A 264,537-nucleotide genomic window follows, 5' to 3' on the forward strand; every position below is an offset into this window, starting at 1 on the left:
TTATTAATGTTCGAAGTATCATCTTCTTTCGAATATCTTCATGTCAAAAAACAACTTGATGCAACAAAAACATTTCACTTTCAAGAACGACATTTCTTTATCCTGCTGTTTCACCATAGAGATCGAGCATGGCAAACTTTAGCATGTACCATGGACACACGTACAGTGAAACCTGGTTAATCTGGACGGTATATATCATGATGTTGTACTGTAGGGTGGACAACATATGTCATGTACAATGAACACATACACAGCGGTATCCGGACTTTATCATTCCCGGTTGACACAATTCGGGATTTAATGCTGTTGTCGTTGGTTCAATTGGAGCCCCTGGTTTAAACTCTCTGTCAAGAGGCCCGAGTGTCGGTACCAGATTACACTTGGGGGTTTAGCTACTTCACACTAATGTCAAATCTCAGGTTGAAGATTTGAGTGGTTTATGGCTTAAGGTTGGAATACACAGATCATTTTTGCTTAATCTTCTTTGACAATATGGAATGCACGGATATCATGGAAGGTGCACCAACCATCTTGTAAAAACAGTGAAATCTTGGAAAAACTAAATCCCAAGATCCCGTTATATATGCCATGTGACAGGTACTCATTTAACTTCAACTGTTACCTGACCCCCTCCGTGACATAGTGGATGGAGCGTCTGCTCGTAGAGTGGAAGGTGGTTCGATCCCCGGCCGCGTCATACCAAAAGACGCTAATATATGCGACTTTTCCCTGTCTGGCGGTCGGCATGAAGGGGCTAAAACAATGACAGGTTGGCTCGGAGTATACTGTGTCTGAGTGGGATATCCATGTTAAACATGTATGCATGGTGGTCTAGAACTATAAAACCGACATAAGTCCGGACAAGTAAAAGTACGCACGCACGCACGCACGAACGCACGCACGCACAAACACAGATGCAAACTCGTCGCTTTATTAGCGCAATATTCTTGAACGCGACGTTAAACCCCCTTTGACTCTTATCTCAATTGTAAGCAACTTGTAAAAGCGAACACACATTAAACTCGTTTGCATCTTCTTCAAACTTCGACAGAACTGACTCACATGTCCTGACGTTTAATACGACGTGACGTCTTTGATGCATGCCGTATACTTATGACAGTCCATTGCTATGTGGCTTTCCGTTACGTGCAGACTATGTAAGTGTTTCACATGGACAAACGGGATTCACTGGTCGTACGCCTTGAACTGCCCCAACACCGATATTGACGTTCACGACGGTGACGATATACCTTGCCTTAATTTGGACTGTCTGCATTTGGTATGCAGGTGGGCATTCATATGTTAACACAATACAGCCCAGGTATGCCGAAGACGCTCCGTCTTATCACAATAAAGCAAACATTCGCATACCAGTTGTTAACTGAAAGAAAATCTAGGTGGAGCCGCCAAAAAATCCCACACTCATCTACGTCATAGGTCACGTGACCTCGCGCTGCTCGTGAATTGTTATTAATATGTAACATGTTTTGCTAGACATTTACACACGGACTGCCAAGCGTATCATTTGCAGACCGTTAGATGAAAACAATCTCGCCAAATTTAGCAAATACTTGTAAACGACACACCAAATCTAAATACACATTGAAGGATATAATGTATAGCCCATATTATGTACTAAAGGTTTATCTTTATGTCACGTGATCGTCGTATTTGAGGTAAGGGCAGTTCTTTTCTTTCTGACATTTCTAATGCCCATGTATTATGGTAGGATAGATTGGAGGCGTTGTTTCTTGGGTGGAGTTTATATTCAATGACTGCGTTCTACCCCGTGCGCGACGACTAGGGTACAGGGTATTCACCGTGCCAGCATATGTATTGTAATACTGGTTAAATAAGAGACTGTATATAGTAAACGAGTTCTAGTTTCACGTGTGATGATCTCGGCTTGCACCTCAGAAACAGACACGCCCTTTTCTATTTCCAAAGAGCTGATAATTATATCAGAGCTGAGAAAACTACGTGGTTGTATATTACCTGACATCAAGTCTCATCTTTAAGTGAGTGAGTTGGGTTTAACTCCGCTTTTAACAATATTCCGGTCATATCACGAGTCAGCTTGATGTGGGAGGAAAGCTCGAATTTAAGAGGTGAGGTGAGGTGTAATGGGGTTTAACGTCGCGTCCAAGATTATTGCACTTATATAGCGACGTGCATGTACGTGTGTGTGTTTGTGTGGCTGCTTGTACTAGTCCGGACTGATGCCGATATATAGTGCTAGCCCACTGAGATACCATGTCGCAGTTTAACATGAATACCCCACTCAGACACAGTATACTGACTCCGAGCCGACCAGTCCTTGTTTTATCCCCTTAATGCCGAGCGACAGACAGGGTAACAACAAGTACCATCTTTTAACTTTTTTGGGGATGACGCGGACGGGGATCGAACCCCGGACCTTCCGCTCTCCGGGCGAACGCTCTACCACTAGACCACGGAGGCGGTCTCGAATCTAAGTGCTGCAGGTCTCACACGTTTACCGACTTTGGTGAAACCCACTTGCACGGATTTCAACCTCGAAACATTATTGGGTCGGAGCGGGATCTCATTTTAAGAAGCAAGGTGCCACATTTCCTTTAAGGCGGAATTCAGGCTTATGTTGGTGTATGAGTGAGTGAATGTTGTTTTACGCAATATTCCAGCTATATCTCGTCGGTGTGAAAACAATCGTGATTGTGGGTTCGAATCTCGGTTCGCCCCGATTATGTTTCCAGGTTTGTCAGCACCATACCCGTGTTCGTGGGTTTCACCGAAGAGGTAAACGTCCGAGACCTGCATCACTTCGGGCTTTCCTCCCACATTAAGCTGACACGCCGTGATATACTGGAATACTGTTAAAAGCGGCGTTAAACCGAACTCACTCACTCACTCACTCGTGAAGGCAACATAAACTTTGGAACTTTTCTCTGGCCAGCCCAAATCACATACAGACTGTCAGGAAGTAATATGTGTCACCGACACTGTATGAAAATGGTACCTGGCCATGACACCTTAACAGTAGTTACATGAAACAATTGGGTGTTCCCAAACTACTTTTGAGTAGTATATACTGGTAGTTGCTGCATCTATATCAAACTGTTGGATGCAAAGTTTCCGACAAATATACATGTATATTGGATTTGCTCGAATCTCTTCATTTTGCCAAGAATACATAGCCCTAGCATATCCCATCTTCCCGAGGCAAGAGAGTTAACTGACTTTAAAAGTCCAGTTTCCACCCTTGCCGAACTAGGCTGGAATTACTGGGCTCGATCGTAGCGCCACCAGTGGCTATTACCAGTTATGTCCCCTCTAAGCCTCTCCTATGGACCAATCAGATTCCACCTCTCGTATCACTTGCGTTTGCTTCACACAAAATGGTGGCGCCCAGTCAGGACGATCTGATCGATAATCAAGATCTATATTGTGATAAAACGGGTCTTACATCGCGAAATGCATCAAATCACGTGAGCACCTTGATTAAAAACATGAAAAGATTTGGAAAATATCTGCTGACAACGAGTTGGCGGTGCACATGTTTTGCAAATCCTGCAATCGACCGAAATCTGCACGACAGTTTACGAACCGGATTTCGATTTCGGTTCGCGATTTTGATTGGACTATGCATAGACTCGTTGGTCCAGCCAAAATGAAACTCCATAATACCAGCCTAGATCGGCAAGGGTGGAAACTGGACTTTTATAGTCAGTTAACTCTCTTGCCTCGGGAAGATGTGCATATCCCGGCCCAACATGTTGCCCTCCCTCCCGTCCCAGGTTTGTTTGTTTGTTGTTCAACGCCGCACTCAGCAATATTCGAGCTATATGACGTTAGGGTAAATAATTGAGTCTGGACCAGACAATCCAGTGATTGACATCATGCGCATCGATGTACGCATTTGGGACACGATGACACGGTTCACGGACCACCCAATCCCGTTAATCGCCTACCACAACAAGCATAGTCGCCTTTTACAAACATGGGTTGCTGAAGACCTATTCTACCCCGGATCTGCACGGTTTCCGTCCAAAGGTAGCGGTACGAAACCAGCACAGGGCAGACACCTGACCGACATCACAACTTCCCTCCGGACCTGCCTATTGTCTATATCCATTCATTATATCAAATATGTTTTAGCATTTGCAATTCACTGACTAAAACACTAAATAAATAGAACTGTGTACATATTTCCTTTCCCGAAACGTAATTAGCGCATATTAAATCATACACATGGGAACCGTTTTCTATAACTCATCATTCGCAGCCGCTCGCTCCATCAACACTGTCATCCCAATATATCTCCCTTTTCCCATCATCAATGGCTCCCAACCAGTTTTTCTGTGTCCGTCGTTAGTTGTGACCCTTCACCCTAAACTGACCCTAATTCAGCCTCCGTAATTCCCACATTGCTGACCCGTGGGACCCTAATGTCACATAATGTCACTAAAAACACGTGCGACACGGTAATTAACATTTTTCGCGTTGTTCGGCCAATTTTCGTTCTTGCCACTTAACATTCCGCTATTGGCGATAACATCTCTCCAACCGAGGCTTGCCCACGCTCCTCTTTAGTTACATCCCGCCTGATACGTTTACAATGACGACACGGGGCACTAGTGTTGTCCCTTGTTACATCTACACCGACGATATGGGCCCCTTGCGATGTCCCTTGATACATCTACGCCGACGACACGGGCCCTTAGGGGCGTCCTTTCATACGTCTACACCGACGACGGCGGCCCCTAGGGGCGTCCCTTGATACGTCTACACCGACGACACCCGCCCCTAGGGGCGTCCCTTGATACGTCTACAGCGACGACACCGGCCCCTAGGGGACGTCCCGTCCCCGGCATAGTACAGCCCTAACGCCCCCAGGGCAGACACCTGACCCCTCTCACGTCCCAAGTGGTATCAGTACTGGACCAGCACAGAACAGACACGACACGGATCCTTTCGGATATCCCTTGGTACATCTACAACCTACGACATGGGCCCCTTGCGATGCCCCCGGATACGTTTACACCTACGACACGGGCTCCTAAGGGCGTCCCTTGTTGCACCTCCACCGATGACACGGTCCACTGCGAGATCCCTTTATACGGATACACAAAACCTGCATTTAATTTAATCAAAACCAATGAAGACCATAAAAATGGGAAAGTCTATCGGTATTCCAGGAAGACAGATATCATCATGTAGTGTGTAATTATGCAATATTTCAGAGACGATTTGTCTACAAATCTACGTTTACAAGGACAACACGACCACATGGCGTCATCCATTAAAACCGTCAACACAAGCTCATAGTGTGTAAGTGAGTGAGTGAGTATGGATTTACGCCGCTTTTAGCAATATTCCAGCAATATCACGGCAGGTGACTACAGTAGAGGGCTTCACATCCATGTGGGGAACTGAACCCGGTTCATCGGCGTGAGCCAACGCTTTAACCACTGGGCTACCCCACCACCCCAGGATCATAGGAATGCCTGCTCGGTCGTTATAAGTAAAAATGAGTTAATGCCTCTGATATGCTGGGGAGCAACACTATGGTATTTTAACTACATATATCCAGCTCCGTTTATCAGCCCACTGACTCTCCCGTGTACACAATATGGTTGTCTGTTTATTATAACGGAATGGGGTCATTGCGAGGGCAAATGTCATCATATAGCTGTGCGTTTATAGATGTTGTAAACAGATAAACCCTTGTTCCACTGAAAACATGTTTATGTGGGACTCATAAACATGTTTTCATTGGAACATTACTTCCTTATTAGGCTGCACTGTCGCTGGGTCGCGGGGAGAGGGGTGGGTTTATGGTAACAGAATAGCTTGGGGTTTGCGTGGCTATTGCGTTCCTTTAGAGGAGAATAGGTCTTCAGCAACCCATACTTGCAGTAAAAGGCTACTATGCTTGTCGTAAAAGGGGACTAACGGGATCGGGCGGTCAGGATCGCTGACTTGGTTGATGCATGTCATCGATCCCAATTGCGTGGATCGATGCTCATGCTGTCAATCACTGGGTTGTCTGGTCCATACTCGATTATTTACAGCCCGCCGTCATATAGCTGGAATATTGCTGAGTGCGGCGTTAAACAACAAACAAACAAACAAACAAATATTTAAAGGAGGTGAGATATGGGGTTGAACGTAGCGATTAAGATTATTGCACTTACATAGTGACATTCATGCCCATGCGTGTGCGTGCGTGCGTGTGTGTGCGTGAGCGTGCGTGAGCGTGCGTGTGTGTGGATGGGTGGGGGATGGGTGTGCTTGTGTGGCTGCTTGTACTGGTCCGGTTTTACAATGCTAACCTATTGAGATACCACGCCGCAGTTTAACATGGATACCCTACTCAGACACAGTATACTGACTCCGACCTGGCCTGGCCTTGTTTTAGCCCCTTAATGCCGAACGCCAGGCAGGGTAGCAACAAGTAACAAAATTTAACGTCCTTTGTATGGCGCGGCCGGGAATCGAAATAATGACTTCCCATCAGAAGATAACATGCAGAAAATATCGACTGTTTGTCTATTTTGGCGACGTTGTGACATATGACGTTGGTTGTGATTTATCACTGTCCTACAATACTGGTGACGCAACATTAGTTGAGCTCATTTTGAGATCAGGGCCCTGTTCCACAAAACGACTTTAAGCGTGCAGAGTTGTATCCCTTAGGTGTACCAGGAACCAATGACCGTGGGTTTGAATCCCTGTTCGCCCCGAATATGTTTCTAGGTTTGTCAGCACCATACACGTGCTCCCGAACAATTTGAAGTAACGATGCTGTGGCAACATTGTGTTGACGTTTTGACAGCGTTATGGTATTATGTTCATGCAACGTTATTCTGTGGGCTCCCATTAATGTTGTCACGACGTTGTGTGCTAACGTTGTTTTACGTCATTTTCACGTCTTCACAATGTTGTATTTTACATTGTGGCTACGTTGTACTTTAAGTTGTGAAAACGTTGTAATTTACGTTGTGGTTACCACGCTTAAGTGGTAAACGCCCGAGACCTGCTACGCTTGAGGCGTTCCTCCCACGTCAAGATGACACGCCGTGATATAACTGTAAAACTGTCAAAGCAGCGTTAAACCCTTCTGTGTCATAATCGAATCGGGATACGAGGCCACACAATCAGCGATACTCTGACCACCAATTTTAGTCGTTTCTTCCATCAAGTAAGGTACTTCGGACCTATTTGGACAGGAAATCCTTACAGTGGTTTCACTGGGGTCCTTTTCATAATTCTTGCTCCTAGGTGCATATTCTTGGTGCTTTCCCGTTGTCGTGTGTGAAGGCAGAGTCTTGTCGCGCTTTATTCTCTTTAACCCGGCTGCGCGGGTGGCCGAGACTTTTGTATCGGCGCCGCAATTCGCTATGCAGAGTAGTGTCTCTTAGGCGTGACAGGATCCTATGGCCTTGTCAGCCTTTTACCCATCCTCGTGAGTTTCACCAAAGCTTGGCTCGCCATAATATAACTGAATATGTTCAATCCTCACACACTCAATGTGCTTATTAATACACTCGGTATCTTTGCGTCCCGTTCCAGAAAACCATCTTTGCGCAACGGCAGTCATATTAAAGCATGCAAAATATACTGGCACACAATGGAACCACATAATCAACTTTAACGCGAAGGACAAGAAAGAGATTTAGCAGTAAATATTTACTCGACCCACAAAGAATGATGACTGTGTCACAAAATGTGTGTTTAATTATCTTATGCCTAGAAAAGGTCTTCAGCAACCCGTGCATGCCGTAAAAGGCGACTATGCTTGTCGTAAGAGGTGACTAAAGGGATCGGGTGGTCAGGCTCGCTGACTTGGTTGATGCATGTCATTGTATCCCACTTGCGTGGATCTATGCTCATGACGTCAATCACTGGATTGTGTGGTCCAGACTCGATAATAACAGACCGCCGTCATATAGATGGAATATTGCTCATTGCGGCGTTAAACAAAAAACTAATTAATTTGATTTGCGTGGTCATTTTTTTAAATATAACAAAAATCCGAATATGGGTTTCAGTTCGCTATCGTCTTTGCGCTGAGACCGCTTCGTGGAACGGGGCCCTGGTTCTCACTGTCATATTTTGGAAGTTGATTTCATACATCAAACAGAACTCAGATAAACCCATTTCAATACCAACCCTTCAGGACGAGTTATTTACAGCTCGTATACCTCGTTTGTACCATCGCCTTAGCTCGCTTGACACAATGTCAGATTGTGTTGATGCATCAGATCTATGGAGATAGAACACTGTGTCTGTGCCCCATATTCTTGTTTGCCTCACCTCACCTCACCTCACCTCACCTCACCTCACCTCACCTCACCTCCTGGAAGATCTATCACCCTTATCACACACGCTGCAGCTACACCATAATCGCATCTCTCCGTAACCTTAATGATGGATTCGGCTTGCCCCGGCATGACATGGGTTTGTCACGAATGAAAGCCGCTTTGGTAGTTTTTTTTGTCGAATAGACAACTCCAGTCTCCCATACAGACCCTGAAACAAATATGTCAACCTACCACAGCAAGTCTAGTTTTCCGGAAAACAAAGAGATTCCCCAGATTCCTTTCTATTATTAAGTAAAATACAATTTAACATAAAACTTCTCAAAATGTTCTCGTTTCAGTGAACTGTTAGTCAAAGACAACACAAATGTTTCTCTTTATCTTGTTCACGAGGTGGTAAGATTTTATGAACACTTCCGACTCCAAAAGCGAGCTTATCTTCTTGTCATTAGTTCTCTTGCTAATGATATCCATCATTAATAAGTATACCATTACGATGACGTCACTCTATTGTTCTTGCAGTTGATTCTGGGCCAGGAATTCTCTGGCCATCCTGAACATGCATTGTAAACAGACCAGCTGCCGCAACTGTACATCATTAGGCAACATTATACATCATCCATAACATGGTTTAAGTCCGAGGAATCACTCGAATCTGTTGATTTCAAAAGTAGAATCAACTCGCCCCTTCGAGAAACGATAAGCACATAAATAGATTGCAAATTATTCCGTGTCATTTGATTCGCTATTCAAGAATGTTTGCGTTTATGTTTCCTTAACTCGACGACCGCCTCCGTGGTCTAATGGTAGAGCGTCCGATCGGAGAGCGGAAGGTCCGGGGTTCGATCCCCGACCGCGTCATACCAAAAAACGTTAAAAGATGGTACCCTGTTTGGCGCTCGGCATTAAGGGGCTTAAACAAGGACTGGTCGGCTCGGAGTCAGTATACTGTGTATGAGTGGGGTATTCATGTTAAACTGCGGCATGTATCTCAGTGAGCTAGCACTATAAATCGGCATCAGTCCGGACTAGTACAAGCAGCCACACAAACATGCACGTCGCTATATAAGTGCAATAATCTTGGACGCGACGTTAAACCCCATTTCACCTCACCTTAACTCGACGAAAGAAAGTCAGGCTGTACAGTGCGCACACCGGTGTTTACGCATACCTCCATTAATGTGACACACACTGAAGTCAGCTCTTAATGAAACACATACGAATATCAAAATAAAGATATATATTTCTTATCTGTTTATAGTTATGAAAAACTACATTTATCGGAAATTACCAAATCGATTTCCATTCGCACCAAAACTACCTCAGTCTGACTGAGGTTCTCGGACTAAGATAGGTAAGAAAATACTTCAAAAGAAAATATGTCTATACATGAAAATAAAAGAATCGATAAACACGTTTCATGACAAGAAAAGCCACATCTTTTCAGTGACATTTCCTTATTAATTATATAATTCAGCGAAAATGGTGCGTATTGACGTCGGTATCCACATTTGAAAAACCGAGTTCTGGTTGTAGTGGTGCGGAAGACGAGCAGCAGTAGGACCCCACAGTTGCTTAAGAAGAAGGCTAAACGTCCTGGCCCCGTTCCACAAAGCAAATGTAGTGCTACGACTGTCGTAAGTCTATGTTAAATTATGGGAGTTACGATCGTCTTAGCGCTACGATCGCTTTGTGGAACTGGGCCCTGATCACTGATACTCTTTTCTCTTTTCCAACAATGAATCACAACTGTCATTTTATAATGAAGCCCCAAAATAGTGGGTGAGTGAGGTGAGTTTAACGTTGTTGTATCACTGTATCAAATCAGAAAAGTAAGGTTAGGTGAAATGGGGTTTAATGTCGCGTTCTTGATTATTGCACTCTTAAAGCGACATGCAAGAACGTGTGTGTGTGAGGCTGATTGTACTAGTTAGGTCTTATGCCACTGATTTTTGCTAGCCCACTGAGATACCATGCGCAGTTTAACACGAATACCCCACTCAGACACACTATACAGACTCCATGCCAACCAATCCAAGCGCTGTGCAAGTAAAAAACAAGTACCATCTTTTAACGTCTTTTGGTATGACGCGGCCATGAACCACCGCCCTTCCGCTCTCGAGGCAGACGTTATACCCACTACACAGCGGAGTGGTATAAATCAGACGGAAACATACTTTCATTCTAACCCCCAGGCTAAGATTAGTAACAACCAGTAACTAGTTCACTTATGATATTTCAAGGTTCAAGCCACGTCCGCACGCCATTTTTTATTAAGTTGTGATTTATAAGTTCTCACTGCACGAGAGGCACATCAATCGTGACACTTTACCCCTATGTTGATAAGGAAATCAGTATATCATTGCGCCCATTGATATAGTCCGTCCGCGTACCCCCTCCGACCACGTCCCCAGCTACGGCTTTCATCCCCTCCTTCGTCTACTCTCAGATTACGCACAGCCCGAGCACCGGAAGCAGTGCGGGGGTGAGCATGCGCACCTGTGTTAATCTTATCTTTCATCCTCATCAAGTATGCTTAACTCATCAGAGAAGGAAGATGTAGTTGAATCATATTTGGCAAACAACTTGTTAGATCTGACAGGATTCCAACGACTTCTGTCATCCTAAGGGCTTCATTAAATCTTGTGATGGCAGTTAGATTGGAAGTAGTTATCAGGAGGTTATCTTGCCAATGTAAGGTAAAGTGGAGTCACTGAGGTCGAGGAATTTCGCCTAAAAAGAGCTATTTTTAACATAATCTGATGATCTCGTCATTCATTTTTTTTCTCTTTGACATGCGGAGATAACTGTTCATTAAAATCAGACCTTAGTTCTGGCTACCGCTAAACAAAGATCTGAGAACACCCCATTGCGCGAACTTTGACCGACCAATGGAATGACATAAAAAGTCGACATTAGCCAATCAGAAGACAGTGCTTTACGGCACTAATTTCAAACTGGCGACTACGCTTCGAAACATATTTTGAGCAATTCTCGATTACACATTTGAAACCTGAACGTGTAGACAATCAGGTGGAGTGCTGTGGGATAGCAAGGTGTACACAGTCGGGTGGAGTACCGTGGGGTGGCATCGTGTAGACAGTCGGGTGGAGTACCTCGGGATGGCAAGGTGTAGACAGTCGGGTGGAGTACCGTGGGATGGCAACATGTAGACAGCCGGGTGGGGTACCGTGGGATGGCAAGGTGTAGACAGTCGGGTGGAGTACCGTGGGATGGCAAGGTGTAGACAGTCGGGTGGAGTACCTCGGGATGGCAAGGTGTAGACAGTCGGGTGGAGTACCTCGGGATGGCAAGGTGTAGACAGTCGGGTGGAGTACCGTGGGATGGCAACGTGTAGACAGTCGGGTGGAGTACCGTGGGATGGCAAGGTGTAGACAGTCGGGTGGAGTACCGTGGGATGGCAAGCCGTAGACAGTCGGGTGGAGTACCGTGGGATGGCAAGGTGTAGACAGTCGGGTGGAGTACCGTGGGATGGCAACGTGTAGACAGTCGGGTGGAGTACCGTGGGATGGCATCGTGTAGACAGTTGGGTGGTGTACCGTGGGATGGCAATGTGTAGACAGTCGGGTGGAGTACCTTGGGATGGCAACGTGTAGACAGTCGGGTGGAGTACCGTGGGATGGCAATGTGTAGACAGTCGGGTGGAGCGTCGCGAAAAGGAGTGTAGACAGTCGTTTGGAGAGTCGTGAAATGGCACTCAGGTGGACTGTCATGAAGAAAAGACGGAGTGTAGACAATCGGGTGGAATACCAACTGCACGATGTATCTAGTTTGCCTTCAGCTGAAAGTTAGCAAAGCATGTGTTATGGTCACATACCATTTTGACCATATATAATCACCGCCCCAAAAAACGCGAATACCATACGTTTTGGTTAATATATGACGAATTACTCATATTCAAGAGCTATTAGATTGGATCCATGCACAAACGAACATACTGGTATGCTGTGTGAATCGGCGCTCATGAACGCATCTCATGTGACGTCAAAGATCCATGACTCGAGATGCACCATTTGTCCCGTGCAGAACTAGCGTGTAAAGTTTTCGTGATAGCAGTATATCGTGATAAGAACAAAGACACGCTCTGGCAACACTTGACTGATTGTTAGTTTTGTAGTTTTAGTAGTGGTACACATTGAAAACATCTCTTCTTAACGTACGAACCTCTATATATGTTTCTATGGTAAGCGTTTCTTTCGGCAGTTAGTATGCTTGACAAGTCAGGTAACAGCGTGTATAGTAAGCTGTCATGATCAGAAAGTCCCCACAAAAATGGTCATTAGATTTCCAAAAACACTATTGGATATGATGAGATTGAATGGCTATGGGACGCGTTTTGACCATGGGACATATGGGATGGTCAGAAAAGTCCCCACCAATATGGTCATGAGATTTCCAAGAATACTATTGGGTATTATGAGATTGAATGACCATGGGACGCGTTTTGACCATGGGACATTTGGGATGGCGGGTTTACGCCATGCAAAGTCAAAGACGTCATACAAAGTTCTTGTGGTAATCATCTTGGAGTAGGCAAGTTGAGACTACACAGTTGGTATTACCTGTCGGTCACTCTCCACAGTACCATCAGTCCCCTCCTGGTATTCCGGGTTAGCACTGTTTCCCCTGCAAGTTGTGTTGGTCGTAGGAGGCGACCAATGGATTAGGTGGTCGGGCTCGGTGACTTGGCAGATGGCGTGTCATCGTACACTGATGATGCGGATAATTGCTCACAATATCAATCACTGGATTGTCTGGTCCAGACTAATATCATATTGCTGAGTGCGGTGTAAAGAAACACTAATAATCATTCACTGTGACCTCCTGACCCCCATGAGGTCGTCACTTGTTGATCTTTTCCATCCCGACCTCACTCGACCGTAAGGGATTTGCGTGAACAGTATGAATGTACGTCTATTACACGAGATATCATATCCTAAAAAGACATGTCAATAAACTCGACGCTACAGCACGGATATTCAATTATAAATTAATTATAACATGTAAATATTTTTATTTTCATATTTATATATATGTCAACATCAATAAAAACATATGTTAACGTGGAATTTGTTGTAGTTTCACCCGTTTGCACTTATCTAATATCAATACGTACACCAGTCCTTATGGGAGTTGATTCTGAGTGCATTTTTCTAAGTTCATCGCACCTACGCACACCAGCTATGGTTACCATTTCAACATAACAGTCACCGTGAAGGTAGTTCTTCATTTCGCAAGACATATTAACGGCCTGTAAGTAGCAGATTTCGAGTGGGAGTGGGCACGCTGTCCGTGTTTGCTCAGCTGGTTGTGGTAAACCGATCCATGTTTTAGGATTCCAGGGTCAAGGTTAGATTTGCTGTCTTCCTCTTCCTCGACTAGGTTCTTACTCAGAGCAGAAAGCACCAACTGTAGTAGCCAGGCAGTGAATCACCGTGCGTGGGAGGAGGCTGATACGGCACTTACTTCGCATTTACGAAAAATATAATGGTATTAATGACACCCAACGTCCTCGTTTCAAAATACGCATTTTTGTGCCCTTTAGTTCAAATAGGTGGTACTTAAATGTACCCAGTGGAAACATACTGGGAGAGAAGTTAGTTGTTTTTTTAATTTAGGTTGTTTAGCAACTTTCTGTTTTGCTTATCTGACATGAGTTAAGTAAATATAATCGACCAATATTTCACATTAACAAACATCAATCACCTTTTCCTGACACCATGATTAAGTGCTGCATATTTTGGTACACGGACGTTTACCCTTCCTATGGATAAAAAGTATTCCAAAATATAACACTGCATTTTTTTTTGGAATAGATCTTGACAAAAACATCTAAGGCCAATCCTTAAAATACTCATCTACCCTAGTATTATGGTAATTATTCGAAGTAAATTGCTTGTCAAAATATACACGGTAGAGGCAATGGCATGATTTTGTTTGTTTGTTTGTTTGTTGTTTAACGCCGCACTCAGCAATATTCCAGCTATATGACGGCGGTCTGTAAAATAATCGAGTCTGGAACAGACAATCCAGGGATTGACATCATGAGCATCGATCCACGCAATTGGGATCGATGACATGTATCAACCAAGTCAGCGAGCCTGACCACCCGATCCCGTTAGTCGCCTCTTACGACAAGCATAGTCGCCTTTTACGGCAAGCATGGGTTGCTGAAGACCTATTCTACCCCGGAATCTTCACGGGTCTTCAATGTCATGAAGTACAAGAGAAAAGAGCGACAAAACCGTGTCCATATCCAATAGAAATCTCTGCATAAAGCAGAGCCGAGAGTACGATTCCGACTACATCATGAGCATGTGTTTATGCAGCCATGTTGCAAAATTGTTTGTTGCCATTACTCATTACTAAAAATAGATTTCCAGGACTCTTGAACAAATCAGAATGTCGTCATTGATGAGAACAAGCATGTGTAGTTTCAGCTGCAACGGGATAGTGGTTCCGGAGAACGCACCTCGCACAACGGACTCACAGGCGGGGGTAGACTAACATCTAGTCTCTGAAATGAACACATCTTACATAAAAAAAAACAGTTGTTCAGTTATCTTAATAAAAATATAATAAAAAGGAGCCCAGTGACTCTCTTCATTTTCAGATACTGCAGTGATCTAGACTTGCCAAACATTATAGACTTGTATGGGCTGTATTTGATATATATTTGTATCAGGGTCTGTAAGACAGACTAAGGCGGAGGGCACGGGTTCCCTGGCGTCCAGGGCACCGCAATTCGCTGTACAGAGGTGAGTCCCTTGCACACCAGAAACCTATGAATCCCGGTTCGCCCCGATTATGTTTCTAGGTTTGTCAGCACCAAATCCGTGCTCGTGGGTTTCACCAAAGTGGCAAGCGTCTGAGACCTGCATCACTTCGGGCTTTACCCCCACATTAACCTGACATGACGTGACATTAATGGAATACTGTTAAAAAAATTAGTTATATCCAACTCACTCACCCATCATTTTAGTCAGATTAGCCTTACAAATACGAAAAGAGAATACATGTACTTGTATTAAAGTCAAAACATAATATTTATTAAATTAGATATGATGCCATATAATAATTAGATAGTGGTACCAAAGCATAGATTAGATCTCGTGAATATCATTTCTAACCTCTACAAAAACAAGTGCTGACCGTTAAATGATCTCATATTTTTCATGACCTTCTAAAAGCCTTTTACCTCTCTTCCTGTAACCTGTCAGGACCTCCTTCGTACAGGCCCAGGGCGGTCGGGTAGCCTAGTGGTTAAAGCGTTCGCTCGTCACGACGAAGACCCGGGTTCGATTACCGACATGGGTACAATGTGTGAAGCCCATTTCTGGTGTCCCGCGCCGTGATATTGCTGGAATATTGCTAAAAGCGGCGTAAAACCATACTCACTCACTCACTCGTACAGGCCCAGAAACCATCTTAGTACTGAATGATTTCAAAGTTTTTGATTTTATTATGTTTGTTGTTGTTTAACGCCGCACTCAGCAATTTGGGTTTTGTTAAATATTCTATGGCTGAAATTCCATTTTAAACAAACGGCGTAAGCAAATCTGAAACCACATAATGTTTGTCGACATTGTAAGTAGAAATGTTATACAGGTACTTCTTCACAGCGCTGTCTACTTGTATTTAACACCTGTGACAAGCATGACGTCACTCTGAAATGGTATGTCAATCATAATACAATATATGACGTCATAAGCTCTCATGACGACTGATTCCATTAGGTTGCAGAATGCTGCCAAAAAAACAAATAAATCCGTTTTTCTACTACACATTCATCAAACGTGACGTATAATGGATGAGATATTCATGTCGCCATGCTGAGAGTAATATGTTTCAAATCTGGTTGAAGCCCAGAAAATATCCGGGCTTCGAATCCCATTCAGCAAGTGTTTCAACCAATCAGACTGGAGCACGCAATCCCATGATACAATTTACAATGATCCCTCAACACGGACACAGACGGTGTATAACTTGTTGAGTGAAGTACCCGATTGCAGGGGGTGGGGGATGATACGGTAAAGTCATCATCTCGTGGCCACACATACAGTCCCATGTCGTCCCTGTACCGTAATCTTTTCAACAGGCGACCACGCTTCTATATGCCGACTGTGTTATCGGCAGTTCCTGTAAATATTTATTTTATGGCATAATAATATTGCGACCAGATGCATTGAAACGAATGCTCAATTCTTTTGACAATTTAATCTCTCGGAACCGTGACCTATCAATGAGAAATACGAATTTATTAATCACATTTAAAAGGGCGGTCGGGTTACCTTGTGGTTAAAGCGTTCGCTCGTCACGCTGAAGACCCGGGTTCGATTCCCGACATGGGTACATTGTGTGAAGCCCATTTCTGGTGTCCGCCGTGATATTGCTGGAATATTGCTAAAAGCGGCGTAAAACCATACTCACTCACTCACTACTCACATTAAAGGGACACTGTTCAACGGAGTGGTGCTGTTGTCCAGTTGAAGCTAATCGTAACTCGTGCCGTGTGTGAAACTGAGAAATTGTTTCTTGTTTTATCATTATCTTGGAATTTACATTCGAATTAGCAGACAGACACATTGCTTGAACTGTCAAATAGCCCGGGCCTAGCTCCCCAGAAGGAATCAAAAGACTCCAAAATAGCGTTATCCTTGTAATATATGTATATGTAGTATTTCCTAGGGACCGCCTCCTTGGTCTAGTCAATAGACTGTCTGCCCGGAGAGCGGATAGTCTCGGGTTCGATCCCCGGCCGCGCCATACCAAAATATGTCAAATCCTCGGCAAACAAAGACTGGTCGTCTCGGAGTCAGTATACTGTGTCTGTAAAACTGCGGCATGGTGACTAGTACAAGCAGCCACACAACCTTTTTGATAGAGGTTGAATATGGTTATAGGAGAAGGTGCCAATCCCCCACTCCCTTGAATCCAGGATACCATCTATTCTTTTCACCCTCAGTCTCATTTGCTCACCCCTGAATCCTACATACGACTTAACACAAATCTCAAAAGCTCATGTCAGAAGTCACATTGCTTGAACCGTCAAACAGCTCGGACCTAGCCCCCCAGCTACAATAAGCTGCCCGTGGTGATTCCGTAGCAGAATTGGTCCCCAGAACATCGTGTTTGTTGTAAGATCGGCTGGTCAGGCTCAAGTTCGTGCACGTTAATCATCCATTCAGTCATAGGTTTACTTGTTTCAGATTCGACTGTTTACAGACTAAATATGACTAAAATATTGCTGACTCCCGTTTCTATCAAATTCAATGTACAGTAAACTACGGTTATAACGAACTCAAAGGGACCACTAATTTTAGTTCGTAATAACCGTAGTTTGTTATAAGCATATATACAGCATATATACAGAATATAAACAGCATATATACATCAAATGGCCGGGACTAAAAATAAGTTCGCTATATCCGTCAGTTCGTTATAAGCGTGTTCGTTATAAACGTAGGCTACTGTATTGCCCGGTGAAGATTAAATTCCCACGCCAAACTGGTAAACTTGCTTTGTGTAATTATAGAGGTGTATATTTGAAGTTGTGTATCTGATATATAAATGTTATGGCAAGTGAATGGGTGAGTCCGCAATTTTCAAGCGGACTTAGATAATCGGATGCACCAATCCAGTGACTGAAATCATGAGCGACGATCCACTCCATCGGAAACGATGACAGGCCTGACCAGCCGCTCCTCCTTATTCGCCCAAATCTATAAGCATGGGCTAATGTGGATCTATTCCGACCAGAAGTCCTCCAGCGGTTATATATATATATACGAGAACACTTAATCAAGAAATAACACAGATAATCTTAAACTTAATTGAATGATTTGCACCAAGCAAGAAGGACCGACCCAGTTAAGACCCAGGGTGCATCGGGCGGCTACTTCCGGTGGGCGGTCACTGGGCAGGATCAAAAGCTAAAATCGAAAGTGAAACGGACTTGCGAAATTTGCGAATTATTTCCGCCTTAATGACTATTAATGAGGTGATTCCTGTGTTGAGTGGGGAGAGACGCACAATGGGGATATTTATATACAACAAACACGCAGCACGCGCGACAACAATGTTCTCAAGCATCCCCCGTGTCGCGCGAGCAGTGTCAGAATAGAAGTGCAACTTCCGGGATATAAATACATTTGTAAAAACAAGACATAATTTCATATTTCACTCGCCCATTATTTACAGCTTTCTTGACATGGAAAACGATTTTGTGTGTGGTAAAACTGTCAGTCATCATGTAAAGCTGCCAACCCCCTTTTTGTACGCGGGATTCGGGGGTCTATTTAGGGGTTATTCTATAGAGCAGTGTCGTACGCGGTGCCAAATGGTTCCCTCCCATAACGTAGACCTCCAAAATGCAGACCTCCCAAAAAGCAGTTAAAATTAGCTCACTAATTACTTGGGCCATGCTGGTCACACCTAATTAATGAATGGACTGGTCCACTCCCCTGCTTATCAATATGTTGAGACAATGAGCAGTAGTGGACAACAACAACATTGTCTTAAAAAAACTATAATATAATCGTATTCGGTTCGCAGATTCAACATTTTAGGAACATAATGCTGTATGTAGAAAACTGCTAGGAAGACGCTTCCAGGATGACGAGGACATAAAGGCTGCCACAGATGCATGGTTAGAGGGCCAATCTGCGGATTTTTATAAAAGTGGTATTTAAAGCTTAAAGGACAAATGGAATAAGTGTATTGAGGTGAATGGAGATTATATTGAAAAATAAAAGTGAAAAAGATATTCTGCGACTTGGTCTAATATTGAAGTTGCAAAACGTATTGAACGCACCTCGTATTTCTGTACAAAAGCGTGGTTGCAGCAACGTAGATCATAACCCAAGAGTTTCAAGGTTGTGACTCTTGCACATTTATCTAATCTCATTAAAATTAGATCTTTTACTCCCATACGACATCTGTCTGAGAGGACACCTCCATAGATATAGGAATTGTGTTATCTGAACATTCTGAAAAGCAAATCAACGTCGAGCAATCGGTACGATTGTGCGACGCATTTAAACAATCTTATATATGTTTTCTGTATATCGAAAACGAGGTCAATCGAAGAGTTTGAATGAAAATATCATGAAGCCGCGGTATTATTTAGTTAACCTATAGCTATATATTATACATCCTGTCGTTTCTCATCGCTATGGCATCTGCAGCTAAGATGGGCTAATATGTAAGGTATATGTGTGTTCTGTGGCGGTTTTCGTTTGCTAAAATCGTATTTCTGAATCGAGGCTGTAACGACATGAAGCCATACAAGTGTTCCGCTGGCCGCTGACCGCTGATTGGCTCAAGAACCCACGCAGCCTTTGGCGGACATCTCGCTCACTGTTCACGTGACACCACGTCTGGGGAGGGCGTCGTAAGATCTTGACGCAGGATGAAGCCGTATACTACAGTGTAACGGAGTAAGATATATTATGTTAGTGAGATCGCACAACGGTTCATCTCAGAAAATCATCATGTTTTCTTTTACAAGGAAATACACTGAATCCGTTGTCAGTCTCGACACATTTCCAAGCGAGGCGCTATGTAAACAATTGAATAATCACCCTGCTACGCCCTACTCTCAGAGCAAGCGGGACGGTCGGGTAGCCTAGTGGTTAAAGCGTTCGCTCGTCACGCCGACGACCCGGGTTCGATTCCCGACATGGGTACAATGTGTGAAGCCCATTTCCGTTGTCCCCCGCCGTGATATTGCTGGAATATTGCTAAAAGCGGCGTAAAACCATACTCACTCACTCAGAGCAAGCACCGAGTGTCATGCTTTCTGCACTCAGTTTTGATGACGTTGTGTGTATGCCATTTACTGCTGAGGCTAACTACTTTTAGAGGCCGTACACTTTATCAGTGAGTAAATGAACAATACCACCATTAAACTAGTTTGATATCAGTTCTCAAAGTCATGTGTATTCCGATAATGACATGAAAGGAGGACCGGTAACAGCTATGCGTGATAATGTTACTTTAATGCAAGAGGCATTCAGTGGACATTGCAAACTAACATATTTGATGGCAACCATTATCGCATGCTTTGGTTTTCTTTCTTCAAACAGGCCATGTGTTGATTTGCATCAGTAGTTAAAATAGTTTCTTGCCAGAAACGTCCGATACATGACCAAAATAGACAGACATTACCGGAATTCGTGTGTCGACTAGTGACTGGAGGCCTGGCTTGAGTTTGATATTAATCTACGACTGTTTCATAATGCGTCCACTTTGACTGAAGCACCTTACGTCAGAACTATAATGTTTTTGAAGATGACCTCCCTCAAGTTGAGGTGAATAAATAACATATCCACTTTTAGATTCCCACTTTTGCTAAATCTGTTTCAAACAGATGGAATTACAGCGGTAGACGTTTTGTTGATGCAGTTGTCGCTGACACGTTTAGTTTCTGAAAGGATATTTTTATTCCATGGACACCAGAAATACACTCTCCTCGGCACAAGCTGAATTTGAGTCCACCCACGCAATCTTGTGCGATTGCCGTTACCCCGGATGAAAACATTTTGATTAGGGCATGGTTCGTTGCAATCGGCTAAAGAATGCAAAGGGTATATTACTTTAGGTGCTCTTGCTCCAAGGCTGTACTGAAAGATAATTAGATTAGTGGATGTGCAGTAACCAATCTTGTATGTGGACGGGGCGATCGGGTAGCCTAGTGGTTAAAGCGTTCGCTCGTCACGCCGAAGACCCGGGTTCGATTCCCGACATGGGTACAATGTGTGAAGCCAATTTCTGGTGTCCCCCGCCGTGATATAGCTGGAATATTGCTAAAAGCGGCGTAAAATCATACTCACTCACTCACTCGTTGTATGTGGACAACCTGTCCTTATTTTTATATAATCTTGACATTGTGATTTAAACTAATCATTATTGCCATAGAGACTCGTGGAAGTCTACTCTTGTAACTGTTGGAATAACAGAGAAATAGCTGCATTTGAGTGAGTGAATGAGTGAGTGTGGGTTTCCTCCGCTTTTAGCAATATTCCAGCAATATCGCGGCGGAGGACACCTGAAATGGGCGTCACACATCGTACCCATGTGGGGAATCGACTCTGGTTCTTTGGCTTGACGAGCGAACGCTTTAACCACTAGGCTACCCCAACCCCCTCTGTATTTGAGAAACTATAGAATGGATTATATGACATAATCTTATACCTAATTATGTATGTGGCACGAGTTACCTACCAGTCTACGGCGCTGTAATCGTTGTATCGTTGTACAAAGTTGCGCCTCTTCGTCGTGCATAGATCATGGGTTTCGGTGGTTTCATTACATTACGTTGGTTTTGTGTGTGTGATCAGTGAAGACCCGGGGTAGATTAGGTCTAGCAACCCATGCTTGCCGCAAAAGGCGACTATGTTTGTCGTAAGAGGCGACTGTGCATGTCGTAAGAGGCGATTAACGGGATCGGGTGGTCAGGCACATAAGGGTTGATGTGTGTCATCGTATCCTAATTGCGCGGATCGATGCGTTAAACAACAAACAAACAAACAAACATTGTAAACACACACACACACACACACACACACACACACACACACACACACACACTTCGTTTTGGACTAACCTCTCATACAAAGCTGGCGCGTTCTGACAGAACTGTAGCACCGTAGATCAATTCGGCGTTAATCCCAACTCACTCGCGCAAAGGCTGTAATCTCAGGATGTTTTGAATAATATACAAACACATGAAGTGACCTACATTTCGTAATCTGAAAGTGTGAGTGTAGGGGGTTGGAGTATGTTGATGGATGGGGTGGTCGGGTGTATTTGTCTCAACGCTCTGGTTTACGGTTTTTCGTCAATGAATTTGTCAGTTGGTTAAAGAAATACAAAATTATACCCAAAAAATAATTATTTGAACTTAAAACGTAATCCCGATATCAATCTCCATTAGGCTTATTTTGACGTTCTGGCTATTTTACATCCTGTAAATTTTATCTTGAAAAGAAACATATGTATGTATATTTATGAATTACATAAAACGCTCTTCGTATACCTCCGATAACGGTTTAAGGAGATATAAAGAGTTTGGTCCATATTCGTGATGATAACATGGTCCGTAATTTCCGATTAGAGTCAGGTAATTAATCCTCGTCATGGCTTAAATGGCTTATGAATGAGGCTGTGGTTGGAGTTAGCATCTGGCAATGATTGAACCAGATTATATATTGCATTTATAGAGACTCATTTCAATACCAGTTGAGATAGGACTTCCGCCATACGGGTAAAGGTATCCGAGGAGTTAATGTGATATTTTATGACGTTCGCAGGGGAGCCCAACCTACCTGGCGTTACGGGTCACAGTTGGGAGTTGGTGCTTGAATTGGAAACTTTCTATTACATTTCTGTGTAACTAATTACTCAGGGATCTATTTTTATTTCCAATGCCGTGTCCGTATTGTCCTGTCAATCTATCTTAATAAATTTTCTACATCAGTTTATTGATTGTCATGGGGGATTACAAAAGTGGCGAAAATCGGAAGCGGAGTTGATACCATCTCATTGACTCCCATCTCAAGGCACGTGACCCTATTGCCACTTGAAACGTGTGTGTTTTGACATTGAGTAAATGAACAACACTTATGTAGCCTATTCTGTTTTTAATACCGTTCTAGGTGCGGTGTGGTAGCCTAGTGGTTAAAGTGTTCGCTCATCACGCCGAAAACCCGGGTTCGATTCCCCACATGGGTACAGTGTGTGAAGCCTTTTCATGTCCCCCGCCGGTGTTCAGTCTTACTTCAGGGCGGTTCTGTTGGCAAGGAGGTGTGCCAGCAGGCTCAGTTTTCAACACACAGTAGGCTTGTCTCCTGGTTAGGCAGAGGTTACTGACCTTTGGTATTTGTAATAATCACGTGCTGATTCCGATTTAGAATAGGTCCCTCATACACGTATTCTCCCTTGAATGGTATATGGGGACGATCAGGTGTCAAAGCTCGGCGATTTCGTTGATTACGTATCATCGTACCCTGACGATACCAATCACATGCTTGTCTGGTCCATACTCGATTAGGGGACACGGGTGGCCCAGACGTCTAAGGCGCCGCGATACGTTGTGCAGAGTTGCGTCCCTTGGACATGCCAGAAACTTATGATTGTGGGTTCGAATCCCGGTTCGCCCCATTATGTTTCAAGGTTTGTCAGCACCATTCCCGTGCTCCTGGGTTTCACCGAAGTGATAAACGTCTGAGACCTGCATCACTTCGGGCTTTCCTCCCACATTAAGCTGACACGCCGTGATATAACTGTAATACTGTTAAAAGCGGCGTTAAACCCAACTCACTCACTCACTCCATACTCGATTATGTTCAGGCCAGCGTCAAAAAGCTGGAATATCGTGCGATTTTAAACAATAAACTTCTTATGTAATAGTTATAACTCCCCCAGAGGTGACGTCTTGACATCCGATTCTCATGACTTATTTATCTAAACATTTCCAACACAGATTTTATTCATCCTTAAACAATCTTATATACACTGATCAGGGCAACCTTTCGTGCCAAGAAGCAATCTTTAAATGTGTGAATAAATAAGAATATCTCGATACATGCATATATGTATGCCGGTTTTGCTGATCAGTGTAAAACGCCGGCGGATATCCGTTCCATACTATACTATACGATGTATCCTCAGTGTTTCTAGCCAGCGTTGTGTTGATGAAGAAAAACAGAAGTATATGGCATGTATACGCTTTCGACACGGATGCCATGACCGTTTATGGCAAGATTATGGCAAGACACAGAAGAGGATTCAAACCCAGACAAATTGTCTCCCAATAGCCCTATAACAGTAAACGTAAGCTCCATACAAGTACCGTTAGTGCATGCTGTGAAACGTATGTCGTGGCAGACACCTGACTCATATACTTTAGGGACGAGTAAAAGTATACCGCACAGCTCATCAAAATTCTATCTTTTTCACAGATCAAGATACCAACAGGTAACCTTGGGGCGTCTCATATTTCTAGTTTAGGCGCCAAGTAGGTTACTTGTAGCTGCAATTTGAAAAGAAATTGTTAACCAGATTTCAATACATAAACAAAACTCGTTTTATTGATCGCGTTTTGAATAGTTACAGCCGGATCATCGCGGAAATATTTCTTACACTTCCTTACGCGTTCTTATCGTGGACGAAATACCAATAGATATTTTCTTTAGTTTGGAAATATGTAGAAAAATACAAACAAGCGCATTTTGCCTCCTGCAAAATTTGTATGCAACAGTTGTATAAATACGTACGACCGCCCCCTAACTGCTGTTGCTGCAGATCAACGACCGTATCTTCATCGCAACGACTTCAACATGCACACGACAGCTGCCTGCATTCTCATCGGGATCTCAGCTGGAGAGGGTGCAGCTTCATATCTCTGTTGTGTTCATCGCTTCCGAGCTGCTCCATTCATAACTGACTGGGGTACCATGAGAACATGTTGGGAACATTGTCATTATGACATAGGGGGCACGGACGGCCCAGTCGTCTAAGGCGCCGCGATTCGCTGTGCAGAGTTGCGTCCCTTGGGCACGCCGGAAACCTAGGATTGTGGGTTCGAAACCCGGTTCGCCCCGATTATGTTTCTAGGTTTGTCAGCGAAGCGGTAAACGTCTGGGACCTGCATCACTTGGGGCTTTCCTCCCATTTAAAGCTGACACGCCGTGATATAACTGGAATACTGTTAAAAGCGGCGTTAAACCAAACTCACTCACTCACATAATGACATATGGCATAAAGGTGGGGTTAGGTGAAACGGGGTTGGTTCAACATCGCGTTATAAATTGTTGCACTAATAAGGCGACATGCATGCACGTTTGTGTGGCTGCTTGGGTTAGTCCAGACTAATGTCGGTTTTATAGGGCTGGTGAAATACCATGCCGCAGTTTGACATGGATACCCCACTAGGACACGGTGTACTCCGATCCGAGCCGACCAGTCCTTGTTCTATCCCCTTTGTGCCGAACGCCAGGCAGGGTAATAACAAGTACCATATTTTAACGTCTTTTGGCATGACGCGGCCGGGGATTTAACCAGCGACCTTCCGCTATCAGGTCACATAGGGAATACCTCAATACAACAAGTACAATACGGCTGTAGAAAATTGGATGTGACCAAACCATTACAAACGTTTTGAAAACGTTACTAGGCTGAAACCAGTCGCCGTATGTAAATTAGGGTCCGAAACACAACTATGATACCTGTATTAAATACATCACCATCGAATGAATATTGTTACCATATCTTGTTTCTTTCATTTTTAGCCACCATCAAACACAGGTGGTGGAACCTGGTTAGTTTAAGCTGGTGGTTAAAAATACGATTGATCAATATTACATGGTTGGTTATTAGTACATGTTTAAGGCATGGCAAATACAGCCCATGGAAGTCTATAATGTTTGGCAAGTCTAGATTTCTGCAGCGAAGAGAGTCTCTGGGATCCTTTTTATTCCTTTTTTAATAAGATAATTTAACAACTATTTTTTCTGTACGATATGCTCATTTCAGAGACTAGATGTCAGTCTAATGTGCCATGTAAGGTTTATTTTAAAAAGATTGGGCACTATAAAATAAGGGCTTTCAATAACAGTTGCACTTGGTTTTGTCCGGTAACACATCCGGGGTTTTCTTTTTATATCAATTATATGAATACGAATGTCCGGATATTAACGGAAGAGTTATCTTCCCTTGCCTAAACTATGCCGCCATTGTTGCTGACTAGTTTGAAAACCAACCTGCCGTCATTTTGAAAATAACTATTTGATGAGAAACATTATTTTCCTTTACGAGGCCTGATGATCCTTCAACAGACTTCATGCTGTTGCTTTTTTTTTACAAAAGAATGGTGTTGAAGTGTACGGGCGTTGTGTGGCGTTCTTCTGATGCCAGTGACATGGACCAGATGGAGGCTGCAGATGCTATCTAACAACTTCCGCCCGTGTCACCCTGACACAGAAAAGGAAACATTTATCATAAATCGTAAATCCTTGATTTCACCTCCATTATAGCTTAATTACGCCCTATACTATTTTTGTTCGTAGTTCTGCGTAATGCCGACTGACATTTCAAGGACACCGCGTTAAAACGTTTACAAGGAAATAGATGAACCTGCCAGTTCCTCTCTCACTGGTGGTGGTCTGGCATGCGGCTGTGGGTGACCCTTGTGCGCGCACACACACACACACACACACACACACACACACAGAGGGAGAAAGATGTTAAACTACATACATTGAACATAAAGGTCATTCAACTTCTCCGCAGTAAAACATTGGTTCTTGGTCGTCAAACAAGATTTCGATTATGTATTCAAAACACCTTTAAAATCAATAATTCACACCGAGATATATCGATGTATCGAAATATGGAGGTGTGATTTATTGATTTTAAAGGTGTTTGACATCATATGCACTTTTGTTTGTACTATAATGTGACATTTTTAAAACCAACCAACGAAGTCGTGTCTGCCACGGGTGGGTCAGCATACGCTCACATTTTTGCGAACACCTGGTATTTGATAGTGATTCATAATGTTACTCAAGATATAATCGGAATCGTACAATCGACGATGCTTGTAGCAGACATTTCTTGTGAACATGGTTGGTTGGTTGGTTGGTTGTTTAACGCCGCATTCGGCAATATTCCAGCAATATGACGGCGGTCTGTAAATAATCGAGTCTGGACCAGACAATACAGTGATTAATATCATGAGCATCGATCCACGCAATTGGGATCGATGACATGCATCAACCAAGTCAGCGAGCCTGACCACCCGATCCCGCGTTAGTCGCCTTTTTACAAGCAAAGTCGCCTTTTACGGCAAGCATGGGTTGCTGAAGACCTGTTCTACCCCGGATCTTCACGGGCCTTGAGAACATGGAAAGGGTTTAATCGGTTATATTTCTTTGAATAAATATTCAGTTTCACTAACTGTATACCACTTTACGTAAACAGTAAAACAGTGTACACGTGAAGGTGTGCGCCAGTTCATTTATCGCGAGTATCTACAGATTCACTGATACAGCGTATAGTCATACTCACTCAGTCATCAAAGTGATTCAGGTATACGTACGTGATTCGACATTACGCAATCGATAGATCGCCAAATACCACGCGTATTAGTCCTGCACCATGACTGTGGGATATTCTTCTTTTATGGAAACAAAACCAATCTAGATATATTTAAAAGCAACCTTAGCTAGCTCTAGTCAGTTCTATTCAACATCAGCATCAGGGAAAGTATTTGTTTTAATCTAAGAGGATTGTGTTATAAAATATTATAAACTTTATGTTAGTCTACACGCATTTCTGTTGGGCGCTCTACCGCCACACGGCACCAGCCTCTTCACTGGGCCATTATATAGGAAGTGTGGTAGCTTCTTCCTCAACATCAAAAGGAAAGACTATATACTGGTAGGTAACAGAGCCGCATCTTCTCTCTCCCTCCCACCCACGCATGTAAACACATCGGCTTCTGACTGCAAAGCAGAAGATGACATTGATTACATGATATTTACATCCTCCGATGGCATCAGGGCTGTGATCCGCAGAGAATTATGGGAGTGGATATACCGGAAACCATTCCGGATCCCCTCCCCCCACAACACAACTTTTATTTCCCAATGTTTGGGGTGTAACCCTGACAACGCGCGTGGCGACCATTTTACAACATTTTCTTAAGATTTCGCATGTAATACAACCAAGCAACATCTGTATGGGCACTCAGACTGTTATTATACGCCTAAATTGAAAAAGCGTTTGGAAGACTACCTAGCCTATAGATACTACGTGTGGGAGGACGGCAGGGGAGGGTTTGGACAGCGGATGACGAGGAATCTATCACAGGCAAGTCACATGATTCAACAGGAAACCATGTCATGCTTTTCAACTAAACCCCTGACAAGTCTGAGATAACACTAAAACAAAATCAGAAGGAATACTCCAAATCTGGCGTCTTTGTGATTGAGTGCATAAACACAGTGATTGCGCCACTGTTAACCGGGACCATGCCAGGTGTCTTAGACCTTTCACAATCCATAGGCCTATTTTTACCCCACTAATTATGTTCCGTATTTAAGGAACAAGACACATCCTCCTTTCTCAGACCTGTGGTATCAAATCAGAAAACCCATCATTGAAGGATGAACAACATTTCAATTTGCTTGTGAAAATGTGTGAAAGTAATCTGTCAAAATCCCTCTAATTTTCAAAAAGAAATCCTTTATTTTCGGTCCCGAACGATAAAATTTGCTTGAAGGCGAATGCAGTGAAACGAGGTCTAGATTTCACACAGTCAAACCGGGTTAAGGAGACTTGAAATTAAACTTCGATATATATACTACTCAAAAGGGTGAGTGAGTGAGTCGGGTTTAACGACGTTTTGAACAGTATTCCAGTTATTTCACGGTGTTGGCGTGAGAGGACGTAGGTGGCGTCAGTGATGGAGGCCTAAGACGTTTATTACTTTGGTGAAACCCACGAACACGGGTATGGTGCTGACAAGCATAGAAACCTAACTACTCGAAAGAAGCCTTGACAGATTATCTATAGTAATAAGAAAGAATCTAGAGTTCTCTACTTCTTGTCAGTACTATATTTCAAGTATGAAATAAACATCATCTCAAGTGTTTATTTTCCCATACATAGCAATCACAACAAACACACGATAACAGAACGTATTGGGTTCACCACGGCTTATCACTATTAAGGCCAACCGAACCATATTTGCTTATAGATTCAATCGGTGAACTCTCCTCACCCTATTCACAGAGTACAATTCGACAATGTACCTATCTGGAAGGATCTTGTTTTTGAAATGAAACTCAGCAGACCGGTGACGCGTGGTCAACTGACGTTCCGGAGTTCTTCGACCGCTGCTGAGCTTGACACAGGGCAGTATCATATAGTAACTAAAAACAAACAAATTTGGTGCCTAACCAGTATAAGAGGAACTAAGTTTGTACCAATATTTTGTATTCCCTTGAACAGTTTTTTCGTGGTCAAAATGGACGCACTGTCTAATGGACTGTGACAGACACCAGCTGTGAACAGGACAGAGTTATGTGGTGGAATAGCTAACCAAGGCAAATACTTTCTGCGGTTTGAAGAGAAGTAAGAATAGCTGTGGGCTACAATATAAGTTCCAGCAGGATCACTCGGGGTACATTGGGTTGTATGCGTCCCTCGTTAGGTTTTATCCCACTCACCTCGGATCACGAGGGGTACATGGGGTTTTATACCACTCACCTCGGATCACGAGGGGTACATGGGGTTTTATACCACTCACCTCGGATCACGAGGGGTACATGGGGTTGTATGCGTCCCTCGTTAGGTTTTATCCCACTCACCTCGGATCACGAGGGGTACATGGGGTTATATGCGTCCCTCGTTAGGTTTTATTCCACTCACCTCGGATCACGAGGAGGACATGGGGTTGTATGCGTCCCTCGTTAGGTTTTATTCCACTCACCTCGGATCACGAGGGGAACATGGGGTTATATACCACTCACCTCGGATCATGAGGGGTACATGGGGTTATATGCGTCCCTCGTTAGGTTTCATACCACTCACCTCGGATCACTCGGGGTACATGAGGTTATATGCGTCCCTCGTTAGGTTTTATACCACTCACCTCGGATCACTCGGGGTACATGAGGTTATATGCGTCCCTCGTTAGGTTTTATACCACTCACCTCGGATCACGAGGGGTACATGGGGTTTTATGCGTCCCTCGTTAGGTTTTGTACCCCAAATCCTGCTACAATGAATTTATCTTACTGGCATGTTTTAATGTGACATTGTAAATGAATTCAAACAAGTTCAAAATTGAACAGTTGTTGAGCCGAGATTTGCATGCGATATGTTTCGTGACTTCTATTGACTCGGAAAAAGCGTGCTGCTTTTTGCTTGGCAGCGGGGTAGAAGGGATTTATTCTGCCTCTCAGAAATCAAAGTGCAGGGTTACTTGCTCCTGGCGGTGTATAAGAGATTTATTCCCCTCTGAGAAATTTATTCTCCTCCAACGCGGGATACACAGTATTTTATCAAGATCACTTGGACCAATCAGATCTCATCATTCTGACATGGTATGACAAGCATCTTTGTTTATTAAAACGTTGGCTCGTCAAACTGAAGACCCGGGTTCGATCCCCGCATGGACTACTAGAAGTAGTAGTCGCTTAATTTATTATCAGGGTTCATCCGCCCGTGAGCTGACACAACCACATGCTGGTGTTTTGTATCATCGAGGTACTCATCGAGTCACAGTAAAAGGTTGCAAGACCTGAAGAAACACGTGGTCTCACAGTTTCGGCGCAAGTTGGCAGCTTGATTAAACTTCTCTCCAAAAGCAGACGGTTTATTCGAATAAACATTGTCGTGCCCTTTATGTTATGTTTAAATAACTCCAAGCTGTTTATGAAATGACGGGGCGGTCGGGTAGCCTAGTGGTTAAAGTGTTCGCTCGTCACGCCGAACACCCGGGTTCGATTCCCGACATGGATACAATGTGTGAAGCCCATTTCTGGTGTCCCCCGCCGTGATATTCCTAGAATATTGCTAAAAGCGGCGTAAAACCATACTCACTCACTCACTCACTCACTTATGAAATGACAGACCGATGGCTACCGTACAAACAGTCGTGAAAACTAACGATGTGTCCTCATTCTAATTTCAAACAGATCATGAGGCTGTATAACCATGGACTTTCAAAATGTGTTCCCCTAATATGTAACCAAAGTGATTATTTACATCACATAACCCTTCTGCGGAGACGTTACCGTATAACCAGGGGCATTGGGAAAACTAGTCATGCGCTATGACTCAGGAATATTTCTTAATAAAAGCTTAGGCAAGTCTAGATCAAACAACTCCAAGTCTAGTTTCCTTGATCCAACGGCAGAATAGGAAAGGTTCTTTTGAAGAAGAAAAAAATGCAAATATTTTAAAGAAATGTTTTCATAGACTAAGTGTGTGTGTATGTCTGTTTGTTTGTTTGTTCTTTAACGCCGCACTCAGCAATATTTCAGCAATGAGACGGCGATCTGTAAATAATCGCGTCTTGATCAGACAATCGGGATACGATGATATGCATCAACCAAGTCAGCATGCCGGACCACCCCTTCCCGTTAGTCAGGCTCGCTGACTTAGTTGATGCAGGGGGCACGGTGGCCCAGTCATCTAAGGCGCCGCGATTCGCTGTGCAGAGTTGCGTCCCTTGGGCACGCCAGAAACCTATGACTGTGGGTTCGAATCCCGGTTCGCCCCAATTATGTTTCTAGGTTTGTCAGCACCATACCCGTGCTCGTGGGTTTCACCGAAGTGGTAAACGTCTGAGACCTGCATCACTTCGGGCTTTCCTCCCACATTAAGCTGACACGCCGTGATATAACTGGAATAATGTTAAAAGCGGCGTTAAACCCAACTCACTCACTCACTAGTTGATGCATGTCATCGTATCCCAACTGAGTGGATCGATGCTCATGATGTTGGTGCATTTCAAAACGTTTGAATGCATATACTGTCTTGTATCATTGATCTATACATGGTATATAATTATACTATTACTAGTGACTGAATGTATATTTCTCCTTGTCGTTTTTTTGTCATGGCATAAAGAAAGATCTTTATCAAAGTTATCAGTGCGTGCTAACAGGGAAAACGAACAGACGCTCGACGAGAGAAAACGAGAATTGAACAGTTTTTATTTTCGAACTTAAACAGACCTCAAATAGAATTCTTTTGTTGTTTTTTACTCGAGTTAATAGCTCAGTTCCAAACGTCAAACTCAGAAAGTGTTTTCTCATGAGGAACGAGTCTGTTGATGTTCTCATTAAACCCACGTACAGTCTATCATACGAGCCTCTTCACAAAGCGTCAAGGCTGGCGTAACTCCCATTCTAATACCCAATGCCGTAAAACTCAGATCGCTTTGCGGCATGTCATCAACCACAAATGAATCCGTCGTAAGCTGGGATTGAGTAAGAGGGCCAAGGGTATGATGAAAGAATTCTGTATAAAGAAATTATCGCTGACACGTGGGAGTAGGTGTTGGGCCCTTATATGAAACAGTGACCTATGCTGATTCTTCACTTCATGTGGGGAACATGTGTGGTCACGTGACAGGCTGGCATCTTTTCTTCTTAAAAGAGATGACTATTTTCCTCTTTGTTTCAACCCGGGGATAAGGTCGCTGTTAGGTATCTGCGCCTCCGAAATACACCCCTTGGTCTCTCCACTGCTGGTCGTATTTCATGAAACGCCAACTTGCTGAACGCGGGTGTGTTAGAGAACGCATATTTTGTGAGAAACCAAACATAATACTTTCAATATGATAGGAATCCTGACTATATTAGTTAAATATTAATACTCATGTAGTATTTTGTTTGTTTGTTTTTTAACGCAGTACTTAGCAATAGTCCAGCATTTTGACGGCGGTCTTAAATAATCGAATCCTGACCAAACAATCCAGTGATTGATATCATGAGCATCGATCCTGGCAACTGGGATTCGATGACATGCATCAACCTAGTCAGCGAGCCTGACCACCCGATCCCTTTATAGTCGCCTCTGACGACAAGCGTGGGTTGCTGAAGCCAGAGCTTGCACATATCGGGATTTAAAAAATAAAACATCAAATCAAGAGAACAGAAGTCACTGTGGCACATTGCGAGTTTTCATGGTCCGACGTCATCGTGACGTCATAAGGATGACATCGCGGTCCATTGACGTTTATCTACGCGTTTACCCCTATGCTATGTTTGTTGTTGGCAAATATTAATGATTCGGTTATAGTTTTATATCAAGGTCATACTTGTTAACGACTCTCTGGCAAATGCATGTACTGACGTTTCTCTGCTAAAATGTCACAAATGAGGCATGGGATCGGGGCTCATATGATAGCTTTCCACGACAAGAGTGTTACATGTACTGACTGAACTGACAGAGGGTATTAGTACCCGTTCAAGTGTGGTATGAACGATTAAAATGTAGAATCAGACTGTGTGTCACCCTACCCGATGGCGTGGATAGTTGCTCACGATGTCGACAATCTCGATCATTTACATATTTCTGTTATAATGCTGACTAGGATAAACAAGAGCCTTCAACCACACACATATAATTTGGTACATCATACATTTTTGTGCCAGTTAAAGCCTCGATTCCGGGTTAGAATTTTCAACAGCAACCGATGCTTATCGTACGAGGCGACTTAACAGCTCGGGTGGTGTGGTTTGGTGGTTTGGTTGACTGGTTTTCTTTGCTCCCGGCGGTGTGGATTGTTGCTCATGATATCAATCACTGGTTTGTCTGGTCCGGAATTGATTATATACAAGCATACGTCAAATAGCTGTATAAGATAGGCTTTTCGAATAAAAATATACGACATACACTGTATATGATGGAATGCTATCGGGGAGGGGAGAATTAAGTTGCTATGAAACATTAAGTTTAACACCTTATATGAAACATTACGTTTAACACCTTGTATGAAACATTATATTTAAAACCTTGCTATGAAACATTATGTTTAACACCTTGTATGAAACATTATGTTTAAAACCTTGCTATGAAACATTATGTTTAACGCCTTGTATGAAACATTAAGTTTAAAACCTTGCTATGAAACATTATGTTTAACACCTTGTATGAAACATTAAGTATAAAACCTTGCTATGAAACATTATGTTTAACACCTTGTATGAAACATTAAGTATAAACCTTGCTATTAAAGATTAAGTTTAAAACCTAACTATGAAACATTAAGTTTGAAACATTAAGTTTCACACCTTGCTATGAAAAATTAAGTTTAAAACCTTGTATGAAACATTAAGTTTAACACCTTGTATGAAACATTCAGTTTAAAACCTTGCTTTGAAACAATAAGTTTCACACCTTGCTATGAAACTTTAAGTTTAAAACCTTGCTATGAAACATTAGGCTTCAAACCTTGCTATGAGACATTGAATTTCACACCTTGCTATGAAACACTTCGATGCTATAATGATGAAATGAACCCCCTCCAACAAATCAGATAAAGCCGTTGTGAGATTCTGGGCTGACATGCATTCCGTCACAGATTTCTGCACTGTGTTCTCTGAGGAGCCAATTACTTTGTGATACTATTCAATTATGGCATTTGACATTGATGGATACAGAACGGATGCAACTCAATTAATCCGCGTTTTATTGGACTCTTTTCTCCATGCGTACTGACCTCAGATAACACTAGTCATTCTTATCACTCTCGGACACATAATATAGTTCCTTTTCAGTCATCATCCTTTAGATTGGAATGTGGCCACGTGTATTTAAACAATTTTATCTGTCCTAGCGATCACACCTTACATCGCATAAAGAGAAGAGTGCTGAGTTTTTGGGTAATATGGTTATAATGTGTAGTTATAATTGGGTACAGGTTTTAACAGAGGTCAACATCTTCTGTTTGTCTTTATCTTCTGGTATTCTCTGATTAATGTAGCTAGTTATCGAAACATTTTACACTATAGTTATTTGGTAAACCAGTGAAGCACCAATATCGTCAATGTTAACATAGAGGGAGAGATTTCCGTAGTTTGCAATATTACATGTTTCTCTGAGTATAAGGTAAAGCATCAATGTCTAGAGAAACCCGGCGCATGGTTGCCATGAGTCTCATTAAAATCAGATCTTATTTCTCGCTACCGCTAAACAAAGATCTGAGGACATCCCATTACGGGTCACGTCAGGACGACCTTTCCGAAATTTAACCGACCAAGGAAATGATTAAGTGAGTGAGCATGGTTTTACGCCGCTTTAAGCAATATCCCAGCAATATCACGGCGGGGGACACCAGAAATGGGCTTCACACATTGTACCCATGTCGGGAATCGAACCCGGGTCTTCGGCGTTACGAGCGAACGCTTTAACCACTAGGCTACCCGACCGCCCCATGAAATGACTAAGTCCCTCTTGATCCCCCAATGTATTTGACTTGATTTTATTCTATTTCGCCTGGCTGGTTAGTTCTTACGATAAGCATTATTAGGGACATGTCTATGAGTTCAAATTGAGACGATATATTTACCAACTATATAGGTTGATTCTAGATTCAATGAAAATGGAGGTTCGGATAAGGAAGCTTGTGAGGATATTAAATTGCATTTCAGTTCTTTCGAATTCCCTTTCGCGTCTACCTTTCCAGTGCATGATAATGAGGAGGATGCAAAACTCCGTTGGGCCATTTTTTATTAAATAGTGTGTTCCTTTGGGCACGCCAGAAACCTAAGATCGTGGGTTCGACTCTCGGTTCGCCCCGATTATGTTTCTAGGTTTGCCAGCACCATGCCCGTGCTCGTGGGTTTCACCAAAGTGTTAAATGTCTGACACTTGCATCACTTCGTGTTTTCCTTAGACCCGTGAAGATTCCGGGGTAGAATAGGTCTTCAACAAACCATGCTTGCCGTAAAAGGTGACTATGCTTGTCGTAAGAGGCGACTAACGGGATCGGGTGGTCAGGCTCGCTGACTTGGTTGATGCATGTCATCTATCCCAATTGCGTGGCTCGATGCTCATGATATTATTCACTGGAATGTCTGGTCCAGACTCGATTATTTACAGACTGCCGTCATATAGCTGGAATATTGCTGAGTGCGGCGTAAAACAACCAACCAACCAACCAACTACCATTAAGCTGACCCGCCATGATATAACTGGAATACTGTTCAAAGCGGCGTACTCACTCACTGACTCCTACCCTGAAGGTAGGTTTGCCTGGCCAGGACTGGAGCTGACAGTGACACAGCAACAATAAACAAACAAACAAACAAACAAACACAAATAACCTGACCCCGAATATCCGACGTGTGATTGTTATTATATATGCAGGTAGCGTCTGAGCTGTGCCCATAACGTTTTTGTCAATCTCGCCACTCTATCTCCTGAATCTCCCGTTATGCCTTGGATCAAAAGATACATTGAGACGAAGTGTATATTTAAGTTTTCTTGACATCAGATCCTTCATCTCTGCGGAATATGTTCATTGTTGTGTTCACGACCCGGGGAGACTGGTACGTAGCAGTGGTGGAGTAGACGTTGTTGATGAGGACGGACACACAAACTGTCACGAGTGCGTATAGAGATTTGTTCCAAAATACATAAACGTTGTGATGGAGTATGATCTGTTAGAAAACGGAAAGAAAGTCGAAATAACTCACGTTCTCTCCTCCCCCCTTACAATACAGGCTAAATCTTGAATGGTCGACGAAAACTCGTTTTTCAGGCATTAATGATAGAATAACGTCAAATCACGTACAATGTAGAATCAGGTACAACGTAGAGTCAGGTACAACGTAGAATCAGGAACAACGTAGAGTCAGGTACAACGTAGCATCAAGTACAACGTAGAATCAGGAACAACGTAGAGTCAGGTACAACGTAGAATGAGGTACAACGTTGAGTCAGGTACAACGTAGAATCAGGAACAACGTAGAGTCAGTTTCAACGTAGAATCAGACAACGTATTGTCAGGTACAACGTAGAGTCAGGTACAACGTAGAGTCAGGTACAACGTAAAATCAGGAACAACATGGAGTCAGGTACAACGTTGAGTCAGATACAACGTAGAATCAGACAACGTATTGTCAGGTACAACGTAGAGTCAGGTACAACGTAGAGTCAGGTACAACGTAGAGTCAGGTACAACGTAGAGTCAGGTACAACGTAGAGTCAGGCACAACATAGAGTCAGATACAACGTTGAGTCAGATACAACGTAGAATCAGACAACGTATTGTCAGGTACAACGTAGAGTCAGGTACAACGTAGAGTCAGGTACAACGTAGAGTCAGGTACAACGTAAAATCAGGTACAACGTAGAATCAGATACAACGTAGAATCAGGTACAACGTAGAATCAGACACAACGTATAGTCAGGTAAAACGTAGAATGAGGTACAACGTTGAGTCAGATACAACGTAGAATGAGGTACAACGTAGAGTCAGATACAACGTAGAATCAGATACAACGTAGAATCAGATACAACATAGAGTCAGGTACAACGTAGAGTCAGGTACAACGTAAAATCAGATACAACGTAGAATCAGGTATAACGTAGAATCAGGAAGAACGTAGAATGAGGTACAACGTAGAATCAGACACAGCGTAGAATCAGATACAACGTAGAGTTAGGTACAACATAGAATCAGGGACAACGTAGAATCAGGAAGAACGTAGAGTCAGGTACAACGTAGAATCAGACACAACATAGAATCAGGTATAACGTAGAATCAGGAAGAACGTAGAGTCAGGTACAACGTAGAATCAGACACAGCGTAGAATCAGATACAACGTAGAGTTAGGTACAACATAGAATCGGGAACAACGTAGAATCAAGAACAACGGTGAATCAGGTACAACGTAGAATCAGGAACAACGTAGAGTCAGGTACAACGTAGAGTCAGGAACAACGTAGAGTCAGGTACAACGTACAATCAGGTACAACGTAGAGTCAGGTACAACGTAGAATCAGGTACAACGTAGAATCAGATACAACGTAGAATCAGGTACAACGTAGAATCAGATACAACGTAGAGTCAGGTACAACGTAGAATCAGGTACAACGTAGAATCAGATACAACGTAGAATCAGATACAACGTAGAGTCAGGTATAACGTAGAATCAGGTACAACGTAGAATCAGGTACAACGTAGAATCAGGTACAACGTAGAATCAGATACAACGTAGAGTCAGGTATAACGTAGAATCAGATACAACGTAGAATCATGTACAACGTAGAATCAGGTACAACGTAGAATCAGACACAACGTAGAATCAGGAACAACGTAGAATCAGGTACAACGTAGAATCAGGTACAACGTAGAGTCAGGAACAACGTAGAATCAGATTCATCATCGAGTTAAGTACAACGTAGAATTAGGTACAACGTAGAATCAGATACAACGTAGAGTCAGGAACAACGTAGAATCAGGTACAACGTAGAATCAGATACAACGTAGAGTCAGGTATAACGTAGAATCGGGTACAACATAGAATCAGGAACAAAGTACAGTTAAGTACAACACAACGTAGAAACAAAGATACAACGTACATAACACGACACGTGTATAGCCAGACATAATAAACGTAATATATAAGCATTTATTTATTTCACAGATTTCACCCCCAATCCCCGGCTGAAACAGGGAACGCACAATACGCCCCCCTCCCCGAAAACCCACACGCCCAAGCCAATACCACCCCAGGCCCCAATCACCCCCGCCCCAACCCACCCACTCACGACAGTGTAATACTGTGACGTCAGAGCTTTGTAATCTCCTGAGTGAATTCCTTTCGCTCATCTAAACATTTCCCGAAATTTATTAATATTCTACCGCCATTATTCTCTCATGTCATGTCGCCTGTCGGGAGATTACGTGACAACAGCACGAGATTGCAGCCAAATTATGACCTCTGAATCGTAGCGCCACATATGGCGTCAATAAAAAGACTCCTTATTTATACGATAAGCCTCCCAACTATTGTCAATGGCTAAGCGATTTTACCCTGATAGCGCAGACAGAAATACGAATACATATCTCAATTTGTTGGCCACTCCGCCAGAATGATCTAATTTTCAAAGAACTTGCTCCTCGTGGAGCCACGTGCGAATTCATTCTGGACATTTTCTGAATATCTCTGTTTCATCTTCCCAGAATTCTTGTGGTCCACGACAAACTTGGGCATTCCAGCATTGTTGTAGCGTTAATGGCCTTCATTAGAACCAGTGACTTCAATGTCGCTGTCACAAATTGTGAGAGTGAGTGAGTGAGTGACTTTCACATCGGTTTGAAAGAATTTCGGTTATATTATGGCGCGTCGACTTAATGTGGGAAGAGATCCCGAAGTGATGCAAGCCTAAGATGTTACAATTTTGGTGAAACCCACGTGCGCCGGTATGGGGCTGAGGAAGGCTCACGTGTTTGCTTCGTTTGTTTGTTTGTTTGTTTGTTTGTTGTTTAACGCCGCAATGTTTCAGCTATATGACGGCGGTCTGTAAATAATCGAGTCTGGACAAGACAATCCAGTGATTGAGATCCTGAACATCGATCTTCGCAGCTGCGATACAATGACATGTCATCAACCAAATCAGCGAGCCTGACCACCAGGTCCACTCATTCGTCTCTTACGACAAGCATGGGTTGCAGAAGAGGAATTCCAACCCTGATCTTCATCAGTTTAAAATTTGTCCCCAGTAACCTAATGTTTGTCGTACGAGGTGGCCTAATAGATCGGATGATCAGGCTGGGTGACTGCGGGTCACCGTACCCCGGCGTCGTGTATCTGTGCTCATAATATCAATCACTGGATTGTCCGATCCAGACACGATTAGCTGCAGGCCGCGCGGACATATAGATGCAATATTTCGGCATGAAACAATAAACAGTCATACACAACCGCAATGAGGATTTTTGATTGAACCCTCTTCTCGGTTCCAGAACTGGTTACACTCATTAGTTTAATGTCCCATGTTTAAGTGTTTGCAATGGATCATTTACATCAAAATGGGGAATGCGTTTTCAGTGCATCTAGTATGTGAATCATCTAGACGCTGGTAATTAATTATCGATGTCCATTTCTTCAGAACCTGGCGAGATTTCCTGCTCGAAATACATGGCGCAAATTAATCAAGGTCACGCTGTCCATTTCTTTGGCGTGACTTACAACCGGATGTCGTCTGTTGTCGTGAGGGGTCTACTTTCAGCGAAGTGGTTCATTCGATACTATCGCACGTTGTATCAGTAAGTTACAGCATGCATGCTTTCTGTCCAGTCCTCCAGTTGATCAACTTGATAACATGCAAGTGAAAGCAATCCCAGATAGGCCCATTAAACCCAATTGAGGAAATGAGACTTTTAAACACTGATTATATCTGATTTTAAGTTCAGGCCAAGTCAAAGTGTCAGTTTCACACGTTGAAAGGAAGGTTAACCTCGACTCACTAACGCATGATTGCAATTATGATAAATGTTGTATGTGTTTGTTATTTAAGCCTCGTTAAGTATTCCAGCTATAAGATTTTTTTATGTAATAGCACATCACTTCAACATTCGCAATGCACACCACGCCAGTCTATCGTTTATGAATATTACGAAACGCCCCAGGGGATTGTGGGTTGGAATAGTTGACAAGCAACCTTTGCTTACACGACGCGACTTATGGATCTGGTGGCCAGGTGCGGTGACTTGGTTGATCGCGTGTTATCGTACCCCGACGGCGTGAGACGTTGTTCATAATATCAATCACTGGTTTGTCTAGCCCAGACTCGATTAATAACAGACTGTCTTCATATAGCTGGGGAAAAGCGGCGTTAAAAACACTTCCCAAAAGCCGTTTCCGCTCTTGTGAACATTGTGAAATAATCGTTTCGGAGTCTTTACCATGAACAGATTCCATTCCTTGTTGAGCTCATAGAATCTGGCGTGTTTTTTTCAGTTTTCACTCCATGGCTTCAATTAAACACGGGGGTAATATTAATGTGGGTAAACATTAAGCCTATTACCGTCATAGCTCATTATCCTATTCATGTTTACCAGATCGACTTATGTCACTCCAAAACATATGAATTTAACCCGCCATGAAAACCTAATCTGACATGTCCTGATGGCCCCCACAACGACTTATCCAAACAGGAAAAGTTTACTTTCATCGAATTACATAGCGAAAACGTACATTATCTTTGATGTGGCAATGTAGATATATTCTGAGAGCCTAGAACACAGCGCGCGGCAACCAGAGAGTTCATCAAAGACATTCCAGAAAGGAAGTAAACTCCACGACACCACCTTATCACGATTATCAGCGACATGGAGCTTGAAACACCTCAACATCAATGGAACATGTTCGTTTTCAACGTGGTTTGGAGCAATTAGAATTATTTTGGGTCTCATCATGTCGCCAAAGGGCGATTTGTGGCGTGCTGCAATACGAATAAACATTAATTAATAGGGAATAGATTCACTGAATCGGAAGAAGGTTGAGGTGAACCAGTGAGAGTGAACTGGGGATTGTATGTCCGCTTTATTTGACTGCGGAGGACTTGACCTGCCGGAGTTATTTCCCTTGGGTTATGTGAACGCGGTAGCTTAGCTTCATGGTGGATAATTTATTTAAATGTAAATATGGCGAAACTTGACTTTACTGGTGTTCTTGAAAAGCCACGTATTATTTTGTGTGAGTGTGTGTGTGTGTTTGAGTGTGTGTGTGAGAGAGAGAGAGAGAGACAGAGAGTATAGATCACCAGTGGATTAGTGGATTATAGTGTCAACCATGCAGTAGTTACTCTTTCTCAACTGGGGCCATTTGTAGAGTCTGACATCCCTGAAGAGTATAAAGCTTCAAAACCAACATATCGTCACCTTGATCCTGTTGCAACAAAAATGGTTTTGGATCACTTAGACATTCCCTTACCAATCATGACCAAAATTGTCAGTCATGGTTCGGAAACTCCTTCGACTCTTTGTGAAGTAACTGACAGTTACAAGGTCGTCATCATCACTCCTATGCTGGTGATGCGCAGCCGCTAAACAGTTTCCTTGCCTCCAATGCATTCAAGGAGACAAAATGCTTGGAAGAGTGCACTGCAGCAATAATGTCCTTGAATGAACTCAGGCTCAGTGACAGTAAAGGCGGAGCCTGCTTGTTGGCACTGATGATAGCCATAGCAAATATGTAGAAACAATATCTATTCTGGTTGGAAACTCCTCTATTCAGTTTTTTTCTGAACGTACCTATGAAGGACCTTGGTGTGTCTTTGGATTCCAACATGACCATGGAACATCATATAGACCATCTGTCTGTTATTTTCATATCAGAAGTATGGGCAGATGAGGCACTTATTAACAACTGACACAAAAAAATATCTTGTGAGATCACTGGTTCTATCATGTATTGACCATGGTACTAGACCACTTATTGACATCCGAAATGATCTCTGCAACAAGCTACAGCAAGTGAAAAATGCTGCTGTCCGACTTATCTGTCGATGGAAAATGAGAGAACATATCACTCCAATTCTGAGGTCACTACATTGAATCCCTGTTGCAGCAAGGAATGAATTTAAGATACTGACATTTTTCTACAGTTGATATGGATTGGCCCCGGTCTATTTAACAGACGTGGTTAAGAAGTACCACAACCCTGTCAGGAGTCTGTGATCTGTTGACAAGATGCTTCTCTCTCTTCCAAATGTTAGCCTCAAGTCCTTTGCACAAAGATCCTATTCACACAGTGCTCGTGGAACCCTCAGCCGATTGAACTAAAAATTCTCCATCCTTTCGGTTTTCAAAGTCAAACTCAAGATAAACCTTTTTAATAAGTACTTCAAACTGTCACAACTGCTCGTGTAAGCTTTGAACAACCACATAGGAAAAGCAGCACCTACGAAATACTTATCTGAAATCCTTTTTGGAAAGATGTTTATGAATCGTGGGCAACATTACAGTTACTTAAATAGAATTGGAGAAATAAGCCCCCATTATGTACTACTCAAAGTTTGATAAGGTTGAAGTCTCAATGATATAAAAAATCATCCAACAAATAAAGATTGAAATATCCCGGTACACAATGGTCGGGTTACCCCTTTAGGACCTCAATTTCATATTGAACAGACAGAGGCATGCAGCCATGGGCACCTCGTGTTTTCTTTTTATGTATCGCGACAGAATCATTGCACATCATTATGAGCACAACATTTTGCTGCTGAGGATTTCAACAACTGAATGCACTTATGCCCCCTCAGCGTCAAAGACGTCATTTGGCGACCGAAGATGCATAGGCAGATGCATAGGCATGCTTGAAACTGGGTCAACACAACGTCACGTTGCAAACGTCTTTGGTGTCAGCCAAATGTGAGGTGAGGTGGTGTGAAATGGGGTTAACCCTCGCATTCAAGACTAATATAGCTAGGTGCATCCACGTGTGTGTGTGTGTCTGCTTGTACTAGTCCAGACTGATGCCAATTTTATAGTGCTAGCCCACTGAGATACCATGCCACAGTTTAACATCAATACTTTACTCAGACACAGTATACCCCAAACCGACCAGTCCTTGTTTTAGCCCATTAATGCTGAGAGCCAGACAGGGTACAAACTTTTAATGACTTTTGGACCTTCCGCTCTTCAGATGACGCTCTACCACTAGACCACCGAGGCCGTCCAAATCTGTGATAAAGCATTAGGAATAGTACATAACAATCCTCACCATGTGTGAAATAGATTTATTAAAAATGTTTTAGATGCCAGATACTGTCATCCAGGCTACAAAAAATAATGCATTTGACCTTACAGCCTGCATCAGCTGTCATAGTATAAACCCAATACAAAACCAATACCATGTGTTAAGAAGTTTCATTAAAAATCAATAACAACGTTAGGGATTTACAAGTACATGTACTCAGTACATTTAGAATCAAGACGGCATTGTATTATTTTGCCAAATTTTTACTTGAAGTCTTCCAGCAAAGAGGAGAACCGTTGCGCATGAACTGTATTATGATTGTATCGAACCATGGGTCATATGGCCTTTAGATTCAATAACCATCTCTCTCTCACCATGCATTGTAGACAGCCATAACATAACAACATAATCCTGTAAAACTGCACATTGGTGATTCTCAGAGTTGTTGTAGGTAAAGAATGAAAACACTATGAACTACCATGTTCATTCATACTGTAAATCTTGAAATTAATGTGCCTCCAAATTAATACGACTGCTGACCCCTAGCCAAAAATTTGACTCAATATCAATGCGACTCCCCCCACCCCATCCCCTGGGTGGAATGATACATATCCTACCCTTACTCCAACCTTACCTTAATCCAATCACACAGCAAATAGCAGCGCTTATTAGCGCTGAGCAGAGCACTTCCGTAAAAACAATGAAAGAGTTTTCCTAAAAACAAAAGCCTATCGGAGCTTGTGGAGGCGTGTCGGCCTTTGACGAAGTGTTGCGTGAGTGGCGTCTGGACTGCTGGAGTGGTCAATGATGCCTAGATGGACACGAGTGGGTTGAACTGTTGACCCCAGCAGTGATAACTCACATGAAGTCAATTTTGTAATTCCTATTCTTTGATTAACATTGTTATATACCTGTTACAACTGCTGCTCAATAAACTGTGTGTTTTTATACAAGTTGGTATTTCCACTATCCAAAGTGTGCCGTGAGGCCTTATTGTTGATAGTCATTTTGGAGACATAAATACAAAGTTTCATTAATGCAAACAAAGACCTCTCTCTTAATTTCGTATTTAATTCACGCTCGCGTTAATTTCAAGATTTACAGTATATGATGACTTATAGCTACACTTCTACCCAAATAGGGACTAAAAACAAAGGTACCTTCATTTTACTGAAATATTCATACAAGTGTACCACTCCCCCTCCCCTACCCCTCATCTTTGAAGTCGTAGTCTAAATATTGACACAATAAGTTCAATCTACATGTCTGTGCTGCTACTCAATGCAGGAATACATTGGTTTCTAAATTATAATAGAGGAACACATTCCTTCAAAACTATTTGTATTAACACGTTTTTTTTCTAAGGAAAACTGTAAGATTCATAAGGATCAGAATAATTGTGTCCAACCATCAGAGCACTGCCACTTCCTTGTGCATCCGAGAGAGGAGATGATATTTGGTGATGGAATTAGTCTTGAAAAGGGAATTAATTTTAGGGAACTTGTTTTTTCCTTCTCAGATTCATGGTCATGCTACCATTGGTCAAAATGGTGTGGAGAGTAAAGAGGTAAGTTTACGTTACATTTATACAAAACAGCCATGTAACTGGAATGCTGAATGGATTTCATTGAATGAGACCCTGTCCTTTGAGAACACTGTAAACACGCTTACATGAATCACACGGAGCACAGATTCTTTTGTTATATTTCAAAAGATTTGAAAAAGTAAACTGTCATTAGTAAATTCAAACTTGAAACGACAAAATGCTAAATAATTCAGTCAGATCCTCAAAAGCAGTTAAACAATTACACATTGTAATGCATACGGTGGACTTCATCGTGGTATTGGGCCTCCATCCAGTCCTCATTGTTGGATATGAATCTGCTATAACGGTATGAAACGATCCATGCATAGATCATGGCGCCAGAGGACGGCTTGTTTCCACAACCTGGCAGTAGCGTGTCGGATGCAGCATCGTCTAGAAGTGAGGCCTGTCCTTGTCGCGCAGGGCCAAGATCTCGCTGTCAAGTTCCGGAGAAGAGAAGCGGTCCACAAAGGACTGGATGAGTCCGGCAGAGTTGGCTTCATAATTCTTTAAGGTCACTTTTCCATCTGATAATAGACATTTACAATGTGAGAGCAGTGTTCAAAAATAAACCATGAAAGTGAAGGGCCCTTATATTAGCCCTAATGAGTGAGTATGGTTTTACACCACTTTTAGCAATATTCAAGCAATTTCATGACAGGGCCCCAAATGGGCTTCACACATTGTGCCCATCGAACCCAGGTCACGAGTGAACGCTTTTACCACCAGGCTACCCCACTCCCCTTAGCCAGTGATTGATACCATGAGCATCGATCAATGCAATGGAGACAGGATGACATGCATCAAACATCGTTAGTGGCATCCTGCAACAAGCATGGGTTGCTGAAGGCCAGTTCTCGCCCGGATCTTTACGTGGTGGGGAAATATGGAAGATCAAGGGAAGTGGGAAATGACAAGGATTCGATATTGCCCAATCTGGAAAACAGCAAATTGTACCTCTTACTTGTAACTAGGGCTGGGACGAGTAACTCGGGTACCCGGGGCGGGTGGGTACTGAGTAGGACCTGTGTACCCACAGGACTACCCGGACCCGTGGTTAGTCACATGATATATTGTTTAATGACAAAAAGTATCTAGAACTCTATGGTTACACTACAAGTCACAAATGTTCGCATTCCTTTCTGACTATGCACCCTTTCCTTCTGACTTTTCATATCTTCAAATAAAGATATAACTTGGGTCAACTTCAGTCTATGCATGACCAATGTTAAATACATGTATCTAAATACGTTTTGCCAGTGCCCTACTTGTAACTATATTTCATAGATAGACAGTTTCTGTTACCTTGAATGGTTGTGTGGTGTTGAACAAACATCTTGCGTGGTTGTTTACGAGCAAGGACAGTCTCGCGAAGACTCAGGAAGTGTGGTTTAGCATTGTCGTTGACATCGGAGTAGAAGTCGTACATCTTTTTCCCTTCTTCAACATCTGCCGTGGACTTGTACACCTGAACCCCAAAAGCATGAAAATATAAATGTGAGATACTCTCATTATGTGGCAAATAATGGGACAGAGCCAAAAGTATCCTCTTTAAATATCTGGTCTGCCACTTCCCCAACAAGCGTGTTTCCAACTTTTATTTTTACCTTCAGTAACACCATTTACAAAGTGACTGTTTTACTAAAGAGCTGATTTCATCGTAAATAAAAATGATTTGTTTGTTTGTTTGTTTGTTGTTTAACGCCGCACTCAGCAATATTCCAGCTATGATGGCGGTCTGTAAAATAATCGAGTCTGGACCAGACAATCCAGTGATTGATATCATGAGCATCGATCCACGCAATTGGGATCAATGACATGTATCAACCAAGTCAGCGAGACTGACAACCCGATCCCATTAGTCGCCTTTTACGACAAGCATAGTCGCCTTTTACGGCAAGTATGGGTTGCTGAAGACCTATTCTACCCCCGGAATCTTCACGGGTCGTAAATAAAAATGAGTAAAAACACCAAATAGCAATCGGCGTCTCTGAATAAAATGATTTTAGTAAGCTCATCAGTTCGCTTAAGCTGAATATCACCAGCAGAATGTCTGCACAAAACAATCCTTCAAGCTTGTCTACGGGACTCCAATACAAACCGACTCTGGGGACAAAAAAACCCATTTTACTTACCCACCTACACAGGACTTTTTCCAACTGATATGTTTCTAGTTAGCAGGGCTTTCAAATATTATGATGATAAATAAACAAAGATGCAGTTTGAACAAAACAAAAAATCTACTTATACAGATTTTCAAGTTATCCAGTTTCTACTAAACAACTTTGAACTTAACGACACACAGCTGTAGCATGTAGCGAGTGTCTGTTTTTAAATAGGTACACATTTTTCAAACTAGAAGTTTCAAAATTTCCCACCTGAAGTTTCCGAAGATACTTCCCAATGGCAGGTTTGCCCACTTTGGTGATCTTGGTGCGATCCAGTTTTATCCTGATATCTGGTTTACCGTCCTCCCCCGTGGTCTTGGTGATGGAGATGAAGTCCTCGTCGGCCTCTAACATGACACGTAGGATACAGAACCGCGCCTGCATGTGGGCCTGTGACATACAGAGTCTGCTGTCTTATTCTTGTTTCATATAAATTCTTTGGCATAGAGGTTAACTATTTAGAGAAAAACCAACGAGGGACAAGGAACTGCAGAATATCTTTCCCGAGTGAATGAATGGTTAATCCCGAGCCTCTGGCATTGATGTATTGCTATCGTGCCGTGTACAAATACAATGAATCAAACATTTGATAAATTGTTACCAGCCTAGGAAGCACAAATGTCATGAGGAAAGGGAGGAGGAGGAGGAGGAGGAGGAGGAGGAGGAGGAGGAAGAGAAGGAAGGGCGAGGAGGAAAGGGGGGAGGGGGAAAGGGAGGAGGGGGAAAGGGAGGAGGAGGGGGAAAGGGAGGAGGAGGGGGAAAGGAGGAAGGGGAAAGGGAGGAGGGTGAAAGGGGGAGGGGGAGGAAAGGGAGGAGGAGGGGGAAGGGAGGAAGAGGGAGGAAGGGGAAAGGGAGAGGAGGGGGAAAGGGTGGAGGAGGAGGAAGAGAAGGAAGAAAGAGGGGGAAAGGGGGGAGGAGGGGAAAGGGGGGAGGAGGAGGAGGGGGAAAGGGAGGAGGAGGAAGGGGGGAGGAGGGGGAAAGGGAGGAGGAGGGGGGAAGGGGGGAGGAGGGGGAAAAGGTGGAGGAGAAGGAGGAGGAAGAGAAGGAAGGACGAGGAGGAAAGGGAGGAGGAGGAGGATGTGTGAATTATTTTTCGGTGACCCTCCCCAGACTCCCTGACTTCAGAAGCGACATTGTCAATTTAAAGTTTTGTATTTGCACTAAATTCCAAATATTTGCTCAAGCACGAACATGTATATTCATAGTGTGTGCAGGACAACCTAGCTGTGGTCTGTATGGCCACAGATCTTCCTTCATATTGAGAGTCGCAGGGTTATGTGTGTGTGTGTGTGTGTGTGTGTGTGTGTGTGTGTGTGTGTGTGTGTGTGTGTGTGCGCGCGCGCACACGAGTGTGGTGTTGTGTGTGTGTGTGTGCGCGCACGAGTGTGGTGTTGTGTGTGTGTTGGTGGGTGGAGGGGTATGTGGGTGTGTATAGCCTTCTGAATACTTTCTGCAGTTTAACATGAATACCACACTCAGACACAGTATACTAACTCTGTGCCAACCAGTCTGTGTTTCACCCCCTAAATGCTAAGCGATAGGCAAGGTAACAACAAGTGCCATTATTCAATATCTTTTGGTATGACACTGCCGGGGATCGAACCACCAACCTTCCTCTCTTCAGAAGATGCACTATCCACTACATCATGGAGGCAGACTCAAGTAATGACATAGTTAAGATAACAAGAGTCATCTAACTGTAGTCATGGCAACTCACCTGTCTCCAGGCACCTGTCTCTGGGGAATAGAACTCCAGCGCCAGCAGACCGGCGCGCGCCATGTTCAACCAGTTGATGTAGATGATGTCATCAGCAGAGTCTCCAACATGGCCAAATATCCTGCCCAATCATATGTTTCTTAGTTATACAAGGGACCAATCAGATGTCAGGAATTTATAAAGGGACCAATCAGATAGCATGTAGATGTGCAAGGGACCTGTTATACATGACAATACAGGGTTTCTAATCAGTCTGTTTTACTAGAATCTCTCTGAATCTGTACTTAATATCATGAAAAATGTCCACAATTTTTTTCTATACTTATCATAAAAATGTCCCAAAACTATTTGACCGCAGCAAAGTTAGCGTAATATACATTAGAACAGATTTAAAACAAGGTTTATATGGATACAAGACACTAAAATTCAAGGCCTTTTCAAAGCTTTTCAAAGCTTTCCTAGGCTTTCAATCATCATTTTTAAGGCTTTTTTATTTGGGTTATTAGCCTTTCTGTCACTATTTTTTTTAAATCCAGCATACAATATCTTAGTCGTAAGACCTAAGAAGCCGTATGAACATCACAAATTTTCAAACATGATTTATTTTCACAACCAACAAATAAAATAAATTAAGCTAAAAATGTTGATACTTTTCAAGCTATTTTGGTGATATTCAAGGCCTTTCAAGGTTGACACAAAAACATCAAGGCTTTTCAAGAAGGACCTTAATATTCAAGGCCTGTATGAACCAACCGCCCCCATTGGTCGCCTCTTACAAATACAACAAGCATAGTCGCCTCTTACGAAAAACATGGGTTGCTGAATACTAATTCAAACCTGGATCTTCATGGGGCTATGAATGAAAGTCGATTGCCGTCTGAATCCTGAATACATAGGCCTTAGGGGCAAAGGGGCAGTGGGGTAGCCTTGTGGATAAAGCGTTCGCTTGTCACGCCAAAGACCCGGGTTCGATTCCCAACATGGGTCCAATGTGTGAGGCCCATTTCTGGTGTCCCCTGCTATGGTTTTTCTGGAATATTGCTAAAAGTGGTTTAAAACCAGAGTCTCTCACAAACATAAGTTGTTTTTTTTAGTGTATTGCTATCAATTGCTTTGGCCTCATAGGAAACAGGGTCATAAATAGTACGGCTGGGACGGGTACCTCGAGGAGGGTTGGTCCTGATTAGGACTCGGGTACCCACAGGATAACCCGGACCCGTGGTTAGTCATGTGATGCATTGTTTAATGACAAAAATGATCTAAAACTCTATGGATACACCATAAGTCACTAATGTTCCCATTTATTTCTGACAATGCACCCATTCCTTCTGACTTTTATATGTTTGAATAGAGATAAAACTCCATGCAGTAAACTTCAGTGTATGCATCACCAGATGGTTTTACACATGCATCTTAATACATTTTGCCAGGGCTACGGTCAAACCTTTCCAAATCGGACAGTTTCTACCCATCTCTAAATATCCAAAACGGGTACCCAGGAAGTAAATTTGGACCCAGCCCTAGTACATCGTTGTACATGTACAGGTAAGAATTCCCGTGTCAAATCTTACTTTAGAACATCGGAGGAGAGGCAGAGATAGAGTCCGACACACTCAGCCCGACACTCCTCATAGCTTGACCCCACAGAGGAGAACTTGCTGTCCCAGGTCTCACCAGGCAGGTACCAGGAGGAGATCTGAATACCACAGGTCAATCTACTTATTTGTGTTCATGGCCATGTACAATTATACTAAAATATACTGCTCCAAAGAAGTTCAAGACAACCCGATTCTTTCACATTCCTATAGTCAATCTGTCATGCTATGACAGATTACCTATAGTAATATGAGTGAGTGAGTGAGTGAGTTGGGTTTAACGCCGCTTTTAACAATATTCCAGTTATATCACCGCGTGTCAGCTTAATGTGGGAGGAAAGCCCCAAGTGATGCAGGTCTCAGACGTTTACCACTTCGGTGAAACCCACGAGCACGGGTATGGTGCTGACAAACCTAGAAACATAATCGGGGCGAACTGGGATTCGAACCCACAATCATAGGTTTCGGGCGTGCCCAAGGGACGCAACTCTGCACAGTGAATCGCGGCGCCTTAGACGACTGGGCCACCCGTGCCCCCATATACCCTACTCAGACACAGTAGACTGACTCCGAGCCGACCAGTCTTTGTTTTAGCCCCTTAATGCCGAGAGCCAGGCAGGGTAACAACAACTACTATCTTTTAACATCTTTTGGTATGAGGCCGGGAATAGAACCCTAGACCTTCTTCTCTTCAGGCAGACGCTCTACTGCTAAACCACGGAGGCAGTCCTTCAGCAAACAGAGGTGCATGCTAATGACTACACACAACATCAAGACTTAACATTTTGTAAGGAAAACACACATACAATTTGATCATTATGTACAGAATGTATGCACATTTGTTAGAACAATACAACAAACACAACACTACAGTGACCAAGTCATTTCCATCACATGGGTGTTTTTGGCAGCTTGCTAAATATTCTGTTAAGATACAGACATTGTACCAAGATGTTCATGCAAAAACCAGCAGTGGAGTCAGTCACCTGGCTTCAATGTTTGTTTGTTGAGTAACACCATACTCAGCAATATTCCAGCTATATGATGGCGGTCTGTAAATATTTGAGTCTGGATCAGACAATCCAGTGGTTAATATCATGAGCATTGATCCACGCATGCATCAACCAAGTCAGTGAGTCTGTCCACCCCTTCCCGTGAGTGGCGTAGCCACGAGTGAAAATATCTCCTTTCCCCCCGTCACGAGATGAGAGAAACATGATATTTCACTCGACACATGAAATATCCTATTTATTATATACTTTTGGTGTAGTTGTCTGCAGGAAGATTAAATTATTTCATTACAAATGTAAAACCTTCAAGCGTAAATTCTCCCTACATAACACACATGGACGGTTTTCCACCCCCTGTAAGTACGACTAAAAATGTAGTTCCATCTTTGCTAAATCTTAAAAAATATAAACAAAAGTAACCAAAAATATTTGATGTCACTAAAATTCTTTAGTATAAATTTGGATATGATTATATACAAAATCAACTTCATCAAAAAATAAATTTCAAATCAATGAGACGGTTGTTCGAAGCAAAAAAATACACCCAATTCAAGTAACAAAATGGCGCTTTGCGAAACGTAAAGTATCGACTGACAAATCAGAATAGAAATTCACAGTTTAATACAGATCATTTTTAACAAAATAACAAACGGTAAGAATCGGTATTAACTACATAAATGACCATCTGTCATTATATGACTTGTCAACGTTGAACTGACGTAAATCAACAGTTTGTGTACGAGCTGTCTCGTGTAGGCCAACGTAGTTCCGTCAACATGTTATGTTCACTGCAGTGAAATATCAGGTGTTATGTTCACTGCAGTGAAATATCAAGTGTTATGTTCACTGCAATGAAAATATCACTTTTCTCAACTTCAGAAAACTCAGTCTTTCACACTGAAGTATGTAATAAATGGAGTTGTCCGACTAGACCTACCTTTTCTTCAGTTTCAGTGTGTTTCACATTATCCTGGTCAAAGTTGAACTTCCCATCTTCATCCTGTGAACACACGTTGACATTACCCATACAACAGTTAACGAGATGTTCATCTACCAAGTTTACATATCATACTCTACTTCAAAATTTTACACTTTCATGAAAATATGTGGTAAATGAAAACATATGTAAACTTGTGTGTCTAGATGTGAAGCATATTCTGTCATACAGTCCATGGGATCTTAATGAACATGATTTGTAAACTCCATCTTTGATGGCCTTGCTTATCGTTACCACTCGAGATTATTAGCCGAGTGTGTCTATTGTAAATATAAATAAAAAATATTGATCAGGATTGATAGGAACCAAAACTGTATTATGCAAACCATAATAAGATGTATGTTTCATTCACAAAAGTAAGAAGTGTGTACGCATAGTATGACATATTATCGCGGGCTCCATATATGAACGCGGTATCGGTAAATCTCATAATCCACTTCCCTTATCGACTGTTTACTTATACAAATCTAAGCACGATATTTCATCGCTTGATCGAACACAGGACTCATTGCGATATGTCCTGGCTACTTGTAAGTATACACGTTAACTTTTTTATGATAGTTTCTGGAATGTTTTTGAAGTGGAATTACCCCTACCTCCATTTGAAATTGGATAGAAAAGAACCCATTTGTTTAAGTCGAAGTCCTTTGATCCAACCTAGGTCGTATGCATACTGAGTATGCATAATCCGAAACAGGAAGTGATGTAAGCCACACGTATCACCCCACAAAGTAGCTACACCATGATAATATAGAGTTGCCTGCCCTTGAGTCACTATTGACAGGTACGTTGTTTACCGAACTCGGTAAAAAAAAATCAGAATCGATCAATCTTAACTGATATGTCATAAAAGCTTAACAAAGAACTAGAAACATTTTGCTTATTTCATATTTAATATGTTAGTAAGTGTTTGCTATTACAATCCATTATAAATTAACTACCGAGATAATATAGAGTACCACCTTATACAATGTATATGATTTGCTACCATGGAGGGAAGCCTCCTTTAAAACTTCCTGGTAACATAAGGCCATAGTTATCAAGCAATCAGACATCGATGTTGTATTCAAAGTACTTCCTACAAGGTGTTCCATCTCATTGGACAATGTCATTGGATCGGGATACCAAGTGTATCAGTTTGGTCATTGCATCAATCAGAGGCACAAGATTTTGAAAAATGGGGTGCATATTATCATGAAAATACCCAGTGAGATGGCCGAGGGTGCAGTTCACATGTGAGGGGCCTGTAAAAATAGGATGCACACCCTCAACCCACCCCCACCCCCACCCCCACTCCCCTGGATCCGCCAGTATCAATGACGCTATCCATCATATGAGAAACTTATCCTTGTAATCCCAGGGCAAGTTATCACTGTACAAGAAACGTTCACTGTGCATAGCGCATCAACACAAACGTTGCTCACCTTGATGAAGAGCTTGCCGCTACCATGTCCAAGCAGTTCATGGAGTCCGACCTGGACCTCGAAGGACGGGAGTTTCAGCTTTATGTACAGCTCCTGGGAAGGGGAGATAATTATCAACTATTACATATCAGGGTTCAAAATTACTTGCATCTGAGGGACAATGGCACAGTGCTATCACACCCAGAAAACATGGATGCATGTCACCTAGCCTGACCACTCCATCCCTTTAGTCGCCTCTTACCTGGAATCCCTACTGGTTGAGACAACTTTTATAAAAGGGAGAGAGCACAGCTTTTGGGGAAAAGTTGGTCACTTCAAATAGAAAACAATAAAATGAATGGACATAGTTCGGAAAACAATTTGAGTCTGTCAGCCGAAAATGAGTTAATTAGTTATAAGGTTATAGATTTTTGCATATGTCAACACGATTAGTATGCTTCAAAAGGCCCACATCCTCTGGATCCACATATACATATGGGGTCAAAAGAGACGACCAAATGGATCGGATGGTCAGGCTCAGTGACTTGCTTGATGGACTATCATCGTACCCTGGCGACGTGAATTGTTGTTCACAAAATCTATCACTGGATTGTCTAGTCCAGACTACTTATTTACAGGCTGCCGTCATGTAGCTGGGAGATTGCAGAGTGCAGTGTTAAACAAATGCACACACACTCATAGTAAAATGATAGTCACCATGACTGAAGCTGATGGTTCTAGGTCACTCTCAGTAAGTTCAAAATAGCTACCTAAGTTAAACTGTTATGAATTTTGAGTTTAACAAAAGGAAATTGAAAATGGTCGATTCAATTTGACCTGCAATTTAATGCTAAATATGAACTAGGCTGCTCCATCAAACATTAAAAATTGATTTGTCTGAACATGGACAATCAATACAGCATACGACTTGAACTCGATACAGAAGGGATCTCCAGCCAATATACTATACAAGGTCACAGCACTATCTCCCATGGACAACTCCCTATCTTCTCAGGACATCATTGAGTTACCAACGTATGTCACAGCACTATCTCCAATGGACAACTCCCTATCTTCTCAGGACATCATTGAGTTACCAACGTATGTCACAGCACTATCTCCCACGGACAACTCCCTATCTTCTCAGGACATCATTGAGTTACCAACGTATGTCACAGCACTATCTCCCATGGACAACTCCCTATCTTCTCAGGACATCATTGAGTTACCAACGTATGTCACAGCACTATCTCCCATGGACAACTCCCTATCTTCTCAGGACATCTTGGAGTTACCAACGTATGTCACAGCACTATCTCCCATGGACAACTCCCTATCTTCTCAGGACATCTTGGAGTTACCAACGTATGTCACAGCACTATCTCCCATGGACAACTCCCTATCTTCTCAGGACATCTTGGAGTTGCGGGCGTATGTTCGAATCTCTAGATATGATGTCATGACAGAACAGTGTTTTATCATGAAACAAACCACTCTTCTTTTGTCATTGATCTTTGCTATTTGTTGCCTATCGATGTTATATTTAGAGACAGGGGACAGAAATGTATTCACCTTATCGTCATCATCCAGGAATGTGATCTTCGTGTCCTTGTAGCCTGACGTCAAAACGTTCCCCAGCGACACGTTCTTGAAGCCCTCGTTCTGACGAATGTCATCATCTGATTTATATTTTCGAGATAATAGAATCAGCAAAACAAATACACAAAGTATAATGTATTTTTATGGGGAGCATGAATACTACTCATACATTCTGACCAGTGGTCACTGTGTCGAAATGAAGCTTTCCTTGTACGTTCTATAACTGCCTTGACCACAATAGCCTGAAACCAATCTGCCATGCACCCTTTGAAAATTCTCACTAGTCCTCCAGCCAGAGGCTACTAAATCGTGCTGAGGACAAGTAAACATCCCATGATGCCCAGTAGTAGCACTTGAGGGCCATAATTCTGAACCAGTTCTCAATGCTTCACATTTGCTACAAATTGGAACTGAATAAACATGATAAAACTGACAGAAAATGTAAACATTATAAACATTTTTGTCTTTCAAGCAGGACTAGCTACAAACTCTGAGGACTAGTGAAATAATATTCAATAGTCCTCTTGACTTGTCTGAAAATTGCAAATTTCTAAGGCTGCCATGGTAGCATTTCATATTTTGTACAATACATATTGAAAACAGTGACTAAAAGTCTAGTGTGATTATGGCAGCAATAGAACTTTAGAGAAAGTTCATTAAGACAAAGGAACCAGTGATTAGAAATGTTTACTCGTTCTGTTTTTTGTTTTTGTGTGTTTGTTGTTTAACGCCGCACTCAGCAATATTCCAGCTATATTACAGCGGTGTGTAAGTAATCGAGTCTGGACCAGACAATCCAGTGATTGACAACATGAGCATCGATCCAAGCAATTGGGATCGATGACATGCATCAACCAAGTCAGCGAGTCTGACCACCCGATCCCATTAGTCGCCTCTTACGACAAGCATAGTCAGCTTTTACGGCAAACATGGGTTGCTGAAGGCCTATTCTACCCCAGATCTTCATGGGCCAACTTGTTCTGATAAATAGTGACCTTCATTACCTGTTTATTTAGAGGCAGCCAATGAAGTACAATTCTTGGTTGTGACAGATTCCTGCTTACACGCCTAAGTGTGTTTAGGTTACAATAGTTAAACTCAGGACATCTAAACAATAAATCCAGAAATTCTCTCAGTCAGAAGTCAATCAGCCTGTATGTGTGAGCTCAGGATAAAGCCGTTATAAACAGTGTTTCAGCAATATTCAGCATCTCAGCTCGGTGTGGGAGGAAAGCCTGAAGTGACACAGGTCTTAGACATTCACCATTTTGGTGAAACCCACAAGCATGGGTATGGTGCTAACAAACCTAAAAACATAATTCAAACCCACAATGACCGTTTCTGTCAAAATTAGTGATGTAACTCTGTCCACAGGTCGGGCATTGTACCTTCCTCCGTTTCTTTGACAATATGATACTCTTAATGTGAAGGTTAGTGATCATACCTCATGCTGTACCTCTGTGTCACATATTTCAGTTCTTTGTCATCATGCTGCCAATAAATGTGTTTTAGGCATTCTGTTTTCCTCCGTGAATTGTCACTTAACGCAATATTCCAGCTATATGACAGCGGTCTGTAAATAATCGAGTCTGGACCAGACAATCCAGTGACTGACATCATGAGCATCGATCCACGCAATTGAGATACGATGACAAGCATCATTAACTAAGTCAGTGAGCCTGACCACCCGATGCCGTTAGTCGCCTCTTACGACAAGCATAGTCGCCTTTTACGGCAAGCATGGGTTGCTGAAGACCTATTCTACCCCGATCTTCACGGGTTTGTCCTAGGTGAAGAGTGTTAGAATCAAAAGATGAGGTTGATGAGCTCACTCACAGTTAGGAATGTTGATTCCTGCAGGGATGCCGCTGCCTCCGAAGCTGAGGACGTCAAGGGAAGTGAAGTCTGGACGCAGGAACTTGTCCTTTTCGTACTCCACCGGCCACGGCAATAGAGCCAGCAAGTGTTCTGCACTTTCCACCAGGGATGCAAACTTGGCACTCATCTTCTTGTTCACAACCGCAGCAAAACCTGTGCAGAATGTCTTACATGAGTATAAACACGATGTCTCACATGAGTATAAACACAATGTCTCACATGAGTATAAACATGATGTCTCACATAAGTATAAACACGATGTCTCACATGAATATAAACACGATGTCCCACATGAATATAAACACTATGTGTTGTGCATAAGTATAAACAAGAGGTCTCACCCAAGAATAAAAACGATGTCTCACATAAGTATAAACATGATGTCTCACATGAGTATAAACATGATGTCTCACATGAGTATAAACACGATGTCTCACATAAGTATAAACACGATGTCTCACATGAATATAAACACGATGTCCCACATGAATATAAACACTATGTGTTGTGCAAAAGGATAAACAAGAGGTCTCACGCAAGAATAAACACGATGTCTCACATAAGTATAAACATGATGTCTCACATGAGTATAAACATGATGTCTCACATGAGTATAAACATGATGTCTCACATAAGTATAAACACGATGTCTCACATGAGTATAAACATGATGTCTCACATGAGTATAAACATAATGTCTCACATAAGTATAAACATGATGTCTCACATGAGTATAAACATGATGTCTCACATGAGTATAAACACGATGTCTCACATAAGTATAAACACGATGTCTCACATGAATATAAACACGATGTCCCACATGAATATAAACACTATGTGTTGTGCAAAAGGATAAACAAGAGGTCTCACGCAAGAATAAACACGATGTCTCACATAAGTATAAACATGATGTCTCACATGAGTATAAACATGATGTCTCACATAGTATAAACACGATGTCTCACATGAGTATAAACATGATGTCTCACATGAGTATAAACATGATGTCTCACATAAGTATAAACATGATGTCTCACATGAGTATAAACATGATGTCTCACATGAGTATAAACATGATGTCTCACATAAGTATAAACATGATGTCTCACATAAGTATAAACATGATGTCTCACATGAGTATAAACATGATGTCTCACATGAGTATAAACATGATGTCTCACATAAGTATAAACACGATGTCTCACATGAATATAAACACGATGTCCCACATGAATATAAACACTATGTGTTGTGCAAAAGGATAAACAAGAGGTCTCACGCAAGAATAAACACGATGTAAAAAGTAAGATCGCTGGTCTTGAAAGGACACATGAAGGCCTTACATTTGGGGCCTCAAGTTCATACCAAACATGCCAAAAGAATTATTATACAAATAACGGTACATCTGATTATCAACTGTGTCATGAATTAGCTTTTTGTCATTCACCCCAACCATAAGGTGACGTAAAATGGAGTTTGGTGTCGCATCAAGGTCATTGCACTTAAACATGGCTACCCCACTCAGATACAGCGTACTGACTTCGAGCCGACCAGTCTTTTATGGGGGATCGAACCACAACCTGCTCTATCCACTAGACCATGGAGGTGGTCACACTGCTACCTTAAACATGTGTTACCATGACTGACCTTCAAATTCCCCCCTGACACCATACGGGTCTCTGTAGGATTCTATGAAGCCAATATATCTGAAACAACACATTGACAGCACTCCAGACAAGGAGGTAAACATACTGCATACATTCACAATATTCATCCACAGTAGAAGACATTGGTTTAAAAAATATTAACAGCAAACTAAACACAAATAAAAACTAATATTGCAGGTTGTATGCTGCATAGCATGTTTTATAGTAGTGTTGTCTAAAAATTATGATATTTGGCATATTTTGCCCAAGTGCATCTTCACTACTGTAATAGGTAGTGATGGAACTGGTAGAACCTTATTTCATAATGGAACAGAATAAATGACTGGTTAAAATAGTACTGGCACTCAGGGTTTCATCTAGACCTGCTCAGGAGCCGACAATGTCAGTAAAAAATTCCCTGCTACTGTTATACAGTTATTGTTTATGCTATGGCTTTGTGGAATTGCTTGCCAAGTGCACTTGTTTTAGAATCCTCAATATATATCTGGGTACTAGTGTTGTGCTTAAATCCCTGGGTACTAGTCTTGTGCTTAAATCTATGGGTACTCATGTTGTGGTCCCTGGGTACTAGTCTTGTGCTTAAATCTATGGGTACTAATGTTGTGGTCCCTGGGTACTAGTCTTGTGCTTACGTCTCTACGATGGGTCCCCTGTTTTTTATCCAGAACCTGGAGCCGTCTTTGTGTGCTGGTAGAGAGCCTGTGGTGAAGCTCCGGGCGTACTCCTCCAACATACGCACCTCATTCTCTGTGGCTGCATATTCCTGGAACAAACACTGAGTTGGTCAAATGTAGCTCTGAACAGTATGTCAGTTATATCCAGCATGTGTGTGTGTGTGAGAGAGAGAGAGAGAGAGAGTATAAGAGAGTGTGTGAGAGAGAGAGTGAGAGTGAGGGAATGAGAGTGAGAGTGAGATAGAGAGTGAGAGAGAGGGAGTAGGAGAATGAGAGAGAGAGTGAGAGAATGAGAGAGTGGTAGAGAAAGACAGTTACAGAGATAAAGTGTGAGAGTGAGAGAATGAGAGTGAGAGAGAAAGAAAGAGATAGAGTGAGACAGAGAATGAGAGAGAGAGTGAGAGAATGAGAGAGTGAGAGAATGAGAGAGTGATAGAGAAAGAGAGAGATAGTGTGAGAGAGAATAAGAGAGTGAGAGAGAGAGTGATAGAGAAAGAGAGTGAGAGTGATAGAGTGTGAAAGGGAGAATGAGAGAGAGTGATAGAGAAAGAGAGAGTGAGAGTGAGATAGAGAGAGAGAGAAAGAATGAGAGAGAGTGATAGAGAAAGACAGTTAGAGAGAGATAAAGTGTGAGAGAGAGTGAGAGAATGAGAGAGTGAAAGAAAGAGAGAGTGAGTGAGATAGAGAGTGAGAGAGAGGGTGTAGGAGAATGAGAGAGTGAGAGAATGAGAGAGTGATAGAGAAAGAGGGATAGTGTGAGAGAGAATAAGAGAGAGAGAGAGAGTGATAGAGAAAGAGAGTGAGTGATAGAGTGTGAGAGGGAGAGGGAGAGAGAGTGATAGAGAAAGAGAGAGAGAGATAGAGAGTGATAGAGAAAGACAGTTAGAGAGAGAAAAAGTGTGAGAGTGAGAGTGAGAGAATGAGAGAGTGAGAGAAAGAGAGTGTGAAAGAGTGAGAGTGAGTGAAAGTAAGAGTGTGAGAGAGAGAGAGAATGAAAGAGAGAGAAAGAGAGAGTGAGAGAGAGATAGAGTATGAGAGGGAGAATGAGAGAGAGTGATAGAGAAAGAGAGAGATAGTGTGAGAGAGAATAAGAGAGTGATAGAGAAAGAGAGAGTGAGATAGAGAGTGATAGAGAAAGACAGTTAGAGAGAGATAAAGTGTGCGAGTGAGAGTGAGAGAGAGTGAGAGAGAAAGAGTGAGATAGAGTGAGACGGAGAATGAGAGAGAGTGAGAGAATGAGAGAGAGTGATAGAGAGAGATAGTGTGAGAGAGAATAAGAGAGTGAGAGAGAGAGTGATAGAGAAAGAGAGTGAGAGTGATAGAGTGTGAGAGGGAAAATGAGAGAGTGATAGAGAAAGAGAGAGTGAGAGTGAGATAGAGAGAGAGAGAGAGAGAGAGAAAGAATGAGAGAGAGTGATAGAGAAAGACAGTCAGAGAGAGATAAAGTGTGAGAGTGAGAGAGAGTGAGAGAATGAGAGAGAAAGAGAGTGAGTGAGACACAGAGAGAGAGAGAGGGAATAGGAGAATGAGAGAGAGTGAGAGAATGAGAGAGAGAGTGATAGAGAAAGAGAGAGATAGTGTGACAGAGAATAAGAGTAAGTGAGTGAGTATGGTTTTACGCCGCTTATAGCAATATTCCAGCAATATCGCGGCGGGGAACACCAGAAATGGGCTTCACACATTGTACCCATGTCGGGAATCGAACCCGGGTTTTCGGCGTGACGAGCGAACGCTTTAACCAATAGGCTACCCGACAGCCCCAGAGAATAAGAGAGTGAGAGAGAGAGTGATAGAGAAAGAGAGAGTGAGAGTGAGATAGAGAGTGAGAGAGAGAAAGAATGAGAGAGAGTGATAGAGAAAGACAGTTAGAGAGAGATAAAGTGTGAGAGTGAGAGTGAGAGAATGAGTGAGAGAAAGAGAGAGTGAGAGAGATAGAGAGTGTAAAAGAGTGAGAGTGAGTGAAAGTAAGAGTGTGAGAGAGAGAGAATGAAAGAGAGAGAGAAAGAGAGAGAAAGAGAGAGTGAGAGTGAGATAGAGTATGAGAGGGAGAATGAGAGAGAGTGATAGAGAAAGAGAGAGATAGTGTGAGAGAGAATAAGAGAGTGAGAGAGAGTGATAGAGAAAGAGAGAGTGAGATAGAGAGTGATAGAGAAAGACAGAGAGAGATAAAGTGTGAGAGTGAGAGTGAGAGAGAGTGAGAGAATGAGAGAGAGAAAGAGAGTGATAGAGAAAGAGAGAGAGAGTGAGAGAGAGAAAGAATGAGAGAGAGTGATAGAGAAAGACAGTTAGAGAGAGATAAAGTGAGAGTGAGAGTGAGAGAGAATGAGAGTAAGAGTGAGAGAGTAAGAGAGAGAGAGAAAGAGAGAGTGAGAGAGATAGAGTGTGAAATAGAGTGAGAGTGAGTGAGAGTATGAGAGAGTGAGAGTGTGAGAGAGAGAATGAAAGAGTGAGAGAGAAAGAGAGTGAGAGAGAGAGAGTGAGAGAATGAGAGTGAGAGTGAGATAGAGTATGAGAGGGAGAATGAGAGAGAGTGATAGAGAAAGAGAGAGTGAGATAGAGAGTGTGAGAGAGAAAGAGAGTGAGAGAAAAAGAGAGTGAGAGAATGAGAGTGAGAATGAGAGAGTGATAGAGAAAGAGAGAGTGAGATAGAGAGTGATAGAGAAAGACAGTTAGAGAGAGATAAAGTGAGAGTGAGAGAATGAGAGAGTGAGCGAGAAAGAGAGAGTGAGAGTGAGATAGAGAGTGAGAGAGAGAAAGAATGAGAGAGAGTGATAGAGAAGACAGTTATAGAGAGAGATAAAGTGTGAGAGTGAGAGTGAGAGAGAGTGAAAGAATGAGAGTGAGAGAGAAAGAGAGTGAGAGAGATAGAGTGTGAAAGAGCGTGAGAGTGAGTGAGAGAGTATGAGAGAGTGAGAGTGTGAGAGAGAGAATGAAAGAGAGTGAGAGAGAAAGAGAGTGAGAGAGAGAGTGAGAGAATGAGAGTGAGATAGAGTATGAGAGAGAGTGATAGAGAAAGAGAGAGTGAGATAGAGTGTGAGAGAGAAAGAGAGAGTCAGAGAGATAGAGAGTGAGAGTGAGATAAGAGAGAATGAGAGAGAAAGAGAGAGTGAGAGAGATAGAGAGTGTGAGAGAGAGAGAGTGAGAGAGTGATAGTGAGTGAGTGAGTGAGTTTGGTTTTACGCCGCTTTTAGCAATATCCCAGCAATATCACGGCGGGGACACCAGAAATGGGCTTCAGAGAGTGATAGAGAAAGAGAGGGATAGTGTGAGAGAGAATAAGAGAGAGAAAGTGATAGAGAAAGAGAGAGTGAGATAGAGAGTGATAGAGAAAGACAGTTAGAGAGAGATAAAGTGTGAGAGTGAGAGAGAGTGAGAGAGAAAGAGTGAGATAGAGTGAGACGGAGAATGAGAGAGAGAGTGAGAGAATGAGAGACAGTGATAGAGAAAGAGAGAGATACTGTGAGAGAGAATAAGAGAGAGAGTGAGATAGAGAAAGAGTGAAAGTGATAGAGTGAGAGGGAGAATGAGAGTGATACAGAAAGAGAGAGTGAGAGTGAGATAGAGAGAGAGAGAGAGAGAGAAAGAATGAGAGAGAGTGATAGAGAAAGACAGTTAGAGAGAGATAAAGTGTGAGAGTGAGAGAGTGAGAGAATGAGAGAGTGAGAGAAAGAGAGTGAGTGAGATAGAGAGAGATAGAGAGAGAGAGAGAGAGAGAGGGAGTAGGAGAATGAGAGAGAGAGTGAGAGAATGAGAGAGAGAGTGATAGAGAAAGAGAGAGACAGTGTGACAGAGAATAAGAGTAAGTGAGTGAGTATGGTTTTACGCCGCTTTTAGCAATATTCCAGCAATATCGCGGCGGGGGACACCAGAAATGGGCTTCACACATTGTACCCATGTCGGGAATCGAAACTGGGTTTTTGGCGTGACGAGCGAACGCTTTAACCACTAGGCTACCCGACCGCCCCAGAGAATAAGAGAGTGAGAGAGAGAGAGTGATAGAGAAAGAGAGAGTGAGAGTGAGATAGAGAGTGAATGAGAGAGAGTGATAGAGAAAGACAGTTAGAGAGAGATAAAGTGTGAGAGTGAGAGTGAGAGTGAGAGAATGAGAGAGTGAGAGAAAGAGAGAGTGAGAGAGATAGAGAGTGTGAAAGAGTGAGAGTGAGTGAAAGTAAGAGTGTGAGAGAGAGAATGAAAGAGAGAGAGAGTGAGAGAGTGAGAGTGAGATAGAGTATGAGAGGGAGAATGAGAGAGAGTGATAGAGAAAGAGAGAGATAGTGTGCGAGAGAATAAGAGAGTTAGAGAGAGTGATAGAGAAAGAGAGAGTGAGATAGAGAGTGATAGAGAAAGACAGTTAGAGAGAGATAAAGTGTGAGAGTGAGAGTGAGAGAGAGTGAGAGAATGAGAGAGAGAGAGTGATAGAGAAAGAGAGAGTGAGAGAGAGAAAGAATGAGAGAGAGTGATAGAGAAAGACAGTTAGAGAGAGATAAAGTGTGAGAGTGAGAGTGAGAGAGAATGAGAGAGTAAGAGAGAGAGAAAGAGAGAGTGAGAGAGATAGAGTGTGAAAGAGAGTGAGAGTGAGTGAGAGTATGAGAGAGTGAGAGTGTGAGAGAGAGAATGAAAGAGAGTGAGAGAGAAAGAGAGTGAGAGAGAGAGTGAGAGAATGAGAGAGAGAGAGAGTATGAGAGTGAGAATGAGAGAGAGTGATAGAGAAAGAGAGAGTGAGATAGAGAGTGTGAGAGAGAAAGAGAGTGAGAGAGAGTGAGAGAATGAGAGTGAGAGGGAGAATGAGAGAGTGATAGAGAAAGAGAGAGTGAAATAGAGAGTGATAGAGAAAGACAGTTAGAGAGAGATAAAGTGTGAGAGTGAGAGAATGAGAGAGTGAGCGAGAAAGAGAGAGTGAGAGTGAGATAGAGAGTGAGAGAGAGAAAGAATGAGAGAGAGTGATAGAGAAAGACAGTTATAGAGAGAGATAAAGTGTGAGAGTGAGAGAGAGTGAAAGAATGAGAATGAGAGAGAAAGAGAGAGTGAGAGAGATAGAGAGTGTGAAAGAGCGTGAGAGTGAGTGAGAGAGTATGAGAGAGTGAGAGTGTGAGAGAGAGAATGAAAGAGTGAGAGAGAATGAGAGTGAGATAGAGTATGAGAGAGAGTGATAGAGAAAGAGAGAGTGAGATAGAGAAAGAGAGAGTCAGAGAGATAGAGAGTGAGAGTGAGATAAGAGAGAATGAGAGAGAGAGTGAGAGAGATAGAGACTGAGAGAGAGAGAGAGTGAGAGAGTGATAGAGTATGACAGAGTGAGAGTGTGAGTGAGAGAGAATGAAAGAGAGAGAGAGAAAGAGAAAGAGTGAGAGAGAGAGTGAGAGAGTGGGAGAATGAGAGTGAGATAGAGAGTGTGAGGGAGAATGAGAGAGAGTGATAGAGAAAGACAGAGTTAGAGAGAGATAAAGTGTGAGAGTGAGAGAGAGAGATAGAGTATGAGCGAGTGAGAGTGTGAGAGAGAATGAAAGAGAGTGAGAGAGAAAGAGTGAGAGAATGAGAGTGAGATAGAGAGTGTGAGAGGGAGAATGAGAGAGAGTGATAGAGAGAGAGTGAGAGAGAAAGAGTGAGAGAGTGAGAGAATGAGAGTGAGATAGAGAGTGAGAGGGAGAATGAGAGAGTGCTAGAGGACAGAGTAAGAGAGAGATAAAGTGTGACAGTGAGAGAGAAAGAGAAAGAGAGAGTGAGAGAGTATGAGAGAGTGAGTGTGAGAGAGAGAATGAAAGAGAGAGAGAGAAAGAAAGAGAATGAGAGTGAGTGAGTGAGTGAGAGAATGAGAGTGAGATAGAGTGTGAGAGGGAGAATGAGAGAGTGATAGAGAAAGAGAGAGTGAGATAGAGTGTGAGAGAGAAAGAGAGAGTGAGAGAGAAAGGGAAAGAGTGAGAGAGAGAGAGAGAGAGTGAGAGAATGAGAGTGAGATAGAGTGTGAGAGGGAGAATGAGAGAGAGTGAGAGAGAAAGAGAGTGAGATAGAGAGTGAGCGAGAAAGAGAGAGCGAGATAGAGTGTGAGAGAGAGTGAGAGTTAGATAGAGAGAATGAGAGAGGAAGAGAGTCTGAGAGATAGAGAGTGTGAGAGAGAGTGATAGAGAGAGTATGACAGAGTGAGAGTGAGTGAGAGAGTGATAGAGAGAGTATGACAGTGAGAGAGAGGGAATGAAAGAGAGTGAGAGAAAGAGTGAGAGAGAGTGTGAGAATGAGAGTGAGATAGAGAGTGTGAGAGGGAGAATGAGAGAGTGATAGAGAAAGACAGAGTTAGAGAGAGATAAAGTGTGAGAGTGTGAGAGAGTGAGAGTGAGAGAATGAGAGAGAGAGCGAATGAGAGAGAGTGAGAGAGATAGAGAGTGAGAGAGTGAGAGTGAGTGATAGAGAGAGAGTATGACTACTATTACCATGACAAATCATGAAACTCAATCAGGCTTTCATCACATGGCATACCTTGGCACTGTTTAGGTTATCCGCCACACGTTTGAGGAGTGGAGAGTAGTCTCCCCTGGTAACCTTGAAGGTGATTGGTCCGGCAACATCTGCTGGTGTAAACTGATGTTCTCCAAGCCCATTTTCAGTTTTCACACCCGGAATATCTCCACTGGCTGGTGAGAAAGATGTCGGACAGATAATAACCCCATTTGATAAAGTTATTTCTGATTAATATGCAAGTATTGCTAAATAAAAGCCTCTGACAATCATTTTGGCTGACTTCCATTCGCTTAGCCCATTTTTTCAAAGAACCACAAAGAGGCAACTACTTTTTCCATAATCAACACCAACCAAATGGTCTTTCAGCCTCAGTTATAACATATGACTTACAATATCAATATCAGATTGTTTTCACATCATACCCGTTTGTTTGACTTCCATAGCAATGTGCATGCACGTCTGTGCATGGTTGCTTGTATTGTCGAGACATGCTGACTTTATAGTCCTAGCCTACTGAGGCACCGTCACACAATTTAACATGGATACCCTGCTCAGACTTAGTGTACTGACTCTATAATAACCACAGTGCTCCCGCTGTCTTCTGAAACTGCCAGTCCCAGTGGACTGTCAACTATAAAAATTACCAGTCCCACCCAACAATTGTCAGTCCCAACTTTGAACAAATAATACTGGTATGAAAATCACCTGGTTTTAATTTTTTCAACATCAATTACAATGCAGTGTACTTTTAAGGCTCACCATTTCAGTGACGTCATGTCTAAAGTAACTTAGTTAGATCTACACATCATCCATGTAAAGTTCAATCGCAATTTTCTCCCTTTTTTCACTTGATTCAAGACTAAGTCACTACAACCTACACTTAACCTCGAAGCAATGCGATATATTATTTCCTTGCACTAAAAATAGCTTATAATGCTGACTTCCTTCGAAAAATACACTTTTTTGACTATCAACGATGTTTTGTTCAACAAAGATTTACAGATGCCTTATTTGCCGGTCCAAAGGAACTGGCACTCACAAGAATTACCAGTCCAAGCCTAATATTACCGGTAAAAAACTGGTAACTACCGGTTAACGGGAACACAGGACCAGTCCTTGTTTTAGCCCTTTAATGCCGGCCAACTTTCAATGTCTTTGGTTTTATCCAGACAGGAACCTGAACTGGCCTTCAGCTCTCAGGGCAAATGCTCTGTCCACTACACCACGGAGGTGGTCACATTTCATACAGAAGTATTCAAATCAAATAATAAAATAATCACTTCATCTAAACTAGTAAAAACATATGTCTCCCCCCACTCCCCTAACCCCCATTCATTCGTTTACTTCACGTTAAACCCCATCTCTTCATTCCCACCCTCCATTACTAAATAACAGAGACAAAAATAGAACTCCTATAAATTTCAAACAACTAATGGGCACCACTTCGGCGTCTAATCAACACCACTAATCCCTCAATCATTTACCCACCTGACAGTGTAGTCATCTAAGTAGCACAGTTTTCTTGTTACTGAAGTATTTGTAGAAAATCCGCTTAAAGTACTAATAGAGATTGGACACAAATATATTAATATCCCCAACATATCAGAAATGATGTAGCAATGTTATATGGCACAAAGGAAAGTCTCTGTGATGTAATTGCCCGTGTATCGGACTCTGCAGGTCTTCTACACAATGACATATGTGATGTCATGGAAACTGTAATAGCAAAAGGCACCACTTCAGTGCTGGGTTAATGTGTATACAAAGTTTCGCGAAAAAATATTAAATGGTTTCTGAGTTATGGTCAGGAAACAAAGCTTACCCCCATTCAGAGCCTATGTTCAACTTATCTCCATGGAAACGAGAAAAAATAAAAATGTCAAAAATCTCTTAATAGCAAAAGGCACCACTTCAGTGCTGGGTTAATGTGTATACAAAGTTTCGCGAAAAAATATTAAACGGTTTCCGAGTTATGGTCCGGAAACCAAGTTTACCCCCATTCAGAGTCTATGTTCAAGTTATCTCCATGGAAACGAGAAAAAATAAAAATGTCAAAAATCTCTAAATAGCAAAAGGCACCACTTCAGCGCTGGGTTAATGTGTATACAAAGTTTCGCGAAAAAATATTAAACGGTTTCTGAGTTATGGTCAGGAAACAAAGCTTACCCCCATTCAGAGTCTATGTTCAACTTATCTCCATGGAAACGAGAAAAAATAAAAATGTCAAAAATCTCTAAATAGCAAAAGGCACCACTTCAGTGCTGGGTTAATGTGTATACAAAGTTTCGCGAAAAAATATTAAACGGTTTCCGAGTTATGGTCCGGAAACCAAGTTTACCCCCATTCAGAGTCTATGTTCAACTTATCTCCATGGAAACGAGAAAAAATAAAAATGTCAAAAATCTCTAAATAGCAAAAGGCACCACTTCAGCGCTGGGTTAATGTGTATACAAAGTTTCGCGAAAAAATATTAAACGGTTTCTGAGTTATGGTCAGGAAACAAAGCTTACCCCCATTCAGAGTCTATGTTCAACTTATCTCCATGGAAACGAGAAAAAATAAAAATGTCAAAAATCTCTAAATAGCAAAAGGCACCACTTCAGTGCTGGGTTAATGTGTATACAAAGTTTCGCGAAAAAATATTAAACGGTTTCCGAGTTATGGTCCGGGAACCAAGCTTACCCCCATTCAGAGTCTATGTTCAACTTATCTCCATGGAAACGAGAAAAAATAAAAATGTCAAAAATCTCTAAATAGCAAAAGGCACCACTTCAGTGCTGGGTTAATGTGTATACAAAGTTTCGCGAAAAAATATTAAACGGTTTCCGAGTTATGGTCAGGAAACAAAGCTTACCCCCATTCAGAGTCTATGTTCAACTTATCTCCATGGAAACGAGAAAAAATAAAAATGTCAAAAATCTCTAAATAGCAAAAGGCACCACTTCAGTGCTGGGTTAATGTGTATACAAAGTTTCGCGAAAAAATATTAAACGGTTTCCGAGTTATGGTCAGGAAACAAAGCTTACCCCCATTCAGAGTCTATGTTCAACTTATCTCCATGGAAACGAGAAAAAATAAAAATGTCAAAAATCTCTAAATAGCAAAAGGCACCACTTCAGTGCTGGGTTAATGTGTATACAAAGTTTCGCGAAAAAATATTAAACGGTTTCTGAGTTATGGTCCGGAAACGGTGGGAACGCTGACGCCGACGCCGACACCGACGGGAACCGTGCCAAAAACAATATGTCTCCCTCCATTCTGGGGGAGACATAAATATGGCTATTAATGGATAGTGCTTACCTGCAGTCTCGACAGAGGCCAGCCTGATCTCATAGACAGGGAGACTGGTACTCTTGTCTTCTGTCTTGAACAGGCGAGTATTGTATGGACTCAAGTCCTGGGGAAAACAACAGGAATTAATACAGACAAAAAATATCTAATCTAATTAACCCAGCAGCCATACGGGGAAACAAACAATGATCTGGCGATACTTGATACAATCAGTTGCACAACAAGGGATTTATCTAGACCTGCTCAGGGCCGATATTAGGCCCTAGGTCTGCAGCAAATGTAGGTCAATATTCCCAATATTGAATTACAAATTTCCTTATCCATATTATACAGTAGTCTACCATGACTTTGAAGAATGCTTGATTTTGATTGGTTCAAAAGAGGTATCCTTTTTTAATTAAGCCTTTGTACACAATCTACATCTGTAAATACCAATTTCCGGATAAACCTTCGCATTTCAACTTGTGATTCAACCCGTAACAAAACCTCACTGAACAGAATTGCCATATAGAAAAATTTTTGTGTAGTTGTCTACTGGAAAATTAAATTATTTCATTACAAATGTAAGACCTTGAAACATACATTCTCCCTACCTAACACACAGGGACGGTTCACCACCCCTTGTATTTGTGACTTATAAAGATGTTTTGTGTTTGCAAAATTTCAAAACATATCAAGTGTTATGTTCACTGCAGTGAAATATCAAGTGTTATGTTCACTGCAGTGAAATATCAAGTGTTATGTTCACTGCAGTGAAATATCAAGTGTTATGCTTACTGCAGTGAAATATCAAGTGTTATGCTTACTGCAGTGAAATATCAAGTGTTATGCTTACTGCAGTGAAATATCAAGTGTTATGCTTACTGCAGTGAAATATCAAGTGTTATGTTTACTGCAGTGAAATATCAAGTGTTATGTTTACTGCAGTGAAATATCAAGTGTTATGTTTACTGCAGTGAAATATCAAGTGTTATGTTTACTGTGGTGAAATATCAAGTGTTATGTTTACTGCAGTGAAATATCAAGTGTAATGTTCACTGGGGTGAAATATCAAGTGTTATGTTTACTGCAGTGAAATATCAAGTGTTATGTTCACTGCAGTGAAATATCAAGTGTTATGTTTACTGCAGTGAAATATCAAGTGTTATGTTTACTGCAGTGAAATATCAAGTGTTATGTTTACTGCAGTGAAATATCAAGTGTTATGTTCACTGCAGTGAAATATCAAGTGTTATGTTCACTGTGGTGAAATATCAAGTGTTATGTTCACTGCAGTGAAATATCAAGTGTTATGTTCACTGCAGTGAAATATCAAGTGTTATGTTCACTGCAGTGAAATATCAAGTGTTGTGACTACTGCAGTGAAATATCAAGTGTTATGCTTACTGCAGTGAAATATCAAGTGTTATGCTTACTGCAGTGAAATATCAAGTGTTATGCTTACTGTAGTGAAATATCAAGTGTTATGCTTACTGCAGTGAAATATCAAGTGTTATGTTTACTGCAGTGAAATATCAAGTGTTATGTTTACTGCAGTGAAATATCAAGTGTTATGTTTACTGCAGTGAAATATCAAGTGTTATGTTTACTGTGGTGAAATATCAAGTGTTATGTTTACTGCAGTGAAATATCAAGTGTTATGTTCACTGTGGTGAAATATCAAGTGTTATGTTTACTGCAGTGAAATATCAAGTGTTATGTTCACTGCAGTGAAATATCAAGTGTTATGTTTACTGCAGTGAAATATCAAGTGTTATGTTTACTGCAGTGAAATATCAAGTGTTATGTTTACTGCAGTGAAATATCAAGTGTTATGTTCACTGTGGTGAAATATCAAGTGTTATGTTTACTGCAGTGAAATATCAAGTGTTATGTTCACTGTGGTGAAATATCAAGTGTTATGTTCACTGCAGTGAAATATCAAGTGTTATGTTCACTGTGGTGAAATATCAAGTGTTATGTTCAATGCAGTGAAATATCAAGTGTTATGTTCACTGTGGTGAAATATCAAGTGTTATGTTCACTGCAGTGAAATATCAAGTGTTATGTTCACTGCAGTGAAATATCAAGTGTTATGTTCACTGTGGTGAAATATCAAGTGTTATGTTCACTGCAGTGAAATATCAAGTGTTATGTTCACTGTGGTGAAATATCAAGTGTTATGTTCACTGCAGTGAAATATCAAGTGTTATGTTCACTGTGGTGAAATATCAAGTGTTATGTTCACTGTGGTGAAATATCAAGTGTTATGTTCACTGCAGTGAAATATCAAGTGTTATGTTCACTGTGGTGAAATATCAAGTGTTATGTTCACTGCAGTGAAATATCAAGTGTTATGTTCACTGTGGTGAAATATCAAGTGTTATGTTCACTGCAGTGAAATATCAAGTGTTATGTTCACTGCAGTGAAATATCAAGTGTTATGTTCACTGCAGTGAAATATCAAGTGTTATGTTCACAGCAATGAAAATATCACTTTCCTCAACATCAGAAAACTCAGTCTTTCACACTGGAGTATGTAATGAATTATCCTGGTGTTATTAGTGATATCATAAAGGGATATATGACTGAGTTAGCAGACAAACAAATCAGGAGTTGAAATTATTTGACTCAGGCTTAGTAGGACTACCAATCAACACCAGCCAAGTCCCCCTTTAATGATGCTAAGAGTCGTGTTAAATGTATCTAGACAAGAACAATCACTGGACAGGTGATCTCTATGACATTATACTTACCATTTTATTCATAAATTCTTGAGCAATTTCACCATCTCGTTTGTCACAGTTCTGTGAGAAGTAGGTTGTTGTTCCCTGAGGGTGGAATATGACATTAGGAGATTTGACCATGACAGAGAGATTTGTCCATGACATTAGGAGATTTGTACATGACATTAAGGGATTTGTCCATGACATTAGGAGATTTGTTCATGACATTAGGAGATTTGTTCATGACATTAGGGGATTTGTACATGGCATGAGGAATCTCCAACATCAGGATCACAGCTGTGATTACACAACAATCATTCTCAAGAGGGGTACACATGCTACGTGATCTAGAATACCTGTTGTCAGACTTACATTTTTGTGGAAGCCTCAGTGGCTGAGAAGTTTACTGTGTGCTGTCGATTAGGTGCCTCACTCTGTGAGTGTGGGTTCAAATCCCGGATGGGACTCCACCCAAAAACGTGCTAGAATTTGTAATTTACAAAGAAAGTGCTAACCCAAATATAACACTTGTTACATATGACCACATTCTTAAAATTGTGTATTCAGACTCGCGATTTTTCACTTCTTGATAAAAGTATCGATCACAATTGCATCCTGAGAAAAAGTATCGATTCTAACCTTAAATGTATTCTTTAATAAATGTTACACCAAACACTAATTACTAGTGAGTGAGTGAGTGAGGTTTTATGCCGCTTTTAGCAATATGTCATGGCTGGGGACACCACAAATGGGCTTCACACATTGTACCCATGTCGGGAATCGAACCCGCGTCTTGGGCGTGACGAGCGAACGCTTTAACCACTAGGCTACCCAACCACCCCCTAATTAATAGTGAAAATAAGTAGTGAAAATGTAAATATTTTCATCCATTGCGCCGTACTTGACAATGCCAATAGTAAATTGTAAGTGTGCCAGGTATTTGGCCAACCTGTCTATGAAAAAAGGTGGCTTACGCATCACTGATAAGAGCATGTGCAAGTATCGTGATATGTATTGGATCGTGAACAAGGTATCGTGATAAGTATCGGATCGCACAGTTGGTGTATCGTCCCAGCCTTAATAATTACTCAATTCTTGAAACATTATATCACTCTATTCAACACCAGTAAATGCCACTGCAGTTATAGTTTGGTTGTTATGGTTACTCGACATGCTTAAAGGAGTTTGTGACAAATAAACACAAAACTAAAAATAAGTGTGTGTGTGTGTGTGTAATAAGGGTAACCACTGTCATGTTAGCTCTGGTACTTTTGGCGTCAAATTGTTAAAATTATGTATGTTTCTCTTTACCTTTCTGGCTATACTATGAGTGAGTGAGTGAGTGAGTGAGTGAGTGAGTGAGTGAGTGAGTGAGTGAGTGAGTGAGTGAGTGAGTGAGTGAGTGAGTGAGTGAGTGAGTGAGTGAGTGAGTGAGTGAGTGAGTGAGTGAGTGAGTGAGTGAGTGAGTGAGTGAGTGAGTGAGTGAGTGAGTGAGTGAGTGAGTGAGTGAGTGAGTGAGTGAGTGAGTGAGTGAGTGAGTGAGTGAGTGAGTGAGTGAGTGAGTGAGTGAGTGAGTGAGTGAGTGAGTGAGTGAGTGAGTGAGTGAGTGAGTGAGTGAGTGAGTGAGTGAGTGAGTGAGTGAGTGAGTGAGTGAGTGAGTGAGTGAGTGAGTGAGTGAGTGAGTGAGTGAGTGAGTGAGTGAGTGAGTGAGTGAGTGAGTGAGTGAGTGAGTGAGTGAGTGAGTGAGTGAGTGAGTGAGTGAGTGAGTGAGTGAGTGAGTGAGTGAGTGAGTGACTGAGTGACTGAGTGACTGAGAGTGAAAGAATATGGTCTTACGCCACTTTTAGCAATATTCTAGCAATTTTCCAGCAATATCAAGGCGTGGGACACCAGAAATGGTCTTCACACATGGTACCCATGTTGGGAATCGAATCCGTCTTCAGTGTGATGAGCAAACGCTTTAACCACTAGGCTACACGACCACCACCTAAACTATGAAGTGACCTTTAATTTCAACTACCAACCTTTCGTTAAAAATGCATCAGCAAAAAGACAAAATGTATTTGTGAACAGTGCACACAAAAAATTCAGAGAAAGATTCCATGTAGATGTGGATGTGCATTACAGATGCTGACACAGATTTCCAGTATTCTTATCCCCATGGGTTAAACCATACTGCCCGTTAGCATGGTGTGTCAGCTTGAAATAAATCATGAGTCAACACATGGAATGATATACCCTGACACTTGTTTTCCTGTTTCACTACTTCAGATGTAGTATAATTAAATTTATTGTTTGTCTGTTTGTTTGATTTTTGTTTAAGGCGTACTCAGCAATATCCCAGCTACATCATGTATATGAGAGCAGTCTGTAAACAATCGAGTTTGGACCAGACAATCCAGTGATTGACATAATAAAATTAATTAAACGAACATTATGGCATTAAATGAACAATACTACTAAGAGGTCACATTTCTAAGTATCAAGGTAATATCTATATTTAATAACATTACACCTTCAAAGCTGAATCATATGCCTTAATTTACTAAAAGTTTCTCTATACCAATTATAATGACTGACTGAAAAACAAATGATGAAAATTAATTATATGGTTCTAATTTATATAAAGTCGTTTATCTTTTAAATGACATCCCACATTTTTAAATGAGCAATATTGTGTCTAGGGTTACAAAACCAATACCAACCATATGACCAGTCATTATCAGCCATCATGTTACATAGATGCCTTAGAACATGTATAGTCTCAATTTAATTTCTTTGATAGGCATTTAGAAGTTGGAGTACTTAGTAAGGATAAGAATTTATGGATGAACAACTTCTTTATTACAATAAGAGCGATGTTTCAGTGTAGGTTCTAACACTTGCTTGATAACGGTGTTAGAACCTACACCGAAACGTCGCTCTTATTGTAATAAAGAAGTTGTTCATCCAAAAATTCTTATCCTTACTCAATTTAATTTTCTAAAATTTGTTATAATCTTTAAATTTTAATACTGTTCAGGATAATATGATATTATGGAAAGCAAAAGGTATACGCACCTTCTCCCCCAGCCCAAGTTCCTTGTCCCTGGCTTCGAGGGAATACATGGGGCTCTGGACGGAGTTCCACAGGGACTGGATACCCCCGGGGTCGGCAGCAGCAGCAGCACTGTTCAGGATCAACTTCGCCATCTTCTCCTGCACACACAGAAACAACATCATGCACAGTTTAACTCTGCAGTCTGCATCAGCAGAAACATCCATATGGATAAACACATTGATTCTGGGCCTCGCAGAACAGTGACTACAAGGAGGAGCAACAACCCACCTTCATTGTGTCACAGTCAAGTCAAGAGCATAACCACAAATTCCTATACAGTATGCAGGAGCAATCGCAAATCAGATACTCCGATAGGAACACCTACACAGGAGGTCGCTTCAGGTGGGTGAACATTTCAATTAAGCCAAACAGTGTCAAGGCTCCAAAATTAAAATGAACATAATTGGGGAGTTCCGAATGCAAAATAATAAATGTCTTGCCATAACATTGCTGTGGATACGGTTGTAAATTCATACCTTCCCTTGTTTCTGAGTGGGACGACATCTCCACCTAAACTAGTGTACCAACTAGGGTATATTTGTGTTGCGGGTGAGTTTTCTTTGCTATGACTGAATTTTTTCCAGACACAAAATATTGAAATGTGAACTAATGCACATTATGTGTCCTGGGGGATGCAAATAACCTGATGTGATGCATGTTACATGTGACGATTTTTCTTTTCTGGTAAGAAATACAATCAAAGTTCAGAGCATCAATTGTGGACTTTCTGGGATGTATCTTGGATTCCAAACCAAGTGCCTTTGACGGGCAAATTTGGGGGAAAAATGTGATATTGTTCAAAAATGCTCTTTTTTTTATATAAATGTATTTTTTAGGGTAAAAATATAATTTATACTTGTCCTGACACATACTTATTTCTAATTGCTTGTCTCATCTCATTCTGAAAAGGTTGTGGAAACTCCTTTTTCTGCATTCTCAAGAACATTCCCAAGAGTGTTCCCAAGAATGCAGAAATACATTTCAGCCGAACGCACCCCCAGATGGGCTGATGCGTTGTCGCCATTGTCGATTCTAGTGCGGCTAAAGTCTATTGCATCTGTTTTTTACATTCTGGCAGACTTAGCTAAAGCCAGTAAAACAAAAGTTTCTGCATCAGCGAAACCGTTATTCTTCAAGAGGTTCATAAGCATTAGAATGCTTGAGGATGTGTAAGTCCCATGCTGGAGCTTTGATTTCCTCTGCTTATCTTCTATACTGTAAGAACAGGGCAGAGTGATCAGTTCAGGAACTTTAGTCTGTTTGATACAGAACTTTAGTCTGTGTTATACATGGTGAGACCGGAGCTGACAACTGATAGACACATCGTCCTGGTAAAAGGCGCAACAAAGTCCTTTGTTGTGAAGGACGGTCACGATTGGGTTGGTCATCCATGTAAACAATGACGAGCCGTGGAAATGCCAAATGGCATGACAGCCCATTGATAGTGATGGTTGTTGAAAAGAAAACTGACGTACTTCCTGGGCTCTGGATGTGTTGGGATGTGTAGATATGCGCCTCGCAGATCTATGCTTGCCAGATAGTCGACTTGCCTTATCATCTGTCGCAATTGAGGTAGATGAAACATTCTGAATATTTTCCAGCTTTTGTAGGTAGTACCAGAGACCATATACCGATATATGGTCTCTGGTAGTACTTGTTGAAAGTCTTCATGAATATCGGAGAATAGAACCCCTGGGTGAGGACATCCTATTGACTAACCCCCACTGCTCCCATGGCAAGAAGTGAATTGATCGCCTGTGTTAATTTGGGGAGCAGTACCTCCGAGTATTGTACCTGTGGAGGGTTGAGAGGAAGAGGGGGTGAGAGGAAGAGGGGGTGAGAGGAAGAGGGGGTGCTGAAGGTACCAACACTGCAGCCTTTCTTTTGAATGTTTGTGACGAATGGGTCGTCTAAGATGTCCCAATTTCTCCAAAATGTTAGAACAAACCCCTCCCGAACCCCCCAAAAATCCACCGCCTGCCCGCACTATATTTTCAGAAGCCATCACCTAAGAACCAATTCTTTAATTTGTTTAAGCCTAACACAAAAAACTGTAGACAATTGATGACATCAAGCAGCGCAATAATGCAACACAAGTCCCGCCCACTCTATTGTAACTATTTTTTCAGTTTATTGAAATAAAAATCAAACAATAGTTGCAAAAATAATTGCTTGTTTAGCCAACCAAATGGCATGGAATCACTTAAAATGTATTTATTTGTTTTTCTATCCTAAATATACATTTACATGAGCAACACAAGGGTACCTGTTCCCAATTTCATATCTCACAATAATCAGAGTTGTCTCCCTTACTCCTTAACAATGTTTACAGGTTTCCAAACAATCCTCATGTTTGACTATTTCTTTCAAGATTAGAAAATGACTGATAGGCCAGCAGCCTCTGTTGGCCGACTGTTTCGCAAACTAATATTGAACATTTCCCAAATTACATCATTGTGTATTGTGACGTGTTTGTAAACTTTGTGGTGCTGAATTCTAAAGGTAGGCCCACTTTTGTCTCTCAACTGAACTCAAAAGAAAGCAATCTTCATCAATTAATATCAAAAAAAACATGACACTGTTCACATGGTGCAGTTGAATCACCTGATATTTTAAGGCCAGACTTTTGAGGGTGGATTACAGATCTTGATAGTCAAATTTTGGTTGGTAGGTTGAAAAAAATAAAAAATAAATGCATTGAATCTTTTGTTGGATCGGTAAGGTGAAAAAAATATAATGCCGATTTATGGTCTGACACAATTCCGTTTTAGTCACATAAAACTTTCAAGAGATTTTCACTGTCGGCAGTATGAAAAACGCCTTGTCGATCTTATTTTTTAGCTGCATTTTCTATTTTTAAGGCCGGTGGATTTGTAAACCAAGCCAAAGATGGCTAGCCTAATGTTGTGCACACCGCAGTGTGCTGATAGGCATGTCATTTCAGTGAGTCAACTTAACCAGCTACTTGTTGGTCTAGACAATTTCAGCTAAGATCAGCTAGTCATCTTAATTCTAGTCCATATGATTATGATAAAACTAATCTAAAAAAATAAATCTGTATCTAAAAAATCACATGACAATTACATAACAATCACATTTCTGACAACACAATGACCTCTAATCTTGCATCTTCCCAAAGCAAGAGAGTTACCTGATTATAAAAGTCCAGTTTCCACCCTTGCCGAACTAGGCTGGAATTATGGAGTTATATTTTGGCTGAACTAACGAGTCTATGCATAGTCCAATCAAAATTGCATAACAAAATCGACATCCTGTTCATAAACTGTGGTGCAGATTTCTGTCAATTGTCACCTGTGTTAGATACTTTCCAAATCTTTTCATGTTTTGAAACAAGGTGCTCCAGTGATTTGATGCACTTCACGAAGTAAGACCTGTTTTATCACAATATAGATTTTGATTGTCGACCAGATTGTCTAGATTTTGTATGAAGCAAATGCAAATGACATAAGAGCCAAAATGTGATTCGTTAAAGGAAGTGCCATAACTCGTCACTGGTCGTAATAGCTACAAAGTACAATCGAGCCCAGAAATTCCAGCCCAGCTCAGCAAGGTGAGGTGTGGTGAAATGGGGTTTAATGTCGCGTCCAAGATTATTGCACTTTTATGGCGACGTGCATGCTCGTATGTGTGTGTGTATGCGTTGTTGCTTGTACTAGTCTAATGATCTAATGCTGAGTTTATAGTGCTAGCCCACTGAGATACCAAGGCGCAGTTTAACATGTATACCCCATTCAGACACAGTATACTGACTCCGAGCCGACCAGTCCATGTTTTAGCCCCTTTATGCCGAGCGCCAGACAGGGTAAAAACAAGTACCATCTTTTAAGGTCTTTTGGTATGACGCACCCAGGGATCGAACCCCTGACCTTGCACTCTCCGGGCGGAGGCTCTACCACAAGGCCACGGAGGCGGTCTTAGTTCGGCAAGGGTGGAAACTGGACTTTAATAGTCAGTTGACTCTCTTGCCTCAGGAAGATGCTAATCTTGAAACATGTTACCAAAGTGTTTCTCATCGGTTTCTTACCTTTGGCAAATTGGGGATAAATTTGCTGTCCCCAAATGACTTGTAGTTGCCCATGTTGCAGTAGAAGCCAGCTGCATACATCAGCACAGCCTAGAGGGAAGCAATATGCACATGTAGCCAGTTTTGGAAATAAAATTAATTGCCAAGCTGCAGGCCCTGACGATGCTGACTTAACTTTTCAGGCCTTCATTTAAATATGTTCAAAAACTGCAGCTTCTTGTGACAGTCAGTGGGTGAGTGAATGTGTTTTTGAGTTTACGCCGCTTTTAGCAATATTCCAGCAATATCACGGCGGGGGACACCAGAAATGGGCTTTACCCCATGTACCCATGTCGGGAATAAAATGCTTTTACTTGTGACAAGTAAACTGACAGGTATATTGAATACTGGCCATAAGGACCTATACAAATTTGAACTGACAGGCCCAACATGAGATCCACTTGCCATGGGCCAACGGGCAGGTGCTTGTTTTGAACACAGTATGTAGTTTTGAAAGCCTCATTCCACCAAAACCCATATGAACATGATCTTACTTGTTCCCATACTAGTGTTCAATGTGAACAATCTTATTCAGCATGTTCAAAACCAAATTTACACACACCCTCCCCTTCAAAACATTAACAACTTTATATATATTTTCTGGTCTCAACAATAATGTACCTTAAACCTCAAATTCATGTACTAGTATATATCCTTCTATAGTTCCAAGAGAGTTTTGAATTTTCTATGCCCCTTTTTTCATTTGATCAAACAGATAATCATATCAATTTTGCTGTATCTTAATGTTATCCAAACACTAATGTTAGCAAGAGGGGTGAATGAGGCCCACCTGAAACTCCTCCTTGGTGAGGCCATTCTGTGTGGCCACCGTCTCCAGGTCAGATATCGACTGTGCCCGGAACACTCGCTGCAGCAGGACGAAGATTCCTGGGGATTCCGGAGATGTCTGTAATATTGGGAGAAACATGGGACACAACACAACCTGACATGTTAGTCTGCTGGGACACAACCTGATACTTAAGTCTGCTGGGACACAACCTGACACTTTAGTCTGCTGGGACACAACCTGACACTTTAGTTCATGGTACACCACCTGACACTAAAGTCTGCTGGGACACAACCTGACACTTTAGTCTGCTGGGACACAACCTGACACTTTAGTCTGCTGGGACACAACCTGACACTTTAGTCTGCTGGGACACAACACAACCTGACACTTTAGTCTGCTGGGACACAACCTGACACTTTAGTCTGCTGGGACACAACCTGACGCTTTAGTCTGCTGGGACACAACACAACCTGACACTTTAGTCTGCTGGGACACAACCTGACACTTTTGTCTGCTGGGACACAACCTGACACTTTAGTCTGCTGGGACACAACCTGATGCTTTAGTCTGCTGGGACACAACACAACCTGACACTTTAGTCTGCTGGGACACAACCTGACGCTTTAGTCTGCTGGGACACAACACAACCTGACACTTTAGTCTGCTGGGACACAACACAACCTGACACTTTAGTCTGCTGGGACACAACCTGACACTTTTGTCTGCTGGGACACAACACAACCTGACACTTTTCGTCTGCTTGGACACAACCTGAAACTTGAAACACTTTATTTCTGGCCTACCTGCAGGAGGACAATGAGGCCGCCGCTGAAGGAGGCTTGTGAGATGTAGTGGGAGTAGCACTGCTCTTTGTCCGTCAGGCTGTTGAAGGCAACCTCACAGTCCAGCAGGCAGATGCCAGTCTCATTGGACAGCGTGTACTGGGACAGGTCTGTCATTCTGCGGGAGTACTGGTAACAAAAAACACACGGGGTAAGGATTTTGTCATGTGGAATACAAATCAGTTTAGAAAACCTATCATGTCTATGGTCATTGGCCCCTAAAATAATAACCCTCCATTTCCGAGTGAATGACCAGCAAATTCTACTGGTGACCAACACTAACCCAGAACCCAAAGGGTACAGTCAGTAAGAGGTGAGGTGAAATAGGGTTTAATATCGCTTTCAAGATTATTGTACTTATATAGTTATGTGCTCACATATGTATGCATGGCTGAATGTTATGTAACATCTTTTGGTCTGCTGCTGCCAGGAGATCTCAGGCATTTTACTGAATTACTCATGCTTGTTAATTGGGTTAACGAGTTAAACAAGCACTGATTACGTGTGATAGCACTCGTGGTCCAAGGGTAGAGCATCGGCTAATTAGCCGACGCTCTACAACTGGACCACGCATTAATTAGCCAAGCCGTTGAGCCGGCGAAGCGTGTTCGAACCCCCCACAGCGCTAAATGGATCAGTAAAGTGAACTACTCCCACCTACTGTAATACCTCACCTACCATGACAGCTGTATTGCAACAGTAGTTAATACAAGTAAAAATAAGTTAAGTGTTATCAATCCTGTTTCGTCCTAAATCACAGTTGTCGAAATATTCAATCATCTAAGCGGGATAACCAACCAATATTGTCTCCATTTTCTGCAACGTCCGTAAGTCAAAGATTAAATCTTAGGAGTGCATCTGACTGTCGACACGCAGGAACATGTATGCGAAACAGCAACCGAAAGTAGACAGTGGTTTTCCAAATGAGTATCGTTTTTCTTCGAATACGTATCTTGTGCTATATTGGTAAGCTTCGACAAGTAGGCCTATGTATATTGTTTGTTATTCGCCCAATTCTGGATTAATGAATCAAATTCTCTCGATAAAGCATTCGAAGAGATGGGGCTATATCAATAGAGATGCATGTTATTTTGTGCTCGTAAGTAAGGAAAAGCATAAAGCGAACACTCACATGTTCACGACCTCACACTTGCACCGGAAAAGGAAGTGAACAAACAGGGGAGACAATTCAGTTACTTACCAAAGTCTTGAAAGGCAGTTTTTTCGCCCGCAGAAAATGGATAAATTTGTCACAACTTCATTTATTGTACTTTGTCATTCGTCAAACAATGGAAAATTTATGTATGAGTGATGCGATGGAACGATGAAACAATGCGATGGGGCGTTGCGAAAAAACTTTTGTAATGAACTTTTTGCAACCTTTAAAGGACCCCATGCACAATGAATGTTTGTGATGAGACGACAGAAGAAAGACAAAAAAAACATACCGCTGTTATGTAGCTGGAATATTAATAATTGCCACCAATATAATAATAAACCACCAGTCTGGTCTTGGATTCTGCCACGGTTCTAAAATTAAAATGTTAGAAATGTCCGAAAAACCCCTGAACATGCGTGTTGTCAAATGTGTAGGTGATTTACAAGGTCTGAAGGTACCCTTTGAAAAAGAATATGGGGTCCACTGACGTAGCAGTGCTCGGCACCATTTTCGTGCATATTTATTCATCGTAAACAACAGTAAGAGCGGGGATACACAATGTATATCACTAACAATTAAATAGCATTACTTTCTTCCCATATTTCATATTTTTTGTTTCTTTTTTTTCTTTGTTTAGGTCCTAATTCTTTATTTTATGTGGGTAAGGTGTGGATGGGGGAGCACCGTTGGTGCTCGGTGGCAAGATTTGAACGGGTGCTGGACCAATTGTTTTGTTGCAATGCTCGGTAGCGGAAGCCCATTCAAGCCCTGATGTTTCCTTGGATGGATACATATATAACTCTTCTGTTGTACAGGACAGAGCGGGTTGTTTGGTTGCGGGATGTCCTCAGATCTTTAGGCCTAGCTGTAGCGAGAACTATAAGATCTGATTTTAATGAGATTGATGACAATGCAGGATGATGCATCAACTGGTTTAGACTCTCATCAGAAAATGTTGTTGGTGCATTTGCATTCATGTAATTTCGGGTTGAAACGGTTATGGCGAGGTAGCAAAGATTCGAGGTTTCGTGATACGTGCGATACTGTCGCGCGTGTAACGGTGGCGGAGTTGTCTCCCTTATAAATATGTCTGCTTCCATGGCATGAACCGGCATGCTTGTTGTCACTACATTTAAAAACAATTTGTAAAATAATAACAATTGTCATTGTGTGTGAAAAGGTGAAAAGGTTTACGTATTTCCATAAGGGGCAAAGCACTAAGTAAGTTACTCGGTAGTCAATAGATCTAGCCTACTTCAAAATTTCGACGGATGACACTATGGCTATTTGCTCAGTCTCAGCCAAGCCTAGTACATCGAAGATAGTAATTTATATGAGCAGGTAACGTATAAAGGAATCTAGTAACGAAAGTTGCAAGGGATAAAATGGTACATTATCAGTAATCATTAAAGAAATGGTATCCCCCAAAGCTTCCAATGATCTTTGATAAATCCAAGGTGATAGAAGTCATAAACAGCTGGTAAACATAAATATTTTTATTATGTTTTCGAATGGGTGTCTTTTATTTTTGCACCATGCAAAGTCTTTCCATTTTACCAGACTGCAAGAAAACCCCACATGATAAAGCAAGAGCAGTTAAAGTTCAACAACATCCCAACTGTGAAAGTATTGAAATACAGATTGCTTTTTATTTTGAGGATTAAAAATTTGCACATTCTGGACAATAATCACTGGTTTATCATGTGTTCAACCCTAACTGGCATCAGTGGTTATTTGGGCCAGTTCAAGTGGTGCCATCGAAATGACAAGAGTTGGAGTATTGTTGCCCTTTAACATGGATTTTAGGGTCATTTTAAGTTGAACTTTAACTATTATGTACCGAGATAAGTCCAACAACTGTCATAATATCCACAGTGTTTAAGTTTATCAGTAAACTGATCAAACAACCTTGTGTGCCATTTAATTGGGGCAAACGTTATGAGGGTAAGGAGCTTGGGATTTTTCTAGCATTGATATTATTTTAGGATTGCACAACCAGGTTATGAGTGCAGGTACATAAAAGTGCAGAATCCAGATATAGGATTACCCCGGCCATTTGAGTTTACAGACTATGGGTACATACAAGAGATGACTAACAGGAACGGGTGGTCAGGCTTGCTGACTTGGTTGATGCATGTCACCGTGTCCCAATTTCGTGGATAGATGCTCATGAAGTCAATCATTTGATTGTCAGGTCCAGACTCGATTATTTACAGACCGCTGTTGTATAGCTGGAATATTGCTTAGTGCAGCGTTTAACAAGCAAACAAACAAACAAGACATAGAAGTACAACCTGTGCCAAGAACAAATCCATGAGCACTGATATGAGATATTGTACTTTCAGATGCAGTGTATGAAGTTAATAGACAGATGATTCCACAGTGTCTGTAGCAAACAATGCCACTAGCAGATATCATTGTCTCGCTGAAGGACAACCCATACTTTGGAGCTGGGTTTGGTCTCTTCGGCCTTGGTGCAGCAGCAGCAGTGGCCAGGAAGTCTCTCCAAGGCGGAATGATTATGTTTCGAAGACACTGTATGATAACACTTGAGGTGTCAAGTAGAGACAAAAGCTACTTTTGGCTACTGCAGTGGATCTCCACCCACGGTACACGTACACAACACCTCAGTGTTCAAACGACCTTCAACCAGACAGAAACTGGCAAGGTGAGCACCCAGTTTGACTTTGTACCAAGTCCAGGCAGCCATTTTTTCCGTTACGGCAACAACTGGATCAGAGTTGAAAGAAATCGAGAAAAGCAGATGTTAGATCTGCAAACTGGTGTTCCCTTTGAGACTGTCACGTTGACGTCTGTGGGCAGGAACAGAGAAATGTTCTTTGATATCTTGGACCAGGCCAGGAAGCTAGCACTGCAGAAACAGGAGGGGAAGACCGTGATGTATACTGCCATGGGGGCAGAGTGGAGACAATTCGGCTACCCACGGAGGAAGAGGCCCATGTCTTCTGTTGTGCTGGATAGAGGGATATCTGAGAAGATATTGGATGACATTAGAGAGTTTACTGAAAAACCTGAGTGGTATATCGAGAGAGGTATTCCATATCGGCGCGGGTATCTGTTGCATGGTCCCCCAGGTTGTGGGAAGAGCAGCTACATTGTGGCTTTAGCAGGTAGGTGGTCATCCTCAGTTATGCAGGGAACTTTCTACTTTATTCACTGCATCATCTCCTCACTCTATGGTGATGAACACTGGTTTTGTTTCTTAGTTGATTAAAACCACTCTCAGCAATATTCCAGCTAAATGGCAGCAGTCTGTAAATAATAGAGTCTGGACCAGACAATGGTTAGCATCATCAGCATCAATCCATGCAATTGAGTGAGTGAGTTGGGTTTAACGCCGCTTTTAACAGTATTCCAGTTACATCACGGTATGTCAGTTTAATGTGGGAGTAAAGCCCGAATTGATGCAGCTCTCACACATTTATCACTTCGGTGAAACCCTCCAAGAAACAATCGGGGCAAACCGGGATTCGAACCCACAATCATAGGTTTCTTGCGTGCCCAAGGGATGCAACTCTGCACAGCGAATTGTGGCGCCGTAGATGACTGATCAGGTTGAGATATAGATCAGTTTTGTTTTATATCTAAACTGTGATATTTACCTGACTGTTTTACTGTCCTTTGTTGACAAGAATTTGATTATGATCATCTTGTTCTCATTGCGATATAGCAGTTATATTGCCGATGTGATGTAAAATTATAACTTACTCACTCATTTTTGGGCGAGCCATTGATGTATTTAATTGAGTCAGAAGACTTATATTTATAAATGAACATTTATGCTAGAAAAGATGTTTACCGGAGTACTAAACCAGTTGGGAGAAAAGACTTTAGCGTTGTGTCATTCCGGTCTTATGCCTAATTTTAACCTCAGTACAGTGTCTCTGTGTGTTATAGTGTTGTACGTACTCGTCTTACAGGTGCACTGGACTATAGTATATGTGTGCTGAATCTGTCGGAGCGGGGGCTGTCAGACGACCGCCTTAATCACCTGCTCACAGTCGCCCCGGAGCAGAGTATCATCCTCCTGGAAGATGTAGATGCTGCCTTCCTCAGCCGTGACCTGGCCAAGGAAAGTAGGTCACCTACGACTAAACTAGTGAGGGATGGGGACAGGGGCGTTATTAACCACTGCAGGTTTAACTCACCGATTGAAAGTCATGTGTGCTTATGCCTTGGCATGATTGTCTTCGTCCATTGTAACCATCCACGCATAGACCACTTTGCCAATGAAAATGAAACTTCACATGCTTGTCCCTGCCAATGATAAAATATTTTTTTAAATATCTCCTCTGACAAAGTTTGCTGAACTTTGGCATGTATCATGTGTATGTTCCTCTCATGATGATGTCATATTTTCTTCAAATCACTAACATATCTTGTTAGTTTTTAGTACTCAGTATTTATGCATACTGCTCACTGCTGCATCAATAAACTCACTCACTCACTCACTCACTCACTCACTCACTCACTCACTCACTCCCCTACCCACCACCCCACACCCATTTTAATTGTCCTTATATAGAGACAACTGTCAAATCTGCAGAGTGCCTTCGATGCAAATGTTTACTTCCAGAACTTAGCAGTTGGATGAGACCATTGAAGAACTCATCCGATACATTGTTGATGATTTTCAATACTGTCTAACTGTACAGTGATGTTGTAAGGATGATTCTAAAGTATCAGAACTACCTCCCTTAGATCCCGCTGCCTTCCAGGGTATGGGGCGTCTCACCTTCAGCGGTCTCCTCAACGCTCTTGACGGTGTGGCATCGGCAGAGGCTCGCATCATCTTCATGACAACCAACTACATTGACCGGTAACTGTCTGTCATTGCTTATGCTATCAACGACTGGTTTATCTCACATATTTCATATTTATTTACCATGTCTACAAGTATTTTGATTGTCTGGTCCAGACTCGATTATTTCCATCCTGCCGTCATATAGCTGGAATATTGTGGAAGAGTGAGTCATTAACAAATAAACAGGGGCGAGAATCTTCCGCAGATCCGCGAATTGTAGTGACCACAAATTTGTTAAAATCTCATGACTACGCTCCATTGCAAAGAGACCCGTAAAGACCCAGGGCAGAATAGGTCTTCAGCAACCCATGCTTGCCGTAAAAGGCGACTATTCTTGTTGTAAAAGGCAACTAACAAGATCGGGTGGTCAGGCTTGGTGACTTGGTTGATGCATGTCATCGATCCCAATTGCGTGGATCGATGCTCATGATATTAATCACTGGATTGTCGGGCCCAGACTCGATTATTTACAGACCGCCGTCATATAGCTGGAATTTTGCTGAGTGCGGCGTTAAACAACAAACCAAACCAACCAACCATTGCAAAGATGTTTCAGCTGAAAAGGAAAATATCCATTCTCATCCCTGAATATACAAACAATATGCTTTGTCATGTACAGTGCTCAATAACACCCTGTCGTTGTAGACTTGACCCAGCTCTCATCCGCCCGGGTCGTGTGGACCTGAAGGAGAGGATTGACTATGCCAGTGAGCACCAGCTTCAGAAGATGTTCAGCAGGTTCTACCCGTACCAGCCAGAGTCGGCAGCCCAGGAGTTCGCCCAGCGGGTGTTGGCGGACGGTCGACCAGTCAGTGTGGCCCAAATACAGGGCTACTTCATGATGCACAAGGCAGAACCGGAGCGGATTCTAGGCCAGACGGAGGAAATATGGACTATATGATTAGCATGTATATTACAATGGGAAATGATATAAAATCTTACTCAACCACACAAGTAGTATCTGGCGTACTATATTGGGAGGCAAGAATCAGGATTTGTGTGCACAAAGAAATCAACAATGAGTACATGGGCATTTGTTGAAAACAAATCATTAATCAGTCCAGTAAGGTCTTTATGGTGATGATGGTGTGCGATTGTGATGATGATGATGATGATGATGATGATGATGAAGAATTCAACAGACCCTGCAAAACATGAGTGACCCAGACCTAGTGGCAAGGAGATGGATGTGTGTTAGTCTGTGTGCAAGTGTACACACAAGACGTGTGTTTGAAAATATACATCCTGGAAAATGTTAAACATAACATATATTCCAAATTTCCAAGTATCTTTTGGAAATATCTACACATGACATGGACTGCATTTTAATGAATGGCATGTCATGACTATAGTAATATAAAAAGAATCGGATGTGTCAGTAACTCATTTTGAGTTATTTATCATAGGGTGCAAAGATGCAGAGGAAACAGTTGTAAGGGAGGTCTAATAACGGAACACTTTCAAAACGTTATTACATACCGTACTCGACATAATAAATGCCCTGCTATAATAAGCGCCCACGGCGGCGATTTTTGCCAATAAATTGGCTAGTAAACAATCCCAATTAGCACCCCTTCCGATTGATCAATGTACACAAGACTTATTTATTCGTGTATAATACGCACTTGTGTGTTATATGCACACTTAATTAAGGGAAAATTAATTCTGGAAAAATATATCTATCATATATATATAAACATTTCAGGCTGTCAGCATAAACCACAAAATTTACGATCTTTCAACTATTACGAACATGGTAATCAGTTACTGTTTATGTCTGTCAATATGAGTACCGGTATGTCACTTTGTAAACACAATCAAAGGTGTTTCATCAGAAAATAAACACATGATACAAGATTTTTTACTGTTCACAGGAATAATCACATATATCATTCTATTTAAATACACTTGACGTGAGAATCAGTTTTGTATGGAAAGATGACAATATCCACATCAAAAGTGGATTAGTTAGAGAGATAGTGGTGCTTAATTGTTTTCCTGGTGTCTATGTGATTGTACAACACGACTGTTATTGAAGTAAACTCGAATGAAAACAGTGGCTGCCTTCATGTGGTTGTGTTTTGTTTGTATAGTTTGTAGCTCTGTGAAACATCCCTGCTTTGGGGCTTTGTCTGAATTTGAAGGTTGGTTTTCTCATGTCTTATTTGCTTTATAGCTAAATTTGACCGCCTCAGTGGTCTAATGGTAGAGCGTCCGACCGGAGAGCGGAAGGTCCAGGGTTCGATCCCCAGCCGCGTCATACCAAAAGATGTTAAAACATGGTACTTGTTGTTACCCTGTCTGGCGCTCGGCATTAAGGGGCTTAAACAAGGACTGGTTGGCTCGGAGTCAGTATACTGTGTCTGAGTGGGGTATTCATGTTAAACTGCGGCATGGTATCTCAGTGTGCCAGCACTATAAATCGGCATCAGTCCGGACCAGTACAAGCAGCCACACACAAACACATACACGTGCATGCACGTCGCTATATAAGTGCAATAATCTTGTTAAACCCCATTTCACCTCACCTATAGCTAAATTTGACCGAATTATCATTAATCCATCCACATGTTATCAGAAATGAGCGGGCCACTGTAACTTGATAATGACCTCATATTGCTTGACGATGGGCTATTATCACACCCGTTGTTCGGTGATGTCATATTGATAAAAGGGTAACGCTGTTTTTCAAGACATTATCCTTTGCAGAAGCCTGAGGTCTTCCATTAACCATTGAAAAGACCAAGGGCTTCTGAAAATATTATAGCTAAAATGGATAGAATTTGTTATCAAATAAAAATAAACAACACTATCGGCTTTGAAACATTAACTGCAATCAACACACAACGAATGTCACCGACTCACTTTTACAAATTTGGAAATGTCATAGAACAAACCAGATGGCGTCACTATTCAATATGACGTCACCCTAACAACATGGTGATAAGCAATCTTCAAGCAATATGAGGTCATTATCTCGTTACAGTGGCCCGCTCATTTCTGATAACACGTGGGCGGTTTAATAACTATCCATTTTAGCTATAATGTTCAATAGTGACGTCATCTGGTTTGTTCTATGATGTTTTAATATTTGTAAAAGTGGGTCAGTGACATTCGTTGTGTCCGGGCTTCTGCAAATGATAATACTAGTATTAAAAGCTGATAAAGGAGTAGAAAGCTGACAAACAGAGCCCCAGGCACTAATTTCACCCAAACAATGAATGCGAAGAAGTCTGAAAACATTCATTTCAACAAAACTGAAAAGCATCATCTCCCACCCCACACCACGAATCAGGCTCACATTATGCAGAGAAACAGATCATGGTCAACCAAGGGGCAATCACCCTTGACACTGCAGTCAGTATCTGGAGCGGCCACATCTTTCACAGATGACATCAAGGAGGTCCCCTCATGCTGCTATTCAGATGACTAATTTTGGATCCTCTGCGATTCCTGGCGCTGTGCCTGGGTCAGTTCATTCAGGATTTGACCAGGGCCCACTTGCACAAAGCGATCTTAGCGCTAAGACTGTCGTAAGCCTATGTTAACGTATGGGAGTTACGACCATCTTAGCGCTAAGATCGCTTTGTGCAAGTGGGCCCAGGAGGGTCTCCAGCTCTTACTTGTTAGTCAAGGTAATCCCAAAGATGTTCAACTGGGTTCAGATTATTTATGAATTGGAGAGCGGAAGGACGGTGGTTCGATCGCGTCTGCTTAGTAACAAAAGATTATGCTACACTTAGCTCAACTTACTGAAGGGTCGCCTATGTAATATGGGACTGAAAACTGAGATAATGAGGACATACTGAATGTAATTGTATTGGCAAAAGGTAACCGGTGACTGAAACAGTTCAGTGTGTAACCTACAGAATCCTGTTCACATAAACAGGACGTGTATAAAGAGCCAGTATCTGGTGCGTGCCCCCCCCCCCCCCTCCCCCCCCCCTCCTCCCCCCCCCCCCCCCCCCCCCCCCTGTCCCTCCCTCCCTTCCTTTGTGCACCTTGCCCTCATGCTCCTGACCAGGGTCATAGTCACAGCCTGAGGTATCGGCTTTCCAGTCCCAGAGCAGAGCTGCTTGTCCCAAGATCATGTGGAACAGGGTGACTCCTGTGAACACGGCACCCTAGCTCACCCCACGCATGTCCCATTGGGCTAAAGTCAGGAGAGCAAGCTGCCCACTCATGCTCCATCCTGCGTATTCCTTGTTGGTGAATAAAAGCGATGACCACGTTACCATGGTGAGGACGTGCGTTATCATCCTGCAGGATCGGGGCACCTCTGTAGTGACGCATGGTCCTCATGAATGGTGCCACAATTGGGGCCAGTGTCTTGTCTCTATAGCGTTGTGAACTAAGATTTCCAACAACGTGTTATCGTGTCCTTGCAGTAGTTCTAATGCCCGACAGACCATTGTGGAACCACCCCGTAATGAATTATGCACCACTACAGTAGCATCATGAATACGACGTCGTTCATTTTGCCCTCTGTAACTTGGCCTACGACCATCATGAAACGACAGATTAAATCTGCTTTCGTCAGTTAGCAGCAGTGATGACCACTGACATTGATACCAAGGTTGATCACGTCGGCACCATTGCAAGCGAGCACCCGCTTCTGGTGTTCTGGCTAATGCGGACATTATTGGTGTTAAGGTGTACGACACAGGTGGCCCAGTCGTCTAAGGCGCCGCGATTCGTTGTGAGAGTTGCGTCCCTTGAGCACGCTAGAAACCTATGATTGTGGTTAAACGTCCGAGACCTGCATCACTTCGGGCTTTCCTCCTCCAATTAAGCTGACACGCCGCGATATAACTGGTATGCCGTTAAAAGCGGCGTTTAACCCAACTCACTCACTCACTAAAGTGACTTATATCTAACATTACGTCAAAAATCGATAGGGCAAGAGTCACAAGCTACATATCCTGCCTCTGTGTTGTGACCATAGGACGACCTGGTCTTCAAGCATAGGCAGCTGTTCCAGTGGCCTTGTATCGCTGCCACAGCCCCAAATGAATGGCGTTAAAATGTGAAACCACCTGACGTTGACTATTGACAATTTGGAGCATCATCCCAATGGCTCTGCCTCGATTTTCCACACTAAAAAATCAACGCATTGCTACGCGAGTTTCTTGTCATCCACTACTTTTAATGGGGTTTAAAACCATGTGACCATACTCTGATTTGCACGTGCACCTCCTGATATCTGGTTGTGTTTGAGCGATACGATTTTGTGACCATGAACACAATGCTTACATTTGTGAAATGTTAGTCAGTGTTTACCTGCTCCTGCATTAATTACCATGGTTCAAATATTGTTTTCATGAATACAACCACACATATTCACATTAATGTTGTATTTAAGAGTTATTACTTTTAGATTTGAATAGGAGACCTTCAGTTGTATCGTCCCTTACTATATGGGTGACCCATCAATAGTTGTGTTGAGTATATAAGTTGTAGTAGTATCAGGAGTCGTACATGGGGTCTTATGCATCCCGCGTTAGGTTTTATACCACGAGCCGGAGGCGACATGTTTTAATTTTTCATTGCCAAAAAAAGAATTAAAACAAATTAAAAATCATAGAAGAGAGATGTTAGACTGAGCTGAGGTTAACTTGTGCTGTGTCACGTGACTTTCATTGAACGTACGGCCTTTTGCAGGGTATGAGCAGGGTATGAGGGACTGATTCTACCGCGCAGAAATCCACGTGCAGGCTTTTTTCTTCGTGGCGGGGTAGAAGGGATTTATTCTTCCGCTGTCAAATGTATATCCTTCCAATGCGGGATACATCGTGTTTTGTCAAGATCACGTGAACAAATCAGATCTCATCATTCTTACATGGAGGTATGATAATAGTATTTGTTGTTTCCCTGCCTGGCGTTCAACGTTAAGGTTATAAACTGGTTATAAAGGACAGGTTGACTTGGAGTCAGTGTGTCTCATTGTGCTAACACTATAAAATTGGCTTTAAATCTTGACAAGTACAAACAGCCACACCCACGTGCATGCATGTCGCATTATAAGTGCAATAATCTGAACGCAGCGTTAAAGGCCGCCCCATACCCACCCTTGGCGAAACCCCAACCCAACCTATGCTGGTCGTATGAGGCTATTAAATGGATCGGGTGGTCAGGCTCGGTGGCTTGGTTGAGTGCGTGTCATCGTACCCCGTCAGCGTGGATCGTTGCTCACAATGTCAATCACTGGATTGTCGGATCCTGACTCGATTATACAGCTGAGATATTGATGAGTGCAGAGTTGAACAACAGGCAATAAATTAGTTGCACGGAAGTGGCAAGCTTGTCATACCATTATGAGTTGACTGTGACCTCCGCATTACTTTGGTCAGAACATTTCAAGAAGTCAAACTGTTTGGTTAACGTTTAAAGATCCAGTTTAATGGCTAAGGTCACCCAAAAGGTCATGTTCTGTCCCGTTAAAACAGTATTTCAGATATATTGAAAGTGGACAAGAGAAAACTGATACCTGTCTTCATTTGGATTCAGTCTCCAGTTGATCTAGTGTCATTCAATGAAAGCAAAAGAAAAGGCTGTAACAAAGTCACAACAACTGGGATATTATTTGGTCCATTAGCTTCTGCGTGGCCGCTTTATACTTACCGTATTCGACGTATTAAGCGCCCGGGGCGCTCTCAAAATTGGAAATAGTGGGCTCTTATTAGAATATAATTTTGGTGAGAACAAAAACAGAGTTGAAAAATTGTTCGTACAGAAGTTTATGCTGACAGCCTGAAATGGTACAAAAGAAAAGTATGTACGTATCATACACGGGAGATATATTTTCCAGAATTTAATTGCCCCTAATTAAGGGTGCATATAACACACGAGTGAGTATTATACACGAATCAATAAGTCTTGTGTACATTGATCAATCGGAAGGGGTGCCAATTGGGATTGTTCACTAGCAAATATATTAGCAAATATCGCCATGGGCGCTTATTAGAGCGGGGCGCTTATTACGTCGAATACGGTTTATATTTCATTACTGATGGAATTCCAGATATGACTTTACCTGCAGTGCATAGATGCCTTTCATTAATGAATTTGCAGAGCATCAATTCATCAAAACCGAGAATAGCTCGGTCTTTCAAAGGGCCCACAGAAAAAAGTTGAACTTTCAAGAATATACTGCAGTCATGTTTTATTCATAGCTTTTATCTGGCACCCACAAGCTCCTCAATGCACAGATTATGAGCTGGGTGTGGTCTTGAGTGGCATGCCTGTCTCCCCACACGTGGAAGCTTCCGCTACCTCAAGGTCAACCTTGTAGCACTTGGTCTTGGAGAACATGCACCTGGAAGACAGACAATGATTCCTATTGGAGGACATTGGCAGCGGGTTTATCTATGAATCTGTAAGTAATAGGGTTACAGTTCTCACCAGTGGTATATATCCGTTGGGATTACGGGTGTGAATATATGCCCCCAGCAACATATGTGTATCGTAAAAGAGGCGACCAAGGGATAGACCATTTGTTATTCTCGACAATTCTTGCAAAAATAATTATGCTTCAAACTTGGAAAAAAAATTATATTGTTGCAAGGTGTTTTTGCTCTTTTAAAAATCAGGTTCATAGTTTTAGATAAAATGATATCTGCTTTTGTATCTGTACACCATGTTATTGTCCTGTTGGTGATGTTGAAAATGCTTCCAGTTTCAGACTGAGATACGGGCTAGAAGGTTAACTATAACCAGCAAGTCAGTCAAGAGTATTTGCAAGATGCAGGTACGTCAGCAAGGGACCCTTACTGGCTGGTGTAGACCTTGCCGTCACTTCCACAGATGTCGGCTGTGACTGCAGTACCGCAGGTGATCTGGTGGAGGTTGTTACAGAACACATCCTTCATCACTGCAAACGCTGGGTCCACGCCGGTAGGATGAACAGGTGCAACGGCAGCAGTGGTCAACACGTCACCAGTAGCGGCCATCCCTGTAGGTCCAACTGTGGACAGGAGGCACTCTCCTTTGTTCAGCATGGACAGAGTAGGATGTCTGCATCTCACGTGGGCAAAGACACAGCTGAAATGAATATGATTCAGGGATGTTCCCTTTATGCCGTTATAGGGATTTGTCCTCTGTAGAAAGAATGTATTGTTTCATCACAAAAAGATGTCATGAGGACCTCAACATACATTCTGATCAGACCACATCGGCAAAATGGTAAGATTCCCGAATACCATCTAATTTTCAACTTATCAAAAATCACAAAAGCATTGAGTAACGGGTGCGATTTGAGGTGAGGTGAAATGGGGTTTAACGTCGCGTCCAAAATTATTGCACTTATATAGCGACGTGTATGTACGTGTTTGTGTGGCTGCTTGTATTAGTCCGAACTGATGCCGATATAAGTGCCAGCTCACTGAGATACCATGCCGCAGTTTAACATGAATACCCAACTCAGACACAGTATACTGACTCCGAGCCGATCAGTCCTTGTTTTAGCCCCTTAATGCCGAGCGCCAGACAGTGTAACAACAAGTACCATCTTTTAACGTCTTTTGGTATGACGCGCCGGGGATCGAACCCCGGACCTTCCGCTCTCCGGGCGGACGCTCTACCACTAGACCACGGAAGCGGTCGGGTGCGATTTGAAGATAAGTTACTGCAAAAAATATTAAATAAATGCAATGTATTAAGGATATTTGTACGTCCACCATTTTATATATTTTTTTATAATTATAGTTGAGTCCCACTACAACACTGCTGAGTCCTGACACCCTCTAATTAGACCCCGAATCCTGCGTTCCATAAGGGGGTTTGCAGCCTTCATACTCTTAGTAAGTGACAGGTCCTTTGTGTGTGTGTGTGAGTGAGTTTGGTTTTACGCTGTTTTTAGCAATATTCCAGCAATATCACGGCGGGAGACACCGGTAATGGGCTTCACATATTGTACCCATGAGGGAAACGAGTGAATGCTTTAACCACTAGGCTACCCCACCGCTCTCCCTGTGTATGAAACATTTCATCATCTGTACTTACAAGTTTTCGTACTGCACCATGTCTGTGCCACACAGTCTCTCGGAGTGTCCATGCACCACGTGTTTACTGCAGTCCACAGACAGGAGATGCTGACACAGCCGGTCGTCGTAGTGTTTCGTTATTTCGTGAAATTCATGGGCAAGAGGGTCGTGGTTAGACACTGCATCTACAAGAATAGCAGCAACTAGGTTAAAGTCAGGTGAGGTGAAATGGGTGTTTAACGTCTCGTGGGTGGGGGGGTGGGGGGGTGGGGGGGGGGGGGGGGGGGGGGCGTAAACAGCAACAACAAACACAAAGATCAACACGACCATGTTGCCTGTCAACTAATGCGTATGAATTACTGCTGTTTCAGTGCCAACTTTCCTCGTGAAGATCCGGGTTAGAAATGATCTTCAGCATCCTATGCTTGTCGTTAGAGGCGACTAACGGGATCGAGTCGCTGACTTTGTTGATGCATGTTATCGTATCCCAAATGCGTAGTGTAACATGGCTAGAGTGTGTTGTGGATAATGGTTGTGGCTGTGTTGCATTGTTTCTGTAGGGAGTCTGCAGACGCTCATTGCATTGTGTTTCGACAGTGATCATTCGTCAGGAAGTTACTATATGAGCTGAAATGGGGTTTAACGTCGCGACCAAGATTATTACACTTATATAGCGACGTGCATGTACGTGTGTGTGTTTGTGTGGCTGCTTGTACTAGTCCGGACTGATGCCGAATTATAGTGCTAGCTCACTGAGATACCATGCCGCAGTTTAACATGGATATTACAGTATACTGACTCCGAGCCGACCAGTCCTTGTTTTAGCCCCTTAATGCCGAGCGCCAGACAGGGTAACAACAAGTACAATCTTTTAACGTCTTTTGGTATGACGGGCGGACGCTCTACCACTAGACCACGGAGTCGGTCTACTATATTTAGATGCTAGTGTGGAGTGTAAACTTCCGGTCCGGTATTCCGCGGGCGGTGATAGTATGTCACCGAAGTTTCTGTAATGTTATATGTGGTGAGAGCACGGTTTAAATATATCCTGTAACTTATTAGGTTGTATATAAGGGGACATTAGCGTGTTCACGTATGTCTCAATCATGTCGCTCCACTCGCATTTTCATCACTCAAGACCAGCTTTCATGTGAGGATCGCTCATATCCCTGATAGTCCCTGCCTAGCCCATCACGAAAGCTTGACCACTGTCGCCGCTGGGTGAAAAAAAGTTCTTTTGGGTACAAATTTCTGGGTTATCTTATTGTTTCAATTCGGGAATCGACACGTAACAGTAGATCGATGCTCATGATACCTACTACTGGATTGTCTAGTCCACACTTGATTGTTTACAGGCCGTCGCCATACAGCTGGAATATTGCGGCGTTAAACATCAAACAAATAAACAAACGAAACCAAGTCACCGAGCCTCTCTCATACATTGAGCCGGTATATCTTTGTGGTGTGGCAAAAAACGTGCAAATACTTACCGGTTTCCCAAAACGTCACGTGTCATTATGAATATATATATATACTCTGCAAAAAAACAACACGCAAAAGTAGGTAAATCGTTGCCGACATCCATACAAACTTAAAACCAAAAATGAATTGGTCAGTCCTGAATGGATTGGGATTGATTTGTGTGGAAAGAATGAGGAACTGCTGAAAATTTAGAGAAAAGATTGGAAAATCCCAAAAGCACAACCACGTGAGAGCCTGGCGCCGAAACACACCAACGTGACATACAAGTGCATATTCACATGTTTGGTTTTCAGACGCATGCCATCACATCTTACAGCAAGTGAACCCCGAATATATGCCACGACTGACGGAAGCACAACGTAACAACACCATCGGCCGACTACAAACAGTAGAATCATCTTCAGCTGAAGCAAGTTTTTTTTCAACGAAGCACCAATCCCCATTACAAGACTGTGGAACCGTTATCAGACACACGGGACAACACAGGATCTTCCTAGATCCGGTCGACCAGGTATCATTACTAGAGCTCAAAACAAATTCGCTTACGTCGAAGAACGACCATGGCAGCCTCTAACGGTACAATACCAGGAATGCGTAGGATATCAGCCCAGACAGTGAGGAAGCGTTTACGCGCTGATGGTATTCGCGCTAGACGACAAGTTCGAGAGTCGGACCTGTATCGCCCGCTGCGACGTCAATGGTGTCAAGGTCAAAGAATATAGCCACAACTGCGATGGATACACGTTTAATGCGTCGCAATGCAGATGGTAGACGTTGTGTTTGAAGGCGTCGCGGGGAACGTTATGCACGAAACTGTATACAGGAAGTGGACAGATTTGGTGGTGGCAGTGTGATGATGTGGGCAGCCATCTCCTATTGTGGAGAATTAAACGGCACAACGTTACACGGATGAGATTCTTCGGTCACAGTTCCTTCCCATTATGCAAGCGAAAGTCATTTTCTAACAAGACAATGCTCGGCAAGACTGACCAAAGTTTTTTTCAATAATCACAATATCCAGGTGCTGCCATGGCCCTCCAGATCTCGAGCATTGAACCCAATCGAAACATGATGGGATGCACTGGATCAACGACTGCGAGCACTCAGCAACAACCACGGAACCTCTGACAGTTGGCACAAGCACTGCAGGCAGAGTGGGTGAACATTCCCCAAGCCACAATTCGGGATCTGATTGCTTCAATGGGCCAACGATGCCAGTCAGTGTTGGACTATAATTGTGGCCATACAAGATATTGAGAACAGACACCTTCATCTTGAAAATCAACTGTTTGATATCTGCCATATGGAACCTGGGTCAATGACAATGACGTGTTTCAATTTTGAACAATCGATTACCATCTGTTGATTATTTATATGATATATAAAATAAACATCTATATCACTTTTGCGTTTCGTTTTTTCAGAGTATATACACCAACGTCTGCACAATAAGTGCAAATAATATTGTATGATTTTGCCTTTTTTCGCAGTTATAACGACGACTTCCCTCACGTTGGAACGTTTGGTTCGCTGGGCTTTACTCTTTTCTCCCGAAGAAAAGAACCCGCACCAAGACCAACGCACGTACCGCTGACACTGAGGTCCAAGCACACCGAACATACCGAATATAGTTTTCTGTTGTTTTTTTAAAGGTTTGAATTCAGTTACCTCCACATCCGTAGGTCCCTTTCTTACACACATGCACAACAACGTCGACAAGAGTTCGCCCTCACCAAAGTAGTTTGTGAATACTTACACTGACAGAGAAGCAGAAAGACGACGGACGACAACATGATGGATGTTTGGTCGGGAAATGTATTCAAGGCTTATGTTCCACATGCGTTATCTAAGGTGTGACACGGCGAACACACCTGACGGGAGATTACGAAAGGTGCCACGTATTTCATGCAGCACAACATAGGTCTATATCACGACGGCCATATATGTAGAGCTGTCAAATCTATATATTGAATTAAAAAAAAAAAAATCGAAACATTACCTGGCTATGTGTGCCATTTCTTTGTTCATTTCAATGTTGAAAACACTATTTCTACAGGTGAGACCTGTGGAGAGTGTTGTGTTTGTTTGTGTCAACCTAGTCAACACTATTCCTATTAGGGGGGCACGGGTGGCCCAATCGTCTAGAGCGCCGCGATTTGCTGAGATGCGTCCCTTGGACACGCCAGAAACCTATGATTGTGGGTTCGAAGCCCGGTTCGCCCCGATTATGTTTCTAGGTTTGTCAGCACCATACCCGTGCTCGTAGGTTTCACCGAAGTAGTAAACGTCTGAGACCTGCATCACTTCAGGCTTTCCCCCCCACATTAAGCTGACACACCGCGATATAACTGGAATACTGTTAAAAGCGGCGTTAAACCCAACTCACTCACTCACTCACTATTTCTATTATGCGCTGAAGTCACCATGGGCTTTCGGGTGCTTATCATCAAGTGTGTCACACGATCATTTAAACATCAGGGATACTGTTTCAGAAAAGTTCTTTAAATTGTTGGACCATGTTAGAAATATAAATCACACATAGAATAGACCACGTGTATCTAACCTATAATTTGGTGCTTTTTATCATCAGTGTCGAATATGGAACCAGCGTGAACTGAATTGTGGCATAAGTACAGTAAAAAGTAAGGCCTTGTAATGGCACGACGGAGTAACCTTGGAGAATCGGACCTCGCTACAACACGGAATGTAGGGTCAGAATGAGGCAGTGCCCAGATGAACAGGTGTCATGCGGTCCTTCCACCAGTTGTCAACCAGATAACCATGACAATAATCAGTGAGTGACCCCTTGCTTGGTATCCCGAGTGAGAATAGGACTTCAGTAACATGTACTAGTCGCATGAGGCGGCCGAATGGATCAGGGGGTCAGGATTGGTGAGTTTAGTCAGAACATTCCAAGAAGTCAAAAATGTTTGGTTAACGCTTAAAGATCGAGTTTAATGGCCAAGATCACCCAAAAGGTCATGATCTTTCGAGTTAAAACAGTAGTTTAGATATATTGAAAGTGGACAAGAGAAAACTGATACCTGTCTTCATTTGGATTCAGTCTCCAGTTGATCTAGTATCCTTCAATGAAGGCGAAAGAAAAGGCTGTAACAAAGTCACTACAACTGGGATATTTACTGCCTGGCGCATTTGTTTCGTCCCATTAGCTTCTGTATCGCCGCGTTTGTACTCATATATTTCATTAATTGTTTAATTCTAGGTATAGCTTTACAGGGACTTAATTCACCAAAACCGAGAATAGCTCGGTCTTTCAAAGGGCCTACAGAAAAAAACCAGTTGAACTTTCAAAAACATACTGCAGTTATGTTTTATTCATAGCTTTTTATCTGGCACCCGTAAGCTCCTAAATGCACAGACTATGAGCTGGGTGTGGTCTTGACTGGCATGCCTGTGTCCCCACACGTGGAAGCTTCCGCTACCTCAAGGTCAACCTTGTAGCACTTGGTCTTGGAGAACATGCACCTGGAAGACAGACAATGATTACTATTGGAGGACATTGGCAGCGGGTTTATCTATGAATCAGTAAGTAATAGGATTACAGTTGAGTCCAGTGGTATAAACCCGTATATAAATTGTTCCCGAAGTATAACATGCTCATGTATGTAATAGCAGAACACATAATGTTAAATGTGAATTTAAAGTTTCTCGATACACACTGTTGGTTTTCATAGAAAGCTTAAAAGGCTGTAATTTTATGGACCCTTACTGGCTGGTGTAAATCTTGCCGTCATTTCCACAGATGTCGGCTGTGACCGCAGTACCACAGGTGATCTGGTGGAGGTTATTACAGAACACATCCTTCATCACTGCAAACGCTGGGTCCACACCGGTAGGATGAACAGGTGCAACGGCAGCAGTGGTCAACACGTCACCAGTAGTCAACAAGTCACCAGTAGTCAACACGTCACTGGTAGTCAACGCGTCACCAGTAGCGGCCATCCCTGTAGGTCCAACTGTGGACAGGAGGCACTCTCCTTTATTCAGCATGGACAGTGTATGATTCGTGCATCTCGCGTGGGCAAAGACACAGCTGAAATGAATATGATCAAGTGATGTTCCATTTATGCTGTTATGGGATTTGTCCTCTGTAGAAAGAAAATTTATTGTTTCATCACAAAAAGATGTCATCAGGACTACATTGGCAACATGGTAAGGATCTCAATATACATTATGATCAGGCCGCATTGGCAACATGACAAGGACCTCAGTGTACATTCTGATCAGACTGCTTTGGCAACATGGTAAGGGATCCGTGAAGATCCGGGGTTGAATAGGTCTTCAGCAACCCATTCGTGTTTAAAAAAAGACTATGTCTGTCGTAAGAGGCGACAAACGGGATAGGGTGGTCAGGCTCGCTGACTTGGTTGATCGTAACGTATCCCACTTGCGTGGATCAATGCTCATGATGTCAATCACTGGATTTCGATTATTTACAGACCGCAGTCATATAGTTTGAATATTGCTGAGTGCGGCGTTAAACAACATACCAAACTAAATCAAACATGGTAAGGATCTCGACATCCGTTCTGATCAGACTACATTGGCAACAACATGGTAAGGATCTCAACATACATTCTGAACAGACTACATTGGCAACAACATGGTAAGGATCTCAACATACATTCTGAACAGACTACATTGGCAACAACATGGTAAGGATCTCAAAATACATTCTGATCAGATCACATTGGCAACAGCATGGTAAGGATCTCAACATACATTCTGATCAGACTACATTGGCAACAACATGGTAAGGATCCCAAAATACATTCTCATTAGACTACATTGGCAACAACATGGTAAGGATCTCAACATACATTCTGATCAGACTACATTGGCAACAACATGGTAAGGATCTCAACATACATTCTGATCAGACTACATTGGCAACAACATGGTAAGGACCTCAACATACATTCTGATCAGACTACACTGGCAACAACATGGTAAGGATCTCAACATACATTCTCATTAGACTACATTGGCAACAGCATGGTAAGGATCTCAAAATACATTCTGATCAGACTACATTGGCAACAACATGGTAAGGATCTCAAGATACATTCTGATCAGACTACATTGGCAACAACATGGTAAGGATCTCAAAATACATTCTCATTAGTCTACATTGGCAACAACATGGTAAGGATCTCAACATACATTCTGATCAGACTACACTGGCAACAACATGGTAAGGATCTCAACATACATTCTCATTAGACTACATTGGCAACAACATGGTAAGGATCTCAAAATACATTCTCATTAGTCTACATTGGCAACAACATGGTAAGGATCTCGACATCCGTTCTGATCAGACTACATGGGCAACAACATGGTAAGGACCTCAACATACATTCTGATCAGACCACATTGGCAACAACATGGTAAGGACCTCAACATACATTCTGATCAGACCACATTGGCAACAACATGGTAAGGACCTCAGCATGCATTCTGATCAGACCACATTGGCAACATGGTAAGGATCTCGGCATACATTCTGATCAGACTACATTGGCAACAACATGGTAAGGACCTCAGCATGCATTCTGATCAGACTACATTGGCAACAACATGGTAAGGACCTCAGCATGCATTCTGATCAGACCACATTGGCAACATGGTAAGGATCTCAACATACATTCTGATCAGACCACATTGGCAACAACATGGTAAGGACCTCAGCATGCATTCTGATCAGACCACATTGGCAACATGGTAAGGATCTCAACATACATTCTGATCAGACTACATTAGCAACAACGTGGTAAGGATCTCAACATACATTCTGATCAGACTACATTAGCAACAACGTGGTAAGGACCTCAACACCTCTTGGCTACCCCACCGCTCCCCCTGTGTATGAAACATTTCATCATCTGTACTTACAAGTTTTCGTACTGCACCATGTCTGTGCCACACAGTCTCTCCGAGTGTCCATGCACCACGTGTTGACTGCAGTCCACAGACAGGAGATGCTGACACAGCCGGTCGTCGTAGTGCTTCGTTATTTCGTGAAATTCATGGGCAAGAGGATCGTGGTTAGACACTGCATCTACAAGAATAGCCGCAACTAGGTTAAAGTGAGGTGAGGTGAAATTGGTGTTTAACGTCCCGTTCAAGATTATTGTACTTACACAGAGTTATATGGCAGTGTATTTTATTGTTTAACAATGATTGTAACTGTGTTACATTTTTTCTGTTGAGATTCGATAGACGCTCATTTCATTGTGTTTGGACAGTGATTAGTCGTCAGGAATGTAGTACTACTTCATGTAAGCTGCAGTCATCAGGAATTTACTATATTTAGATGCAAGTGTGGTGTGTAAACTTCCGGTCCGGTATACCGCGGAAACAGAAACATGTGGAATTTTCTAGTAACGCTAGACTGGTGAAGGCATTGTGTAGGAATTTCCAGTAGCTAGCTAAGATGTAGATATAGTTTGACAAGAACGTGTTTAGGCATCTTTCACACGTTTCATCATATCAAGACCAGCTTTCCTTTGTGGATCAATCATCACCCCTGAATCTCTGCCTAGGCCCGTCTCGGAAGCTTGGCCGCTGTCGCCGCTGAATGAATATATAATATTATCACTGACTTTTGCTATCACCACGGTAATGTAGTTGATAGTGACCACTGCCATCATATTTTTTATTGTCATTGACAATTGTACTACCACTCTATTGTATGTGCGCAGTATGGAACACAATGATATGTGCCAATTTTGAACAATCGATTACCATCTGTACTTTATATGATATATAAAATATACATCTAAAATCACTTTTCCGTTTCTTTTTTCTTGCAGAGTGTTGATACCAACATCTGCACAATGAGTACAAATCATATTGTATGTTTTGCCTTTTCTCGCAGTTTCAAATAACATCCCTCAAGTTAGAGCGTTCAGGTTTTTTTAAAGAACCCGCACCAAGACCAACGCACTTACCACTGACACTGAGGTCCGAGTACAACGATGAATATAATTTTCTGTTTTTATTTAAGGTTTAAATTCACTTACCTCCACACCCGTAGGTCCCTTTCTTACACACATGCACAAGAACTTCGAAAACAGTTCGCCCTCACCAAAGTAGTTTGTGAATACTTACACTGACAGAGAAGCAGAAAGACGACGGACGACAACATGATGGATGTTTGGTAGGGAAATGTAGTCCAGGCTTATGTTCTACATACCTTATCTAAGGTGTGACACGGCGAACACACCTGACGGGAGATTACGATCTAAAAAGTTGCCACGTATTTCATTCAACACAACACGGGTCCGTATCATTACGGTCATACCGAATATGGAGCTGACAAATCTCTTAATTCAAAGTTTGTTGTTTAACGCCGCACTCAGCAATATTCCAGCTATATGACGGCGGTCTGTAAATAATCGAGTCTGGACCAGACAATCCAGTGATTAATATCATGAGCATCGATCCACGCAATTGGGATCGATGACATGCATCAACCAAGTCAGCGAGCCTGACCACCCGATCCCGTTAGCCGCCTTTTACGACAAGCATAGTCACCTTTTTTACGGCAAGCATGGGTTGCTGAAGACCTATTCTACCACGAAATCTTCGCGGGTCTCTTAATTCAATGTATTTTGATTTAGGAATGTAAGTATTGTCGTAAAGAACTCGATAAATTCCCTGGCTACGTATGCCTTTGCTTTGTTAAACTACTGTGGTCATAGCCAACATTGTCAACACAGCTCTAGCTGTTTCAAAGCAGAGGGAATGTACTGAGTCCAGACCAGACACACTAGGGATGTGCAGCAAAGGCAACATATCACAGGGTTTGACAGCAAGTTTCATCCACGTTTTTTCCGTTCTTTCGACAGGCATGGGTTACCGGGGCCCTATTATGGGCTTAAGTCACCATGGGCTTTCGGGTGCTTTTCAAGTGAGACCCATGTGAAGGTAAGGTGAGGTGAAATTGGGTTTAACGTCGCGTCCAAGATTATTGCACTTATATAGCGACGTGCATGCACGTGTGTGTGTGTGTGTGGCTGCTTGTACTAGTCCGGACTGATGCCGATTTATAGTGCTAGCTCACTGAGATACCATGCCGCAGTTTAACATGAATACCCCACTCAGACACAGTATACTGACTCCGAGCCGACCAGTCCTTGTTTTAGCCCCTTAATGCCGAGCGCTAGACAGGGTAACAACAAGTACAATCTTTTAACGTCTTTTTGTATGACGCGGCCCGGGATCGAACCCTGGACCTTCCGCTCTCCGGGCGGACGCTCTACCACTAGACCACGGAAGCGGTCGACCCGTGTGAAGATACGGGTTAGAATAGGTCTTCAGCAGCCAATGCTTGTCGTTAAAGGCGACCAACAGAATCGGGTGGTCAGGCTCGCTGCTTTGGTTGATGCATGTCATCGTATCCCAATTGCATGGATTGATGTTCAAGATATCAGTCACTGAATTGTCTGGTTCAGACTCGATTATTTACAGACCGTCGGAATAGCTGGGATTTTGTTGAGTGAGGCGTTAAACAACAAACAAATATCATCAAGTGTGTCACACGATCGTTAAAACATCAGGGATACTGTCTCAGAAAAGTTCTTTAAATTGTTGGAATCGTGTTAGGAATATGACACATCACAACCAAATAGACCACGTGTTTCGAACCTATAGTTTGGTGCTTAATATTTCCTGATTTAGAGGTGAGGTGAAATTGGGTTTAACGTCGCGTCCAAGATTATTGCACTTATATAGCGACGTGCATGCACGTGTATGTGTGTGTGTGGCTGCTTGTACTAGTCCGGACTGATGCCGATTTATAGTGCTAGCTCACTGAGATACCATGCCGCAGTTTAACATGAATACCCCACTCAGACACAGTAAACTGACTCCGAGCCGACCAGTCCTTGTTTTAGCCCCTTAATGCCGAGCGCCAGACAGGGTAACAACAAGTACAATCTTTTAACGTCTTTTTGTATGACGCGGCCCGGGATCGAACCCTGGACCTTCCGCTCTCCGGGCGGACGCTCTACCACAAGACCACGGAGGCGGTCTCCTGATTTAGAGAATGCGTTTTATCATCAGTGTCGAATATGGAACCATAGTACAGTAAAAAGTTAGGCCTTGTAATGGCACGACGGAGTATCCTTGGAGATTATCTGAGAATCGGACCACGCTACAACACGGAATGTAGGGTCAGAATGAGGCAGTGCCCAGATGAACAGGTGTCATGCGGTCCTTCAACTAGTTGTCAACCAGATAACCATGACAATAATCAGTGAGTGACCCCTTGCATGGTATCCCGGGTGAGAATAGGACTTCAGTAACATGTATTAGTCGCAAGAGGCGGCCGAATGGATCAGGTTGTCGGGATCGGTGATAGGTTGATTGAAAGTCATTGTATCCCAATGGCGTGGATCGATGTTCGTGATGTCAATCATGCGTTTTCTGGTCCAGATTCGATTAATCACAGACCGCTCTCATAAAGCTGTAATATTGTCGATAGCGGCGTTAAACTCCGTACCCCGTACCCCGGAATAAATGTCTCAACTCCAAAAGCCATGCAACCTTACGGCAGCAGAGCCTAAGAGCGTGGCGGGGAGCGTTTTGATGGATACTCCCGTCCTGGAAGGCCTGTCACGTCAGCAACACCAGAAATGATCGAGATAATCCGTGATATGGTGATGACCGACCAGGGAATGACTAAGCGTCATATTGCGTCATATACATTGTACAAACTTTGCTTCAGTTATTGTCAGTCTTTGTTTGTTTCTAGTGTCAGCTGTACCAGGCAATATTCCAGTTACATGCAGGTGGCCTGTAAATATTGGAGTCTGGACCAGATAATCCAGTGATTATATCGTGAGCAACGATCCATGCCTTCAGGGTATGGTGACATGTTATCAGCTGTCACTGAGGCCTGACCTACTGATCTATTTAGTCGTCCCTTACAACCAGTATAGGTTACTGGAGACCTATATTTTTACCCGGATCCCCACGGATATATACCACCAGTCAAAACTGTGTGTGGCTACTTGTACAAGTCTGGCCTAATCCAAGTTTTACAGTGCTAGCCCACTGGGATGCCATGCTGCAGTTAAACATGGATACCCCACTCAGACTCAGTATACAGACTCCAAGCTGACCATTCCTTGCGCTATCTTTTAACATCTTTTGGAATGATGCAGCCAGGAAATGAAACTTCAGTGATTGGTTGGATCAGTTCCCATTAATATCAGCCAACTGTTGCTCTGTGCACACAGGTGGTAAACTTCGATGTGATTGGTTGCATCAGCCAAAGTACAAGAGTTATCTTTTAACATCTTTTGGAATGATGCAGCCAGGAAATCAAACCCGCGACCTTCTACTCTCCGGTGATGCTTCCTATAGAACAGGCAGGCAGTCTGTTAGAAAAAGTTTTTGAATAGACAACCAGTATCCATGAGTGAAAATGGTTTATTTACAGTGAAAAGCATACTATGACAGAACTACATCGGTGATCAGAAGCAACATAAGGCAGCTTCCATTAAAAAAACATGAACAAGAAATTTAGAATGGTAATCAGACATCAGAACATAACAAATGGACATGGATGTAAATATTTGTAATTTCACAATTCACAAAAGTTAGTCATTGTAGAAAAGTATCATAGATAGTTATTGAGTTTGTTCCCAAGTTTCAAAATAAAAACTTTTGCTGCCAATCCAAAATATCCTGCATTATTGTCCTCAGATGAAGCATTGTAATCACATTGAAGACAATGAAAGATAAAATAAACAATTCTAACAATACACTCACAACATATGAACTGCATGCAACTGACATATTACATCACTTCAGTATGACAAACACAATTGTTTCATATATATAAACAATAACATTAGTTTCTGTTCTAACATGAAAAGACTCAAAATTCTAAGATTCTGAATAGCAGCTTCCTGTTTATTTCCCATGGCCTTTATTTGTTTATAATGAAAAGGCTATTCAGCAGAACATCAAGAATTGATGCCAATTTCTATTATTATAAGTTGTAGACCGGTCAATCCTCAACTATTCTTTTAACATGGCCTGGAGTATTCAAAATACCACAACTCAAACAGGTCTGAAATTGAAAAGAAACATGTAGCCACCATGTTTATAAATATTTAAAATCAATGCCAGATGACTACTTGATTTGTTTGTTATTGTGATAAACATGATAATGTACACACAAATTGCAGAAAAGCATAACAAAAACTTAAGCAAACATCTTTCCTTTTCCTAGTATACATTGGTATGTACAGTAAATAGCATATTTACGACAAACTTCAAGTGACCTTAAAAATAAATTCTTTAAGCTGTACTACTGGTTTCTCGAAAAAATATTGTCTACCATTTCAAACCGAAAATGTACACAGATTATACACATGTGAATGCACGTCGCGATATAACTGCAATAATCTTGGATGCGACATTAAACCCTGAAAGATGTTGTCAGCACAACATTACTAGAAAGATGAAGTGAAAACCTATTTGACCTTAATTATCTTATCACTCACCCATTCATTACTTGTATCTAAGTCTGTCCAGTGTCAGAGGAATCTACCTCAGAACACAGTGGTCCACAACAAATCTTGGTCCCAACACAGAATAATCAACACGGTAATCGAATTTAAGGGGGTCCCGGGGTCACGGGGTCCATGAGGTTTGTTCCCATAGTATCTGAAACCCCTGAAGATAGGGTTAGAATTGTCTTCAGCAAACCAATGCTTGAGGTGACAAACAGAATCGGGCGGTCAGACTCGCTGACTTTGTTGATGCATGTCATCGTATCCCAATTGTGTAGATCGATGCTCATGATGTCAATCACTGGATTGCCTGGTCCAGACTCAATTATTATATAAACCGAGATCAAGTAGCTGGAATATAGGGAACTCCTCAATCTTAACTGTCAACATTTGAGTTGTGAACCCTTGACTTTTATGCTAATTTCGAAACTGCAACATATACTACTATAACGGCAGTTATTTCGCATCTCTCAAGTTTATGGGTTAGTAAAACACCAATGAAATATGACAACAACAAATAAGCAATCTACTATCTAGGTACAATACTCATATTCTCTCAACTTCACCATTCACAGTACTGGACTTACCGATCACATCTTCTGAACAACGCTGGCTGGGACAACCCACCAAAGTAGGACCAAAATAAATTAGATTTTCATCCCTGCCCACTCATTACCAAACACCCCAACTCACATCACATTATTGTCCCTTCCGATGATGAAAATCTACCCTTCTTTCATTTTACTTGATGGAAACACCTTAAACACAGACCAACCAAACATTTACACTTCATGTCAATCACATCCATCTACATTAAATACAAACAAAAAACCATAATATTTCAAATAACCAATCCGATTCAAAAAGTAATAAGTAACTTATTGTTGCCTTAACAACATACAAACTATCACTGCATGTGTCCATTTCTTCATCTACATACTGTAACTCTGGAAAGTTTTACACGAGGAAATTATTGCGAGTGTCAAACACTAGCCAATTTTTTGGGGACCCTTGTAAATGATATTACCAAAACTCAAAGCTACTTCTGAACGTGTTATTTTTCGTAAGTAAGACATGGCATGATGAAAGGGTAAAATAGAGAGTCAGTGTTGTTTATCAGTATAGACTGGCTGACGTGTGTCTGAACTACTCAGTGTTATGCTAGCTAACTGATAGGGCTGGGACGATGCACCAGCTGTGTGATCTGATACGTATCATGGTACCTTGTTCACGATCCAATACGTATCACGATACTTACCTGTGGTGCTTCAGCCATCTTTTCTACAGACATGATGGCCATATACCTGGCACACTAACGATTTACAGTTGGCAGTGGAAATATGGCGCATTGGATGAAAATATTTACATTTTCACTACAGTTTCACTAGTAATTAGTGTTTGGTGTAACATTTATTAAAGAATACACTTAAGGTAAAAAATCGATACTTTTTACTTAGAGTGCGATTGTGATCGATACTTGTATCGAGAAGTAAAAAATCGCCATCCACTGATACATCACTGTATCATCCCAGTACTACTAACTGACACGATGTAGCAGGTCAGTGACCTTTCCAGATCAGACGAATGACACTGAGTGACAAAGTGTAATTAAGGAGACAGAATGTGAGGGATTATTGATTTGATTATGCAACTTGATGGTTGACAATGCGAAGAAGTAAATAGAAGAAATATGCCTCATTACGTGTTTTTGTTGATCGACAAATATATATGTGTCATGAAACTATTACGAGTGCATGTCACTTTCAGTATTTGCAGTACTTTCCGCTCACAAAACTTTCCAGATTTACAGTATACATATACAGTCAAGTCTCGTTAATCCGACACTTGTTAATTCGACAATCGGCTTTATCCGACACTAATGATGGAACTGATTAAATCAATGCAATTTAAACATGTTAGACCTGATAAATTTGAGAGTCTCGCACTCCAACACCTAATTTGTAACGAATTACCGAAATGACTCATCAATCAGATTCGTTAATCCAACACAATGATCAGTGTACTCTGTGGTCATCTGCCCGCAAGTACACAGCCCCATGTTTTAATGTGAGACGAGTAGCTACATATTACGGGTGCAGAGATAAACTTGCTTAACAATAAACAATTAATGCTTTAAATAAACAAAACAGGAGTAATCACATGCGTAGATTACCTCAATATCATTAAAATCAGATACAAGTTCTTGCTACTGCTCAGGACAACCCATTGCAGGTAATGTCAGAAGAGTTTTCACGAACTTTGACTGACCAATGAAATGACTACATGAAGTCGACATTAGCCACTAAAATAGCAGCTTTCATGAGGTTTGCGGCACTAGTTTCAAACTGGCGACTTCCATTCCAGATTATGCTTTTTAAAATATTTGGAATCAACCATTCAGGCGTAACCGTAGTTTTGTGTTTAGCTTTTAGAGTTTGCATGATTAGAAAACATATTCCGCAAACAATGTAACATAGCAATATGAACATTTGTATCGTGTTTGTATCGTTATCTATTGTGAAGTTGACCGATTTTCGATCACGAATGCTGATAGAACTTAATTTCGTTTATCCAACATACTTGGTGATCCGATATAAACATATGCAACAATTTATGTCGGATTAACGGGACATGACTGTATACTAGTCCTTAAATTGAGCCTGTTAGTGGAAATAAACAAGGGAACACAACAGTGAACATCTAAAGAAAGTTACCACTAAGTTGCAATTAAAATGCATACCTAGTATTAGGCATTTAAATGTCCAACACCATATTCTCCTCTTATCTTCAAGGTAATATCCAACATAACAGTATACTGTTTAGGGCTGGGACGGGTTACTCGGGTCAGGTTGGTACTGAGTCGGACCCGGGTACCCACAGGACTACACAGTCCCATGGTTAGTCACGTGATGATATTGTTCAATGGCAAAAATTATTTAGAACTCTATGGTTACACTACAAGTCACTAATATTTGCACTCCTTTCTGAGTATGCACCCATTCTTTCTTACCAGATCGGTTTATATGTGTATCTTAATACATTTTGACAGCAGTATGGTCAAACGTTTCCCAATCGGACATTTTGTACCTATCTCTTGTGATCTACAGCCGGTACCTGGGTAGGGTTAGGTGAAATAGGGGGGGTTGGTTCCCAGGTAGTAAATTTGGACACGTCCCAGTCCTGATACCGTGCCCTTAACAATTGATCATTATATACAGACAGCTTTGATCACTGTTACATGACCGGCAGGTTATCGTCTCCGACTGAGACCAGGGGTGGTTTGAATTGAGGCATCGGCTGCAACTACTTTCTTTCTCCGTCTTGTTGTTGTTTTCTTTGTTGGTGTTTTCTTTGCACTGTGTGGGGATCTGGCACCTGTGAGGGACAAGTTGACAATGGGCATCATTGATGGCATAGAGAAAACTGGGAGATAAGATTTAATGTCTGTTTGGGAATTACTGTCAGGTAAATCAGTGAGTGAGTGAGTGAGTGAGTGAGTGAGTGAGTGAGTGAGTGAGTGAGTGAGTGAGTGAGTGAGTGAGTGAGTGAGTGAGTGAGTGAGTGAGTGAGTGAGTGAGTGAGTGAGGTTTTCTTTGCATTAGGATCATGCACCTGTGAGACAGGTATCATATAACATAAATAATTGTGACCTAAATTCATGTTTATTTAATGCCTGTTTGGGAATCATTTTGATTCATAAACTATAACTACAGACGGAGAGGCGAGGCGAGGCGAGGTGAGGTGAGGTGAGCTGGGTTTAACACTGCTTTGAGCATTGTTTCAGAACATTATTCAGCATAGTGTGCACTGTTTCATGGATATTAATACCACATTCTCCGAAACAACATGAATAGAAGACAAACATTAACAAACAGGGGTTAATAATCTTCGTCAACAGTAACAAACAAAAAACATATGTAAAAACCATTCACATCCTGATATAAAAGTTTCCATCTTCAAAACATGAATAAATATAATGTCAAAGAAACACCAATAGCAGTAATGCCCTTGCAAGGGGTTTATATAATTAACATCACAATACAGCTTATTTGACACTCTCGAAATGTTACCTGTTGACGTTGTATTGGCAATACACCTGATCGTGAATATTAATTAATTCTATTGCCATCATCTCCTACTATAGGTTATATACAATATACAAAACAGACTATATTCTAGTCTTTAGTAATAATGATGACATAAATTGACAGTGTTCTTTACTTCTTTCTGTCATGTGTTTTCTATGTCCACAAGCATATCTACTTTTACAAGATATAATGCCACAAAGATGAAACCTGTTTCCCTGTGTAAATAAGTCATTCAAATAGACATCTTTTGGTTCCTCTCATCTTTAAGATCTTGTGGCACCCTTTGTCCCAAAAGAGTGTAAAGCTGTTTTGTAACAAAAAAAGCAGAGGATCTAGGCCTGTGTGTGTGAGTGTGAGTGTGAGTCGTGAGTGTGAGTCGTGAGTGTGAGTCGTGAGTGTGTGTGAGTGTGAGTGTGAGTGTGTGTGAGTGTGAGTGTGAGTGTGAGTGTGTGTGTGTGTGTGTGTGTGGTGGTGTGGTGTGGCGTGGCGTGGCTTGGCGTGGCGTGGCGTGGCGTGGCGTGGCGTGGCGTGGTGTGGAATGCCATTACATGATGTGGTGTGGTGTAGTGTGGAATGCCATTACGTGATGTGGTGTGGAATGCCATTGCATGATGTGGTGTGGTGAGGTGTGGCGTGGCTTGGCGTGGCGTGCCATTGCATGATGTGGTGTGGTGTGTTGAGGTGTGGCGTGGCTGGCATGGTGTGGCGTGGCATGGCATAGCGTAGCGTGGTGTGTTGAGGTGTGGCGTGGCATGGCGTGATGAGGAGTGGCATGGCGTGGTGTATATGTATACATACAGGGTTATCAGCATCATTACAAAGAGGAGTCTATTTCTACCTGTGTATATAATTGAGCCTGTTTGAAAGTACAAACAACAATCACACTTTGTATGCACCTGACTTCAGGCACTTGGGGCCTAGTCTGCCCCAATATATAGGTGAGGCAGTTACAGGGAAGTCCCAGACAGAAAGCTTGATAAAGAAGTATTGATTGATGGTTTACTCGACACATAATCTCAAGGCATCCACATTTCAGCCAATGACATAAACCAAAACAACTCCACTATTGGTGAAGTTGATAATTCATAAAGGTTGGCATCTCTGATAACAGTAAACAAGTTTAAAATCAGAACTTTCCTGGACCCTGTTCCATTAACAATCTTTGCACTGAGGTGATCGTAACTCCCATACTTTAACATAGGCCTACGATCATCTTAGTGCTAAGACTGCTTTGAGGAATAGGGCCCTGAAATAACAATCCAGTTATCATCCTGTTATAAAGGTCATAGCTTTCAGGGGCTTCTCCAATCATATCTCATAACATTGCACATATTCCCAAACCTTGTGCCTTGGTTTTGACTTTAGGTTTAGGTTTAGGTGTCCCAGCCTTCTTGACAGCTGGAGATGCCAGGCGACGCCCATGAGCAGGGGAGGCAACTGCAGCAGCTGGTTCGGCTTTTCGCTGTGCACTTGCTTTTACTTTCTTCTTTGGTGTCACATCATTGCCAGGAATGTCTCCATTACTTTTCCTTTTTCTTCCCTGGAAAATAGATTCCTGATGAAGAATTATCGTTCAAACACAGTATGTAAGCTATCATTTAGGTTGTCTATTGCTCTGCAAGTGCAATTTCTGAGCTGACATCATATAGAGCAACATCATTTAATCACTGCCATCTCCTAAACTAATATTAGGGAAGAGAATTTATAGGTGTCAACTTCGCTCCTTATGTGTATCACTTCTAAATGCCCTTCAAAGACTAAACTAACATTGCTGACTACCACAACAACAAACAAACAACATTCATTTAACTTAATATTCTTTCACTTTTTTTCAGGTGGGGTAAAAAATTCATCATGACTTGGAATACAAAATGCACTTTATTTGGCCTCATATGTTTGTCAGTTGGTTTATGGGAATCCCAAAATGACATTAGAAAATGACAAAAGGAAATTTGGCCGACTGTTTTAGTTAGGTGAAATGAAAGAAAACCCCACAAGATTTTATCACCACTGTTCATAAGAAACGGTGCATAACATGCATAACATCTTTATTTGTACACCCCACAAAAAATCCGTTATCTTTGGTATTGTTTTGCAATCTTACTTCTGTGATGTGTGACCCTCAGTTAGTTTTCATTCAAAAGAAGCAGTACTAATCGAGAAGTAAAATATTTCATATAAATTGTTTTACCATTGAGTTTTAGGCCAACTAAAACTGATAAAAGGCCTTAAAATGACGAGTGAAGGAGAGAGTGAATGTTGTTTTAGGCAACAGTCAACAGTTTTGAAGTCATATCACTGTGACTTGTTATAATATTTCTGACCCAGAATAACTTCAGGGAGACAAGCAAGGAGTACTTGGAATATTCTGCCCTGGAATCCCTAAAGGGAGACAAGCATGAGGTACTTGTAATATTCTGCCCTGGAATCCCTAAAGGGAGACAAGCATGAGGTACTTGGAATATTCTGCCCTGGAATCCCTAAAGGGAGACAAGCATGAGGTACTTGTAATATTCTGCCCTGGAATCCCTAAAGGGAGACAAGCATGAGGTACTTGTAATATTCTGCCCTGGAATCCCTAAAGGGAGACAAGCATGAGGTACTTGGAATATTCTGCCCTGGAATCCCTAAAGGGAGACAAGCATGAGGTACTTGTAATATTCTGCCCTGGAATCCCTAAAGGGAGACAAGCATGAGGTACTTGGAATATTCTGCCCTGGAATCCCCACAGGGAGACAAACATGAGGTACTGGGAATATTCTGCCCTGGAATCCCCAAAGGTAAACAAGCATGAGGTACTTGGAATATTCTGCCCTGGAATCCCCACAGGTAGACAAGCACGGGGTACTGGGAATGTATTCTGCCCTGGTTCATCCTGACATCCAGGAGTACTGGTGTAGCATCAGCTGCACCATGTCATGTTTCTGTCCAGATCAGTGTACCTTGGCTGCTGTGGGTTTAGGAGTGGTAATGGCTACATCGGACAGCTCCAACGTCCACTCATCCTTCGTCCCTAGCTTGGCCAGTCCTCGTCGAAGCACCTGTCTCAGAGAGTTGTAGTCAGGTTCTTCCTCGTAGTCTAGCTTCACGACGCTGCTGAGGTAGCTGCTGACAGCATCTGCCAAAACATCAATTACTGAGAATACCATACCTCTTATTACATCATTGTTATAATCATGTATTTGGCAGTCATCACACCATAAAAATCTTGTAGATTTTCAAATGAAGTCCTCTTCACCGTGATCTGACTCGAATTAATCCATCATTGTTCTGTAATGTTGGGTATGTTAGGTTTACTTTACTGGAAGATCACGTACAGCATTTGCCAATGTAACCGCCCATACCAATGTTACAGCGTCTTCCGATGATACAACCCATGTTACAGCCCCTTCAGGATTGGTAAAGATTTGTCCTCAACAAATTCAAGGCTATTTCAGGGCTTTTTCAAGGCATTTATAGTCAAAATTCAAGGCAACATATTATCCCGGATTGCAATTGAAATCCTACCTGCAGCATCTCCATCCCCACAGCACGCCTTCATCAGGGACGGTATGTTACGCATGTACCTGCAGTCAAGGGTATTTATAATGTAGTCAATTTGGGTAGTGGATAAGCACAGATGGAACAAACTTATTTGCAGATAATTTTCTGAGCTATCTGTAGCCTCTAAACGCAGTTGTTGTTGTTGTTGTTTAACGCCGCACTCATGAGAAAGGTGTAATTCAAATGGAATAACAAAGCTGCTTTTTAGTTAAAATAAAACTGCGAGCACATGCCACTTCTTCAAGCAGTTTGGATTAACTAAATAATGAAATAAATTAGGTGGGCGCACAAGCAGCGTATGAAGTCTTACTTTATCTTAGAATCTCTGACGTAGTTTTTGTCTTGGAGTTTATCCTCCCAGGGTAACTTGCCACACAGCCACTGTAGCAGACAGTAGCCAAGGATTTCTACATCTCCACGCCGGGATGGGGCTACAGAAACAGAGAGACCATTAGACAATGCATGGCCGATTATACAGCAGTAGGACAAGGATGCAGAAAAATGAGGCTATGAAAATAAAATAAAATTAGTTCTCAGGCAATCTCATCTGAAAAACAGTCAACGATTGACATCCCAGTTTCTAGTTCAGTTGTTTTCGTAATGTTACCATGGTTACCTGGGGAGAAAAACAATTCCTCTAGTTTGTCTTAAGGATCGAGTTCTTGTCTTCCAAACAGTCATGTCAACATGGTCAATATATCATATGATATTTTGTGTGTTTGGGTCACTGAAAACCAATCTCATTAAAATCAGATCTTAGTTCTCGCTACCGCTAAACAAAATTCTGAGGACATCCCATTACAGGTCACGTCAGCACGACCTTTCATCCAACCAATCAGAGCGTCGCTTACCAGATCATGAAAGTGACAGTTGGAATGTGTTTTCTAGTCATGCCACCTCGAAATATTTAACAGAGGGTATTTCTAACGACAGATACGGGTTTTATGATTATATCCATACAATCTATGCCATCTATAAGCCATTTGAGAATGTTGTTTTGGTCAGTTTCAAAAATATGTTTCGAAGCGTAGTCGCCAGTTTGAAACTAGTGCCGTAAAGCTCGAGATAGCTGCCTTCTGATTGGCAAATGTCGTATTTCTTGTTAGCCATTTCATTGGTCGGTCAATGTTCGTGAAAGGTCGTTCTGACGTTACCGTAATGGGATGTCATCCGATCTTTGGTTTGCGGTAGCGAAAACTAAGATCTGATTTTAATGAGATTGACTGAAAACCGAATTCTTCACTGACCAACACCGTTGTGAGCATCCCTGCTTGTGAACTCCACGGTTCCGTCATGAGCTCTCTTCGGGTCCTCCTTGTACTCCTTGTGTTTGTTGTCCAACCAGTACTTGCTTGCCAGCCCGTAGTCCACAAGGTAAACCTACAACAGGGATAGGTGAGTGATGAAATGTCGTGAGACTCAGTTTACACTTTAATCACAATCACTACAGTCACTACAACATACTACAGCATGGAGCAGACAACCTAGGGATGACAATGTCAGCAACAATATAATTCACAGCACAGGGTTTCATTTTCTAGATCACTGACTGTTTATCCAACAGATTTTTATTTCTATGCTGATGGTTATGGTATAGAAGAATCAGAAACACTTCCAAAAGCATTTTTCAGGAGCAAATTCACTCCCATGCTACAGAACCCATGACCCAGGGCACAGCTGAAATCAAGTCTCTGTGTCATCTCTGCATTGAGCAACCCAGTTGTGGCTTGTGGGTTGTGGGCTGTGGGGTTTTGTGGGGGTTTAGTGGGGTTTAGTGGGGTTTAGTGGGGTGTATTTTTATTTAGTCATTTTCTAAAAAAAATATCAAAATGTTGACGGAGTGTGTTGCTATGTTTTACATAGTCGACCCTTTTCTCTTACCTCACTGTCTTCAGGTTTTCCGTTCTTGTATCCTTGCAAAATGTTGCCAGCTTTGATGTCTGCATGGACATAGTCGTGTTCATGCAGGTACTCCAGACAGTCAAGCTACAACATGAGACATTCCTGTAGCTACTACATCAACTACAACATAAGACACTCCTGTAGCTACTACATCAACTACAACATAAGACACTCCTGTAGCTACATCAACTACAACATAAGACACTCCTGTAGCTACATCAACTACAACACAAGACACTCCTGTAGCTACTACATCAACTACAACATAAGACACTCCTGTAGCTACTACATCAACTACAACACAAGACACTCCTGTAGCTACTACATCAACTACAACACAAGACACTCCTGTAGCTACATCAACTACAACACAAGACACTCCTGTAGCTACTACATCAACTACAACATAAGATGCTCCTGTAGGTACATCTTTCTCCATCAGTTCTGTTAATACTGTGATTCTTCCATAACTTTGGTGAATGCTTGAGTGTGCACTTTTTTAACCATCTTACAGAATGTACAAATCCAAATAATGTGTCTGATTGAAACAGCTGACTTGACAGCTGCATCACAGTTGATGACATTTATATTAGAAAGTACTTCTTCAAAAAATCCACCTTCAAGAAACTTGAAGCTGCTGAAGGCAAGCTGAAATGGGTTTAATGTTCATGGGTGTGCATGTCTTCCTTTTACGGGCAGACACTATCCACTAGACCACAGAGGTGGACTGAATCGTTGAAACCGTCAGTCAGATGTTACTATGAAAAACCATACTGACAGGTATTAAAGACAGCTCAATTGCAATGCTTACCATCCGTATACCCAGACAGAGCACTGTCTTCGGAGAAAATCTTCGTGATATCTGAAACAGTTTCTGTAGATCGGTGCTGAACCTCTTCATAACCATGAAGCGATAATCCTTGCCGTTATACGTATGCATGCCAGAACCAATGTACTTAGGTATACCCAGGTACTTCAGCTTGTGGCCCCCCAGCCAGGAGTCCACTGAGAAGATATGAAATGAAATTCTAAATATTTCAAATCTTTCACACACCATTTCAACCCAAAACAGGCACCATATAAAAAATTTGGATTAAATTTGGATTAAAATGATTAGGACTAACTACCATGACTACTGATGATATATAATCACCGCCGAAAGAAACATGAATACCATACATGTTGGTTAAAATGGTTAATATATGAAGACTTACTCATATTCAAGAGATAACAGATTGGTTCGATGCAAAAATGAACATACTGGTATGTTGTGCGAACCTATGCTCATGAACGCATCACATGTGAGGTCATAGAGTCATGACTCGAGATGCGCCATTTGTCTTGTGCAGGATTACCGTGTAAAGTTTAGAAATCATTTACAGCACATCGGGACAGTAATAAAGACACCCTGTGGTAACACTTGACTGTTAGTTTTGTCAGTAATTGGTACACATTGGAAACATCTCTTAATATACCGTACATGACCGCAGATAAGACGAGGAATTAACTTGACCCTTGAAATTTGAAAGGTTATGATATGACCCATAGATAAGCCGAACCGGGAAGTGAAGGCAATGACACACCACGAAGTCAGACCGCAAGACTTGCAGATATTCAATAATATAAGATGAAAAATGTAATTACATAGAAAAAGTCATTATAATTATTTATAAAGACTTAACAAACCAGTCCTCCACTCTCTTAATGCGGGAAGCTGTTTTTGTTTTAACCTCATAATGATTGTTATGTTGCCATCAACAAGAAGACGCCATTTTGTGAATCGGTGTGTACAGAATTATGAACCCGTGAGAAAATGTACCAGAAATAAAATCACAAGTCAAATGTTTAGATTCTAATCATTGGAGTTTTTGGTTATTTGTTTTCTGCACAAATAACAACTATATAAAAACACATATATATCATCATTTATTCATGAGTACATGTGCGTAGAATTTTACGCACACACATCATCACTGGTGAATCCATCTAATTCAGTGTCACTGTCTTCGTCGGCCAGAACTGATCTTCATCAGGTGCATCGTAATAGTAGTCCTCAAGATCGTCACAAGCCATGACATCTTCCACATCTCTAGAAACGAGGGCAGGGGGGACAAACTCCTCAAACAAAACTTAATCTTCTTAGCCGTCCATTGCATTTGAAATTCCACACTTTAGAAACGACTTTAGTACCATTGCTATGGCGATCTCATTCCATGACTCTACCACCCGCTTTGTGACTTCTGTGAGTGGAGCTCTTCTCATTGCGTTGGACTTGGTGAACACCAGTTAGTCCCAGTGGTGAGTATATTTCCAACTGATTCCTAACACCAGTTAGTCCCAGTGGTGAGTATATTTCCAACTGATTCCTAACACCAGTTGGTCCCAGTGGTGAGTATTTTTTCAACTGATTCCTAACACCAGTTAGTCCCAGTGGTGAGTATTTTTCCAACTGATTCCTAACGCCAGTTACTCCCAGTGGTGAGTATATTTCCAACTGATTCCTAACACCAGTTAGTCCCAGTGGTGAGTATATTTCCAACTGATTCCTAACACCAGTTAGTCCCAGTGGTGAGTATTTTTCCAACTGATTCCTAACACCAGTTAGTCCCAGTGGTGAGTATTTTTCCAACTGATTCCTAACACCAGTTAGTCCCAGTGGTGAGTATATTTCCAACTGATTCCTAACACCAGTTACTCCCAGTGGTGAGTATATTTCCAACTGATTCCTAACACCAGTTAGTCCCAGTGGTGAGTATATTTCCAACTGATTCCTAACACCAGTTAGTCCCAGTGGTGAGTATTTTTCCAACTGATTCCTAACACCAGTTAGTCCCAGTGGTGAGTATTTTTCCATCTGATTCCTAACACCAGTTAGTCCCAGTGTTCATAATCAGTGTCCAGAATAACTGCCTGCCTGACTATGGCTGGTAACTTTACTGTAAGGCTGCATGAAATTTTCTCCACCAATATTCAAAAGGTAACTTTGAACATTGGCAGGCAACATTTATTATGTTTATGGCTCACCTGCCCCACTGGGTTTTAAAATTATTTCCAACACTGATCATAAATAGCCGAGTCCTGGATTCCTTGAGGTTTGCTGCAATAGTATTTGAATGTAAGGACACCCTAAATCTTAAACTCAAAACATAAGGATTATTTCAAGAGCCCCCATGACTTCCATGGATGATATATGAGAACAGAGTACTGTTACATTTGCAACCTGTCTTCTAATAGAAATCGCTTTATATGTGAGGAAGGAAACCATTGATAGCAACTTACACAAATCTTTTTTACAAACCCTCTGGTAGAAGTGAAGCTCACAGAAGAGTGGGCCATTTTCCTTGGGTTCCTGGAACAAGCCAAGTATATACATGTATTCTTCAACACACTCTCAGACATCTATTCTTCCATGCTCTCTCAGACATTCAAGGGCAACCATTCTTCAACACACTCTCAAACAACTATTCTTCCACACTCTCTCAGACATTCAATGGCAACCATTCTTCCACACACTCTCAGACAACTATTCTTCCACACTCTCTCAGACATTCAAGGGCAACCATTATTCCACACACTCTCAGACAACTATTCTTCCACACTCTCTCAGACATTCAAGGGCAACCATTCTTCCACACACTCTCAGACAACTTTTCTTCCACACTCTCTCAGACATTCAAGGGCAACCATTATTCCACACACTCTCTAACAACTATTCTTCTACACTCTCTCAGACATTCAATGGCAACCATTCTTCCACACACTCTCAGACAACTATTCTTCCACACTCTCTCAGACATTCTAGGGCAACCATTCTTCCACACACTCTCAGACAACTATTCTTCCACACTCTCTCAGACATTCAAGGGCAACCATTCTTCCACACACTCTCAGACAACTATTCTTCCACACTCTCTCAGACAACTATTCTTCCACAATCTCTCAGACATTCAAGGGCAACCATTATTCCACACACTCTCAGACAAATATTCTTCCACAATCTCTCAGACATTCAAGGGCAACCATTCTTCAACACACTCTCAGACAACTATTCTTCCACACTCTCTCAGACATTCAAGGGCAACCATTCTTCAACACACTCTCAGACAAATATTTTTCCACACTCTCTCAGACATTCAAGGGCAACCATTCTTCCACACACTCTCAGACAACTATTCTTCCACACTCTCTCAGATATTCAAGGGCAACCATTCTTCCACACACTCTCAGACAACTATTCTTCCACACTCTCTCAGACATTCAAGGGCAACCATTCTTCAACACACTCTCAGACAACTATTCTTCCACACACTCTCAGACAACTATTCTTCCACACTCTCTCAGACATTCAAGGGCAACCATTCTTCAACACACTCTCAGACAACTATTCTTCCACACTCTCTCAGACATTCAAAGGCAACCATTCTTCAACACACTTTCAGACAACTATTCTTCCACACACTCTCAGACAACTATTTTTTTCACACTCTCTCAGACATTCAAGGGCAACCATTCTTCAACACACTTTCAGACATCTATTCTTCCACACACTCTCAGACAACTATTTTTTTCACACTCTCTCAGACATTCAAGGGCAACCATTCTTCAACACGCTTTCAGACATCTATTCTTCCACACACTCTCAGACAACTATTCTTCCACACTCTCTCAGACCTTTAAGGGCAACCATTCTTCTTCCACACACTCTCAGACAACTATTCTTCCACAATCTCTCAGACAGCTATTCTTCCACAATCTCTCAGACATTCAAGGGCAACCATTCTTCTTCCACACACTCTCAGACAACTATTCTTCCACAATCTCTCAGACATTCAAGGGCAACCATTCTTCAACACACTCTCAGACAACTATTCTTCCACACTCTCTCAGACATTCAAGGGCAACCATTCTTCAACACACTCTCAGACAACTATTCTTCCACACTCTCTCAGACATTCAAGGGCAACCATTCTTCTTCCACACACTCTCAGACAACTATTCTTCCACTCTCTCAGACAGCTATTCTTCCACAATCTCTCAGACATTCAAGGGCAACCATTCTTCTTCCACACTCTCTCAGACAACTATTCTTCCACAATCTCTCAGACATTCAAGGGCAACCATTATTCCACACACTCTCAGACAAATATTCTTCCACAATCTCTCAGACATTCAAGGGCAACCATTCTTCAACACACTCTCAGACAACTATTCTTCCACACTCTCTCAGACATTCAAGGGCAACCATTCTTCAACACACTCTCAGACAAATATTTTTCCACACTCTCTCAGACATTCAAGGGCAACCATTCTTCCACACACTCTCAGACAACTATTCTTCCACACTCTCTCAGACAGCTATTCTTCCACAATCTCTCAGACATTCAAGGGCAACCATTCTTCTTCCACACACTCTCAGACAACTATTCTTCCACTCTCTCAGACAGCTATTCTTCCACAATCTCTCAGACATTCAAGGGCAACCATTCTTCTTCCACACTCTCTCAGACAACTATTCTTCCACAATCTCTCAGACATTCAAGGGCAACCATTATTCCACACACTCTCAGACAAATATTCTTCCACAATCTCTCAGACATTCAAGGGCAACCATTCTTCAACACACTCTCAGACAACTATTCTTCCACACTCTCTCAGACATTCAAGGGCAACCATTCTTCAACACACTCTCAGACAAATATTTTTCCACACTCTCTCAGACATTCAAGGGCAACCATTCTTCCACACACTCTCAGACAACTATTCTTCCACACTCTCTCAGATATTCAAGGGCAACCATTCTTCCACACACTCTCAGACAACTATTCTTCCACACTCTCTCAGACATTCAAGGGCAACCATTCTTCAACACACTCTCAGACAACTATTCTTCCACACACTCTCAGACAACTATTCTTCCACACTCTCTCAGACATTCAAGGGCAACCATTCTTCAACACACTCTCAGACAACTATTCTTCCACACTCTCTCAGACATTCAAAGGCAACCATTCTTCAACACACTTTCAGACTACTATTCTTCCACACACTCTCAGACAACTATTTTTTTCACACTCTCTCAGACATTCAAGGGCAACCATTCTTCAACACACTTTCAGACATCTATTCTTCCACACACTCTCAGACAACTATTTTTTTCACACTCTCTCAGACATTCAAGGGCAACCATTCTTCAACACGCTTTCAGACATCTATTCTTCCACACACTCTCAGACAACTATTCTTCCACACTCTCTCAGACCTTTAAGGGCAACCATTCTTCTTCCACACACTCTCAGACAACTATTCTTCCACAATCTCTCAGACAGCTATTCTTCCACAATCTCTCAGACATTCAAGGGCAACCATTCTTCTTCCACACACTCTCAGACAACTATTCTTCCACAATCTCTCAGACATTCAAGGGCAACCATTCTTCAACACACTCTCAGACAACTATTCTTCCACACTCTCTCAGACATTCAAGGGCAACCATTCTTCAACACACTCTCAGACAACTATTCTTCCACACTCTCTCAGACATTCAAGGGCAACCATTCTTCTTCCACACACTCTCAGACAACTATTCTTCCACTCTCTCAGACAGCTATTCTTCCACAATCTCTCAGACATTCAAGGGCAACCATTCTTCTTCCACACACTCTCAGACAACTATTCTTCCACAATCTCTCAGACATTCAAGGGCAACCATTCTTCCACACACTCTCAGACAACTATTCTTCCACACTCTCTCAGACATTCAAGGGCAACCATTCTTCAACACACTCTCAGACAACTATTCTTCCACACTCTCTCAGACATTCAAGGGCAACCATTCTTCTTCCACACACTCTCAGACAACTATTCTTCCACACTCTCTCAGACAACTATTCTTCCACACTCTCTCAGACATTCAAGGGCAACCATTCTTCTTCCACACACTCTCAGACAACTATTCTTCCACACTCTCTCAGACAACTATTCTTCCACAATCTCTCAGACATTCAAGGGCAACCATTCTTCTTCCACACACTCTCAGACAACTATTCATCCACAATCACTCAGACATTCAAGGGCAACCATTCTTCTTCCACACTCTCTCAGACAACTATTCTTCCACAATCTCTCAGACATTCAAGGGCAACCATTCTTCTTCCACACACTCTCAGACAACTATTCTTCCACACTCTCTCAGACATTCAAGGGCAACCATTCTTCAACACACTCTCAGACAACTATTTTTCCACACTCTCTCAGACATTCAAGGGCAACCATTCTTCCACACACTCTCAAACAACTATTCTTCCACACTCTCTCAGACATTCAAGGGCAACCATTCTTCAACACACTCTCAGACAACTATTCTTCCACACTCTCTCAGACATTCAAGGGCAACCATTCTTCAACACACTCTCAGACAACTATTCTTCCACACTCTCTCAGACAACTATTCTTCCACAATCTCTCAGACATTCAAGGGCAACCATTCTTCCACACACTCTCAGACAACTATTCTTCTATTCTTCCACACCATCGACTATATCCTCTTCATTATATGCTAGGGGGTAGTAATTGAGAATACTAGACAATCCAGTGATTGACATCATAAACATCAATCTATGGTTGGGGATATGATGACATGCATTAACCAAGTCAGCAAGTATGACAGCTTGATCGTATTATGTTGTTGTTGTTTAACACCGCACTCAGCAATATTCAAGCTATATCATGGTGGTTTGTAAATAATCAAGTCTGGACCAGACAATCCAGTGATTGACATAATGAGCATCGATCCATGCAATTGGGATACAATAACCTGCATCAACCAAGTCAGCGAGTCTGACCACCCGACCCCGTTAGTCGCCTCTTACAACAAGATAATCACTTTTTACGACAAGCATGGGTTGCTGAAGACCTATTCTACCCCGGATCTTCACGGGTCTTGATCACATCAGTTGTCTCTTATAACAAGCATGGGTTTAGAATAAAGACCAATTCTAACCATGCTAACCCAGATCTTTATGGGAGCCTTTGATAATTAAGTGTGAGCATTGGCTTTGCTTCCTATACTTACAATTTTCACAACATACGGTGCAGTGCTCCCAACAGAGTCCTGAGCTTCAGCAGCTGAGGAAAGCAAGCATGAAATATTAAACATCTTGTTTGTGTAGGCCAGACAATTTGTCTCTTTTGTTTTACAAACTTCTCAATCAATACTCCAAGATGCAGCAAAAGAAAAGTGATTTGGGTAGAAAAAATTGTTTTGCCTATCAGAATTTCAATCATAAAACCCAAGGCATTTTAAGGCTCCCCAGTTTCTTACAATGATCAAGCAAAGACAAATTATAATTTTGCATATGAAGACAGGGTACACTTCAGGACCTTCACTTCAATTGTCACATCCTGTCGAGGCACAATATCCACTTTCAAGACCTTTCAAATGAAAAATCTAACTTTTAACACAGAGCTCACAATTCAAGGCTTCTTAAAAATGTGAGAATCCTGCAACAGGAATAAGTACTGTTTTTTGTTTTCTTACTATTTAAATATTTATAGTCTGGCAAATCGCCAGTTAATAAAAGACTGAATTATTGTTACAAAATCTTCTAATAAAAGAATCATTTCCTTGATTATCATCCAAATTTTACCTCGTTCATTTATCCAAAAATAGGTTATATTTGGATATATTATTTTATTTAATACTTCAGGGGGAAAGACTGAGTTTTCTGAATTTGAGAAAAGTGATATTTTCATTGCACAACACTTGATATTTAACTGCAGTGAACATACCACTTTGACGAAACTATTGTCATATACAAGAGCTACCTCCCCGCAAATTGTCTCACTTTATCGTAAGTGTCTGGCCCGTACACAAACTCACTTCCTTTTCACATTAGTTCCACATTGACATGGCAACAAAATGACAGATGATCATTTATGGAGTTAACATGGCTTCTTGACATTTGTTATTCTCTTGAAAATGTTTCATTATATTCTGTAAATTTCTCAATGAACTCGTCAGTTGAGAATGTTACTTGACCAGCATGTATTCCTTCGCTTCCAACAGCGGTCTTGCAGCTTTCAAGAATATTTTTTAAGTTGATTTTGTATATAATCATATCCAAATGTATGACAGAATTTTTGTGACCTCAAATATTTTTCATAACTTTATATTTTTTTTAAGATTTTGCAAACTTGGGAACTAATTTTTAAGTCACAATTATAAGGGCTGGTGAAACGTCCCTGCGTGTTAGGTAGGGGGGATTTACATTTCAAGGTTTTACATTTGTAATGAAAAAAAAATATTCCTGTAGACAACTAGCAAAAGGTATCTAATAAAGAGGATATTCCATGTGTTGAGTGAAATATCATATTTCTTTAATCCCGTCACTTGATGAGCATCTTCCTGAGGCAAGTGAGTTAACTGATTATAAAAGTCCAGTTTCCACCCTTGCCGAACTAGGCTGGTATTATGGAGTTAGATTTTGGCTGGACTAACGAGTCTATGCATAGTCCAATCAAAATCGTGCACCGAAATCGAAATCCGGTTCGTAAACTGTCATGCAGATTTCGTCGATTGCAGGATTTGCAAAGCATGTGCACTGCCAACTCGTTGTCAGCAGATATTTTCCAAATCTTTTCATGTTATTAATCAAGGTGCTCACGTAAATTGATGCATTTTGCGATGTAAGACCCGTTTTATCACAATATAGATCGTCCTGACTGGGCGCCACAAGTTTGTGTGAAGCAAACGCAAGTGATACGAGAGGTGGAATCTCATTGGTCCATAGTAGAGGCTTAGAGGGGACATAACTGGTAATAGCCACTGGTGGCGCTACGATCGAGCCCAGTAATTCCAGCCTAGTTCGGCAAGGGTGGAAACTGGACTTTTAAAGTCAGTTAACTCTCTTGCCTCGGGAAGATGCTTGATGAGAGAAACATGACATTTCATTCAACACATTCAAGGGATTTCTTACATGTTCAAGATCTTCAAAATAAACACTCTTCAAAGCATATTTCATTCTAAATCAAGGCTCTTTTCAAAATGTGCAAAACATTGCATCTGAAACATCTTTTATTATGAAAACCAGGATAAACATTCTAAAGGGCAAAATATTACACATTGGTAAAGGTCACCGGAAATATTACATTATAACTTCCTCAACATGTTCAATCTTACCTAAATAGATGAGTCCAAATCCACCTTGTCCAATAACTGGGCCAAGTTTCCACTGTTTTTTAAACACATCTTGTAAAATCTCTCCATTTGGGAAGGTTTCGGCTAACTTGTGGCCTTTAGGAGCTCTTGGACGTTTAGCTGCAGAAATTTACAATACAACTTACATAGCTACAAGAGTTGTCATAAATAAACCTGTACATTGTAAAAATGTGTTGACTTATTCAGTCAAATTGTTATAGGCAATACATTTCTTTACCTATGCCCTCACACATGAACTTTTAATAGTGAAGTTTCAAACTGTCATCATACCCAATGAGTGAGTGAGTGAATATGGTGTTACGCCGCTTTTAGCAATATTCCAGCAATATCATATCTTAACATGTGCATATCAAGTGATCACAGCCGAAGAAACTTGCATTAGTGCCACAGCCATTTTCAAGATATCTATAATGTGAAGGAAATCAGTTTTCCTACGTAGTCACGCTCTTTTCGTCCAGATTTTACTTTTACCTGTTTGAAGTAATGTTCCTTAGACAATATATCTATTTGTTTAACGCCAGACTAAATATTTCAGCTATATAATGGCTGCCTGTAAACGGTCAAGTCATGACAAAACAAACCAGTGATTAATATTATCAGCAACGTCCAATGCTCTTGTGTTACACAGGGATAGCAAATTCTGGCACCTTAGACGACTGGCCATCCATTTCCCACATGTATTGGGTGCTGTTCTGATCAAGAATCCTAACCCAATAACAGCAGATCCTGGCACGTACAAGAAATGCAACCCCCAGATCACACAGACATATCCCACATGTATTGGGTGCTGTTCTGATCAAGAATCCTAACCCAATAACAGCAGATCCTGGCACGTACAAGAAATGCAACTCCCAGATCACACAGACATATCCCATATGTATTGGGTGCTGTTCTGATCAAGAATCCTAACCCAATAACAGCAGATCCTGGCACGTACAAGAAATGCAACCCCCAGATCACACAGACATATCCCACATGTATTGGGTGCTGTTCCGATCAAGAATCCTAACCCAATAACAGCAGATCCTGGCACGTACAAGAAATGCAACTCCCAGATCATACAGACATATCTCCATACACAGTGTACAGTCACAGTTGATGCAAACAATGCACATATCTACATGATCAATCATTTGGATACTGACTCAAAACAAAGCACTTCTCACCAGCAGCTTTTGGTGCCCTGGGCATTTTTAGGGAGCAGCAGCAGCTTCTTAGTTCAACTGGTATATTCTGGAAAATATAAAATAATACTTGGGACAGACTTTTTAAAACTTGGCGTACGAATCAAAAGATAAGAAGTAAAAGCAGAGTCTTGATACATTCCACTGTCCAGAAACAAGTAATATGTTAAAAAGCACAAATCTCATTTACAGTTTCTATCAACATAAACAAATTATGAGAATTTTAACCTGTCGCAGAATGGTTGTAGCTATCGATATGTTATACTTGGCAATAATCCAGGTTCATCAAGTTTGGGCTAGGCAATTTTTTTAAACCAGTGGCCGATAGCATGAACAATGTCCAACAAAATATTATCACTTCTATACAAAATATATTTAGGTGCAGGTGAGCTACAATGTGTGAGTGAGTGAGTGAGTATGGTTTTAAGCCGCTTTTAGCAATATTCCAGCAATATCACGGCGGGGAACACCAGAAATGGGCTTCACACATTGTACCAATGTCAGGAATCGAACCCGGGTCTTTGGCGTGACGAGCGAACGCTTTAACAACTAGGCTACCTGACCGCCCCGCTACAATGTGGGGGACCAGTACTCAGACATTCTGAATATTTGCAATGAATACATCAATCGGTACCTGGATTAACAGAGGTCAACTGTATTGTACACAAAACTCTATTGGATGTGTATCATATCAAGTAAGCTCTTGAAGCATACACAACATTGTGTTTCAGCAAAAAAACAAGTACTGAAATAGTTCGAATTTCAAGTGAAAGAAATTTTGATACATACTGTAAACCGTGAAATTAATGCGTCGCCAAAAGAATGCGACCACTGGACCATAACCAAAAATGCGACTCAATATGAATGCGACACCCCCTCCTCTCAAGCATCAGTGGATTTCTATCAAAAGATGTCCTCAGTCAGGTTTAGAATCCCCACCTTAATCCAACCTTACATTAATCCAATCACACACCAAATAGCACCACTTATTAGAGCTGAGTAATGTACTTCCGCAAAAACAAAACATGCACGCTGGCTCGTGTCGGCCTATGACGCAGTCGCAAAGAACAAAGGGTGGTATCTATCTGGACATGCAGGTGTGATCAATGATGTCATCATGACATAAGTGAGTAGAACTCTTGTCTTGACACCAGCAGTGACAATTCACAGAATGTAATTAGTGTTTGAATGACATTGTTTATATACTTTATAGACAAGTGCTGCTCAATAAACAGTGGTGAGGAATACATCAGCTTATGTCTAAGTTGTTATTTTTTGCTATCCAAAATGTCTTATTGTTGATAGAAATGCGATGTTTAAATATGCGAGCAAAGACCACTCGCATTTTTCACATTTAATTCACGCTTGCGTTAATTTCAAGATTAACAGTACTCAAAATAAACAATAGTCAAAATAAATAACATTTTACAGAGCTCCAGATAAGCTGCGTATCTGCGTGAAATACGGATCAGAAATGCAGAAATACACAGTAAAATATCATCCAAGCGTATCAAATATGCAACAAATATTACAGATACGCTACAAAAATAAAACTTGTGCGTATCATAAAAATATTGTGAAGTAACCCTGCGTATTCGATTAGCAAATCAGCAACTTATTTTGAAATTATAAACGGGCATTCCATCAACCTTGCCAAACTCCACGATGGCGGTTACATCATGATCATTTGCCATCACACTTCTTGTGGAAGTATCGTGGTATTTTTGAGTCCTATAAAGCTCTCGAACCCACACGACACCAGTTTGCAGGGACTAGATGAATAGTGTTTTTAAATATTTAACTTAAATACCCACATGTGTAAAAACTAGTGGGTAACAGAATTTTAAATACGCAGATAGAATTACTGATACCCAATGATTTTAAAATGCATGGGTAAAATACCCACAACACCAATAGCTTATCTGGAGCTCTGTTTTAGAATCTCTCTTACATCATTTCCATTTATTGATTTCAAAAACTACTGTTACCATAGCAGGACGATAGCTTCATAAGTGTTTGTATGCATGTTTGAAATGTGTCAACACTTAACCGGAAGATGTAATCAACACAATGAAATCAAACCCTAATCTGGATGAACATGACTAACTTTTGTTCCTGTACAACAGATTTGTCATGCGAATCTCTCAAGTCAAGAAAAGAAATACTTCCTTATACCATATCATGCTGATGATACTGTTAATATCAGACTGGTGACAAGAGGGTTTGTACACTAATAAAATATCTATCACTAGTATCAGTCTAGTGCTTAATCATGTTTGTTTCAGAAATCAATCAAAAGACAAAGTAAACTCTCTGTTGGGAGTACTTGAACATTAATTTTGTTCAGGAGATTTCATAGAACACTCATATCATTAGGTCATTGACCTATACATAAATAACAAGCATACCGACTCCGAGCTGACCAGACATTGTTTTATGCCCTAGTGCCGAGCACCAGTCAGGGTAACAACCATCAGAGCTCCAGATAAGCTGCGTATCTGCGTGAAATACGCATCAGAAATGCAGAAATACACAGTAAAATATCATCCAAGCGTATCAAATACGCAACGAACATTACAGATACGCTACAAAAATAAAACTTGTGCGTATCATCAAAATATTGTGAAGTAACCCTGCGTATTCGATTAGCAAATCAGCAACTTATTTTGAAAATATAAACAGGCATTCCGTCAACCTTGCCAAACTCCACAATGACAGTTACATCATGATCATTTTCCATCACACTTTCTTGTGGAAGTATCGTGGTATTTTTGAGTCTTATAAAGCTCTCGAACCCGCACGACACCAGTTTGCAGGGACTAGATGAATAGTGTTTTAAATATTTGACTTAAATACCCACATGTGTAAAAACTAGTGGGTAACAGAAATTTGAATACGCAGATAGAATTACTGATACCAAATGATTTTAAAATGCATGGGTAAAATACCCACAACACCAAAAGCTTATCTGGAGCTCTGAACCATGGACACCAGTTTGCGTTATGGTGTTTTCTAGGGGTGAAACGATACAGCAAGGTCAAGATACATTGGTCACGATAAGATATGTATTGTGATACCCATATTTACCTCAAATCACATAATAAATATTTCAGAGCAGGTTCAAAAGGAAAAGCTAACTGACACATGTTCGTAGCGGCTATTTTCAATAGTAAACTTGAAATGCTAATTACAACACATTTTGCTATATCTGACTGACAAAAATGCCAGAGATCATTAAACAAGTAGAAAGTAATATATTTTCAGCAAGTGTATTGTCTTGTATTGATACAAAAGGAAAAAAAGTATCGTGTATCGTATCGTCACATGAAAACACACAATCCACCGGTGCATCGATGTATATCGTGTCACCCCTAGTGTTTTCTTCATGCAAGTTACTTACTATCTGTATTATACAGGCAAAGTCAACAGGAAGGAAAACTGTCATTTCAAGCAAGTGTGTCGTCGTTTGATGTGAATCTACTGACAGTCTAGACGGGATTGTTCCTTATATACCCTCATATATGCTTAACTAGGAACAGCAGATTTCCTATGGCACAGATAGTATTTGATGTAAGACATTAAAGTAAATGAGCAACGAAACTACCCTAATTCATTTTCCCTGTGTGGAAATTACCATTGACGTAATAGTTTAATGCCAATCTCATTAAAATCAGATCTTAGTTTTCGCTATTGCTAAACATGCTAAACAGAGATCTGAGGACATCCCATTATGGGTCACGTCAGAATGACCTTTCATCCGACCAATCAAAGCATCGCTTACCAGATCATGAGAGTGACAGTCGGAATGTGTTTTCTAATCATGCAACCTCGAAAACATTAACACGGGGTATTCCGAATGACAGTTACGACCCGTATGACTGATTCCGTCAAAATTATCGTCTATCTCTCGATTCAGTGGGATAAACATTTGAACCAAGGAGGCATTGCACAGTACATGGGAAGCACTGCCATACAATCGCAGCCATATATTAGACATTTCGGAATCTTCGTGTGTTCAATTTTTCAAAATTTTAATCAAGAACTGTGGCAACATATTTTTCAAGCGTTGTCTAAAATGGAAGTCGCCAGGTTGAAACGAGTGCCGTAAAGCTCGAGAAAGCTGCTTTCTAATTGGTTGATGTCGACTTCTTGTTAATCATTTCAGTGGTCGGTCAAATTCCTCGAAAGGTCGTTCTGACGTGACCCATAAAGGGATGACCTCAGATCTTTGTTTAGCGGCATCGAAAACTTAGATCTGATTTCAATGAGATTGAGTTTAATGCAGAATCTCTTTGATCTATAACAGTTTACTCTTCTCACGACTGTAGACATAACATATCACTCACCTATGGACATAAAGTATTTATCATGTTTATCTCATCTATGGACACAACATATTTATCTCAAAATAAGAAATAGGGGGCTCTTATTAGAATATTATGTTGGTGAAAAAAACAGAGTTGAAAGATAAATTTCGTGGTTTATAGTGACAGCCTGAAATGTTTATGTACGACAGATATATTTTTCCAGAATTTAATTGCCCATAATTAAGGGTGCATATAACACACTAGTGTGTATTATATGCGAATAAATAAGTCTTGTGTACATTGAAGAGGTGCTAATTGGGATTGTTCTCTAGACAATACATCAGCAAATATCGCCATGGGCGCTTATTAGAGCGGGGCGCTTATTACGTTGAATACGGTAAATGATGACAATCCAAGCAGAATTGGAAATACATTGGTGTCATTTGTTGAAGAATAAGTTATTTATATATGGATACATCAAAACTTGTGCAAAAAATCTTTCACCTTCACTTGTTCTAAACTGTGCAAATTAAAACACACTCCCTATTTTACAAACAAAACTACATCAGCACATCATGTCTGTTTCTAATTTACCATAAACTGGTATAGAGTATTTCCTTGCCTGTAAATTATGTATTTACTTTTGTCAAATGCCAACAATGGGCTAATTCATTACACAGATGGAAGGAAGGTTTGGCAGCTATATAATCACTGGACCCCGAAGCTGTTTAGATAGCACTGCATGTGGGAGAAGACACCTGCACTGTGGTAACCTAGTGGTCAATAGTGCATGAATACACAACCATTAGACCCTTACTTCTTGTCAAAGAGTGAAGGCATAATGTGATGTATAGGCCATGCATGCACTATTTCTAACAAAGTAATTGTAAACATGCAGAATAACTACCATTGACATTGTCTCTTTGATATTAGGGTATATCAACATATTGAACAGGAACATAAAACTAGTTAAATTATATAAAATTAGCAATAGGAAATAAGCTCATCAGTAATGAATGTAATAATTGGTGGACCAGTGCAAGTTTAGTATCTGCCATTGCCAGATGAGTGTACTGGTGATCCCCAAATCAAAGGTAAATACTATTTTCACATCTAATGCTGCCTTAGCCATGTTAGCAAAAAGATCAACCAGTCTCTCACAAATACAAGATTGAAAATGATGGCAAATATTGTTGAGAAATTACATGGTCTACCTTAATTCACAAAGAATGAGTCCTTTGGGAACAGATCGTTATTACAAATGAGGCATAGCATAGTTCAATAGGAGAGAGAGGCTATATATTATTGTTCTTTATTGCTCTTTACAGTTGTAACCATCCATTCTTTTCATGCTCTTTCAGCGATTCGTTTCCAATTGAAGAATGGGGTCGATAACCATAGTCTATTAACCGGCTGATAACAACCGCCCACAACGCAAACATTAGCAGCAAGATTATGCCAAGAATGATATATATATGGTCAGTACCTGGGTTATATCGTTGACTATATGAGTATTAATGTTAACCCGGTAGTGACGATATCTTGTCAAGTTTTGCTTTGCAAGCCCCTGTGCAACACCTACAACAAGATTAGTCTTCTGACAGAAAATGAGCTTCATACTCGTGTAATCGTTGTTCCTACATATTGCCTGACACCATGTCTGTTTGGTACACAAGTAAAATACTTCAACTCACGCAAATGTGTGCTGACTAGTGTCGGTATCGATACAGCCTCTTTTCCTTCAAAACAAGCGCCACTACGTGGAGATAAAACGCGCCTGCCGATTGGCCCAAAAAATACACATATCCAATCATAAGTCACATTGCATAGATGGACCGGAAGTGGCGTGACGCAAACCACAAAATGGAGTATTCACGAGAAAGAAGCAGATGAGTTTCTAAAAATGCTAATTTCCGTGTGACTGTCTTATTTGAAGTAATAGACGTAGAACGAAATATGTAGATATGACAATGACAGAACCCACTAGCCATTCCTCCGACACTAAAACTGAAAATGGTCAGCTGAAAGGATTTGTCAGTGCTGAGAAAGATGTCCCGACGTCGTCCCCAGGACAGGAAGTAAACAAAGTAGCTTACCAAAGTGGGGGAGGATCCCAGCCTTGCGAGGATGGGGGCCCCCTCATGCGAAATGACGATTCGGACTCGTCATCTGAAGAGAAAGCGTTCCAGGAAGCGGCAGCCAAGTTTGAAAAACGCGGAGTTAAGTTTCATGAAGGAATTGTCGCAGGATACAAGGACGCACCTGACCCTTGGAAGGATGGTAATATACATTCAAGAAATATTTTATATATATATATTATCAGTCTCTAGGTATATCCAAAGAGAGATGTCCCTATCAGCATCTGCCAAAATTGTCGATTGATGAAGTAGCCTATTTGTAACATAGGTCTACAAATGTTATCTAATCACATTTGTCTGTCAAGTGTCGTTGGTGATAAAGTATTGGTTTTTTTAAAGTAGTGATAGTTATTTTATCATTTTATATTTCATCATAATGTATTCCAACATGTCCCCATTGGTGATGTTATTGTTAAACCTGTATCTTTTCTTGAACATGATTCATAATGTATTCCAACATCTCCCCATTGGTGCTGTCATTGTTAAAATGTTGTCAGTTCATGAACACATGTTGCAATACTGGTGCAGCAAATCCCAAGATTCCTGTAGCATGTACAGTATTTACATCACAGTGCACAATCACGACTAGTGAATTACAATAATACACTCAACTGCACACCTTTACACTGTGCTATATCCTGACCTGACACTAGGGAATTTCTTTCTAGATATTCTAGATACCCTTCTGATACATTTGCTAGATTTATGCGTTGAAACAGTAAACTTTCCTAAGAACCTCTGTGAGCCAGTGAAGCACAGCTGAAGTATTGTAGTAGTACAATGTTTACTTTAATCAGCCAGACCAGTGAATTATTGCAAAGTCACATGGTCATATGACTGCCTAGAGATTAATCAGTGTCTGATATTTGGCCCCAAGTTAGCAGCAAATGTCAGTAAAAATTGATGAGGTGACTCATATTTCTGTGTGTGTTTGTGGTGTTAAAACACCTCTGAATTTTGGAAAATAACATGTAACAACATTCCAGTTTTCAAAAACAGAACATTGTTTCACAATTTGTCTGCCAAGGCAATTAGTTGGGAATCACAGATAAATCCCTGCTGTCAGTTTTTGCCTGATTTCTTTCATTCATAGCTTTGTGAAAGATGGGAGTACTGGGATTATGATCATAATAATGTGAATAGTTTTACTAGATATCCATAGCATATTTTACTAAAAAGTATTTAAAATATTTGCAAATTCTACAACATGATTGAACCTATGCAGCAGGATACAGTGACAGACTGCAACTTTAGCCACAAGCCAGAGCCTAGTAAAATTCTTTACGGACTAGTACAGTGTTCCCGTTTACCGATAACTACCAGCTTTTTACCGGTAAAATAAGACTTGGACCGGTAATTCATCTGACTGCCAGTCCCTGTGGACCGGCAAATAAATTAAGTATCTTATAAATCTTTGTTATTGAACAGAACATCGGCAATATTCATATAAGTAGTGTTTTCGAACGAAGTCAGCTTGTCTGTTGCCAACTGGGTTTCCGCTCGTCTATGTTCTTCTGTGCAAGGAAATAACGTTTCGCATTGCTCCAAGGTTAAATATATATTTGTAGCAATTTAGTCTCGAAATATTTTTAGAAAAGAGAGAACATTGTGTGAATGACGTAACTAAATTACTTCAGAGATGATGTCGTTTATTTGTTGAAAGCTGGGACTGACAAAAATTAAAGGGGACTGGTAATTTTAAGAGTTGCCAGTCCACAAGGACTGGCAGTTTCAAAAGCCAGTGGGAACGCTGTTGTATGATCAGCTAATATGACACCATATGATGACACTACAAGGCACTATTATAATATGATGCTAAAAGCCAATTTCAGGCAAGCAGACTCGAAATTTTTGGCACAGGCTGCAATGTTGTGTGTACCAGTACATATTCTTCCTGGGCTTTCATATCAAAGAAAATATCAAATATCATGAATATGTGCAACAATATTGACATGTGACATCCTTGCACAAAATGGCTGTTCATTGACTCAGGATGCTTAAAGAAGGATTTTCATTGATTAACGGTTTATATATATGCATGCATAAATGGATCATGCAAGTAACCGATATCAGTCTGACAATACGCATATTGTTTTGTTTTTATGTTTTTCATTGTAACAACAGATTGAACGGAAAGTGCAGATAAATACTCATTAAGACCAACATTTTTCAACCAGTGAAGATACGGGGTAGAATAGGTCTTCAGCATTCCATGCTTGCCGTAAAAGGCGACTATGCTTGTCGTAAGAGGCGACTGACGGGATCGGGTGGTCAGACTTGCTGACTTGGTTGATGCTTGTCATCGATCCCAATTGCGTGGATCGATGCTCATGATGTCAATCACGGAATTGTCTGGTCCAGACTTGATTACTTACAGACCACTGTCATAGCTGGAATATTGCTGAGTGGGCATTTAACAACCTAAAACTCCTCTCCTGGCCCCCAAAATATATAACCCAGGTCCCTCCCTGTTATAGTGTGCATGATGAGTCATTGAAATGTGATCGCACTTGTCATATTCAATAATACCATAAACAAGTATGTCAGCTTCCTACTGAATATACTGTTAAAAGCAGCGTTAAACACAACTCACTCACTCACTCCTACTGAATATGATTATATTTCTGTAGTAACCATGGTAACACATGATTAAAATACAGATATTTACTCAATTACTGGTAGAAACAAGAATAACACTAACAGAATAAAATTAAAACATGTTGACTGTTTCAATGTTTAATACCGTTGTTTACAGGATGTTACATGTTTTGAAAGCACAAGTAATTTAACATGTTTAACATGCTAGACAATACATGATTAACGTTTTTAGTCAAATGAGTGTTGATGGAAAGTGATGATGAGAACACAGGACCTGAGTACGTGCATCTCCTTCCTGTCAGAGCCTGAAATAGCATCATTGTAATCAGCATGGTGAGCAGAAGAGGGGATGCTGTAATTCTTATCAATAACTAAGTTACTATTATTATCTATAATGAAATGGATTGTCGGCAAATGAATGCGGTCATGAATGTGCCAAAAGCTATTGAGTCAACTCGCCAGAATTAGGCTCTTAACATCGTTTTTTTGTTGTGAACATATGGCATTTATCAGCTGATCTTTCTAGGTCGGAGAGACTTTTTACTGGCGAGCATTATACATGTTTTCTATTGCTACTATATGATATTTACAATACAGAGACACACATGTGTAATCTGGTAATAGTCTCTGTATCATATAAGTTCTCCTTGTTAAAATAATGATGTTTAAGGCGTTATTTCACTCAATGAAGAGTGTTGAAAAAGTGCACATGAATACAATGTTTTGAGTGAATCATCCTATTTATCATATAGTGCCAGCCATATACCATGATATACAAGGTAACATATGTCTACAGAAACATAGCAGCACATTGGGAGACCCCTATATCAGCATATTCAAAACATTATTCTATAGTTTGTTTTTTAGAAAGAAGGTATCGCATTGAAGTATGGAGCTTGAAAGCTGGATGGTGATACCAAGTCAATCAAATTGGTTTGTCTCATTGATAACACAAGCGTCATGATATGATAAACATAGTACGTATACTGCACATCTATCAATGCCTGTGTTTTAACAGAATTAGGGCCTACATTTTTTACTAGAAATCTAGAAAGCAAATGTACATGATGTATGCCAAATATTAAAAAAAACATTACGTATCAGAAAGAAAAAGTTTTGAACTAAAAAAATATCAGGATAATAATCACACAACAATCATCATATTGTGACACTTTTTGAACAAGTGTTATCGGAATATATTTTACACTGAACCTGGTTGTCACATGGCAAATCTTCACGTGAACTTCACATAAACATGATAAAGAGACGTTGGTAGCTATGCAGAGTGTGTGACAGATGGACCTTTGTATGTTTGTGTGTGGTGGTGCTGAGTCTTGTCAACAGATGTCCATGCTCCATGCTTATCCCACAACAGCTTACTCATCATACAATGTAAATTCTTCTGTTTGGGGACAACATGCTGTCATTATCATGTGATTATGCATCTTTGGATATGATATTTTTTATGGAGATTTTTCAGTTGATCCGGTGTTTGGTTGATAGCTTTTTTTGCAAGAAAATCAACATGATCAATCCAGCAGATAAAAAAATATTTTTGTTTGTGTGCAATGTGTATTTATACTCTATTTCAACTGTTTCAATCTTGTTATGAGATTAATATGTATTTGTCGTAGGGAAAAAGGTCTGTCCCGGTTATTATCCACCGCCTCAACAAAGTTGGTGCGTGCGTCCCGAAATCGTTTCCGGAGCATAACTCAGAAACCGTTAAATATTTCTCTACGAAACTCTGCATGTCTACCAGGCACATACTGAACTGGTGCCTTTTGCTATTTAGGAATGTTATAAATTTTTATTTATGGCAACAAGTTGGACTTAAAAAACAGTAAGGGTAGGGTTTGATTCAGGATGAAATTTTTCACATCTATGAGACACATGCTGAATTGTTGCCTTTGGCTATTTATGAATTTTAGAAATTTATATTACTGGACATTATTTCCCGAGCTTGTTAGATTTTGAGCTACACAGTTACGGCCCTTAATCCATGTTATTTTACAAAGTGCATAGTGTCTGCAATGAACATGATGAATTTTCTGATGACAAAGCGATCCGAGTGCCTGTCTCTATCATGTCAACACAAGGCTTTATAGGACTCTTATTTATAGTTTGTATTCCCTTCTACATGAACAAACAAATTTCTAATGTCCCCCATGGTAGGGGATAGTGATAACGCTGTTTCCTTGTTTAATATATAATCATATCTTTTTTGCAACTAGAAAAATATGTGATCAAATCAATTGCAATCTATCAGTTGATTGATGGTCTGGAATATTGTTCTAAAAAGGGTCATTTGAATGAAAAATTGAGGCAAGGGTTTTACAAAATTCTGTAAGTACAATGTTCTTATTCCCACCAACATGCCATATTAAAAGCAAAATGTGACAATGAGACCCCAACATCTGTATATTTAAATGATTCAGTGTCTCCCAGCATGTCCAGAGTTTCAGATGGCCATATGTCACTAGTCATAGACTGATAAAATTTCAATTCGAAAGATTGTTTAAGATGTTGGACTTTTGACCGATAGAAATGCTTAGCAAAGTGTCATACATTTTATAATTTCATAATTAAGAGGTAAGTAGGAAAGATTGATCCTGTTATAGTGTCAATTATGGTATCTTAAAACAATACACAGCCATCAAAACTCGTAATTGAAATTCTGGGTACCGCATGTCTTTGCTCAACTTTCTGTATCATAGAGAAAGGCTTTCGGGAGCTATAGTCACTTAGTCAAGCATTTTTCTTATCGCAACGTTTTATTGGCCAGATTGTGTAAATTCATCCAATCACGAATTGTATTGCGTTGATTTGTTGTTACGGTTCGTCTGTCATTTTTGTTGATTTGTCTTATTGACTTTTGCCATTGAGTTATTTTGGGGGGGGGGTCCGTCATTGACTTTATACAGCTTTTTGTGACAAAATCACTGATGCCTAGTATCACAAGATCCTAAAATTATCAAATACAACTTTGATGTTGTACAGCCTTCAACATTCATGTTAGTCTGCTAGCCCAAGACTACTAATTTGTTCCCGGACCAGTAAAACTCCAATGATGGTAGTCCTCATTGACCAGTCACATTTGAGGGCAATGATCCTGGGCCTCAATGCTTCGATTTCGCTACAAATTGGAACTGAATAAAACTGACAGAAAATGTAAACAAAAAACATTGTGTCGTGTTCAAACAGGACTAGCTACAAACTCTGAGGACAAATGTAATTAGTTTTACACTAGTCCTCTGGACTAGTATCAAGGAAACGAGATTTCTAAGGCTGTCAAACATGTCATATAAAATGACTCTATCTTCTTTATCTTCTTTGGGGGGACGGGTGGCCCAGTAGTCTTAGGTGCCATGATCATGATGATTCGCTGTGCAGAGTTGCGTCCCTTGGACACGCCAGAAACCTATGATTGTGGGTTCGAATCCCGGTTCACCCCAATTATGTTTCTAGGTTTGTCAGCACCATACCCGTGATCCTGTTTTTCAACGAAGTGGTAAACGTCTGAGACCTGAATCACTTGGGGCTTTCCTCTCACATTAAGCTGACACGCCGCGATATAACTGGAATATTGTTAAAAGCAACATTTAACCCAACTCGCTCACCCACTCACTATATCTTCTTTACCTGAGGACCAGACAAATGAGGTTAACACTAGTCCTCTGGACTTGTCTTTAAAAACACATTTCTAAGGCTGTTGTATGTGTCTTTCAGCCCGGGGGTGGACATGGCACGAAGTGATGATGGCATACAGACTGAGCTGTGAGAAACACAACACTAAGCCCCTCAACAGGATCATACAACAAGTACAGGTAACAACATACACCCTGGTCGCCTACATTTCCAAATGTTCCATGATTCTGGGGAAAATTCTTGTACAGTTGCATGCATATCTCCTGATGATTTGGACATCTTCCCAACAATTCAGGGATGTGGCATGAGCAGAAAGAGGTCATAGTCAAAGTTTAAAGGAACTCCCCTTTCAGAACAATTCTTTTTAATTTGCCAAAGCATTTCCAAATTCCACAAGCAAACCCTTTGACTAGTGAAATCCTAAAGAGGAAATCAAAGATTACGATTTATTACTTACCCGTGAAGAGATTACCCGTTTAATAAACATACAGCTGTATTACACATTGTGTAATACCAAAACGCCTGCTTATGTACTCTCGGAACACGTTTCATAAACAAATATTGAAAGCTCTCAACATCCCTTGGCTTATTCAACGACATTGTGTGTGGAGATGATAGATCACTGAGAGGAGCTTATGCAAACTCTTTGACCCCAGCAACCTTGTTGCTAGGCTGGCGTCACATGGCATTGTTTCACTGATGGATCTTGCAACAAAATTCCTCAAATTACGTCATCGGGTATTGTGAAGTGATTGTAAACTTTGTGGTGCAGGGCCCCGTTCCACAAGGCGATCGATCATACTGCATGTACTCACTACTGCAGAGCAACGACAGTCGTAAGTCTATGTTAAAGTATGTGAGTTACGATAACCTTAGTGCTACGATAACTTTGTGGAACGGATGCCTGAATTCTAAAGGTGGTCCATTGAATGGTATTAAATTCAAACATTTCAACATGGACCCTAAAAATATATATCGTATTAAGTGTCCATGGTTTCAATTTTTGATGTGATTGAAGTATTATTCTGTTAAACTCAATAGGATTATGCAGTGGATTGTGTATGTGTCAGCCTATTCACACTCAACAGTATAATTCTAAAAACATTATAAATGGCAAGTAATAAATAAAATACTTAACTCGCTCCCATGTAAAACCAATTTTATGAAATTTGTGAATGGTTGTTGTATCTGACGAGAGAAAACTATTCACTCTTTTCATAAAATTGGTATAAGACGGGAGCTCGTTTAGTATTCTAAATATAGACTACCGTTCATCTACAGTTGTGTAGAAAATCTTGTGTCATTTTTATGTGTATTGTTTATTGTTTTTTCTTCTTCATCCATTTTCCATTATTGTGATGATCATGACCGTGACTATATCATGTATATTTCATCCTGGCTACTCAGGCTTGTGTAAGCATTTGAACTGAACAATATTGTTTATATTTACCATTGTTGACTGTCACAAGAACTGATGTGTAATATTTATGAGCTGTAATGCAATAACTAAGCGCCTTTATTCAGCTGTCATAACATTGGTATGTATACGCAGTGCTGATGTGACAAACAACCATCTGTTCATCATGATATTTAAAAAAAGTCATCAAGCTCTCATTCTAGGTGGAGCTTATTCCACAAACGATAATTGTGGTTTTTTTTAGCATCACTGGGATTTTCTGAACGAACCTATCTGGTAGTTATGAGTCATTATGATGCCGGTGTCATGTGTAGAAAGAGAATTCCAGGTGACTTATTAAAATATATTTAGGTCATATGTTACTTTCGGTCTTCCAGCCTATGAGTATTGCTTGATGACTTCTGAACCTGTGAAGATTCCGGGGTAGAATAGGTCTTCAGCAACCCATGCTTGCCGTAAAAAGCGACTATGCTTGTCGTAAAAGGCGACTAACGGGATCGGGTGGTCAGGCTCGCTGACTTGGTTGATGCATGTCATCGATCCCAATTGCGTGGATCGATGCTCATGATATTAATCACTGGATTGTCTGGTCCAGACTCGATTATTTACAGACTGCCGTCATATAGCTGGAATATTGCTGAGTGCGGCGTAAAACAACAAACCAACCAACCTTTAACTGAACCTATTAATTGTTCAACTGTCAATCTTAGAGCATCTGTAGTGACAGCTACTTTATCTGATCAAGAACATTGATTCCAAGTTAACACAAGTTGCAGCAATGATATTGATTTATTTACAGCCAAGTCGTGTCATTTTGAATGTACAGCCTAAACAATGATGCAGTAGCCATGGTTACAATACAATCACAATACCTGTTTTTTTCAGGGTCTTGTTGACAATGGAAAGAGACAAGAATTATTCAGTTTAAAAGGCAAGTTTATGTCTTTCATTATTTTAAGTGCTCATATTTCGAAAGAAGATTCTCAGCTATTTTCCTATTTTCGAAACAATAAGAGGAATATTTTCAGTTAGCTTTTTATACTCATTGATGAAGGGATGTCCCAACTAAAGCTGTGTGATCTGTGCTGTTGTCAGGTGAAAAGTTGGACCACAAGCACTGTGAGAGTATTGAGGAAATCTTGCGGCGTATACAGTTCAGTGTTATTGATCTCGAGGGCTGCCACCTGGAGGACGAGGTACACATTCAACTATAATAAGTGGAAATAGGAGGGATCATCCTCAATAATCCAGGGAAATATATTTACCTCCTGCCTTCATATCAGTAATTTGCCGAGCTGTGTCTTAAAGCAACCAGCTAATCAACAGTGATCAATGACTGATGGTGAATGGAATAATATTCTGACCAATCAAATTACAGGTTTCGTATATTGTTTTTCTGTTCACATTTCCAAGTTTCCTGGCAACCAAATGGATCGGGTGGTGAGACTCGGTGACTTGGTTCATTGTGTGTCACTGTACTGTAACGGCATGGATCATTGCCCATTATATCAATCAATGGATTATCTGGTCCTAACTCTAGACAGGCCACCGTAGCTAGACTATTGCTGTGTGTAGGTTTAAACAAGGAGCAAGCAAAGACTAACTCATGCATGATTGGGGCATGTTATTTATTTGTTGTATATGCTAGTCTGCAACATTCCAGCTAAATCATGGAGGGCTGTAACATATTCATTGTGGTATGGAATAAACAGTTGTTGATATTATGATGAACAATGCTCAATGTTGTCAGTGTAGGAGGACATATAATCAACAAAGCCACCACGCCTGATTACCTGATCCATTTGGCCTCTTCTTAGTTTACAAGAGCAGCATAGGTTGCTGTGGACCTATTCTATATTGAGTTAGTGAGTGAATATTGTTTAAACCCAATAGGGGCGGTCGGGTAGCCTAGTGGTTAAAGCGTTCGCTCTTCACGCCGAAGACCCGGGTTCGATTCCCGACATGGGTACAATTTGTGAAGCCCATTTCTTGTGTCCCCCGCCATGATATTGCTGGAATATTGCTAAAAGCGGTGTAAAACCATACTCACTCATTTAAACCCACTAAGTCTGACGACCCGATGCAAATTAGTTCCCTCTTTCAACAAGCAATAAGTACTGGGGACTTGTTCTTACTCAGGTCTTCACCGGGTTTCAGGAATGTTAAATCTATGGATAGTTTGAACAACAAATGTTTTTTCTGTTTTCAGAGTGCTGTAGCTCTATTTGACATGATTGAATTCTACGACTCAACGTGTCAGTTGAACATATCCTTCAACAAGAACATAGGACTAAGAGGATGGCAGGCTTGCTCCAAGCTTATACGCAGGGTAGGATCATTGTCAGATATTGATCTTTCAGTTGCGTGGTCTCTCTCAGCATGCATAGTGCCATGTCACATTGTCAGGTGCTCGGTATGGAATCACAGCTTACAAGATCATACACTGTCATCCAGTAAGGCTCCATTAATCTCGACCCTGCTTCCCGATGATGAGGAAGGAAATTGAAAGGGACTTTCAGTTTCATGATCATTAACCAAGTTATATTTAATGAATCTGTAAATGTTACAACTAAAGCCTTCAAAATTCACGCTAGTCCGCTAGCTTGAGTCTACTAAATTGTGCTTAGTACAATTAAAAATCAAATAATGATGGTCCTGAATGGCTAGTAATTGTATCATAAAACCACAAGGGGCACAGCTTCTTTCTTAATTGTTCTCTGCGATTTATCGTGTAGCTATCTCATATCAGTTCTGAATGCTGGGATTTTAGTACAAGTAAGTCCAGGAGGATTTGCTGCAAACTCTTGGACAAGTGACATGAGTTTTACACTAGTCCACTGGACTTGTCTTAAAATTTGTTCATTCCACAGCTACATTTATTTCCTCCCTCAACCGAAGGGGGCATGAGTGGCCCAATGGTGTAAGGTGCCGCGAATCGCTGCTCAGAGTTGCGTCTCTTGGGCACGCCAGAAACTTATGATTGTGGGTTCAAATCCCGGTTCGCCCCGATTATGTTTCTAGGTTTGTTAGCACCATACCGGTGCTCCTGGGTTTCACCGAAGTGGTAAATGTCTGAGACCTGCATCACTTGGGGCTTTCCTCCCACTTTAGGCTGACACGCCGCTATATAACTGGAATACTGTTATAAGCAGCATTAAACCCAACTCACTCACTCAATCACTCAGTCAATCACTCCATCAGCCGGTCCAATTGAGGCAGTCACAACATGAAAAAGGCCTACTTTATTCTGCTGTCAATCAAACTGATAAGACCATGTTTCACCAGTCTGCCTACATGACTGTTGTGCAAACATTATTGATCTGTTTTCACCATTACACTGTAAACTGAAAGTGCAACACCAACATGACACTACATTTTGATTAATGTACTACAGCAATGTCTTGTTACATTAGTCAGGAAATTTGCTGTGCTTTTCAATAAAAAGGATTTGACTTCACATTTAAACATTTTGATTGAAGTAGCTTATTTGTAGATCTTTCAATATTGTCATGATCATTTCTACTTATATGTTAGGTATAAGAGGATATTGTTAGTTGTGAATATTTTCAAATAATCTCCAACCTGAAAGCATGGCTCATATTTTTCAAACAAATACGAATCATTCGGTGAACATACCATTAATACAAACATGATTATGTTTGAAATTAAGCATGAAAGTAAAGGGGACAGGTTATTGTTATAACTCTCATGTTGGAGAGTGTTGGAGCAAACCTCAAAGAGGTGAAAGGTTAGGTGAAATGGGGTTTAACAGCGCGTCCAAGATTATTGCTCTTTATAGCGACGTGCATGCACATGTGTGCGTGTCTGCTTGTACTAGTCAGGACTGATGCCGATTTAAAGTGCTAGCCCACTGAGATACCATGCCACAGTTTAACATGAATACCCCACTCAGACACTGTATACTGACGCCAAGCTGACCAGTCCTTGTTTTATCCCCTTAATGCCGAGCACCAGACAGGGTAACAACAAGTACCATCTTTTAACATCTCTTGGTATGATGCGTCGGAGGATCGAACCCCGGACCTTCCACTCTCCGGGCAGAAGCACTACCACTAGACCACAGAGGCGATCCAAACCTCAAGGACCCCTACTTATATGAATGCTGTATGTCTGACAGTGCCTTTTTGTTTCAGACCCCTCATCTCATTCATCTAGACATGAGGAACTGTGACCTGAATGAACGCTCCATCCCTATCATTGGCAGAGCTCTGAAGCTGGGCAGTACACTCACTGTGCTACACTTAGAGAACATCTCTCTGTCTGGCCGAGCCCTCATCATACTTGGTAGGTTGTCAGTGGGTGTCAAGCTACCACCACTAGATACAGGGCTGGCTTGATGTTGGAGTGAAGTGTTCCTTCATTGCAATGTCTTGAATCCAGAAAAGTGTTTTACACTACTCAAATGAAGTTAAAGAAAACCTGATTCTTACATTGACTTTAGTTAATCTGTCATGGCAAAAGAAGTTAAACAGGGCAAGATTTAAAGAACTTGATTAAACTTGCACAACATGCATATTGATACGAAAACCAAGTTGCACCAATAAGAACCAGGTCGCTCTCTGGTCCCATCAATCTAATACATAGGCTGGTCTGCTGCCAGTGTCACATGAATTAATGACTCATTGCTGTAAAATGTAATAGGAACATGTGTACATAATCATGGAAGTACCCCGACCCGTGAAGATCCAGGGTAGAATAGGTCTTCAGCAACCCATGCTTGCCGTAAAAGGCAACTATGCTTGTCCTCAGAGGCGACTAACATGATCGGGTAGTCAGGCTCGCTGACTTGGTTGATGCATGTCATCGATCCCAATTGCGTGGATCCATGCTCATGATATTAATCACTGGATTGTCTGGTCCAGACTCGACTATTTATATGGAATTGATGCTGGGATATTGCTGAGTGCAGAGTTAACCAACCCACAAACCCACAAACAAACCAACCAACCAACCATGGAAGTACTCACAGTTTGGTGACATGAAGCCTAAGTAAGCTTAACAAATAACACGTAACAGGGATTAGTGTTCTAGTATTGTAAATAAACTTCAGACATATTGAGTGTGTTCAAAGATTGATTTTGTGTGTACGGGTAAGGGTTAGTCGGACACACAGTTGAATATTTTTTACATGCACTTGGTGCTCATGGACATAAATATTAGATTGCATTTTTCAATAACAGGTTGCACTTGTGCATTATTTGTAGAGTTAATTCGAGCCCCGTTAAAAAACACCCTATTCTTTCATGCCATGACAGATTAACTATAGTCACATGAAAGAATCGGGTGTTCTTTAAATTTCTTTTTGAGTAGTTTATATTAGATGTAGTATATTGAAGTTAATCATTGCCATTTTTTTCTCCTGCTGATGTAAACTTTAGCCAAAGCTTGATCTTTAGCTTATAGGCTATGCAAATGTATGTGATGTCAAACAGCATCAGGAGTCTTCAGTGACAGTCTGATACCATCCCTGAAACCATCTCTGAAACCTTCAGACCAACTTCCTCACCTCTGCTTGAGGAGCTTTGCGGAATTTCACGCCCAATGCATCAGCCAGTTCCATGACTGAATTCAATAGCAAACCATTGAATAAACATGATGATTGTGCCCAGTGTATGCAATGGGCTCAGGCCAAGAATTATGCTGGCCAATCAATTTTGTTTATTTCTCATTCATGGTACTCATTGGCTATTAGCCGCCTCCGTGGTCTTGTGGTAGAGCGGAAGGTCCGGGGTTCGATCCCTGGCCGTGTCATACCAAAAGACGTTAAAAGATGGTACTTGTTGTTACCCTGTCTGGCGCTCGACATTAAGGGGCTAAAACAAGGACTTGTCGGCTCGGAGTCAGTTTACTGTGTCTGAGTGGGGTATTCATGTTAAACTGCGGCATGGTATCTCAGTGAGCTAGCACTATAAATCGGCATCAGTCCGGACTAGTACAAGCAGCCACAGACACACACGTGCATGCACGTTGCTATATAAGTGCAATAATCTTGGACGCGACGTTAAACCCAATTCCACCTCACCTCACCTCATTGGCTATTCTTGCACAGTTAGGTCTGCCATAGTACATTTGCACCTACTGCACTGGCAAAGGCTTTGAGATGGAGAATTTCATGTACCAAGCAAAATTTGTGTGAAAAGGTCTGCTGATCAATTCAAACTTATTAACAGACTCACGACTTGATCATTTTAACTATATCCAGATCTTTATCTTTCTGAATGCACCTAACATGGGGGTTTGGGATTTTTAAATTTTTTAGTGTGTGACGCATAAGTGACCAAAGTGATGTCTGATGCAATTCCCTATTTTGACTTGTATCATATGGTCCTGTGTTTTTTCAGATGATCAATTACCTTGCCTTTGCATGCGTTTCTGATGAGTGTCATTCGTGGAGCAGGATACGCTCACCTTGATAGTGATTCACAAACACAAGCTTTTGATATGATTAGAATCGTACAATGGACTCTTATGAGCTTCTTATGATCACGGAAATGGCTTTTATATGCAGATTATTTCCTTATGGTTTAAACACTACAATGCGTTCCCTGGGCACACTAAAAACTATGATCGTGGGTTCAAACCCTGGTTCGACTCAGTTATGTTTTTAGGTTCGTCAGCACCATACCATGGTATCACCAAAGTGATTAACGTCAGAGACCTCCATCAAGCTTTCCTTCCACATTCACTTCCAGCTAGCAAACCATGATATAATTGACATACAGTTCTAAGTGTTGGTAAATTCACTGACTGACTGTATATGGATAATGGCATACTTTTGATCTATTTCTTACAGAAGTTTGTCACTAAAACTTATCACCTTCATTGAGTTTGATTTTGTAATGTCTTAATCATCATGTTGTAGTTGCGGCACTGAAGATGAATGAGACGTTGATGGAGCTGTTTCTGGCCGACAACAAGCTGATGCCGAGTGACGGAGTCCAGCTGGGCAACCTTCTCAAGTACAATCACAAACTAGAGCTGCTCGATCTCCGCAACAACCACCTGCAGGTTGCTACATGTCCTATATCTAGCACCCAACTCCAACATCTATTAAATAGGGCTGGGACAAGTCCAACTTTACTACCTGTATACTCACACCTCCGGGCCCCCCCAACACCCCCCACCCCACCACCCCTTTTACCCGACCCTACCCGGCTACCTGCTCTAGGTCTCAAAGAGATAGGTACAAAATGTCCGATTGGGAATACTTCGACCATAGACCTGGAGAAAATGTATTTAGATACACGTATAAAACTATCAGGTCATGCATACACTGAAGTTGACTGAAGTTTTATCTTTATCCAAACATATAAAAGTCAGAATGAAAAGGTGCATAGTCAGAAAGAAATGCGAACATTAGTGACTAGTAGTATAACTATATAGTTCTAGATACTTTTTGTCATTAAACAATATATCAATTGACTAACCACAGGTCCAGGTAGTCCTGTGGGTAACTGGGTCCTTCTCAGTACCCACCCCTTCCAAGTACCCGAGTTACCCATCCCAGCCCTACTATTGTGTTTCTGACCTTGGTATAGTGTGTGGTGAAGGTTGGCAGATTAAGATTTGTCTTAGTCAGTTCATGAATCTTCTCTCTGCTGCAGGATGTAGGGACCAGCCATCTGTGTGATGGTCTGTATGAACAGAACCTGGACACTGGGCTGAAGACGCTAGTGCTGTGGAACAACCAGATCACTTACCAGGCTATGGCATCTGTTGCTAAGACATTGGTATGTAAAATGTTTCTCACTATTCTGTTAATAATGAAACCATTCCAATATGTACAATATGCACAACATGGACAAATTGTGGATTCCTGAGTATAATTGGTCCACAGTAACTAATGTACAACATGGACCCAGTGGGACAAGGCATGGCATGGCTGAGCATGTGTCATCATGCTCAATGGCTTGGATCACTGCTCATGCTATCAAGCACCTGTTTCCCTGGACTTGATTATTTGCATGATATGAACCAACTAAGGTTGGTCTTAGCAGGCATCCAAATGATTCAGGCAGTCATACCTGGTGACCTGAGTTGATCAAAGTGTGTCATCACTACACAATGATGTGTTGATGTTCACAATATCAATCACTGGATTGTTTGGTATGGACTCAATTATTTACAGGCTGACATTATACAGCTAGAATATTTCTGAGTGCAGCATTAAACTGTAAACAAGCATGAAACTAAAATTTTGCTGACTCATTCTTATCTATCTCATTCTGTTTGGAAAGTTTTCTGATATTTGTAAACAATTCTGACAGAAATCAGCAGAGTGTTTGGAAACACTGAACTTGGGGCACAACAACATCACCAATGAAGGCATGCACATTGTCAAGGATGGGTTGCTGAAGAGCAAAGCTCTGCTGAGACTAGGCCTGCAGGGAACCAAGGTCTCTTGTGAAGGTCAGTGCAGTTGGCGATAGATCAGAATGTGGAATGGTTCATAAGATCAAAAGTGAAATCTTAAGGCCCATTCTTGCTGTTACAGGTGACTATGCTGGTCGTAAGAGGCGACTAACGGGATTGGGTGGTCAGGCTCACTGACTTGGTTGATGCATGTCATTGTATTCCAATTGCAAAGATCGATGCACATGATGTCAATCACTGAATTGTCTGGTCCAGGCTTGATTACTTTCAGACCGCCGTCATATAGCTGAAACATTGCTGGGTGCGCCATTAAACAACAAACAAACAAACAAACATCACAAAGAATTGATCATGTTGATATGTCGATATTTTACATATTTTGTGATCTTAAATGCTATGACATGTTATTTTCGTTCAGCTAGCTTGTTGAACAGTTACATCTGTACACTACTGAAAAACTGTTTTGAAGATAAATCTTTTTTCATTGCTTTCAAGATCAAGACACAGATGTTTTTGTGTAACATATTTTCTTGTGTGTCTGTTTATCTATATCCATCATCTGCTACTATTGATGCATCTTATTGACACTGTTTTGTGAAATATTGTGATGTTAAAGTTAACACATCTGTCTTTTGATTGTGACATCATCCTTTTTGTGTACAGGAGCTGTAGCTTTGGCTGAGTTTGTGGCAGACAGCCCTCGACTTGTTCGTCTGGACCTGCGTGAAAATGACATTAAGACGGCTGGATTGATGGCCCTGTCTCTGGCCATGAGAGTGAATGACACGGTTATCAGACTAGACTTGGATAGAGACACAAAGAAAGAATCTGTACGTCCTTGTTATTTATAATTTATTTGAAATTGGGAAGCATTTCTTGCCTTGTGAAATAATTTTAAAAAAACGTTGGGCATTTGGAAAACTCTGTTTTCAAAGAAACATTAAATTACCATTACATTTGTCATTTCTAATGAGTTGAGAAGAAAATCTGTGGTGAAACAGTAACTGATAGAATTTATGGAAAGGACGTAATTACTTGTCTTTTTCGTACAGGGGATGAAAGACTACGCAGAGCAACAGCGCCGCCTACACCAGGAGATTTTGGTGTACTGCGAGCGTAATCAGCAACAAACAGTGGAGAGGGAAGAGCGTCAGAAACAGGAGAAGGTAGAAAATGCTCGGCAGGAAGCTGCACGTCAGGAGGTAGTGAATGTAGTGAGAGCAGCACAAGAGGCTCTTCAGTCAAACATGGATTACATTCCCTCAGCAGAAAAAATCCAGAGACCAAAACTTCTCTTCTCTAACATTCTGGCCCCTCAGCGGTCTCTGGAATCGCCAGGTGACTTCCATGAAGACAACATTCCAGTCACCTCCCCACCTGCGTCGTCCCAGAACCTTTCTCTGTGTCTCCCTCCCACGACTACGCAACAACAGCTACTGTCCACCCCACCAGCAGACATGCTGCTAAGTCCTCAGTACATACCCAAACTTACAGCCAAGAAGATTTTCTCTGTGAACAGAGTGACAGAGAGCCTGCCTTCTCCAACCCTGGTTGCTGGTCAACCGAGTGAAGCCAGTTCCTCTCTCAACCTCCTCACTGCTAGTCAGGTTCCCGGGGCAGGGCTCCCCGCTGCCATCAGTCCCACCACACTCTGTCAGGATCTCGCCACAGAAACTGTCAAGGAATATATAGAACAGATAGTATCCGAGGCTGCGGTGAACGGTGCGAGACCTGTGCCAGAAGACAAGAAAAGCATAGACTCCGAACAGACTGATAAGATTTCCTCAGATGGACAAAAGGAAGAGAGTAAGGCTGTAGATAAGGACAGTGTTTGTGAACAAAATGTTGGAGGTAGTGGTGACAGTGCTACAGAGGACATGCAAACAAATGAAGCTGCCTCAGCAGAAGGCGGGGCTGTATGTAAACTGGAACCAAGTCAGTGTGATAAATTAAAGGAGGAAATTAAGCCAGAAAATGTGAACGAAGGGCGTAGTGTTCCGACACAAGTGAACAGTCAGAACGCTAAAGAAAATTGTGTGAAACCTGATCCTTCCAACCCATCTGAAACTGAGCAGTGGCAAACAGTGGACACAACTGACTTGCAACAGTCTGGACAGTCTACTACAACCACGGGGGAGACGGAGAAGCCAGATTTCCACACCAACCTCTCCTTAAATGGACTTGCTCGGGAGCTGGCCAGTGCCTTGGACACTGTTGACGAACAGACAGATAAGGAATCTGCCACCAGTAAGTAACTCATTGTTTACCAGCATGCCAATACTTAGTATAGAACCAACACGATAACAACGTACATGCTGCTAGAATGTGTAGTGTTGTAGTCCCCTATCCTGCACTAAAGTGTTCAAGTACTCACCTGTGTGTAGAACTTTCTATTACACGACCCAGCATGACACTGACAATATCCATGGCATCAATGGTATATGATTGGAATTATGATCTGATAATAATTTTTAGTGGTACAAGTTATGAAAGGGCTCGTGTCATAATCCTGATGACATTGATGTAATATTTTGGATGTTCTTTGGCATGTGAACATATAAGCATGGTAAGATCTATGAACATGATGAATACTACATCGAAAACCTTCAATGACCATTTCAAACCCAGCTAATACATGAACTACAGACATTTCAGAATGATAATCACCAAGTTATACAATGTTCTACAATATGTACAGTGATTCATAAATAGTTCATAAAGAATGTCTATGACGCAGTTATTATTACTTTTGTTTCATTTTCAATTTTGAGACATCTTTATTTTGTACTTTCATTTATTGTCATCTAGTTTTATGTTTAAGGTGAATATTGATTTTTAAGTGTAACTTGAACTTGTTGAAACTGGCCATCACAGGATAACTGTCACACTTGATGCTTTTGCAGCGTTAGAAATTGGCACTAGTCCTGTAGTCCTTACCAAACTGCCCAATAGTAAAGTTATCCTAAGGACTACAGTCCGTTTGACTCCAAATGAGAACGATGAATTGCAAAATAACTTGAAATCCAGAAAAGTGTATGAAACATCAATACGGTACTTGACCATGAACGTGATGAATACCCTGTACCCAACAAAATCTGAATTTTGTTAAATATAAGACCCATGACGGATGAAGTTCTTTAAGAAACTATCATGTAATTTTGTATAGAAATGTGTACATGACAAGTAGGGGGACAAACCGTGTAAGGAACAGCGCAGGCATGGTTTGCACGTGCTACACAGTGACCGTGTTCATTCAATGACAAGATGCGCTACTCAGCAGATGTTAAACAGTTGATGTTGAATGTGTATGATTTCTTTAGAAGTGAAGCAGAAAGAGCAAAGCCTTTTTATGCAATTAATAAATTCTTGAAACGAGCTTCAAAAGCTCTTTGTATGTCCCCTCAGAAACTTAAAAATGTTGTTAGTCGACGAGATACAAATAGTCAGGCCAAGGAGGTAGGGAACATGTCAAAACCACGCAAGGTTAATAAATTAGACAGTTTTCAGAGGGATCAAGTCAGACGTGCAATTGTTAAACTGCACTCAGAAAATAAGTACCTGTCCCTAAGTATAAATTAGTCCCTGCTTTGCCTACCAAGTCTCTCACTGTCATGGACAATGCACCGTATCATAGTGTGCAGGATCCAGAAAGCAAGACTCCAACCTCTAATAACCGTAAAGGAGACATGGTTACTTGGCTGCAACGGAGGAACATTACCTTTCCTTCTCGAGCGACGAAACCACAGCTCTATGAAATCATCAAAACTATGAAACCTGACCCCGTGTATAAAGTTGACAGTTACATCAAGGGTCAGGGTCACGCTGTCTTATGACTGCTACCTTATCACCTGAATCCAATCGAGTTGGTATGGGGCATCGTTAAGGGTGATGTTGGACGATCGAACACAACGTTCAAATTACGAGACGTTTAACAACTCGTAAAGGAATCCCTTGGTCGGGTAACAGTAGAAACATGGAGGCGCTGTGTGGCCACAGTCGTTGACGAGACAGAGCCACGTTATTGGTCACGAGATGGACTACGGCCAGCAACAGTCCAACCTATAATAGTGGCAGTCGGTTCAGGCACCAGCAGTTCCGACGACGAGATCTATGTCAGTCAGATTGCGACTGGAATTATCATGAGTCGGCCCCTCTAACGCTCTGTCATTTCCCCTACCAAAGAACGTGCAGTGCATGCGAGCTTGCGCTGTGCCTTCCACGGTTTGTCCCCCCTACGTGTCATGTACACATTTCTATACAAAATTACATGATAGTTTCTTAAAGAACTTCATCCGTCATGGGTCTTAAAATAAACACAATTCAGATTTTGTTGGGTACAGGGTATTCATGGTCAAGTACCGTACTGATGTTTCATACACTTTTCGGGATTTCGAGTTATTTTGCAATTCATCGTTCTCATTTGGAGTCAAACGGACTGTAGTAGAAAGTGGCCCATTTTAAGGGTTTTGTTATATGTTATCATCATAAGGACTAGTGGACAAAAACTGTTAGTTTCTTAGTCTAACCCTGCTTTTGACGTGATTTTCATATCAAACGGTAGCTGTCCATCATGTCCATTGTACAGAATTTCACCTTAATGTATGCACTTTTCACATGTTTCGTGTCTTCACACAATGCACTAGTAGATTAAGCTATAGTTTTTTGTTTTAATTTCATCAGATGAGTTTAGTACGACTGATGACTTTGAAAAAGAATTAGACGCCATGTTGGCAAGTGTTGGTCTAAATTTACCCTCACAATTCCGTAAGTATTGCACACGAGCCTTCCTAGGGATTGACTATTGACTGCTTGCTGCATGCTGCTGTTGCTGCTGTTGCTGCTGTTGCTGCTTCTTGATCCTCCTCAGCCTTTTTAACAGCTTCCTGTACAGACACTGTTCGACTGACATTGAGTTATTATTAGATCTTTATTCAAAGAGTTATCACGCTGGAATAAAAGATCTGATTTTGATCAGATTAAACTGACATTGAGAGCATGGTTGGTCTAGGATGTGTAGGGGTGATGGTAATTCTTTCCTATAAACATGATAGATACTGGTCATTTCACTCGTCACATCTCTCTCTCCAGCTTTTGATTTGGATGAAGTTGATGGTCAACACTTCTATAGTCTGTTTGTTGCAATATCGTACCGATGAAATGCAAAATAGATATAAATCCAAAAGCAACAATTCGTCTTACCTGGCTTTAAAGTTGTTTATTTGTCCATACCAACTTCATGACCAGATATTGTCATGAATTAGAGAAAAAGTTAACAAACTCTCATGTAATTGTTGGTGTATTTAATGCCTGTTGTTACAATGGTAGACTAACATTTAGTCTATGAAATCTTATATTACACAATATCCTTCTTGACTCTAAAAATAATAAAAAATTCCCTATGCTGATTTCAGAGTGTGGAATAGAGCTAGCTTGAGCTGGCTAGACTTGCTTTTGTATGCATTTCTAGATTATTATTTTTTCATATAGTAAATATATTCCACGGTCATGGTGCAGGACTATTACAAGGGGATCTGCACTGAAAACTGAACAGCCCTACATTTGCACGTGAAATTCACACATGTTGGGCCAACCCACTACCCTCTTTTCTCTAATAAAATCACCTCACGTGAAAAATCTAAATCAGAAGCGTATCTTTTTGTAGTAGTTATTAAATGGAATATACAATGAGAATCTGTAAAATATTCTCAAAGCAATGTTAGTGATGTTCTTGGTATTGCTGTTCAACTAATTTCAAATGCAAAAAATAAAACAAAAGGAGTGAGCTCATATATCATTACAATACAGTAGATGAATGAAATTCACTGACGATGTTGAGACGGGAATTAAAGCTTTGTATAATAAAAGAGAGGGATTATCAGATTATAGAAGTTTTGAGACTACCCCTGTGTTTCGAGAAGCCCTTCAGCTGTTATGTTTATTGCACAGACCTCCTTGTAATAACAGGCATTGAACATGTTGAAACAACAACTAGTACATGATGGCTTGTTAAACAATATTTTCTCTACTCCATGACAATGTCTGACATTATTGTGACGAGTTGGTATGGACGAATAAACAACTTTCATGCCATTTAAGATGAATTGTTGTTTTCGGATTGATATCTATATTGCATTTCATCGGTACGATATTGCAACAAACGGACTAAATTATCCTATCTGTATCATTGTTGATTGTAGTGTTATCAGATTAGTGTGCTAGTGTGATTTTACAGTGTTGAGCAATGTTTAAGAGGAACTGTTCTCTATAAACATGTTTATAGTTATACCATGATCAATTTTGCTATCCCCCCAACATGTTCAATGTCAGTGTTACTGTTGAGTGTCAACACATGTTTGATGAAAAATAAGTGGAGTTTGAGAACAATATAAAATACTCAACATTTTCTCTTGACATGTTACCATGGTAACAGTTGATGTATGGCCAATGATGACAGTATATTAGGTAAATTCACAATCATCTTGATACTTGGTAATTTTGTATCAGTGTGGAAACATTGCAAGCAGTATGTAATTTTCTGGATGGAAATTTATATTTCACACTTGCAAACAATCTGGAAAATCTCCTGGTCATGATCTGATCTTGTTAATTAGAAAATTGACTTTAAAAAATGCATATCAACGTTTACTGATGTCAATGTAATTTTAGCATTATATTGACTGGCAGAAACTGTTCTTGAACATGCATGAGATCAATTCCTTTACATCAGTTTCAAAGTTCCTTACCATGCTGAACCATATCAAATTGTTGACTTAAACAGCTAATGATGGTTGTTTGTTTGGCTCTTTGCACATGAATGTGATGAAAGTGAGCTGACATCATAATCATCAGTGCTTCTTGTCCGTTTCTTGTTGGTGTGTTCTATGTTCTTCATTATGGTGTTCTACTCACATGGTAAGCATGTGTCCTTCCTACACATTTGTCTTACACCAGACCCGTGAAGATTCCGGGGTAGAAGAGGTCTTAACAACCCATGCTTGCCGTAAAAGGCGACTATGCTTGTCGTAAGAGGCGACTAACGGGATCGGGTGGTCAGGCTCGCTGACTTGGTTGATGCATGTCATCGATCTCAATTGCGTGGATCTATGCTCATAATGTCAATCACTGGATTGTCTGGCCCAGACTCAATTATTTTACAAACCACCGTCATATAGCTGGAATATTGCTGAGTTTCGGCCTTAAACAACAAACAAAACAAATCATGCTACCAGTACACATGAAAGATCTACCATTATGGGGTGGGTATATTTTTTTCTTTATAATTAATTTAGTAGGATTTGTATGTGTTTATCCTAGGATCCAAAATGTTCTTCAGATTCTTGATTTTGTTTTCACTTCATTTGCATGCTCAAAATTTATGACATTTTTAGCAAACTGTTCTGGGGATCTTTCTTCACTTCCTGCATTTTCATAGGTACAATACATTGCCATGGTAACACCATACAGGGGCATGTGGTGAAAAGGTGTACTGCAATGAGATATTGAACCCACAAATGGCTGTCTGCTAATCAGGCCATGTACAAGGAATGTCTTGCATGCTGAATTAATTTCTGTCAATTTTTCATAAAGGAAGGATTATTTCTTTATTATTTTTTTTTTTTTGATTGGTCATGTTAATTTCAGGTATTTCCCAATTGGTTGTCACTATTAACAAAAATTCAGAATACATGTTTAACACTTATTAGTTTTGACTATGAATCACAGGTGTGATTATCAATTGCTTTGTTGTAAATGAAATGGGGAAGTTCTGGTACCAGAAACACATGTAATGTTTTGTTTGGCCAAAGATTTACTATTCAATGTATTAATATGTTGGCTTTGTCAATGGAGCAAATAATTTAATTGCATGTTTCATAATCCCCATCTAACATATGTTCAGGTAATAAGCACATATTCATCATGGTTGTTTTTGTTTTTTTCAGAATTAACAAGTGAGGAGGTTGCCACACCGACGGACAACAATTCAAGTTGATGGAATGTACCTCGTACCTCCATCCCCCACAGCCAACACAACCAAGTCACCTGCAATACTTGGAACTTGTCGGAAGCTTTGCCCACTTAACTGCTTGGTTGGCCATGCCTCCATCCTCCAGTCCATGTGCACAAGCTGTCTTGCTCAATACTGCAGCATCCAAGCTACAGATACAATACATGATACGCTACATGATACGCTACACAAATATCTTGTCCATTGTTTGTTGCTTTCGCTTTGGATGTAATTTGATACTTTTAGTTAATATGATAAACTGCATGTCTTCAAATCTTTGGTATTGTAGTGACAACTTGCGACTGTTTCAAACTACAAGCGAAGACGGTAACATCAACATTGTATTCCAGAATAGAAAGTTTATGTATCCAAAGTTGGTATATTTTAGATATGAATGATTATCATCTTGATTCGAAGAAAAGTTTGACAATTATTTTGTCACTTGAAGTTTGACAATATTGTACATGATCTGTTATATATGTTGGGTATTTTCATAGACTCAAATGTGACTTTTTGATACTGATCCTAAAACAGAATCTGAAAGACTGGAATATCTCCATATTTATTGATTATTACAAAGAATGTGATCCAATATCATTAGTATTGCCATGGCATTGTGACTCGGGAGCATGCAGTTTACACCCCTGTCTTACTCTATAGGGGGGCACGGGTGGCCCAGTCGTCTAAGGCGCCGCCATTCGCTTTGCAGAGTTGGGTCCCTTGGGCATGTCAGAAATCTATGATTGTGGGCTCGAATCCCTTTTCACCCCAATTATGTTTCTAGGTTTGTCAGCACCATACCCGTGCTCGTGGGTTTCACCGAAGTGGTAAACGTCTGAGACCTGCATCACTTGGGGCTTTCCTCCCACATTAAGCTGACGCGCCGTGATATAACTGTATTACTGTTTAACTGCTTTAAACCTAACTCACTCACTCACTCTTACTCTATAGAGACAGAGAAAACTGTGTTAGGGTCCCATATGACCCTATGAGTCAAGTCAACAAAGCAAGTGTTACATTCTCACTGGAATGCATGTAAGATGAAATATGCATGAAGCTGTCATGTTTACTTGAGGTAAATAGTTGGTTACGAGGGGAACTTACCACTGACAACTAGATGAGACAAAGTGTCAGGAAAATAAATCATCTTTTTCATCCAAGTGAATATATCACACATACATGTATTAAGCATGTCAACAAAGGTTCAGGGTATGTTGTTCTTGTTCTCCGTCAAAGCATGATTATAAACATAGAACACAAGTCCTTACAGTGATTACCAGTTACCACTGAATAAAAGGTACAAGCCAATTCTGTAATGTGCATGATACTAAGGGTGACATGTACACTGTATAGGTATGCCAGTCTTCCAATAGTAAGTCATATGTTAAAGACTGTTGAAACCGTCTATTTGGCCTACACGTAACCACGATCGTCCTGTATGTCAATATGTTCTGAACATTCTATTGTACTGTAATTGGAACTTTCTATTGTACTGTAATTGGAACATTCTATTCTATTGTAATTGGAACATTCTATTCTACTGTAATTGGAACATTCTATTGTACTGTAATTGGAACATTCTATTGTAATGGAATTGATATTATGATATGATATGATATCCAACTATTTGGACAACAACACTTCCGGGGTAAACTTGATGCTACTGAATGAAGCAAGCTGCCCATGTGCTGTGTAGTTTTGGTACTATGTCGAATGAACAAGGGTCTTGAAAATAGGTTCAAGACTTGCTATCCCTAACCATCTCATAACCACAAGATTATTATGATTAAAACCAATATATGATACAGCTAGTTAACCGTAAACTTTCTCAAAGATGAATGTGTCAAAATGATTGTTAAACATTTTTATTAGGGGAGTTTTGGCAAGTAACTGCGCATGTATTGATGTTAGATTAATGTTTGATCATTTACTTCAGTCTGTGAATGCTGTACAATTGTTTTGTTCAAAAATGTCTTCTGACTTTTCCATAACTTACTCCAAGGGAGTGTGGTAGATTTTGCTCCATATGCCAAATATATTTTCACCTCATGGTGAGGTGGGGTGGGGTGAAATGGGGTTTAACATCGCAGTCGTGATTATTTCACTTATATGACAAAGTGCATGCATACGGGTGTATGGCTGTTTGTACTAGTCCGACTTATGCCGGTTTTATAATGCTGGCCTTCTGAGATACCATGCCATAGTTTAACATGAATGCCCCACTCAGACACAGAAAACTAACTCCGAGCCAACCAGTCCTTGTTTCGTCCCCTTAATGCCGAGCGTCAGGCAGGGTAACAGGAAGTACCATCCTTTAATGTCTTTTGGTTTTACACAACTGGGGTATCGAACCATCAACCTTCTGCTTTTCGGGCAAACACGGTATCCACTAGACCACAGAGGCAGTCTAACCTCTTGGGTGCCCATTTTATTTTGTTGGGAGTCCCCTGCAGAGTTGTTGACCAATATTGTTAAAAAAACAGACAAGATTCACTCACTCACTTGTCAAAAGTTTGGACGAATATATCTAGCAATATCTGTTTGTCCATATGACCGTGTACTGGTACTCATGAGTGAAGTACTCTTGGCCAACTCATCTTACATGTGTCTTAGGTGCTGCAGTTTGCTCAGCAGAGTTCCAAAGCAGCAGTAGAAACTAACATTTTTAGTCCACCAGTCCTTATAATGATAACATATAGCTAAACCCTTAAAAATGGCTAATTTCTACTAGTCCTTATGATACCTTAACTATTAGGCAGTTTGGCAAGGACTACAGGACTAGTGCCAATTTCTAACACTGCAAAGACAAATTAAGTGGTGTGCTGGAAACCTGGTGTGTGGGGTTTGGCACCCTCATTTATTCCTATTTGGCGAAGTCGATTGTTTGTGTCACCTGGAGTAATACTGGTGTGGTCTACTGCATTGGGCGCTACATCGATATGCTTTAACCCTTTGATTCAGGTCATGGATTGGACTAAGATTGTTTCCGATTTGTTCTTCTGGGGATTGGAAACATTGTTGTATCAACTCTATATTATGGCTAACTTTGTTTTCTTAGTTCATTTAACTGTAAGATGAGTGCTGTCAACAACAGGACAATGACATATCATTTGAAGTGTACCCCGTTTCTTTTTAAATTGATTTTTAGACCTTTTAATCATTGAAGATCTGTGTGTTTGCTTTGCTGTTATAGACAGGGCATTCAGTTTCAGTCTCAAGACTGCATATGGTTGTGTTGTACAAGTAAACATTTTATTTTCCAGGATATCCGTCATGTGGTTTGAAATAGAATGTTGTGGTTTTGATACAAGCTACCCAAGTTTTTGTTGCCAAACCCTTATGTTTTTTCCATTTGGTTTTCTTAAATATACAAGAAAAAGTTAACCAAAATGTACATTTTACAGGAATATGAATCCTATCAAACTGAAAATGTCTCCTTGACAACTGACTAATTATTGATAGAGAAAATAACCAGCATGTCTTTTTATATGCAATATATCAACACAAGTGGATAATAGCTTCAAACTCCAAGGCTTGCCAAGCAGGTTGAAACTTTTATCAACGAGTGTTGCTATATTTGAGATGAAAAGACTTACGGGTAAGATTCTATTTATCATCCAAAATCATTCTTTTAACTTTTTCATGTTGTTTACGGTAATAAGCAGTGTCTTGAGTGTAAACTGTACAGCTATCCAGAGAGATTAGTAATGTCATTTCAATGGTTTGCAAAGCATTGTGAAGCAATTTCATGACAGTATATCACTTGATCTCTCCCAAGTGATACCTTCTGTGGAAGCCAGTTTTGGATGATAAAGGGGGCAGTTGGGTAGCCTAGTGGTTTATGCATTCGCTCGTCACACCGAAGACCCGGGTTCGGTTCCCGACATTGGTACAAAGTGAAATGCCCATTTCTGGTGTACCCCGCCATGATATTGCTGGAATATTGCTAAAAACGTGGCGTAAAATCATACTCACTCATTGGATGGTAAAGTCATGTAGTCGGAACCACAACGATATATCAATTTACATATATATATATGAGACCTCACTTCAGCTTCAACAAAGTGGAATTGTGTCATGTTATAGTTTAGCACCATTGTATGATAGGAAGACCCAACAGAATTAATGTCGTCCATGGGGTCATATATTAGCCAAGTTTCTCATGACAATATCTACTGATGCATTGTATGAGCTTGTTCCCTTTCAATTTATGTAAATATTGCCATGCCATACAAGATATGCACCTCATTCAAGAGCAGTGCTGTGATGACAATAGTGTTCTTGTCATTGTCACCTTTCTGTTGTGTAGAACCCTTGACTCTGTTCACAGATTATAGGATTAAATCATTACTTACTTCAATCAGAACTGCACAGGTGTCTATAGCCCTGTACCATGACTGGAATAAATTTATTTTATGAAAAAAACACAATCTAGAAGCGTATACAAAAGCAAGTCTAGCCAGCTCTAGCTCTATTCCACATTTCTATGAAATCAGCATCGGGAATTTTTTATTTTTTTTAGAGTCAAGAAGGATATTGTGTAATATAAGATTTCATAGACTAAATGTTAGTCTAAGGTTTCAACTTCTACTTAAATACATAATTTTGGGGTGCGTATTGAAAAAAACACGTTATTTTACCTTGCTAATAACTGCTAATATGCAGGAGGTGGGATTTTTTGCATCAGAGTAGGTCTTCAGCAACCCATGCTTGCCTTTAAAGGCAACTATGCTTGTTGTAAGAGGCAGCTAACAGGATCGGATGGTCAGGCTGGCTGACTTGGTTGATGCATGTCATCGTATCCCAATTGCGTGGATCGATGCACATGATGTCAATCACTGGATTGTCTGGTCCAGACTTGATTATTTACAGACTGCCGTCATATAGCTGGAATATTGCTGAGTGCGGCATTAAACAACAAACAAACAAACAAACAAGTCCAAGTACAATGATAGAAACAGCTGGGTACTCATCCAGTATACTCCATAAAAAATACAGCAAAATCTCTACCCCATTTTGTCTATCTTTCTTAACATAACAGGTCGATCTCTTCAATTGGATATATGTAAACACACATACGGTAATGTATCTCTACTGAAACAAACATACTTTTATCAAACAGAATAGTAATAGCATTTTCTCTGTATTGAACAAAACAAAAGATGTTATGGGTAAAATCATGAAATAAATAGACACAATTTAGGAGGGTCATTTATGGACCAAGGAGTGACATTTTAACATGAATATTATGGTGTTCTTGTTTTCATTTCCTGTCTGAGGTTCTAAATTCAAACATGCACCACAATATTCCCCTATTTTGTTTGCAGAGGGGCACGATGACCTGTTACTATGGTTATCATTGCACTGTTGCCATCCTATGTGATATACATATGACTACGGTGCATACTGCACCAGTAGCCAGGATATAAACTTATTATATGTATATATTGTTGATATAAATACTTATGCTATGTGTAAGATTGTTTTCATTTGACAATTGATTTTGGAGATAATCTCTAGATTGAAAGTCCATGTTATGTATTATATACACATGTTATGGTGCAATTGATTACTAGATCACTCTTTATTCATCAGCTTACCGGAGATATTGCTTTGTATTTACTCTGGTGATAAAATTTGTGTATCATTTGATGTTCAAAGTGATGGTTACTGGTACACGCAATGCTGAATCTTAAGATATGATTCTATGGATTTAGCATCATTCATCATGTATGCCTAAGGGTTTCTTTCTTGGATGTTCTCTGTGGGAACAACATGCGAAGCCAATTTAAAATGTCTGTGCCGTGATATTGCAAAAATGGTGTAAAGTCATATTCACTCTTTCACTCTGATTGATAGGGCATTTACATATGCTCTATTTGTCTGTTTGTATGAGGAAATTAGTTTTATTCTTATGTGAATGATATGTGTCTGCATCAAAGATCAGTCTTTGCAAATTTTGCCTGTTTCAAACCAATCTCATTAAAATCAGACCTCAGTTCTCGCTACCGCTAAACAAAGATCTGAGGACATCCCTTTAGGGGTCACGTCAGAACGACCTTTCATCTGACCAATCAGAGCATCGCTTACCAGATTATGAAAGTGACAGTCGGAATGTGATTTCTAATAATGCAACCTTGAAAACTTTTAACTCCGAACGATAGTTACGGGTTTAATGACTGAATCCATACAATCTAGACCATCTATTAGCCATTCCAGAATGTTCTTTTGTTCAGGTTTCAAATTTGTAATCGAGAATTTGTCAAAATATGTTTCGAAGCATAGTCGCCAATTTGAAATTAGTGCCGTAAAGCACAAGAAAGATGCCTTCTGATTGGTCATTCCATTGGTCGGTCACAGTTCGCGCAAGGTCGGTCTGCCATGACCCGTTATGGGATGTCCTCAGATCTTTGTTTAGCTGTAGCGAGAACTAATATCTGATTTTAATGAGATTGGTATCAAACTAAATGATGTGTCCTGAGTCTGTACCTTACTCGTGGGAAACAAAGTCTACTTATATTCAATGATTTCCAATATATTTCAATCCTCACAATATGGAATAATCACACCATGTTCACTAATTGTGTTCCAGCTGAATTAAATTAATCAGCCGTAATTGTTCACGTGAATAAATTCCTGTTTGTTTTCATCCATGCTGTTATATCACTCATTACGGAACGTCAAACATTAGCAGGACCTTCTCTTCCAATAGGGGAGATTTGAGACATGCATAATCTTTGTTAAGCAGAATCATTTGAACCTTGGACAAAAATTAGAATTATGCTGATTAGAAAAGATCTCATAGGTGCCTCAAAAATACTATTTGATCTGTCGTTCAATTCTTCTATGAAACTTAATGATCTGTCATTTTATTCTTTTTAACATACTTTCTGATCTGTTTGTCATAAATACTTCTTAAATACTTTCTGATCTTTCTGTTGTTGATGCTTCTAAAATACTTTCTCATCTGTCTGTCATCTTTAATGCTTCTAAACAAGATTCAAATCTGTCATAAGTGCTTATTGATACTATCCAGGCTGCATTCCGCATAGCGATATTAGCGCTGTCGTCAGTCTGTGTTGTTGTGTGTGAGTTGCAATCATCACAGGTTTAGGATGACTTGGTGGAGCAGGGCCAAGGGTCCTGTGTCAGAAAATAATCTCAGTGCTACAACTGTTGTAAGTCTTTATTGAGAAGACGTATGCTTACATCATTGTGGTCATATTGAACTGTAGGCTGAAAAATAAATACATAATGTGTTTCGGGCAGTGACTCTCAAAACATTGATGCGTTTCCCCTGATGCCAGTGGTGCTAGAGAAAAAGACTGATTTGTTTAAACCTTCCAAAACATGTAACAGTACATCCTATTGGCTAAACTTGTAATGGATTCATTGTTGTCCTTTTATCTTAACAAAATGATTTCTTTGGCGTTATGCAGTGTAAAAAGATGTCATGTTGTTTTAAAATAGTGATATTAATTACAAAGCTATTACAGTACTCTCAGTACTGAATCAATTATACAAATATTTTTATTGGTCTGAGTTTCATTGTTCCAAAAGTTTGAATTGGTCAATATAAGCTACTAAACCATTTCCATTACAAAAGTAAAATTAATAAGGTGATTTGTAAAACTTATCATCACATGTAGAATTGTAGATTTCAAAGGTGAATATAGTGAAACCTTTTTCATGATTAATTTCTTGTTTCCTTTTTTTAATCAATGTGAATAGACTGTATTACTGAACAATTTCTTTGGTTGAGTTACCTTCTATGCATAGCTGTTTTGAGTGCTTGTGAGTTGGTCCATAGTGCTGCCAGCACAGATGGACATGTTTACATTGTTGAGATGCATGACACACCCATGCTCCTTTTGTCTTTCATTTCCCACTGTTGTTGCTTGCTGATGTCTGCCATGTATATTCTCATCTGTATAGACTGTTCATATGGAATATGTTTAGGCACTGTTGTAAATAGTAATTTCATAGTTCTTCTTCATAATCCTGTTTAAAGGAATAGTTAAAGTTGTATATGTGACATCTTCCACCAGCTTGGCCCCTGTTTCTTAGATTCACCCACTTCACTATGAACAATCGTCCTCATTGGAAAGGAAATACAATATGTCAATGCCAGAGAATAACCAGTCTCTGGTATCCCACGAAAGAGATACCATTGGGCACTAAAGCTGTGAAAGTTATTTGAGTGAGTCACTTGTGAGATTCGCTATATTTGTAGTGAAAATGCAAGGGACGTCCCTAAAAGTTTATCAGTTGTGCAAAATTTGCAACATAGACACTGGCGTAAGTCAACTGAAATATAGACATGGCAAGATCTGCCAAAACAGATCAGATTTGATACCCTTAGAATTTGAGTAAAAGATCTGGTTTTGATTTGGTTGGCCAAAGTGTTACCTTTATGAGAATGGAATGGAGACCTGTAGGTATGTACAATAGGCCTGGTAGATGAACGAACGTGGGGAAAGTCAGAAAGATAAACACTGTCCCTAATGTTTTTGTACAGGCAACTTGAAACATGTACACCTTGTTTTCAGGAATGGCATCTTGTTCTAGAAGGTGTCAGAAATGTTTCAGTAAGTGGAGAAGGCAAGCTCATAGTATACTTGTATTTGTCCAAGTTCTAGGACTTCTGTGGAGTAGTGACTAGAATGTTGCTGATGACCATTTCAGCAGTACTAATTCACTAATGTCGAATTTGGTCCTAATATCACCACAAACACCATTGGTCTCACCATTTGTATCACAAGAATATGACCGTCTTAATGTGGCACATGTTCATCTTGCCCCCGTACTGATATATTCTGACAGATCAATTTAATTTCTTGTTTTACTTGCGGCACAGTGGGGTAGCCAAGTGATTAAAGCATTTGCTCGTCACGCCCAAGACCTGGGTTCGATTTCCCACATAGGGACAATGTGTGAAGCCCATTTCTGGTGTTCCCTGACGTGATATTGCTGGAATATTGCTAAAAGCGTTGTAAACAAAAATGTTTAATCTAACACATTTTGTTGTATTTATTGTAACCTTTCATAAACAAGAAGATATTTCTTTCCATACTAAGAAATGTATTTAATAATAGCCATGCTTATGGGATTAGTACAAAGGTATTATTTCATTTGGATACTTTTCACACTTTCTGTACTATTTCACAGACACATTATCATTATTTGGAATAACTGGAGTATGAAAGAGAATATATTGTTTTCAACTCTAATGACAGAAAGCCTGGAATTTCCAGAGAAACCAACCACGCTACAAGTAGGATTTCACCGTTTGGATATAAGAGATTCAAAATTATCAGTTAAATTTTAAGGTAGTTCACTAAACCAGAATGTACAGTATTGATCATGTTGATAGGATTGCTTCTCGGTAGAATTGATTTGAAGAGTAATATCTTGTCCTGTGCAGTTCATGTCAGCATGGAGAACAGATGGTATGACAACCTGGGACACCTCCTGGTTTCACTGTTGTGTTGTGTAGATGTGTCACACACTGTCCACTCACTTGTTGACATAGAATCAATATATTGATATCAATTCATCAATCTTACCTAGTCAAGAGTTTCAATATAAGAGAATCTTACATTTTGGGCTCATAATGCTTCAGGTTTAAAAAGAGTTAGAGCTTAGAGGACTGTTTGCTATGGAGATAATATTTTTGATTTATCCAATCACTTTGTAATTAACTCAATTGTGTGTATATTTTTATGAAAATATGTGTAAATCATGAGTCGTATCTAAATTATCTTTATCAAAATATTTTCTTTTTGCAGCTTTGCGTTTTAAAAAATTGTACAAAGGTGTTGATGTACCATGCTGTTTGGTGCCAAGTGCATTGTTAAAAGCAATCAAATTTCCATAAGGGTTATTGTGATGCAGGGGAATGTAATGTTGATATTTGCTGAGATTTTTTCTGTACAGTTACTATGTGTCCAGTGTCTGACAGAAGCTGCTCTCAGTCATGTGCGATGAGGAGGGTATGTCTACTGTCAAAACCCATCATCACTGGAGGTTGTCCAATCAGTCCTGTGTTTCCATAGGAATAAACCATTCATAGACCAATAAACTTACCAATTATAAAAGCAAACTACGTTATGTATTTTGTATCAGAATGGGAGGCAAGAAGATTTGACCCTTTCATGAAGGTGGCCCACAAGCCAAGATCAAGACTCTATCCCTGTGGGTATTCCAGGGCAGAATGGGTCCCCAGTTTGTTTTGTTTGTTGTTTAGCGGCACACTCAGCAATATTCCAGCTATTTGACGGTGATCTCTTATAAAAACAATCGAGTCTGGACCATACATTCCAGGGATTAACATCATTGGATTGAAAAAACAACCCCAGCAACCAAAGATGCCACAGAATGGATTCAGTGGTCAGGTTATGTTGCACATGTCATCATATCTCAATTGCATTGATCAATGCTTCTGTTGTCAATCCAGACTCAGACCCAGAATGGACAACATACAAACCATACCTGGCCATGATTTTCACAGCCAAGAGAAGCTGGAGCATTTATTATCAGTAGCATGAACGTGAAGATCCAGGGTAGAATAGGTCTTCAGCAACCTATGCTTGCCTTAAAAGGCGACTAACGGATCGGGTGGTCAGGCTTGCTGACTTGGTTGATGCATGTCATGGTATCCCCATTGCGTGGATTGATGCTCATCATGTCAGTGGATTGTCTGGTCCAGACCGGATTATTTCCAGACGATGGTCATATAGATGGAATATTGCTGAGGGCAGCGTTAAACAACAAACAAACAAAAGTTGGGCATTGGCGGGAAAGAGAAAGCCTCTAAGATGCCTCACTAAGAAAACGCTAATGATGTTTTGTTTGTTTGTTTGTTGTTGAACGCCGCACTCAGCAATATTCCATCTATATGACCATGGTCTGGAAATAATCGGGTCTGGACCAGACAATCCACTGACATGATGAGCATCAATCCACGCAATGGAGATACCATGACATGCATCAACCAAGTCAGCAAGCCTGACCACCTGAATTACGCAAAATAATCATGTAATTACACTGTCTGGCTATAAAAAGTGTTATTTGTATATCTGGACTTATGTTTGTAACTTATTTCATTAATTTTATTCAAAATTCCTTTTAATATTGTTTTTATTAATTTCGGCGAAATCGTGTGTGAAGCGATCGGAAGATCGCACAACTCACCGTTATTAACAGAAACCACGGTCAGAATACCGCTATTGACGCCTTGAAACGAACTTTAGTTGACAGAGAATGGATACATATATCATAAATGACATACTTTGACTCGTTAAAAGTCATATTTGTTTTTGTTTGACGATTCTATGTCAACATGAAATTCTCGCGATCACGCGATCATGTGCGCGTGAGCCTTGACGGTGACTGGTCAGATTGGTTCCATGTAAAATATAATACCCGGGAATAGCGATCAGCTGCTTCGCTTAGGGTTATTATTATTTTAAATATGTTTAGTAAAGGTTGCATATAATTAAGAAAATAATGGAATATATTATTCCTGATAAAAAAAATAGTTTCAGATACAATTTTTGCCGATCCTTGCATTAAAAATCATATAAAGTTATATCATTGGGTGTGTCTTGACCGAATCACCGGTCGATTCCAAGAAAACGTGTGTACAGCTGATTGCTGTTTCCGGCTTAGTTTACGAGACAATACACAAGGTAATCTTAATCCCTGGATATAAAACAATGCCTAGCAGAACAATAAATACTATTTAATCGGTAAATAAACATGTCTGGTGATTTTTTATCTCAAATTTCGAATTTGTACTGACGAAGTTTCTCATCACCCGTTCGTTTGCCGGACTTCGCTGAAAGGGTACGGTATAATTTTTTTCTGCGCATAATATTCAAATTTCTTTTTTTTTCTCAAAATATTGAACCCGCTAGAGGGGGGTGCGCATTATACACGGGTGCGCACTATACTCAAGAAAATACGGTATATGATGGCGGTCTGTAAATAAGCGAATCTGGACCAGATAATCCAGTGATTGACATCATGAGCATCGATCTACATAATTTGAATGCGATGACATGCAAGTCAGCGAGCCTGACGCTTTTACAGAAAGCATGGGTTGCTGAAGACCTATTCACCATCACGCTACCGATAATAAACGCTCCAGGTTCATAGTCTCAGGTGAGAACGTAGATCGTTTTGAAGGAGACCTAGTTGATTTTGTTCAGCGATTGGTAACTATAGATGAGACTTGGGTTCGCCACTATCAGCCAGACACTAAACAACAGTCAAAAAGCTGTGGAAACATCTAAGGCTTCCCCCGAAGAAAAAAGCCAAATCTCAGTCTGTTCCATTATCTGGCAAAGCGAAGGATTCGGTGTTCTGGGATTCTATAGGAATCCTACTGGTGGACTCGCTCCTGAATGGTCAGACCATTAGAGTGACCAAATCTATGCTAATCCGCTTCGGCAACTGTGCGAGTATGTCAAGGCAAAACATCCCGGATAACTCACTAATTTGTATTGTTCCACAAGGACAGTGCACCTGTGCACAAGTCCGTAAAGTTGTCATAGCTGCAATGGACGAATGGCTTTGAACTCCTTGAACATCGTCCGTGTCCACCACACAGATTTAAGGGGCCTGAAGTTAGCAGCGGGTTCGTTATTCGTTATTCGTTTTTCGAATAACGAAAAACAAGCAAGAACCGGGTTCGTTATTCGAAGGCTGTATATTAAACAACTACAGTAATGTGGTCAAATACACTGAAACTCATTTAATATATGACAGCAGGTTCGTCTTACATCATCATCCAAAAGCTGTTTAGTTATTCGGTACTTTTGAATAACGAAAAACAAACCAGCACCGGGTTCGTTATTCAGACTTGGCATAACAAATATAAGATACCGTATTTCCAGTGGGTTCGTTATTCGTTATTCGAATAACGAAAAACGAGCCGGCACCGGGTTCGTTATTCAAAGCTAGACTGTATATTAAACAACTACAGTAATGTGGTCAAATACACTGAAGATTTAGATTACAGATTTACACCTCTTCCCTCTTAAACTTGAGGGGGCACGGGTGGCCCAGACGTCTAAGGCGCCGCGATTCGCTGTGCAGAGTTGCGTCCCTTGGACACGCCAGAAACCTATGATTGTGGGTTCGAATCCCGGTTCGCCCCGATTATGTTTCTAGGTTTGTCAGCACCATACCCGTGCTCGTGGGTTTCACCGAAGTGGTAAACGTCTGAGACCTGCATCACTTCGGGCTCTCCTCCCACATTAAGCTGACACGCCGTGATATAACTGGAATACTGTTAAAAGCGGCGTTAAACCCAACTCACTCACTCTTAAACTTGAAGAAAGAACTGTCTGGCAAATTGGCAAGCATATTGCAAGGGGGGTTCCAGCATTTCTAAAAGTGAGCGGTTACAGTAACAAAATCCTCTCTCAGTGGGGGTGGGGGTGGGGGTGGGGGTCGACGTGGGGTAGTTTGTCTACAACATTCTAAACTTGGTCCGAACCCCCAGATCTCCCCTCTGGATCCGCTTAATGTAAATGACGCGATGACGTAATTTCTGCTGTGGAGGACTTTTTACACTAACAGGATGAAGACATGATAGAATTGTATGGTCTCTGATCGGAGTAAGCCTGAAATGAAATTGGTCTGTATTTTTATTCCGAATAGTATCTTCCATTTGATTTTTTAAAAGTTAATTATACAAGGATATGTTTATGTGGCGAGTCCTTCTTACAAGCATGTGTTTTCTTCTTCGTCTTTTTATAGAGACCATATAATAGATACTCTCTGGTCTATGAAAAACGACACAATAAACATGTTATTCGCCGAATCGTACTTTCGCTTTCTCAAAACGAATTATTTGAATTATTTACACTTTCAAGACGGCAAGTGTAGGTGGTAAATGGACGTCATCTTTAAATAATATCCCGATACTCAAGTGAGCCTACACGTTACTAGACAGCAGCCGAGTCTCTCTCGAGCTATACACGATGTGTTACATGACGCGCCCGTGGCTACATCGAAAATAGGTGACACCCGGAAGTTCGCTTTCATTACATATGGCGGACAAACCTAACATTCGCAACGGCAGTAAGTGGCTCAGGCAGGGATTTTATCACTGACGAGTACATTCAAGGGGTGTGATTACTTTTGCATCTGTTAAAGTAGCTAAACGAACTAAAACCCAAGATCGATGCATAATTTACAAATCACAGATCGCTTGTGGACTCCTTTGCCTTCTACGTGCCAGCTAGCATGGCGTATGGCTAGGCCAGATATTACAGATTATTTACAATCTCTATATGTCCCAGGGTTCAAAGTTATTGTGTGGACAGGCTATTGACAAACATATGTCATCATTATACATACACACACATGTTAGTATGCAGAATAATAGCTCGGGCACATTTTCGGTCCTTTGTGTTTTGGTAAAAATAGTGCAGGCATTTCTTCTGTAAACTTCAGTCCACCTAGATTCTCTCTATGTGTAATCCACTATTAACCGCTAAATTACTGCCTTTTTTTTTTTACTGACATCGGCGGTAACCTACAAGCTGTTGTACCGCTGTACATTAAGCGGATGTAAAACTGTTTTCTATCGTCAAGCGTCAGTTATGCCTTGCAATATATCGGATTTATTTGTTTTCTTTCAGCACTATATACATGCGACGTTAATACCAAGACACAGATATGAAACGACGACTCCCCAAAAGCAAAAAAGCTGGTTCGTGTCTATTAATCCCAATTTACGATTATCAATTACTGTTCACAAATATATCCTGACGATAGTTATCTGAGGCGCCGCAACTGTGCAGAGTTGCGCCCCCTAGCCTGGCTAGCTTGGTGTCGCTGGTAGATCTAGTGTTCGAATCTTCGATTCACCCGGCTACGATATCCAAAGTTTGTCAGCATGATGATAGATATGTTATTATACCCCCGTTTACGAAGCGTTCCGTTCGTCCGTCCTTCCGTCCGAGCTTTTGTACGGCCCATAACTTTTTAACCATGCACCCTAGCTTCACCAAACTTTCTACACACATTAACCACAATGAGTACTTGTGCCTTTTGCTAGTTTGAAGATTCTGAATTTTTTAATTTCCATGGAAACATTAGGAACTTAAACTTTTAGGGTGGGTGTTTTGTACGGCCTATATCTTTTTAACTATACACCCTAGCTTCACCAAACTTTCTACCCACATTAACCACAACGAGTACTTGTGCGTTTTGCTAGTTTGAAGATTCTGAATTTTTTTATTTTTGCCGTTTCCATGGAATCATGGTGAACATGGTGAAACATAAATTTTGGATGGAGTTTTTGTAAGATCCATGTTTACAATATTATGTATCCTAGCTTCAGCAAACTTGCTACATTAACGGCTATGATTGTTTTTTATCTTTTATAACATTCTGAAAGTTTTGTCTTTTGCTGTTTTCTTGGAAACTTTATGGAATTTAGAAATTTTGATGACTGGTTTTGTATAGCTAATATATTTTCAAAAATTGTTTCCACACATGTAGATCATCATAAGTATCTGTGCTTTGTGACAGTTTGAATTTATTAATTCTTTACCATATCTGTTAAGGCTAAATGGAAATTATTAATTTATTGATTTTCTTATATAATAGTGTTCCATTTTTTATGTGTTCTTATATCAACAATTTTTGGTCCTTTTGATAATTCTTCTTATGTAACTCCTCAATCAATTTTTTCTTCAAAGGTGTTCATGGTGATCTACTTCCTCGTAGTGAACACTGGTAACATGGGAGATTGGGGGGGGGGGGGGCAATTGTCACTGGGAACTCAATCTTAGTTTTTAAAACATTGAAGTTAAAATCTTTAATTAACAAACTATTTACTATGTGTTGTTGACCAGCGGGGATAACGGGGGTATGTGAGCTTTGCTCACTTCTTTCTTGTTTTTACTGTTTTCTGTGGACTTAAACCGAACTCATTTATTCACAGGTCGCATTTCATGGTCGCAGTTAATTATTAGGCCTATGTGGATTAATAATAATATACTTGACAGAGCTCGTGAAACCTCCCAAGACAAAAAAGACGGAGCCCCTCCTGACGGGAGAGGTACTCCAAGACACACTGGGAAAGAAATGGCGACTGGCATCTGTGCTGGCTGAAGGCCACGTGGGACCTATATACGCAGGTAGTTACTCGCTGAAATTTATCCCATGCTTTTGTTTAAGAATTTAAATCTTTTCTGCATGTTTAATTTGATCTGAAAACCATACTGATTTCACAGCAACATCTGGTAAAAATACATACATGAGCTCGGAACAATTGAGCCAGTGAACTTGAAAGATAATAGAACTCAGATGTCATCCCAGCGTGGATTGTTTTACACAACAGCCCCAATGCATGCAATAAGTCTGTTCGTGACCTGGTTGGTCGTGTCATCGTACCCCAACGGCAGAGGTCGTTTTTCATGCCGTCAGCCACTTGTGTTCCTGATCTAGATCTGCTTATTTACAGGCTGTCTTAATATAATGTAATGTGAACTGCCCCGCAAAAGAAAATATGCAGTTTATACATCATAAAATACCTACTTCACTCTGCTCATTAGTGTGTAGTCTGACATTGGGCCCGTGTTTTTTGACGTTATGGACACGTCACCTGTTGTGAGATACTCATTGATGTGATGCAGGAAATATCGCCGATAATACCCGTATTAAATACATCACCATCGAATAACAATTTGTTTTATTTTTTGCCACCATCAAACATGGGTGTGAACTTTCTTTTGCCCAGCGTCATTTACTTGATTTAACAGTATATGAACAGTATATCGTGATTTGTATTTTTTTTGCAGTCGAAATTAATTTGAAGCCCCGATCTCAGATGTATTATATTTATAATGCGATCACATTCTTTTCTCAGCAACATCAGATGCTGCTGGGTCAGACGCGGAAGAAGACGTCGTGAAAATAGTGAGATGTTTAAAATTTACCATTTTACAGTAGCTATAAAAATGTTGTTTTCTTTCCTTAAGTACGAAGATAGTTTTGTGTAATACACTAAATATGTCCTCAGGAACATTCCCAGGAATGTCCGTAATATAGTGTTACCATGGCAATTCGACGGTGTAGGCGTCTTAAACCAGCAGTTGGTGTCGTTTAAACACTTTATGCTGATGGTGCATATTTGTTGATTCAAGATGTGGTTGGTGTGTGTTATATAATTCACAATTATTGCTTGACATATACATTCTTAAGATCGGCTGTGGGCTGCTAGTCCAAACATTAGGCCAAAATATTTTAGTTATATGATTCTCATCATGCATATACATATAAACATGTATATGTTGTATATTTCAAGATGAATAGAAGTAATATTAAGTCTGGCAAGCTTGAATGACAAGTGAGTGAATTTAATTTTACATGCATGAATAATGCACAATGTACAACTCTCTTATTCGAACTTAAGTGAGGTGGTGGGGTAGTCTAGTAGTTAAAGCATTCGCTCGTCACCGAAGACCTGTGTTCGAACTTCACATGGGTACAATGTGTGAAGGCAATTTCTGGTGTCCCCCGCCGTGATACTGCTGGAATATTGCTAAAAGCGGTGTAAAACCATACTCACTCACACCCTTGAACTTAGACATGGCCCCAAATATTATCTGAAGCGGTGGCACCCCATGTTATATATATTTGCATATGATTCATATATCAGTGACAACCATATTTTCAGATCCTGCATTTAACCAAATGGTTTTTTAGATATTAATCTCAACGATTTAAAATTTCTGGACATTGTGTCTTCAAATTTATGTTGATCTATACATTGCCTTGTTCTATGAAGCTCTACATGTGGTTCAGTCTCATCGTGTTTGGGTGTTATCTTCAATCACGCGAGATGAACAGATTCAGCGTTTCTTCGTATCAAATATTTCTCAATTTGATGCTGTTTCGAAATAATATAATCGTGATACACATCGTATAGTGTGTATGGTATAGCGTATTGTGCTACGTATCAATAGAGTACAAAATATGTCGTGATACGCATTGTATAGTGTACAAAATATGTCGTGATACGCATCGTATAGTGTACGCAATATCTTGATACGCATTGTATGGTGTACATATTATGTCGTGATATGCATCGTATTGTGTACACAATATCATGATACGCATCATATAGAGTACAAAATATGCCGGAATAAGCCTCGTATATAGAGTACAAAATATGCCGTGATACGCCTCGTATATAGAGTACAAAATATGCCGCGATACGCATCGTATAGTGTACAAAATATATTTCGTGATACGCATCGTAAAGTGTACAAAATATGTCGTGATACGCATCGTATTGTGTACACAATATCTTGATACGCATCGTATTGTGTACAAAATATCGTGATACGCATCGTATAGTGTACACAATATCTTGATAGGCATCGTAAAGTGTACAAAATATGTCGTGATACGTATCGAACTAGTGTACAAAATATGTCGTGATATGCATCGAACTAGTGTACAAAATATGTCTTGTTACGCATGGAAAAGTGTACAAAACATGTCGTGATACGCATCGAACTAGTGTACAAAACATGTCGTGATACGCATCGAACTAGTGTACAAAACTTGTCGTGATATGCATCGAACTAGTGTACAAAACATGTCGTGATACGCATCGAACAAGTGTACAAAACATGTCGTGATACACATCGAAAAGTGTACAAAACATGTCGTGATAGGTATCGAACTAGTGTACAAAACATGTCGTGATACACATCGAAAAGTGTACAAAACATGTCGTGATACGCATCGTATAGTGTACACAATATCTTGATAGGCATCGTAAAGTGTACAAAACATGTCGTGATACGTATCGAACTAGTGTACAAAATATGTCGTGATAGGTATCGAACTAGTGTACAAAATATGTCGTGATATGCCTAGTATAGTTTCCGAAATATGTCATGATACGCATCGCATGGTGTACAAAATGTGTTGTTATTCGCATCATATAGTGTACAAATATGTGGCAATACGCATCGAACTAGTGTACAAAACATGTCGTGATACGTATCGAACTAGTGTACAAAACATGTCGTGATAGGTATCGAACTATTGTACAAAATATGTCGTGATATGCCTGGTATAGTTTCCGAAATATGTCATGATACGCATCGCATGGTGTACAAAATGTGTTGTTATTCGCATCATATAGTGTACAAATATGTGGCAATACGCACCATATAGTGTACACAATATCGTGATACGCATTAATCGGCATTTAACTTACACTCTCGTCAAATTTAAACTGGATATGTAAGAAAATGTATTAGCAGCGGTTATAGCAATACTTGTTAACGAACTCCTGATCGCGACATTAACAAAAAAATGAATGTTTCAGAAACCGCGTATAAGTTTAACAAGAGGGCACGCAAGCATGCATTGCCTTGTAACATTATGTAGCAAGCATTTGTGACATTGTGACATTGTCTGTTTTTCAGGAAAATAAAACTAGTGGCCACCTGTTCAATGAACACGTCGTTTACCAGGGGATGGGTGTTGCCAAGATAGGTCAGTAGACATAGTTATTCCTTCAGTAAACAGTTGAACCTTGTTAAACAGTAAGGATAATTATCTTTCAGGGTTGATGAAATATTAACTTTTCTCTATCAATGACCTGAAGATGATCCTTGAATACACAATATATATATAATCACAAATCAGTTGACAAAGTAAACGTTTAGGACGTTCAGTAAAACCTTCTTAACTTAACTAGCAGCTATAATGTCAGTGTTCGAGTGATGACATGATAATTGAGGCATGGACGCATGTTTCAGGTTCACAATAAACGAAGTGATGCTGTGAGCTAGATGACTCTGACTAGTGCACGATCTATAAAACAAAAGAACGTTGTATCAGCTAAGTTACATTTGTGTGGACCCGTGAAGATCCGGGTTAGAATAGGTCTTCAGCAACCCATGCTTGCTTCAAAAGGCGACTATGCTTGTCGTAAGAGGCGACTAACGGGATCGGGTGGTCAGACTGGCTGACTTGGTTGATGCATGTCATCGTATACCATGCTCATGATGTCAATTACTGAATGGTCTGGTCCAGGCTCGATTATTTACAGACCGGCGTCATATAGCTGGAATATTGTTGAGTGCGGCGTTAAACAACAAACAAACGTGTGTGTGTGTGTGTGTGTGTGTGTGTGTGTGTGTGTGTGTGTTGTGTACAGTTATATGGTTGTCGATATTACAGCGAAGAAGTGGACTAAGGACAGGGATCTGACCCACCTCGGAATCCCTGTTCCCCGGGGGCACGGGACGCATAGCTACGAGGGTGAGGCTTACAGGTTTCTGGTGTTGCCGCGGCTTGGGACTGACCTTGGCACGATCCTGGGGACAGGTCGGATGCTGGCGTTGAAGGACGTATCGGACATGGCCGTAGCTCTGGTACAATATACAATACCTTTAGACACACTTCCCCCCATCCTTCAGGGATTACTAAAGATCCGGGGTAGAATAGGTCTTCAGCAACTTATGGTTGCTGTAAAAGGCGACTATGTTTTTCTTAAGAGGCGACTAACGGGATCGGGTGGTCAGACTCACTGACTTGGTTGATACATGTCATCGTATCCCAATCGCGTATAAAGATGTATAATGATTCAAATTTGTGTTTGACTAACCCTTACCTGTCCTCACAAAGTCAACCTTGGAACACTCTCAGTACCCCTAAGGTTTATTTACCATACTACATCCCAATCCCTGTGTTAGTGCAATTTGTAGCTCTATCTTGGGCATGACGTCATAAAACCGTGGGTACTTGTTCCAATTACGTTTTATGCGTCATTAATTTTGTGACTCTGGCAGCAGACCGGCCTGTGTTTCAAATTTATGGGACCAGGATGCATCCAGGTTTTTTGTTTCTTGCAACGAAGTTTTTGTGTCAACATGCATCTGGTTCAAGCAACCAAGTTTCTTAACGCGAGCCCTATTGAATATATCCTCGGTACATCACGCCTGACGTAAAGACTAATACAATGGGGATCGGGTGGTTGGACAATGAAACTGTTTCACTATGCCCCTATGCCGTGGGTCGTTGCGCTCGTGCCTGATGCAGACTCCATTATTACAGGTCCATGTGGAATATTGTTGACAGCAGCGTTATACAGCACTATTTGACTCACAGACCATTATGCCACGTACAGCATACTAGTCATATTCTCCCCTGACTTTGACTTAGTCGGCTGTTGGGACAGGCATGGGGATTTCCCTCGCCATATATGTACACGTATATCGTAGGGTGAAAGTGCTCGACAAAACAAGTAGATTTCAAAGTTGTTAGGGAGCATTTGGTTCTATTTGTGTCCTTGATCTGTTTGGGCTTTCCTTCCACGTCACGCGGACTCGCTGGGGTAGCTATTTCTGTTCAAAGCTGCAATAAATCAAAATTACTCTGCAGTGAAATACATCTCACTGCAGATGTATGTTGTCAATATTGACAACTTTAGATATATTACACAAATTTAAATTCAACATTCGAAGTCAAAATGAGACATACCCTCCTTAAATTATCTTCAATAAACACAATAACTCATCTTCCTCATCCCCGCTTTCTGTAGATCGACTGTCTAGAGTTCGTCCACGAACATGACTACGTGCACGGTGACATCAATCCTGCCAACATCATCGTCGACGACAGCAAAGGAGACTCTGACAAACAGAAAACGGTAATTGTAAAGTTCCATCAATGAACAACTAACAGCCGTGTGCTGTACTCATAATCAACATGTAGGGTGTGTCGTTGCAGATCTGATCTATAATGTTTATAATCTCTTTATAAATGCCACTCTTGTATGCAGTGCGGGTTATAGATACATTTGTGTATACGTGTGATCTCGAGAACAAGTTTCTTAAGGTAAACTGGGACTTAATTACGTAAATGGAAGACGAGTGGTAGTACTCTATTTAAGAAATAAACGACGAATGTAAGTTGTTTATAGTACAATAAAACACTGCAGGGAGAATACACCACGAGGGACGCAGCTAGCTACGCGATAAATCGCAAAGAACAAAGAAGAACGAAGCGTGCTTTTATTTCACGATAAAACATTGTTCTATTATGTCATTTCTTGAGATTCGAACATGCGCTCGCAACTTGATGACGTCGTAAACTAGAGGACGTTATGTTTGAGAGGGAAGTGTCTATAGTGAGTTGTTCCCCATAGATGTAGCTGGGCAACGTAGATATACGCAATGACCAAAGGATCGGACCCAAAGTGGGAGAAATATAACAATCGGTATTGGGAGAAAAGGTGCAGATACTCGATGTGAAAGTTGTGAGAATATCCAGGAAGTTCCAAACTCTACCCGTTGTTCATAATATGGACCTGTTTCGACATTGCCGAGGTCGGATTTGCATTCAGGGAGTCATCGTTATTTAAATACGGGTAAATACTTTTAAAGGTAGAACTGTTTATCAACATCCTTAAAGAGGCTGCACGTATTGCTGATATCTCATGTAAGAAATAAGCGACTCGTAATCGACTATCCCAGGACAGAATCATTCTTAGAGTGAAATGGGGAGTGATTTAACCCTGTCACACCTGCATTGCCGAGATCGGATTAGGTTCAGAGAGTCCTAATTATTAATTACGTGTAATTATTTTTAAAGTTTGTAAATTCTGCTAACATCCTTAAAGAGGCTATATATAATGACTATATCGCTTTTAAGGAAGAAAGGACTCTTGGTCGTTGTTTATCGTAAACTAAGACCCGTGAAGATCCGTAGATAGAAAAGGTCTTCAGCAACCCATGCTTGTCGTAAAAGGCGACTATGCTTGTCGTAAGAGGCGACTAACAGGATCTGGTGGACAGGCTCCCTGACTTGGTTGATGCATGTCATCGTATCCCAATTGCGTAGATCGATGCTCAAATCAATCACTGGATTGTCTGGTCCAGACACGATTATTTACAGACCGCCGTCATATAGCTGGAATATTGCTGACTGCGGCGTTAAACAACAAACAAACAAACAAGTCGTTTTCATATAACTCTACTATTGCTGGGTTATCATAAACCACAGTCACATCCGACTAGTAGTCAATTTAACATAATATGAGAATGAACGTTGCCAGTACTGCTTGTCGTCCCCAGGTGCACCTTGTGGACTACGGCCTGGCCAAGAAGTATAGGGTAGGCGGCAAGCATAAGCCGTACGAGGAAAGCAAGTTCCTACCTGACTGCCCCACCTTGTACATGAGCACTGATGCCCACAGGGGAGCCGGTAAGCTGGGACTAAGCTGTATATAATCATCCCCGTGAAACTCCGCGTTAGAATTAGTCTACAGCAACCTTTGTCGTAAGAGGCGACTAAGGGGATTGGGTGGTCACGCTGGTTGACTTGGTTAATGCATGTCATCGTATCCAAAATGCGTAGATCGACGCTCACAAAATCGATCACTGGATTGTATGGTCCTGACTCGATTATTTACAGACCGCCGTCATGTTGCTTGGTGCGGCGTTGGACAACAAACAAACTGTCCAATGGGTCAATGCATAGAAGTGACGATTTAAGTCATATTATGCGTCCAAATTGAAAGTTCAAACTATGTTGATGAACAAGAGTCATTTTATCGTTCCACCCCGATTATTCATGATAAACTATATGCACTTCCCTGGATGATCAATTAAGGATGCATAAATTTCATATTTACACATTATTAATTCCATGCTGTCCGATGTATCTTGAATAATACGAAGATACCAATAAAATGTATACTTATTGTTTATCGATCTGTTGATATCACGTCTCAAACCTTTAGAGCGTTTGTTCTGGATACAATATATAAACTGACTACAGTTGGCGTTAGCCCCGAACCATTTTTCTGGTATTAATGTGTCCAGGCAATCTGCGGCTACAACTCGTGCAGTCATCAAGTTGTCCCCGGCCGCGTCATACCAAAAGATGTCTCGGAGTCCACATGTTAAGTCTGAGTGTGGTATCTAGGTTAAACTGGCATATCTCAGTAAGCTATCACTATAAAACCAGCATAAGTCCGGACTTTTCCATAAATACTCTAAGTCTCGTGGAAGGTTCGCGACGTACGTCGTTCATCCACTTAGGACATTTGTAATAACTCATATCTCGTTGGTTATTCTCTAAATATATCACGAAACTGTTTTCCCTGACAACACTGATCCCTGCTGTATCCATTGATCTGTGAACAGCCCAGTCACGACGTGGCGACCTGGAGATGTTGGGCTACTGTCTGCTGCAGTGGCTGTGTGGCAGATTACCTTGGGAGGACAAACTCTCAGACAAAAACTACGTCAGAGATTCTAAGATAAAGTAAGATATCTACATATAATTTCATTTTAAGATGCATATTCATAGATACTGCTACACCCATATTGTTTTGAAATGTTAAAGATCATGTATGAAAAATGACCATGACTTCACTGCTTAACCGATAAGTTTGTTTAATTGTTGTTTAACGTCGCACTAAGCAATATTCCAGCTATATGATGGCAGTCTGTAAATAGTCGAGTCTGGACCAGACACTCCAATAATTGACATAATGAGCATCGATCAACGCAAATGGGATACGATGACATGCATCAACCAAGTCAGCGAGCCTGACCACACGATCCCGTTAGTCGCCTCTAACGACAAGCATAGTCGTCTCTTACTACAAGCATGGATTGTTTAAGACCTGTTCTACCCCCGATCTTCACGGGTCAGGTTTCTATGTACAACATGGTGCTCTTACATTTGATTTACTGCTGAAACGTACATCCATATGTTGGATTTATTACTGTTATATATACTCTTGTATTGGTTTCAGGTACAAAGAGGACATCACTTCAAACGTACACTCGGACACACTTTCATCGATGGATGACTCACAGGAAAGAGGTACAAACTGTTATGGTGCTTCAGTACATATGTGATACTCACATTGGCTTGTAAACTAAAAATGAGCAGCACTTTCGGTGTCATAGTACTTCACCGCCAAATTAGCGCAAGATATATGGTCACTACCGTTGTCATGGTAGTACATAAAAGGATAGTACTATGACACCCACCGGTGAAGATCTGGGATAGAATAGGTTTTCAGCAACCCATGCTGGCCGTAAAAGGTGACTATGCTTGACGTAAGAGGCGACTAGTGGGATCCGGTGGTCAGGCTCGCTGACTTGGTTGATGCATGTTATCGTATCCCAATCGCGTAGACCGATGATCATGACGTCATTCACAAGACTGTCTGGTCCAGGCTCGACTATTTACAGACCGCCGTCATATAGCTGGAATATTGCTGAGTGCGGCGTTAAACAACAAACAAACTATGACACCGATAGTGACCATGGATCTTGCTGTTTTGGGTTACAAGCCTCTGATTGGACTAAATCCCCATCGTCAGGTGGCTCACTGAGGTTGTGTTGGCGGCGTACCTCCGCTGGTTGCGGGCTGGAATCTCTTATTCACCTTTGATTGTTGTCTCAGTACTGTGCAGGCTGTAAACATCTACGACCAGTATCACTTTGTGGTTGGTTTATTATTGTAAAGCGGTCTGAAGTACAACATCGATCTCGCGACAACGTCAATGCCATCATCACCTTACTATTGACAATACACCAATAGTTTGGAGTTTTATGCTGCCGTTGTCAGTTTGACAGCTATATAACGGCGCCCTGAAATTAATCGTGTCTGGGCGAGGCACTCCGACCTGCAGATACCGTGTCTGGGCGAGGCATGCCGACCTGCAGATACCGTGTCTGGGCGAGGCATGCCGACCTGCAGATACCGTGTCTGGGCGAGGCATGCCGACCTGCAGATACCGTGTCTGGGCGTGGCATACCGACCTGCAGATACCGTGTCTGGGCGATGCATACCGACTTTGGTCGATATTCAAGGGTTATTGTTAGACCGAATTTAGGATTTAAACCCACGCTCATCGGACCCTGATAGGGAAATGTTGCAAGGTAATGGTTTGTTTTTTGTTCCAGTGGTGTTGTCGTCCTACTTCCAATGTGTATCTGGTCTTGACTATGAGGAGGAGCCCAAGTACGACACTCTGAAGAAACTTCTACAGGATGGTCTGACTGAGCCAAGGAAACAGATGACGACAGCTCCTTCTCCAAAATTGAAGGGCTCTAAAGTCCGACACACAGACTCGGAACCTCCAGACGTTCCCGATAAAACTAAACCACGTGCAGGCGTGAAAACAACCAAGGCTGGTAAAAGCAAAGCTGCCGGCGCTGCCGAATCAAAGGAAGCGCAGGTCGCCGGCCCTGTAATAAGTTCAAACGTGAAATCTCCAAGGAAAGTTTCCCTTGTTACGAGTAAAACGAATCCTAAAATGACAGAGACCGTTAGTAAACCCGTTGTCAAAAGTGGAAGGGGTAGGGGTGACACAGGTGAAAAATCTAACACGTCTAAACCTTTTCCACAAGATGGCGTGAAAAAGAGGCTCCCCACGACGATTACGTTGAATGTTGGAGGTACAGAGTATGTGACATCTTTGATGACCCTTGACAAGTTCCCGTCCAGACTGGCCTTTATTGCTAGGGAAGCTGCAGAGCATCAAGACATCCCTTTCATTGATCGTGATCCGACATTATTCCCTTACATTCTTAACTTCCTGCGCGACGACGGGCAGACGACTCTCCCAGAGACCGAACAGGACCTGAGGAAACTGCGTCAGGAAGCTCACTACTTTGGCCTTACAAGATTGACAGACAAGCTCGACAGTCTTTTATTTGGTCCCTACAGGAATATTAGACATTGAAGTATTAGTATACATGTTCCACACACACACACACACACACACACACACACACACACACACACACACACACCTCTTCCACGGATACATCACCCAGTTTTTGTGAAGTTATTGCCACGCTCGGAGAAACAATGAATCCTGATTATACTGCTCAGCTTTCCATTCCCTAGGGATACTTCAATATTTCATACAACATTGATGTTAATCTTGATGTTAGCGGGGCGGTCTGGTAGCCTGGTGGTTAAAGCGTTCGCTCGTCACGCCGAAGACCCGGGTTCGAATCCCGACATGGGTGCAATGTCTGGTGTCCCCCGCCGTGATATTGCTGGAATATTGCTAGAAGCGGCGAAAACACATACTCACTCACTCACTTGATGTTAGCGTGCCCAATGAAATCGTCCGGATTAGCGAATCCTGTTTCCGGTATATTGTTATTGTATATTGTCCATGTAAGTGTTACCAGCAGCTATCGGAGGAAAAGGGTATCATTTGAAAAGGTAGATGATACATGTTGGAGACCGCCTCCGTGGTCTAGTGGTAAAGCGTCCGCCGGGAGAGCGGAAATTTCGGGGTTTCGATCCCCGGCCACGTCATACCAAAAGACGTTAAAAGATGGTACTTGTTGTTACCCTGTCTTGCGCTCGGCATTAAGGGGCAAAAACAAGGACTTGTCGGCTCGGAGTCAGTACACTGTGTCTGAGTGGGGTCATGTTAAACTGCGGCATGGTATCTCAGTGGGCTAGCACTATAAATCGGCATCAGTCCTGACTAGTACAAGCAGCCACACACACAGAGACACACACGTGCATGCACGTCGCTATATAAGTGCAATAATCTTGGACGCGACCTTAACCCCCATTTTATCTCACCTGATACATGTTGGAAATATGTTGTTGGTCATCATCAAGGTCATCAACATCATCATCATCATCCTGAACTACAGTAACATCTTCATTTTTAACACAAACTCATGAATCACAGCTCTGCGTGTTGACGGCCTGGCTCTCTTCTTATTTAATTTTTTAACCTCTTGTCCTGCTACTGCTTATTCTGTTGCCATGTATTTGCCCTCTGAAATATTATTTTTTGTATCGGATATTGTTTTCATGTTGCTGTATTACATATGATTGATGCAAATCTCATAGATTATGATCAACATAGTACGAGCAGAATTCCCTTTGCCGTGAAACCTAACTGTTCTTCGTGTTCCATGTTTTTATTGACTCCTTGTTCACGGATTTTCAATAAATTTTACGAAAATCTTAATTCTCGTTGATTCATCTTACAAGTGCAGTGTACTCTAGTGTAATTGATTCGTGAACCCCTCCATTTTGGGAGCAGGTCCATCTGCTTGCGAACACTGGTGAAGTAGATGCGTATTTGAGTGAATTAGTTTGGGTTTTATAATAAAACACGCCTGAACTCTCTTGGTCCAACCCGTCTGCCCAAGGCAAGAGCGTCCACTAGTCTATTTATCAAAGTCAAGTTTCCAGAAGCTAAAGGCTTGTGTAAAAAAACGCTTGCCTCGGGAAGATGGGTCTAACCGACATGCCCACTAATTCGCCGATCCCCCCCCCCAAAAAAAAATACATGGGAATTTCTTCTCAGAATATGAAAAGCAATGGGTTTTGTCATCCCACCTACCAGAAATAACGTCAATGTGAAAAATCCTCATTTACTGTCGCTATCAATATAAATGAATTGTTTCAAATACAATAAACTAAAACCTGCATAAAAGGAAAATCTTTTAAAAACATTTCCAAAAAAACAATGAATAATGACGAAAACATTTGAAATTATGTTTTTGACCTACGAACCAAAAACAAACAGTCTGGTCTTCGGGGTATTTCTCAGTCCCTGATATCAGTGATAATATCATGACGACCATTAATGAAGGGTCAAGCGGGAATGCGTTTTTTGAAAATGTTGTGTGCGCTTAAATTTTGTAAAATAAATAGAAATAACTGTAGTCACAATTTGTGTTTGTTTTAGTCAATTAATTGTCATATTTGTATGATTTTTGTACGACAATATGATAAGTATGCCTACGCTCCAAAACGTGGGTTGCGCAATCCGACCCTATGTGCAGCCTAACATATTTTATGATTCGTAATTTCGTACATTATCCCGAATTTAATAACTGCATATCTAATTATGACATGTTTTATTGTAAATGTAGGACTACATGTACAGTTGTCTTAATAACCGTTTTAGTATGACTGACATGGCGCCTTACACAAAAACTTTGCAAAGATTTGACCGATGACCATCGACAATAAGGTTTCCACAGCAATTTGCAGAGTTGCCTCCCTTAGTCGATAGGTGGCTCTCAGAACTTCCGGAACAGAACTGTCACCGAATTATTATGAAAAATATATGCCGTGTCTAGAAAATGCCATTATATGAAGGTCTTGCGTATGGTGGGGACAAAAACGTAGTTGTCGTTGATATTGGCCATGCCTATACTAAGTAAGTTACTTCTTATCGAAGCGTGTGTGTGCATAGTAGTGTATACTTTGACTTTCTGTTGTTGACTTGAGTCCGTCGGCCTGGCTACATCAGAGTGCAGAGCCCAATAGTTAGTTGCAGACTAGCACGAACCGTCAACTGCTGCCAGTGCTTCAACGGCTTTGTAATCACCTACAATGAATGGATGCCTATTCATAGAAGCTACATTTGGCCATGCGTATCTACCACCAACATCACTTACCTACCATGCCTACAGCACACATAACAGTCTGAGAGTAAAAATGTCACTTTGAGTTCACACTTCTACCCCCCCTTAAGCTGATTTAGTTGATCTATGTATCCCAATTGTGTAGATCGATGCTCATGATGTCAATCACCGGATTGTGTGGCTCAATTTATTTATTGGCCACCGTCATATTGCTGGAATATTGTTGACTGCAGTGTTAAACAACAAACAAAACAATCTAACATCAATTGTTTGTTTTTAAAGAACAGTTCACTTGAATTTGAACTTGAATATCACATACCTACCAAAGTTTTTCTATGTATGTCTGCAAAGATGTGACTGGCAATATCATATGACAATACAGTGCCATATTAAGCCAAATCAGTTTCTGTTTTCATCAGATTTGGTGCCCTTCACTCAATGACATTTTTTGCTATAACCTTAATCACATGATATTGATAATAACCCTAACATACAAAGGTGAACTTGAAAAACACTTTGATGATTAGTTGGCATGTCATTGGTATTAGATTCATGTCAAGCAACATGAGATGGTGATTATCTAGATACTGTCAATACCAAATCATGCTCATCATTGCACTTTTTCAAGAAGTTTGACTTGTTTATCTGTCAGATGTGGCCTGGCGGGAGAGACGGGTCCAAGATGTATCATCCCCAGTGAAGTGAAGAGTTCCAGGACAGGGAAGGTATGGTGTTACATATTCAAAGGTCATCAATGATTACCAGAAGCCCTCCAGACCTAAACAAAGTGATCGTAGTGAAATATGAATTACATGTACCTTTTGCCGTCTGCTTATTGCAGGTACAACAGGCAATGTTAGCTGACAGTATCTGTCAGCATCATGCTTTCTTTGGTTTGTTATACCATGTTATACAGACTGTCTGAGACTGTCAAATTTTAAATTTTTCGTGCTCTCAAAGTTCGGCTGACCCCGAGTGACTGGACTGATGGACTTGCGTATTCCTATCACCTCAAGATAATATAACACGAATCTCTCATAATAGAATTCCTTTTTCACTCACTTTACCTCAGCGAGACAACTACCAAGAAATCTTTATGTTGAGAAATATGCCAAAATATAATGGTCATAGTGAAATATATATATAAACCCTTACAGAATATTTTGTAAGAAAACATTAAATTGTACACATACCAGTCAACCATGTCCACATCGTAGCCAGATAATTGTGTGTGATCTGTACAACACTGCAGTGTCATTCTTCAAGACAAATCTGTAACATATGTAACCCTTTCCATGTTTGTTTTGGTATTTTAAGGAAGATTGCCGCGGATGTTTTCAAACTGATTATTAGAACTCCATTCTGCGATAAACGGTTGATTGTGCGATGAGAAGCGTTATGTGCAAATGAACAAGGAACAACAATACAATCATGTCTGTGTAAAACGCTCAGTATTAAAAGTGTACATAATTTTTGGGAGCCATGCCTTACCGCGCGTAGTAACCGAGGTAGCGCTTTATCGAAGAGCACAATAGCGAGGGATCACTGTATATTGTAGTTATTATACAGTTCTGTGTGCTTCATGAGTCTTTGGTCCTTAGTCTTATTGTAGTAAATCTGTATGGATCATGGCTTCAAGTAAAGACCTACATGATGATGAAATACAGGTTAATAGATCCCTTGTTTAATACAATTAATGACATGTAGGAAGTAATTGAAGTATTGACATAATCATGGTATCTGCATGCATCTTGTACTTCTGTTTCAGATTACGAAACTATGGGAATACGCATCTACAAGTGATTTATGTGATAACCTGAAAGATTTCCTCTATGTGCTCTATTTCAAGTGAGTTGCCTAGTAGTATATTCAGTACTTCATTGATTTGAGCCTGAAGCCCCTGTTACACTGTCAAAAACTTGGATCAAAAACTTGGTCAACATGGTCACGGAAAACTTTGACCAAGTTTTCTAGGCCCAAGTTGGACTGTTTACACTGAATTATCTTGCCAAGGTGGATGCTACTGACGAAGAATGTTTTGCTGTTGTCATATGTATTTTGTGTGTTGCCATGTTGAGAAGGCGGCGTCAGGGTAGGCAAAGGCATATTTGATCCCGAGAATGGCTGCTCATTGTTGAAACAAATCAGTTAATTCTTCCAACATCTCGTCAGTCAAAATTAGTTGACTCATTTTGACTTGACTCTATGCACTTCCAGGTGAAAAGGGGTAAGTGTTCCTTGCAGTCTGATTGGCTAAATTAAATCAACGTCATCAAACTTTGATCAAAGTATGACGAGTAATAGGATCAGTTTCTATTCCATCAAGGGGCGGTCGGGTAGCCTAGTGGTTAAAGCGTTCGCTCGTCACGCCGAAGACCCGGGTTCGATTCCCGACATGGGTACAATGTGTGAAGCCCATTTCTGGTGTCCCCCGCCGTGATATTGCTGGAATATTGCTAAAACAGCGTAAAATCAAACTCACTCACTCACTCACTATTCCATCAAAGTCCCGTAAAAAAATCTGTCAAAGTTTTTGACAGCATGTTACACACGGCATGTGCCCAACAAAAAGAATTATGTTTCTGGTTCCCACCCGTGTCATTTTAAACCAGTGTTAGGCTTTTTAACAAAGGGCAGGTAACTTTAATGTGCTTTCCCCAAAACAAATGTACACACTACTTGTGATTCACAATGCCTTTCGTGTGTGTTCAGGTTGGGGGTGGGGTGTAGATTATGTATAATATTAAACACGCCTCCGAGGTTTTGGTTTACATTTTCAACCAAAACCAAGGGGGCGGGTTTTATCTAACTTAAGAACCATCTAAATGCAAGAAATAACGAATAAAATAAGAAAACATCGACCCACCTTATAGGGAAACAATACAGTGTATCATGGTATTAAAGGAATTCGCTGAAAGCGTGCGAGAGAAAACACACATGCAGCATGGACTAGCTGGAGTCATGGCTTGATAATTGGAACAACTTCTCATCACCTGCCTTGGTAGCTCAGTGGGAAACCAGTGGGTTACAAATCGAAACACGATATGTGAGGTTGCAGGTTCGATTTAAGTCATGTAAACAAAATTGTGACTTTTAACCAATCCTCAAACAAATGTGTTTACATCAAGAGGCAAGTTTATAAAACGTAAATTGTAAAACTTATTAGTATTACAATTGAAGAGTAAAACCTCAAAGTAGGTTTAGAAGTGACCCATTTCAAAACCTAGGTTTGGAAGAGAACCGCTTCAAAACCTGGGTTTGGAAGATGAACTGGTTACTAGGCTTACCCAAGGTTGTCAGGAACCTAATGGAATTGAGGGGAATGCGGTGATACAGTAATAGCTTTATAAAAGGCATATGTGCTATTGAGTATTATTAGCTGTAACAATACTAACATGTATAACATTGGTATAAGGCTTACTAAAATGAATGTTTCCTTCCAGGCACCTGTTGGTAAATCCTAAAGATCGCCGTGTAGTGGTGGTGGAATCCTTGTTGTGTCCATCATCTTTCCGAGATACCTTAGCCAGTGTTCTCTTCAGACAGTATGAGGTTTGTGCACTTTTGTAAAAATGTCCGTATTTATAAATAACAGTATTTTTTTCAAATATGTGATACCCGTGAAAATCCGGGTTAGAATAGGTCTTCAGCAACCCATGCTTGCTGTAAAAGGCGACTATGCTTGTCGTAAGAGGCGACTAACATGATCGGGTAGTCAGGCTCACTGACTTCTTTAATGCATGTCATCATATCCCAGTTGCTTGGATCGGTACTCATGATGTCAATCACTGGATTGTCTGGTCCAGACTCGATTCTTTACAGACCGCAGTCATATAGCTGGAATATTGCTGAGTGCGGCATTAAACAAGAAACAAACAAACAAAATGAAATATGTAAAAACAGTGTCAACATTATAAATTGTACTTGAAATCTGATATACAAATTTGTATGCTGCTGTATTTTGCCAGGCCAGCTCGGTGCTGTTTGCCCCAAGTCACATGGTGTGTCTGCTGGTGCTGGGGACAAGCACGGGGATGGTGATGGACATGGGCTACAAGGAGGTGCTGGTCATGCCTGTATCCTTCACACTGCTAAGCTCCTGTGGCACCGACTGAATTCTCTAGCATTTCCTTACTTTCATGTTCTGTGTCATTTTCTGAAAAATTCCAGAACATAATTCTTCATCTAGGTAGTATAGCAGATTTTGCAAGACATACTTTGAACCTCAGATTGAAAAATGTGAATAAGAACTTTTGCAAATAATTTTGTCATTCTCAACTGGAAAATAGTAATGATATCCTTTGTATACTTGGGATTATTATTTACTTAAACCATGTACACACTTCACTGCTACTTAGTTCTTAAACCTAGTTTAATGACTCAACATGAAAATCATAGCAAAAGACTTGCGAGAAGATCGTCAAACCACAACAAATGTGACTTTTAACGAGTCAAAGTATAGCATTTATGATATATGTATCCATTCTCTGTCAACTAAAGTTCGTTTCAAGGAGTCAATAGCGGCAATCTGTATAATGCGCTCCCCCTTCTACCCAGCTGTTTTTTTTTTTAAAGTGTGCACTATACTCAAGAAAATTCGGTAATATAAAAAAGTTGCAAACTGTAAGGAATAATATAATATTATATTTCCATGTTTGTTTCAAGCATTATTTCACTGCCGGTGCATACTGATGTGCATGTTTTCTTACATCTATATTAATCTAGTAATGAACAGATAGATAGGTATATTTTCAATGGCCACAAGGTATTCTAGTTTACAGTTTTTTACTGTGTCAGGATATCACCCACTTCATTTTAGATGATTGATTTGCATTACAGTACTATGATGAATGCCATCAAATAATCTGTCTAAGGAATAAGGATTAAAGATTTGATCACATCATCCTTTATGTTAATAATATTCAATCCATGTGTGTTAAAACTACCTTGACCGTGTGAAGGTGTATGAAGGAATTCCAGTACTAAAGGCTTGGCAGTCCATTCCTTTGGGGGGGAAGGCAATTCACAGGTGAGCAACTGAATTTGGAATCGGTAATCTTGGAAAGGTGGAAAATTTGCAATTTAATCAGTCAGAAATTGTGTTGTTCTAGTTTCCAATGATTTCATGCATGATTTATTGGAAATGAGAAAAATCTGTGATTATGTTTTCAAATTATGCCAGCATTGTTAAACTTTGATGAATCTTCGGGGGATGATGATATTGAGCATGTTTAGTATAATGTGTTAAAATACAACATTCTGATAACATACAAGGTTTGAAGGCATGTTGCTGTGGGAATGTTTCCAGTGGGTCATTTGTACTTGTGTTATTTGACAGTTTTGCTTTTGTATTTATTATTTTATACTTCATGTTCACAAAAAATATACAGATACTGAAAAAGAATGTAATGATTTTTATGTTCTCCGTCATGAATGATCATTAATCGATTATCAGTGTATCATCGGATCAGTTGCCTATTTCAAAACCAGCGACCATTCTTGAAATGTTACCAATGTAATAAACTAATCCATGATCACACGTGACATTCTCAACATGTTGTTCAGTTCATATGCTGTCTTCCATGAAGTCTTCATCTACAGAAAGCATGGTTAACACTTTCATTTAAGTAACAAACAGTAAGGGATCACATGAACAGTGAAACCCTGCCTTCAGGGGGGAGGACCTTTTCTGGTAGTGTCCACATTCATAGGGAGACTACTCTCTAGCCAAGATTTGTTAAGCTGAAGGACTTTGTTTTGTTAACTTGTTGTTTAATGCCATACTCAGTAATATTCCCGCAATATGGCATTGCTCGGTAAATAATCAAGTTTTGACTAGACACTCCAGTGATTGATATTGTGAGCAACGATCCACACTGATCCAAATTGTCACATCTGATGACAAGCATGGGTTGCTGAAGACCAATTCTAACACCAGTGTTCACAGGGGTGCATATTTGAACTAATTGGTATGTGCCAGTTGTTAGGAAGGATGATTGGTTTGGATGGGGATTGGTTGGTCACTATGATAGTCAAGAAGAATATCATGATCCTCTGTGGCTCAACACAATGGTTCAATGGTTATGAACCAGCATGTTTGTAAGTCATCAATGATCATACTGCACTTACAAAATAAAGTTTACTGTGCCAGGCTACAAAAGGGGTAAGAAAATGCCAACCACCATGGAAAGCTCCATTTTCTGTTTGTTGTCCTGCTTTCTCACCAGTGTGTTCCACAATAATTTCTTTGATGATCATTACAGTATGGTTACCATGGTTACCTTTCAGTCAAATTGAGGCCCAGTTGAAGGAACATGCCACTGTGACGACATCAGAACAAACCAACAAACCCTTCAGCTCCTGCACAGGTTGGTGTCCACCAGCATTGAGAGTTCTTGTTGCATTGGTTCTCAATGCCCCTAGGGATGATTTGAGTTGAGATAATAAAGTAAATATCTCGAGCCATAATGCTAGTGCCTTGTTAGCTACTGTTTCTTATCAAATCTGCTTTATGAAGATTGTCTACTTCTGAAAACATGTTTACAAGTGAATTTGGAGCACATGTACTTCCTGATAACCTTCATAATGAATTTTGATAAACTTATGGAATTTGTTTTGTTTTCAGATGATCTAAATGAAGATGTTTTGGAAAATATTAAAGGTAAGAATATATTAACATGCTTTGTACTTACTGGTTATTCATTGGCATGATTAGCATCGTAGCCCTCAGATTTGTCAAGAACGTTCACATTCTTTAACAATCTTTTTTTGTATGTTTACCAGTTGAGTTGTAGTTTTGGTTGTGATAATTAATGGCGAACATATTCTCTAATCACTTAAATTGTGCATTTTTCAGCACAGTGTTGTTTTGTGACAAGCCACAGTCGAGCCAAGCAGATCCAGGAAGTGCTAGTAGCAGGAGCTGATATAAACAAGGTAAGAGCTTTAAACATGGCTGGTTTGTGCTATAGCATATCTCCAACAGGCTTACTGTTTTCTTCCTCGACGTCCAGTGTATGGCATCTCCATTCTATTATGATCCACATCCGGAGTCATTCGGCACCATAGCTTCATTTCACCAGCTTCATCTCTCCTATCAATACCTTAGCTCAGAGCTTAGAGCTTGCATGTGTGTTTGGCATGGGTCTACATTAAAACTTACTGCCTGAGCTGTGCGAGCCTTCAATGTATTTTAACATGCTGCAATGCTTTTTTGGCTGGAAAAGATGTTTTACTTAGTTCAAAGACGGGAGAGGGAAGTCCTTGAATGCTATAAGTTGTGTTTGTGACGTCATGCACAAGCTGAAATGAGTCTGGTGAAATTGGTTCCCATTATAATAGTACAGTGTAATTTGATTAGATGTCCACTTTTTGCATTGTATCTCAAACGAATGGATCCGTGGTTTATGTCATAATAGCATGGAGATTTGAATGTCATATGAAACACTGGATACTTGAGGATGGTTGTTTTAGACTTGACTTAAGATATGATTATTACACCAATTGTGAAATTAAATCAATAAGAATTGTGGTTTGGTTGGTTTGTTGTTTAACGCCGCACTCAGCAATAGTCCAGCTATATGACGGAGGCCTGTAAATAATCGAGCCCAGACCAGACAGTCCAGAGATTGATATCATGAGCATCATTCCACGCAATTGGGATACATGCATCAACCAAGTCAGCGAGCCTGACCACCCGATCCTGTTAGTCGCCTCTTACGACAAGAATAGTCGCCTTTTATGCCAAGCATGGGTTGCTGAAGACCTATTCTACCCCGGATCTTCACGGGTCAATTAGAATTGTGTTTTTACTTCCAATATTGTGATGGTCACGGAATAAGAGTGAAATATTACCATCCTAGTTTATGAGTTACATGTGTTCATGTCAGTCATCCGGACTTTGTGGAATAAACCCCTTTTTTTTGCTTTTGTCAGTTGCCGACACCTCCCCCGGATGTAGACTACCCCTTGGATGGGAAGAAAATATTACACATCAATGGTAAACTCAGGTACGTCAATACATTTGCTATATCAGGTATAGGATCTGCATCATCTAGGGGGTGGAGATGTGTCAGTACATTGATCACCTCTGGTTTAGTATCTGCATGATTTAGAGGGTGGAGATATCATGAGATAGGTTTGTACAGTGACTGCCTCTGGTATAGCATCTGCATTATCTAGGGGGCGGAGATACGTCAAGTTTATGTGAGGTGAAAAATGACTTATGTTGTGTTTCTGGTTGTACTAGTCCAGACTTAGTGTTTTATAGTGCTAGCCCACTGAGATATCATGCCACAGTTTAACATATATAGTCTACTCAGTCACACTTTGAAAGCAAGATATCCTTTTATCCCCTTAATGCCAAGCACCAGGCAGGGCCTTCTGATCTCCTTAAGTAAAGGACTATATACTAAAACTGCTACACTGTCTGTTATCTAAGCGGTAATTCCTTATTTTGCTCTGTTTTCTCCACAGAGAACATGTTTGTGAGATTCTGTTCCAACAAGACCGTGATGAGAGATCAGTGGCAACACTCATTCTGGATGCCCTCATTGAGGTCAATATAGCAGTTTGTGTTTCATTTCCTGCCAGGGTAGAGACATCTGTCTGGCCAGCAGACTGACAAGAAGTAAAACGTTTAATATTTGAACTAATTTCCAAAGATGTTCCCCTAGTCGTCATCATGATTAGTTCATGCAGATTTGTTAATGTTGATGCATATTGGTAAAGAAATTAATTGAAAATAGATTAAGCTTTATCATATAATGCTCACGAAGTTTAATGCACAGTTTGTAGACATGGTAGAGGTATTGTTTGGAATACAGGAGTGAGTGAGTGAGGTTTTATGCCGCTTTTAGCAATATTCCAGCAATATCACCGCAGGGATTGTACATATGTCGGGAATCGAACCCGGGTCTTTGGTGTGACGAGCGAACCCTTTAACCACTAAGCTACCCAACCGCCCAAGGAATACAGGAACCTTATCTCGAGCAGAACTAGGAAATTGATCAATTGTATAAATTTTCAAACATTCAGGATAAGGTTGGGCTATAGTGTTCCATGTATGAAAGTCATTACATCTGTGGACATTGTGATACAAATACCTGCAACATTTCTTATGGCCATGAAGCAATAAGGCTTGTTCACTATGTGTTTGGGGACATGGATGGCCCAGTTGTCTGAGGCACTGCAATTCACTGTGCAGAGTTGTATCCCTTGGGCACGCCAGAATCCTATGATTTGGGTACGAATCCCTGTCACTCCCATTGTGTTTCTTGCCTTATTAGCACCATACCCATGCTTGTCTGTTTCACTGAGGTGGTAAACGTCCGAGACCTGCATCATCAGGATCACTTCGGGTTTCCTCCCACATCAAGCCAACACTCTGTATTGAAACTGGAATGCTGTTTAAAGCGGCTTTGAACCCAATTCACTAACTCGCTATGTGTTTACTCTAATAGGAGGTAGCCAATCAGCGTACCATTATTATGAACATGTTAGTTTTACAACAGCTATTAAAACTTTTAAATGTGAATCAGTGATTAATTGCAACTATTTTTGCAGTGTCCAATTGACTTGCGTCGTGACCTGTCTGAGAATATTGTGATAATGGGTGGTACAGCCATGATGCCCGGCTTCCACCACAGGCTGAGGGCAGAGCTGTATGATCTCCTGAAGAAACCCAAGTACAAGGAAGCCATTGCTCTCAAAGTGTTCAAGTTCCACAAGCCTCCCTCGAAGGAGAACTACACAGCCTGGCTTGGAGGTGAGACCTGGGCCCACTTGCACAAAGCGATCTTAGCACTAAGACTATCGTAAGCCTATGTTAAAGTATGGGGGTTAAGATCATCTTAGCGCTAAGATGGCTTTGTGCAAGTGGCCCCTGCTGTTCTTAACAAGGCTGATGTCACCACATGGAAATTAGTGTGTTGTTGTGTTATTTCCTGACCTTGAAATAAAATCATGATAATGAACTATAGACAAAGACACTTGAAAATTGATTTGTGCACATGTGCAGGCAGTATATTGGTTTTTATCCCCCCGGCATATAATTCGGGGGGATATAGCGATCAGCCAGTCTGTCTGTCCGTCCATCTGTCCGTCCGTAATAATTTCCTTTTCCGGGGCAGAATTCGAAAACCATTCAGTGTATTTGATCGAAATTTGGCAAATCTGTCAGGCACATACTGAAGTGGTTGGTGCCTTTTGAAATTTTGGGATTTTTCTAAAAAAATAATTTAAAAATGTTTATGGAATGAAGTTGGACATAGACTCAATTGGGGATGGGGTTCGTTTCCGGGGCAGAATTCTAAAACCATTCAGTGTAATTGATCAAAACTTGGCAAATCTATCAGGCACATACTGAAGTGGTGCCTTTTGATATTTTGGGATTTTTCTAATTTTTATTTTTTTAAATTTTTATGGAATGAAGTTGGACATAGACTCAATTGGGGATGGGGTTCGTTTCCGGGGCAGAATTCGAAAACCATTCAGTGTATTTGATCAAAACTTGGCAAAGCTATCAGGCACATACTGAAGTGGTGCTTTTTGATATATATTTTTTTACGAATTTTTATTTTTTACAATTTTTATGACCAGAATTCGAAAACCATTCAGTGGGTAAACAATGTATGCTTCTTAAAGAACATTCAACTGTTGACTCATTACATACAGAATTGCACATTTACTAGTGGTTACCTTACAGACAGCTGCCGGTGGGATATGTCATCTTTCTGATGACTCTTGTTAATTTGGTACAGATTTTCTACCAGGATGTTCAAATCTGATTTTGTGTCCAAAGGAAGAAATAAAATGCTTTATGCAAAGGTGGCTCTGATATTGGCAGTGCTAGGAAACAAGAATATTGACTTTTATGGAAGGTTAAATCAATATGCACTCCTGTCAAGAAGCTAAAAGTGTAAACATCAACCAAACTTTTTTAAATTTCTGTCGGTTTATATTTTGTTCCTATATACAGTGCCTAAGACCTAAGAAGCTGACGATGAACAATAGAACAGTGACAGTGTGCAATACATGTTACAATATCTACAGAATTTACATTCACTATATATTCTATAGATGTTTTGTAAAGTGAACTGTCATCATTTGCATGGGAATTCTGTTAGTTGTTAATTAAATTTGACTGAAAGTGTATACTGTTTACTAGTAAACGTCAAGTTGTGTCAGAAGAAACATCAGTCTGCTAGTCAGTGACGAGTACAATGTAGGAAGGAGTTTCCTTGTGACCTCCAACTTTTGCCGTTAGATAGATGGCAACTCTGTATCCGATTATTTTTGTCGACTAATGAAAGATAAATCATACCTTTCTATCCCTGGTGTAATATACTACTCAAAAAAAGTTCAGGACAACCTGATTCTTTTCATGTGAGTATACTTAATCTGTCAAGAATCTTGCATCTTGTTAATCCATTCCACGTGACGAAACAATACATTTCAATGTAGACCCCCAAATCATGTGACTGACACCGACCTCGAATATTGACTCGTCACATGATCAGTATTGTCACTTGATGACTATTGACGTCTGCTAGAAAACAAGATGGCATCAGGTACAACCATTTCACAGTTAGCAAGTAAACTACTGTAATGAAACAGAGGACGATTTGAAGACCTCATAAACTTTAAAGTGAATTTCAGTATAATAAAACGAATGATTACTCTGGATGAGGTTAATATTCGAAAATAAGGACCCTCGGACCCAGACCCCTTCGGGGATCTGACCACCTCAGGGGTCAGTTCCTCGGTTCCTTGTTTTTGCATATTGACCTCATGAGTAATCATTTGTATAAAATTGTCCCCCTGTTGCAGGTGCTGTGATAGGAGCACTGGAGACCCTTCAGAGCAAGTCGCTGTCACGGGAGGCTTACCTCCAGACGGGGAAGGTGGCAGACTGGTGTAACATCGCCCAGGAGATGGAGACAGAAGACCTCTCACCTGTGAAGGCTAAATAGTTCCGCGACTCCCACACTGGTTGAGAGTGAACATGGAACAATCCTCATCAGTCGCCATGACAACTGTGATGTCATGCTTTGTGAAGCGCATGGTGCTGTCATGTTTGCAAGTTGTTGTCATGAGTAATGACATTATGTAATGTGAACATGGGTTGACATTGTTGGTGAAATGATGTGAGAAATACTTCAATCACTGCAGTTAATTATGCATCTTAAGCATCATTTTGTATTTATTTATTGAATCATGGGCAAGTGTAGTCATCGTAGACAGCATTTTTTTCATTTTTTAAATTATATTTTTTTGGCTTTATGTAGAAGACAGGTGCTGGTATTAAATCTAAAAGTTATATGTAGAAGTTGAAACCATATTTTTAAAATACAAAGTATGAGGGTTTTTTTCTTTGTGAGTATATCCTACTTTTCAGTAGATGACATTGCAACCCTTGTGCTCGAGAATGAGGCTAACACTTAACTGTTTATTTTTCATTCTCTTTTCAGCTTAATATTCATTTATGGATACAGTCTGTACAAAGTGCAATATACTGAGCTATTATGAAAACATTGACTTTCTTGTTTGTTGTTAACGGTTAAGAGGAGTTAACAAGCTTAACACACTCTGACCACCCTGTGGGAATCCTGGGTCAGAAAAGGTCCCCAGTGCTGTTTGTCATAAGAATCATAAGGCTGTCCATAATTTATTCTGTTTTTTCCCCCCGTTACCCCTGAATTTTTATTCTGTGAAATAATAAAAAGTTTTCTTATCACAATTTCCAACAACATGGAAATTTATGTCCTGATGTCATAAAAACAATACTTCTACCATTGCACACTCATTAAAAAAACCATGTAAGCTTGACTTTATTAAAAATTTGTTTCCGAAGCAAAGAAACTCGATCTTTGTCAAAAATATGTTTAAGGACTAGTATTAAGTGTTCTAAACTATAAAATGTAATAAAATATGTAATATAGCCTGTGAAAAACAGTTTTCTTTCTTTTTTTATCTTATTCATATCTTTTCCCCGGTAAATGTTTGAGATGTGAAACACGTAAAAATATTTGGATGGCCCAACAGAGGGTTATTACACCTGAAATTTTGTGAACATTTTAAAACATTCCCTCGCCATCTTAGTCATTAAGGCAAGCTCCAATGAGATTCCAGGTTAACATTTGTCCCCAGCAACCTATACTACTACGTGAGTCAGGTGCTTAGGCTGGTTGATCATGTGTTTTTATAACCTGATGGCAGTGGGGTAGCCTACTAGTTAAAGTGTTCACTTGTCACGCTGAAAGCCTGGGTTTGATTCCCCCTCATGGGTACAAAGTGTGAAGCCCATTTCTCATGTTACACCATGATATTGCTGGAATATTGCTAAAAGTGGACTAAAATGCACATACTCACTCTAATATGAATCACTGATGTGTCAGATTCATGCTGGATTAGACCGCCTCCTTGGTCTAGTGGTAGAGCATCCGTCTGGATAGCAGAAGGTCCCTGGTTCGACGTGTCATATCAAAAGATGTTAAAAGATGGTACTTGTTATTACCCTGTCTGGGGCTCAGCATTAAGGGGCTAAAACAAGGACTGGTTGCCTCGGAGTCAGTATACTGTGTCTCAGTGGGGTATTCATGTTAAACTATGGCATGGTATCTCAGTGTGCTACCACTATATGTCGGCATCAGTCAAGACTAGCACAAGCCGCCACACACAGATGCAGGTGTCTATATAAGTACAATAATCTTGGACTCAAGGTTAAACCCCATTTCACCTCACCTCATGCTGGATTACTGGATTGCGTAGAGGCTATCTGCCTATGGCTTGAATGTTGCTGACTGCCGTTATAAGCAACAAATTCATTGTCAGAACACTCTTTAAACATGTTAAGAAAATACAGCACCAGAACTCACTTCATCAAATGATGGCAGTAGGTATAACAGTTATCTCCCTTGTCAGACTAACTGTGCAATCACTGTCTTGGAATGTTGTCTTGCCTTATTTGGGGAGTCCATGGCAGAATATGTCGGAAAGACCTGTCAGAAAAGTTCTGTGACTGGTGTAATTTTATTCCCTTTCCTTCTAGAGTAGTATAGCAATTTGGAAGGGAAAGGAAATTGATGTGTGACTCCTGTTATTTTGTGCCACTGACTGATTTGTCAAAACAGAGATCATATACAGATATCTCATCTCAGATATATCAGATAAAATAAAACATTAGGGACCCTCAAGCCCTTAACCAAGACATTATTTATTTGGATTTTGAAAACCCGACCAGATAAAATACACTTCAACAAATCGGTGCAGCCTTTCGTATATATCTGGTTTCACACATACTTCAAAAGTACACCAGTACTCATTTGTAGAATCCACAGAAAGATCTACTGTGGGCCCCAGCATACGAACTAGTTAACCCAAATTTATTACCTTCCTGAAAATAAATCAATTCTCAACTAGAAAATTCAGTAATCATAATAAGGGAGTCTTATACATCTGATAAATACAATATCAATAGCTCCATATGTTGGATTTTAAATGAAAGCTGTGAATAACCATACTTGCAGATATATGCTTGTGCACATTTGTGTACATTTACTGTTCTCTGCGTCAGCTCTTATCATTGCTGTGGAGGGTGGCAAGGACATTGACCGACTGTCATCGAAAATGTCAAAAACATTGTTTTCATATTCAGTAAAGATAAGCAGAATGGCCTATCAACAGTTGATAAATTCATGAAGGCGTCCTAATGTCATGTCTCCAGCAAAACGGTGTCATGTGCTGAGATATGCTGAGGATTCTGTTTGAAATCATATCACATTTCTGTGATCACTTGCATTGCAATGTTCCAGCATATCCTACGTAGACAGTAGCTGATCTCTCCTTGTTTTATGCCATTAATGCCGAGCGTTAGACAGAGTAACAACAAGTACCATCTTCTGGCGTCTTTTTCGGTTGTTGGATCGATCAACCGACCTTCCGTTCTCCTGACAGACGCGCTATCCACCAGACTCCAGAGGCTGTGAAATGTGTTGAGCGTAAGGTCAGTTCAAGTTAGTATTGTTGAAGAAATTAGTTCTATTTACACATACCACATGAAAAATTAAGCATTGAGAGTTCACAATAAATTGATTTCTTACTTGTAAGAATCGCTTTCAGGGAATATTATATATTATATGCAATGTGGTACCTTGGCTTAGAGGGGTGTACAGGAACCCCCAAACGAACTTAGTATGACGTGTCACACGTTTAAAAAAATTACTTTCAGTGAAATATTTGTGTGACAATAAGATTTATCTTGAGTCCGCCATCACGCTCACAATACTTTCGGCCAACCGTAACCGCAAACAAGAAAATAGCACGGGAACTCGTTATTGGTCGGTAAATACAAATATATACCCCCTATATGTAAGTAGAGAACATATATAGGGGGTATATACTTTTATTTACTGACCAATAACGAGTTCCCGTGCTTCAGATCAAACACGATGACGTCATGATATCCGAACAGGCCGGCAGCCAGCTGACTTGATGGGTCTTTTTTACCTTAAAGGTAAAGCATGTAAGTGCACTTAATTCTGATATTTTCATAATGTGCACACTGGTATTGCCTTTTTTTTTTGACAAACATTTGTATTAAGTTCACCAAAAGGACGTTAATGTTTCATTTATAGAAACCTCCATACAGTAACTCCACTACTTTATGCGTATAACACATTGTCCCCGCTGACCAGACGTTTTAGGGAAGTGTTGGTGTGTGTGTGTGTGTGTGTGGGTGGGTGGGTGTGTGGGTGTGAGTGTGTGTGTGTGTGTGTGTGTGGGTGTGGGTGTGTGGGTGTGGGGGTGTGAGTGTGAGTGTGGGTGTGCAGTCCGGACTAATGCCGGCTTTATAGTGATAGCCCACTGAGATACCGTGACTCCGAGCAGATCAGTCCTTGGCTTTGCCAATAATTCCGAGCGCCAGGCAGATTAACAACATGTACCATCTTTTAGAATCTTCAGGTATGACGCGGTCGGGAATCAACTGACCTTCCGCCCTCCTGCCTCTCTATCCACTCGACCACGGTGGCGGTTCAACGGGATGAGGTATGTCGTTTGTCACATTGAGGACTGTGCGATTCCGCATATATCTTGTGAAACATACATTTCTGGTGACCCCCATTATTATCTAGGTTCAATATTGCCAAAGCAGCGTTTAGCACTCTCATTTACATAACAATTATACTGACGAATAACAGAGTAAATGTATGTGAATCAGAATATTATCACAGTATTTATTATCCAGCATCTTTGATATGTACATGCATGCTGATGTCACGGCGTGGTTTTATCATGCTAAATATACAAGCCACATACATTTCAAGGTAGGCGTGATAACAAATAACAGGTGTATTATTATCGGGCAAAACACCTCCAGTATTATTCTTTTTATAAGATATACATTCAGACCAGATTTAAACGGCACTCCTGTGTACCTGGCCTCCGTTGACCTGTTTATGGATGCGTTGTATTCTGAGTACCTTCATGAATACTTTAATCAAATATGTATTTCATCTGTAATAATTACATTTAATAATATCAATGTACATGGAACAAATATTTGTGAAATAATTTAACATTATATATTTCCTCAAAAGTAAAACAGTATTAATAATAACCATGTAAAAATCATCAAAATATAATCCTCCAAAGCTAGCTTAATATGAACTCAGAAGGTGAAAAAACTTGGAAATTCGACGTCCTTTCTGGCCCTTCTGCGTGGAAATGGTTGGCCTGAGCGGCTATATGAGGATTCCTCTCCGTCTGGAATGGTCTGCATCCAACGCCGGTCTCCTCCATTAGAAGAAGGAGGAGTACTGCTTCTGCTACCGCATTCTCCAAAACGACGCTTCTCAAAGTAATCACTGAGATGACGCGGCTTCAACCACGTTGGTTCAGCCGGCGTGGCTGGCCGCCTGCAGACCCCCGACGGCTGTTGGTTGGCGGAAGCAGTGCCAGTGCAGCCAGAGTTATCTCCACCAGTATCGGAAGCTGTTCTCGCTGGGGGACCCTTCGCATTATCACTTGGAGCAGAGTCAAGTCCACTTTGGTCTGAGCTTGCTTTTTGGACTTCCACGGCGAGAGCCTTCACGCGATTGTGATATGACCAAGGGTGTGTCTGCATAGCTTTTTGTCCAGCCATATAGTTGCTCTCGATTTCATCAATGTCCTTTAGAATGGATTCGTCCATACCCATTGGTTTCCTTTGCACGGAAAGGCTTTCCTTCTGCGCATTGCTTGCATGAGTGACTACTTTCGTGTGTGTGATCTCCCCTACGCATTGTTCACGCCACATGCGAGAGACAGGAATATCCTCCAATCTTTTCTTCACGGCAGGCCTGCTGTCTTGAATCGTGCTTCTGCAGAAGGACCCGGCGCTGCCAGACGAGGTTAATGGTGGCCGCTCATGTTCTCGCTCCGAGCAGACGGAGCGGGTCGTATTCATAGCGTTGTTCTCTTGCGAACACTGCATGATTTTGTTCTTTAAAGCACGTGTGCTCCTCACCGGGCGTGAATTGCTCCGGTTATGGAGAACGTCATGTGTACGAACAAGAGGCTTGATTTCACACTTTCGCGCAACAGTTGTCGTGCTTGGAATGACTTTCGTCTCAGCCAGTTCGGATTTGATAGATACCTCTTGTACAGGATCGCACCAAGTTTTCCCATTTCTCGGGGTTTTCGCTTTACCTGCGGCCGCACCCATCACGCGGCCCCTGCATCTGTCACCATCAAGATAATAAATCAAGATTGTCGTGACGTCACGTTAGCAACAATGCACAGAGCGATGACGTCATGAGTTAGGATGTGACGTCTCACACAATAACGATGACGTCACGATGAATTCATGTAACAGCCATAGCCGATAGTCTAGAATGTTCAGTTCCACTGATAAGTGATGGCTGTAAATAGAATTCTTTGATCATTTGTTGTAATGGGGTCTGCGTCTTCAAAGGAAGGCCGGGAATGTGGAACACCTGAATTAAGAGGGGGCAAAGACCATGGCGCCGTGAATGTGTATAGCATTGATTCTGAGAGGGATACCATCGTTGAAGGATTTGTGAATACTCTTTCTACAGGTAATAGTTTTAATAGGATTGCAATGAATGATGCTATCTGTGACGCGGTTCATGTGACAACAAAACCGTGCATATCCAACGTTTATGAAAAGACACCGCTGAGAAATACAGCAAAATTAGTTATGGATAAAGCGCCCCGCCGTGCCACACGTTTTGGAAAGGATAAGTGTTTAGTTGGACTAGAGAACCATCGAAAGGCGGGCTCCCCTCAGTTATTAATGGCAGCGAGAGAGACCTACGGCCACATAAAAGATGCATCAGATCTAATGTGGATGGCTCCAAGTCCAGTAACAACACGAGGGAATATCATCGCTGACAATTCATCTAATACTCAAGAGACAAACAAGGGAGATGTCACTAACCAGAATATATTCCGAGAAGTATCAGACATTACGCTCAAAGGTAAAGACCCAGAAAGTATGTCAGGTCCCTTGAAGCCTCGTGAAACAGGGCATCTGCTTCGCTCTCCGTTACTGGACCCTGACACATCGGACAAGAGAGAGTTGGGAAGAGTGAAAGTTCGTTTGAATACCCCGTCACCTTGGTTGATGTGTGATGCATCCTCTAGTTTACAGAATAGACGCCCACACGAGCTGAATCATATCTTACAGTATCCGAAATTGCCTTCCTATGAACATCCGATGGACAAATGTCTAGAGAAGAGCGATGGGAAAATGGGGCCTTCACTTGGACCTCTGAGATATGGGAAACTAGGACTACAAGGCGGTGCCATCCGAAAGGAGCTGAAGAGGGAGGGAATTCTCGGAGCTGGATCCGAGGAGCAGCAGAACCCGGATGTGGTTCTTCGTGAGCTGCGTCAGTTGGGGATCGTTCGACAAACGAGCTGCGGCACAAGTTATGACCTTGACTTTGACGAGGACGCAAATCCACATGCTGCACGTGCATCGAGACTGCCGCCACTCGAACTGGAGGCTTTGAGCCTTAAACTCGAAGAAAAGGAAAAACGTCACAATGAGCAAGTGCGGAAAAATGAAACTGAGCGACAGCAGAAAGTTGAAAAGTTCAAGGAGCGGCAGAAATCTGCCAAAGTTCGGCGTCAGCAACTTCAGCAGAATCCTAGTGGGGTGGAGTCACCGACAGAGGCCGAGAGACTGAAACTAAAAATGTTGGACATGGAATTACAGTGATACTGGTATTGTGTATGTGTGGTTTCTTAAAACAATTTTGTTTGGTAATATATTTAATATTTTTAGCATTTTTCTCTGGATATTGTTTTAAAGGAAACTGACTTGTCATTTTTAAGGCTGGCACAAAATAGCCCAAGCTCCGCACGGTTCCATGATGAAAGAGTAACGTAGTCTGATGTCAACTACGGGACATTTGATAATGATTATTTTCGGGATCTACTTCAAAGAAATCCACACCGACATTTCTGATACGCCTAAATGACTTTGCACACTATAATAAATAATGCCATATTTAGGATTTTGTTTCGAAATACAAATACATTTCATATTAAAAATATAACGACACTTGCGACCCTGTTATCATGATAGTTCTTAACAATTCGGTATACTGCAGTGTTCCCAGTGACGTCTGCAACATCCTAACAATTCGGTATACTGCAGTGTTCCAAGTGACGTCTGCAACATCCTAACAATTCGGTATACTGCAGTGTTCCAAGTGACGTCTGCAACATCCTAACAATTCGGTATACTGCAGTGTTCCAAGTGACGTCTGCAACATCCTAACAATTAGGTATGCTGCAGTGTTCCAAGTGACGTCTGCAACATCCTAACAATTCGGTATGCTGCAGTGTTCCAAGTGACGTCTGCAACATCCTAACAATTCGGTATGCTGCAGTGTTCCAAGTGACGTCGGCAACATCCTAACAACTCGGTATGCTGCAGTGTTCCCAGCGCAGTGCGGGATCTGTGGTGTAACACCACGGTATGGTGTCGTTGAACTCAGGCAAGCACCTGTTGCCCGCCTCCGCCATACTGGTGACTGACTGCATGTTGTTGGGCGAGTCGTTCTTACCGTAGTGTTGTTGGGGTGTGTGGGAGTCCCATCGCTGACATGTCCGGCCCTCCCTGGTTACGTTGTGTATTCCTCTGTAGAAAGCCTTCCCACTCTCGATCTGCACACAACGCCCACCTTGATAGTCAGAAATGAAGGTTAGGACAAAACACAAAATGTTTTTAATGAGGGTATGTGGTTTTCTACAGTCAACTTGTTCTGAAAGCGGGAGGACCGTCTCCGTGGTCTAGTGGTAGAGCGCCCGCCCTGAGAGGGTATTCGATCCCCGGCCGCGTCATACCAAAAGACGTTAAAAGATGGTAGGTTTGTCAGCACCATACCCGTTCTCGTAGGTTTCACAAAAGTGGTAAACTTCTAAGACCTGCATCACTTGGGGCTTTCCTCTTAGGTAGTTTACACGCCCTGATATAACGGGAATACTGTTCAAAGCGGCGTTAAACTTAACTCACCCACTCCTCACTACCTCAAAGTGACGTCCACGGACGGATATGGTGCCGAAAGTTTAAGAACCAAAATCGGGTCAAATCTAGGATCCCAATCTACAATCAGCAAAGCCTTGCACGGCTAAGGGACACAACTTTGTACAGCGGACTCTTGACCATCCCGGCCAAAGAAAAAAGATTGCATATGACATCTAAGAAAACTAATCATTAACATTCAATCAGTTTACAAGTTTTATTAGAAAATGTTATAATAGTTGGTCACTGTTTAATAGAAATTGTTTTTGCAACGGTAAACAAATCGAAATCAACAATCAAAACACTGGTAACATACAACAACTCCCATTCATATTGTTGTTTGGGCGGTCGGGGAGCCTAGTGGTTAAAGCGTTCGCTCGTCACGCCGAAGACCCGGGTTCGATTTCCGACATGGGTACAATGTGTGAAGCCCATTTCTGGTGTCCTCCGCCGTGATATTGCTGGAATATTGCTGAAAGCGGCGTAAAACCATACTCACTCACTCACTCACTCATATTGTTGTTACGACACAAGTACCTGTTCTATATCAGCACACGTGTATGTTCAGTCAGGTTGAGGGGGTACTCACGTTTTATACATTGAGCGGTGCCCTGGGTGCAGATGCTTCCCCGGGGGCAAGTGTGGCCCGCACATGACCCGATAAGTGCCTGTAAGTAACACAAGTGAGGCAATTGTAAACGCGACAAAACCCTTTCTCTGCTGAAACGCCTCGACTTCTTGAAATATATTTGATTTACTGATTTTTTTGTTAAAAAGTTATTGTCTTTATTTTTTTTTCTATTAAAAGCCATTGATTTCCGTAAAGAATCGTCGACCGACTGATATATATTTTTCAGTACATGAGATAAGATAAGATAAGAGAACTCTTTATTACCCCGAAGGAAATTTGGGTTACATCAGCACAAGGTCTCAGCTTATTGATAAACACACATACAAATAAATGAGAGCATCACAAACGTAATTAACATTTAATGTGGCTAAATCAAGCTCATCAATTTCTAATGACAAACTTATTCATCATCATCATCATCATCATCACTTATTGTATTCAGGCCATAGGCCCATATACATACAATAATATTATATATATATATACAATTGTGTACATGTACAAGTATAAACATGCAGACTTATATGCACAGATATGTGCACGTGTACACTTTTGTGAAAAATAAATCGCATCACAACACAAGAAGAAGAGATTACAGCATTTGATTAATAAAGGCAAAAAACCTCAAGAATAATTAAACATCATTTGTACAAAGACGGTTGCGAAGTCGTAAACCATAATTAATGTATAGGATAGTATTCTTTTGTTGCTCGTTAGATATTTCATTAAAACGGAGGAGCTTGATTAGTGTATTGATGTTTTGGGGTAAACCTTGGAAATATTTTGTTCTGAGCGATTCATAACATGGACAGATAAGCATAAAATGGTGTTCGTTTTCAATAAGTGTGGGGCAAAAAGGACAAAAACGCATATTTTTTTAAACTGAGGAACTTATTCCTAAACCTGCTATTAGCAGCTATGAATGAATACCTGGCCCTGTTTGTTCTCACTCTCGGCGATAATATTCGGCAGCCAGAAGGAAGAAGTTGATACTCCGAATGTAAAACATGCGAACTATCGCCTAATACTTTATTTGCTTTATTAACTATTACTGTTCATAAATACTTTACATAAAAGTAAAGGGTTATTTCCAATAGCGACCTACATAGAATTTAATTAATTATTTCTGAAAATAGTGAATATGTAGGTTGGAAGAAAAAGAGACAAGGATCTCGCGATTTTAATTTTATTGGCGAGCTCAATACAAAGTGTTAATTCCTAACACAGGATATTTACCATCCCCAAACACGTAAGCGTTGATAACCTCTTTGTCATATAATGTCGTCGAAAAACCTGTTCTCATCTCTCAAAAACATTACCTAAGCATTGCAAGCTTTCCTGGATTGTGCGCATTAACATCCATTGCGTCATAAGGTCGGTGATTGTTCAGGCCGACAGTGACAAAGGTTTCTGCTTCTTAGAGAGTGGTAAAACTATATAATAGGCAAACTAACAATTGCCTACACATATTGTTCTAGATGTCTTTCGCGGCAATCCATCGGTCCGCCTGCTAGAGTGACGGCCCTTTCTCCAAGGGAAGCTACTCTAATCCTCGTCTGTGAGACGTCACGTTTGTTTAGAGTCTGTCTGTCCTGTCATAACGTTAATAAGTGCAAAGAGAGAGCAAAATAACAATTGCCTACACATATTGTTCTAGATGCCTTTCGCGGCAATCCATCGGTCCGCCTGCTAGAGTAACTGCCCTTTATGTAAGGGAAGCTACTCTAATCCTCGTCTGTGAGACGTCACGTTTGTTTAGAGTCTGCCTGTCCTGTCATAACGTTAATAAGTCAGAGGCTACACACAGCGACAAAATAAAACATTTCTGACATATTTCGGCCAAGTCCAAATGTTTTAAGTTGGTGAAAAGGCCCCAAGAGGTCCACTAGCACGGATGTGGAAACTGATCCCACGGCCTAGTGTCCCAGCAAAATTGTTTCGCGATTCATATCTCCAAAGTTGCCCATACTTGTAAAATGTCTCAGCTACGTCTCAGTTCTCAGTTCCACTATCTTAGATTATTGTTTTCATAATGTTAACAATTATCCCAGTAGTTTCTCCAGATTCACGATGGTTAGTTTGACTCGAGATCGCCGCCATGATTGTTTCTAAACACTGACCTTTCATATTTGCATCTTTATCCGTTTTTGACCCAAAGTTCTCAACGGACACCGTTTTCATCCGTTGGCATCATCCAGCCTAAAACCGAGCCATTTTATGATAAATTGGCATTCTCGTACCAGATACATATTTCATGGTATCACTCGTACGTACTGCACAGCCACATGGCAAAGCATCCGGCGTATCAAAAGGGTCTTGGCACGTACCCCTACTGTATGACCCTCCCCTATTACATGTTATATTTATGGAGGACCCTCCCCTCGTCCTTGTACTGTTTTTCATGACCATCCATTAAAAAACAAAATGCAAAAGGACTTTACATTTTTTATATGAAACATTATGTAATTTCCATTCAGGACCTTCCCACAAATATGTGTTTCATTTTTTATGACCCTCCCCTCGAGAATGTGATATTATTTGGTAACCCTCCCATGATTCCCTGTAATCCACCCACCCCTATAATAAATGACCGCTCCCTGACACCTCTCGAAATATTGAGTAACCACATTTTTTTAAGTGATTGCATTCGACAAAGAACTTGTGGCAAGGGACTTGTCAATTGAATCTCAGTTCACCACCACACATGGAATATTATGATACCCCGTTTCATGGTCTGCACGCCCGACCGTGAGTTAGAGGTCCGTCGATACCACGTGGCACTCCATTGGTAATTCCGCTCAACAGCTAACGCTTCTTGTGTTTATTTCCGGTTAACATTCATCTAATTGACTTGTATGATAAGATAAAATAGCTTGGGCAAAAATATCTTATATTTCTGTTTAAATTCCAGCTTGCAGCTTCCACTTGTAGCTCACCAGGCTGAAAGTCCAGTGAATTTATGTTTCACTTTATCAATACATGTTTTGTTCAAAGAATAAGGACGTTAGTGGGATTTTTCGTGAAACAGTTGGACAGCATTTGAAACATTATTTTCCTCAGAAGGCATGTATGTAATGCTTGGAGTTTCTGTAAATGGAAATTAACTGTGGTGTATTGCAACAGTGTTCTCCAAAAGTCCATTCATTCTTGAAGATTTAGAAACATTGTAGAGGCTGTGGGATAGCCTATTGGTTAAAGCGTTCGCTCGTCACGCCGAAGGCCTGGGTTCTATTCCCTACATGGGTACAATGTGTAAACCCCATTTCTGGTGTCCCCCACCGTGATATTGCAGAAATATTGTAAGAGCGACGTAAAACCATACTCACTCATAGGAAGCATTGTGAAAACTTAGTTACTTGATTCGTAATATTATTGTCCTCAGTTGGTATGCATCAAACATTTTAATAGCAATGCTGACAGCATCTATACGTGACTGTCTTTTGTTCAAACTATTGACTACATAACTAAGTGAGCTACAGTGCTGTTGCACTACGTTTTAATGATTTAACACCATTTCTGGTGTTCCCCGCCGTGATATTGGTCGAATATTTCTAAAAGCGGCGTAAAACCTAACTCACCCACTTGAACTTAGACATGGTCCCAAATATTATCTGAAGCGGTGGCACTGAAATGGAAACAAGAACGGTTCCGTGTGCGAGTGAAACCCTACTGCCAGAAACATGATATTTTGTTTTGTTGTATCGAGGGACTGAGAGACCGTACTGTGCACCTGCGCTTGAACTGCACGTGATTTGTGGTAACTCCACCTCTTACAGTGTATTGTACTGTGCACCTGCGCTTGAACTGCACGTGATTTGTGGTAACTCCACCTCTTAACAGTGTATTGTAAGGCTCCATCGCTTGATAGGGCATGGAGATTTATAACTGTCCGGTTGACATCCATGGTCGCATCCGTGCTTCAAGTACGGCTAGTGTGCACCTGATATTGTTCTCCTCAAGTACTTATTAGCGTTTCGCTACCCTATTAATAATTCAGAGGAAACCTACAGGATCGGGCGGCCAGACTTGCTGACTTGGTACTGCGTAGATCGATGGTCTTAATTTGCGTTGACAATACGACTATTATCTGCGCTCCACGTCGTCATCAAAGACTTGAGACGATTTTGGTTTAAATGTTACATACTACTCAACATTGGCTAAGGACCACACTTTTCATTTTGATCCTTAGCAAAATTTGAGCAGTACATGCGTTCACTGCGAGAAGTACAGGAGGCTCAATCTCAGATGTCGGTGGTAGAACAGTAGTGTTGAGGATTAGGTGATCTCGGTTCGTGACCTGCTTGACAGCTTAAATTTGTCGTCCGTCCCAAATGGCGAGTCCATCACTAGCTTCTGTTGCACCACGAAAACCTATGCTGTCACTGATTTGAAGGGCCCGGATTCGAGTATTTCCAGACCTCAGCTCTAGTGCTGGAATATTTCCGACAGTGGCGGAAACCAATACTCACATACTAGTAGATACCTATATTTCTGCTATAAGCTGAAAATTTGACATATTTAATACATTTGCATAATGTGGAGGAAACACGTTTTCTGGACGCATTTTAACGGACATTTTGTTTGTCGCTCTCGCTTTTGGGATTATATGAGGTAAGACGTACTCATTATTCTATCTTCCGGAATTGAATAGGGTAAATAATATCTTCAAGGTGAGCTTAGGGCAAGTCTAAGCGGTGGTTGCGTTTTGGCAAGCTCGCCAATAATAGTCGCTATGAACAGGGCATTGGTCCCTTGATTTCCTGAACACAAGTGAAGAAACATCTACTGACGCAGAATCTGCTGAAATTTGCCTGACTTCGTTGTCAGTAAGTGTAAACAATATGACATTTCTGATGCGCCAGTGAAATCAGTTGTGGTATTTCCTTCTTTTGACCCTAGACTAACCCTAAAAGCATTCAGCCCAATCAGTCATTTTGGGTAGCCTAGTGGTTAAAGCGTTCGCTCGTCACGCCGAAGACACAGGTTCGATTCCCCACATGTGTACAATATGTGAAGCCCATTTCTGGTGTCCTCTGCCGTGACATTGCTGGAATATTGCAAAATGCGGCGTAAAATCATACTCACTCACTCACTCACTCACCCCCTTTAAGCCCAATCACTTTGACCCAATATGTTTAGAAACATATCGGAAATGTAGAATTTACATTTACTGTAAGAGTATCGTTCATTTTAACAAGCGATTCGCTGTGCAGAGTTGCGTACCTTGGGCACGCCAGAAACCTATGATTGTGGGTTCGAATCACGGTTCGCCCCGATTATGTATCTAGGTTTGTCAGCACCATACCCGTGGTCGTGGGTTTCACCGAAGTGGGAAACGTCTGCGACCTGCATCATTTCGGGCTTTCCTCCCACATTAAGCTGACACGCCGTGATATAACTGTAATACTGTTAAAAGCGGCGTTAAACCCAACTCACTCACTCATTTGAACAAGGCCTTAACGTCAACAACAGTCTGTAGTATTCATGTCAAGAGTGGTGTCTCTTAGAGTTTGAGCCAAAATAAGGTGGTGATGTATAACATAGACTATGATGTGAAAACTGAGGAAATCCTTAATCAGCTTGAAAGTAAAATGTTATTGAAGTTCAACGCTTATTGCAAGGGAAGAAAAGAAAAGTTACCACCTCAATTTTGCTGACATTCTCTTCTCTAATTTACCTGAACGTGTCAAGATGTACTTTCAGTCTCCACCGGTCATTTGGTGATACAACGGTCAACAGTTCGAAAAGCATTTGTACCCTAGATGAAACTGTGATCAAAAGGACTAAAGTCATAAGAGAGACGGTGTTTCTAAATGTTGGAACTGTCAGGGGGATCACAGCGCGGTGTTTGTTCAAGAGTTTGAGTCGAAAATAAGGTTTCGTATACTGAAGCTGCTCGCATGTTGAAGGTGATCCCTTCTTCTTGTTCAAGCAATGTTATTGTTTCACCTCGAGCTCATAAAGTACCAGTAGAGATACATGCTTCAGGTGCTCCTAAAGCACCCCTTGTTCCACCTGATGTTCCTGTCTGTTCTTGTGACTGTCAGATACACGGGTCAAACACAGATGAAGCTAATCACTACCAAATTTTCGAGACCTTTGTCTCAAACACCAATGCTTGGTAGTTCTAATTTAACTGAGTGGTAGGACAAACACACACTACAATGAATCAGTTGTTGACTGTTTCTTAGAGGCTGATCTAGTTATTCCGAATTATTAGAATATGACAAGAATGAAGCTTGGAAGATGGAACAATTGTCCTTTAAACATCTCTATCGTTTCGTTTACATTGGCAATTTGGATGTTTTTCAAGATAAAACTCTTGGTAGTGATCGTGTCCCAGTTTTTACAGAAATTTAAGTGAGCCCTCTACAGTGTAATGTAATAATCCTGGATCTAGAGGGAATAAAAGGCTTACTGGGGGGAATTTTCCTCACTCTGTGGCGAACATATTCTTCTTCTTTTTAATAATGATGATATCGATATATTTCCAATGAAAATGTTATTATTGAAATTATTGTCCATTGGACAGCAGTCTGTAAGTCCATTCAATAAACCTTCAGCGTTAGTCGCAAGACCCTGCTGGAATGAGGAACGTGAAAAGGCCAACAAGGCAAAGAATATGGCTTGTGTCGTCATGTGACATGGTGACGTTCAGGTAAAAACAAAAAATTAGTTCTAGCACATTGTCAGACGGACAAGACGTTCTACAAATGATTTAGAGATGTCAAGGAAATATGTAAAACACAGTTTTTGCCTGCTATTTCATCTGATACGACTGATGTTAAATATCCCATTTACTCAAGATGAGCTGCGGGGGCAATTTCAAAAGCACACAACTATTCTGTGAGTATCTCTAGAGATTGAAAAGGCATACGACATGATATGGCGACAAAGGCTTCTGTTCAAATTGCAAAGCTAGGCAAAAAAAGTAACATGTTCAGGTAGATTAAATCCGTTCTGTCTGAAGATGCGTATTGGGAATGAACTTTCAGGTTTGCACGTTATAGAAAAAGGAAACCCAAAGGAAGTATTATCAACATGATTTTGTTTAATATCATGATCAACAATTTTTTCAATGATGTTGATGCCGTGCAATTTGCAGGTGATGGATCATTTAGGAGATGGTTTGGTAACTTTCACTTTGTCACCGAGTCAGTCCAAAAGTGTTTAGATATAGTTAATGCTTGGTGTTTGAAATGGGGGTTTAAACTGTCTCTCTCAAAACTTGTAGCAATGGTGATTACTCGACAACGAATCCCTAGAAGTATACGGTTAACTGTTGGGGGCATACCATACTGAGCAGGGTATGAAACTCCCAAAATATTCAGCCAGACCACAGGACTGGCTAGCTGAAATACTTGCCAGCCCTGACCAAAACCTGCCTGCCCACTATAATCATATGTTTCTCAGGATAATTTAATTAAAACTTTAAATCGAATTCATTGAAAATGAAGTAATGCAAGAAAAGAAATAGCAAACACTTTTTAGGTCGATTGGTATTTAATATCCTAGAATATATCATGTAAATAATGCCTATCATCGGGAAATATTTAGAATATTTTTACATATGAAATATAACCCGACCGTCGGGCAGGGGGATTTGAAAATCTGGCAGCCCGAGTTGAAATCAACACGTCTCGGACTGTCGGGCAGGCAGGTATTTCGAACACTGACCATAGTAATTTTATCAGTGTTTAAAAATTAGACTTGTCTATGGCTACAAAGCTTTAATGTCTACTTCAAAATGCCATCTCATCAAACTTGACTGCATTCAATCTGGAAATCAATATGCAATGGAGCATTTGATCTGGAGCATTTTTAACAACTCCGATCGCAGCTCAATCTCCCTTGTGACCTGCCTTCGGCAGCAACAGATATCGATCAGATTTTTTCTGAAATCAAAAGCTATAGGAAGCTTTAATTCAGCCATAAATGTATTAAATGACTGCGTTCAGTGTGTCACGTGTGACTGGTCCTATGTAACTATTAGACCCGTGAAGATCCGGGGTAGAATAGGTCTTCAGCAACCCATGCTTGCCGTAAAATGCGACTATGCTTGTCGTAAAAGGTGACTAACGGGATCGGGTGGTCAGGCTCGCTGACTTAGTTGATGCATGTCATCGATTCCAATTGTGTGGATCGATGTTCATGATGTCAATCACTGGATTGCCTGGTCCAGACTCGATTATTTACAGACCGCCGTCATATAGCTGGAATATTGCTGAGTGCGGCGTTAAACAACAAACCAACATATGTCACTATTCCGTTTCGTAGCACAGCATGGAGTTGGGTACTTGAACTCAGTGGATCCATCCATTCCTTCCAACACCTCTCCTTGGCTTATCTTTCAGCCAGACTTGTGTTGTAGTGAGTGAGTGAGTGAGTGAGTGAGTGAGTGAGTGAGTATGGTTTTACGCCGCTTTTAGCAATATTCCAGCAATATCACGGCGGGGGACACCAGAAATGGGCTTCACACATTGTACCCATGTCGGGATTCGAACCCGTGTCTTCGGCGAGACGAGCAAACGCTTTAACCACTAGGCTACCCGACCGCCCCGACTTGTGTTGTAAACTTAAAGGCTAAATATACCACACAAAATTGTCTTTGGATGAAGTTTTGATCAAAAAGCAACATCCAACAAACAAAGATTCAGATATACCAGTTATGATTGGATAACCTCTGTTTCATGAGAAATAGCATGTGATGCCTGCAGTCATGGGTACGCTGTGCACAGGGTGATTGAAAACGGGTGTTTGAATGTATCGTGAAAGAATATTTCACATCATTGTATGAGACAATCTATTTAGATTCAGATCTTAGTTTTCGCTACAAATATCTGATATCTGAGCAAAGATCTGAGGATATCACATTACGGGTCACGTCAGACCGACCTTTCAGGAATTTTGACCGACCAATGGAATGACTGACAAGAAGTCAATCAGGCAATCGGAAGGCAGCTTTATCGTGCTTTACGGCACTAGTTTTAAACTGCCGACTACGCTTTAAACATATTTGGAAAAAAACTAGCGATTAAAAATTGGAAAGGGAACAAACGAACATTCCTGGGTACAGATGACAGGTCACAAATCAAGCAACGTGAAGCAACGTAATTTGCGAAGATTCCGGGGTAGAATAGGTCTTCAGCGACCCATGCTTGCCATAAAAGGCGACTATGCTTGTCGTAAAAGGCGACTAACGGGATCGGATGGTCAGGCTCGCTGACTTGGTTGATGCATGTCATCGTATCCCAATTGCGTGGATCGATGCTCATGATATCAATCACTGGATTGTCTGGTCCAGACTCGATTATTTACAGACCGCCGTCATATAGCTGGAATATTGCTGAGTGCGGCGTTAAAAAACAAACCAACCAACCGTGTTTCTAGGGCTTCGGTACCGCCCCACAGTGAAGCACATGTAGCACACGTGTTGTCTCGTTAGGCAAAGGACTTATATGTATCTATTCACCCAGTTGTGAATGGGTACGTGGTAGCATGAGATGGTATTGTGACCGCTAACCTTCTAGCGCCTCACATGCAGCTTGGGTTGTATACTCCATAGGGAGCTGAGAATGACAAAATCGAGTGCACACTCATCCATTGACCGCATTAATAATAATACAGCGCTTATTATGTACAGATTAAAAATTAAAAAATGAAGCAAAGAGGGTTTGGGTTACCCTGGCACAGTCAGGCTGGTTAGGCGCATCATCAGCTCAGGATCCTTGCTCCCTCTACACGCAGCCCAGGCAGCGAATGGGACTAGCTGTGGCTAGTCGAACCAACCCAGAACTTATGGGAGAATGGGAAGACTCCCCAGAAGTGCAGCCTTCTCTATTACCAAGATTGTCAGAAGGGCTGTATTCCCGGCAGCAAACCCGGATACTCTCCCAATGTCATTAGGAGGTACCAAAACTTAGGCACCGAGAACAATTGCTGAGTCGAACAACTACTTGGGATGCAAGCGTGATATTTCTAAAGCGAGGTCTGCATATTTGCCATGTTCTTCCTGAATCTTGTCAATCACATTTGTGTGAAAAGGGACAGAACATTTAATAATATAAATGATTTCAATGGGTTTATCAAAAAGGACTGGTTTGTTGTTTATCGTTTTCCATTACGCCTAGAACATATTCTGGGTCGTACAATGGATGGACCTCTGTTTCAAAACCAAAAGATTGAAATGAAATCGGGTACTCGGGGTTTGAGACTCGATTCCAAGCACCAAATCGTCTGTTACATTTAGTTTAGCGCCATAAAGAAAATGTGTATTTTTCTTATTATTTCCGGCGGTGATATTCCCTTAACCTACATATATATATAAATATAACGCAAACAATTGAGTTAATTAATTCTTTTATATGCGAGCGCCGCATCTGTTATGTTAAAACAATAATCAAGAAAATTTGAACTCCTCCGTCAAAAAACTCGTGTTGGGGCAAATATAGTTTTATGTATTGCTGCAAACAGGGAGATTCGGTTTATTATTTCAGTCATTGTTGGATTATTGATAATAGACATTTGAACGTGCTAATTGGTTCAATAGTAGTTATTGTCATTATTATACATAATTGACCTGCTAGACATCTAGCTCGCCTGTCATATATAAAATAACCTCAAGTTTTGTCGTTCGGAAATATGGGCGAGATGTTCTTTTAAACAACAGATTATGGAACAATACTGGGATACTCTTTCCTAACAACATTTTGAGAAATAAAACTAGAACGTTCTTGCCTAACAAGATTTTATGGAACAATATCGGTATGTTCTTGCTCCACAACATTTTCAGGAACACTACCTGAATGTTTTTGATCCACAATATTATGAGGAACAATACCAGAATGTTGTTGCCTAACAACCTTTTAAGGAACAATACCGGAATGTTATTGCCTAACAAGGGTTTCGGGAAAATACAGGAATGTTTTTGTCTTACAACGTTTTGAAGAACAATACCAGAATTTTCTTGCCCAACAAGGGTTTCGGGAAAATACAGGAATGTTCTTGTCTTACAACGTTTTGAAGATCAATACCAGAATGTTCTTGCTCGCCAACATTGTTGCGTGTTGCCTCGTTCGGAAATATGGGCGAGATGTTCTTTTAAACAACAGATTATGGAACAATACTGGGATACTCTTTCCTAACAACATTTTGAGAAATAAAACTAGAACGTTCTTGCCTAACAAGATTTTATGGAACAATATCGGTATGTTCTTGCTCCACAACATTTTCAGGAACACTACCTGAATGTTTTTGATCCACAATATTATGAGGAACAATACCAGAATGTTGTTGCCTAACAACCTTTTAAGGAACAATACCGGAATGTTATTGCCTAACAAGGGTTTCGGGAAAATACAGGAATGTTTTTGTCTTACAACGTTTTGAAGAACAATACCAGAATTTTCTTGCCCAACAAGGGTTTCGGGAAAATACAGGAATGTTCTTGTCTTACAACGTTTTGAAGATCAATACCAGAATGTTCTTGCTCGCCAACATTGTTGCGTGTTGCCGCGTTATAGATCAAGACATGGTTTCCAACGTTCAGTCTATATGCTCGTCGTTACGAAGCTTCCAGGGGACTACATCGCGTGCAAGGCATCAATAATAGATGACAGAAAACACTCCCAGCACTACAAAAATCAATGTCAGAATAACAAGTCCCTTAATGCCACATGGGATATTGATCTGGAGTTCATAGATGGCACCCGTAATTAGGAACTGACGGTCATATCGTTTCTCTACTGTATAGTACCCAGCTATATATACCCAATGATTAACAGTAGTACAACGACGCGAATTCCTGCTACTTTAATACACGGCGCATGGTTATAGCAGGAATACTGTTCAAGGCGACATTAAACCAAACTCACTCACTCTAAAGAAAGATATATGCTTTTTTGATTGGGTTTCGACGTTTTCATAATTAAGACCATCTTCCCGAGGTTAACTGACTATGAAAGTTCAGTTTCGAAAACTGGACTTTTATAGTCAGTTTACGCCTTTGCCTCGGGAAGCAGAATTAAAACAACTATTGATGAATAGTTCATGTTGAGACGGCGGTACATATGGTATGACAGGTCTGTCATGCCCCATTTTAAGAAATACTGAAAAGAGAAACTTTACCGATTTCAAAGTTATTTTTGGAAGTGAGTGATATTCTAAAAGGTCCAAGTATTTAGACACTTTATAAAAGTTCCGCTTTAGTTCTCATGGTCGTAGAATAGAGGCCTAATATTACAAGAGAATGGAGATTGTGCCACTATTGTGTTATTCTCTTGCTCTAAAGTGTAATTTGATTCGGATCGGACTAAAAACTAAGCTATGGTGGCAAATGGGGACAGAGTATTTGTCAACATAGAATGGAGATATATACAGATCCGCAAAAGAAACGTCACCCCAAGTAACATTGCATGAAAAGTTATATTTAAATATCTTATTTTTGTCAAAAGTTTCTAAAATTTAACATTACCTTGTCCTGAAAAATGAAATTTGGTGATTAAAAAAAATAAAGCAGAGGACAATAAAACCAGTCGCCCAAATGCATCAAGGCAACGGCCATGGTAACCCGATGCACGTGAGTTCCGGGCAAATTGAAATGCACATGCGTTCTTGCCCTCTAAAAATCCACCCAGATCAGATAACATTCATTAGTTATTGAATTGCTACCACATGCCAAGATTGACAAGAAATGGACGACACCAAGCTCTTGGACGATTGCAAGCTGGACAAACCGCCCGACAAGTAGCCAATGCATTTCAAGTCTTCGTAAGGACCATATGCAGGCTCCAGCAACGGTACCAGACCACCAACATTACAGATGACCGACCACGTAGTGGAAGACCAAGGGTCACCAACCGACTTCAGGATCGTCAGATTGTGCGACAGCATCTTCAAGATCACTTTGTTACTGCTGCGGAAACTGCTCGACAGACCATGGGGACACACCAGCGACACATGAGTGCGGACACCGTGCGTCGACGATTGACGAGCAGACACCTCCACTGTCACAGGCCACACCGAGGACCCATTCTGACAACACGTCATCGCCGGAACCGTCTTCAGTGGGCAACACAGCACCAGCATTGGCGCCACCAGCAGTGGAGAAGAGTCCTCTTCTCAGCCGAGAGCCGTTACTGTATCTCAACAGCAGATGGCAGAGAGAGAGAGTCTGGCGATGCCGAGGGGAACGTTATTCGGATGCTTGTGTTGTTGAGAGAGACTCGTGGGGTGGTCCGAGCATCATGGTGTGGTGTGGAATTGGTTTTGCACAGAGTCAGCCCTATGGTCTTCCAGAACATCGGTCCAGGGAGAGGCAATGGTGTCACAGCAACTCGGTACATTGATCAAGTCTTGAGACCACACGCCATACCTCATTTGTCACGTCGCCGCAACCGCGAGTTTCAGCATGATAACGCCCGTGCCCACACTGCGAGAGCAACAAGAGACTTCCTCAAGCAGAATGGCATCAGAACCATGCAGTGGCCTGCCCTCAATGCCGATTAAAATCGCAATGAGCACGTGTGGGACGAGATTCAAAGACGGCTGAATGACGTCCGACCAAGGCCGACAACTGCAGCTGAACTGCGTCAGGCGTTCCTCAGTGTGGGCTCAAGTGCCTATGGCCTTCATCAACCGCCTCATCCATTCCATGTATCGACGTTGCACGGCAGTCATCAATACACATGGCGGACACACGAGATACTGACTTGTGATGCCATTTTTTCAGAGACTAGTGTTGTGTTTCACTTGAAGAACATTTGCCACTTTAATTTCAACCTTGACGATCAGTTTTGCCAAGTTTCATCTTTTTAATATGTCTCAAAGTATGTTTACAGTGTTTTGAAAAATAAGGTTTCTCATATATCTATCCATGGTGACGTTTCTTTTGCGGTTCAGCATAGTACACTGGATAATGGAAGGTTGTGCGAGGTGGGAATGACTTCACGTTTGAGATACACCTGGTGGCCAATGAATTTAACTTTGTGTATGACTTGTATATAATACGAAATGCTTGCATGATCATGTGTAGACATGGGTCTCTGATACCCGTGAAGATCCGGGTTAGAATAGGTCTTCAGCAACCCATGCTTGCCGTAGGAAGCGACTATGCTTGTCGTAAGATGCGACTAATGGGATCGGGTGGTCAGGCTCGCTGACTTGGTTGATGCATGTCACCATATCCCAATTGCGTAGATCGATGCTCATGATGCCAATCACTAGATTGTTTGGTCCAGACTCTATTATTTACAGAGATATAGCTGGAATATTGCAGAGTGCGGCGTTAAACCACCGACAAACAAACAGAACAAACATGGGCCTCTGCGTGTTCTACGTGTAATATAAAACATCACTATTAGGGATCGACCCAATAGTATAAGAGACAGTTGCTAGTTTATTTTGCTAAGATTGTGATTGGAGAGTTGCCTTTTTTTATCTTGTTTAGATTAGAATCGGACAGTTGCTATATTACCTTGCTAAGATGGGGATCGGACGGTTGTTATATTACCTTGCTAAAAATGGGATCGGATGGTTGTTATATTACCTTGTTAAGATGGGGATCGGACGGTTGTTATGTTACCTTTCTAAGATGGGGATCGGACGGTTGTTATATTACCTTGCTAAGATGGGGATCGGACGGTTGTTATGTTACCTTTCTAAGATGGGGATCGGACGGTTGTTATATTACCTTGCTAAAAATGGGATCGGACGGTTGTTATGTTACCTTGCTAAGATGGGGATCGGACGGTTGTTTAATTACCTTTCTAAGATGGGGATCGGACGGTTGTTATGTTACCTTGCTAAGATGGGGATCGGACGGTTGTTATATTACCTTGCTAAAAATGGGATCGGATGGTTGTTATATTACCTTGCTAAGATGGGGATCGGACGGTTGTTATGTTACCTTTCTAAGATGGGGATCGGACGGTTGTTATATTACCTTTCTAAGATGGGGATCGGACGGTTGTTATATTACCTTGCTAAGATGGGGATCGGACGGTTGTTATATTACCTTGCTAAAAATGGGATCGGACGGTTGTTATGTTACCTTGCTAAGATGGGGATCGGACGGTTGTTATATTACCTTTCTAAGATGGGGATCGGACGGTTGTTATGTTACCTGGCTAAGATGGGGATCGGACGGTTGTTATATTACCTTGCTAAGATGGGGATCGGACGGTTGTTATGTTACCTTGCTAAGATGGGGATCGGACGGTTGTTATATTACCTTTCTAAGATGGGGATCGGACGGTTGTTATGTTACCTGGCTAAGATGAGGATCGGACGGTTGTTATATTACCTTGCTAAGATTGGGTTCGGACGGTTGTTATACTACCTTGCTAAGATCGGGATTGGACGGTTGTTGTGTTTCCTTGCTAAGATTGGGATCGGACGGATGTGATGTTACATTGCTAAGATTGGGATCGGACGGTTACTGTATTATCTTGCTAACATGGGGATCGGACAGATGATGTAATATTTTGCTGAGATGGGGATAGGACGGTTGCTGCATTGTCTTGCTAAAGTGGCGACAAAATGGGTGTTACAGTACCTTGTCATGACGGGGATCACATGGTCGCTAGAGTATGCTGCTGAGCCGTTGATCGGATGAATACCCTGGCTAAATTAGAGTTTTCATTGAAGGAGGTTAGGATATCGAGTTAATTATCAATCACCTACGAATGACAATACCTGTGGAAAGCTGTCCGCATTGGCGTTAATCCATCCAGGTGTGTTGACTACCTGATCAGGCGTGGTGGTGGATGTTACGTTGTTCAGCTCACACGAAGACGTCGTGGTGTCGTAGTTGAAGGAGGCACAAATAGTATCATACATGCACTGCATGGCACAGTGGTACTGGGTGTGAGAGGACAACACCACATAGGTGGACTTCAGCAGACGTAGTTTCTGGAACACACCGCTGGACAGTCGCTCTGAAAGTTCGGTACAAGTCATGGACACTTGAGTCAACCACATCAACAAAACTGCCACAACAGTTAAAACTTTTGCCATCTTTGATTTTGTCACAGCGCGGGCACTGGTCAAGCATGCGTTGATTATCTAACACTTTTCTATTTTAATCTTAGAAATGTGTCACAGCGTTGGTGCCTATCCAGAAACACTGTACAATTGTGTTCTGAGAAACGTTTCACAACGTTGTTACCTCTCCAGCATGCTTTGCGTAAGAAACACTCTTCTTTTTTATCTTGTCACAGCTTTGGTACATGTTCAGTAGTAAATTGTTTTGCTATCAGAAAGTGGTGACGGCGTTGGCACCCATCGAGAGGTTGTGTTGGGAAGAAACTCCAAACTTTATCGATGTCAGAAGTTTGTCATTGGTGCCTGTCCTGCCAAATTGACACTGAAGGATAATCCTAATTCTTACCAAGTCAGAGCCTGAAGTAAGTTGTGCGCGGCTAGATATTGCATTGTGATGTACTCTAGCATAACGCCGCACATACATATTATAATGAATGCAATCGATCTCTGAACCTTGACGGATCTGTACGGTTGTCATCATGGTGAAGTGAAGAGTTCTATAACCTAGCTGATCGACGTCTTTGTCAGCGGATATTTACTACAACAATTTTTTTAAACTTCTATTTTAGTGTTAATTAAAGTCGACTCGAAGCACTCGTAACAATGCGAAAATGCCAATATTTTTAAACTCAATCAGGCATCCCGTAACAGGTTTCATTACTTCGTTTGAAAGGGGATACGCTAAAAAACATCACGTTGTTTCGGTACATGCATCAATGAAACACTTGTCATGAATTATGCTAATTTCCTGTTGGATTTTTTTTAAAGTGATCAACTTACTTTCATGTTTACTGTCAAAGGAAAGACTTGCTGGTACATAATAAAGTACACATTATGATATGCTTTATAATAATATAGTACACATTATGCTATGCTTTATAATAATAAAGCTAAAAACCCATTTCTATAATCATGTCCAAACACACCTGTTCCGTAAACTTATGCGAAATCATAAAGTTAGCGGGGCGGTCGGGTAGCCTAGTGGTTAAAGCGTTCGCTCGTCACGCCGAAGACCCGGGTTCGATTCCCGACATGGGTACAATGTGCGAAGCCCATTTCTGGTGTCCCCCGCCGTGATATTGCTTGAATATTGCTAAAAGCGGCGTAAAACCATATTCACTCACTCACTCATAAAGTTACCAGAAATCTGGCGGCACCCGCCAATTACCTGTCTGTTGTCCAAGGGCTCATTTGACCCGTGAAGATTCCGGGGTAGAATAGGTCTTCAGCAACCCATGCTTGCCGTAAAAGGCGACTATGCTAGTCGTAAAAGGCGACTAACGGGATCGGGTGGTCAGGCTCGCTGACTTGGTCGATGCATGTCATCGATCCCAATTGCGTGGATCGATGCTCAAGATATCAATCACTGGATTGTCTGGTCCAGACTCGATTATTTACAGACCGCCGTCATATAGGTGGAATATTGCTGAGTGCGGCGTTAAACAACAAACAAACAAACAAAACAACGGTCCATTTACGCCTACGGCCTGTAAAAAGACAGACAGACAGACAGACGAATTGATTCGGTACTTCAGGCCACCGGCCCATAATACAATGGAAATAACGGTATATATATTTGCATGCTGAGTAGATTTAATAATGATTTACCGTTCAACACTGTGTTTCCGTTCGAATGTTCATGACTTGGAAAAGACATTTACCTAAGCTTTTTATAATTTGTTCGTTTTCAGCTGACATAAGTCTTATAAAATTCTCAATAGAGGGAGGGGTAACGAGACGCTTGGGAAAAGAGTTTCTTCTTGCTCTAGAATACTGGTCACAAATCATAAGAACATGGAATTCATCATCAACATGGTTATGTCCCTTCGAAAAACAGAAACAATAGTGTCTGGACCAGACAAACCAGTGACAGTGAGTCAGAACCAGACAAGCCAGTGATTCTGAGTCTGGACCAGACAAACCAGTGACAGTGTGTCTGGACCAGAAAAGTCAGTGCTGCGTTAAAAGTACAGAGATATTGTCACTTACAAGCAAAGCGAAACACTTAATAAATACACAGCTGTTATAATGTCTCGGTCCAAGCAGTTTTCGTAGTGGAATCAGAATAATCAATGCTACTGAGCTTCTGGTGAAAACTTCAGTCCACTAGCAGAGACACCGACCCATTTCAAGTAAATATAAACGCTGTAGAGTATGTTTATTTCTGAACTGTAGGCCAAAGTCCCGCAGTAAAAGTACAGTGATCATAATGGGTGAGTGGTACATGCAAGTTTACGTTAGAAGCTGGTTATTTCCTACATAATTGGTTCCCAGTGGCATGAAATATTTAGATACTTTAGATCAGAATAGCCACATCGAAATTGCAATAATGCTCTTCGTAATTTTCTTATATTTACAGTGGTCATATACTTTTCACCTAAAAAATACGAATATGTACAATTTTTATTACTAATATTTCTAATCAATTCATGCTGACAACAATCTTTACATCTTTGTCGCACAATTGATAAAATGGCTGTAACATTCCAATTCCTAGTCCAATTCCTAGTCCAATCCACGCACATCACAGACTCAATTGAAACAGTGTCATTTTAATCAGTGTAGCGCAGTTATTTTTGTTTCTAGAATCAATTGCATTTTTAGCCAGATAAGGTAATATCTTATACGCTTTAGATGGATTGCGGTAAGGACGCATGGAGATACAACGTTTAAATGCCAATATGTATCTTAAGTATCTTTCGCATTCGCCTAGTACACTATCACTAGTTGTTAGAAAGCATATACATGCTTGTACCTGGATTTATGCAATACATTGTAGTTATACGACGATGAAACTTTAATTGGGACAAGTTTGTGAATCCACCTTTTCTGTTCTAGAAAGTTTGCCTCCATTTTGAAATACAACCATTCTTGTTTTGTCTAAACTTACTCGAAGAGCAATAATTTTCTAAAATATCGATTTGTTTTGGGATCCAATAACAGTATCAGAAAACAGAGCAACAACATAACCCTCATATAAAAGAAGGAACAGCTCCAGTAAATTTGGAAATACTCGAATACCATTCTAGTGGACTTGATTTCATTTACCAATTCAATAAGGGAAAATGAGGACACAAACGGACTAAGAACACAACCTTGCCGTACACCTAAGGGATATTCAAACACTTCTGTATATTTAATTTCGATGTGCGCACACAGGCTTTCACATTTTGGTACATAGATCGCAGCACTATATATCCATTTTTGTACCAAGATCATTCTTTTTGAATAAATACTAATTGAAAGCTTTTCATATTCACAGAATCGAAGGCTTTTGAAAAATCAATAAAATATAAAAAGTCAACGCAAGAGAATAATCTGAAAAAAATATTCTGAATACCTGTTTTATTCAGGCAGTCTGCTTTGGACATAACATATTTCTCCAAACAATAAATACTATTAAATACTTTTATCAATAATATCTCATGCTGTTCCGCTGAACTAACTTTGGATGGAATGTTTTCATAGATACAATCAATACTGCCTCTTTGTATGTAATGCGTGCTACCTCTTACATGTGGTAGTTGCATTTAGGTTTTGTACCCTGATACAATCATTGATTACCATCCGTCAATATATATGTACGTGCGTACGTATATAAATGTGTCTGTGTTATGAGTATTATTTGTTTATAAATTCCGCACTGTACATATATTCTGCATTATCACATTATTCGCATATCACCATGTAATGAAGTGTATGTAGGAGAAGGCTTCGTTAGTGTCACCTGTGTCGGATCCATTTGATTTGTTGCAATAAAATATGTTTAAATAAGTTACATACCATCAATCTGCATCATATACACACACAACAGGTTAACCACGGGTGAAGGTTTGTCAGCAATATGTTGCTGATTGGTATAAAGTCGTTTTTACAAATGTTCCCGTTTGTGGTGGTCTATTTAACTTATAGGACATTGAAAGAGACAAACATATATTAACCTTCCACTTAATGTTTGTATGTAAACCAGGCTATTAAAAATACAAAGAAAATGAACATGTCAATATTGCAAGCAATTCTACTGACAATCGATCTTAACACATAATTTTTATGCTGAACAAATTATGAAAATACTACGGAAAATAATTAACGACAACTGTCCTGTCTTGTAGGGAGCAACCATTTCAATTTCAGAGAAAAAGGGGGGGGGGGGGGGGGGGGGTGATTTTGGTTTGAGATGAATAACTTTTGTATGTTCTGGAGCTTCTGGGGGGATTTTGGTTTGAGATGAATAACTTTTGTATGTTCTGGAGCTCCAAAATAAACTTGTCGTCAATTATTATTGTATTTTAAAGATATGAAAATGGGTAAGTGTGTTCTTTGGAAATTCATTTGCAAAAAAAAGGCACTTTTTGTTCCTAAAATACGAGCGGTTTGTAATTTTTTCCATAAAAACTCTTCTTCCCGAAATTCAAATGATTACTCCCTTAATCCCTGTATGTGAACATTTACCTATTGGATCATATTCAATTGAATTTTTTTTATTCTACTGAGGAGCAAAAGAAACCATATCTTTCAGTTGATTTTTTCATATATTTTTTCATTTTCAATTGAAAATATCTTAAGATTGCGATATTATACGAACTGTACTGGCGCTTATTCAGCACTCAAAGAATACTTCTACATGCTTTTATTTAAAAAAAATATAATCTGATTTAAAATTTTGATTTTTTTAAAATACAAAAATCATATGATACACAACTGCTGATGGGTGTCTTAGACATCAATAATCAATATAATAAAATCAATAAATTTGCTTTTTTTCCGCACAAATTTACATTTAAAAAATGGTAGGGGTCATGTGGTTGCAAATTCATTTCTGTCAAAACCATGCATCCATCCTATCAACTTCTGACTTGACCTGAAGACAAACCTATTGCTCTTTCGTAATGGATTCAAAAGCGCCATAACAATCCACAGAAAGAGAGACCTATTGGAGGGTAAATGTGTCTGTAAAATGTTTAAACGATAAACCACAATTCATCATACTATCAAGGAAGGACTTTCTTCATATTCACAGAAATTATTTGAGGAAAGTGGAATTAATACCATGTAGATTCTCCAAAATTCAAAGGATTTGCTTGACTTTTTGCAATCTCAGAGAAGAACCCAGTTCAATTCTATCAAAGCATGATTTTTTTCAATTGTGTACACCAGTATCCCACGTGACAAACTGACGGGAAAACTAAATTCCTTGATCCATGGAGCATTTGTTACTAAACGTTGTGACCCCAGATATAGTTACATATCTATCTACAAAGTCCCCCAAACCCCTCCCCCTAACATCAAATAAACGCTCCCGTAAAAAAATGTACATGTTCTTTGTTGCGTAAGAATATAATATAAGTACAGTCAACTACGTTAATAACGAACACGCGTATAACGAACTGACGGATACAACAAACTGGTGTTTTTGGTCCCAGCAATTTGCTGTAGTATATACGTTGCATATATGCTTATAACGAACAACGGTAATAACGAACTAACATCAGCGGTTCCTTTGAGTTCGTTATAACCGTAGTTTTCTGTACAAAAATATCTGGTTTTGTACCTGTCGCTGTAAATTTATGTAAACTCGATACATATTCACAGCCCACCCCCAGAATATTAAATGGTCGGTCCCTAATATGTGCTTTGTCTCTCAAACGTGACATTTGTTTTCAGAACCATGTTCTGCGATGTCCATTCTCAATGGCGTTTTATTTCTTTAGTGAAATGTCTTCAATTATACATCCGACATAAATAAGGTGACTGATGAGTGAGTGAGTGAGTGTGTAAGGTTTTACGCCGCTTTTAGCAATATTCCAGCAATATCACGGCGGGGGACACCAGAAATGGGCTTCACACATTGTACCCATATCGGGAATCGAACCCGGGTCTTCGGCGTGAAGAGCGAACGCTTTAACCAGGGGGCTACCCGACCGCCCCTTCGGGGACTGATGAAATGATAGTGTATTGACGATAAATGTCTGTAAAATAATTTCGGGCGTGTAGCTAAATATCTGATGGTTCATGCACGACACCATGCATGATGGCACACAGTTGATTAACATGCGTATGGTTGCCTTGGTATTGTCCGCCATACTACCTGTCGAGCTACCCCAAGCTGAGCCAAGTTAGCGGGTGCTGGTTCTCTGGCCTACATTCTCTGACTGAGAACACCCCACAGACGCTCTATTGGGGACACGTCAGGGGACTTGGCGGACTAGTCCCATGTCTGTTTGCCTTCTCGTCGGAGATAATCGGTGACGACCTGGGCACAATGTGGTCTGGCATTGTCGTCTTGCAGTTCCAGATTTCTGCCGATAATACTTGCGAATGGAACAACGCTAGGATGCTAAATTTCAACTATTTCTGCGGGCTGCATAGAGTCGGTTTTAACAGAAGATGTTGACATTCGCCTTCCTGTTACTGTACGGAATTCTCTGTTGATAACACGAGCAGATTTGAATCTATTGCGTAGTGGAATTAATGTGATGAGACGACCTAGCAGCCCCACCCGGTTGACGGTGCTTGTCCCACAGTCGAGAAATCACAGTTTTGATTTGCCAACTGAAAACATTCGGGCAACTTTGTTCCGTTCAGAATATCGGTCCCCAACGACAGCTACATTTTAATCATTAGTTCCCTTATTTTCTGTCTTTAGTTTTTAAAAAAATCCCAAATTACGTTGAGAATAAATCCCAGAAACCATCATTTAGGTTTAACAGCCCAAACTGTATACCGTTTGGCACAGATGGAATCAAACAGTCAAACCTTTCAAAATGTCCAATTTAATATTGCTTTTTCTTCGTGATTAATTTTCAAGATCCATGTAAAATGGCAACATGTGTATCTTCCTACTCACTTGTTTTTACACAAGAGGCATCTTTTAGCATGCAATAGAACCCAAACGTATGCGAATAAATTGAATAAAGTTTGTCTTGGTTTATGAATTGAAAACGTCAAGCAGTTTCTTTCCCGTTTGCTCAAAGTCCCTTTTGCAGCAAACCTCCAGTCTGTACTTAACTGTAGTAAGTAGAGCTTCGCTTGATCCGTGAAGATCCCGTTAGAATTGTTCTTTACGAACCGTGCCTGTCGTAAGAGCCTACTAACGGAATCGGGTGGTCAGGCGCGGTGACTTGGTTGATGCATGCTCTCGTATCCCAATTGCGTAGATTTGGTCCTCATGATATCAATCACCAGATTTCCCTGACAAGACTCGATTTATGACAGACTGCCGTCATATAGCTGGACTATTGCTGAGTGCGGCGTTAAACAACAAACAAACAGAATAGTTTAACAAAACATGCTGTACGGATGTTTTTACCGGTTAAAATCCGACATACTTATACGCGACAAAACCCTTTCCATAATCATAATCATAAACATCTCTTCTTAGAGTCCACTGTATGATTCCGACTTTATCATAAGAATGTGTTTATGAATTGCTATTAAAAAAGTGTTGATATTAGATGTTCGCGAAAAGGTGAGAGTATCCTGTCCCACCTGTGGCATCCGTCACACATGCAAAGACAAGTCAATTGTTCACCTGCAAAAACACGTGGACTTTTCATGAACGGATACAAGGCAAAATAGGAACTTGCATCAAACATCGGTTTGGTAATTTGGAAATGTCCTTCACATGTAAACCATAAAACGTTTTGAATTAAGCCTTTCTGAGGCTTTGAGTGTTGTAACCTTGATCAAACAACTTTTGAGCAAGAGTTGTATAAAGAGCATGCTTGATTGCACATACAGTAGAATAACAGTAAAATGGTTTGGTTATTGAGATGAAGTTTGAGTTTGTAAATTGATATCCAATGCTACGTGCGTCATATAAATATATTAAAGTTATGTGTTTCGCGAAACTCTTCAAACGCTTCCTTATTCTGTCAACGTACAGGGAGGGGCAAATATATCTTATCGATTGTTACTGATTTGAACTGTTGACATTTCAACGAAAGGTTTACTAATGCCTTATACATGTTCATATCCTTTGTTGCGTAATCTAGTATGTAGGTACATACATCCTTGTCTAACTGCACCTGGATGTTCCCGATTCCTCTGTCGCCATGGCAGAAAATCAATTCATTTATCAGACAATTATGTCTGCTTGGCTTGCAGAAGGAGCCGATGGCGTTTGTTGTGTTCAGAAATTTACAAACTCATCAAAATGCAAACATGAATCTCAGCTGTTCCGGTACAAACCGTATACTTATTGAATGAGTGGGGTATATTCAACTGTTCCGGTACAAACCATATACTTATTGAATGAGTGAGGTATATTCAACTGTTCTGGTACAAACCGTATACTTATTAAATGAGTGAGGTATATTCAACTGTTCTGGTACAAACCGTATACTTATTGAATGAGTGAGGTATATTCAACTGTTCCGGTACAAACCGTATACTTATTGAATGAGTGAGGTATATTCAAGCCACGCCGCAGCGGGTGACAACTGCTTCAAACATTGTGCCCATGTTTGGAACCGAACCTTGGTGTGACGAACGAACGCTTAACCAAAAGACTTCCCCATTGCCCCTGAAAATATCTATTGCTATATTTACGCAATGCGTTATTTATGAATGGTCAGTAAGTGCTGGGAAGGATTATTACATGTTAATGGCCAATTTAACTTCTGGGAGGAATAAAATATTTTGTGTATAGTAACCGACATGTCAGTGGATGATGTTATTTTTTCCTGTTATTACTGGCGTATTTCATAGTGCTGTGAGTCAAGGGAGTTGCCACCCGTGAAGATTCCGGGGTAGAATAGGTCTTCGGCAACCCATGCTTGCCGTAAAAGGTGACAATGCTTGTCGTAAAAGGCGACTAACGGGATCGGGTGGTCAGGCTTGCTGACTTGGTTGATGCATGTCATCGATCCCAATTGCGTGGATCGATGCTCATGATATCAATCACTGGATTGTCTGGTCCAGACTCGATTATTTATAGACCGCCGTCATATAGGTGGAATATTGCTGAGTGCGGCGTTACCAACAAACCAACCAACGAACCGAGGGAGTTGCCCTATGTCCAGGGCAGCAGTGACTACAAAGCTGAATGTCATGGTTAATGTTAACTAGTAATCTCAAGGATCCATTGACAGGTGAATCAGGTTGGGTGTACACCACTATGTGGTAATGTTTTGGCAAGCTGTGTTGCTTCTTTCAAGCTGCAAAATATCACTTACTTCAATAATTGACTTAACACTGACCCGATTTGGTAAAGTTTGATTTTAATATTCTTGGAGCTTCTTAAATCTTTAAAGCTGATATGTTAAACTTTATCTTTTATGAAATGTCCTGTCCTTAGGGATCGACCATTTGATATTGTGGGTGAGGGCGACAGGGTGGAGGTGGGGTTAGGTGAGTTGGTGGGGTGGTGGGATGGCTTGGTGGTGGGGCGGTTGTTAGATAGGCTGAAAATAATTGTCTGCCAAGGTGTTTTTGTAAAAATAATATCCAGGCTCATAGTTTTAATGAACAAAATATCCCCAAAATATCTAGTCCGAACACACAAACCCAGAACCCCCGACACCACATCCCCAAATAATATACAATGGTCGGTTCCTAAAATGATATTGTTTTAGGAACATGGACTTCTGTACAATCAGGATTTAGATATTTCCAGTACAATCTGCAACATCCTGACAATGAGGTATACTGCAGTATTCCCAGTGACGTCTGCAACATCCTAACAATTCGGAATGCTGCAGTGTTCCCCAACGCAGTGCGGGATCTGTGGTGTAACACCACGGTATGGGGTCGTTGAACTCTGTCAAGCACCTGTTGCCCGCCTCCGCCATACTGGTGACTGTTTGCATGTTGGAAAGCGAGTCTTGCATTCCGAAGTGTTCATTGGGTGTGTGGGTGTCCCACCGCTGACATGTCCGGCCGCCTCTGGTGATGTTATTGTTGCCGAAGTAAAGGGACCCCGACACACAGCGTCTACCTGGAGGACAAATGTGATGCTGAGCATAAACAAACCCAGCAGCTCCACACTATCACTGGTTTACAAACATATGGCAGTCAAACACCTTCAGAACCTGTCAGTGTCAAAAATGTATTTATTAAAACGGTAACATGATAAAAAATTATTACAATTTCTCTTACTTCAACAAATTACTAGAAGTTGAGATGTGGCCCTTCATATATAACACGTGACAGGGTGCAGCCGTACCCACGTTCCATACAATGTGACAGAGATCTGCCGTACTCACTTTCTATACACTGTTAAAGAGAGCTGCCGTACTCACATTCTATACACTGTGACAGAGAGCTGCCGTACTCACTTTCTATACACTGTGACAGAGAGCTGCCGTACCCACGTTGAATACAATATGACAGAGATCTGCCGTACTCACTTTCTATACACTGTGACAGAGAGCTGCCGTACCCACGTTGAATACAATATGACAGAGATCTGCCGTACTCACTTTCTATACACTGTGACAGAGAGCTGCCGTACCCACGTTCCATACAATGTGACAGAGAGCTGTCGTACTCACTTTCTATACACTGTGACAGAGAGCTGTCGTATTCACTTTCTATACACTGTGACAGAGAGCTGCCGTACCCACGTTCCATACACAGTGACAGAGATCTGCCGTACTCACTTTCTATACACTGTGACAGAGAGCTGCCGTACCCACGTTCCATACAATGTGACAGAGAGCTGTCGTACTCACTTTCTATACACTGTGACAGAGAGCTGCCGTACCCACGTTCCATACACTGTGACAGAGAGCCGCCGTACTCACTTTCTATACACTGTGACAGAGAGCTGCCGTAATCACTTTCTATACACTTTGACAGAGTGTTGCTGTACCCACGTTCCTGGCAATGTGACAGAGAGCTGCCGTACTAACTTTCTATACAATGTGACAGAGAGCTGCCGTACTAACTTTCTATACACTGTGACAGAGATCTGCCGTACTGACTTTCTATACACTGTGACAGAGATTTGCCGTACTTACTTTCTATACACTGTGACAGGGATCTGCCGTACTGACTTTCTATACACTGTGACAGAGATCTGCCGTACTCACTTTCTATACACTGTGACGGAGAGCTGCCGTACTCACTTCCTATACACTGTGACAGAGATATGCCGTACTCACTTTCTATACACTGTGACAGAGATATGCCGTAATCACTTTCTATACACTGTGACAGAGATCTGCCGTACTAACTTTCTATACACTGTGACAGAGATCTGCCGTAATCACTTTCTATACACTGTGATAGAGATCTGCCGTAATCACTTTCTATACACTGTGACAGAGATCTGCCGTAATCACTTTCTATACACTGTGGCAGAGAGCTGCCGTACAAACTTTCTATACACTGTGACAGAGAGCTGCCGTAATCACTTTCTATACACTGTGACAGAGAGCTGCCATACTCACTTTCTAAACACTGCGACAGGTTGCAGCTGTACTCACTTTCTATACACTGCGACAGAGAGCTGCCGTACTCGCGTTCTATACACTGTGACAGAGAGCTGCCGTACTAACTTTCTATACACTATGACAGAGAGCTGCCGTACTCACTTTCTATACACTGTGACAGAGAGCTGCCGTATTCACTTTCTATACTCTGTGGTAGGGTGCAGCTGTACTCACTTTCAATACACTGTGTCAGAGAGCTGCCGTACTCGCGTTCTATACACTGTGACAGAGAGCTGCCGTACTAACTTTCTATACACTGTGACAGAGAGCTGCCGTACTCACTTTCTATACACTGTGACCGAGAGCTGCCGTACTCACATTCTATACACTGTGACAGAGATCTGCCGTACTCACTTTCTATACACTGTGACAGAGAGCTGCCGTACTCACTTTCTATACAATGTGACAGAGAGCTGCCGTACTCACTTTCTATACACTGTGACAGAGATCTGCCGTACTCACTTTCTATACACTGTGACGGAGAGCCGCCGTACTCACTTTCTATACACTGTGACAGAGAGCTGCCGCATGTGCAGATGGTTCCCCGGAGACAAGTGTGATCTGCACACGGACCGATAAGTGTCTGCAATGAATAATAATGGGAATTATTAAAGATTGTTTATTGTTATGACGCCTCCGTGCTACCGGAACACGCACACCCCACATCACAGACAGACAGATAGACAGATATTTTATCTCACGGAGTGTACAGCATTATTCACAACAAAAATCAAGGTACATATATAACAGTACATACACCATTCCTTATGGAATTATGAGACACTAAAACAATTTAAAAGACATTTGTACAAGGTTGAAGTACAAGATAAAGTATAAAGTGTAATACCTACGATTTACACACAAGATTTCGACGAAGGGCAAGTATAAGATAAGCGGTTTGGGCGACCAAAAAAGACAACGGTGGAGAATTAAAAGCATACTTTATCTACATCATTCAGATAATCAAAATCTTCTTCAACATCTCGAACAATATTTTCGAGAGAATTGCAGAGATCATCATACACGGGGTATTTAAAAAACACATGTATTTAATTTTCTACATCATTACAACAGAGGACAAATTCGCTGGGGATGAAACTAACACGATGGCTGTCATAACTCGAGGATGTGGCTTCTGACATCGTTTATAAGGATTGTTCTGATTGACCATGAATCTGTACACAGCATGTCTACAAATTGAATTGAGTTGGTATCGACCAGTGTTGTTCGACCTTATCCTATGAAAACGTATAACATTTGTCTTGATCCGGCATTCATTCAGATTATCCATACAGTGAATGTTAAATACATCAATCAGTGTTCGAGATGGCATCCAGAATACGGCACCGCGTCGTTGTACAAGTCTCCAATATGTTGAGCTTTAATATGTCACCTGGCTGATAACATCCATCTACAGAAAATACCTTAAGACCTGTGAATTAGATTATCTTTGAGGACGAAAATGAAGTCTTTGATGGGCATGTAGAAGTTGGGAGAACATGAATACATGACACTTTTTAATTCATAGCAAGTTCTTATATACTTTGTACGAATGGTGAAGGAGCAAGAGGAAGTTCAGAAACGTCGTACAAAGTATAAAAGAAGTTGCTATCCATAAAAAGTGTCATGTATTCAGGAAGAAAATGGCATCAAAGTTTTCCGACTTGCGAAGCTCAAAGGACTATATTTGAAATTAAAAACATAACCCCCATAAACACAAATATTCACACATAATGCAATGGTGGAAGGAATATGCGTGGTGAAATATTGTTCTTGTATTGTCAGTATTTTTATATATCTCCCCCGCAGGAACGGGAAGATGGTAGAAACAATATTGAGAACGGTTGGGGATGACCTGGAGCCATACCGTTCACTTCGAAGCATTTCCAGATGACACTGAATTAAAAACATGTATGTCTCTTTTGAATCTCTGTCCTAAACCTAAACCCCAGTATGTCATATTCCTTCGATATTGGTATATTGGCGACAGACGTAGGCCATCTCTCCGTAGCAGGGAGTGAATTGGTTTGTCATATTTGACACATGACTGGACATTTCAAATATGACCCCACACGCTCCAGACATGATTGAAGTATTACTGCAATAAAACTAATGAAACATTTATAGAACTGTGTGCAAGCTAACTGTAAAACAAGACAGGTGTGAGTGTGTGTGTGTTGGTCTGTGTGTTGGTCTGTGTGTGTGTGTGTGTGTGTGTGTGTGTGTGTGTGTGTGTGTGTGTGTGTGTGTGTGTGTGTGTGTGTGTGTGTGTGTGTGTGTGTGTGTGTGTGTGTGTGTGTGTGTGTGTGTTTGTGTGTGTGTTTGTGTGTCTGTGGATGTAGATTTTATTGAAAAAAAGTAAATAGTCACAGAAAATGCTAGAAACAAATATTCTTCACTTTGGAATAATATGTCTGCCACAAAAAAATACCTTGTTGCAAGATGGGTTTAAAAAAATTGGGCTCATAGCTTTAATGAAAAACTATGCGGTTTTGCAGCTATAGCTGAACAATATCTAGTCTCCATACACAATCTCAGCCGCCACAGAATGTCAAGTGGTCGGTCCCACATTCCGACAAGCCTGACTTCCGTTGATAAAGAACATCTACAAATCTTACTAACATTAAATCTTAGTTTTTTCGCTGAACAAAGATCTGAGGGCATGCCTATTTTAGGTCAACTTTGACCGACTAATGAAATGACTAACAAGAAATCGACATTAGCCAATCAGAAAGCAGCTTTCTCGAGCTAACCAGCACCAGTTTCACACTAGACAACGCTTTGAAAAATATTTTGACGAAGTTCTTGATTCAAAAGTTGAAAACAGAACAAAAACCATTCTGTAATATCTAATAGATGGCCTACACTACTGCCTAGAAATTCATTTCCTATACACGCATGGGCAACGCATTACACATCCCGTGTGCAACCCGTTGGTCACTCGTGTGGAATCCGTCCACCACGCGTGTGATTTCCGTGTGCAACGCGTTGAACACAGGTGTGCACCCCGTTGGTCACTCGTGTCGAACCGTCCGCCACGCGTGTGATTCCCGTGTGCAACGCGTTGAACACAGGGGTGCACCCGGTTCGTCACTCGTGTGCAACGCGTGACGCACTCATTACAGCGGGAAGAAACCTTTGACCAAAGGAGGACCCATGTTAAGCTGAACTTGGAGGTGGTAGCAAGGAGAGATTTTGTTAATACACATTTTATAAGATTGCTGATTACTCCTTTTTAGATGTGATTTAGTGGGTAAATATGAGTACTGTTGTGATCAATTAGATCCATCTTATATATACGACCATTGGCTTCAAAATGACCTTTTGCCATGGGGTTAAGAGAATAAATAATCCTGGAAAATGTTATTGCCTTTGAAATGCCTTTTTCGTGATTTGACATTAAACGTCTGCAGTACGACTTTCAGTGATCATGTTTATGAGGTTTGGCGGAGCATTGTTTTAATTGGACCCCAATTCCTTCATGATGGTTGGGTCTCTTTGTCTCATCCCCATAGCAATGATGCTGGGAAAGAGCAGCATTTAATTAATGAGAGTTGTTATATCGTGGAAGATACACTTGAGGGAGAAGGTTATACAAATTACAGGACCACGGGAAGAGACTTGTAGACGTGAGCGCGGGGTTGTGTATAAGATGGCCGTTGCATAATGGCCGCCAGAAGAGGTAAACATTGGCTTTGACGGCGTCATTTAAGTGACAAAGAAGTGTTCTTTTCACGGATCTGTTGAATAAACTCCCAGCGCTACTGTCAACATATATTCTATGTAAAACTAACACGTCATGTAGGAAGTAATATAATATATAATAATATTCAAAACGCATTAAAATACAATGATAACGAGATACAATGTAATCCTAAAGCATGTGTTCCAGTTGCAGAGCCAGGAGGAAAACTGATTAAATAAAGGAAAGAATCTTGCCCTCACAGAAAAGAGGCATCATCTGAATATGGCTATATATGTAAATAGTACGACACTGTACCTATCTACACAAACTATTCAAAAATGGACATAAGGTCATGAAGACAAAGGCTATAGGTATCATACCATCAGTAACAATTTATGTGGTCATTATTTGTCGAGACTCCCCCCCCCCCCCCCCCCCCCCCCCAAAAAAAAAAACAAACAAAACAAACCCACAACAACCACAAAACCAAACACAAAAACAAAAACCAACAAAAACACAAAACAAAAAAACAAACGAAAAAGCAACAAAAAAACAACTAAAAAAACAACAAAACACTAAACCTCAGTAAATGTTTAGTGAGTAACACTCACCCAGTAGAGACGGGGCAAAGAATATGTCCAGATATGCTGGAATCCATAGTCAAAACAACCTAGCGAATGTAATTCTCACAATTTGTTATACCAAAATCTACTTTTGATATTTAACACATCTCAAATTCGTTTTTATATGATAAAATGCATTATTAGATATAATATATTATATATAAAAATCGATTTGCGATATCTATAAACATTTCATGATATAATAAAATGAAATTTGTCATATGAATTCTTTCTTTGGTATCCATAAATGAATTATTGATATAAAATAAGGAATAAATAGTAAAAAGGCGCCTTATATATTGTTTTTTGTGGATTTTATTTAGTAACGCGATTGCATCACGGTTATATTATTAATTGCTTGTCTGTTTCTGCACCAACATTTTGTTCATCGTATGAAAAACTGTTTCAAAAACGGCACCTTATAACTAACCAAGGAAATAATACAATCCGACCTGCGTTTATTTGTCTCTCTGTCATTAGTATCATTAACATGTGTCTACCCTTAAGTGTATATACTTATACTGGAACATAGTACTGATTAAGGAATGACACACATCATCGTAACATATATGTACTGTATATACATGTAGTACAAGGGTACTTTGATTCCACAGCACAGAAAATCGTTACCCCGAGTTACTGAGTAACTGTTCATCCCTTGTTTGCAGACGTGCCATTCAGACAAATAAGTCAGGTGTGACAGTTATCACAATCTCACCGGTTATAAAGATTTGATACATGCTGACTGACTATTGATGGGTCAGTGATAAAGACAACAGATCAATATATACGCCTCCTGTGTGTGTGTGTGTGTGTGTGTGTGTGTGTGTGTGTGTGTGTGTGTGTGTGTGTGTGTGTGTGTGTGTGTGTGTGTGTGTGTGGTGTGTGTATGTGTGTGGTGCTGGTGGTGTGTGTGTGTGTGTGTGTGTGTGTGTGTGTGTGTGTGTGTGTGTGTGTGTACGTTGAACGTATACACTATACAATGCTAAGGTATTGGATTGATTGAATCTCAGGAACGTATATATCCGTTGTCTAAGTCACTGTCCAGAGAAACCTAATCTATAAGGAATTACAGATTTCAAACCTTGATTTTAATAGCTCAGTTGATAAATTTTAAAAAAGTGTTTATGATAATAAACTCAAAACGAGATTGTTTGTGTGGATGACAGAATGACTAAGGTAATACTTAGCTTGAATATAATATTGCAAGTGTTTGCTACATGTTAAGTAGTCAGTCTTCCATTGTGATACTGTTGTATGTGTATTGACCTCTCGGGATATTAGATTATTTCAATGTTCATCAGCCATATTAATGTTTCCTCAAAACACAAATTCCTGGCGTTTTACAACTACGAGGACAAAACAATGATATCCTACAGTGTAAAGTTCCTGTTGACTCAAAAGCAAAAAAACACAACTAGATGTTATGTACAGTTGCGGCTTTCCTGACAAAACAAATACGTCTTATTAAGTTCATGTGCTCGAAACAGAAATTATCCTTCTTTTTCAGGGATACTTATTACACATTATGCAACAATTACTTGTGTACCGTCTTTATGTGGTTATCCCACAGCATAACACCTGTGGTTGTCGTCATTCCCCTGGTCATCGGTGTATTGCTTTAAGGTGTAACTCGTGGTATCACACCTCTGCCCCTGCCTATTAGGTGTATGTTCTGACGCCGGCGTCTCGTATATATTGCAATCAGTGGTTTTCATTTGGCGTTTTCTCTTCTCTGTTGTAAATATTTAGTCAACAATAGGGTCATAAATGTGCACTGTACCGTGGTGTGTTGTGTGTATTACTGCAGTCAGGAAAGACTGAACAGATTAGAGGTGTAGTGCAATATCCATGAATATTATACAGAGCCAGTACGTCGACTGTTCTGGGTGTTTTTAAATCATACATGAAAGGTTTTCCGAGTGTGACGTCATACCTTTAGTGCACGATTTCTCAAAACAATAGAGATCCGCACTGCGAAGCCTACAACTTAAGCGCTGCGCAGAATAAAATTGTTTTTATTTGAGACAAATTGTGTTTTTTTCTTTCGGATGAGTTACAAAATACTAATTGCATGCTTGATTGGATAAGAAACCAGTTTATCAAAGCCTAGATCACAAAATAAATGCCTCGGTCGTATATTTTGCTTATATATGAAAGCATTTTTTTTTAAACGTTTGTGTATAATTAAGCTAATTTCTCATGTTAGTGACCGATTTAAACCGCATGTCTTGGTGTTACACAGCCAGCGTCCCGCAGCTATATGACGGCGGTCTGTAAATAATCGAATCTGGACCAGACAATCCAGTGATTGATATCATGAGCATCGATCTACGCGATTGGGATTGGTGACATGCATCAACCAAGTCAGCGAGCTTGACCACTCGATCCCGTTAGTCGCCTCTTACGACAAGCATAGTCGTCTTTTACGGCAAGCATACGTTGCTGAAGACCTATTCTACCCCGGATCTTCACGGGTATCATTGTAAATAGACAAATGCACCTGTGAATGTTGAGATCACCTCCAACAGTCGTGGTGAACGTAACCTTGTATATCAAGGTTTTAAATAGCGAGTGAAACAAAGACAAGGTGCCCGCATACACTGTAAACGCTGTATGCTGTATGACCAGCCACCAACAATATACCACTAGTGATCTTATCGCGATCCAGAGCCTTGCGCATAGTCATTGTCGTGACATTGTACATGAACTGGTTGCGTGACTTCCCGCAGAGAAAGAAAGAATTGACATCGTAAAGATATCCTATCAACATGGTATAAGTACTCACTAAGATCTGATTTTAAGGAAATTGATATTAAAATGGACATTATTTAATAACAACGATTCATTAATCAATATCTCCTCCTATTTTTGTACTAATGTTTCGTAATTCACTTGGCAGAGAATTGTCTTTTACCGCGGTCGATTAAATTTGTATTGAGATTAAATATTTTTTCAACTTCAATTGGAAAACCAGATATTCTGTTATTTCGAACTATGAACTGAAGTGTATTTTTTAAAGCAAGACACCTTACAACAATGTCATTTTTGTGACAAGCCATTTCTTTTTTTCAAAAGTCTGAAGCGTAATTTTTTTTTTTTACAACTTTCAGTGACAATGTTTTTTTCGCGATAAAATCCCAGCAAAAATGCTCGGTCCCTAAGACTATATTAGGCTAATTCTGAATTCCGATAATTAGGACAGAAATATTCTGTGTTTTGAAATTAGATGTAATCCCACTGTAGATCTTATTTAATTTGGAACCGTACGCTTTATGGTCATGTTTGATAAGCTGTTGTTCTGATGTTGAACGTATACAATTCTAAAGGGTTATAGACAGCCACTGTTATAGGGATCGATGCGTACTAGGCTGTCGGTAGATCGATGTTTTCCATACGCATGTTTTCTGTGAGTCATGGCTTAATTTAAAAGAGGTATCAATAGGAAAAAAGATGGCCTTTATTAACCAATCAGAATCAAGCATTCTTCGATGTCATGGAAGAATTTCGATTACATCTCAGTCATAAATAGAATACCCCCTTGGACGCAGAGCATTGCTGTTCTGGTCGACATGCTGCAGTGAATGGCATGTTTTATTGTTTGTACTTTATAAACCGAAAATCGATGGAAGCAACCTGTTATTGATGACACACTCTGCTGTGTTATTGCTGGAGCATCTGCACTTTGATTAAATTGTAACTAATGTAAATACACTTTCTGAATAGGACTTCGTGGGTTTTGGCGTTAACATTTCATAACTTTTGAGATACAATCGAGCATGCATTTTCTACCAAGATTTCAAAGAGCGTCACACGACTCTTGCTCAGATGTTGTTTGATCAAGGTTACAACATTCAAGGCCCCAGTAAAGCTTTAATTTTTTTATCGTAGACATATTATTGACATTTCCAAATTTGACGCATCAGAAACAAAAGTGATGTCCGATGCAATTCCCTATTTTGACTTGTACCATATGTTCCCGTGTTTTTCAGACGAACAAATGACCTGCCTTTGCATGTGTTTATGACGGGTTCCAACAGTGGGGCAGAAAACGCTCACCTTTTCGCGAACATTTGGTATCATAAAGATTTTATAGTGATTCACAAACACATGCTCATGATATAGTCGGAATCGTACTGCTTTATGTCGATATTTATATTGGATATTTCCTGTTCGCCATCGAACATATATATCCCTAACAGTTTCATAAACATTATCATTTGTACGCAAAGATATGCCTATAAACGCATAATCGAAGCAGTCAGGGTTACGGCCTAGAACGTCATATCGTCGCCAAAGTTCCCTGATATCAAACTACCGTATTTCCTTTATTAGGGCCCAGGCCGTCTGTTACTTTCGCAAGAGCCGTTGACTCGTCATGTATAAGAGACCGGGCTTGCATTAGAGCAAACCGTCTAATAGAGGAAATATCGATACGTTTTACAGTTCCCATAGGTGATCGATCGGCACTCTTTTTCAATGAATCGATATGTAGGCTATCGGTGTATTCCTACGCACGTTTTTTGTGTGAAAAGGCTTAATATAGTTAAAAGATTAACATAAAGGGAACCTCTTTTTTACCAATCAGAATCAAGAATGTAGCTGTGTGTGTGTGTGTGTGTGTGGGTGTGTGTGTGTGTGTGTGTGTGTGTGTGTTGTTACTGTTTGTAATAATCATGGATACTCTAAGCCACAGTGTACTGACTTCAGACCGACCAGTATTATCTCCCTTTAGCGAGGGTAACAACAAGAGCCATCTTTTAACGTATTTTAACGTAGGAAGCGGCCGGGGATCGAACCACCGACCTTCTGCTTTTCGGGCAGACGCTCTATCCACTAGACCATGGAGGCGGGTATACAGTACGTGTGGAATACTTGGATGCTAATATTCTTGAAGAACATCATTCACCGGAAGGTCTAGGATGTCGTGGAATCGGACTGCCATGTTTTCACTATCAGCCACCGAAGTCTTTATATACATATAAACTTCATTGGCGATCGAAGAACAGTACGCATCCATGACCAACTTTTGTGATACATTTAAATAAACAAAATCATTACAATCGGCTAGTTTTCGGTTATGGTCTCGTCAGGACCTGAGGCCATTTGGAAAGATAACAACAGTAAAGAGTTAATGGTTTTACCCGCGTTTAACCATCGTTTTATAACACTTCCTAATGCTAAATCTGATATTATAACGAACCTTCACGTGCTTCTCCTTTATTTGGTAGAGTAAACCCGACAGGATTAAATGAAATGTTATGACATGGGCTCAGAATGACCATACTGTGATATCAGAAACATTTCAAACATATTATCATAGATAAAAAGGTACATCGAAAACCCAAAACTGCATCCGACAGAGATATTTAAAAATAATTTTTTTACATACAATCAGATATCGATGTTTATGAATGAGTCAAGGAAATTTTACAGTTACTTAACCAAAGAGAATGAAGAGATATTCGCACACAATAAACATTGACAAAAGTAGAAAATAAACCAATTTTACATAAGCACAATTTGAAAGCAATGTTTAAATTGTCAATAGTCTTCTGAAATACGATGGTACGTTTTTGAGTTTATTTTGAATCTATTGAAAGGTTCCAACCAAACAACACAATTGTCTTTTATTCGCAGAGTTGATTTCACCAATAGGAGCGTACTTTTAAGTAACATCTTAATCGGGATAAAGGATGCAGCATATTTTATTCAAAGTTCGTGAACAATTTAAAGGAAAAGGAAAAGGTTCGCAGGAAAAAGTATTGGAAAATGAAATTGACTGAAAATGAGGGATGATTAATTGAAAACATATAATTATGTTGCGTTCAGAGCAACGATCATCGCTAAACTAAAATGGTTTCAATACCAATATGCCTTTAGGAATCGCACAACTAATAGTGATCTAGATATCCATAAAATATATAAGCATTCGCAGACTTACGGACTGTCGAAACTCTAGAGTTAGTATTATAGGCTTACGAATGTCGAAGTTCCAAGAACACTTTGTGGACCAGGTCCCGAAGAGTATGTCAACTTATTCGTATCGTTTCAACAAGTTCACTGCTCAATCAGAATGCAAATACGATAAGTTCATGACCTTCTGTTCCTTGTGTCACAACCTATTCATATACGGTAGATAAGATTTGTCCAGTGTCCAGTGTCTACACAGCATTATTAATATGATGTACGTAACGTAACTAAATTGTCCATCAAATTGTCTCTTTGACGAGTGGGCTAGCCCGTGCCCCCGAAGTGCTGACGATGTTTACGACATAAACCATGTGAGGTCGTTATATACCCTGCTCTAACGCTAGTGGTGTTTGAGTAGTGAAAGTAGAGTAAATGTTTGTTTTTGTTTTCTTACTATCAGCGTGGGTTGCTTGGGACCGATCCCAACCCAGCATCCCCACGGGGAGATTAGAATAAATGTAATAAAAGTGAGTGAGTGAGTTTGGTTTTACGCCGCTTTTAGCAATATTCCAGCAATATCAAGGCGGGGGACACCAGAAATGGGTTTCACACATTGTACCCATGTCGGGAATCGAACCCGGGTCTTCGGCGTGACGAGCGAATGCTTTAACCGCGAGGCTACCCGACCGCCCCTGTAATAAAAGAGTTGCTGAAAATATAAAGATTACATATTTGTCGAATAATTATTTTTTGTCGATGTTTGACGCATCAGTGACTGAAATGATGCAATTTCCTATTTTGACTTGTACCATATGTTCCTGTGTGTTTTTTTCAGGTGAAAAATTGACCTGCTTTTGCATGTGTTTGTGACGGGTGCCACCGGTGGGGTAGGATACTGTCTTCGCGAATATCTGGTATCATCACTATTTGATAGTAATTTATAAACACATGTTCATGATATAGTCAGATCGAACAATCGACATTGCTTTAAGCAAAGATTTCTTATGAATATGGAAAGGGTTTTGTCGCTGTTATTTCCAGTTTGATAGACTGTAGCTCCTGATCCTTCCGACCGTCTCCGTGGTCTAGAGGAAGAGCGTTCGCCCGGTGAGCGGAAGGTCCGGGGTTCTATTCCCGGCCGCGTCATACCAATAGGCGTTAAAAGATAGTACCTGTTCGGCATTAAGGGGCCAACACAAGGACTGGTCTGCTCGGAGTCAGTATGATGTGTCTGAGTTGGGTATTCATGTTAAACTGTGGCATGGTATCTTAGTGAGCTAGCACTGTAAGTTGGCATCAGTCCGGACTAGTACAAGCAGACACACCAACACCCACGTGCATGCGTGTCGCGACGTTAAACCCAATTTCACCTCACATCACCTCACCTGATCCTTCAAGGAACGCGTTATTGCAGGATTCGGCATGACTTGAAACACATACATAGGAATCCTACATAAACATCGTGTTAAGCTTGTTCTCCAGACATGTGGATGATAAGGTCACGCAACCCATTTTTTATCTATAACGCATAAAAGCCTTGTTTCAGATGAAACGCCATTTTGTGTCTGTATTGGTGGACTGTATTTCTTTCGCATGACAGTGCGTTCAGAAATATGATTCTATGTCTATTCGTATGTCAGTGTGTCCAGAAAAGTAGTTCCACAACGTCATGATTCTATGTCTTCGTATGTGAGTGCGTTCAGAAATACGGTTCTTTGCATGATAGTGCGTTTAGAAATACGGTTCTTCGTATGACAGTGCGTTAAGAAATACGGTTCTTCGCATGCCAGTGCGTTTAGAAATACGGTTCTTCGTATGCCAGTGCGTTTAGAAATACGGTTCTTCGAATGACAGTGCGTTAAGAAATACGGTTCTTCGCATGCCAGTGCGTTTAGAAATACGGTTCTTCGTATGCCAGTGCGTTTAGAAATACGGTTCTCCGCATCCCAGTGCGTTTAGAAATACGGTTCTTCATATGACAGTGCGTTTAGAAATACAGTCCCAAGAGAATCTCTGTCTTTTTTCGTATGTCAGTGCGTTCAGACATGAATCTGATACTCAAATCACACGACACATCCTTTCTTGTAAGAGTAAAATCGCCTAAATGCGGCGGGGGGTGAAGTACGATTGAACATCCCGCATGCTACTGTCTGGTAGAACGCCATTTTGTGGAAGGAGGTAGCCGGTAGTGGCGTCATAGTATACACATTTGACATTTTCATTGAGATAAAGGTCGGGTGTATAATGTTTTTAATGAGTGCATGCACGTTGCTAAGCGCAATAATCTTGGACACGACATTAAACCTCATTTAACCTTACCTATCCGGAATCCATTACGACTCGGACGTCATAGCACCTGTGGAGAACTTTTTAAACAGCCAAAAAATCTGAGACATAAAATGATTCCCAACATCTTTGGCAAACGTACATCAGTGTGGAAGGGCATTATGTTGCTAAATAGATCATGTTCATATCTTTAGGTCAAATCGTTCTACGTGAAGCTCAAACTCATCATCAAATCTAAAGGTTCGTTTTTTATTTTCAACTTGGGCGGCGGAGTAGCCTAGTGGTGAAAGTGCTAGCTCCTCACGACTAAGACCCAGGTTCGATTCTCTACATGTGTGAAGCCCATTTCTGGTGTCCCCCGCCGTGATATTGTTGGGAAATTGCTAAAAGAGGCTTGAACCATACTTACTCACACACAAGATCATTTCCCACTCACAGATAACCTGTTTACGTTGTTATGGCCTTTATAACGAACTGTTGTGGATTAATACCTCAGACAGACCCTATCACATTCATTGTTATTGTATGTATTGTCCTATTAATTTGTCCCGTTATGATATATAGCATGTTTACTTTGCCTTGCATCTAATTCTATATTATGCATGTTGACTTTAAGCATCACCCACACAATGACACGCAGATACGACCAGCCTGATCATCGTTCATATGAACAATTAAGGGCCTCTTTGTTTACGTATCTGTGTATTGCACTGCTAAAGGGGTATACATGTATGTCTTGATATGAACCTTGATAACAGAAAGGTAGCTCTTTATTATTCAGATATGAATGTTAAATATGACGTACAATCAAAGGGTATTACTCGTACGTGCACGAAATATCCAAACCTGTAACTAAATTATGATTATGATGTTCTTTCCATCGTATAAATAGCACACAAGTTACTTAAACGATAATCTTTTACTCCCATAAACAGACACGGGTTTCCGAAGGACCGGCGCCAAGCACATTTATTACATGAAATATATTTCGACTAAATCCTGGACATCGTTTACCACTGTAAACTACATTGTTGTTCAATTTGTAGACTAAGTATATTTCTTCCGGGGCTATTCTACAACAAGTTTAAAGTTTACAATGTATCTCATTTTATGCAGACGATCATTAATCTGAATGGGCTGTCAAGTTTACCCCAGTCAGCAATATTCCCTATTTCGGACAATCGAGTCTGAGACAGGCCAACCAGTGGTTGACACATACTTGGCAGGAGTCATCTAGCGATGATCTGTTGGTCAGGCTGTGACGTTGTTCCGATCGCTTGTCATCGTATCCGATCGCGTGAGACGTTCTCATGCTATCACTCACAGGTCGGGCTGGTCCAGACACAATTGTTAACAGACTATGTCTATAACAGCAGTCACTCACCCACTAGCAAATGTACATGGGTCCACATACCTCACACCGCGTCCACTCACCCACTCACTCACTCACTCACTCACTCAGTCACCTACAAGGACAGTACCTGTGGAAAGCTGTCCGCATTGGCGTTAATCCACCCAGGTGTGTTGACTACCTGATCAGGTGAGGTGGTTGATGTTACGTTGTTCAGCTCACACGAAGACGTCGTGTTGTCGTAGTTGAAGGAGGCACAAATAGTATCATACATGCACTGCATGGCACAGTGGTACTGGGTGTGAGAGGACAACACCACATAGGTGGACCTCAGCAGACGTAGCTTCCGGAACACACCGCTGGACAGTCGCTCTGAAAGTTCGGTACAGGCCATGGACACTTGAGTCCACCACAGCAACAAAACTACCACAACAATTGTCACCTTTGCCATCTTTAATTTTGTCACAGCGCGGGCACCTGCCAAGAATGCGTTGAGTAAGAAACACCTTCCAAGGAACAATAAAAACGTTTAAAAAGAAAAGAAAAAAAGAAACACCTTCCTGTTTTATGGTGGAATCAGCCACAGCGTTGGTGCCTATCCAGAAACACTGTAAATTGTGGTCTGAGAAACGTTTTACAACGTTGTACCTCTCCAGCATCCGTTGATGAAGAAACACGTTTCTGTTTTTATGGTAGAAATGTGCCACAACGGTGGTACTTGTCCTGCATATGCAGCCAATACTGTACAGTTGTGTTCTTAAAACGTTGATACCTCTCCAGCATGTGGTTCGTAAGAAACCTTTTTATCTTAGAAAGGTTTTCAACGTCGGTACGGATAATCGAAACTGTATATTCTTTGGCCTGGACGTCTCATATCTATCAGCCCAACACGTGTTGCATAAGAAACACGTCACTGAGAAACGTGTCGCACCTTTAGTTCTTATAATGTACAGCTTAAACGAAGCTACATGGATAATTCCTATTCGTGTTGTCCACCTCACGGGGTTGTGGCCAGCGTTGTCGGAGCCGTCATGGACTGTGTGACTTGAGACCAACGCTCTAGCGATGCTAATGATGCCAAAAGGAACACCGCGATTGTAGCAGAAAATCGATCTGGTCCTGTCACTGTCGCCGTAGGATCCAGGCTGTCCATTCCATTTTGTTGTGGACAATACATGATATTATAGATGTATGTCCACATGAACTTGAGCCCGTTGAGCAAAGTGTTCTTATATGACAATTTAATTAAACAGGAATCTGTGACCTTGGAAAATGGACAAACCGGAAGAACGTGAAGTACAGTAGAACACGGATATACCGAACACGGATATAGCGAACAAACGGATACAACGAACTGTTAAAAAATCCCCGATTTATCTCCTATATAATATCATATAAAATTTACGTATATAACGAACTCTCTACAGCGAGACTACACATCTCGTATGTAAATCGAAAAATGATAAATTTGTTTAAATTTGGTACATGTATTTGATAACAATCTTCAGAAAATGTTATGAATTTAATGTTATTAAATGAATGTTGTAAATTGATATCAGTTGAATGATCACTGCTAATACAAATCAATGCTGCAGTTACGTGTGTATTGTGTTTTGTCTTATTCAAGATGGCGGACGTTTCCGAGCGAAAACGTGTATAACGAACAACGGATATAACGAACTGATTTCTCTGGTCCCTAGTAGTTCGTTATATCCGTGTTCTACTGTACTTGCAGAAAAAGGGAGTAACACCAAAGGTGACCACGTCACTACGTGACGACATGTCCAATCCTATGCAGCACGTAAGAAGTGGACAGCAGAATTTAAGCATATCAGGGAGAGGACGTCCTGATAATCCACGATATGGTGATGACCGACCGGCGATTGACTGAGCGTCATATTGCTGGTTCAGTGGGCATTTCAAATTCCATTATCTCAAAAACTTTGGCAACGAAGAAAGTATCAGCTCATCAGGTTCCAAAGCTTATGGCATCTAATCAAAAACGCACCCAATACAACAAGTAATCTTTAAAACATTATTAACTTCCTCACATTACAGTAGCGGGCAATTTATTAGATTATAATATGAAACAAATATGTTCACCCGTCTTGTATTGTACTAAATTATTCTCCTTACTCTCTTGCTATCCAACTATACGTTGAAGGTCAGCAGTGTAACGGTACCTTTGTCAGCGGATATCTAAACTGGGCGGCAAAGGAAAGTGTAGGTCGAGTTCCATGATCGATAAAAAAAATAACAAGAAGAGGTTTTGTTGTGAATTATAATATAATCTATAGGGAGGGGTAACAAATGATTGATCAACCACAGTTTGAATGAAATTGTGCAATCACAGATAATGTAAGCTCAAGGTAAACAATAGTGGGGTAAGAAATTTCACTTTCAAAAGTTGTCTGAAATGTCACCAAAAAATTGTCAGACACACTACAAGTTTATTGTCGACACAGTTGCCTTCAATAGCGTGTATGACCTCCAGCTGCCTCAATGCATGCTGTGAAACGCCGCCTCATCGATGACCTCAGTCTTCTGATGACGTGGACTGGAATCCGTTGCCACTCGTCTCTCAGGGCCTGCTGCAATTCTTGTCTGTTGACGGGAGGCTGATGGCGTGCTCTAATCTGTCTGTGAAGATGGTCCCACAGGTATTCAATAGGATTCATATCGGGTGAGTGGGCAGGCCAGGGCAAAACGTCAACGTTCTGTTGGTTTAGAAAGTTCCGAGTCAGTCTTGCAGCATGGGGCCTGGCATTGTCGTGTTGAAACAATGTCCCCTGCTGTTGGTTTTGTAAGAACGGAAGCACAACTGGCAGCAACACTTGGTCTCTGTACTGCACAGCGTTCAGGTTTCCCTGTATAATCACCAAATCAGTCTTCTGATCTCCACAAATACCGCCCCACACCATGACACCTCCCCCGTTGAATGGATGGACCTCTCGAATACACGACGGAGCCAAACGTTCCCCTCTGCGTCGATAAACTCGTGCTCTGCCGTCATTTCGAAACAAGTTAAACCGACTTTCATCAGTAAACGGCACTCGACGCCAATTTCTCACTTGCCAGCGTCGAACTTGCCTCGCCCATCGGAGTCTCAGGCGTCGATGTTCAGCAGTCAGTACCATTCCTAGGAAAGGACGATACGCTCGGATTCCAGCAGCACGAAGTCATCGTAGTACTGTACGTTGGCTAATGGGATGTCGCAACGCTGTTGCTGCCGTCGCCGTCGCCGTTGCGAATCTGTTTCGCAGGTGAATGAGCCGTATCTGACCGTCTTCCAGTGGTGTTGTCACTCGGGGTCGTCCGGTTCTAGGCCTGTCCTGTGTCCTCCCTGTCTGCCTGTACCGTTGAATCAGCCTGGCTACTGTCATTGGTGTACAACCAAACCTTCTGGCAATTTGGACCTGTGTTGCCCCCATTTCAGCAGTCGTGGCATTTCTTTTGTGTACTTTCATCACATGTGTTATACCCTGCAGACGAACGCGTTTATACAGCTAACATGCACGTGCAGTTTATGCCATAGGCAGGAAACCTGTTTCACCATTTCTTTTGTCACTGGCGCGTTCGGGTGAGGTTTTTTTGACACCTGTTCCTGGGCAGCCATATTCCCAATACCCACTGTCCACTAGTTATCGCTGTTTTTAGGAAAATAACAAATTGCCAACCTATACTTTCTTTTGCCGCTTAGTTTATAATGCCTAGTTCCTCTTCTTTTACATGATTGTGTGTTCATTATTTTGAGTCGCCTAAATAAATTCACAACGATGCGAAAACTCTCATAACTCTCAGAATCATTCATGCATCCCGTAACTGTCTTCATGATCCGGGTGCGCCTGACACCAGAATGCGCCTGTAGAGAGTTATGTGTGATTTACAAAGCATGTGTACCGCCAACTTGGCGTCGACAGATATTTGTAAATATTTTTATGTTTTTAAGCATGGTGCTCATGTCATTGGATGCACGTCGCGGGGCAAGATCCGTTTTTATTACAATATAGATTTTGAATATCGATCAGATCGTTTAGGCTGGGCCCCGCGATGCAAATGCAAGCGATATGAGCGACGGAATCTTATTGGTCAATAGGAAGGACATTGAAGAGATATAACTCGTTATAGCCACTGGTGGCGCTACGATCGAGCCATGAAATTCCAGCCTAGTTTGGCAAGAGTGGAAACAACTGGACTTTTAAAGTCAGTTAACTCCCTTACCTCGGAAAGATGCAGTATTTGTTGTTAAAGTTTATTTCTGCTGAACATTAGTAGCAGCTAATTGAAGCTCTCGTAAAATATTAAGCGTTGTTTCTAGATTATTCTTATTGACGGTATGCGAAGGTTTATGAGTTGGCCCCTGAGGCATACGTACTCAGCAGACGTAATTCAAAATTAACATATCATTTTTGTTTTAACAAAATCAGAATGCATGGTATAGTGTCACTGGATTTTCTGGTCCAGATTCGATTGTTAACAGGCATCGTATGGAAGGAGCACTGCTGTGCGGCGTTTGGTTTTCATGTAAATCGATTGAATGGTGGGTGCTACCCTCAGAGGAGCACATGCTTTTCCATTTCGCGAATACCTGGTGTCATTACTGATCTTTAATGATCCATTCATATAGTTTTCATCACTGGTTTGCCTCCTCCGTTCAATGGAACTCGGCTGATAATCGAGACTGGTTATTTTCCGGCGTTGACGTTTTATATATATTAAATTATTTAATGTTTTTCTTGTCAATAAATAAACGGGAACATTCGAAAGCAAATCAATACGCCCTCCGTGAAATTCCTGTAATTTTGAAAAATATAATTTGAAATTGAACACGAGGACGGATACTTTAGGATTCGAGATACCCACATGGATGTTAATACTATTGATTGCAACGTTGTGCAGTTATAACCTGCATACCGTTTCTAAGCCAGGGAGCCGATCACGGTCACCCATCCAAGGACTTCCCGTGACTAACGTGACCTGTGGTTAAACGCAGATTTGAACTTACAAAATTTCAGTTATTTCACAGCGTGTCAGCTTTATTAGGGAGGAATGTGTATGTGCTTGGATTCGAACCCACGATGCCAGCGAATTGCGCAGTCTAAAACGACAGGGCCTACCGTGTGTCCTCGTCGATTTGAAAAGATGTTGCAGACTTACACGTAGAAATACAACGTGTTTGATTCTTGCTGACAATAACGATATATGAACTAATGTCCAAAGCAACGATGAAGGATTTGTTTTCATTTTGAGAAATGAACCATTGGAGCTAAAAAAAGACCACTGGATTTTGAAAGGAAGTAAAACCATTGCTACGCATGCGTAGATTAATTTACGTAGAGGGGAATGTCCGAGTAGCTCTCCATTCCTTAAAAATAATGGAGCAGAGGCCCCGCAGGGGCCGAGGCCCATTATTTTTAAGGAATGGAGAGTTACGAGGATATTCCCCTACTTAAAACTCATCCCTACTTTTACACTTTGACAAAATATTCTGTAGTTGAAAATATTTGAAAAATTCAAATGCTGCTTCAAGATAATGTACAGTTGACAAGCAGCTCTCCATTCCTGAAAAATAATGGAGCGTTCAAACAATAGAATGACGTCACAGATGTGTTTTAATAACTCCACTTACTCACCATTAATCGAATAGGGCGGCAACACGACATTATCAATATGTCGCATTGTCGCACATTTTAACGCCTTTTTAAAACATTTTGGTTGCGGCAGCAATGCCACAATGTCCCTTCTATGATTGCATACAAAAGTGTAAACTTAATAATTCTCAAGAGAAGCATTCACTGATATATACATGACTTTTTGTGTATTTAAGTGAACCAACCGCACGTTATGGGGTTTGGTTCATCGTGACGCCTGGCCTTGATTTTGTTTGGAAAAGTTAAAACTGTCAATATTTCAGTACCACTCCAATGTGGTGTTGTTTGGTAAGGCTGCAAGGCATGCAAATAGTGCTATGAAGGTGTCCATGGATTGTAAAAATTCAAACAATCCAAGTGAGTTTGAGGCAATATTTGAGGTGAGGTGAGGTGGGGTGAGGTGCACTTATTGCACTTATATAGCGACGTGCATACACGTGTGTGTGTGTGTGTGTGTGTGTGTGTGTACTAGTCCGGACTGTTGCCGATTTATAGTGCTAGCACACTGAGATACCATGCCGCAGTTTAACATGAATACCCCACTCAGACATAGTATACTGACTCCGAGCCGACTAGTCCTTGTTTGAGCCCCTTAATGCCGCGAGCCAGACAGGGTAACAACAAGTGCCATCTTTTAACGTCTTTTGGCATGACGCGGGCGGGGATCGAACCCCGGACCTTCCGCTCTCCGGGCGGACGCTCTACCACTAGACCACGGAGGCGGTCGGCAATATCTGAACCGCTGTCGACAACAGAGGTTTTCCAGAACACCTGATTTTCAGTGATCCATTCACATCATTTTCACCGCCAGTCGGTTTCGTCGGATAATCAAGACGGTTCTAGAGTTATTACAATTAGCTGCCCCTTGTCGTAAGAAGCAACTAACGGGATCGGGTGGTCAGGCTCGCTGACTTGGTTGATGCATGTCACCGTGTCCCAAGTACGTGAATCGATGCTCATGATGTCAATCGCCGGCTTGTCTGGTCCAGACTCGATTATTTACAAACCGCCGTCATATAGCTGGAATATTGCTGAGTGCGGCGTAAAACAACAAACCAACCTTTGCTGGTCTGTCAGCTGCGTTGTCTGAATGAGTGAGGCAGCATCTAATTCTTCATGCTGAGTAAGCTTGGTATATATCATCATGAAATGTAACTGGTATAAAGGTTGGTTGCATCCATGCTTAGAAGCTATGTGGTGCTCTGTGTTCTACAGTCCTCGTTTAGAGACATTACGATATGTTCAGTAAAACAGCAATGACCTGTACCTGTATTAAACAATCAACTTTGACTGTGAAATGCTTTGTGCTTGTCACCATCAACAACACATTCAGTTTCTGGATTCATAAAAAACTGTCGTAAAAAGGTGGTTTGTGATATTTTACTGTCGCTTCATACACTCATGACGTTAAACTCTCTATTGACTGGTCCACACCCCATAATTACTAACGCGGTTCTATATCTGGAATATTGCCGGGTGTGGCGATAACAATCTAACAAACTATCGAGTCCGGACACACGAACCACTGATATATACACTGAGCAACTCCCCACGCTGCATGTAGATTTACCTTCATGTAATCCACACGTGAATGATGAGAGACAGGAGCCGTGAAGATCCGGGGTAGAATAGGTCTTCAGCAACCCATGCTTGCCGTGAAAGGCGACTACGCTTGTCGTAAGAGGCGACTTACGAGATCGGCTAGTCAGGCTAGCTGACTTGGTTGGTGCATGTCGTATCCCAATTACGTGGATCGATGCTTATGATGTCAATCACTGGATTGTCTGGTCCAGACTCGATTATTTACAGACCGCCGTCATATAGCTGAAATATTGCTAAGTGCGGCGTTATACAACTAACAAACAAAACAATCACAAGAATCACTATGACGAGGTATGCATATCTTGCAATCAACCTGAATCCAGTTACTGGAATGTCAAACCCGGGCTTGGTTAAAACAAGAATTGCAGTTAGATCCCCTATATTCTGTAGATATCCTGTAGTCAAGAGATGCAATAGCGAGGCAGAACAATGTCAGTTTATGAGGGACAGACAGCTACTCGAACATATATAAACATGGCAGCCAAAGATAAACATGAAATCATATCATGTACGAAAATAGAAATCATATCAACACAAAAAGAGAACGTGTATGAGTACTAAAACTTGCAATAGATATGCGTACCCTACGTACACACATGAGTCCCATTCGACTGTCTACAACACACGAACAAGTTTGGGTACCCCTTCTGTTCCGGCAATTTATTTAGTTTAATAATTTTGTATTAAAATCCTTTTCAATTTGTTTGCACCATTTTCCCTATTCCATGCATGTTTATGCTGCTACATCTTATTGCTCATGTTTCCAAGTATTGTAAAACACTTCAGTGTACATGTTTCTCCTTCTTAAGCTAACGTTATAACATTTTAGGTCATTACCATCATCTAATACACAAGAGATGATACCAAGACATATTTTATTCGGTTTTATTGTCTATGCGGTCTTACAATTGATTTAATTAGTCTTTAAATCTTATGTCTAGTTCATATTTTCACAAACAGGGCTGTTAGATGATATAAGGAAGGTAACATCCAGTTGAGGACTGAATACGACGTACTTTAGTCTGTTAACGACGTTTCTACAATTAATATTTTGAATAAGCCGTTAATACGCCAGTTGTGACAGTGATGATGGTATGGTAGCTGTAGCAGACAGATTGACAGCCGTTGTTACGTGAGTCACTAGGTTATTAGTACGGCATTGGCCTTGTTGATTGTTACTCTACTTTGAGGATTTCTGTGGCCAGTGGCGGACGTAATTCAAACTCCTTCCACACTGACATCGCACCAAATATATTTGTGTACCGATTACATAACTCTTACTGACAGGGTAGGGTGGTAGTTCACGCGAAACGGACGACACTGTGTAAATTGAGCGGCTCCTTTAATATCGCCTCACAACATACTTTCAATGAATGACCCATTAAACGATGATACACATCAGGATCGCGGAGAAAATACAAGATTCGTTCTCGTTGAATATATATATCAATGCACCAATTCATCTTTCATAAACTTTTTGTGCCTTTGTGCTTAATATATCCACATATCAACGAAAATATGTAATACATGTATCCACAAAAAATATACATGTACAGGGCATTGCCTAAACGTCGGGCCGGGCCAAGACGAGCCAATGTGTTATTGGCTAATTACTTCATTATCGGCGATCATACCTTCATATAATTGATGCAATATAAACACATGACATGAATGAACAATCACCAAACACAAAAGTGCACCATAATTAAGTAATTCGGAGTAAATCGCTTGAAAACCAAAAAGTTGAGCTGTGTGTAAGCGTCCCTGATCGAGCTAACATGTAAAAGAGCAATCGTTAACCGAAATAAGATTTAAAACGTATCAAATACTTCTAGCTATCGTGATATAAATTTCCATCTGTCGGCATAGCGTTTATATTTATAGGAACGTACTATATCTCAATAAATACCACTTTATAATGTCACTGTTCGTCGTATTTAAAGCAGACACGTTGGTTAAAGTAGACTTCTTCTCCCTATACTCTCAACAGTCACACAAGTGTTCGGTCCGACTTGGCCCGGGCTGTCAAAATCAACTTAAACCGCACAGATGTATCATCAAATGGATTCACATCTATAGATTAGTATTATATCTACCTAAATACCACTTTATTGTGTCTCAGATCGCGGTATTTAGAGAAAACAAGGGGCTCAAAGTGAAGCCCTTTTCCCTCTACATTCTCAACATAGTCTCTATCAGAAGTGTTTGGCTTGTGTTTGGTTCGACTTGGCTCGGGCGGTCAAAATCAACTTTAAACACACAGATGTATCTTCAAATGCGTTACATCTATAGAATAGTGTTATATTTACCTATACACCACTTTATAATGTCACGGTACATCGTATTGAAAGAAAACAAGGGGCTCAAAGTGAAGCATTTTTATTGTATTTTCTTAAGAAAATCTATGTCAGAAGTGTTCGGTCCGACTTGGCCCGGGCTGTCAAAATCAACTTAAACCGCACAGATGTATCATCAAATGGATTCACATCTATAGATTCGTATTATATCTACCTAAATACCACTTTATTGTGTCTCAGATCGCTGTACTTAAAGAAAACAAGGGGCTCAAAGTGAAGCCCTTTCCCCTCTATATTCTCAACATAGTCTCTATCGGAAGTGTTTGGCTTGTGTTGGGTCCGACTTGGCCCGGGCGGTCCAAATCGACTTGAAACACATAGATGTATCTTCAAACGTGTTTACATCTATAGATTAGTATTATACCTACCTATACACTACTTTATAATGCCCCAGTGTATCGCATTTAAAGAAATCTGAGCCGTTAAAGTCAAGCACTTTTACTGTATTTTCTTAATACAAAATGTCAAAATCAACTTAAACCTCACAGATGTATCATCAAATGGATTCACATCTATAGCTAAGTATTATATCTACCTATATACCACTTTATAATGTCACGGTACATCGTATTTAAAGAAAACAAGGGGCTCAAAGTGAAGCCCTTTCTCCCCTCTACATTCTCAACATAGTCTCGATCAGAAGTGTTTGGCTTGTGTTGGGTCCGACTTGGCCCGGGCTGTCAAAATCGACTTTAAACACACAGATGTATCTTCAAATGGGTTTACATCTATAGATTAGTATTAAATCTACCTATGTACCACTTTATAATGTCACGGTACATCGTATTTAAAGAAAACAAGGTGCTCAAGGTGAAGCCCTTTCCCCTCTAAATTCTCAACATAGTCTCTATCAGAAGTGTTTGGCTTGTATCTTCAACTCTGCACAGCGAATCGCGGCGCCTTAGACGACTGGGCCACCCGTGCCCCCGACACACAAGAGACTCAGTAACATTCACGCACCATTGGGAATATCAAAGTAAGTTTATACAGCAAACTACGGTTATAACGAAATCAAAGGAACATGTATCCACAAAAAAAATAAACATTTTCAGGCTAGGTGTTTGCCCACAGCAACACCTGCATAACTGTTTATTCACGCGTGGTGTGGTAGATCGTAATTGACCGACAGCAGGTATATCTTTAAATAGTAATGTAATGATATAATATAAAGTATATTTAACACGATACAATATACTTTGCACACGGTTAGTTGATGCTTTAAAGAGACTGACGAAAACATGGGCGAAATATTTTAATAACGCCGTAAAATAGTTGAATCATGTGTCATGCTTGTAGACACACCTTTATGTATTTGCGAAACTAAAACTTTTGAGCAAAGGAAAATATTCTCGCCCATTGGCCAATCTTTCTCGTCCAGAGCGAAATATTTCAATAACGCCGTAAAATAGTTTAATTAAGTTAAAATTTGTTAAATTATGTGACTTGAAACTTCTAAGAACACCTTTATAAATATGCGACACTAAAACATGAGTTTTGAGCAAAGGGAAATATTCTCGCCCATGGGCCAAACCTTTTCTCGCCCTTGGGCTAAATATTTCAATAACGCTATAAAATAGCTGAATTAAGTAAAATTGAGTTACATTATGTGCCATGAAAATGGTAAGAACACCCGCATGTATTTGCGAAACAAAAACATGAGTTTTGAGTAAAGGAAAATATTCTCGCCCATGGGCCAAACCTTTTTCTCGCCCATGGGCGAAATATTTCAATATTGCTATAAAATAGTTGAATTAAGTTAAAATGAGTTAAATTTTGTGTCATGATACTTGAATAAATACATTCAATGTATTTGCGAAACAAAAACATGAGTTTGGGGTAAAGGAACATATTCTCGCCCATGGGCCTACCAATGGGCCAGTCTTCGCAGGCCCATGGGCGACATAGTGTAAATATTGAACAATTTAAAAAAAAAATTTTCTTCCTTGCTATGTTCCCATGAAAACAGCATGTTTAATTTTTAATACCTTTAACCGAGACTGGGCAAAGGCCGTAGAGTTTCTGGACTTTTGGGTTTCCAGAATTAAAATGGGACGTGTTTAATATATAATATGTATATTGTGTACATTATGTTGTACTTAATATTACGTATATCCCCATCATTCTGACTATCAAAACCGGACACTGCTGGTCATGCTTGATAACTGACCATCAAGGTATTTTTTCTGTAAATATTATGTGTGTATACACCTTGACTATCTTTGTTACCTGATTTAGGGAGAGGTATTCAAATAAACGCTGTCTTGTTTACCGATCCAAATTTTCAGTTGAAATAAAAATATGCTTCAACCACTAACTCTCCTGAACATATGCTCAAACTCAAATTTAATAAATTGAAGTGTTTACAAACATCAAACGATGAAACCAACATCGCTAATAACTGCTCTATCCAGGGAATATGTGCCAGAAACAATGTAA

At 40.9% G+C, this 264,537-nt stretch overlaps 10 protein-coding genes across 20 annotated transcripts; 4 read left to right on the forward strand and 6 right to left on the reverse strand.

The window, feature by feature from the left end:
- Nucleotides 1-43,581: 43,581 nt before the first annotated feature.
- LOC124145393 (dipeptidyl peptidase 3-like) lies at nt 43,582-82,286 on the reverse strand. Of its 2 annotated transcripts, none has more exons than XM_046515149.2 (19): nt 82,249-82,286; nt 81,078-81,245; nt 80,275-80,391; nt 79,446-79,535; nt 75,361-75,498; nt 72,331-72,405; nt 69,605-69,701; nt 66,323-66,477; nt 59,813-59,943; nt 59,161-59,219; nt 57,469-57,663; nt 55,606-55,712; nt 54,055-54,147; nt 52,571-52,633; nt 50,600-50,724; nt 49,029-49,149; nt 47,522-47,701; nt 46,449-46,611; nt 43,582-45,670 (listed from the first exon to the last, which is right to left on the reverse strand). In XM_046515149.2, the coding sequence occupies exons 2-19, from the start codon at nt 81,231-81,233 to the stop codon at nt 45,537-45,539; spliced, it is 2,199 nt and encodes a 732-aa protein (XP_046371105.2). In that variant the 5' UTR covers nt 81,234-81,245; nt 82,249-82,286; the 3' UTR covers nt 43,582-45,536. The 2 variants fall into 2 exon arrangements, with proteins under 2 accessions (XP_046371105.2, XP_046371096.2); XM_046515140.2 differs by lacking the exon at nt 82,249-82,286 and adding an exon at nt 81,915-82,067.
- Nucleotides 82,287-82,698: 412 nt separating this feature from the next.
- Nucleotides 82,699-89,157, forward strand: LOC124145405 (mitochondrial chaperone BCS1-like). Of its 5 annotated transcripts, none has more exons than XM_046515168.2 (5): nt 82,699-82,814; nt 84,621-85,406; nt 86,217-86,372; nt 86,998-87,115; nt 87,746-89,157. In XM_046515168.2, exons 2-5 carry the CDS (start codon nt 84,674-84,676, stop codon nt 87,999-88,001), a joined length of 1,263 nt encoding a protein of 420 aa, XP_046371124.2. In that variant the 5' UTR covers nt 82,699-82,814; nt 84,621-84,673; the 3' UTR covers nt 88,002-89,157. The 5 variants fall into 5 exon arrangements, with proteins under 5 accessions (XP_046371124.2, XP_046371115.2, XP_048258790.1 ...); XM_046515159.2 differs by lacking the exon at nt 82,699-82,814 and adding an exon at nt 82,825-83,616; XM_048402833.1 differs by lacking the exon at nt 82,699-82,814 and adding an exon at nt 82,825-83,496.
- A 5,088-nt stretch (nt 89,158-94,245) lies between these two features.
- LOC125371575 lies at nt 94,246-99,461 on the reverse strand. The gene is made up of 4 exons (XM_046515211.2): nt 99,320-99,461; nt 96,101-96,266; nt 94,871-95,140; nt 94,246-94,415 (listed from the first exon to the last, which is right to left on the reverse strand). Exons 1-4 carry the CDS (start codon nt 99,354-99,356, stop codon nt 94,310-94,312), a joined length of 579 nt encoding a protein of 192 aa, XP_046371167.2. The 5' UTR covers nt 99,357-99,461; the 3' UTR covers nt 94,246-94,309.
- Nucleotides 99,462-100,880: 1,419 nt separating this feature from the next.
- Nucleotides 100,881-104,835, reverse strand: LOC124145430. The gene is made up of 4 exons (XM_046515196.2): nt 104,698-104,835; nt 103,480-103,645; nt 101,294-101,617; nt 100,881-101,049 (listed from the first exon to the last, which is right to left on the reverse strand). Exons 1-4 carry the CDS (start codon nt 104,732-104,734, stop codon nt 100,944-100,946), a joined length of 633 nt encoding a protein of 210 aa, XP_046371152.2. The 5' UTR covers nt 104,735-104,835; the 3' UTR covers nt 100,881-100,943.
- Nucleotides 104,836-108,009: 3,174 nt separating this feature from the next.
- Nucleotides 108,010-136,181, reverse strand: LOC124145488 (serine/threonine-protein kinase VRK1-like). 3 transcript variants are annotated; one of them, XM_046515283.2, is made up of 13 exons: nt 136,050-136,181; nt 130,031-130,097; nt 128,826-128,963; nt 126,720-126,772; nt 121,928-121,997; nt 119,460-119,653; nt 118,628-118,732; nt 117,994-118,126; nt 117,057-117,177; nt 116,711-116,769; nt 116,146-116,321; nt 114,545-114,743; nt 108,010-112,490 (listed from the first exon to the last, which is right to left on the reverse strand). In XM_046515283.2, the coding sequence occupies exons 2-13, from the start codon at nt 130,053-130,055 to the stop codon at nt 112,366-112,368; spliced, it is 1,398 nt and encodes a 465-aa protein (XP_046371239.2). In that variant the 5' UTR covers nt 130,056-130,097; nt 136,050-136,181; the 3' UTR covers nt 108,010-112,365. The 3 variants fall into 3 exon arrangements, with proteins under 3 accessions (XP_046371239.2, XP_046371225.2, XP_046371231.2); XM_046515269.2 differs by lacking the exon at nt 136,050-136,181 and adding an exon at nt 135,842-136,013; XM_046515275.2 differs by lacking the exon at nt 136,050-136,181 and adding an exon at nt 130,838-131,084.
- A 9-nt stretch (nt 136,182-136,190) lies between these two features.
- On the forward strand, nt 136,191-161,086 carry LOC124145453 (protein phosphatase 1 regulatory subunit 37-like). Of its 2 annotated transcripts, XM_046515222.2 has the most exons (13): nt 136,191-136,635; nt 142,821-142,918; nt 145,042-145,087; nt 145,252-145,352; nt 146,366-146,485; nt 148,311-148,461; nt 151,040-151,185; nt 151,782-151,907; nt 152,445-152,586; nt 153,214-153,380; nt 153,603-154,797; nt 157,231-157,314; nt 160,491-161,086. In XM_046515222.2, exons 1-13 carry the CDS (start codon nt 136,320-136,322, stop codon nt 160,538-160,540), a joined length of 2,742 nt encoding a protein of 913 aa, XP_046371178.2. In that variant the 5' UTR covers nt 136,191-136,319; the 3' UTR covers nt 160,541-161,086. The 2 variants fall into 2 exon arrangements, with proteins under 2 accessions (XP_046371178.2, XP_046371186.2); XM_046515230.2 differs by lacking the exon at nt 157,231-157,314.
- A 12,995-nt stretch (nt 161,087-174,081) lies between these two features.
- Nucleotides 174,082-188,579, forward strand: LOC124145468 (serine/threonine-protein kinase VRK1-like). 3 transcript variants are annotated; one of them, XM_046515259.2, is made up of 11 exons: nt 174,082-174,200; nt 175,210-175,280; nt 176,584-176,715; nt 177,447-177,496; nt 180,025-180,094; nt 180,785-180,978; nt 182,148-182,255; nt 183,682-183,811; nt 184,756-184,876; nt 185,373-185,443; nt 186,535-188,579. In XM_046515259.2, exons 2-11 carry the CDS (start codon nt 175,247-175,249, stop codon nt 187,314-187,316), a joined length of 1,692 nt encoding a protein of 563 aa, XP_046371215.2. In that variant the 5' UTR covers nt 174,082-174,200; nt 175,210-175,246; the 3' UTR covers nt 187,317-188,579. The 3 variants fall into 3 exon arrangements, with proteins under 3 accessions (XP_046371215.2, XP_046371208.2, XP_046371200.2); XM_046515252.2 differs by lacking the exon at nt 174,082-174,200 and adding an exon at nt 174,416-174,694; XM_046515244.2 differs by lacking the exon at nt 174,082-174,200 and adding an exon at nt 174,416-174,646.
- A 1,045-nt stretch (nt 188,580-189,624) lies between these two features.
- LOC124145517 (actin-related protein 10-like) lies at nt 189,625-202,789 on the forward strand. The gene is made up of 13 exons (XM_046515301.2): nt 189,625-189,782; nt 190,643-190,715; nt 191,759-191,838; nt 193,434-193,542; nt 193,959-194,066; nt 194,952-195,019; nt 196,279-196,358; nt 196,616-196,651; nt 196,847-196,926; nt 197,926-197,999; nt 198,466-198,547; nt 199,555-199,756; nt 201,820-202,789. The coding sequence occupies exons 1-13, from the start codon at nt 189,706-189,708 to the stop codon at nt 201,960-201,962; spliced, it is 1,212 nt and encodes a 403-aa protein (XP_046371257.2). The 5' UTR covers nt 189,625-189,705; the 3' UTR covers nt 201,963-202,789.
- A 3,416-nt stretch (nt 202,790-206,205) lies between these two features.
- LOC124145573 (plasminogen-like) lies at nt 206,206-227,559 on the reverse strand. Its single transcript, XM_046515395.2, has 3 exons — nt 226,851-227,559; nt 211,116-211,194; nt 206,206-210,185 (listed from the first exon to the last, which is right to left on the reverse strand). The coding sequence occupies exons 1-3, from the start codon at nt 227,169-227,171 to the stop codon at nt 209,917-209,919; spliced, it is 669 nt and encodes a 222-aa protein (XP_046371351.2). The 5' UTR covers nt 227,172-227,559; the 3' UTR covers nt 206,206-209,916.
- An 8,986-nt stretch (nt 227,560-236,545) lies between these two features.
- LOC124145554 (plasminogen-like) lies at nt 236,546-253,508 on the reverse strand. The gene is made up of 3 exons (XM_046515375.2): nt 252,622-253,508; nt 239,132-239,216; nt 236,546-237,135 (listed from the first exon to the last, which is right to left on the reverse strand). The coding sequence occupies exons 1-3, from the start codon at nt 252,940-252,942 to the stop codon at nt 236,801-236,803; spliced, it is 741 nt and encodes a 246-aa protein (XP_046371331.2). The 5' UTR covers nt 252,943-253,508; the 3' UTR covers nt 236,546-236,800.
- Nucleotides 253,509-264,537: the final 11,029 nt, after the last annotated feature.

Source organism: Haliotis rufescens, unplaced genomic scaffold (assembly GCF_023055435.1).
Source record: "Haliotis rufescens isolate VD_foot unplaced genomic scaffold, xgHalRufe1.0.p SCAF_3, whole genome shotgun sequence".
Taxonomy (NCBI): Eukaryota; Metazoa; Mollusca; class Gastropoda; order Lepetellida; family Haliotidae; genus Haliotis; species Haliotis rufescens.

What these genes read in the sequence shown, in the direction of transcription:
- LOC124145453 (XM_046515222.2), top strand. Translation starts at nt 136,320, where the DNA reads ATGACAATGACAGAACCCACTAGCCATTCCTCCGACACTAAAACTGAA. An exon ending in GCTCCAAGCTTATACGCAGG is followed by an intron (nt 146,486 to 148,310) that starts GTAGGATCATTG and finishes TTTTTGTTTCAG; the next exon opens with ACCCCTCATCTCATTCATCT. An exon ending in CATCTGTTGCTAAGACATTG is followed by an intron (nt 151,908 to 152,444) that starts GTATGTAAAATG and finishes CAATTCTGACAG; the next exon opens with AAATCAGCAGAGTGTTTGGA.
- LOC125371575 (XM_046515211.2), bottom strand. Translation starts at nt 99,356, where the DNA reads ATGTTGTCGTCCGTCGTCTTTCTGCTTCTCTGTCAGT. An exon ending in ATGGTGCAGTACGAAAACTT is followed by an intron (nt 95,141 to 96,100) that starts GTAAGTACAGAT and finishes TATTCATTTCAG; the next exon opens with CTGTGTCTTTGCCCACGTGA. An exon ending in GGCAAGGTCTACACCAGCCA is followed by an intron (nt 94,416 to 94,870) that starts GTAAGGGTCCCT and finishes TCTGTCTTCCAG; the next exon opens with GTGCATGTTCTCCAAGACCA.
- LOC124145405 (XM_046515168.2), top strand. Translation starts at nt 84,674, where the DNA reads ATGCCACTAGCAGATATCATTGTCTCGCTGAAGGACAACCCATACTTT. An exon ending in CTACATTGTGGCTTTAGCAG is followed by an intron (nt 85,407 to 86,216) that starts GTAGGTGGTCAT and finishes CTCGTCTTACAG; the next exon opens with GTGCACTGGACTATAGTATA. An exon ending in ACAACCAACTACATTGACCG is followed by an intron (nt 87,116 to 87,745) that starts GTAACTGTCTGT and finishes CTGTCGTTGTAG; the next exon opens with ACTTGACCCAGCTCTCATCC.
- LOC124145517 (XM_046515301.2), top strand. Translation starts at nt 189,706, where the DNA reads ATGCCATTATATGAAGGTCTTGCGTATGGTGGGGACAAAAACGTAGTT. An exon ending in AGGAGGTGCTGGTCATGCCT is followed by an intron (nt 194,067 to 194,951) that starts GTATCCTTCACA and finishes GACCGTGTGAAG; the next exon opens with GTGTATGAAGGAATTCCAGT. An exon ending in GGGGGGAAGGCAATTCACAG is followed by an intron (nt 195,020 to 196,278) that starts GTGAGCAACTGA and finishes GTTACCTTTCAG; the next exon opens with TCAAATTGAGGCCCAGTTGA.
- LOC124145468 (XM_046515259.2), top strand. Translation starts at nt 175,247, where the DNA reads ATGAAACGACGACTCCCCAAAAGCAAAAAAGCTG. An exon ending in CCCCAAAAGCAAAAAAGCTG is followed by an intron (nt 175,281 to 176,583) that starts GTTCGTGTCTAT and finishes TATACTTGACAG; the next exon opens with AGCTCGTGAAACCTCCCAAG. An exon ending in TGATGCCCACAGGGGAGCCG is followed by an intron (nt 183,812 to 184,755) that starts GTAAGCTGGGAC and finishes ATCTGTGAACAG; the next exon opens with CCCAGTCACGACGTGGCGAC.
- LOC124145393 (XM_046515140.2), bottom strand. An exon ending in GCCTCATTGTCCTCCTGCAG is followed by an intron (nt 80,392 to 81,077) that starts GTAGGCCAGAAA and finishes CCAATATTACAG; the next exon opens with ACATCTCCGGAATCCCCAGG. An exon ending in AACTTGGGCTGGGGGAGAAG is followed by an intron (nt 72,406 to 75,360) that starts GTGCGTATACCT and finishes TTCCACCCTCAG; the next exon opens with GGAACAACAACCTACTTCTC.
- LOC124145573 (XM_046515395.2), bottom strand. Translation starts at nt 227,171, where the DNA reads ATGGCAAAAGTTTTAACTGTTGTGGCAGTTTTGTTGATGTGGTTGACT. An exon ending in ATGCGGACAGCTTTCCACAG is followed by an intron (nt 211,195 to 226,850) that starts GTATTGTCATTC and finishes TGTTACTTACAG; the next exon opens with GCACTTATCGGGTCATGTGC. An exon ending in CACCGCTCAATGTATAAAAC is followed by an intron (nt 210,186 to 211,115) that starts GTGAGTACCCCC and finishes CTGACTATCAAG; the next exon opens with GTGGGCGTTGTGTGCAGATC.
- LOC124145488 (XM_046515269.2), bottom strand. Translation starts at nt 135,973, where the DNA reads ATGAAGCTCATTTTCTGTCAGAAGACTAATCTTGTTGTAGGTGTTGCA. An exon ending in TCTGTCTGGGTATACGGATG is followed by an intron (nt 118,733 to 119,459) that starts GTAAGCATTGCA and finishes CTCATGTTGTAG; the next exon opens with CTTGACTGTCTGGAGTACCT. An exon ending in GTCAGAGATTCTAAGATAAA is followed by an intron (nt 116,770 to 117,056) that starts GTAAGACTTCAT and finishes CCTTGACTGCAG; the next exon opens with GTACATGCGTAACATACCGT.
- LOC124145430 (XM_046515196.2), bottom strand. Translation starts at nt 104,734, where the DNA reads ATGTTGTCGTCCGTCGTCTTTCTGCTTCTCTGTCAGT. An exon ending in CTTTCTGCTTCTCTGTCAGT is followed by an intron (nt 103,646 to 104,697) that starts GTAAGTATTCAC and finishes CTATTCTTGTAG; the next exon opens with ATGCAGTGTCTAACCACGAT. An exon ending in ATGGTGCAGTACGAAAACTT is followed by an intron (nt 101,618 to 103,479) that starts GTAAGTACAGAT and finishes TATTCATTTCAG; the next exon opens with CTGTGTCTTTGCCCACGCGA.
- LOC124145554 (XM_046515375.2), bottom strand. Translation starts at nt 252,942, where the DNA reads ATGGCAAAGGTGACAATTGTTGTGGTAGTTTTGTTGCTGTGGTGGACT. An exon ending in ATGCGGACAGCTTTCCACAG is followed by an intron (nt 239,217 to 252,621) that starts GTACTGTCCTTG and finishes TATTCATTGCAG; the next exon opens with ACACTTATCGGTCCGTGTGC. An exon ending in TCTGTCACAGTGTATAGAAA is followed by an intron (nt 237,136 to 239,131) that starts GTGAGTACGGCG and finishes TTTGTCCTCCAG; the next exon opens with GTAGACGCTGTGTGTCGGGG.